General features: G+C 45.6%; 20 protein-coding genes and 1 long non-coding RNA gene across 37 annotated transcripts; 11 read left to right on the top strand and 10 right to left on the bottom strand.

Moving 5' to 3' along the window:
* The first annotated feature begins 9,899 nt into the window (after nt 1-9,899).
* pip5k1ba (phosphatidylinositol-4-phosphate 5-kinase, type I, beta a) lies at nt 9,900-20,872 on the top strand. 3 transcript variants are annotated; one of them, XM_086135272.1, is made up of 17 exons: nt 9,901-11,556; nt 11,646-11,710; nt 13,715-13,887; nt 13,968-14,012; nt 14,089-14,163; nt 14,804-14,934; nt 15,106-15,223; nt 15,340-15,492; nt 15,618-15,914; nt 16,929-17,110; nt 17,487-17,567; nt 17,643-17,691; nt 17,811-17,895; nt 17,984-18,115; nt 18,332-18,422; nt 18,625-18,743; nt 20,214-20,872. In XM_086135272.1, exons 5-16 carry the CDS (start codon nt 14,089-14,091, stop codon nt 18,725-18,727), a joined length of 1,497 nt encoding a protein of 498 aa, XP_085991398.1. In that variant the 5' UTR covers nt 9,901-11,556; nt 11,646-11,710; nt 13,715-13,887; nt 13,968-14,012; the 3' UTR covers nt 18,728-18,743; nt 20,214-20,872. The 3 variants fall into 3 exon arrangements, with proteins under 3 accessions (XP_085991400.1, XP_085991398.1, XP_085991397.1); XM_086135274.1 differs by having other exon boundaries at nt 9,900-11,556; nt 13,968-14,163; nt 18,625-18,721; XM_086135271.1 differs by having other exon boundaries at nt 9,902-11,556; nt 13,968-14,163.
* A 2,472-nt stretch (nt 20,873-23,344) lies between these two features.
* tjp2a (tight junction protein 2a (zona occludens 2)) lies at nt 23,345-48,315 on the top strand. 7 transcript variants are annotated; one of them, XM_086135974.1, is made up of 26 exons: nt 23,345-23,526; nt 28,892-29,024; nt 34,005-34,058; nt 37,313-37,437; nt 38,241-38,343; nt 38,612-39,386; nt 39,515-39,618; nt 39,811-39,964; nt 40,927-41,038; nt 41,417-41,547; nt 41,656-41,734; nt 41,845-41,995; nt 42,223-42,331; nt 42,643-42,862; nt 43,030-43,217; nt 43,314-43,409; nt 43,498-43,577; nt 43,647-43,857; nt 44,361-44,461; nt 45,028-45,252; nt 45,353-45,457; nt 45,647-45,853; nt 46,046-46,060; nt 46,236-46,313; nt 46,753-46,838; nt 46,941-48,315. In XM_086135974.1, the coding sequence occupies exons 2-26, from the start codon at nt 29,019-29,021 to the stop codon at nt 47,095-47,097; spliced, it is 3,672 nt and encodes a 1,223-aa protein (XP_085992100.1). In that variant the 5' UTR covers nt 23,345-23,526; nt 28,892-29,018; the 3' UTR covers nt 47,098-48,315. The 7 variants fall into 7 exon arrangements, with proteins under 7 accessions (XP_085992100.1, XP_085992095.1, XP_085992096.1 ...); XM_086135969.1 differs by lacking the exon at nt 23,345-23,526 and adding an exon at nt 27,284-27,806; XM_086135970.1 differs by lacking the exons at nt 23,345-23,526; nt 46,046-46,060 and adding an exon at nt 27,284-27,806.
* LOC147191432 (uncharacterized) lies at nt 48,013-63,062 on the bottom strand. Of its 2 annotated transcripts, none has more exons than XM_086135978.1 (13): nt 62,701-62,992; nt 57,649-59,490; nt 57,252-57,500; nt 57,120-57,159; nt 56,463-56,608; nt 56,297-56,329; nt 55,738-55,824; nt 55,403-55,603; nt 54,965-55,144; nt 54,475-54,687; nt 54,276-54,395; nt 49,362-49,502; nt 48,013-49,105 (listed from the first exon to the last, which is right to left on the bottom strand). In XM_086135978.1, the coding sequence occupies exons 2-13, from the start codon at nt 59,428-59,430 to the stop codon at nt 49,034-49,036; spliced, it is 3,264 nt and encodes a 1,087-aa protein (XP_085992104.1). In that variant the 5' UTR covers nt 59,431-59,490; nt 62,701-62,992; the 3' UTR covers nt 48,013-49,033. The 2 variants fall into 2 exon arrangements, with proteins under 2 accessions (XP_085992104.1, XP_085992105.1); XM_086135979.1 differs by lacking the exon at nt 48,013-49,105 and adding an exon at nt 54,158-54,233 and having other exon boundaries at nt 49,369-49,502; nt 54,336-54,395; nt 62,701-63,062.
* On the top strand, nt 62,887-73,215 carry LOC147191431 (MAM domain-containing protein 2-like). 2 transcript variants are annotated; one of them, XM_086135980.1, is made up of 16 exons: nt 62,887-63,129; nt 65,442-65,496; nt 65,648-65,758; nt 66,780-67,051; nt 67,182-67,266; nt 67,626-67,769; nt 69,938-70,215; nt 70,368-70,461; nt 70,619-70,765; nt 70,968-71,087; nt 71,169-71,308; nt 71,637-71,733; nt 71,916-72,071; nt 72,167-72,420; nt 72,663-72,747; nt 72,947-73,215. In XM_086135980.1, exons 1-16 carry the CDS (start codon nt 62,971-62,973, stop codon nt 72,985-72,987), a joined length of 2,238 nt encoding a protein of 745 aa, XP_085992106.1. In that variant the 5' UTR covers nt 62,887-62,970; the 3' UTR covers nt 72,988-73,215. The 2 variants fall into 2 exon arrangements, with proteins under 2 accessions (XP_085992106.1, XP_085992107.1); XM_086135981.1 differs by lacking the exons at nt 62,887-63,129; nt 65,442-65,496; nt 65,648-65,758 and adding an exon at nt 65,850-66,031.
* A 132-nt stretch (nt 73,216-73,347) lies between these two features.
* On the bottom strand, nt 73,348-81,294 carry slc30a5 (solute carrier family 30 member 5). Its single transcript, XM_086135565.1, has 16 exons — nt 80,852-81,294; nt 80,593-80,715; nt 80,119-80,185; nt 79,919-80,004; nt 79,741-79,828; nt 79,302-79,389; nt 79,138-79,214; nt 78,323-78,493; nt 77,877-78,165; nt 76,946-77,154; nt 76,297-76,454; nt 76,049-76,178; nt 74,675-74,879; nt 74,374-74,600; nt 73,750-73,878; nt 73,348-73,621 (listed from the first exon to the last, which is right to left on the bottom strand). The coding sequence occupies exons 1-16, from the start codon at nt 80,920-80,922 to the stop codon at nt 73,451-73,453; spliced, it is 2,289 nt and encodes a 762-aa protein (XP_085991691.1). The 5' UTR covers nt 80,923-81,294; the 3' UTR covers nt 73,348-73,450.
* Nucleotides 81,295-82,343: 1,049 nt separating this feature from the next.
* Nucleotides 82,344-86,286, bottom strand: LOC147191429 (annexin A1-like). Its single transcript, XM_086135047.1, has 12 exons — nt 85,913-86,286; nt 85,739-85,836; nt 85,533-85,638; nt 85,141-85,235; nt 84,925-85,038; nt 84,733-84,823; nt 84,146-84,282; nt 83,847-83,940; nt 83,533-83,628; nt 83,026-83,084; nt 82,745-82,867; nt 82,344-82,659 (listed from the first exon to the last, which is right to left on the bottom strand). The coding sequence occupies exons 2-12, from the start codon at nt 85,805-85,807 to the stop codon at nt 82,603-82,605; spliced, it is 1,041 nt and encodes a 346-aa protein (XP_085991173.1). The 5' UTR covers nt 85,808-85,836; nt 85,913-86,286; the 3' UTR covers nt 82,344-82,602.
* A 137-nt stretch (nt 86,287-86,423) lies between these two features.
* On the bottom strand, nt 86,424-95,107 carry tmc2a (transmembrane channel-like 2a). The gene is made up of 21 exons (XM_086135046.1): nt 94,966-95,107; nt 94,124-94,291; nt 93,310-93,348; nt 92,793-93,213; nt 92,497-92,652; nt 91,808-91,898; nt 91,619-91,700; nt 91,422-91,528; nt 90,891-90,989; nt 90,514-90,656; nt 90,208-90,355; nt 89,925-90,113; nt 89,632-89,811; nt 89,394-89,552; nt 88,893-89,021; nt 88,718-88,785; nt 88,230-88,469; nt 88,006-88,131; nt 87,810-87,888; nt 87,349-87,469; nt 86,424-87,269 (listed from the first exon to the last, which is right to left on the bottom strand). Exons 2-21 carry the CDS (start codon nt 94,155-94,157, stop codon nt 87,064-87,066), a joined length of 2,817 nt encoding a protein of 938 aa, XP_085991172.1. The 5' UTR covers nt 94,158-94,291; nt 94,966-95,107; the 3' UTR covers nt 86,424-87,063.
* A 352-nt stretch (nt 95,108-95,459) lies between these two features.
* LOC147191427 (AN1-type zinc finger protein 5-like) lies at nt 95,460-101,044 on the bottom strand. The gene is made up of 6 exons (XM_086135702.1): nt 100,838-101,044; nt 98,683-98,857; nt 98,076-98,223; nt 97,820-97,923; nt 97,019-97,150; nt 95,460-96,793 (listed from the first exon to the last, which is right to left on the bottom strand). Exons 2-6 carry the CDS (start codon nt 98,837-98,839, stop codon nt 96,645-96,647), a joined length of 690 nt encoding a protein of 229 aa, XP_085991828.1. The 5' UTR covers nt 98,840-98,857; nt 100,838-101,044; the 3' UTR covers nt 95,460-96,644.
* A 1,170-nt stretch (nt 101,045-102,214) lies between these two features.
* Nucleotides 102,215-105,044, top strand: ccnb1 (cyclin B1). The gene is made up of 9 exons (XM_086134781.1): nt 102,215-102,331; nt 102,526-102,654; nt 102,879-102,968; nt 103,034-103,234; nt 103,588-103,746; nt 103,831-104,067; nt 104,138-104,278; nt 104,370-104,480; nt 104,560-105,044. Exons 1-9 carry the CDS (start codon nt 102,311-102,313, stop codon nt 104,662-104,664), a joined length of 1,194 nt encoding a protein of 397 aa, XP_085990907.1. The 5' UTR covers nt 102,215-102,310; the 3' UTR covers nt 104,665-105,044.
* Nucleotides 105,045-111,662: 6,618 nt separating this feature from the next.
* On the bottom strand, nt 111,663-112,304 carry pmchl (pro-melanin-concentrating hormone, like). Its single transcript, XM_086135124.1, has one exon. The coding sequence runs from the start codon at nt 112,122-112,124 to the stop codon at nt 111,726-111,728; it is 399 nt and encodes a 132-aa protein (XP_085991250.1). The 5' UTR covers nt 112,125-112,304; the 3' UTR covers nt 111,663-111,725.
* A 4,519-nt stretch (nt 112,305-116,823) lies between these two features.
* On the top strand, nt 116,824-118,473 carry spag8 (sperm associated antigen 8). Of its 2 annotated transcripts, XM_086135964.1 has the most exons (6): nt 116,824-116,973; nt 117,145-117,277; nt 117,409-117,454; nt 117,709-117,823; nt 118,073-118,135; nt 118,310-118,473. In XM_086135964.1, exons 1-6 carry the CDS (start codon nt 116,923-116,925, stop codon nt 118,409-118,411), a joined length of 510 nt encoding a protein of 169 aa, XP_085992090.1. In that variant the 5' UTR covers nt 116,824-116,922; the 3' UTR covers nt 118,412-118,473. The 2 variants fall into 2 exon arrangements, with proteins under 2 accessions (XP_085992090.1, XP_085992089.1); XM_086135963.1 differs by lacking the exon at nt 116,824-116,973 and having other exon boundaries at nt 117,091-117,277.
* A 1,629-nt stretch (nt 118,474-120,102) lies between these two features.
* npr2 (natriuretic peptide receptor 2) lies at nt 120,103-150,981 on the bottom strand. The gene is made up of 22 exons (XM_086134982.1): nt 149,979-150,981; nt 144,705-144,886; nt 143,958-144,071; nt 143,564-143,699; nt 142,944-143,038; nt 141,316-141,451; nt 140,827-140,911; nt 136,377-136,497; nt 135,097-135,171; nt 133,634-133,711; nt 132,291-132,395; nt 130,972-131,043; nt 129,759-129,918; nt 129,510-129,665; nt 128,183-128,351; nt 124,332-124,478; nt 123,622-123,745; nt 122,886-122,954; nt 122,627-122,801; nt 121,883-121,981; nt 120,743-120,834; nt 120,103-120,629 (listed from the first exon to the last, which is right to left on the bottom strand). The coding sequence occupies exons 1-22, from the start codon at nt 150,673-150,675 to the stop codon at nt 120,567-120,569; spliced, it is 3,150 nt and encodes a 1,049-aa protein (XP_085991108.1). The 5' UTR covers nt 150,676-150,981; the 3' UTR covers nt 120,103-120,566.
* A 607-nt stretch (nt 150,982-151,588) lies between these two features.
* Nucleotides 151,589-156,972, bottom strand: alad (aminolevulinate dehydratase). The gene is made up of 12 exons (XM_086135502.1): nt 156,821-156,972; nt 155,985-156,110; nt 155,797-155,847; nt 155,130-155,226; nt 154,694-154,829; nt 154,188-154,271; nt 153,735-153,823; nt 153,366-153,421; nt 153,207-153,294; nt 153,015-153,101; nt 152,728-152,857; nt 151,589-152,313 (listed from the first exon to the last, which is right to left on the bottom strand). The coding sequence occupies exons 2-12, from the start codon at nt 156,101-156,103 to the stop codon at nt 152,255-152,257; spliced, it is 996 nt and encodes a 331-aa protein (XP_085991628.1). The 5' UTR covers nt 156,104-156,110; nt 156,821-156,972; the 3' UTR covers nt 151,589-152,254.
* On the top strand, nt 156,971-159,229 carry tmem203 (transmembrane protein 203). Of its 2 annotated transcripts, none has more exons than XM_086135503.1 (2): nt 156,971-157,247; nt 157,618-159,229. In XM_086135503.1, the coding sequence occupies exon 2, from the start codon at nt 157,832-157,834 to the stop codon at nt 158,246-158,248; it is 417 nt and encodes a 138-aa protein (XP_085991629.1). In that variant the 5' UTR covers nt 156,971-157,247; nt 157,618-157,831; the 3' UTR covers nt 158,249-159,229. The 2 variants fall into 2 exon arrangements, with proteins under 2 accessions (XP_085991629.1, XP_085991630.1); XM_086135504.1 differs by having other exon boundaries at nt 156,971-157,347.
* Nucleotides 159,230-160,199: 970 nt separating this feature from the next.
* tprn (taperin) lies at nt 160,200-176,573 on the top strand. The gene is made up of 4 exons (XM_086135093.1): nt 160,200-162,509; nt 172,107-172,308; nt 173,095-173,219; nt 173,557-176,573. The coding sequence occupies exons 1-4, from the start codon at nt 160,443-160,445 to the stop codon at nt 173,617-173,619; spliced, it is 2,457 nt and encodes an 818-aa protein (XP_085991219.1). The 5' UTR covers nt 160,200-160,442; the 3' UTR covers nt 173,620-176,573.
* Nucleotides 176,574-176,932: 359 nt separating this feature from the next.
* On the bottom strand, nt 176,933-178,650 carry LOC147191419 (microtubule nucleation factor SSNA1-like). The gene is made up of 3 exons (XM_086135095.1): nt 178,599-178,650; nt 178,086-178,285; nt 176,933-177,033 (listed from the first exon to the last, which is right to left on the bottom strand). Exons 1-3 carry the CDS (start codon nt 178,648-178,650, stop codon nt 176,941-176,943), a joined length of 345 nt encoding a protein of 114 aa, XP_085991221.1. The 3' UTR covers nt 176,933-176,940.
* Nucleotides 178,651-178,725: 75 nt separating this feature from the next.
* Nucleotides 178,726-180,773, top strand: LOC147191418 (uncharacterized). The gene is made up of 2 exons (XR_015103511.1): nt 178,726-178,874; nt 180,435-180,773. It is a non-coding gene; the product is annotated as an uncharacterized LOC147191418 (long non-coding RNA).
* Nucleotides 179,706-181,342, bottom strand: LOC147191417 (microtubule nucleation factor SSNA1-like). The gene is made up of 3 exons (XM_086135094.1): nt 181,061-181,342; nt 180,285-180,484; nt 179,706-179,898 (listed from the first exon to the last, which is right to left on the bottom strand). Exons 1-3 carry the CDS (start codon nt 181,110-181,112, stop codon nt 179,836-179,838), a joined length of 315 nt encoding a protein of 104 aa, XP_085991220.1. The 5' UTR covers nt 181,113-181,342; the 3' UTR covers nt 179,706-179,835.
* A 564-nt stretch (nt 181,343-181,906) lies between these two features.
* Nucleotides 181,907-198,153, top strand: ehmt1b (euchromatic histone-lysine N-methyltransferase 1b). Of its 4 annotated transcripts, none has more exons than XM_086135243.1 (26): nt 181,907-182,002; nt 186,837-186,924; nt 187,123-187,643; nt 187,906-188,134; nt 188,252-188,400; nt 188,718-188,894; nt 189,023-189,085; nt 189,198-189,297; nt 189,892-190,020; nt 190,262-190,539; nt 190,941-191,173; nt 191,704-191,910; nt 192,000-192,082; nt 192,164-192,270; nt 192,731-192,853; nt 193,006-193,107; nt 193,669-193,773; nt 193,875-194,029; nt 194,375-194,545; nt 194,773-194,917; nt 195,010-195,087; nt 195,193-195,308; nt 195,654-195,740; nt 196,023-196,101; nt 196,343-196,518; nt 197,054-198,153. In XM_086135243.1, exons 1-26 carry the CDS (start codon nt 181,982-181,984, stop codon nt 197,241-197,243), a joined length of 3,912 nt encoding a protein of 1,303 aa, XP_085991369.1. In that variant the 5' UTR covers nt 181,907-181,981; the 3' UTR covers nt 197,244-198,153. The 4 variants fall into 4 exon arrangements, with proteins under 4 accessions (XP_085991369.1, XP_085991367.1, XP_085991366.1 ...); XM_086135242.1 differs by lacking the exon at nt 181,907-182,002 and adding an exon at nt 184,300-184,895; XM_086135241.1 differs by having other exon boundaries at nt 187,906-188,400.
* A 708-nt stretch (nt 198,154-198,861) lies between these two features.
* cacna1bb (calcium channel, voltage-dependent, N type, alpha 1B subunit, b) lies at nt 198,862-265,817 on the top strand. Of its 2 annotated transcripts, XM_086135753.1 has the most exons (51): nt 198,862-198,976; nt 199,069-199,366; nt 200,687-200,986; nt 203,370-203,475; nt 205,761-205,900; nt 222,480-222,571; nt 222,720-222,872; nt 225,200-225,387; nt 228,608-228,711; nt 229,254-229,369; nt 229,462-229,551; nt 230,342-230,431; nt 231,254-231,475; nt 231,573-231,685; nt 231,835-231,947; nt 232,094-232,225; nt 235,327-235,399; nt 235,685-235,802; nt 236,144-236,211; nt 236,284-236,390; nt 237,679-237,741; nt 238,393-238,434; nt 239,428-240,144; nt 240,439-240,623; nt 240,786-240,915; nt 241,322-241,451; nt 241,584-241,643; nt 241,775-241,881; nt 245,425-245,521; nt 245,825-245,985; nt 246,116-246,265; nt 246,850-247,051; nt 247,312-247,476; nt 248,181-248,291; nt 248,892-248,975; nt 250,419-250,535; nt 251,196-251,261; nt 252,160-252,251; nt 252,351-252,501; nt 252,645-252,772; nt 253,934-254,030; nt 256,891-256,996; nt 257,120-257,227; nt 257,352-257,461; nt 257,661-257,836; nt 257,994-258,126; nt 258,249-258,359; nt 259,571-259,609; nt 260,769-261,021; nt 262,317-262,540; nt 262,624-265,817. In XM_086135753.1, the coding sequence occupies exons 1-51, from the start codon at nt 198,916-198,918 to the stop codon at nt 263,152-263,154; spliced, it is 7,530 nt and encodes a 2,509-aa protein (XP_085991879.1). In that variant the 5' UTR covers nt 198,862-198,915; the 3' UTR covers nt 263,155-265,817. The 2 variants fall into 2 exon arrangements, with proteins under 2 accessions (XP_085991879.1, XP_085991880.1); XM_086135754.1 differs by lacking the exons at nt 198,862-198,976; nt 238,393-238,434; nt 253,934-254,030 and adding an exon at nt 255,146-255,242 and having other exon boundaries at nt 257,997-258,126.
* Nucleotides 265,818-273,209: 7,392 nt separating this feature from the next.
* On the top strand, nt 273,210-276,444 carry LOC147191414 (collagen alpha-1(XI) chain-like). The gene is made up of 5 exons (XM_086135610.1): nt 273,210-273,382; nt 274,210-274,402; nt 275,566-275,703; nt 275,988-276,083; nt 276,385-276,444. The coding sequence occupies exons 1-5, from the start codon at nt 273,210-273,212 to the stop codon at nt 276,442-276,444; spliced, it is 660 nt and encodes a 219-aa protein (XP_085991736.1).
* The last annotated feature ends 2,902 nt before the right edge of the window (nt 276,445-279,346 follow it).

Here is a 279,346-nt window from a genome sequence, read left to right as displayed (position 1 = left end):
CGACACTTGGATAGCTGGAGCAAATAACAAGGTAATATGTCATTTATGGTAACGTGACATCATTTTAGCAGATTGTAAGTATATTTTAAAGAGTTTGATACCATCACGATGCCTTTGGTTTTTTTCATTCAAAAAATTAAATAAATACATGCGATTCTATACATTTTATACACATTCTTCACATTTCTTTCGCCAGCCGTGGTTTTGCCGCACCCATGTGTGGAGTGTCCCCTATTTCCAGATTCGAAAGGCGGCAACCCTAATGTGTCCCCCCGCCTAATGTCTTGGCCTAAAGAGACCAATTGCAACTGTCACTCCCGCTTTCAAGTGATCATAGGAAATCATTTTGGATTTCCTATTTTCATCCTGATACAGGGACACTTGAATGAGCGATTCTGCAGAACTTCAGAGTTCGTCCAGAAACAGAAATGGAGCAGAGTGAGGGTTCAAAGAAGACCAGGTGGAGAACAAGGCTGGCCAAGACCAAAAGAATGTGGGAACCTACTTTATGAGGTGTTGCTGGACCAGGACTGCAGGTTTCTGCTCATAAGGTCATTCATTAGCCCACCCAAATCCTCCTGCCTTTTTCACCAATGAGCCCTCCAGGTTCTCTGCGGTCGAAAGTGGATCTGCTTTTAGGTGCTTACATGACTTTTCCACTTTCCTTTTATGTTCTGTTGAGGCTTTCCTTCAACAAAAGAACAAGAAACGGATTTCAGAATGGATCCCCCTCTGAGACAAGTGAAGTCACAGCAGTCTGCTTTTCTGATTTCTTTTTCAGCAATATTTCCTGAATATTATCAACGTATGACCGTTTCTAATCACTAAACAAAAACTAGCACTCGTTCTGCGCAACAGCAATATTGAGGATATATATACCGTATATATAAATACACACACACACACACCTGAAATTGAAATGCTTTCTCTCCAACGATGCTTGGCGGTATCTCTGTCAGTAGGTTTGAACCTCCTTGACCCCTGCTTCTGATTTATGGGCACTCATCCAAACAACGTTACAGGTGGAATGGGACACATTAGTGGAGTGTTAGATTTGCAGCTAGCATCTGATGGGATGTAATGACCCTTGGACAATGCTTGTCCTCACCCATGAGATGCGAATGTTACGCAGTTCCAAAGACCCGGGCAACGTGATGAGGAAAACATGGAGCCTCGGACCTCACACTGCATTTATGACGAAATCTGTCACATTAATGAGCAGCGCGGCCATTAGCGCTGATAGCTGAAGACAACGTTGCATCTCTAGCCTCATGGCAAAAGCCACTTTCATGTTACATCAGTGTTCAATTTAACAGAGCAAAGTGTTTGAAAGCATTGCCGCGTAGCAATTATCTCAAGTCCTGCTGGTCAGCTCCCTGTAATTGAAATTTATTTTGCCACCAATCATGAATACCCCACCACATTAAAACCACTGAAGCATCGTGCGTACACCGTTTGTATCCAGTACCATAGCAGATTTAAGTAGCTCTGCACAAACTAATTCGAATGGCATCCAGGGAAAGTGCGTAAATCTTACAATTGCGGTTGAATAATTTGATAGCAAATACACATCTCCCCTGCGAAAATATAATTTATGTATTTCCACTGCAAGCTGCTGTGACATTTCTGGGAGACTCCGCAACGGGAAGCTGCGTCAAATGACAAGTTTATTATTTCAGAGGGCAACATTGCCGCGCTGGCCCCAAGGACTGAACGCTTTCTATTCTTTGTAGGCCTGTAAGGAGGGTTGTTATGTATGGAGGACATATTTTGGCTGTCATTGCTGCGTTTGAGGAGATTCCCACAGACTTTTGGAGCCTTGAAAGAAAGAAGAATGCGTTCAGCGCTCTGTAGGTTTGTTGGCGCTTCTGAGAAAAATGGCTTCATCGATTAAAAGGAGACCTGACTGTGCTGTAGGGACGGCCGCAGTGGCCCATTCTTCTCCCCCTCCTGCTTTCATTTGCATTCGCCCCTTCTGCCGCGTGCTTTCTGAGTGAAATGAGCCCAGTGCGATGACTGATGTGCCAACGGGATCCCACCGATAGCTGCCAACTGCCGAGACGGAGAGCAGCAGGCTTCCTTCCCAGCAGATAACATGACTGGTTGCTATTATTATTATTATTATTATTATTATTATTATCGTAGCTCCCTTCTCTTGACGAATATCGGGCCATCCTCCCCCAAAAGGGTTGCCAAGAGAGGAGCCAAGAGTCCGCAAATCTGTCTGTTTATATACATCACATCAAGAGCAAATATTAATGCTCAATTTCCGAGCAGCGGGCCATCCTATAATGCATTTATCCTCTGCAAATACCAATGTCACGCTAACTCTGGGGAAAGGCATGGGCTGAAATGTTATGAATAACTCGATCAAATTACACAGTCAAAGCAGGAGGGGAATAATAAGGCTGGCGCTGTGGTGCTTGGCAGCCACAAAGGGCCCCGCCAGGTTAAGGCACCCAGCCAGACACCATGCCTGGAACTAAATGAAGCCGTTAGGAAATGGTGCAGGTCATCAGTGGCGTACGTGGTGCGCTTTCAGGGGCGGCAATCTCCTGAGAGCTGATATCTCTTGAAATGAAAAAGGAAACAGTGGTACGGTCAGGGTGATTCCCCCCCCCCCCCCCCCCATGAATTGCTATGTAAAGCTTTTTATTCAAATAATTCAATGTTGTTTATCTTCAAAGTTAAACGTGGAAACCAAATGGCACATTTGCTAAATGCAAACTGCTATTACGTTCAAATCTAGTTAAAATGAAAATGAATATCAATTTGTCTTGGCTACGGTGTTCTTAATGTCATGAAAATATAACCCCATTGAAAAAGATTCTTTTTTTTTGACGAGGCGGGTGATAATCTGGCCCTTACTTAAGAGACAGTTTCATCGTGATCAACCGCAGATGGCATACACACACACACATTTCTCTGAAATGAAAAAGCAGCATCACTCAATGTGTTTGCAAAATGATTTCCCCGAAACTTTCTCCGTCACACCAATTCAATTATCAATCCAATATCTTCTCTCCCGTCGCCAAGTGTCAAGCTGAGCTAGAGTTATTGCTGACTACGTGCAGAATCAGTTGCTTTTGGATGGAACGATAGAAACCGAGGCATGCTGCTGGGATGCACCGGCCCAGCTGCGTTTCTGCGTGCAGGTTGATCAAGATATTAGCTATCGCCTTCGCTTGTCCTAAATCAAGGTCGTCAGCTTGGAAAAATAACACAGCAAGAGATGATTTATCGTTATCATCTGTGCGTGTCTTTCTACAGCCCTCACTGACACCATCACATATTCCACAGGAAGTGTGTTTGCAATCACTCCTCTGTAATGGGTGCTGACAAAGCCAATATTAAATCGAAAATAAAAAGCTTCCAGCTGGGATTTGGTGGAGCAAGCAGAGGTGTCAAACATATGGATCCGGCCCGCCTGAGGGTTCGGTACGGCCTATGGGATAAATCTGCATTTTATATATATATATATATGTAGTTTTTTAATGATCTAATGGTTTTAACTGATAAAATGGACTATGTAGAAGGTCATTCCAAGAGAAATAACTTGGTTATAGATGGGCTGGAGGAAACACCAGGAGAAACATAAAAATACGAAGACAAAAAAAATACGGTAAACATTGATCACTGTTTTCCAAATTAAAAGTAAATGATGTGTTTTGATTCAGCACAAAGATAATCAGTCCACTTTCATGTAGGACTATAAAAATCCAGAAATGTACTACTGAGAAACTGAAAGCGTTTGGACAGTTTTAGATTAGCAGAGAGAGAGAGAGAGAGCTGTATAATGTATTTGAACATCTCTATTCAATTATTGTAGGGAAAATAAGGACACTGATGTTATTTCAGCAACTCGAATTGGAGCGCTCATCATCACGGGCATCATTCTTGACTGTGACCTCCCGACCTTTCCGTTCAGGCGGCCATGTGCTGCTACTCTTCATTATACTGTATGTGTACATGTGTGAGGAGCCAAGAAGATAAATGACAGAGTCATATGAAGACTTCCTTCCGTTCCTCATTGTTTAAGACATCGTCACCCTGATTGTGTCTGCGAGCTCATTGATATTCATGAGCTGTCGGCTCGGGTGAGACGTTGCTTTATTGCTACTCTGCCATTCTGCCCGCAATGACTCGGTGATGAGTCTGTGTAGCCTGTAGTCAAGTTCAAAGAGTAATTTGCCCGAGTGTTATTTCAATGGCGGGTAATGGCTTCCCGTTGCGGGTCCTCTCCCTCCCAATAAACCAGGCTGGCAAGTCAATCACTGGGCACATGCACACGTATCTCAAAGACCCATAATGAACGGGCTGTTAAACGTACACGGAGACGCACACCCGCACGGAAAATGAAGATCCGTGCCGTCTGACATGAGCACAAATGTGCCTTGATGGTTTTGTTGTTTCATCGCAGCGAGGCCCGCTGGTGGATTTACACATCACTGATGTAGTGCACATCAGAATTCATGAATAGCAAATTTCTGATCATTAATAAATCACCTGCTGATACTTATCGACCTTTTCATAATGTTTGTAAATAACAGGTGGCAGAAAAGTGACTGACTACTGCTGACCTGAACTGGAATTTTTTGGGTTGCACTGCCAGTTTTACCCCATTAGATTTATTTTTTTAATCAATGTCCGATGTAAGCACCATACAAAAGATTTGCACTTTGCAAAAAAGACCAATAAGGATCGTATATCATGCACCGGTACACCATGAACCGGTTACCAGACAATCGCAGGGTACACACAGACGAACAAACATTCAGGCTCACAATCACACTGAGGGAAAATTCAGAGTGTTCTATGAACCTGCCACGCATTTTTTTGGAATGTGGGAGGAAACCGGAGTACCCGGAGAAAACCCACCCAGGTTCACAACTGTATGTGACCTTGAACGAACCCTTAGGAAAAGTCACCATACACTATGTCTGCAAACGGTCGCAAACCTTCGCCGCTCGGTGCGATACGGAAAAGTCTACGGGAGAATGTGCGCACTTGACAGCTTTGTCAGCGTCACACTATCAAGGTCACTCGATCAAGAGTGCTTCCATTTCATGAAGGTGCTTAAGTGACAGACCTCAGCCGATGGGGGAACCCGCGCAGCCGAAAAAATGCGCGGTAATGCACCCTTTCTGACTTAGTACACGGGAGAACACACCTCAGAGGGAGATGGGCCCACTTGGACTCAAATGTCGCTGTCACAATGAACTTCATGCTCCTCTGCCATCTCTTAAAGTGCGTCGCATCTTTGTGTCTCCCTATGCATTGCATTTCATATCCACACACACTCTTGCCAACAAGCCCCCTGTTGCGTTCACGACCTGGGTCACAGTTTATCTGGCAGGGTAGAACTAGAACCGTTAACCCTCTCGGGCAGCCACTCTGCCGAATGTCTAATAGTGTCTGACAGTGTCCAAATGGGCTCCCACTCACTCCAACGAAGGTCATTTCCATCATTTAGCGCTTCTAATTAGATGAATAATGAATGAATTACCGCCCTGGTGGGATTGGAGACGACGTGTTGATTGAGACAGAACGCGCCTCAGTTGTTGCTTGAGAAATAAGACCAAGCAAGCAGGTGCTGTGTTTACCACACATGCTCACTGAGGAGCCTTTCTCCAGCTGGAACATTTTCCTGACATCCTCCAGTGTGTAGGTAATTTCATTACCCAGCATCCCAACTCTACATGCTTGACTGGTGAAGGGGGGGGGGTAAAGAAATCGATCGGTGCCATTACCACCGCTGAAGTGCATCACGTGTGTCTGTGTGTGTGTACGTGCAACTGTGTGTGAAACACATCCCATATAGCTCGGGGGCCCAACCAGTCGACCGCGATCCACCGGTAGCCCGTGTGTGTGTGTGTGTGTGTGTGTGTGTGTGTGTGTGTGTGTGTGTGTGTGTGTGTGTGTGTGTGTGTGTGTGTGTGTGTAAAATAAACCCCATTGACTGTTGACTAATGAAGATTTAAGAACCTACTGTTTGTCTTTTTCGGGGCAGCTGTCAAGGCTTGATTCCATCTTCTCATCTCGGAAGAGTCATCGCTTAAGTGTAACGATGGCGTCTTAAAACGTTTCGCGCAAGTCTAATGAACGATGAGGCCCGAGCGGGGCCCTGTGACCCTGCTGATTGATAGGGGGTATACCCCTATAGGCAGAGGAGGGGGGTGATGAAGATGGAAGCGGCCGAGTCCGGCAGGATGGGGGAAGTGCGGCGCCCATCTGCTGAAGCAACTGCGCCTATCTGCTTGACGATTAAAATTAATTACCGCAAATTAACTGGTGAGACTTTAGCTCTGTCACAGTCCACATACGCTGTGTAAAGACAATAGATTAAATCAGCCAATTAAAGCTCCGACTGATGCGTTTTTAAGACGGAGGATCTCTCGCAAAGCCCCGCAGATGAGAGACGTCATATCTGCTCCCTCAGTTGTGAGCCGTACAGCTCATCATGTCAAGCGCCTTGTTGTTTTGTTTAACAGGCTTATGGCGCTGCCAACCAAGCCACTGACAAATTGTCTTTGAAATTTGTGACAAGCAGCACTTTGCATCTCTTTTCAGACGCTGTTGGAGTGCCTTGGCCTGTCTCGGCGCTTGCAGTCATCGTCATTTCCCACTGTGATGTATGGATTTGCGGAAGCCATCCTGACAGTCGGCGGCACAACCGTACACATCTCCGCTCAACAAAACAACGCGTCAACATTTTTTACAACCTGTGGATGTGAAAGCTATCAGGCAAATTTCAAATTTGAGGACAGTGTGGCCACCACCTCCTTTGGTTGTACTTCACTGAAGCATTTAACGATGCGCTCAAATCATTTTTTTGATCAATCCTCGCTCGGGACTTTGCTCTGGCCGTTTTGTGTCCATTACCAAGGCAACCAAGCACACCGGTAAAAGCCGAGTTCACGCGGTCCGCTGTGCATATCGCTACCGTGCTGGTCGCTTTCTTCTCTCCGGTGTGACTCACCGGGAAGTCGAAAGTGAGAGAACTGGTTAAGAGAACAGTCGGTCATGGAAGCCAAGTGAGGCCGAGTAGAGGCAGAGTAAAGGATTCAAATCCCCAAGAAAGCATCTTTTTTACTGCAGTAGGAGGGGAAGTTGGCCAGCTCTTCCTTGTAATCCGTCGGATGTTGCTGCGCCACGATCGCCCTTTCCCGGATGGATCGACGGCGCCATTTCATAAAACCAAAGCACCTAGCAACATGGATTACGTGCGGGTCATTCAGCTCCTTGCAGAATGAGTTCTCTCGTACTCCGGAGTTTCAATTCTCGAGTCGGAGCCCCTTTCAGCCTCAGACATCGACTTGCTTGTCGAAGTTACGCTTCAGCGGGTTTTCCAGACCCGTGTTGTTTGGCTTCCTTTTGAATGACTTTGCAGAGTCTATATTTACATCCATCTCAATGACCATTCCCAGACAAAGTCACACGCTGACGGCGAAGGCTGCCACGCAAGGAGCCAACCGCACCATCGGGAGCATGTAACAGCTCATCGAGCTCAAGGACACTCGGCGCGATCGCTGAGGAAGATCTCACCGGTCAGCGGCCAATGGCCGATTCAAAAAGGCCACTCTACCGCTTGAGACATGCCATCGGTGTGCAAGAACAAATGATACCATTATTAGTCCAAAGTATTTGTGATGGGATGTGGATCCGATAGAGAATTTTTGTCTCCCCCGCCCCTCACGCACCCCCTCTCTCGGGCTCCCTCGGGGAGCCATTGACTGCCCGTGTGTATGACAGACCGTAACGCGTTATTTCCACATGGTTAAAACTGTGTCCGGAACAATAAGATAAATTACAAAGAAGCGTGGTGAAAATGCCATTCTCTACCTCACCCGGTAATGTTAATCCTTTTTGAATGAGGCTTAAGAGAATGAATGAAATTGGATGGATTCGTGATAATGGAGTGCACTCAAGCAAGTTTAGAGGGCCTGCAATTTGATTTTCATACCGAATTAGAGGAAAAGCAAAGAATGGTTTGGAGGAAAGAAATTCATCTCTGCAATATGTACATATGAGATGCTTTTGAAAATATGATATTAAGCAACTTTTTTTTTTAGCATGTGTATTTTTAAAAAATGCACATGATAGACAAGCAAAATATGCATGTTGTGAAAATTGCACTGGAGGTTGATTTTCATTTTGTCTTCATAGCAGTTAAAATCGGAGTCACGATGATTACAACTCACATTGGAATTGGGAAAATGTGCTGAATGTAAAAGGTTAGCATGACAGATGATTTTCTGCACCTCGAAAGTCAAAGTGTGCTGCTTCTACATGAGGTCTTAATAGTGTCCTTGGAGACAGCAAGTAGCCGCATGAGTTCAGGCTCTGACGTCCGCGCTCTCTTCATTACCAGAGATCTTGACATTCTCTGCAGAAGAGAACAGAGACCGCAACGCTCTCCGCTGACTTTTTTTCGCCTCCAAAAGCTTTCCGGGTGATATGGAGATCTAGGAACAGCTTATTTATAATCCTTTGGTTTTTAACATCAGCGTCAACATCATTACGTGTGCAGATGTTGTATTTGTATGCTTTATTGTTGCCACAGTAAAACATGTCCTTCTGCACTTGGATTGTGCATCCACCTCGGAGACTGACTGGCTCCATTAGTGGCAAAGTACAGAATTTTCGGGGCCCAAAATAAGCACTGCAATCGTCTTTATTAGAGCTGATGTATTTGTTGGCCGGGCGCGTGAAGCTGAAGTCATGCAGCCACAATCGGAAAGACAATTTAAATGGAGTTTAGCTATATGCATCTTTTAATATTTAATTAGGATTGTCAAAAAATACTTCATGCTACATTTACTATCCACTTTCATCCAGCTGTGTTACTCCAATTTGGTTGTTTAAGCCCGATGTCATTCTTTGGCTGAATGGTCATGGATTGTGGATGGGAACATTTGGATGACAGAATCCCTCCATTTTTCCAAGCGGGTGGATATTGCAGCTCTATCTTACTCCCCATTGGCTCAATTTCAAGCTCTTGTTTTGATCTTCTCATGAAATGTGACTCAATTTTCAGGAAACCAGGCGAAGCATTCCAACTCTGACCTTTGGCTGTCAGTCAATAAAATTAATCTCCTTCCATGTGTGTGGGTGTGGGGGGAGGCTGGGGGCTGGTGGAGGATAAATTAAAGCATCATTTGCTGCAGCACATTCACTCGAAACGACTCAGTGTTGAGAGCTCAGTCTCTGCTGTCCATCTATCCGTCCATTTTCTATGCTGCTTCTATCCCGACTGACTTTGGGTGAGAGAGCGATTTCACATCATCACTCGCGGTGCAATCCCAAATGCGGGATTGACTGGGAGTTGTCAGGTATTCGACAGCAGGCGTCATCAACTTCGGTCCTTGAGGGCCTGTTTTGGATGTCTCCCTCCTCCAACACGCCTGATTCAAATGATCAGCTGATCGGTAAAGGCTACAAAAGCCTGAAAATGAGATGAGAATGTAGCTACAACTTGGCACAGTGGCACAAATGTGAACAAGTGGACGTTGGGACTTTGAAATTGCTGTGTTGTGAGCGGTATGCTTGGGGGGGGGAGGACTTAAAGTTTGTATCTGGCGCCATCTAGTGGCATTAATTGGAACACGCCCACGACGCAATTAAAAACTGTCATAAAAGAGATCCTTTAAAATGTAAAGGATCTCTTTTAAAAACAAGAGCGTTTAAAGTTTAAATACTTAATTGGTTTGGTGTCAAAGGACCACAAAATGACATGACATGACTATAGGAACATTTACAGCTGCGCATTGGCTATTTTTATTGATTTATTATAATAGGGCACTCGGCACTCTGTTCGGGGTTACAGTTCCACTTCATGACTTTAGAGGTCAGTAGATCCTTAGGAATCTTCTTTGCTGGCAGCATGAAGGCAAATCGGCACCAGAGGCGTCTGGGGGGGAAAAAACAGGTATGGAAAACTCCGTCATTACAAATGCAAAGCTGACTTGGTTAATCACGTAATAGTTTGTGCTCCGTCTAGCAAATCAGGCGTTCGCCGCATTTCTCGACATAAAATCTCCACGCAGGTCATTTACGGTGTTGAAAGCACAGTGCGAATGTTGTGTGTTGACTTGACCCCGGTGCCTCCTGAACCGAGAAAGCGTATTCAATAGAACTTGGCACATGAGAGAGGCCGTATGTTTTCGTCAAATAAATGTCAACGATACATATTTGACATTCGCATTGCTGATGCTCTGCAAAACTTGCAGGGATTCATCAGATGATGTACTGGCCTCAGCTTTTATGTTTCTTCCTAAGAACAACAGATTGTAACTCAACAGTATCTCCTCTGAAAAATAGATCATGTATACGACTGGATTCATATTTCTGGAGGGTTTTTTTTTTTTTTGTCCAAGTGTCTTAGCCACGTGTCTGTTTGGGTATGGCCGAGTGACCCAAATAATTAAAATGGAAACCAAAACTATGCAGACCTACAGGAACTTACGCCAGTGAGTCACTGGCATTCACTTCGGTACGGCTGCATGATCAGACTCAACTCTGTATGATGTATCAAAGCTTTGCCTTTACAAAATAATAAATGCCATTTTTGCTGTTCTTGTGGTGCGGTATAATACAGCATTGTACCAGCTGCAACCCCAATGCTATGCACACTGTAAATTCAGTCCTCTTCTGTCACTGGGTACATCTTTTCGTTGGAGCTCATTAGATTGTGCATGTACATCTCGGGGTAACTGTGCGCTATTTGATAAATTACAGATCACAATCCATCTCAACCGTTTTCAATTTACAAAATCTCTCAGCGTGTCACTCAGCTCCATCCTCATTCCTGCATGGGCAAATAAAGAAACTCAGCCAGGATGAAGAAACTGCTGAGACTCCCCTACGGATTATTGTTTGTATGCCAGTACAGCGCACTTATGCAAACGAGACTGAAACTGTAGCAAGTTGCGCATTTTTCGAGAAATCTGAAATTTTTCCTGAATGTTTCATACTTTTGTTGTTCATGAGATCAACATCCTGAACACCAAGGAGCTCCACACTCAAGCCAAACTGTCCATGCAGCGACTCTGCACATGAGTGTGACTGGAGTGTTTTCCTAAACGTGCCCTGTGATTAGCTCTCGCCCAGTCCACAGTGAATTGGCCTCTCGCCCAAAGTCAGCCGGAATAGGCTGCAGCTCACCGGCGGTCCTAATGAGAACGACCCCTGCAGAAAGTGCAAGGATGGATAAAACGCTGCGCTTCGCGAGCGCCTCGGCCGTGTCGGCTTACATCAGCAAGCCTCCATTTCCGAATCTATGTCAACTTGCACTTAATTGTGTGCGTTTTTGTGTGTCAGATTCCTCCCACATTCCAAGAAACATGTTTGTTTGGATCATTAAAGACTAATTGCTTGTACGTGGGAAGGTGAGTTGGATTGTTGTTCTGTCTCGACGCGTTCGCCCGGTGCGCCGAATAGGATCGGGGCTCCGCGGAAGATGGATGGAAAATAAAACAGGAGCCTGAGAGAAGGCTGTGAGATCTTCGGCCTTTTTCCGGACACCTCGTCTGGCCCAGGAAGTGCAAAGTACAACAGGTAGGTGGAGAAAGACAGAAGAGAGAGAGAGAGAGAGAGGAGGAGGAAGTCATGAGAAAGTTATTGCTGTCATTGTCTTGTCGCCAAAGACGGCCCGCCGCGGAGTTTCATCGTCTGACCTCCCGACTTTCTTCATGAAACCGTGCCTCTCGAGGTAAGACAGCATTAAGGAGACCTTTTAAGTTCGTGTCAACAGTGAGGAGGCGCTTTTACTTCAGCTTGTTACTGGAAATGGAGTTAGAAATGATCATTGTTGGCCGTCAGCCATACGGAAGATCATTTGACGGTTGTGTGGAAAGAGGAAATAAACGCCGTTGCCCTTCACCAACATCACAAGGCGCAGGTTATCAGCGTTCCGTAAGTTGCCAAACAAAACATTGGCTAACGTACATGAAATACCGTGTATGCATATACACGGATGCATGCCCCACCCGAACCCACAAACCCCTTGCATTGGGGTTAGTGGGTTCGGGTGGGGCATCGAAAATGACAACATCATTGATGCAAACTCCAGGGCATTCCTTTTTCGAGAACATTTTGGTCAGAATCGGTTGAATATGAAATCCGTGTTTTGCAACGGTGACCAACTTAAAACAAAACTTATTAGCGCACAATGTGTGCAATCAGCTTCAATACGAACTCCACTTTTGTAACCTACCGGCGCATTCCTTTCACTAATCCGATTACACTCAGGCCCTTATTGTAAACCCCATGTTTTTGGGTCTTTTTTTTGGGGGGGGGGGGGGGGCGTTGTTTTCAAACATAGCCGTTATGTCACTCAGTGTATGTTTTCCAAGAGGAAACCTAAAGCGAATTGTCGCAGGGCGTTGGGACTGTTCGCTGCTAATCTGTACAAACACCGTTAACCCTGCAACTGGCCCACCCAGGTGCAAACACCGCTCGAATGAACCTTATGAAACCTTTTTTTTCCAGACCGAAATGCCACATCGATAAAAGAGAAGTCCCCACCTCACTTAGATCAACCCCAAAGAGAAAATGATGGTGGAAATGGAAAATGAATGACGTGAAATCAGGACTTTGAAATGTGAACGTTATAAGGGTGAACACGGTGTAAACGGGATGCGTTGAAACGAGGTTCGACGGTAGCAATCGATTTGAAAAGTCATGCCCCCTGGTTGTCGCAATTCCACTGAAATATTTTGGGGACTTTTTTTTGTCAAGAGCATTCAACTTTGCTCATCGTGCCACTTTGCCTCAGTGGTGTGCTCGTTGTCTCGTGGACTTCATTTGGTCTCATCAGCCAATGTCCACCTGAATTAGCCAAGCGCGTTCTTTCTTTGTCGTCCCAAGTTCCGTGTGTGTGTGTGCGTGTGTGTGTGTGTGTCTGTGTGTTTGTTTCTTTCTTTCATAGCATCCTGTTTTTGTTCACTTCTCATTCACAACTTCTGTGTTAGAGAGCTCAGTATAATGTGTGATTTCTTCTTTTTTGACTGCGTCTCTCTCTCTCTCTCTCTCTTCATGCGAAATCTCGCTTTTGAGGTTTCCTGTCTTGCTGCTCATTTATCAGCAGTTGAGTTCATCCGCCGCCACCATTTCCTCTTTACTCTTTGAGCTTCAAATGCAATAGTGACAACAATATTTGGTCCAAATATTACTGGTTGCTGACTTGTATTAAAAGTTGTTCAGATGATGGATGGTTTATTTACACATTTGACGAATTCTTTGAAAGGGTTAAAAAAAATTAATGGAAATTATTACAATTCACTACAGAATATGTGTAATTTCGATGTAATCGCTTTCTTAAGGGTTCGCAATTGTTTGACAGTGCTGGAGTAATATAAAACTTGCACCGGCCATCATTTTTGCCACTCGTCTTAGATTTAAAAACCTATTGCAGAACTTTTCTTGTGATTTTGGACTAAAATCTCATAAGACAATCACGATATATTGTTACCTGTATGTTTTGTCCAATGACAGATATTGCATCTTAACTCGAGGATAAATTTGCACCATTTATTGATATTGGTATAAAATGAAATTGTTGAAGCTGGAGATTGCTACGCAGTCAAATCTTATGAAGCCGCAACCTCTCCTTTATTAAGGCATTTCATCCAAATATGTGTTGCCACTTTATAGTCTTTCCTCTGGGATGATGCATGAATATGTTACCGATAATGTTTCCTCTATTCTCAAACAGGGTGATTGGGTAAGCAACATTTTTTTTTTTTTGCCAATCCTTCTTAACTGGGATCAAGGGTTTTCGTGATGGATTTGTGAGCTGAAAACACGCACAAACGCCGAAGGACCGTCAGAGCGCAGAAAGCTGTAGCCTGGACTGAGAGCTCTGCACACGTTTATAAGCCATATACGGTAAAGAACTTTTCGACTGAGTATAAGGAGGGCTGCGCGGAGACTATTCGACAGTGTGTAACTTTTGGGTCTCTCGACAGGAGCGCTTTCCGTGGGAAATGCAGCTCCGGTAATATCCATTTAAGGTGTGATTGATGGTGAAGGGGAAACTGCTGTGCCTCATCCTGACTTCCGCCTTGTCAAGTTGCATCTCTTTGAAAGATGTCAGCCAACAGCAGCATCATCAGTTCAGGGAGAGGAAGCCGTGCCTCCAAAGTGGCAAAAGATCACAAAAAGGTGAGGGCATCACGCTGACATTTATTCTTCAAGGTTTTTTTTTTTTTTTTTTGCAGGGTGTGTACATGAAGCTAACTTTGCGTCTCGTCCAGCCCAATTTAGGAACAAACAAATATTGGATGTCGTTATGTGCGGCTAAGGTTGTGATGTAAACAAATGCTTTTTGTTTAATTTCCTGAACAAAACACATTGTCGTCTTGAATGTAATGAGATCAATTGCAATGATTTTGTGTTGTTTTGTGTCACAGATTCTGAGATATTTTTAGAGAACCGAACAACATAAAATCCGATCAATGAAAAAAGATCTCATCTATATGTAAAGCCATCCATATTTAAAATTGTTACAATTGACTAATCGAGTAGTTAGTTCAAAACAAGCGCAATGAAATTGACTGCCTTCCGTTTCAGACAAAAAAAGAGACAGATTCTATGCCATATTTTGTTGAATGGGAAAAATTGGAGATGCTGCTTTTTACCAATAACAAAAAAAAAACAGAGAGGTACAATACCTGAATAACATGTCAATAATTGCAAGTTGTTGTTTTTTTTTTCTTTCAAATGAAAAAGCACAGTCATTTAAATGTAAACTAACATATTGATCCTAGCATTGTTGTTTTGTTTGTTTGTTTGTTTTTTCCAGCCAACACCAGATGCCCTGAAAGGAGCCATCCAGTTGGCCATCGGTTACGCTGTGGGAAACCTGAGCTCCAAACCTGACAGAGATGTTCTCATGCAAGATTTCTCTGTAGTAGAGAGTGTCTTCTTGCCAAGGTACTTTAATTTCAACTCAACTGCACTAAACCAAGGAATCATTCATTTGTCTCTATTCTCATTCTTGGAACTCGCTGGACTTGGCATTCGGTCCGTAACGTCTACAGGTCGAACAGAGTAATCTCATCACACAACGACTTCACAATTCCATTTTGTTTTTTGGTTCTGCAGCGAGGGCAGCAACTTGACTCCGGCGCATCATTTCCCCGACTTCCGTCTGAAAACATATGCACCCTTGGCATTCCGCTACTTTCGGGAACTCTTTGGCATCAAAGCAGATGACTACCTCGTAAGTTACTGGATTCATTTCGCTACCCTGAGCCGGGGGCGAAGAGCCCGCTCATCGTTATTCGATGACCGCGCAGTGTTGAGCTCAGGCTACGTTGTAATTATTGTGCTTTTCAGTACTCCATCTGCAATGAGCCTCTCATCGAGCTGTCCAACCCCGGCGCCAGCAGTTCTTGGTTCTACCTTACCAGCGATGATGAGTTCATCATAAAGACTGTGCAACTGAAAGAGGCGGAGTTTCTGCAAAAACTGCTTCCTGGCTACTACATGGTGAATCCGATGATATTACTTGTCTTTTGATGTTCTATCCTTCCGTATATCGGGGACAGACAGATAGATGGATGGAGACTCCTTTCTTCATCCCCGATTGAAGGTTTTTGCTCCGACATCCGTAGAACCTGAACCAAAACCCGAGGACTTTGCTGCCCAAGTTCTACGGCCTTTACTGCATCCGGTGCGGTGGCGTCACGCTCCGTGTGGTGGTGATGAACAATGTGCTGCCCCGCGCCATGAAGATGAACTACAAATACGACTTGAAGGGCTCCTCGTACAAACGTCGGGCTTCACGCAAGGAGCGCACAAAGTCTTCGCCGACATTCAAAGACTTGGATTTCCAAGAGATGCATGGAGGCTTGTGCTTTGATGCGGAGACCCACAGCGCCCTGATGAGGACTCTGCAGAGAGACTGCCGGGTGTGTAACGCGAAGATTTCTATATATTTTTTTTTTAACCTATAATCATCGCGGTTCAATATGGCATTTTGTCCACGCGTAGAACGAAGCAGTTCCTCAAAGCCATCTGGAATGAGACTTAAAATAGGATTGCAATCAATGAAGAATATAAATAAGTTCTAATTCTAATGTTGCGTCTGGGCTGCTGACATATGCGCTGCTCATTATAATAATCATATAATAACTATTAATATGATTATTATAAATAAAGTTTGTGCAAGGTGCAGCAGATTAAGAAAGCCTCTCTTGCCAACATTTAACGATCTCATGCACAAAAGTTGCACCACACCAGGGAAACCAAAAGGCCGCATACAGCTCAAGAACTGAATGTTATCAGATGAGCAGCCTGGACTGCGCGGCACAAACTGGCTTATCTGACCTCAATGTATTAGGTAACGGCTCTCAGCTCAAGGAAGTCTTTGTTTTCTAGCACGGGATTTCTTTGTGACATTATGAGGTGCCCCGACGGATGGAGGCTTGTTGTACAAAACTGTACTTTGCTATGTCGTTGCATCATAAGTTCCCTTAATTTGGACCTGATCCTGATCTTGTACTGGAGAGGAACAGTTTAAGGATTACTTAAAGGTCTGCCAGTCGTGCATTTTATTCTGACTCGCATAACTGAAAAAAAAAAAAAAAATTACAATAATGTCACCTCATCAGCAGAGTCATCATTTTCTTATTGGAATCTATTCTGGGTGACTTTGGACGAGAGGCAGGGTACGCACTGAGCTGGTGGCCAGCCAAATGTGGCGCACTTATAGCCATTCACATTGACAACGGCGGGCAATTTCATCGTCACTGGATCTAACGTGTATGTTTTTGGAACGCGGGAGAAAGGAGTACCTGAGGAAAATCAGGATTTCAAACCCAAACCTCCGAACTGTGAGGCAGATGGACTAAGCGCGAACTCGCCGTGCTGCCCTTCACTGTCAAGAAATGCCACAGTCTTTAACTGCTGAATATCCCTTTTAGGTTCTGGAGAGTTTCAAGATCATGGACTACAGCCTCCTGCTGGGAATCCACGTTTTAGACCACAAGGTGTCAGGCAGAGAGAGCAGACGTGACAGCAGGAAGCAGAAAGTTCTCTACTCCACCGCCCTTGAATCCATCCGGGGAACTATGAAGGACCCAGAACCTGTGGCAGATGATGACACGTGAGGCAAACTGGTGTCATTCAGTTCTTGGAAACACATCAATAGAGAGGTACTTCGATTGAATGGCGCCGGAGCCAAAGAATCCTAGCTGGGCCGACTGTCACGTCAAAGGTCACGGAAAACAAGGTCAATTGGCTTTGCATCGCCATAGGCACGTTTTTTTTTAGGCTAGGAAATTAAGTACAAAACAATAAATGTTGTACTGTATTAATTGTTAGGCCATGAAAACAGGTCTACCGGCTCTACCGGACAAGCTCTTCCCCCAATGAATCCATTACATCGAGGTTCCACTATCCCTTAACCTAAGGAGCATCTTCCATTCGCAGCATCCTTGCGGAAATTACGTGGATTCATTTTGCAAACGTCTTCATTTCAGATTGGGTGGAATTCCGGCCAAGCATAAAGATGAAAACCTGCTCATCTTTTTAGGAATTATTGACATCCTTCAGTCCTACAGGTTCTCTTGAACACACTCTCATTACCGCGTTGGATGTATTCGATGTGGATGATGTCATTTTCATTTCATTTTCAGGTTCATTAAGAAGGTGGAACATTCGTGGAAATCACTTTTACACGACGGAGTATGTGCCCTCCCGTATTTCGTATCTTGTGTTTGTGGCGGTCCTGGCGGTCGGGGAACAGGGGGGGGGGGGGGATATTAAGCAAGAGAGAGAGACTGATTGGTTTATTTGCTTTTCAGGACACAGTGTCAGTTCACAGGCCCAATTTCTATGCCGACAGATTTCTGAAATTCATGGGCTCGCTTGTATTCAGACGCATCCATCGTAAGTTGTTTCCCTCTCATGTTATATCAAGTCTCGAGAAAGAAATCAGCTTTTCTGAAACACACGTACGGTGTTTTTTGTTTCACAGCTTTGAGAAAAGCATCTTCCAAGAGGAAGAAGAATTCTTTCAATGCAGTCAAGTCAGCCTCCCAGGAGTTACTTTATCCTCAAAAGCAGAATGGGGAGAAGAAGAAGGCGCAGAGCATGGACAACCTCGATGGTAAGGATAAGTCTTACGAAAAACATGAATGTAATGTCCGTATTTCCGACTGGAAAAACAGTGGAGGGGCAACCAACACTCTTTGATGCTCTCTTGTTCGTCATTGACAATTTTTCTGCCGGTGACATCACACACCATAGCAACAACAAAAACGCAAATCATCGATGATTCTCTGTCACCACGATGATTGAGTGATATGTCGGCTTCTTCCTTCAGTGTGCAGTTCATCCGAGCAACCGGATCTTCTACCGAAATCCGCCGTTACTTTCAAGTCTACTGAAGAAGAAGAAGAGCGCCTTGATAGCAGGTATCTACCCGCCGCTCTTTGTGGTCTCTAAACTACAAAATGGATATGGTTCCTCTTTGCTCCGGAGAAAAAAGATGCGCGTGCAAACCTAGTGCACATGGTTCGGACCTCCTCGATCCTTTCCAATGCAGTAAAATTCCGCTTTCGTTTTTGGGATGACACATTTCGCTCTCGCTTTGACCTGCATTTCTTGACGCTGCAGCGAGCACAGACGCGGCTCCAGTTCGACACTTGCGCTGGACGATCCTCTGCCGTCCCACAGCAGAAGCCTGTCCGTCCCGGAACTGGATGTCTACTTGGTATGAACAACCTGCAAACACGGTAACCGGATGCGTGACACTCACACAGTTTTTTCCGGTCCTTATTTGAGTGGACAACACGCCAGACAAGGATCTCCAAGAAAATTGTAATGCCGAACTTTGATTTAGCTTCCTCCAAGCCTAACGTGGTTCTCGGGAACTTCCCCTGTTTCACTGCGTGTTTTCCACCCTCTTAAATCTTGGCGGATTGACTCCGCTGAGCCTGGAACCTCTGCTCCCACTCACTATTTGAGCATGTGTCAGCTCAACTCCAAGTTGCCCGAATTGAGATTTTCCTACACTCCTTCCCTTACATAACCGCTAAATCCTCATTCAGGCTTACATGAAGCCGTTTGTCAGGGCGCTTTAACTACCGGTATATAACGTGGAAAGCCCGGAGACGTTGGGAGTAATCCTTTCTCAAATACTGACCGAAAATGGTGACATTCAAAGGAAATTCATTAACTCAATTGAGAAACCGCATAGCGCAGTGGTGTGGAATGCCTTTTCATTCGAGGACGGCATCATGAATGAGGAGAGACTCGTCAAATGAAAAATACCTGTCGTGAACAATTTTGCCAACCGACTATTTTGAATGTGTGCGCTACGTTATGTGCACGTGAATTATTTTGGGGTAAAGGTGTATTGGGGGACGGGTTATGTACACTGTTAGAGCGACAGTCCCTTCACAAGCATTTTACACTTGACATGGATGCATGCATTGGAAAAGGTTCAGGTCTGAGTTTCCTTCTCTTTCAACTCACATCTGAGCTAAAAACCAGCACGAATCTCAACAAAGATTGTCAGACTCACTGAATAAGATCAGAAGGGCCCAGACAAAACTGCGACGCCAGGCATCAAATTGGTTGCACGCTTTCATTTTTGCTCCCCAGCCACCGCCCCTCCCTCACTTCCCCCCCCCCCCCATGCCCTCTTCCACCTCCGAACCCACACGTCCATAAAACACGTGGCAAACAAACAGGAAGGCAGATGACTGCAACCGTTAGATGGTGTAAAAGGGGACATTTTTTTTGGGTTCAGGTGAGCTACCAAAGCTCTTGGGTGAACTTTAACTTGTGTGCCCTTTTTTTGGGGGGGGGGGGTTGTTTTTCCTTTTTAATCTTCACCTGTGTCTAGTTTGGCTTGCATACATGTTTGAATTCTTTGCAAACCTTTGTTCCAAAGAGTAGTCATCTTGGAGGGGTTGAATTATTTTGCCAGTGAGGAAATCGCAAAACGGACATTTTTTTTTTGGTGTATTACACAAAATACACAAATGCAATTAGAATGACAAGAGTATTTGCAAGTTCTTATTTGATGAGAATCAAGACAAAAAAAAAAAATACATGCAAAACGTCCTAAAACACTAAACTGCGGTGGGGGGGAGGGGGTTGAATAATTTTGAGCACAACGAAGGGCACAATCAAGGATGGATTTTGAGAACTGAAAATGATTTTTTGTCAAGAAGAGTATCGGTGGTCATGTTTTGTAGTGAGGAGACAAAGCTGGCGGATGCTCTCCGGGAAGCCATCTTGAGAAGACTCCACTGACCTCGCCCGTTGTCAATACCTTAAGACCTCGTAACGGCATGTGTGATGTGAACGACAGGTATCGATCGCCATGCTCCAGACTGTTCATTTCCTTGAGAAGTGGCATCCTGTAGGACTTTCGCCACAGCTTGGTTTTGCTGCAATACGTCAAGTTATGCTGCTAATTTTACAAATGCTTTTATTTAATGCGTAAAGTTTCAAATTCTCTCAGCGGCTGGATCCCTGGGCAAATATTTTTCTCAATATGTAATCATCTATCGTATCTAATTTATTTCCCAAACGTCTCAATGGTATTTGCTTGCCATTATATTGTATCCAAACTGAACAGTTTGCAGCAATATTAAAAGCTTTCGCTTGCATTTCACCCGTTTTTGCACGTGCCTTAAAATGTTTTAAAATCAGAAGTGATTTGTTGGTGTATGACTGTGTTATAGAAATACTGGGTTTCTTTCTGTGAAATGAAGTAAAATGTAAAATATGTAAAAATTTAGACCATTTTAGGGGCCTCTGTAGAGATAGACATGAAAGAAAAATGCATCAAAGGCCTTCAAACCTTTCTAAAGAAAGTAGACATCAAATAATAAAATTTGTGAAACATGAATGTTTTTAATGTGGTGTTTTTGTTATTTTATCAAATCACAACAATCTTATTTTTCCTTACTTCTCTTGAAGCACGCAATTTCACAATTTCAAATACCGGTACTGTACCAACCTTCTGCAGAGGGGAGTAGCGTAAATGCGATTTTTGATTCATTGAATAATATTCTTATTACAGTAGTTGTTCGTTACGGTACTGCGAGGTTGAAGAACATAAGAATCAACTATGAGAGGGACGAAAGTAGTTCATACTTTTCTTGACACAACGTTATTTTTCACTGCAAACGCTTGCACAATCACGAAGAGCAAACTATGGATGGACTTGTCCATTCACACACAAGGGGGCGCACCATTAATGTGGTCATCATCACACAGAGTATAACGCAGGTACAATGGATTTTTTTTCATTACAAGTCGTCATGGACCAGTATAGACGAATTAAAGTGTCATCTCAAAAAACCGTCATTGCATGAACCATATCTATTTTTAGACACGTGCAGCAGTGGTATTATGAGCGTTTGTCATCTTGATTGTTTCATGGAATGTAATGCCAGCACCAAGTATATAAAGCAGTGGTCCTCAACTAGAAATGCTGTAGGTCCACTTTTTTTTTTTAATAAGACCAAGGTCCGATCCCATGCACGGCGGTCATGGGGAGCAGGGCTATATGCCCATTTAGTATATTAAAGCCAAGCTTATACAAATCAACACTCCTCACAACCAACCAATAATGGGTTGCATGAAAATAACAATTATTCACTTTGCCAGTACACAGCAAATAATGAGAGGTATTGTGTTGAGGCACAGGAACTCTTTTATTTTGTTAAGTTGTGCCTGCTCTATAATAGAAATAGCCCCTTTAGGGAAATAAGACATTTTTACTTTAACTTTGTTAAACTGTATATGTCTTTTTTCCCCTTAATTTAACAAAAACAAAACAAAATACTCATTTTACCAAAATAAATACGAAACATGAAAAGAAAAATATCATTTTGATTTGTACAATTCCCCTTTTCACATCCCCTCTGAAATCACTTAAAAATATATCAGAAGAGGAGTTAAGAACCATTTTAAATACTGACACAGGGGAGCACAGGAATGTGCAGTGCTGTTCTTCCACTATAGGTGAATGCAATGTCTGAGGCATTCAAATATTATTTGAGGACGCCATTGTGGCGTTCATTTACCATGTTGCGGTGTTCTGCTGTTAAACAGCTGCAAAGATCCCCGGGTAGACGGGAGCAGAACTGCACACAATCGAAACCTCCCGCGATTCGTTTTGTCTAATTGTCTGTGTGCGGCTCTCCTGGGCTGAAGCTGTGAGCACACCGCGGCGTCGCGCATGCGTCTGTTTCCTGACACAATCATCCATTTTGAATGCGTGTGTGTATTGGGATAGACGCGTGCGGACGCTTATGTATGGACACACCTTAAATTCAAAGGAGCCAATCAGCGCATCGTATATGCTGACGGCTATGTATGGGCACACCTTAAGTTCAAAGGAGCCAATCAGCGCATCGTATATGCTGACGCTTACGTATGGACACACCTTCAGTTCAGAGGAGCCAATCAGCGCATCGTTATCGCCAACATCCCCTGCTCAGCCAGGGTCTCCAGTTATAATAATAATAATAATACATTTTATTTATAAGCGCCTTTCAAGACACCCAAGGACACTTTACATTAACAAAAAACACAAAACAATACGGGTTAGTCAAACATTATACACACAAAGCGCTGCTGCGGTCCTCTGCATTACATCTGTTAGTGCATGCAAAGAATACAACGGATAATTTTAACAAGCGATCGCGGTAATGCGCAGATTATAGTCCAAAAATATAAAATGTATAACGTAAAAATCACAATTTTTTTTATTTGATACAATTTGCCGAGGGTCCGGACAGAGGAGGTCGGCGGTCCGGTCGTGGATCGCGGTCCACCAGTTGAGGAAGCCTGCATCCATGAACCTAAATCTTTATATTATAAAGATTTAGGTTCATGGATGCAATCAGATCACAAAATAAATGTTCAAATATGTTGCACTCAAAAAGCACAAGCGCGCTATGTTTATTTCCTTTTCAAACAATTGCCATATATGTGTACAGCTATAAATAGAACACAGTCTCCAGATTCGTGACAGTTAGGCTGAGAAGGAAGTTGCACAGCGACAACAAAGGCAAAGCTCTGTATTTAAAAAAAATGCATCTGTGGACCAAGCGTTCACAAGTGTTCAGACTTTTCCACGATATCATCAGATGGATGAGGTAAATCAATACTCAAACGCTTTGACCTTTTGGATCAGTAAAACAAACAAAAAGTTACTAGTGTCGAGTATTTGCCCTAAATCATAAAGTAATTCAATTTATGACTTTTTTTCCGCGTGGAATTTTGTCCCTATGAACGACCCGTTTGATGACGTCAACCGAGCCCAACTGAAACCTCTGCAAACACACCTGCCTGTCGCCGCTAGGCCACGCCCACATACCTGTGAGGAACAGGAAATGGCGGATGTTTGGATCTGGTGACTTGAAACAACAGAGCAAACCTCTCGTTTTACGCTCACTTTTTCAACCCTCTGCTATAAATCTCCGGTGTTTGTTGGCGTGGGATTAATCTCTGGTGACACCGAAAAAAAGGAAAGTGACGACATTTTACCGGGTATGTACTTTTTGGCGCCTCGCGCTACATGTCGACATTGCATATGTGTGTTTTTGCTAACATGTTTGGACCTTGAACCGCTTCTTCCGGCGTTGCATCGATTAGTTCTAGTTTCAAATGTTTGTTTGGGTAACTCCCTCAGTGTTTTTCTTGGAATCTAAGTTTGCATTCCCTCCAATTTTTTGAATGTTTATGTTAGATTGTTTGCTGTTACGCAATGTCACACGAGTCTACGGGCGTGACTAGTGTGTTTCTTTTTGTCCTCGTTTAGTGGCTTATGTTCATCAATTGAATGTGAAACCACGTTTCTTGTTTAAATTTTCACGCTTATGATGAGATAGTGAATATATCTCATGATACCATTTTAGTTATTTTTCCCTTCCCTTTAGTTCCTAGTTGTTACACTATTACTACCGGTAATATTAGGCCAGTTACTATAAGCGTAAGTAAGCCATACCGCTAATTACCTGCTACCAGCTTCTCTATTACCATTACACCCCAATATTAGTAGTGGTTACTAAGACCACTCATTTCCAGAACGATTTTCTCATGATTTCCATATTTTTAAACTTATAATAAGAACATTACCACGGGACACTTATTGCCGTATGTTATGCAATAGGATAAAAATAATTCTGCATCCTGTTCAATTGCACAACATTTGCAGACTTTGCTTTTGTAGACTAGATCCTTTCTAAAAATAGCACATTTTTAGTGTAAGCAGGGCACATCAGTGGGGATACGCTGATAAGTACGGAAGCCACTAATAAATAAATGCATCAATATTTACTTTGTAAAAAAAAATGTTGGTGTGGTACATTTGAATAAATCAAGTCATCGCCGCACCCTATACAATGTACAGCATTAGGCTGGACCTGCATGACAATGGCACTTTGATTGGTATGACTGAGAGGCAGCGCTTTCTACGTTTCTCTTTGTTGTCTGAATGTTGTTTGGGTCTGCATTGAGTCGTGATGGACACACCAGCTGGCGTCCATTGTTCATGCCTCAGTCATCATCTGCAACATTTTGCTTTTGATTTTTATTTCTTTATTTTCTTTTTCACAGAGACAGGACTTTTGGCCATGCCAGCATCTCTTCCCCTGCAAATAGTTCCTAAAATTTTACCACCGTTTTTAATCAATCTGGTCAGTATTTCCCGATGATGCATGTTCCACCTGTGGTTGAATCCTGCGAGTAATGACGATGGCTGCCTCGATTTCTGAACACAACATACACATCAGCCATTTGTGAGTGCCATTCGTGACCCCAGCTGGCCTGCACGTGCACTGCATATGGACATTGCATAATGGCCTTGGGCCTTAGTAATAGCCTACTGGAACAGAGAAACAAAATGGTTATGTAAAGGCATTAAGATGACCAAAAAGCCAAGCTACATTGTTGCTCTGAACGAATGGCAATGCGCTCCGACAGATGAGCGGGAAAAAGGAGTTCAGTTTAAAAAGTGACAAAACTCAACTGGAGTGACCGCAGTCAAGAACAGGGATGTGCGGTCACAGCTGGTCACAAACCTCACCGCACGTCACTGGTCAAAGAGGCCTGGTTTTGTGAGATGGAGCTCGTGTACGCTTGCCTCATTGGTAACCCTCAAGCTTGAGTGTTTATCAAAAACCGTGGCCGCTGTCCACATGCAAATGAAAGACAGAGCGAAATGCACTGGCTCGGCACTCACTTTGCAAATCTATGTCACGTCTTTAGAACAAGATAGATTTGATGAAAGATATGCACATTTGTAGTTTCATGCAGCTCATAAACTGTTGTGTGATTTTGCGTTGACAGCTGCCCCACAACCCCAAGCCACAGTGTTCAGTCGACAAATAACAACAAACCACTATTTAGTCCACAGGCAACACATCATCCTTCTGTTAGATTACGTCAGTGGCTTCAGACCTTGGGCTAACTTGCAGCTGGTTTACGACAGAAACAATTCTAAATATTGACAATACACATTGCTTCTCTTATTAAATTCAGTGTTGGCATTTGGAATCCTTCACCTGGACTTTCCCATACCTCTGTGAATTTATTCATATTTTATAAAGGTATGATTCGACACTGTCTATGTCAACAAAGCGCAGCATCAAGTCCATATGTGTTGAACAAATATAAGATATGAAGAATACGGTGATTTGACGAAAACTAGTGTGACTAGGTTAGAGATGATTGACATCTGGTGGTCATGTGTTCCTCCACGTGGCATTTGTAAATCACCCCAACCACGTACCCACCCTGGCAAATATTCCACTGGATCTCTTTTTTTTTTCTGTCTCCTGTTGTGTTCTTGTTACCCAATCGTTTTTAAAAATAGCTCCTTGTTATTTTCCCTGCCCTCACCCCCGCTGGGCTCGTAGTACGGGAATGCACACGGATTTCTGAAAGCTGCAGTAGCTTCCATAGCATTGCCATCGTGACATCCAAGCAAATGGCAACTTCCTGGCCAGAGTTTGCAATGGCTAACGACAGCTCATCAAGAGGATATCATTTGTTAACGTCAACTCTCCCCAGGCAGAATGGCCTTCAGTCAGCTGCTGACCCAGGGACAAGTGACAGATTTTTGTCTGATTGGCATTGATGACAGTGAATATGGAGCACAAAGAGGACTAGAATGCAAGTCAGCAGTCGGGCAGTGCCATGTCATCCATTCCAAGATCATACCTTTGGCTTTGGATGTGTTTCAAAACTAAAATGTAATAATGAGGGCCTTGTGACTGACAAGTTCATGGATGTGTTTCTGTGCGTGTGCAAAACAATAATTCAAGCCACGTCTCAGAACAGAGCAGCGGCGTGTCTGTTTGTGAATGGCGGCCCCCATAAGCAAGTACATGAAGATGACTGGACTTTTCAATAAAAAAAAAGAAGCTTTGTTGATGTAAGTAAAGAGAAGATGATCAAAATGGACATTGAAAATATACAAAGTAAAAAAAGTCTGGACATTTGAGTTTAGTTCCTCTTCAAATTGATTTCGGGATGGTGTCTTTGAAGATGCATTCACATTTTCAACATGACTTGGTAGTTTTTTTTTTCCCCTAAGCACATACGCTAAATACTCATGAGGCAACAATGCGATTTCGATCTCTGTTTTTAAGCGGCTAGCGGAAATGCTTTTGTGTCGCTGACCTAAATCTGTTTGTGCACCAAACAGCAGAAAGGAGTACCCACCCTTCCTGGAGTCCTTGGAAGGGGGGCTGCAGAGTGCTCCTTCTAGGGGACTCCCTCATTCTCTTGAATGGTTGTTTGTCCATATCTCCACATTGACTGGCTGGCGAGCATTTCAGGTTCAACACATACGTCTGCCTGTTGCGCCAAAGTCAGCTGGCATAGGCTCAAGCTTACCTGCGACCCCAGTGAGGATACGCCGTATAGAAAATTCATTTTGCCGGATAGATCACGTAACACCATATTGCGTGTGCATAGTCAAACGCAGCTCCATGCTCAAAAATCGCCATTTAGCTCTTAAAATCCTAACGTTGATCTGAAAATCATGTCATGTCATTCTCTGCGCATTCAATTGTGCAATTACAATTTCAATCACTCAAAGATTAGGTTTCTGTCCCGAGTTAACCCACTATGCAGGGCCGGCCCCGGCCGAAGCGTGTGCGTGGTTGCGACTGTGAGGTAGTAAGGTTCTGTCTGGGTATAAATGGTGAGAAGACTTAGCCCGGTTGAGGGATTAGAGGAGAAGGGGGCGGGGAGCATGCATGATCTGTCAAGGGCTTAATTCCACAGTTATCCCCAAGGCAGCAGGCGCTGTGACGGCAGAAGCCGTGTTTTCATTAGTCTAATATTCAGAGAAGCTCCACAATTATGTAAGAGTGACGTGCTGTCATCCTCTCTCGGCCGGCCCACCGCCTGGCAGGAACGTGGCCGTTTGTTTTCCTGTGATCCCGCATCGCAAGCCAAAAGGACATCTGTCAGACTGTGCGGCCGGGGACGCTAGTCGTAGTGGTCACGCCACGGCAGCGGCATTGTTTTGTGGCTTCTTGGCATGGAGAGAACTGGCGCGTTCAAGCTGCAAGAATGAGTTTAGAGTCTTTGCGATGCAGAAGAAGATGCCAAAGCATGTGGAGATGATTCTGTTCTTTGTTCGAAAATGAGACGCTGCTCACCAATGATGCGGTCTGTGTGATGCTCTCTGCACTGGAGGACTTTTAGAAGATGAAGTTTAAGAAGTTCATTACGATAATGCAGGCGGCTATGGGGATCGTTCCCTTGAACAAACGTGAGCTTCTTCCGCCGGGCAGGAAACTGTGGAGACCCCCTGGGTGAGTTCCAGTACTTTGTGCGTCCTTTGACAGGCAAGTAAATTGTGTGGACCGTAGCATAGCTAGGTTGCGCAAATGTTCAAACATCTGCCCAGAGGCTGATTTATTATTGACTTATGACTCATAATTATACTGATAACTAACATTAAGCACTGAAGAAGACTTTTTTTCCCCTGTTGATTCAGTCAATAGCAATGTACAAAGAAATGTGATCTCAACTCATCCCAGAGCGCGATGCAAAAGAGACGCTCACCATCAGCCGTCATCTCAGCGGCCCGACGTTGCAGTTGACTAGAACCCGAAAAAAACCAAATCCGGTCCTAAAGTGCTTATTTTTCAACGTTAGCGTTAGCCGCCAGATTAACGCTGGGACGCTCGTGTCAGATGACGGCTAACAACGGTAATAAAACTCCACAGCCATATGCGTCGAGCATCAACTCTCACTTTTTTGCGCTGGAGTGAAATCGTGGATTCTTCCAGAAGTGCTGTCGCTACACATGTCTAACCTTTCCTCATAATTTGACTAGCTTGTGTGTGTAAGGACAGCAGGTTGGAGCTTGCATTCTGGTCTCCTCACCCACAAAACCACACTCCTGTATCAGCCAAAAATCACGTTGCTTATTGGATAGCATGACAGATCAGATCAGCCCAGATTCAGCTCAACTGGGAGTGCACAGGTTTGGACCTGGGGGATGGCTGCTCCTGCGATTGAAAATAGTCATCAGGGATTTGTCATTATTAAGTCTGTTTCAATTTAATCTATCTTTGCAGTGTTCGTTATGGTGACAATTAGGACTATCATTCCTACGTTCCATTTGTTACCTCTGATGAAGTCCCTTACCGTGTTGGCAGCTTGTTTTGGGTCATGATCGCCTTGCAACATGAAGCTTCTCCCAATTAGTTTGATGCATTTTTCTGTCAATTGCCAGACAATTAGAATACATAACCAGCAAACTACTCATGCCTTGTCCGGTGATATATATACTGTGTGTATATATATATATATTTATTTTTTATTTTAAATTCAGATTCTATGTGTAAGATTCTAATTCTGAGTTATAAAACATGTGATTTTTCTCTCGCAGGGACCAGCCTGGATCTGACCAAACCACTGCTGCTGCTCTTTTGAAGTCCAACCGCAAATTCTGCTGGTCCCGAGAAGCCCATTACTTGTATCTTCGACGCCTCTCATCGCGCAGCTTCTCGGCTATTATGATGGTATGTTTAATGAAATGGGGCAAAATGCCGGTGCTGTGATTCAAACGAATGCTTGCCTCGGCCTTAAGTGTGTGCCAAGACCGCGCCCTTGAATCATGTTCACATTTTGGCTCCCATTCCCTATCAACCAACGATATGAGCAATGTGTCACGTGAAAGCAAACAGGAGGCTTCACTCAGAAATCCCAAAATTCCAAAAATCAGCAAAGCCTCCGCTTTCTTTCAGATTTCCCCGACTTCTCTCCCTTTCTTTGAACATTTTGAAGTCCTCTGTAGCCCCTCCTCCATGCAGGATGATAATTAACCAGAGAGATATGCCTCCTCCTGGACAGTTCGTTGTTTTAGCTAACTATGGTAATTATTGAGGCCAATGAAGCTGATCTGCATTCGATTGAATGCCTCTTTGTGGTGAATTATTAAACTATGTTAATATCAAGCATAGTGTTTGTTGTGGTATTGAGAGGAAAGGATTTGGTCTGTTTTGGGGCCAGGTGGCGTTCTGTGTGCTTAGCCTTGTGCTGAAGATAATACTGAAGTAATGAAACAAATGCATACAATGTAACAAAAAGGTTGACGTGGGGCAGCTGCACACAATAATCTCTATTTTTCTCCAGACAAATACAACACAAAGTATCTTTGCATTTTTCACATAGCTCGGAAACCGGTCCACACATACCATTGTGTGCTGTTATTCAATGGCTCTTTGTTATTGTTTGGCTCTGTCTGACCTGGACAGAGTTTTGATGACCTTGACCTTATCCAAACATTGTTGTCTTGATGTGGAACTAGGTTGTTCTTCAGCTCCTCATTCAGAAATGGTGTGCAGGGACGGCTCCAGGATTTTTTCCCCCCTTCCAGGGCTAGATGGGGCTTGAAAGGTACTTTGGGGGGGCTGAGATTTATAAACGTAATTTAGACTATCAGATAAAATGCTACGACTTAACTGGGACTACACAGATTCTCTTTGGCCCGGTGTAGTGACATCCCTGGTCTTGTGACATACAATAAGTGAACTAAATCCCGATGAACCATTGGCCCAAAATGACATTGTGGAGGCGGTCACAGTAATGTCGATGAGCAATTAAATAATCTCTAGCTTACTAAAGATGAGGTGAACGTACAAGATAATTTCCTGTATGTCGGCGCGTGATTTGCTGTATTTACTGCTTGGTTGTGTTGCCTGTCTGGAAGGCTCACAGCAGGTTACCTCTCATATCAATGCGAATCTTGGACCGGTCCATCACGGTGGTATTTTACTCGTCACCACCTTGCACGCTTTTTCATAGTTAAAACGTTTTTTTCCGATTTTATGATAATCACCGCAATATATGTGAGTTTACAGGAGGCCAGCGATGTCAAACATTGCATTTAGTTCGCTGGCACACTGGACCATTAAGTTTTGATGTTGGTACGGCTCCCCCCTCGCTCGCTGCCATTTGGTATCATCTGTCCCGAGCCAAGCGTTCTCGGTGCTACTTTTTGCACGACTGAGAACTTTTTCCTCTCTTTAGTTGTTTTAATCGCAGCATGTAAGTTGGGAGGTGCGTTTTGTGCTTCCAGGACTGCAATCCGTTCGCCTTAGACCGCGTCGAATAGTGTAGGAGTCTGCTGATTCGGAAATCTTGAGCCATTGCTAAGTGCGTGATGCCTGTGAACGGAGGGGGTCTGCTCTCCCTGGGCAGATATGCCTCTCAATATTTCAGCGTAAGTACCGCATCTCTGTCGTGTTCGTTTTAGAGCACCGATCCCCATGTATGTTTCCAAATAGCCATACTCGTAATGCATTACGGCAACGTTATAACACGATGGGTCGTCGGAAGGAAACGCTAAGTCATCCTGGGCGTTGTTGCACCTGCTGTGTACCACATTCATGCATTGCTGGGTACGTTAGTGTAAACTCTACAGTCTGAGTATTTTTAAACGGTAACAACTTATTGCAGATGTTTCAGCAATTAGGTTATGTTTCATCGCAGGTCATCTCAAAGAGCACGTCAGGTGATCGTCTGTTAAATGCTCCAGTGCAGTTTGTGTAAGCCGTCCTTGTATTTGTAGCTCCATGCAAACTAAACCTTACCGTCGACATTTCCAAGCGCACAATGTTTGAGTTGTTTTTACTGACACGACTAGCATCCTTCTTTGCCCTACGCGATCTCGCCAGCAAGGGGCAGCCTCGGACAATATTTTCGACACGTTTTTTTCCTGCACTCATTATGCAGTTGTTCAGAATTATTTTATATGAAATTGTGTTGCCCCCGTGTTACTTGAAGTCGTATTGACAGTGCTTGCTTGTGCTTTGAGCTGATGACTTTGTTAATGTGAGAAAGCAAGAAGCCTAATTTATGAGACATAGCCTCTCAAGAATTCACGCTGCTTGTTTTGAATGACTACATTTAGATTGAATAGGCTATGTAATAACAGGTATCCCATTTTCAAATAGATATCCATCATTCAGGTGTTTGTTGCCATGCCGCACTTGATATCAGTGTCTACAAATGTAGCCTGCTTGACTATTTCTGTCATCCATTTATACAACCAGAGATTAGGACAGTCGATTTAATAGCGTTTGAAAGAAATGTGTTCCACTCTGTTGTATGTGGTTTTGCAGATGGGCGGAATAAGCTCCTCTCTAATACTGTTTTGTATTTCAAAGGGTGACCCTGTACTTGGACACTACCCTCTACTCCCCCCCCCCCCCCCCCATTGGGGGAAATTGTTGTTATATAATGGCCTAAACTCTGGAAACTACTGCTTATCCTGCAAGCCAGCCTGCTAGCAGCCAACACAAACATTTCACATCATTGTAGAAGTGTGTCTGATTGAACCATTTGCCAAAAGCTTTTGGGTCGCCTGCTGCTTTTTCACCCGAACGTCCATCTAGTACTTTCTTGTTGCTGCTTCGGATTGAAATTCCATTTGTTTTGTGGACCCTGTGTTTTCTTCCACGGCCTCTTGTTTTTGCAACACAAATGTTGGTGTGTTGTTTCTTTGTTTATTGAACATATAAACAAGTAACAGGAAATATTGCAATCGAAAGCAAAAAAAAACCCCCAAAACAACTGAAGTGAAAGCAAATAAATAGTCTTTAAGCGCAGTTCAAAGGGGAGTAGGAGGATGACGGTCAAAATAAAACACTCATTAGTTTATGTTTTGAAGTCTTTTGGAAAATGTTTTTTTTTTCAAATAATAATAGTTTTAAATGCGTTAAAATACCTGAAACTTTTGACCGTCATTTAAATTTTCTGAATGTCAGGGTGGCGCAACCAAAAATGTTAGAATTTTATTTTGAAGTGAAGTAACAATGGAATGTAAACAAGATGTTGCATCTGCAAGAGGATTCCAAGTAACCCCTGGAGTGAAGCTAACAGTTTTGTATATTGTCAAATACTGATGAAAACAACTACTTTGAACTCATGTAGTCTGGTACATGTTTCATGTACAACCAATGTATAACGACACAACAAAACAACCGTTTTTTTGAAGCAGTCTTTTTGAACTTCTCGAGAAGGTTAGAAGCTAAAGTCAGCATCCAAAAAGAATCCTGTTCAATTTGAGATCAGTTGCAGTAGTTATTGTTTTGTCTTTTAATTGATGACTGCGACTATATAACGGCATGAAATAAAGTTTCATCTCTGTCATTCGCATGGTCTGCACAGTTTCCCCGCTGCTGTTTGTTCCCTTGTTGGCCAAATGATCAGAAAAGTGGGTCATGATGAGGGTTAATGCCAAGTCCGATAATGTCAGTGAACACGTTTCTTTGAAGGCTACTTTTTTTTTTTTTTTTGGTAACCCCACTCTCTTGCTTCCAACTCCATGTTGTCATTCTGTCAAGTGCATTGGTTTGTTTGCACCGGTGGTCTCCAGAAAAAAAATGTAGCAACAAATCACAGCGAGGAAATGCTGGTTTGTTGTTGGGATGCTCGATGCACAGTCAGAAGGTTAATCACCGCCCACCATCCAGGCCAACGTCGGTTGGTCTGTGTGTTTACCCTGCCGACCAACACTGGGATTTGTGCTGAATGTAGGCCAGCAGAATCACGCTTACGTCAAAGGCAGGCAGGCAGATGCAGGGAGAGAGCAGCTGGTGGTTGTGCAGCTGTGGCCAAGGAGGAGTCTGTGGCGCACATCGGTTTGCCAGAGCACCGCTGGCGGTGATCAGGGCAAGACACCGATAGGAAGAGGAGGAGAGTGCCAGAAATGAAGACCGTCCTCAGCCTGCACAGGAAATGGGCCCACGCGGTCAAAACCATACGTATCCTGCAGGGACTCGTGAGTGTTTTGACTCAATTGGCTAACTTTTTCGCTCAGTGCCAGTCTTTTGATTATGGCTACAAATGAATCCATGCGACGTTGAAAAGTAGTTCAGTTAATAATAGAATAGTGTCACCTTTTTACATCAAATGATTGATTTTTATATTTCAAACATATCTTAGAAGTGGTTTGCAAAAGGTCAAATCCCATGGCGGTTGCTGTGATTTTTTTTTTCTTTTTCACCAAAGGTGCACACATGCAATTATATGGCGTTGTGAATGTTTGAAATGGTCATTTTTAATGACGGCAAAGAGATTATATGATGCGTAAGAGACAACGTAGTGACGTGTGCTCCAATTACAGATGCCCAGCTGCTCAAAAATAATGCTGTTTTTGTGTGTACTCACAACATTTAATAGATAATTATTTGTCCTCACATTCATTATCGTTGTTCTTAAGAAACACCTTTGAGCATTTGCATCAACAAACATTGTCACGGACTCAAAAAAAAAAAAAAGAACCAAACCAGAACGCAGCTAAACAATCTTGAGTCATATCACAATTTCAAAGTCAGCACTGCTCCAGTCTGCAATTGTCATTGTTTTAAGAGCTTGCGATTGTGTAACGATGGCACAGACTAATGAAGTGCCTTTGTCATGACATCCCGGTTTTCATTATTAAACAGAACAGTGACATGAAATCACCGATGGTAATCTTGCCTTCCTCTTTCCAGAACCCGGTTATGGAGGAGACGGTCTGGGAGCAGTACACAGTGACCCTGCAGAGGGTGAGTCCGTCACAAGTTCTTCTCGTTCTTTTAATGAACATTTCGACACAGACTGCTGCTGCCTGTTGGGATTTACAGAGAGCATAACAATTCAAACTGACACGCTCTGGTTAGCCAACAAACAGATGTGTGTGCATACCCTACCTACAGATGTAAGAGACATCTCTTTTAATCGGGCTACAATTACTCATTCTGCATGCATCCATTTTCTAAACTGCTTGTTCTCATGAGGGTCGTGGGTGTGCCGGAGCCTATCCAAGCTGAGTTCAAGCAAGAGGCTTGCTGCATCCTGGACTGGTCGCCAGCCAGTCGCAGCACACACCAAGAGAAACGAGCATTCATGCTCCCTGACATTTTTAAGCAAGGGTGGGCAGTTCTTCTTACCAAGGCGCCACGTGACAAACCACAGCAGTTGTTGCGAGCCGAACTAACATCTTAACATCAGTCGTGTGCCAAATTCAACGTAAGACTGTATATTTGTATACAGCAGTAAACGATATTGTTTGGCTGCTACTTGTTTTGCAATGATAGGTCAGGGTGTTTCCTGGTTCAAATTGAGGCAGAGGTGGTCCCATCCTGACCATGCGCCATGATGTGCATGCATTCTATAAATTCGATGCACTCACTTTCCTTTACAGGACACAGACTTTAAATTAAGAGTTCCAATAAGAATATGACTCTTATGTTAAAAGCATTTGTTTATTAAAACTGCAGAGGAGAATGATGAACTCATTTTTGTGTGGTGGACCGCTTTTGTTAGAGATACAGACTGTTTGCAGCTTTTTATTGACAAATAGTTGACGACACTTCAGGTTTTCGTTTTTCTACAATATGCAGTCATGAATGTACCTGTGTTGTTGCTCAAAGTTGAAATAGTTTGTGAAATCGTGATGTTATGTGCTGTTTAAATGACAAATTATAGACACTGCAAACAGACTATTTTTAGACCAGCAATGAACATCTGACTCATAACCATGTGTCCCTTGGGAGCTTTTTTAATTCATTTATTTTTTTCGGTAAGTGTTCAACAGACCCGTTTTTTTCCTCTTGTGTACTCTTGAGATATACTGTATTTGTTTTGTTTTTGTAAACGACGCTACTAGTGCTGTGTTATACTGTACGGACAAAATTGTACATCCTAATTTAGCCTAATTGATATCCTGATCATGATGTACAATTATGGGGGGAAAAAAATGGTTCAGACCAGCTTGTTTTCTTCCATTTTTTTATTTATATCTGCCTCAAAGGTTCGCAGGCATAATTTTTCCACATCAACTCACATCACTGCAATCACCGGCGCCAATTCATGTAGAAATAAGTGGATGCAATGGCGGCAAGCCAGCAAGAAATGAGTCCGTAAAAGAAAGAGAATGTGCAAAGTTTGGAATAATTTTACCCGTGAGATAATAAATTACAATGTGTACCACAGCACAAGGAAACGGTATCATAGCTCGCTCATTTAATATAGCCTACCATTACTAGGAGGAATGTATTGGCCATTCACGAGAAAACAAACATGCTAATTGAATTTTTTTACACAAGCTGCCGAAGGCCACTGACTAACTAACTGGTTAGCCAGCTAACAGCCAGCTAAGGCTACACTCTCATTCACCGGCATCCATGTCACTCACCAGGCCAGGCCCTGCGTTTAAATCCTTGCTCGCGAAAAGTCACGGATACTACAATAAAACTTGTACCTCACATGCAAATGTTACTGTAATTAATAACTTGATTCATAATTTATACCCGATTACTTGATAACAGGGATAGTCGGTAGAATACTTAATTCTGAAAATAGTTGATAGCCATAGGCCTAATTTTGCTGTGTTAATTTTTTATGTGTAGTGCTTTGTTTGAGCTGTGCTTGTTTTTTCAGGTGTTCTATGAATCAAATTAGGTTGAATTAGCATAGCAACAGATCTACCCCAACACCCCACACCCAATAAAAAAAACAGTATATGCGAGGAAGCGTTTTAGTGTACACTAGATGCTTTTGTATGGCAATCTGATGCGTATTGTAATTGTAGTGTCAGCACTCTATTTGATGTTTGACTCAGATAAACGTTTATCCAACAAGTAATTAACCATCCACAAGGTCATTTTGTCATTTATTGTTGAACGTACTGTGAGAGCAGAGCAAACCAGTCGAGCTTAGTTAATCATCACGATAAGCCCATTGTCTTGTGCTACAGTTTATCGTAGCCAGAAAAGCAAATTGAGTGGGTTGAAAAAAAAGTCCTCTCCCAAAGGCATTTGACCTCCAACGCTTAACCCATCCACAGCCATCTGTCACACTCTGTTCCTGACACCTACTTTTATTCTCTTCCACCACGTGTTAAGTCTCTTTGGGGGAAACATCCAAGTCAACCCATGCAAGAGGTGCAGATTTGTTAATCCTGTCAAACAATCGCAAAAAAAAAAATGGTGAAAAGGGGGATCCTGCACAGGTTAATATTAACAGATTAAGAAATTTGGCGCAGGTGGCAGCTGCCACCCTGTAAAACCGCCTGTGGTGTGTACCCCAAGGACCAATGCGTTTCGTTCTACCGGACACAGATTAGAGCACAGCCACACAGATGACACACACGCACGCCTTTAAAATGTATTTCTTGATTCTCAATTCGATATCCCGCAACATGACAACCAACCTTTCTCGTATTTAAATGTGCTGTACTCTATCAGCAAAAAAAGAAGCCTTCTTCACTTTATGTCTGTCTGTTCACTTCCATCCTCCCGCTGTCGGCGTTGGCCATCTGCTCAAGGCAGAGGGAATTGAATGGATCGAGTGCTTTTGTGTACAGATGGAAGGGATAAAGCGAAAGGGTTTGACAAATCTCTGAACTAGTCTCATCAGCGCAATCAGGAGCAGTGGCAGGTAGACTGTTTGGAAGCCGCACCACGGCGAAAGGCCTTTGCCGTTTGGTTTGCTCACACCTTCCGCTTGTCCTTTTCCGCACTTTGTAACAGCGCAAATCTTCAGATTAGCAGGGTTTTTAATCACAGATGCACAGAACAACAGCAGCTCTGAACTGCATATGTGACGGCAATGCTCACGAATGTAATTACATGGTCAAAAATCCCTTTTAAATTCCCTCACAATGACATGCAGCCCCCGATAATACAGCGGGAGCTGAAACACACCGCAAGGATTCCTGATCTGCTTTTTCGCTCACACTCTGACTCGCACGCACGCACGCAGATAGAATACATTCAACCTCTGCTGGATGACCATGTCGAATTTCCTTGTTTCTCAGGATCCAAAGATGGGTTTTGGCATCGCTGTATCAGGAGGGCGAGACAACCCAAATGAGGATAGTGGCGAGACATCCATTGTGGTGTCCGACGTCCTTCAGGGAGGACCGGCCGAAGGCTTGTTGTTGTGCGTATTGCCATTTCCTTCAGAACATGTCAATTGTATTCTTTTTTTTTTTTTTTTTTTTTTTCGCTATTCATGGTCAAGCCCAGTCTCTGTTTCTCATAAATAATGGGAGCCCTCTGTCAAGTATAAATGGACAAATTGCATACTGTATACCACGTCAATGCGAGTCTGACGTCTTTGAAAGGCTGTCAGCCACGAAACACAGACTGTACACTTTCTGCAAGGGGACATCATATCTGGTTATCGATTCGTCAGTCATCAAACTACTCATTCATTCACTCACTAAAACCTGCTCAAAATTATAATGGTGCTACAAACAAGTTGGCAAAGTTTTGATTATCGCTGCCTCCTCTCTGGCTGCTGACTGTCAAGGGCATTATCGACCGCCGCAGAAACAATTGATAAGGGTGTCCCACATTCTCACTCGGAGACAAAAATCAGATGCTTCACAGCAGGAACAACAAGCGCAGACCTGCCGAATCCTCCGTTGTGATCACATTGATGAGTCATAGGCTGGACTTTGCAATATGGCTCAAATTGAATACCTCAATATTTTTGCCAGATACGATCACGATATTAATATGGGTTCAGTGAAAATGATGCATTTTTTTAAACTTACTGACAGCCATCAACATGAACAAAGTCAAGTTGATGATATAATTCAACTTGTCTTATCTGACTCTCATTTTTGTGTTGTTTCTTAATACTGTCTTGACTCACATTTTGCATTACTCTTGTACATAAAATAGAGTATTTCATGACGGACGTGTCACTCCCCCTTTTCAAATCTCTGTTATGTTTAGTGAGAATGACAGAGTGGTGCAGGTGAACGCCACACCCATGGAGGGGGTCATTCATTCCTTTGCCGTTCAAACCCTCAGAAAGTGTGGAAAAGTTGCCAAAATCGTAAGTTAAGCATTTGTTTCGTTTGAATATATCCCCAATTTCCCCCCCCCCCCTCAAATTTGTATTATTGATCTTGAAGGAAATTGGATTACCATTTATCAATGAACTGAAAACAGTTTCATTTCCCATTCTAGACATAATCCCCCCCCGTTGGTTTATTTACTTTCTGACTGTGACATTTTCAAACAGCATGTTCGGTGGTTAATGCAGGAAGCAAAACATTTCCTATTCATAATTTTGGTTTGAAACCTTTTCTGTGAACTACCAGACCGTCAAGAGACCGAGAAAGGTTCCTGTAAATCTGCTGAATCGTCCTGGATCACCCGATGATAGAGTTTTCAACAGTGACTACACCGAAGACTACAACTACGACCAGGACCGTGGCAGTGTGTACAATAACAGGCAGGACCACAGCCTGGAGAGGGATCAAGGTGCCTACATGGATTCTGGCTACCAAACCCGTGAGCGTGACTATGACAGGAACTATGACCGACGAGAACGGGGCAGGAGTGCGGAGGGAGACCGGAGCCCCGACCAGCAATACAGGAGGGACGGTAGCAGAGGTCGCACCTTAGACAGAGAACGTAGCCCCGATCGTCATCACAGGAGCGATCATGCGCTCAACTGTGACTATAGCCCGGACAGAAGGTACCGCAGCGAGCGCACGTTGGACCGAGACCACAGTCCCGATCGGCGCTACCGCAGCGATCGAGCCCTCGACCGAGACTATAGCCCTGACCGACGCTATCGTAGTGACCGTGCGCTAAACCGCGGAAACAGCCCCGACCAGCGCTACCGGCGGGACAGTCAGAGCCCGGGACGCAACCACGGACGCCACCGCAGCTTTGAGCGAGGGCGAGAACGAATTCCCAGCGACTCGAGGAAATATGATGAGCCTCCGAAGAGAGGCGCTAGCAGGGACCGGCTGGAGCGTTCACCGTCGCCTGCGGCCATGCCCATCCCGATGCCACGTCCCGCTCGAGAATTGGAGCCACTCGAGAAACCTCTAAATGTCCTGCTGCTGAAGAATCGGCCTAACGAAGGCGAGACACACAGATGCATTGTTTAGGCTTTTTTTTTTTTAATGCATGCAGTATGCAGTCATTGACGTTAACCTGTTTTGAACTTTCTTTTTATGTATAAATCAACAGAGATGCTTATTTTGTTTCAGAGTATGGCCTTCGTCTGGGAAGTCAGCTCTTCATTAAAGAGATGACGAGCACGGGGCTTGCCAGCAGAGATGGAAACCTACAAGAAGGAGACATCATTCTCAAGGTGCCAAAGCAAGGATTTCTTGTTCTAACAATGTCATCATGATCGTAACCTACAAGGCTAATATGTTTGTCATATACTGTACCTCCACCAAGGTTAAACTTGTGTTTTTATTTACGTTTTACACACTGTCCCAGCCAGCTACATTGGAATCGGGGATTGTTACAAGTGTGTGAATCTTCTCTCGACCGACAGATCAATGGAACAGCGACCGAAAACCTGTCCCTCAGTGACGCAGGGAAGCTGATCGAGAAGTCTCGCGGGAAGCTGCAGCTGGTGGTCCAGAGAGACAGGCAGCAAGTGCTGATCCGAGTCCCCCCGATGGTCGACAGCGACTCGGAGCTTGATGGTGAGAGACCCTTGAAACTGAAAAGCAGCAGGTCCTATCCGGTGTAGAACAAACGTGTCGTCGCCATGTCTAAACCCCGACATACAGTGTCAACTACACGAGAATCAAATGTGGAAACGTTGCATCTGTTGATGTTTTGTATTTGTCCATTAATCCTGTTTTTCCATCATTGAATAAAAGTTTGACTTTCACATCAGTTCACTGTATAGTATTCTTTACCTTTTAACAAAGCAGAAACAAACCATTCTCATATCTCCACCTTTCAGACAATTCTCTCTTATACCTAGTTGAAATGTCACGTGACCTCAAACTGTGCCGTGATTGGTCCAATCCAACCTAGATAAGTGGTGTGAATGGATGTTTTTGCTCACCAAATGGCTGCAGGGAGGGGGAGGGGGGAATAGCCAGAGGACCTGTGACCCACTTTGTCTGTTTTTGGGACTGTGTGAGGATGTGTTTGTGTGTATGTGAAGGTTCTCACCCGCTGGCAGGGTGAACTAATCCACCGCCATAATCCCGCGATTGGATATGAGAAAATTTCATCATGCGAGGGTTCACACCATAGCGGTCATGTAGCTTCTTGCTTTGAAAATCTCCAGGTGCTTATTGTGCGTTTGTTTGTGTCGGCTGTGTGTATTAACATGTAGGTCTGCGTGCATCATTTTAGATCCTAAAAATCGACTCAAAAGTGCATCCACGAATAGTCTTGCTGTGCCCTTCTATTAACCTTCTCAGAAATGCAATCAGATATTTGTATTTTTACATTTACAATCACAATTTCCTGGCGACAATTAAACACCTATGTAAAGCATGTTGTTTGTGAGTATTTTATATTTTTCCTCAATGACCCTGTTGGCTAAGTCATTGAATGAAGACAACACTAAATAACTTTTGGGTGACATAAGGCTCTCCACATTCAGCTTGCATAGAGTTGTCAAGTTGTGTATGTCTTTATTTTGCAGATATTTCTGAGATTGAGTCATATCGCTCCTACTCACCACAAGATGAAAGACGAGGCCACCATTCGGACCTGTCCTCCCACTCCTCCACTGAGCGGCTGCGAGAGAAGCCAAGGTGCAGTATGCCTATCAGAACATCAGGTCTCCTTGAAAGGTTTAGGACAGCCGAAGCGTAATTATATATAATCATTGTCGGCCGATGTTACATGGAGTAATTTACTCAATTCATTCTGCCTTAATATCTTTTGAAGTACTGTATTGGTATCGATGTCAAAAGAAATGAAGCTAGCATCGCAAAGTTGCCTGAACTTAGTGAGTTTGTAAAAGCAGCACAAAAATAAGATGCCGTACCGATACGTTAATTCATGTTGTCAATGTTTCAAGAGCATATGCCTAAGTGCTATGCCTGCACTGTATTGATGATTATAAATGTGGACCATCTTTCACCCGTAAACCCGGACGGCCAATGATTTGTTATTTCCTTTGTTCCTAGAGAGGAGCCGCCTAATAGGCTGGTTAGAATGGGTGCGATGCCAACCCCATTCAAAGGTCTTGAGCGGGCTGTGGAAGACACACCCCCATTGCCTCCTGAGAGGGAGGAGTCACGGGCACAAACGCCACCAAGTAACCATTTTTTTTTTTTTTTTAACTTTCCAATATTCAAAATATAAAGTTAGGCACATCATTCGCGTGAGAAATTCACATGTTATTGTTGTGCTTCTGCGCCGCAAGCAATCGCAGTTGGCCCAAAGCTTCACGCTCCTCCTAAAGTGCCACTAAAGCCAAGTGTTGAGGACCAGGAAGTATACGGGTCAGTAGTATGTCATGTTTAAGTGACTGCGATGGACCGTCACGGTCACATTCATCCAGCAAGAGTTCTATTTGATAAGAAATGGATCATTTCTTGTTTGCATCTTGCAGGCCAAACACGCTCATGGTCCGCTTTCAGAAAGGTGACAGCGTTGGTATGAGGCTTGCAGGAGGGAATGATGTCGGGATCTTTATTGCGGGGGTTCAGGAAGATAGTGCAGCTGAACAGGAAGGTCTTCGCACTGGGGATCAGCTTGTGAAGGTGAGATTTGCTTTATTCTGCATTCAGAACATGAGAAGATGAAATCCATTGTCAAATACTGCAATATAAGGAGAGAACAAAATCCCTCCAAACATGATTAATGTGTAAGAACCAACATCACAATTCATCGTTGAAATGGTAAAACAACGAAGCTAGGTCGGTCACTTGCATAATGAATCGGTGCCCTCACAACACTTTGTTTTATGATCTTGCAATTTATGTTACAGGTGAACAACGTGGACTTCAGGGATATGGTCCGTGAGGATGCAGTCCTTTACCTCCTGGAGATTCCCAAAGGAGATGATGTGACCATTCTTGCACAGAGCAAACCAGAAGGTATCAGTGTGTCAAGTATCTCTGAATTTACTGACGTAGTCGCGCTTAAGTCAACCCCCAAGAGAGGAGGACATCAAGTCACACTTCTGTTTATTGGTATTAGAGAAAGAGAGAGGAGAGAAGCTCGATCTCTCTCTCTCTCTCTTGCATACTGAGGAAAGAGCTTCGTCAGGAATCGAACGCTGTGATACAGCACACATTCAGAAATTGAATTTATTTCATGGCAATTTATTTTATTGACTTTTATGCCTTTGCCATCGACGGATAAGCCCCAAATTACATCATTTTTTTTCTCTTTGTTTTTTTCCCAGTGTACAAAGACATTTTAGCATCCGGCAGAGGCGACTCATTCTTCATTAGAACCCACTTTGAGTATGAGAAAGAGGCTCCTCAGAGCCTTCCCTTCACCCGAGGAGAAATTTTCAAAGTGACCGACACACTCTACGATGGCAAGCTTGGCAACTGGCTGGCAGTCCGTACAAACAAGGAAAACCAGTTGCTGGAGAAGGGCATCATTCCCAATAAAAGCCGGTCTGTATATTCTTGCTCAAGCCGTCAAAATGGTTCTTTCGTTCTCTTGGGAGCCGCTCGCCTCAAATAAAATTGAAGTTCAATTTGTTCCCGTGTCAGCTCGAGAGATGACCCCGTTCGTTCCAATAAAACGAAGGTGGCTAAAGCGCTTGAGTTTTCCATCACAGAGCCGAGCAAATGTCCAACGTCCAGAATGCTGCGCGAGCCGCGTCAGGTAACGACAGAGGAGACTTCTGGAGGCTTCGAGGACAAAGAGCAGCGAAGAAAAAAGATATTCGCAAGAGTCGAGAGGATCTGAGTGCGGTGCCGGTGGCTACCAGATTCCCGGCCTATGAGAGAGTCGTCCTGCGTGAAGGTAACCTAACCCTGGCCTCGATTGAAACGAGAGGAATGTTGTTGCACCCCGGTGGGATTCTTGACGGCCTCTGACCAAAGACTTCTTGTTTTTCAGCTGGCTTCAAGAGACCCGTGGTTCTATTTGGGCCCATCTCTGATGCTGTGAATGAAAAACTGGCCAATGACATGCCTAACGACTTTGTCATTGCTAGTAAGTGTTGACGTTTTTTACAGAGTTAGTCTTACAACATCGGGACCCCGTTCTGCGCTGTGAGCGATGTTGATCTTTCTTATTCAAGAAACGGAGCCAAAGGATGCGGGAAGCGAGAAATCGTCGGGAGTTGTGAGACTGAACACTATTCGGCAAATTATCGAGCAGGTACGGTATTCCATAAAATGCAGCTTCGTAATGTTGATCCACTTTCTAACGTTGGACATTCCCCCCAAGAACGCCCACGCGCTGCTGGATGTGACTCCCAAAGCTGTGGACACCTTGAATTACACCCAGTGGTATCCCATCGTCATTTTCCTGAATCCAGACAGCAAGCAGGGAGTCAAGACCATGAGGAACCGCCTCTTGCCCGGATCCACCCGCAGTGCACGCAAACTATACGAGCAGGCGATCAAGCTGAGAAAGACATGCTCGCACCTTTTCACCGGTACGCTTTGTCACTCAGAGGCTTCATCTGTTGCGATTGTATTTTAGAGAGCTGTGTCGCTGTGCGTTAAGACCCAAGACGCACCGCAAAGGCGCAAATCGACTCACCAACATTCCTCAGTTAATGATTCTGGGTGTGGATTGCATTGCTTGAATTCATCTCACATTGGTGTTCTCCTAAAAGATTTGCTTCTTATAAAGAGCAAAATTGAGTATTATGCTTGCGTGCCCCACTCTGACATCCCTCTTTGCATGCCTGCATGTGTGTGGTCTGGTATTCCGTGTGGTGGGCAGCACACATTTTCAGCATCGTGTAAATGGAGTTTCTCCTTGAGGGATTACAGCAGGCGTAATATTATTAATAAAATGGAAATGGGCCTCTGTCGAACTCGGGTCTTTGAGGGCCGCTAGCCAGCATGTTTTAGATGTTTCCCTCCTCCAAATGATAAAAGCCATTTGAGCGTTAGATTCGTTTGCTTTTCATTTCTTTTCATTGTCATTCAGACACAATCGACCTCAACTCGGCCAACGACGCGTGGTACGGAAGCGTGAAAGATTCAATTCGGGAGCAGCAAGACCGAGCTGTTTGGGTGTGCGAGGGCAAGGTAAGTCCGACAGCCCAACAGCTGCATCATGTTTCATTTCATGTTTGCGTTGTTTGGCCACTCTAAGTCAGGGTACAAAAAGGCTACAAGAATTCAAAATAAAAGTACAACTAATCCAATCCACTCAATCTTTTGGAGTAACAGTTCAGGACATTAACGTCGTCCTGAGCATGTCTAATGAGGGATGACGTCAGATTCTTTTGATCGCTGTAACTTCCTTTGTGCATTCAAGACCTGCCAAGGTGCTCCCGTGCTCAAAAACAAAAACATTCATTGGCTGTTCTCGTTGCCAACTTTTCTCTTAACGGCAGGTTTTTAAAAAAAGACGTGACTCAGACTGAGTGATGGGATATCTTTTCCTTCCGGTTGGTGTCACTTGAGAATTACGTTTCACCAAAAGCAGACGTGGAAGCCCATGAGTTAATTATATTGATGACATTAGTCAAGTCGGGGGCCACAAATCATCCTGTGAGCCACAAAAGGGCCCTAGGAGCACAAGGCATGTTTGAAGGAAAATCCCTGAAATCTACCACAAATGCCGACCGTTCATCGCTCCCTGTTGACAGCTGGATGGTTCGGAGGCGGATCTCGATCTCCACGATGACCGCATGTCCTACTTGTCGGCGATGAGCGCAGACTACTTGAGCATGGACAGCCGTCTGACCAGCGACTACGACGACACGGCGGATGAGGGCGGGGCTTACACCGACAATGAGCTGGACGAGCCAATGGACGAGCCCCAGCCCGTGTCGGCCATCAGTCGGTCGTCGGAACCTGTCCTCCCAGACGAGGCGAGTGGACTCACGCCAACAGCCATCCGCTTTAGCACGCCGGTGTACAGTGCAACCCCGTCAACCCTCCTGTACCGTGTCTGTGATTGTGTGTGTGTAGAAGCCCCACCCTGAACCCCGGAATCGTATGAGACGGTCAGGCAGCAGAGAGAGACAAAATAGAGAGCCCAGTCCTCCCCCTGCTTTTGTCCCCGAACCTCCAAAGGTGAGAGCACAGTGCCGTTCACGCGTGCTGCATCGTGTCGTTCTCACAGTTCAAATCCAGTGAATGAATTAATGGCCATCATCATCAATGAAGGAAATGAGCCTCCCAAACGCGCATGAGAGTGCACCAGCGACCTGGGCAAAACGTGACGGTTTTTCGGGTAATCTCCCCGGCCGCGTTCTGCCACAGGTGCGCGCTCAGACTCGGGCCGACTCGTCGCACGGCTACGACTCGCACTCCAGCAGCACCGTCAGCAGCAGCGATGCGGTGGCTGGGAACAAGCCGACGCCCCCTCCGGTGGCCCTGAAGCCCACCATCGCCCGCCTCGGCCAGATGTCGGACGAGCAGAGCTCGGAGAAGGAGGAGGACCCTGCCAACAAATCCTTCCTGGGCAAGGTTGGGATTACTCACGTGGATTGGGTCCGATCTATTTTTAGACCCGCGGCTTCCTGATGAATATTCTGCAGATGTCCAATTTGTGAAGCCCTTTGGTTTTGTCTCATTGGGTTTGCTGCTTGGTTGCTCATGTTGATGTCTCTTTATCCCACTGTTTTCTGCTCCACTTTCTTGGCTACTTATGTGACCCAGCAAATGGGGGTTCAGGTAACCGAATGTCTGTGTTCACTCACAAATTCAAAATGGGGCATTCGTGACCGTCGTGTTTTCTTTTCATTCCACTCGTCCTCGTTTCAAATCATGTTCCATCGATATGCCAGATTTACACGGAGAGCGTTACGTGTTGCGATATGAAAAGAGAGCGTTTTGTTTCTCCCTTTAGATTAAAGCCTTTGAGAAGATGGACCACCTGGCCCGAGCTCAGCGGCTCCTCGAACTGCAGGAGGCAGAAAGTGCTCGGGTATGTCTTCTTTCGTCTTCTGCTGCAGCTGGGCGTATACATTACCCGAGATTTCTTCGATACGTCTGGTGATTGTACTCGCTGATTGACTCGCGGTATGAAAGACGTCTTTCTTCATGTATAGTAAGGCGGGGGGGGTTTTTTCGGCCAAAAACACCTTACTATACATGGTCGCTTATTTCACCAAAAAACGCCGTACTCTACTGGTTAGTTTTTTCCCGGCTGAAAATGCCTCAGTATACATGGGCGGGGGTTTTTTTCCCTACGATTCTCTATGGCCCTCGTGGTACGTTGTAACAGAGTTCGACTGTACTTTAAAAACGAAAAAAAAAAGATTAATACAGAAGGAACTCGTAGTTTTTTTTTGTTTTTTTTTTTGTTTTTTCTCTTCCTTAAAGTACTTCTGACATATCTGGGCCTTGTTCCTCTCTCCCCGCAGTTGGAAATTGCCCAGAAGCACCCGGACATCTATGCAATCCCGGTCAAATTGCCCAAACCCAATCTCAACCGTCCTCAGCCAATCGGGTGAGCTCGCCGCTCCGTTGTCAGAAATAAGCAGCCTCCATTTGGCCGATGAAGCCGAAGAGCTTCCGTGACTGACCGCGAGCGTGTTTGTGCCTTGATCAGTTCCAGCTCCATTCCAGAGCCGCAGACTCCACCTCGGCAGCAGTACTCTGAGAGCAGAGCCCACGAAGGCGACGACGCCGAGTACCGCAGGCAGCTGGCAGACCACGCCAAAAGGGGCTACTACAACCCCCAGAAATACAAGGACACTGAGTTGTAGTCCCCAAAAAGGAGCCACTGTAATCAAGATTCCGCACTGCTTTTGTCTTCCGGCCAAGGAAAGGCGCTGGGCCGACACGGCTTCGCCGCGAAAACCTCTCATCATTTTGTGGCTTGCGCTTCCTAGTGCATGTCAAGCTCAGACACATTTACATTAGTGTGTGCTGACAAACCAGGTAACCCATGCCCCCCCCCCCCCACCCACCCCTGTCCTTAGTTATTCATCACTATTTTCTCTGTATGTATTTAGCGTTGCTCTCATGCAATTACTTCAGGTCAGAGTCAAGCGCCTGATTTGGTAAAAATAATTGGACCTGGTGACCTACACGCCACTGCTAGGACAAGAAATTGTTTCTTTGTGTAGCGAGCCGATGACCTTTCTCTATTTGTGTGGGGGTTTTTTTTGTTTTTTTACACATCTATACAGTGTACTATATGGCAATCAAAATTAAGAGAAATGAGGTAATTTGATTGTCGCATGTTGTCAAATCAGAGTTATTGTTCGTCAGTTTCTATGTTCCCTTAAAAAGCAGCGCTCTTCCACATAGTTGGACACTAAGGTCAGTCGTGTGATTTCTTGTGTTCGGCTCCCCACCTTGACATTGGAGGACACTGCGTACTGGGGAAAACAGCACATGCTCAAGTGCCTTGTCTTAGACGGAGGGTTGAAAATCAATACATCGTACAATGGACTGAGCATCAGGAGCTCATAATGGTCGGCACCCAGAAAATCGGAGTAGTTTGACATCATTTCCCTTTTTCACATCTGCTTCGGTTGCTGTGGAAGCATGTGTCCCTTTTGTCAACGAAAGAGTCCCATAAATATTTATTGCTTGTAGGTCACAAAGTGAAAAGCTGCAAAAGATGACAAAAACACTGAAATATTTTTTTAACTTTAATAATGTTTTTCTTGGGGGGGGGGGGGGGTTGCTTTTTTTCTGGTGCCAGTGGATTAAGTACTGTATGCTGGAACGTAGATTTGACCATCTTGAGTCAAAGTAACATTTGGGTCGGATTTCTGGGAACAACATTTATATTCTGTCGTCAAGCTTCAGACAAATGATGTTGATGTGAAGTTTATTCTCTCAAGTCAAATCAATCGATGGGATGGGGTGAAGACAATCATGGTGGCTTGTTAGTTTCTTTTAAATGTTTTTCTTTCTTTTTGTTGTCAACACTGGGGGATTTCAAATAAATATTTTGTTTACAGTACGTTAAATATGTATGACAATGTTTTGGTTTTGTTACGAGAGGAGTGTTTGTGTTCACTGTCAAAGGAGTCATTAATACTCCCAAGTAGCATGAATCTGAGTCCAGATACCAGTTTATGGAGTCAATCTGACTGAATTGAAATCTTAAAATAGTGACTGCATCCACTTGGATATCAAATACAAACCCGGTTGTGTGTGTGTGTGTGTGTGTGTGTGTGTGTGTGTGTGTGTGTGTGTGTGTGTGTGTGTGTGTGTGTGTGTGTGTGTGTGTGTGTGTGTGTGTGTGTGTGTGTGTGTGTGTGTGTGTGTGTGTGTGTGTGTGTGTGTGCGCGCGTGTTTGCCTTCAGTTTATTTCGCAGAAATGAACATGCTTGTTTAACATTTGGGTTGCCCTGACTATATTAAGGTCCAACGTTATGCAGTGTACATTCAGCTATTACAGCTATTCAACCAAAAATAACATTTACTCTGTTTGCCACCCGACATGTGCACAATAAGACCGTTGATTATATCGTTGGTCCAACATACTGCACCACATCACGGGAGCGCGTGGCTCAATTGAATAATAAATAAACAAACGTGTTACGCTGTTGATGTCCATGTTGTTGTGCACTGTACAGATTAAGGCAATTAGCGTGATGTCCAACAGGTTGCGAAGAGGTGCTAGCTATTTAAAGGAGTGAAAGCCGGATGAAGACGGAGGAGAAGCGGCATGTGAAGGTGTGTTCATATGTAGACAGGTTGCTCCTGTGCTGTAAGCAGGCGGTACATGGCGGCAGGCATCGTCTTCATGTGGATCTGGAACCGAGACGGCCAACACGTTCAACTCCAACTCGGAACAAGCACTGACTGAAACCGAAGTCGGGCAACGTTCCATGTGTTTCGTTGAGACCAAAGACGTATTGCTTTATCTTTTAGCTCTTTGTTTCATCTCATGTGTTCTCATTACAACCAAAATTGTTCTGATTGTAGAAATGAATTGAATGATATTGTAGAATACTGTATATACTGTAAATGTCCAATTTTTTGAATAAATGAATGAATATTAACATACCTCTCCCATGGCGTTTGACAGGATCTGTACAATCCTCTCGTGAGGTGTTGCCACGACACTCTGACTGTTGATTTCAATGATGCGATGGCCGACGCGCACGCCGCCCCTCTCTGCGATTCCACCCCTCATTAGGCTACAGATCTGCCCACAAGCACAACACCAATGTATGCTTACATGAAACGACCTAACCCCTGGTAGAAAAAAATGAAAAAAATTGCGCTTTTAGTCGAAAAAAAACGACCATGTATAGTAAGGCGTTTTTAGCCGAAAAAAACGACCATGTATAGTAAGGCGTTTTTAACCGAAAAAAACGACCATGTATAGTAAGGCGTTTTTAGCCAAAATAAAACACCATGTATAGTAAGGCGTTTTTAACCGAAAAAAAAGACCATGTATAGTAAGGCGTTTTTAACCGAAAAAAAAGACCATGTATAGTAAGGCGTTTTAGCCGAAATAAACAACCATGTATAGTAACGCGTTTTTAGGCCGAAAAAAATGACATAGTATATAGTAAGGCGTTTTTAGGCCGAAAAAAACGACATAGTATAGTAAGGCGTTTTTAGGCCGAAAAAAATGACATAGTATATAGTAAGGCGTTTTTAGGCCGAAAAAAACGACATAGTATAGTAAGGCGTTTTTAAGCCGAAAAATACGACATAGTATAGTAAGGCGTTTTTAGGCCGAAAAAAATGACATAGTATATAGTAAGGCGTTTTTAAGCCGTAAAAAACGACACAGTATAGTATGGCGTTTTTAGGCCGAAAAAAAAGACAGTATAGTAAGGCGTTTTTAGCCCGAAAAAAACGACATAGTATAGTAAGGCGTTTTTAACCGAAAAAAAACGACCATGTATAGTAAGGCATTTTTTGCCGAAAAAAACGACATAGTATATATATATAGTAAGGCGTTTTTAGCCGAAAAAAACGACATAGTATATATAGTAAGGCGTTTTTAGCCCGAAAAAAACGACATAGTATAGTAAGGCGTTTTTAGCCCGAAAAAAAACGACAGTATAGTAAGGCGTTTTTAGCACGAAAAAAACGACATAGTATAGTAAGGCGTTTTTAGCACGAAAAAAACGACATAGTATAGTAAGGCGTTTTTAGCCCGAAAAAAAAAGACAGTAGGCGTTTTTAGCCAGAAAAAAACGACATAGTATAGTAAGGTGTTTTTAGCCCGAAAAAAACGTCATAGTATAGTAAGGCGTTTTTACGGTCGAAAAAAATGACATAGTATAGTAAGGCGTTTTTATGCCGAAAAAAACGACAGTAAAGTAAGGCGTTTTTGCCCCGAAAAAAACGACATAGTATAGTAAGGCGTTTTTAGGCCGAAAAAAACGACATAGTATAAGTAAGGCGTTTTTAAGCCGAAAAAAACGACATAGTATAGTAAGGTGTTTTTAGCCCGAAAAAAACGGCATAGTATAGTAAGGCGTTTTTAAGGTCGAAAAAAACGACAGTATATTAAGGCGTTTTTAGGCCGAAAAAAACGACATAGTAAAGTAAGGCGTTTTTGCCCCGAAAAAAACGACATAGTATAGTAAGGCGTTTTTAGGCCGAAAAAAACGACATAGTATAGTAAGGCATTTTTACTTTAAAGAAACGACATAGTATAATAAGGCGTTTTTAGGCCGAAAAAAACAACATAGTATAGTAAGGCGTTTTTAGGCCGAAAAAAACGACATAGTATAGTATGGCATTTTTAGGCTGAAAAAAAACGACATAGTATAGTAAGGCGTTTTTAGCCCGAAAAAAACGACATAATATAGTAACGCGTTTTTAGGCCGAAAAAAAAGACATAGTATAGTAAGGCGTTTTTAGCCCGAAAAAAACGACATAGTATAGTAAGGCGTTTTTAGCCCGAAAAAAACAACATAGTATAGTAAGGCGTTTTTAGGCCGAAAGAAACGACATAGTAAAAACGGCATAGTATAGTAAGGCGTTTTTAAGGTCGAAAAAAACGACATAGTATAGTAAGGCGTTTTTAGGCCGAAAAAAACGACATAGTAAAGTAAGGCGTTTTTGCCCCGAAAAAAACGACATAGTATAGTAAGGCGTTTTTAGGCCGAAAAAAACGACATAGTGTAAGGGGTTTTTGGTGCAAAAAAAACAACATAGTATAGTAAGGCATTTTTACTTTAAAGAAACGACATAGTATAGTAAGGCGTTTTTAGGCCGAAAAAAACGACATAGTATAGTAAGGCGTTTTTAGGCCGAAAAAAACGACATAGTATAGTAAGGCATTTTTAGGCCAAAAAAAAACGACATAGTATAGTAAGTCGTTTTTAGCCCGAAAAAAACGACATAATATAGTAACGCGTTTTTAGGCCGAAAAAAAAGACATAGTATAGTAAGGCGTTTTTAGCCCGAAAAAAACGACATAGTATAGTAAGGCGTTTTTAGCCCGAAAAAAACAACGTAGTATAGTAAGGCGTTTTTAGGCCGAAAAAAACGACATAGTATAGTAAGGCGTTTTTAGGCCCAAAAAAATGACATAGTATAGTAAGGCGTTTTTAGGCCGAAAAAAACGACATAATATAGTAAGGCGTTTTTAAGCCGAAAAAAACGACATAGTATAGTAAGGCGTTTTTAGGCTGAAAAAAACGACATAGTATAGTAAGGCGTTTTTAGCCCGAAAAAAACGACATAGTATAGTAAGGCGTTTTTAGCCCGAAAAAAACGACATAGTATATAGTAAGGCGTTTTTAGGCCGAAAAAAACGACATAGTATATAGTAAGCCGTTTTTAGGCCGAAAAAAACTATAGTAAGGCGTTTTTAGGCCAAACAAAACGACACAGTATAGTAAGGCGTTTTTAGCCCGAAAAAAACGACATAGTATAGTAAGGCATTTTTAAGCCGAAAAAAAACGACATAGTATAGTAAGGCGTTTTTAAGCCCAAAAAAACGACAGTATAGTAAGGCGTTTTTAAGCCAAAAACGACATAGTATAGTAAGGCGTTTTTAGGCCGAAAAAAACGACATAGTACAGTAAGGCGTTTTTAAGCCGAAAAAAACGCCATAGTATAGTTAGCCGTTTTTAGGCCGAAAAAAAAACGACATAGTATAGTAAGGCGTTTTTAGGCCGAAAAAACGACATAGTAAAGTAAGGCGTTTTTAAGCCGAAAAAAACGACAGTATAGTAAGGCGTTTTTAGCTAAAAAAAAAACGACCATGTATAGTAAGGCGTTTTTAGCCTGAAAAAAAACGACATAGTATAGTAAGGCGTTTTTAGCTTAAAAAAGTAACATAGTATAGTAAGGCGTTTTTAAGCGGAAAAAAACGACATAGTATAGTAAGGCGTTTTTAGCCCGAAAAAAACGACATAGAAGGCGTTTTTAAGGTCGAAAAAAATGACATAGTATAGTAAGGCGTTTTTAGGCCGAAAAAAACGACATAGTGTAAGGCGTTTTTAGGCCGAAAAAAACGACATAGTAAAGTAAGGCGTTTTTGCCCCGAAAAAAACAACATAGTATAGTAAGGCATTTTTGGCATCCCGAAAAAAACGACAGTATAGTAAGGCGTTTTTGGTCCGAAAAAAACGACAGAGTATATATAGTAAGGTGTTTTTGGCACGAAAAAAACGACATAGTATAGTAAGGCGTTTTTAGCCCGAAAAAAACGACATAGTATAGTAAGGCGTTTTTAAGCCGAAAAAAACGACATAGTATAGTAAGGCATTTTTACTTTAAAGAAACGACATAGTATAGTAAGGCGTTTTTAGGCCGAAAAAAACGACATAGTATAGTAAGGCATTTTTAGGCCGAAAAAAACCGACATAGTATAGTAAGGCGTTTTTAGCCCGAAAAAAACGACATAATATAGTAAGGCGTTTTTAAGGTCGAAAAAAATGACATAGTATAGTAAGGCGTTTTTAGGCCGAAAAAAACGACATAGTGTAAGGCGTTTTTAGGCCGAAAAAAACGACATAGTAAAGTAAGGCGTTTTTAGCCCGAAAAAAACGACACAGTATAGTAAGGCGTTTTTAGGCCGAAAAAAACGACATAGTATAGTAAGGCGTTTTTAGCCCGAAAAAAAACGACATAGTATAGTAAGGCGTTTTTAACCGAAAAAAAAACGACCATGTATATATAGTAAGGCATTTTTAGCCGAAAAAACGACCATGTATAGTAAGGCGTTTTTTTCCGAAAAAAAACACCATGTATAGTAAGGCGTTTTTAGCCGAAAAAAAACGACCATGTATAGTAAGGCGTTTTGCCGAAAAAAACGACCATGTATAATAAGGCGTTTTTTGCCCAAAAAAATGACCATGTATAGTAAGGCGTTTTTTGCCGAAAAAAACGACCATGTATTGTAAGGCGTTTTTGGCTGAAAAAAACGACCATGTATAGTAAGGCGTTTTTAGCCCAAAAAACAATCATGTATTTTGTAAGGTTTCGGGTAAGGGTGTTCGGGTTTAGGTTTAAGGTTGGGGGGGCTAAGATTAGGGATTTGGGTTTGGGTTTGGGGGGTTAGGGTGTTAGGTTGAGGGTTTGGGTTAGTGTTAAGGTGAAATTTTAGGGGTTAGGGTTTGGGTTAGGGTGTTGGGGTTGTGATTTAGGGTTTGGGGTTCGTGAGGTAGTGTTTGGGGTTGGGTTTATGGGTTGGGGGTTGGGCTTAGGAGTTAAGTTGAGAGTTAGAGGCGCAATGAGTGCTCGCCTTGGCTGAGGCACCGGTCTCCCCAACTGGAGCTTGCACACTCTGAATTTTTTGCTGGCAAATTTAGCGTGATATAGGCCTTTTAATATTACTCCCAATGAAACTTGAAGGTTTGGATTTGAGACTTGCTTTTGACCTACTTGTGTCTCCCGCCTATACTTTGAAGATGAATAATATGATACCGAACATTCTGGTTCCCCAAGAAGACAATTGTTTCTGCAACAGAAACAAAAGTTTACTCTCTGGCGAAATACTCACAATGCCATTCTGGACACTAAAACCCAGTTGATATCTGAGGTCCGGCCTGCGAATGAGCACCATGGTAACGGGCGGACACCGAACAATGTTCATCTTGATCCTGCACTGGGATTTCAGCCCCTGAAGGAAGATTGAATTAGATTAGTCAATAGAAAAGACAACTTTTGAAGAGCCGAGAAATCTCAGTTGGCCAACTTACCTTGATGATGCTCTGGCAGGTGCTGAGAGGTAAGCCCACTAGGCTGGTACCGTTGATAGTCATGATCTGGTCACCAATGTTAAGCCGACCGGACTTCTCTGCAGGGCCTGCGTGCATCATACTGGCGATGATGACGGTCGGGAGGATGGACCCCCAGCCAGATTCCACAATCACCACACCCAGGATCTCCCCCTTCTGCTTCTCAATGTAAACCTGAGGGCAAGAAATCTGACCTTTAATCTAATTAGGATATTAGTGTTTTTCATTTTCTTCAAATCGTTTTATTGTGTCTCTCTCATCTATTTCAACACGGCTCCTTTTCCGCTGAAAGGGAATGGACAGGTACAAAAGCTTTTTGGCTCATGTTTCATTTATTCCTGTGATTGTAAAGCTAAATCTCTCCAGTTACGTGTTGATCTGTAAAAGTTCAAGGAACCCAGCACATCATCAGTGTCAATGGCACTCGGCTGCCACCTGCTGGTTCACTTACGTCTCTACAGTTCTCAGACTTGGAGAAGTGGATGAGGTCATCATTGTACATGTCCTGAGTGTTGAGTAGGTCACTGTACTCCCTCTGACTCAGATCCTCGGGGTCGATGCCATTGGCCCTGAGGAACTCCTGATAGGCCACACTGAATGACTGTCCGATGGACTGAGCAATAAGCTGGGCCTGAGGAAGAGATGAAGACATGTTCATCTTGAGAACAAAAACAAAAAAACCCAGTCATACTGATCAATGATAAGTAGTACGTAAAACGGGTGCATTGCTATTTTTCTCAGACCTACAGTATTCTTATACTTTGTTTTATTCCCAGTGCGTCTCAACGGTCTATTGTTTTTAACACAATCCCAGCTTGAAAGAGCCATCCATCCAAACTTTTCCAACTCTTTTGTGACGATGGCTCGAAATAGCCAAGCGATGACTCACATCTTCAGACTCAAAGACGTGACAGATCATCCTGTAGAGCCGTCTGTCATCATTGGACATGGTGGTTTGCTCAGCTGCGTGCTCCAAATTTTCCTGCATGCTGCGGGACCGGACCATCTTGCCTCGGGCCATCAGGACCACCATGTTGCCAATGTCGGCAATGTAGGAGATGGTCCTCAACGGCAAATCCATTAAAGACTCCTGGTGGCCCAGGAAAAGGGTTGCAGAGTACTATGGTCACACGTTTGCTCCTCCTGGGCAGGCACTTTTAAAGTGCGACACAGATGCATCATCACGTTTGCTTTTCAAGGCTACGGTGCGTACAGTAGCTCTACCTGAGTATCTGCATTGAGGACTTTGATTCTTTGCGTGGACATGAAAAGATCCACTTCAGCAGTACATGGAGTCTCACTGTCAGGACTCTACAGAAATGCCAACATTGACAAGAACATATTAAAAAAGAAAAAATGGGGGGGGGGGGGGGGGTATTCAGTTAAAATGAAGCGGAAACTGTAAAATCAGAATTAGCTCAATGTGACCCTACAGCACCAAACAGAGAGAGAGAGATCGATCACTTGAGTCAAATTTAAGAAGGTGACATATATACATTTTCTGAAAGGCCATTAAAAATGCTTTCCAAGTGATGTATGGACTGAGGAAATTGGGTCATATTTGGTGAAAATTTGCCTATTTAAAGATTGGGAATGATGTAGCCCGAGAATAGAGTCAATCCTTTTCTGGGTTCCAGATCAAAACATGGCCGTGCGACTTCTGATTGGTTGAGTCACATATGAGCTGATGTTTACCTTTCATAAGACTAACGTTCCAACCAAGACTTCCATTCAAATCAATCCCCCGACCCTCAAAAAAATGAAAAGATGAGAGACAACCTACTTTCTTCTTGTTCTTTGCCTGCTTCTGAGCTGCCTGCAGAGAGACAAAGCGTAACTCATGAATCGATAGTAACATTTTTTCGAAGAGGCAGGGGCGCGCTGCTGCAAAAGCTCAATGTCCCACTGTACAAAACAAATGAATCATCACAGCCATTCAGTGTCCTTACCCGCACTCTGTTCATGGCTTCTTGTGCCTGTTGCATGCGGGCGCTTTTTGTGGGTGTCCTCTCTGACAGCAGATGCGTGCATCCCAAGTAAGTTGCGGCAAAGATGATGCCGTCAATAAGGTCATCAGGGTCACATGGTCCCGGGACTACGCATGTGAAATGTACTCATTAGGCACAAAAATGCATTTATACTTGAAACTAAATGGAGAAAAGTAACGGGCCATTTGACCTCACGGGCCGTAATTTTGTGCCCAGCACAAGTCTAGCGCAAGGCCCAGTCTATTTGTGCCCGTGAGGGAAGTTTTCTTTCTTTTGGTATTTTCCTAAACTTTGCATAGGTGGAATTGGCCATAACGGGACGATTGCGGCATTGCACGCCATTGTGGGATGAAACGTAGCCGAGTCACAGTGGCATACCTCATTTGCATTAAAATCAGGGTGGTCGGAGCGCATGTCGTGCTTGACATTGCGGAAACAGACATAGACATGCCTGGGCATGAGATTGGCCAACGCAAAGTGCAGTTATAAACTGCAAGACCTCCCCTTGCGGATGATGTCATCGGCCGCCCATGTGACATAGGCAATTGGAGATCAACTTAAATAATGGACTTTTAACCTTTAAATGTTATTAATTTGATTCATTCATACTCTACTCACCATCCACAAATGTGGGAAATTGAGGAAGAGATCTGCGAATCTATACAAAAAAAGCACAAAAATCTTATATCATGAACTGAAATATTTCACATGTGAGGACTTTTTCGTCTTTGGATGATATACTGACGTCACCTCTTGTCCAGGCGGCTGCTGAACCTGTTGTCGTGGCTGCTGAGCTAGATGCTGTTGATTCTGTTGGTGATGTTGCTGTTGCTGTGGTTGATTAGGCTGCACGTTTTCTCTCTGATGCGACTGGCGGCCTTGGGGCTGATGCTCGCGATATTGTTGGGAGTGGCCTGCTCTGGAGGACTTGACATTCAGCGGACTGCCAGACTCCTGATCTGACACTGAGGCATGTTGGGATGGAGACCTGGACACTGACTGGGAGGGGGACGAAGGAGAACAATGTGGAAGGAAACGAAAGGAAGGAATCAAATGTGTACGTCCGAATAAACGCTGCCTCCAATGAATCAAAGGCCTCGGTAAATGACAAAGCAAATTTGTTGTAGAACTGTGGGGTTAAACTTACATGGCCCGGCATCATCTGCAATGGGTCGACTTCCTCTGTCGGGCTAATCTCTTGTCTCATTACCCAAATGGGTTCCACGGGCTGGTCAGGTGTGTAGGGGGACCGTATCGTCTTGGTCTTAACCTCCTCAATGGCCTCCCGAATGTCTTTTATTACTAGGCTGATGGCGTCTCCCGGGACCTTTGTACCTTCTTCGGCTGAGACGCCAACCTCATCTTTGGTCTCCCTCGTGCTGCCCAGCGAAGACGATGGATGTTTCGTCTGTGTATCTGCTTGCCTCAAGCTTTTCTGAATGGGGCTTTGTGTCGCACTGGCCCCCTCTCCGTCAGATTGACCGTCATAGTGGTGCAGCCGGCAGCCGACAGAGCTGTCCACTTGGGAGGGACGGGAACCTCGGTCTTTGCCCCGCCTTGGTGCATGATGGGAGCCCTTGATAGGGGAGGATTTTTGGACATTCTCCTGTCTATGGCTGGTAAATGGCTCACGGTGGGACCCCTGCTGGGCCTCGTATGGCTCAGACCTCTGACGAGACTGCATGCGAGGTTCTCGGCGTGCTTCAGAATAGGAGGTCTTAAGGGGTTCCGGAAAAGATTTGGGGTGGGATTTTGTCTCTGAATTTTCAACCGGCTCCACGTAAGACTTTTGGTGGGACTCTGTATAAAAGTCTGCATAGGTTTTGGGGTAGTATTCCAGGGGCGATTCAGAGCATTCGTCGTCATCTTCAGGCAGAGCGTCATTGTCGGGCAAAGGGCTCATGCTGGCTTCCTCGGCGAAGTGGTCCAGCTGCGGGAAAAGCGGTGCATCAGGAGATGATGGTGGAGTTGGGGACTGGAGCGGCGGTGGGCTATGGAGAGGTCCGTCATTACTAAGTGAGGCGGCACTTTCTGTGTCTGAGCAGAGATCAGTGATTTCACTCCCCTGAGCTTCAACATCGAGAACTTCCCCATCCATCTCGTCCTCCTGATTTTCCACTGCCTTGTCGACACATTGCTCTCTTCCATCTTGAACTGCCTGTAGGTTGTCATAGGTGCAGCGAGAGAGATCTGCGCTGGAGTGCTGATCTGCACCATTCTCCGCAGGTCCTGCTTCCTCATTCTCCTTAACTTCTTTCCCACAGACCGCAGCACTTTCTTGGAGGTCTGGTTTGAAGTCAAGACGTAGTGGTCCTGGTGAGAGGTGAGTTGGGGTGACCACAGCAACAGGAGTCTGGTGGTGAGATCCTCTGTCCTGTGATTGCTCCTTTGAAAGACCATCTGTCGTGTTTTGCTGCACTGTCATTTCCGTCTGACCTTCTCGGTGGTCTGAAACCGATGAGGATTCCTGCATCTCCTTGATCAGTGGCTTCTGTCTTTGACCTTTGAGCCTCGGATTCGGGTCACCGCAACGGCGGTAACGCGTGACAGCGGGCCGAAGCTGCTGGACAGGACGGGGTTCCGTGTTTTGACTTTCGCGAGAGAGAACATCCTCCGCGTTTGGGCCAGAAAAATTGGTCTGACTTTGGCCTTGAACGGATGGTGGACGCCGCCGTTGCCGTTGTGGACCGCCACGGCCTGCAGGTGGGTGGTGATGATACGGAGGTTGAAGATGGTGGTGGTGGTGATGATGATGATCTGGATTCAACTCTCCATCTTGACTGAGCATCTGACATGGCCTCCAGGGTCGACGTACAGGAGGTTCTCCAGGCACCGACCCATTATTCTGCCTCGCCCTCTGCGAAGCGGCGGCACCATGGCTTTCCTCTTCCGCGTCCCCACCCCCCTCTTGTGGGTATATGTGGCTCATTTTACTGGGGTAATTTGACTCCAATTCTTAAAACATAGTCCTTTCACCTACGTGGAAACCCTTCGGGCACAGAGACCAAAGACAATATCAACAAACGATCACACAAATCCTCGGAAAGGTTGGAAAGTGACTGTTACAAATTAAAAAAAAATAATAATAATAGAGTCCAACAATCGTGCAATGTCATTTAGTAGGTAAGAGACATTTTTCTTTCCTGCCAGCTTAGATCAATCATATCAATCATGCCCGACTAATATCAAGAAAAATAAATCCCCCGGGACTGGTTTGGGTGGCGGGTGCACTTTCATCCACTTTCACGCATCCGCTGAGCAGCTGGCAGAACGAAAGGAGACCAAAGGTCAAAGAGGAGTCAGGGTGGGAAGACAAAAAAGGGATATTTTGCTGATGCTGGATAGGAACTGACACAGGACGATGGGCAGGCCGGTGATCTGACTAATAAGTGTCCTGGGAGTTACAGGGCCAGTTGTGATGCTGATTAAATATGATGAGGCTATCAGGGTATCCATCAATTATTTCCCGTGGTAGCCTGTGCTGCCTATTTTGCTGAGAGAGGACGACGGTACATTCAAAACAGAATTTTACGGATTACGGAAAAGGACAAAATCTGCAGACTGATAACTCGCTAACACCACGAACCCGGGCCGAAGTTTAATCAAGTCCCTAAAGTTGACATCTTCTAATCTGACCGCAAACCCCAACTGGCAGGGTGGACTGAGAAGCTGCCGGATGATCCTCTCTGCACCGAGTTTGCGCGGGAAGACGCCAGGCAACTTGGAGAGACACTCAGCAAGGCGGGCTTGGCCCGGCCGCAGATGGCCCAGCTGAGCGGCGGTACATCTGCGGGGCCTTGAACAGAGTGCTAGACTTCCATCTGTCAGGGTGCAGTGAAAGCCGCAGGGTTGGGGATTTGCTTACCCATTAACTCACTAATCCGCTCCTGACAAACACCCACTGACAACGGCGCACGTGCTATTTGGGCATAGGAAGGACCTGGAGTTAGCTAATACACACTGTGTCGATAACAGGATCATATTAAGTTTGGAGACACAAGTCGGCTTTCATGTCACCACCACCCCCCCCCCCCCCGCCCCCCCAAGTCCCCAACAAGCAAATAAGTGCCAGAAATGTGGACTCAATTAATTCAGGAGCGCTTGTCCGACAAAGGCGATCTGAAGTGAGTGAAATTCGAGAAAAGGCTGGAATTGCAATTCATAACCTCACGTTTAAGTCCTTATAGTATTCAATTCACTTAATTACCAAGATACATACAGTACTGATACAGTTAACAGGAGCGCAAAATATATCTCTGCTTGGTAATTTACAGAGTTAAAAATACAGATTGTGATTGCAGTCAGCGGCTGGTTACAGTCTGATCCTCGGGGTGGGGTCCTGGCGAGCATCAAAGTTGCCTCACCCCTCATTAGTGTCTATCTGTAAGTCCTTAAGCGAGGCGAAGGCACAAATTGACATTCAGAATTTTCAAATGACTGGCACGGCACTAACCGTGTGTTTGTTATGCAACAGCAAGAAAAAAGTGGATGCACAAAAAGACATCAAGTATTACGCAAGTGATATCTGCCTTGTCTGATTGTGCAATGACCCACATCATCGCAAGTTGCACCCAAAGCCAGAATGAAATTTGAAATGAAATACATTTCAGAATTCGAATTTCAGTTTCAAGTTGGGCTTCAATTCCAGACTACGATCAATTCAAATTGCAATTGGAGAATGCCGAGTCAGTTTTTCACTGCAATGATTGCAATGAAGCGATACAAATTCAATTGATGTCATTCAAATTCAGTTTTTCAACGCAATTCCAATCCAAATATAAATGATTCAAATTCTGTTTCTGGTGGCACAAATCTCAGCCCATAGAAAACGCAGCAAGAGACATGAATCCTGAATCTTAGAACGCCGAAGACAGAATTGCCGGCCACAACTGCGCTGTCCAGTCGCTGGCCCAATTGCTATGCATTTCATTTTCCAAACCACCAATCCTCATTATGATTGCAGGTGGTCCAATAGAGGGCATGAATGACTATATATGTGTGTGTATATGTATATATACTGTATATATACTATATATATATATATATATGTCATATATATATATATATATATATATATATATATATATAGGCGGCCCGGTAGTCCAGTGGTTAGCACGACTTCACAGTGCAGAGGTACCGGGTTCAATTCCAGCTCCGGCCTCCCTGTGTGGAGTTTGCATGTTCTCCCCGGGCCTGCCTGGGTTTTCTCCGGGTACTCCGGTTTCCTCCCACATTCCAAAAACATGCATGGCAGGCTGATTGAACACTCTAAAATTGTCCCTAGGTGTGAATGTGAGCGTGGATGGTTGTCCGTCTCTGTGTGCCCTGCGATTGGCTGGCAACTGATTCAGGGTGTCCCCCGCCTACTGCCCGAAGACGGCTGGGATAGGCTCCAGCACCCCCCGCGACCCTAGTGAGGATCAAGCGGTTCGGAAAATGGATGGATGGATATATATATATATATATATATATATATACCGTGTATGTATGTGTATATATATATATATATATATATATATATATATATATATACACACACACACACACATAGGTCTACTTAGTATAGTACTTCTCGTCAGTCATGGATGAGTTTTAATTTGCTGTATGCTCACTCATGTGGATATCTTTATCTTTACCTTTTAATAATTGAGTGCATCATCCCTCGTCCTACCCTCCCTCTCTCTCTCTCTCTCACACACACTCACACACACACGCAGAGTCATGTTTCGTGCACCGCATTTCCACAATCGCAACTCCATAGCTCCAAAATCCACGAAAGACACGGAATGGAAGATGTCAACCTGTCGAATGCTTGAATCCCTTGCCATTGCCTTGCGGATTCTCTGACGTGAGCGGGGCTCACCTAAAGCCATTTATTTGGCAGCACGATGAGAACGAAGGAGCAGCTGGCCATAAAAAAAAAAAAAAAAAAAAGAAGAATCAAGACAGCGTCTCTCAAACATAAAAATGTCGTGTCATGAGATGCGCTGAAAAATAACAGGAGGGGATCGTTCCCCGACGCACGAAGCATCATTCATCTCGGTGAAACGGTGTATTCAAATATTATGTAAGGGAGGAACAATCCGTCACCTGTCTCGATGCGCCTCTAGACGCTTCCATCCGGGCAGGTGTCGTAAAAACAAGGCCTCGCATCAACATTCACACGCGCAACAGAAAACGCGGTCGGTCATCGCGTTACCTGCGTGTCAACGGAAGAGAGGTCCGGCTCCGGCCGTTTGCATCCCCGCCGCCTCCTCCCAGCCGGTGCCCGCTCGCTCCGTCAGCTCGCTGCGGGTTCGGTTCGTCCGTCCAGACGACGACAAGTCGTCGCGCTAACGCGGAGAGCGGAGCCCCTCCCCCTGCGCGGTGACATCACAGCGGATTAGGGATGCACAAAAGCGCCTTTTACAAGCGCTGCGGATGCTGACATGCTTCGTTGCGGTCGGGAGAGGCCGACCCAGAGGAGAGGATGGCTTTGTCGTCATCGTCGTCCACGTCATCATCATCATCATCATCATCGTCATCGTCATCGTGGAGGTTGACATGCAGGCCGTCGTCACGACGCACCCTCAAAGGGCTTCATCTTCATCAACAGCGGCCTGCAGTGGAAGATATGATCTCGTGTCAGGTGAACACCTCCGCAATGTCACCGCAGGTTGACAGCGTGGCGCTAGAACCTGCGCTTCGCCTGCTAAATTAAATTGGCCTTGCTGCATGGCTGCTGACACAACCACTCAAACTTAAGTCCAAGTGTCTTGAACTGAAGTCAAGTGATTAGACGTGCAGATACATGTGTAAAAAAAAGTCTCTTGTGAAAGAAAAAGACAATTCCAACTTAAAGGGGAAGTCTATTTAAAAAAAATGGTCTTTAAAATACGGCGGCCCGGCGGTTTGTTTTTGGTGCTCATCTGTTTCTGAACTCTGTTGATTGGAGGCCTCGGCTTTGTGCACTTCATGGGCGCTTTATGGAGCCCAGTCTATTTTTTTTGTGCGAGTTTATCGAGCACATGTGTCACATCGGATAGGGCGGCCGCGCTGACATATCGCAACCACAAAACAAAGCGTTCAAAGAGGCATCGATGCATGCACAGCACCGTAAAAAAATATTTGCTCCGTTTACATACGCCATGAACGTCCTAGACGAGAGCTGGTCAATTAGCGCCGCAGTATTCCCAATAGATACAAGACAAGTCAATTTGCATCAACATATTCGCTCGCACATGAGGCCAAAGAAGGTTCAGCCAAAGAAGGTATTGATCAAATGATGTAACGTGATAGGTCTCGTGTGTATTTTCATTAGTTTGGAGAAACGGGGCTTCGGCCGACTGGCTGCGTGTTTCCAGAGAAAAGGGCGGAGGCTCCGAGAGGATTGGGCCTCGACGCGCTCTGTCGTAAATCTCCCTCATTGAGCATTTCATGGCGGTGTCATCATGCAAACACGAAGCTCTCGCGTCGTGAAAATTACACAGCCTGCCTGTCTTAAGTTATTTTCTGGCATTGCGCTGTCAAGGCAAGTTAGAGGCGAAACCAGTTCAGTTCAGATCACTCCTCTCGGAATGCACTCTTTTTCATTTTAAGAAGAATTTAAAAAAAGAAAGAAAAAAGATGAATGTTACTCTTTGGGTACACTTAACCCTACTTGCTGCAATTTCCTTTGAAATGATGAGTGTGAGTCATTTTGTCTTTATGAAGCAGCAAGGAATGAATCACGTTCTCCAAAAAAGAACTGTCAGATCTTTTGGAGACGATTGGTGGATGAGTCATCCCCGCATCTTTTGGAAATTGGAATTCAAATTGGTGTAATGATAATTAAATGAGGGTGGGAAATCATGTACGAGGACAGAAACTGATGCCAAACCGCCGCCTGTTTTTCCAAGCCAAGAACATTCATGGGGATGAGCTTTTTTTTTCGTTGTTTTTTTTTTTAATGATTTGCACTTTTACTTATTAAAGCATTTCACCTTTTTAAATTCAAATGTTCAATCCAGATGCAGTGTAAGCACAGCTAGCTCCAAAAATAAAACGGTTGCATCTCAGAATTGGGATGTGCAAAAACAATGTACATCAACTAAAATTGGAATAATAATGGCAAATGGAGCACAACGGTTGCCAGCATCTGTGAAGGCAGGACCTTCGATTTTAGGGGGGGGGGGGGGGGGGGAGAAAGACAAAGTGGCTCTGAATACAAATTGGATCGACGATGATGAGAGAGAAGCTGGCTGCCTCTCGCAGAATCTCTTTTAGTCGAGGCCTATCGCAGCTTAAAATTGGAAGGCTTCCGTTTGCTTCATGTCAATTTATGATCAAAATCCAAAGTCAGCTCCGTGACCGTTTCCAGAATCAGCCCGCCCGCGAGGACAAGCGCCATCGCAAATGGAGAGATGGATGCCCTGCCAGCAGCAAAACTGATTTTTCTTCGAGGGGCAACAAAAGCACCAAACTGGCTGTGCTAATTAAAATCGGAATTTTTTTTTTCTTCCCAAATGGAATGGAAGTTACACAAGTAATTCACTGTTTTGTGAAAGCATGTTTGAACTTTTCTCTGTGCCGGTGGATAACTTAACCAAACTTGTCTCAACTGGTCCGTGACACAAAAAAGGTTGGCGACCACTCTGCCGCCTCGGCTGAAAGTTGCACTCGCATGAATAAATCTCACGGGCTTACTCTGCCCTTTTTCTTGCCATCCTCACAACCTTCCCCTGCGTCCTCCATCATTTGTTTCCATCCATCCATTCTCTCTCTCTCTCTCTCTCTCTCTGTCTCTCCACCCCCAGCACCCTCGCCCCCCCCCCCCTCCTCTCCACACACCCACTTTCACATTCAAGACAGCCAACAGTGCGCTGCCACTCTGTGAGCTGGAGAGACACTCCGACGACAGACTGCAAAAAGGATACGTTTTTCTTCTTCAGTTTTTTGAATTTGTTTTGTTTTTCTTATCAGAGAGTCAACCCGCAGAAGATTGCAATGCTTGCAGTCTACCTTTTGGTTCTTGCTGGTGAGTACTTTTCAATGATGGTGCCATTGCTGGTGCATGAGGTTATGCCTTTTTTTTCCTTTTCTTTTTTCTTTTTTTTTTAATGCCAATTTCTGTGATTCATACTTGCCGTTCCCCGTTTTCTCACTTTGCTCCCGTCTCCCCCCTCCAGCCGCCGTCCAAGCGCGCAAGCAGTTGTTGCCCGGCTCCTGTAACTTTGACGCCAACACCTGCGGTTACATGTCAGATGCAGACTTTAGCAGCTGGACCCTACACAACGACGGTAATTGGGCTGTTTTATACGTATCCTTTGCACTCTGATTTGTCATTCTTGGAAGTTGACTCCAAATGACCCCCCCCCCCAAATAAATAAATAAATTTAAAGTATTGCATGCCTTTTCAATGGAGATGGCTCACGCTTTTCATGCTGGTGAGAGGAAGCACATCTGGTCTCGATTGACTTCAACATCCTCCGACATCTGGACTCTGTGCAAGAGCACATTTCGGCATTTTCAATGGGTCAGCTCTGCAGTCGACGCACAAGAGAAAGAGAGCTGTGAGCAATCAAATGGTGACATCTCTGTTTATTTCAAGTGATCAAAGCTCGCCGATGAATGAGGGCGACGTCATTTACTCTGCAACGGAAGCCATATACTTATTGTTGATCTCGCTCATATTCTCATTCAGTCCAGTAAAAAGTGAAGAGTAAGCATGCAAATTGGTCTTCTTGATGCAATGGCATGACAGTTAAGATTTTACAACTTTGGCCAGAGTTGGGCGCAACATCCGACGGCGCAACTTCAAACTGGACCGTGCAAAACAAAAGCCATTTCTGTCAACAAAGCCATCGCAGACACGCCGCCGACTTCTCTGGGCCCGAGCTCATCTAAAATGGACTGATGCAAAGTGCAAAAGTGTTCTGTGGTCTGACGAGTCCACCTTTCAAATTGTTTTTGGAAATTGTGGATTTTTATGTCCCCCCCGGGCCAGTGCCGAAGCGCATTCTGCACGTGTTACAAGAGCGTGTCTTCGCTAGTAAAAGAATGCGGGTACTAGACTGGCCTGCCTGCAGTCCAGACCTGTCTCCCAATGAAAATGTGTGGCGCATCATCAAGCATAAAGTATGGCAACTGAAACCCTTGAACTATCAAAAAGCTGAAGCTACACATTAAGGACAAATGGGAAATAATTCCACCTACACGGTGGTAAAACATGACCGCGTCGTCCCAGGTTTTGGGGAATATGTTACAGCCCTAAAATATCAACATTTCTCCACATTCACCTTCTTTTCTCCTACTCTGCAGGCCATTTCATCGCCGTGGATGCCGCTTTGAATGACGACCGTGACTCAGAGACGCGCGCGGATACCACGGGCGTCCTGTTGAGTCCGATTCTGGAACAGAATGAGTGGACCTGCTTGAGGTTGGTCTACCAGATCAGCGGCACGGGAAGCCTGCAAGTCTCGCAGCGCACCGAGGGACGGAGCTTTGACAGGCCGCTGTGGAGCGGCCAAATGCCGTCGGACAGCTGGGTCATCGCAAGCGTGGACCTGTCCAACAGCACCGAGACCGCTCGGGTAAAACATAAAGTCCCTCCGCATCATCGCGAGCGCGCCATTCAATGAAGCCGCCATCCGCACTGTGGTGCTTTTTTTGTATGGCGACGACACCCCACGGCACGTCATATTGACATGTGTTGTCTATTAGATCGTTATCGAAGGAATACCCGGGCGGACGTCTGGGAGCAGCGTCGCCATTTTTCAGATCCACATTAGTCCCGGATACTGCCTGGGTTGGTGATGTCACTCCTTCACTCGCACATGTATTCAGTCCATCAATCCAAGTGGATTGGAGGCTTCATATCAACAATTCCCATCCGCCGTGTTGCACATTCCGACCCGCCCAGCACACTTACTTGCCTTCAGACTTTGAGCCTAATCTGTATGACAGGTGTCATGTAGTCTTCTCCATATGGTTCCGCTCAGCGCTCAGCTGGTGCTCATTGACAATTTTTCTGGGTGGGAAAACATACGAGACTTGAACGCGGTCCTCCGGTCCGCAGCGTAGCGCTGGAAAAAGATGCTCAGAAAGAGTTTGCGTACAAAGACGCACTTCCCAATATCCACTCCCCTCTCATTCTCGTGCACGTAGATTGCGACTTTGAGGAGTCTCACCTGTGCGGGTACAATAACCAGTGGAATGCCAATGTCAACTGGTTTGTGGGTGGTGGCGGCGGCGGGGGCCAGCTGCTTCACAACAACCTGCCAGACGATCACACGCACGACAACAGGACAGGTGGGTGAGAAAATGTGCTTTTTAAACATAGAAAAACGTGCCATTATTTTTGTTTCTTTTTCGTCATCCCAACTTTCCGAGAGTTTGTTAGTACTTTGGCAACGAGAGCGTTTGAATGATTTTCTCTTTATATACAGCCGACACGGATTTGGAATCAACACTCTGCGACTGTCATGCTTTTAGATTGAACTGTACTACGGCGAGCGGTCCCAGTTTTTCGTTATTCGGTGAGACCAAAGTTATTTCTATGGAAAACTTGATGGAGCACCAATGAGCAACGTTGGCCACGGCGCCGGAAAACTCAGCTCTCTCTTTTACTGTCTGGAGTGGGCTTTTTTTTTTTTTTTTTAGATTCCAGTTTGTTCTTCCAGTGGCAATGTTGAAAATCCCACACACAACAACAATTTTTAAAAAAAATCGATAGTGATTCATTACACAGCTGCAATATGGAGCTCAACAGCGTTTCAATCTGTTTAGGCGCTGCCCTGGAAGAACACAATTAGCAGCTACGGGTAAAAGACGGACAGCACCTCGGACTGGTCGCCGGCCAATCGCAGGGGCGAATGAGACAGTCAAGTATTCGCACCATCACTGAGTGGAGACGGAACGTACTCGCAAACGGCACCAGTAATGTAGACGGCTAATCTGGAGTCATAGGGCAACGAAAGTCACTTTAGCGCACATCAAAATCATTCTGAAAGTGTCGCTTGACCTCATCCTGTTGCTATAATGAACTACGTTAGCTGCAAGTGTCCAAGAAACATTTCACTTTTCTTTTCGGGGTCATTTCGGAAAAAAAAAAAAAAAAAACATGCGCAGTCAATCTGAGTCAAGGGTGGGCAAACTTTTTTGCTCGGGGGCCGCATGACTTTTAAAATTTGACAGAAGGGCCAGGTCAGCATGAGATATGGTACATTAAAAAAAAAAAAAAGCATTTGTTGACAGTCCATATCAAACATCAACAGAACAAAAGCATGAAAGTACTGTATTAATATACTTTTTTTAAATGAGAACAGTGTTATTGATCACCTATTTTAGCCAGTGCATTGCTGCAGATGGGTTGTGATCAGACCAGTAGAAGTAGAGCGATACAGAGGTCCAAAGGTGGTAAATAAGATCTCTTTCCCTCCGTCTCCCGCCGCCCCCCTGTGCTCAACAACTTCATGTCAATGCGCCACCTGGCGTTGAAATACCTGTCTTTACAAGTCCAAATGAAATGAATTCAGTCATTCACATCGAACCATAATTGTGTACCAACTATTGGCGGGCCGGATTAAAAAGACCAACGGGCCGGATTCGGCCCGCGGGCCGTAGTTTGCCCACCACCGATCTAAGTTGTCCTCGGCCTGGCAGCCTGTTCAAAGTGTTTGAGGACATGAGTCACATGATTTGGTTTGCTTCTTGGCCAACAACTGCCAACTCGGAATATACAAAACTAAATGTTGTCAGCTGAGGATGTCAGGTTCAGGGCAAGTGGAAAATGACAGCAGTTTTTCCAAATGCGCAACGCAAACAATGCCAGCTTTAATATAATCTTCCCGATTGTGTTGGGCTCTGCGTACCCCTTGGAGAGCGTGAGCACGTTGCAGAGGGCATCGGCAAATGTTCCCGCGAAATGATTTCTTTCTGAGATCACTGACCTGTGGCGCGGTGCTGAAATCACAACAGCCAGCTGTCAGTTTGTGTCTCATTCGAGCTCCGATGACTGATGAAAAAGAAAGTCAAGCTGCTCCACCGGCCCGGAATATTCTTCTCATTCAGTCTGCCGAAGAATTAAAAATCAAATTAAGTCAACATCTTTTTCATTCACTGATCACTTCTGTTCTACTTTTTGGAGATTCGTCAGCATTTATGTGTGGCGGTGTGACCAAAGTGTTTCGATGTGCAAAAGACAAAAGGCCTCGGGATCCCCCCCCCCCCCCCCGCCCCCCCCGCTCCATTCTGCAGACACTAAATTCACTTTGGGCCTCCTCTGTTGCTGATGAGAAATGTCAACATAAACATTCCAATCTGGATCAACTTAGAGGACAAAGCAAACATTTTACAGATCCACGATGCAGTAGATAAGCATTTCTTAATTCGAAAGAGTTCAAATCTTGGGTGATTTATGAAGTCCAGTTGAGTCCCGCCACCCGTTTCCTAACACTCGCATGCAACTGGCTTCTTAGGTCACTTTATGTACGTGGACTCCATCTACGCCAAAACCTTCAAAGAAGTGGCCAAACTGCTGTCTCCCATGACCACGGTGCCCACGTCTGGCTGCCTGACGTTTCACTATCAGCGCAGCGACCGAGGTGGGAACCTCTTCTCCGTTTACACCCGCGATCGACTGGGTCAGTACCAGGAGCTATGGAGGGCGGAGCCAGAGACCTCCACTGACTGGAGTGGGAGGTACGGAGAGTGGACACCCGTGCAGGTGGACCTGAAAGCGCCGTACTCTTTGCAGGTCAGAAGGATGTTTTTTTTCTTCTCTTTTTCTTGACCAATCTCATTGGGCTTTGTGATTGATTGGCGACCAGTTCAGGGTTTGCCTTTCATCCATATTATTTTGTACCTTATTTGCCATGTTTGTGCATGCGCGTGAGTGGCACCCTTCAGGTCATTTTCGAGGCGGCCTTCAACAGCCCAAGAAGTGGTCACGTTGCAGTTGATGACATTTCATTTTCGCCCGAGTTCTGCAGCTCCGACACAGGTCAGCCACGAAATAGCAACGCCGCATTTGAATGACTCACGACAGTGCGATTTGGATGAAATGCTCTCCCTGAAAGTTTCTTGCATAACCAGTTACCGATCTTTAAATTCATGTTACTTTGACATCTTAACATTGGATCATTTTTGTTCCTACACAGAGCCAACTTTTGATGCCTCCATTGCCAACTGTGACTTTGAGTCGGATTTGTGCCAATACACGCAGGACCAGGGCACCGGATCAACGTGGAGGAGAGTGTCTGTCAAACCCAATATTTTTCGGAACGGCGACCACACGTCCGGAGCGGGTAGGCTGAGTAAACGCCGACATTTGTGACTCGTCTCACCTTTCCATTGTGTCGCCATTCAGCATATGATTTTCTCCAAGTTACAACACGATAACGTTCCCTTTTTTGAAAATCAGGTGATTGCGTTTTTAAATGAAAATGGAAAAAAAAAAAAAAAAGGTTCCCATCAAACAACAAATATTGGCTGTTTGTTTTCTTTCAGGGACTTTCTTGTTGGCTCACTCACAGCTGAGCACGCAGTCCAGTTACATGAGTCGCTTAGTCAGCCCGACACTGGCTGCAAATATGAAATACTGCCTACGATTTTTCTTCTCTTTGAGGGGTGAGCCACATTTGGTCGACTTTTTGGCATCTCCAATCACGCATACATTCAAATGACTCACCGCTGATGGAAAAACTGCAGGATTCAACCAGACGGAGCAGGCCCTCGCCGTGTATCTGCAGCAGGGCGATGGCCAGGAGAAGATTTGGACTTCGGGAGAGAAGTCCAGAGGAATCTGGATGGCGGCAGATGTCACCTTCCAGACGTCGCGGCCTGCCAAGGTCAGGAGAGAAAGTGCAAATGTTGTTTGCAATGCGGTAGGCCGGTTGGCACGTCCGCCTCACAGCGCAGGGATCGTGACTTGAGACATGGTGACTTCTTCGTAGGCATCTGCCATGACAGAAAGACATTCCATCACTCTTTGTTTGGAATTGGAACCGTTTGTTCATCCAGATGTCAAAATATCAAAGGCTCCCATCGCATTGAACACATGCATATTGATGATTTATTGAAAGGGCTTTGATAAATGTTCTACGTGACTCCTCCCGCAAAGTCTTGTAAAATGGAAAGAACAAGCGAGGAGGCTCAAAATGTGCCTTTGCTGTTCAGGTTGTTTTTGTCAGCACATGCAGAAGTCTGTTGGACTGCGGCTCTGTTGCTCTTGATGACATCACCATGAGTCTGGGAGACTGTGAGTTGGCGACAGGTAAAATTTATTCCGGGGGACTTTTTTTTCTTTTTTTTAAACCAGCCAAAGAGTGGGAGGATGTACTCTTGCGTAACTCAGACTTTTGATGGGATGCGGGCAGCAATGCAAAAAAAAAAAAAAAAACCCCAAACCCAACAGCCAGGCAAGTTGATCTGAATTGTGACGTTTTCTTGCTGCAGGAATTTCCTCCCCCCTTCCGGGATGCTGTGACTTTGCGGCGGGCCTTTGTGGTTACACTCAGGACAAGCAGAATGATGCTGCTGACTGGGAGTGGAGGAGAGGACCCACCCCAACCTCGTACACTGGACCCAGAGGAGATCACACTAGCGGACTCGGTGAGAGTATAAGACCACAACTCTAAATTCCTAAATCCCCGCCACCCCCCAGAAATTGTGATGGTTTCGAGTACATGACTGACGCTCTCTTGCAGGTTACTATCTGTACATGGAAGCATCTCCCATGCTGCCCGGCCAGACCGCTCGCCTGCTGTCACGCCCACTCAGGGGCTCGAGGGGACCTCAGTGTCTGCGATTCTACTACCACATGTACGGCTCGAGCACGGGCCGGCTCAGTGTTCACCTCCAAAAAGACGGAGGGGACATTTTCTTGTGGCAACGAAACGGCGAGCAGAGCATCGCCTGGCTGAGGGCCACGGTGGAATACCAAAGCGACAGCCAACATCAGGCAAGGCGGCAAAACGCAGCTCTCTTTGTTTTCGCAACGTGTTTAAAACATTTGACAGACGGCCCCGTAAAGTCCACAATTCAAACGGAATGAATCTGCATTCCAAATTGTTCCGCCAATTGAGGCGCCGGGAGCTTTCTTGTTCGTTGAGGATATTTCACCCGGCATTGAAAAGTGTCTCGACTGAACCACCGCGGCTACGCGGACACGCTGGTGACTCACCTATTTGTGTGCTGTCGCAGATTGTGTTTGAAGCAACCCGAGGTTCATCCGTCAGGAGTGACATCGCCATTGATGACATCGTATTGGAGGGTGGCCCTTGTCCAGGTAACGTTTGGGAACTGAGGACGCAATGGCCAATGCGTGCTGCAAGGAAAATATATGGCTATTTTTTGACACAAACGTTTTTGGGCTGAACGGTGTCTTTGTTAAATATGATGTCGGAATTCTATCAGTCTCCAAATGAATACAGGAAGTAACATCTGGTGCAGCGTCTTAACGGTTTCTGTCTCCTTTGCTGCAACAGAGACCAAGGCCCCCGTGGCGACATCCAATGAGATCGAGTAGAGGTCAGCAACAGTATAAGGCAGGATGCATGTTTTTGTTTTTGTTTTTTTGGGCACACTTTAGCGGACTCTCAAGGCTTTTCGACCGCCTACTCCCATTTATGTAGGTCTCCTTTTATACAGCATCATTGTACTTTACACTCTGTAAGAACAGAGTGCTGTATTTTCCTTGACATTTATATGCATTAGATTAATGCTCGTTGCTCAAATAAAGATAAGGGGTGTGCCATTTGGAGGTTTCTCTCCCTTCTTTTTTTATGACCAAAGTCTTTTACTTGGCGCCAAAAACAACGGCAAGTTAATAGGACCGCACGACATTTAAGTTGTGAGAAAAAACAAAAAGTCTGAGTACAGATAAAAATGACTACAACCTGATTTATTCAAAGCACACCCACGCACACTGTACACTTCCATTGAAAAATGATCGGCATTTATACAATTTCAACTGGTCCCGGAGACGGTGGCTACATGATACACGTTCCATCGTTCAGATGTTTCATGGACTCCATCTGTTGGGTCATCGCTAAAACATCCTGAAATCCGGTGCTGAGCCCAGACATGTGCTGGAAGTACGCGTCCTTCTCCAGCTGCACTGACAGATTATTCACTCCCGCATCTTTCAAAATGGCCGTCACCTGCAAGACAATCGCAATCGATCATTACTGACCTTAGCATGACTCTCGTATAAACACACAAAAACGTCAGGTATCGAGTCTGCTGGGAAACATGACAAATCAATCAAGAAGTGGCACCAGGCGCTGACCTGTTGTACAATACGCTGTTCCACCACATCGGACATGATTTGGAGATGGATGGTCCCTGCGATCACGCTGGCCGAATGTCTCCAGAAATGAGGGTCCCGGTAGGACAAAACTCCTTCAATCTTCTCAATCTGGGAAAAGAAGCAAAAGAAGTCGTCGGGATCAGCCGGCGGTTGCGCACAACTTCATCCTGTCGGTGACATCACGGCAGACAATAGACGACATTGTCGACAGCGGTCCCCGTTTATAGCCGCAACACGGTCAACACATTCTTCCTTCAAAAGGCTGTGACATGGAAGCGAACCTCGGCTACATCTTGCTTATAGTTTGCACTACCGTTATATCGCAGATTTTTTTTTTCTCAAAAGAGTCGCCGCCCCTTTTATTCGTGGTCGTGACAAAGAGCTTCAAGCAGGCAAGCGTTGCCACTTAACTGAAGACTTGGGCGAGCAATTAAGTGACATCAGAAGCTAAAAAAAAAAAACACTTCAAAAGGTTTTCTTTTAATTCGTCGAAGCGAGATTTCATAAACTCTCAAAAAAAATTCAACGGTTTTATGGGCTCTCTTTTCAACAACGTGGGTGTGAACCCCCGCAAATAAATGAGAGCTGGCAGAGTCTCCTCACCTTCTGCAGAGCGTTGTTCAGTCCCTTCTCATGCTCCGGGGGAATTCTCAGCAGAAGCACTTCGCAAGCATCCTTGAGCAGAGGTATGACGCTGAGGAAGATGAGCGTGGCGATGAAGAGGGAGCAAATGGGGTCGGCGATCAACCAGCCAAACTGCCGAATGAGGAGGGTGGAAATGATCACGCCGACGCTGCCCAACGTATCGGCCAGGACGTGAAGGTAAACACCTGTGGAGAAGACGGGAGGATTCCATCCGGGCCCCCCCACCGGGGAAACGTGACGGCGGCGCAGGCAAGCCCACCTCTCATGTTGGCATTCATGCCCCCGCCGCCCGAGCTGTGGGAATGCCCGTGCCCGCCGTGAGAGTGGCCGTGCCCTCCGTGGCCGTGGTCGCCGTGCGAATGGCCGTGGTCGTGCCCCGAGCAACTTTTGCCGCCGTGGGAGTGAGCGTGGCTGAAAGCGCAGATTCCCACCAGGTTGACCAATAAGCCGCCAACGGACACCGGCTTTTGGAGACACCGAGCGGAGGGCAAAGTGATTAGTCGAGCCACAGACCGTCATACTGCCACCACCGTGCTTCACTGTTAGCGTAATGCTCTTTTTTATCAGATGCTGTAGCATTTTTAGTGCAGACGTAAGGGGCCGCGCATCTTCCAAAAAGTTGGATTTTTGACTCCACCGAATGTTTTTCCAAAGGTCTCGAGGATCATCGAGATGTCTTTTGGCAAACGTGAGATGAGCCTTTGTGTTCTTTTTGGACAGCGCTGGTTTTCGGCTGGGAACTCTCCCGCGGATGCCATTTTCGGCCAGCGTCTTTGTGACGCCGCAGTCGTGAACGCTGACTTGAACTGAGGCCAGTGAGGTCTGGAGTTCTTTGGGTGGTGTTCGAGGTGCTTGAGCAACCTCCCGGATGAGTCGTGGTCGCACTCTTGGAGTCATTTTAGCTGGTCGATCACTCCTGAAAATGTTTGCCACCGTTCCCAGTTTTCTCCATTTGTGGATCGCGGCTCCGACCGCCGGGGGTCTTGGAAATGGCTTTGTCACCTTTTAGAAAGATTTCAATCACTTCTTTTCTTATTTCTTCTAGAATTTCTGCAGATCGTGGCACGGTGCGTTTGTTTCTTGAGCTCTTGTAACCCACTTCACTTTGTCTGACAGATTCTATTCACGTGATTTCTTGATTCAACAGATATGGTGCTAAGATGTCACCTGGGAAATTCCACTCAGCTTTCCGTACAAATCTCAAATGGGTTCGTGCTCAAAAAGAAACGGCATAAAGGCTCATTCGTGCGGCAAATGAAGGCGATGTTACAAAAAGGACGTCCTTAAAAGGCCAAGCGATTAGCCTCGAGGAAGGATCCTTAAATAGTGTCTTTGCAACAGCCTACTAAGTGCCCATTTCGTTCAAACACAAACTTTTTGTTTGACATTTGCAGACTCGGCGTCGATGTTCTTGACGTGGTTTATGTTCTCAGAGTGGACAACTCCCCTGCGCACTCACACGTTTGCACAACATTCCCGGCTGCTGCTAATGGCCGAGAAAAACTGGTCCAGATTTATGAATGGACATTGTTAAACATCAAAGGGGTAAATAAATATTTGATCAATGCTTCAGGATCACAATCGACATTGAGGAACGAGCTTTTACAAGAAAAAAGTCAACAACTTCACTCACGGTCAGCATGTCCGTGTCTATGTTGGGGGGGTCCACTAAGCGGGTTACCGACTCCATGAAGACAAAGAAGGCGATGACCATCAGGAAGAGTCCATTGATGAACCCAGAAAGGATTTCGACACGGCCATACCTGCGAAGAGCACCGAATACTCATTTCAAACATCCGTCAGAATTTGTACGGGATGATGGAGATCTCCCCCCCCCCCCCCCCCCCCCCCGGTGGAGCAGCTTCACGTCCCCATTTTTACCCGTAGGAGAAGATCCTGGTGGCTTTCCAGCGGGTCATCAGGGCGGCAAACAGGCCCAGGACCAAAGCCGAGCAGTCAAACAACATGTGGAAGCCATCCGAAATCAGTCCCAGGCTGTTCGTCCAAACACCATAAAAGAGCTCAACAAAGGTGAACGCCTGGAACACATAAACGTGGTTTGACAGCGGAGGCTGTGAACTGCAATTAACAGAGACAAACAGTGACCACCATATGAAAGTAGAGCGCGGCCAGATGGCCTTTAAATCTCAACCTTTTTCTTTTAATAAAAATACAATTTGTCCACAGTACGTAGTTGGATTCTGGATCGAGGTCAGCCTTTTTAAACTCTTTGGCCTTTCAAGGAGTTAAAACAGCTGCAGAAGCCACCATTTTCAATCAACTGGCAAACAAGCGGATGGGAAATGTTAGCGGACACCATTTACCATTTTAATAACTTTGCATTTTTCAACTCTTGTGACCTTTGACTTTTTGTTGTTGTTGTTGGACGAACTGACTGACGGATTGGAGAAATCTACAGCAGACGCCATGATTGTTTGTCATTTTCTACTTCATGAGAACGCCCGTGTTTTTACACAGCAGCGATATGGAAGGGCCCCAAGAACCAACACGTATGACACATTGCACGTACCAGGTTGAGACACAGGAAGTAGAAGATCTGTCTCGAGTCGTACTCCTCCAAGATCTGTTTCAAGGAATCTTTAATGAAGCGCGGCAGGGACTGCGACGTGTGCTGCAAGGCGTCACCCATGAAGTTGTACAAAGGAGTCCCTTCGGGGGAATAACCGACCAGGGTGCCCTTTTGACCCTTCTTTGAAGGGGAAGAGAGGATGCTGGATGCTGCACAGGAAGTGTGAAGAGAGCAACGGTTAAGAAAACAAAACGCGTCGCGTGTGACAATGACATACAGATGTTCTCCTAAGTTTACATTTCCATACAATCATTTTTAAACACAGTGTGAATGGTTGTTTGGCACTCCCGAAGTCGGCGCGCGAGGACGCTCTGAACTTCGGTTACGTGGTGGCTTCACGCAAGCACCGTTCCTCTGCAATCTGGACAAAACGCGGCGAACGTCCCCTGCACAGTACAAGGCTGAGAGTCTCCAGAAATCTCCAATAAGACCACAAAAAGTCCCGACATTTTTTTTTCTTTTTAAGTAGCTCGCTCAAGAGGTCGGAAAAGTCGCTAAATATAGCGACAAAGCTGCTTTGTCGGAAACACTGAGTAGGCTCGCTTCTTCTCAATATCCGAACTGCGCCATCGGTTGTCATGGTAGCAAAAGCCGAACTTGGCATTTGCAGAAGATACAGTATCCCTTAAAAAGTGTGTGACGTGATGAAGAGCGACAAGCGGATTGTTGAGTGCAGCGAAACACCATTTCCTGTACTTTGACTGAAGAATGTCATTATATTAAGAACCGGGAACTCTTAAATTCAGAAACAAAATGCATATAAATCGTTTCAAAAGAGTGGCTGCTACTTCTACTGTCTGCATTCCAAAGGAGAAACAAATGCCAACTCGGTGAAAATACATTTTCCCTCCCCTCATGCAGCTTGACTTACATAAGATGAAGAAAACGGCACTGACGAGCACCCCTCCGGACAGCACGTGCTCCGTGCTGCTCCGCTGCGGCGGCTTACTCATGGAGCGCAACTGGTCGGTCAGCGGGTGAGTCCAGAAGTTGGCGAGCAGCAGGGCGCTGGAGAAGAGAGCCACGGCGCCGTATCGGGCGCAGCGCTGCACCTCCATCTTGGTATTGCAGATGGCCTCCACGTAAAACTCCAGGATCATCACAGAGAAGATGATCATGGCGAAAGGCGGGATAAGAGCAGACCAAGACTCGACTTTACTCTGCGGAGAAACCGTGGAAAAAAAGCCGTCAAGGCCTGAGCGCGAGTCTGGAGGAAAACGGTTTAGGAAATGAACCCGTCTATGAAGCGTCTCAGTAACTCCTCTCCTTAAAAAAAAAGCCCGCCCGCAATGCGGAGAGGAATCATCTTGCGCTTACTTCCGTGGTGGCTGACAGCACTATGACCCAGGGCAGCAGTACCGCAGCAGACACCAGGTTGTCCAGGGCATAGAGGCGCTTGGCCCCGCCAACTTCCACCGAAAGTTTCCTGGAGGCTGTGTGGAAGCCAACCTTCAGGCACAGGGAGACCACGAGCAGCACAACACCACCCTGAGAAGAAGAACAGGACAATGCAATGATTCGTTTTGTTTCGGGTACCAAAATACTTCTAACGCAGTCATGTGGGAAAAGTACTTTGACATGGTCACGCCAAGGCCTTGATTTTCATTTTTATGGGCCATAGACGGGCTATCTATGATGTTTTTGATCATTGTCACGCTAGGCAACCCAAAGGTTTGATGGCACAATGCACAATTTTCTAGCAGACAGCTGAACTTGTTCCGTTAAACATAGCGGGCGGTCCAAGTCCTGAATAAGAAAGCAGCCTCAGACCATCACACCGTTTCGGTTGGCCGGCCACTCCAAAAAGTTTCATCATCGGTTTCCAGTTTTATCCATTTGCGGCAAAAGAGTGACATGGATTTTCTGGAGTGCCAACGAGATGGAAATAGCTGTGTCACATTTTCCAGACTGATTTCAACCTCTTTGTTTCTCATTTGCTCATGAACTTCATTGGATCACGGTCTGATGAGTTTCTTTTTGAGCTCTTGGAATGTACTTCACTTTGTCTGATAGGCAGCATTAAAGTCAGTTATCCATTCAAGAAATCTTGCTCATCGGAAACACTTAAGTGTGATAAATGTGGAAAAGAAAACAAATATTTTTAAACGACACCATACATGGTACGTGTTTACCTTGTGATCCGCAACCCCCAAAAACGCAATGGCGGTGTACAGGAAGTGAGTTAGCGCACTGTCGTGATGTCCCTCGGCTAATTACAAAGAGAAGTTAAGGTTCAAGCAAGAAACAGAGAAACTTTTTTTTAAGAAAACGAACATATTGCAATTATTAAGGATACGATGCTCCGCCATTTTGGCCATGAGATCATCATTGTCGAAGAGGAGAAGGCAAATCACTGCGATGATGAAGAGAGCGGCGCCTCGAGTCTGGAAGACAGATGGGTCCAACTTCAGTCACATTTTCTTTTAAACTTTGCATTTTTTATGTAAACATACAGTACGTCCACTTTTTTCACTCTACAACTGGTGACCTCGGCGAGACGGGCAGTGGATGGCGTTTATATGTGAGATAGTCGACACAACAGATTCTGGGTGAGTCAGGAGCATTGCAAAAAAAAATTACAAATACAAAAATCAACGCCTTGACGACCATAGATTGCGTTGTCTGGAATCGCTAGTTCGATTTAAAAAAAAAAAATCAACTGTTCAGGCCAACTGGGTATGACACCAACAGTTCAACAAGTACCATTGCACAATTTGTAAATGGTGACTGTTTACCTTTGCTGGCCCACCTCCTGAGCTGGTGAAGAGGACACCAAGGAGAGCAATCACCACCACATCGCTGTGCTCAAAAAGTAGCAATGTCCTGCGAAAGACACAAGAAAAGCACTCATGCATTGTTGCGTTCAAACATCAAACTGCACTGTCGTATGAGCAGAGTAGCATACGTATTTACCTCAGGGGTCCACAGAGAGTGAGACCAAAAAAGCCCAGTAGGGATATGATACAGCTGAAAACACTGTGCTTTAGTAATTTTATCCACTAGAAAGAATGAAAAGAAAAATGGGTTAATTACCATCCCACAACATAAATACGTAGCAAGAAATGCATTCCATAAAATGACGGATTGAAGGATGAAAAAAATCAATACGCTACCTGTCTTTTCGAGATGATTTTTCCAGAGGAAAAAGGCTTTTGAAAAATAAGTAAAATAACAGCCGACCTGAGAATAATGGAATAATGTCAAGTTCATGTTTTTATTGGCATACTTGAAGATACCTCTACTCAAATGACTTGATTTAAAGGGGAGTACATGCCGACAGAATATTATATGTATATCACACACACACATTTACACAGGATATAATCATGTGTCTCCCCCAAACCAGAGAGGTGTCTGTTGTAGTGCTGCTGCTTGTCAATTTTATTGTGGCGAATGACTTGACAGACACATTGAAACAAACACGGTGGCTCCTCTAGTTCTGTACACACGGCGACAGCAAAAGCTGTGCAACTCAAAATGACAAGAGTCCAATTTGTCTTAACTGAGCTTTGCAGTGATTTACAAAGAAGGCAATGTCTTTCAAAACAAATGGAGCAACATCTGCGAATGGAATTAGGAATACTCACCCTAACTTTAATATGAAGATAAACTGCACAATGTGGACGACCTTTAGGATGTCATATGATTCAAAGATCCCCAATGCCTTCAAGATTTTCGAGATGACCAACAACACTATGTACCTGGTTAACCTGCGAATGAAAAGGGCAGCGTGCATACTGTACATAATAAGCATGTTGATGCAGGGATGTACCCGAGAAGGCTTAAACAGCCAAACGCTCACGTGAACAAAATCTTTGGTTAACATTAACAACTACAGTATTTCACCTGGAATTGGGAACCTCAACCATCCCCAGTTGTCCTCCAGAAAGGACGTTGTTGCTGTATTTCTCGTCCATTTTCAGCCGGCCGGCTTGACGATGTCCCGAGTAACCTTATAACATTACTGCTATCTATAACGTGAATTTAACTTGGCGCTCATTTAGCGATGAGAAGCAGACACAGCATTCAAAATTCGAAACGATTCAAAACATCCTCGCTGAGGAGCAAAGCATAGAAAAGGTGATTTCCGAAAAGGTTAACTTCGAGGTAGATAACCAGGTGGAATAGCAGTAACACTGGTAATATTCGCTCTTCGAGTTCTCTAACGCGTCCTTTAAAGGTGTAAACAGGAGCTATAACCGTTTAAGGGAGATTGACGGTGTTTTTTCCAATAACAAGACCAAAAAAAATCCTTCCAGACTGTGTAGAAGTGAGCCGAAGCCACTTCCGGATACGATAAACAACACGTCATGAAAAAACTTAAAGAGAGTCGCGACTGCGCGGTTAGTACCGCGGACGGTTTGAGGTCGTGAGATGCGCGATTGCGGAGAGATGTCACAAAAAACAAAGAGGTTTAAAAATTAATACCGCAATATCAACATTTGGTTGCATTTTTAGTTACATAAAGAAGATAATGAAATTTACAATAGCCTGTTTGTGTGTGTGTGTGTCTGGTGCCATGTTTAAATGCGCCAATTTATTCGTAATGGGATTTATCATTATGGGCCTGTGCGGAGCGAGCACTTATTCAATGACATTACTTAATATTGTTCATATCTATTATATATTATTATTTTATACTATGGTAAATCGTGGTGACCATAGCTGCCTCACAGTCGGCTTTGGGATTAGAAAACACATTCACTACTATTTTTTTTCAAACTGCTGTTGCTAATTTTGACCGCTCGAGGGCGCACGGACGACCACCTCATGACATTCTGTCATTGGATATGAAATTAGGAAAAAAAAACTACTTTGTGCGCACGAACAACTTATTTGTGCACACAACCTACTTATTTGTGCACACCAATTACTACTTCTTGTCCACAAACTATTCGTGCGCATGAAGTAGTTACAGGGTGCACAGGAATAGTGACAGCATGCACATGAAGTAGCCCTGATCCCTTATTGGACAAAAGCGCTTCTCACTGACCTAATCAGTACCTTCAAAAACCCACAAATTATTGCATCTGACGTTTTTATTTTATACCGCCCGCCGGCGTCCTCGTCGTACCTCTGCCGGGAAAGCAAGCTGGCTCTCAACATTTCAACACGTTCAAACGTCTCTTGGTGATAATGATTCCTTGCAGTGACACGCTTTTCATGATGTCCTTGTAACTCATCCCGAGCCTAAAATAAAATTCGATCACGCTGTCCCTGTCCATTATGTAGTTTTACTTCAACCTTTCAACTTTGAAAATAGATGCGTTTGATTTTTCTTATTCAAGCGGGGCCCGTACTCTTCCAAATGATACTAACGCATTTTGGGACATAAACATGACCATCAACTCAGGCATTTTATTTCAGAGAAAGAAGACTTAAGACATTCAAACAAAAGCATAAAAGAATTTTTGGGGCATTTTGTTAGGAAATTGACATTCTCCCCTTTCACCTTTTGCCTTGCCTGAATAAACATACGGCATGATAAAATTATATAGCGTTCACTTTGCTAGAGCATGAACTAAATAAAGTACAGTGATCATGTCATGCCCACTAATTTAACGATATGAGACCGCAAATTTCAGTGTGGTGTTTTCTCAGTGGGGTCCACACAGTCCAAGAAGGATCTTCTCAAAATGATGCTTTGTGTCTTTCTGTGAAAACACAGTCAAGCACATTTTAAGGCTTTCGTTTAATTACAACGTAGTCTTTCAGGATAGGATGAGTCTTTGATTTTACCAGGATGTCCTCCTGCAGCGTTGTGTCATACATGGCCCTGTATTCTTCCAAAATCTTCTTCAGGTCGACCTCAGAGCGACTCACCAGCACCCTGATCAGTGTATCTTCACACGTGCCGTGGCGCTGTGAGGGCACATTAGTCATCCAATCAGATTATTTCAGCAAAAAGGCCAAGTTAATGGACCAGACCACCCAGGTACCATTTATTGACAGAATGTTGCATTTCACATATTTGAAGAAAAAACAAAAACAAAAACGACTGCTGTTGTGTTCATTCATACCTCCATAGCTCCATGGAGCTTCTCAGCAAAGAATGCCGGTGTGCTCCATGCACATTTCACTTGAGAGAAAAGAAATAAAAATATGATAGTTTTGGACTGCATCCATTGATAAATCAAATGAAAATGACATTTCGATTAATATTGCCATCATCGAATAAGAATTAAAACATCTGCTGTCGACTGAAATCGACATCAAAATGCCCTCGGGCTCGCATTGTGAACGTCACAGGTTTGGTCACATGACCTTCACAATGCAAGCCCAAGGGCAGACATCAATTTCTTAAATATTTCGAAATGAATGCTGCCCTGACAGTGTCGGTCAGTCAATATTGCCGGAAATCGGTTTACCGCATTAACATATGAACCTTAATATAAAACTTCTTGTGTACTACAGAAGATGATCCGTCTCTCAGTCAAGACTCAAGGAATGTCTTCTCCAAGCCATGACTTGGATTTTGTGTGCGTCTGTGTCGTTGAATGGAAGTGACAATGAGTGCATGCTCTCACCGATGTCAAGGAAACAGTCTTCGATGTCTCCTTTCAGCTCCACGTTCAGAGCTTTAGGCAGCGTCATGTCACTGAGACAGGCGTACCTCTGGAACGCTATCGGGCAAAAGAGCGCGCACGGTCAACCGTGAAATATTGTTTTGGCCACACAGTGAGCTAACTTCTGAATAACTGCTCGTTTGCATTGCTCTTGACTCAAAGACACGTTCCACCTGTTTCTCAAGATGGGCGTGGCCTCACCTATTTGCTCACTTAAGAACGAACGTGCAATCTAGTGAGGCAAGCTTTCACATGCCGTTTCGTCTCACGCTTACTTTTAGCGAGTTGAGGTCCACTGCGCGTCGTCAGGATGTCTAAGAAGGGCGCGATGTCGACTCCTTTTGTATTCTCTCCGGCTTCGAACAGCGTCTGCGGGTGCACAACACGGGTTGAATAATAACATTGGAATTGGAGCCTATCCCAGCTGTCTTCAGACAGTCGGCGGGGGACACCCTGAACTGGATGCCAGCCAATCACAGGACACACACAGACAATCACACCTCGGGACAATTTCGAGTGTTCCATTCTTAACCTACCGTGCGTGTTTTTGAAATGTGGCATTATCCAATTTTACCTCTGCATCCGTTTGGGCCCGAGTCATGTCAACTTTTGTGCTCTCATCCTTGTTTGCCTTCAACATCGCCAGAAGGGCCGTGGTGAAATCGCCGCGGGTTTCATCCTTAATCACATCCTCCAGGTCGTCCCCATACACTGAGGGAAAGCAGCGTTGAAATGCCGACTCGACTAGATAACGACGGTCTTAAAAATGACACATGAATGATTGCCGCCGCTTGCGAGACCGGCGCCCAGGCTGCAACTCGTCCGCCCCTGTCGTTATGCTAGGATTTAAACACATTTTATTTTTAAAGGCGGGGGGCTACAACAGAGTTGATTTTTAATCTTAAAAGTTAGCAGTTAGGATCTGGTACGCTTGGAAGGGGAAACTGTTTAACTTCCAAGTAGGGCTCAATTGAGCCGATATTAGCGCTTTTAAAATCGATTACACGTTAGAGCTACAACATTCACAACATAGGACAAAGACAATGACATTCCCCCCCAGAAAATTATCTTTTGTACGATATTATTATTATTATTATTTTTTTTTTTTGTGAGTTTCTCATTTTCGTGCTTTGAATGATTTTCGAGAGCAAAAAGTCAAACCTTCTTTATAGACCCTCTTTAACTGTCTGAGCTGTTCATTTGTCCTGGTTGCCAGAACCTCCACGAGGACATCTTCATCTGTGCCCAGTCTCTGTTATGATAAAGTGACATGTGATTGATTTCTTCAGTTCAGGGAACCATTTTTTACTGATAAGAAATATTGGATTTTCACAATAAAACCTTGCTATTTACCTTTGTTGCATCTCTGATCAGGGAGGCATCAAAATGGGCTGGCGGCATCAATAAGGCGAGAGCGATGTCCTCTAAATCTGACCTGAGCACAGATTTCAGAGCACGATCCAATCGCTGTGACACGTGGAGAGAAGAAGAGTTGGCTTTACAGCAAGACAATTCTTAAGGGGGGGGTGGGGGTGTTCTGAAAAATGGCTGGATGAAACGGGGCACTACCTCGCCAGCGGTAGCCTCATAAACGACTTTGATCTTCTGTCTCTGCTCATTGTTTCTTTTGACCAAGATGGATATGATCACGTCCTCATCCACTCCTGCAAGAGAGACATTTGACTTTCCTGCAATCTATGCCGCAGGGGTGACGCTACCTTTGATGGCCAATAATACATCTTGTTGACCGAAAAGTGTGGCTCCCAGAGTCATTTAGGAACATTTTAGGAAAGAGAGAACAAATGAAGTCGCCTTCAAGTTTGGCGTTCCCTCAATGGGGCCAACAACGTATTCTTCAGTTTCTTGAACAGATGGACAATACCTTGAAAGTATATTTTGCATCGTGGCCTGTCATGCTGAATTTTTCATCAAAATGGGCAGATTCGGGAGATTGCCAATACCTTTACTTTGAATGGCACTCTGGAGAATTGCGGCATCTTTGCTTGCATCGAAGCTCGGGTACGGGGCCACTGTTCCGTAAAACACCGGCGTCACCTCTCCTTTCACCTAAAACAATCGGCACGGAAAGCTTTCATATCTCCTTTTGCAATTCAATAATTGAGTTCATCATGTGTTCATCACGGGAGCGAGCACAGCTGATACTTACTTTAATGGTGTCCTTATCGGGGTTTCTGTCATGGACGATATTTTTGTAGAATCTTCTAAAGAAAGACATCTTTTCTGGGCAAGCTGATCACAAATGATCTATGGGGGAGGAAGCATCGAATTGAATGACGGAAGATCATTTCTTCTTGATGTTGAAAGCCCCTGCGAAACTTACCTGTGCTATTACAGACGGTCTTCACCCTGTCCTTTGTGGGTTCGAAGGGGTAACGAAGATTTGAAGTGACTCCACCCATCAAAAAACAAAAAACTGGCAGACTTTCCTGTCACCTGCACAAGATGAACCAATCGTCTGCTGCCTTTTCATTCAGCAGTTTGTGCATCCCTGACCGGTTGGGTGACTTTTGTTCAGGTGTGTACGAAATAAATGCTTCACCCTTAAACCAAACAATATGTCATTCACTGTCATGAGCAAACGTGCAGGGAACAGGAGCAAATCTCCTAAATGCTGCTCTGAGACAACCATCCGGACAATGTACTGTTGGTGTTACATGGCTGAACTTGACTGTCTACATTTTTCTCCTCCATCTCCACACTCACTCAAGTTAAAGGGGCAAACACATTTACAGCCTGTCATTTTTTCCCCCCCAAAAGAACAAACTACAGTCCAGTCATTGCAGTGTGCGCCACCGCCACTGCCACACACACACACACACACACACACGAAAAACACTGGAACGGACTGTATTTAGTTGAAAATATACAGAATTATAAACTATGAAGAATATAGCACAAATACACTTCAGGAAGCAAAACGAATGGGGAAAAAAAACCTAATTGTGTCCCATGTGAAGTAAAACAACTGGAGAGAATCTTAGTGCTTTTTTGGGGGGGGGGGGGGGTAAGAATCCTTGATGCAAAATCGATAATGATGTCCTTTTGAGGCCACACACATTCCACTTGCCAGAAACTGCAACTATGCGCCAGTGGACCGAATGAACCTACTGGGGGCCTGAGCAACTCAGATCCAAGTAAACAGTTACGAGAAGATTATTAAAAGTAGAACAATGAACCACTAGACATGACACTAAGCAGACTTAATTGTTCTGAAGGGATATCCCACGAAATGCAACAAAACCCATGCAGAAAAAGCATCTTTTTTTAAAAAATGGATTTAAACTGGATATGTAATAAAGGAGGAGATGCATTTTACTGGATCATCAGAAATTACAACAGCCATTGACAATTTTTCCAGATTTTAAGTAAAAAGGGCCGAATTATCACCTCCATGGGTCAAATTCCACAGTTCACGTTTGAGCCTCTCATGTGGTGACGACAACTAGCGATATATGGCAAAGAATGGTAATGTCATGATCTCGGAGGGGGTCCTCTCCCGCGACCTCTCCCAGGACCGGACATTGGTCCCGGGCCTCTTGGTCCAGGCTGTCGAACGACTTGCCCTCGAGTGGCGGGATTGGATGTTGCAAGTGCAACGTCTTTCTGCAGGGGCACGCCTTTCCCAGCCGCTCCGGGTTTTGTCTTCATCGGCTTTGGATCTGATGATGTCTTTTTTTCTGTTTGACGAGACGTCATGAAAAGGGACAGACGATGATCCATCCACAAAATATTTCCTGACAATCAAATGTTACGAACCAGACTCCGGTGCGGGAACAGGTGGGGCCAGAGAGCGGTTTGGCAGCAGGTCCTCCAAGTCTTTCATAACCTCATTGGTGCTGTCCGTGTTGTTCCTCCGGTTCTTTTCTTCATCGCGAGCCTGCATTAGTTTAGTACATTTGTTTGACGTTTGCCGGATGAAAACTCTAAATAGGCACGACTGTGAAAACAAGGCAAGGGCAGGACAGGATTGTGGCCGAAGGCTGGAGCGCACGCACAAAGACGAAACACGCCGGCACCCAACAGAGGAGGACAAGGAGTTAAAGGGAATGTTAAAATGGCCGCCACGCCAACCGCCCGCGGTCGGATCGTTGCGCTCGTGTCATGGGTTATTGTTTGTTTGTTTGTTACTCGGAGCTATTTAGTTTTTGTTCAACACTCCCTGGTTCTCCTTTTTTTTTTTGTTTTGTTTTTTTGTGCTCTACCATCACGCCTTTTACCATTTGCATCTTCTTCTTCAGATCCAAGTTGGAGTTTTTGTACGCCTCCGAGACAGAGTTCAAATAGTAGATGGCGAGTCTGGAGAGGAAAGGAAGACATTTTTGATACTTTTCAGTGACAGGAAAGGCAACCCATTCAAAAGGTGTTTGTATTTTCAGCTTTTTTTTTTTTTGCTTTCGGGGCCTCTGCACTCACACCATGAGCAAAACAGCTGGTATGATGAGGCCTGGGTTTGCTACGTAGCCAAACAGTGTCCCTATGAAGGCTGGCAGGTCCAGGTCGATGGTCTCAATGATCACGTCGAACATTTTGGCTTTCCCGCTTCGAAAAATAAAATAAACATAAAAAACTCATTATAGACAACAGAAATACACAAGTTCACAGTCCAAGCTTTTCGGTTCATTTTGCGTATGCGTTACCTGAAGGGTCCGCAATCAAATGAGGGCGGGAGGGTCATGATGGTGTAGACCACCGGCAACAAACTCAGGAAAAGGATGAGGAGCAGCAGACCCATGTAGAAGTTGTTGGATTTGGAGGCCTTGAAGACTCTCTCGTGAGGGACATTGGTCGCCATCACAGCCCAACACTGATAGTACATGGACGTGAGCAGGCGCAGTACGTTGATGCCAACCAGACCGGGAGCATAAAACGCCCCCATCCTAAAACATTCCCACATTCAGTCAGTTCAAGCCATTCAAAAAAAAAAACAAAAAACAGCCAGCTACATTCTGTCCATGCCGCTGTTGCGCACAGTATATCAACTCTGCAAAATAGGAGTTTCCCAAGGTGACTCCCTAGACGGGTTTATATTCTTGTTGGTGTCACTTCTGTAAGCCCAAAATGTTCAGTCCATTGATATCCAATCCTATTCAAATACATTTTGCGAGAGGATCAGAAAAGTTCCTACCAGATCATCCCTTGATTGAAGACAAGTCCCAAAACGTTACCGCTGATGTCAAACTCTCCATATGAAGGCTAAAATGAAAAGGGACTGTAATGTCATATCACAGTTGAAGAAATTGGTGCCAGAAGTGTCAACGCATATTCCCGAGACGCATTAAAAAAAATAAAAATAGACTTACAAATCCGGCCTCCAGGTCCCAGCACCAGCAGTAGTTGAGGAAACGCACGATGACGGCTCTGGCAAAGTCACCAATCAGGATGGTCAGGTAGGTGACCTGAATGTCCGACACGGTCAGCTTCACAAACTCCTACAACGTAAGCATAAGCTCAGGATACTCTTCAAGCAAATGCGTGGTGGCAGTTGGGAAAATCGGGCCGTATCCCGAATGGCCGGTCCACTCTGGGCAGACATGGCCCAAAACTATTTTAATTATTTATCTTTTTTAAAATATACCCCAACATTATTTCCAATACACACAACCATCTTTTATCAGACCATGATTACAGATTCTTCTTCTTGTTATGCCACCAACAAAGCCAAAGAGTTTCAAGGCCAAAGTACAGTCTTGATCGAGGCATGAACAACACATTTAAGTCTCGTTCGCAGTGCATGTCAAATCTTTGCACGTTGTACCGACGTACCGAATGAATTCCCCAATGAAGAAAATATCTGTCCTTACGATGCCAACAGCGGTCTCCCAGCAGGGCCCTCGGATCACATCAGCGGGGTTCATGGGGGGCGGGGTGGCCTCGGTGTCATTAACCAGGCGGGTGTAATTGGCGTAATATTCCTTCAAAGCCAGTATGGTCGCGTTCTTTATGGACTGCTCTTCTTCGAGCTAACGGTCAGGTGGGATAAGTGACGTGAGGCCGCGCCGGAGCGGTTTGAGAAGACGTGCGAGCGCTGAGGACACGCACCTTGGTGTTGACCTCGTCGAAGAGGGCAAAGAGGAACGTGTAGAGGTTTCCCAGCAAAAGAGCGAAGATGCGTCCCAGCTGCCACTTGAGGGCGATCCGAGGATGGTAATCCTCCAGCTCGGCAATGGTCTCGAACAGCGGAGGGCACAGAAGGCCGAGTAGAGACATGATGATCTCCAACTGGACAACAAGAAGGAAAAATGTCGAGAAAACAACACGGTACAACATCTACCAAACGCTCGTTGCAAATGCTTTGCTTTCAGCGCCATACGTTGGACATGTTTGGACATTACCTCATTTTTCTCATACCAGCTGAGATCGTCCCTATTGGCAAACTCCTGAGACCTCTTCACCACAAAGTAAATGAGGTATCCGCTCCCGCCGAGGCTGCAGGTGATGAGGACGTTAGCCAGGACCCTGAGGAACCTCCTCAGATGAATGTTCTCATCCTTCTGGTTCTCTTGCTCGTCCACAATTGACTCCTGATCTTGCGCGGGATGAGCAGAAAAAACGTTACATGTGGCGTTTCTCCGCTGCCTATCACGTTCGTCATCAAACGGGCGTCCCTATGGTTACCTTGAAGCTGGTGGTGATGGACGCATACTTGTTGTCCGCAGTCTCCGCATTTCCGATGAGGTAATCCCAGCTGGTGAACATCTTCCAGGCAAAGGTGAACTCTCCGTCTTCTCCGTCCCCACCGCCGAGGTCTGCATTCTTTGCCATTCTGACCAACATATGACCGAGTCGGACGGGTTTGCGAGGGGGAAATGAGACCTGCATATCAAACGGGTCTCTGTACTGCGGTTGGAATCGGGTGACGGCAATACCGCAACGCAAGTGCTTCCTACATACGAGGATCAAATCCGACTGCTCATGACTCACGTGCGGATTACGACCATCAAACTGTAGCCAAACGTTCCAATCCCAACCATGAGGTAGGCTAGAGGCAGCCTGAACTTCAGCAAGCCGACGGTCCTCTGGTTGTTGTAATAGCCGTAAAACAGGACTGAATACTTGCAATATCCCTGTGGGAGAAAAATACTTTTATTCCTCTTTCCTTACAGATCTGTCTGTTTTATTGAAAACTAACTAAATTAAAAAAATAAAATAAAATAAAAATCTAATTGAAATTAAAAAATCCAAAAGAATAATAACCGTGAACTGACGTTGCCTGCAGCTCGCTGCAAGTCAGGCAAGAGTAACACTCGGCCCCCCAATGACTTCATATTGAAACCGATGACACGTTTTCCCAAACTTACATTGAAGTCCATGAGGACAGAGTAGTCTTGTGCAGTCGCCTGTTCTGCCCTGGGAACGGTCTTCCTGGGAATGGAGCCGTACGGAAGGCCCATCAAAACCTGCAGTATGAAGAAAGAAAAACACATCGGATATGACTTTTGATTGATTTATTTGATTATTTTACCTGGCCAAAGGCCGCCAGCTCAACCCGTCGAGGTCATAACAAATGTGTCAGATCGATAGAGAAAAAAAAGGTACCTTAAAAAGGGAGTGGCCCGATGCTTGGCTTATTTCTATTATGGTGACTCAATAAAAGCAGGTGAAAGAGCTTAAAGACAAGACTGACGCCTCAAAATTAAAGGTAGTGCAAACTTAGACGAGTCATTCTTGGGGGCGAGGGAGAAGGGAAGTTTCGACCCTTTAAACTGAGAGTCGGCTAGGACCTTTCTCAATACACGCAAGAGGGATCTGACAATACTCATGGTCGCCGTTCTGTACTTCCTGTACACGACTGTTATGCTCTTCAAGCTTTACTAAAAATGCTACTTCACCTCAGGAATGACCACCAGTCCGAAAGTGAAACCGAACATGACGAGGTTCATCCCGTACATCCAGCGCAGGAAGATGAAATAAGAGGCCACAGAGGACCCAAAGTGACCTGAGGACATCGAAAGGAGTTCAACACGTGGACACAAGCGGTCACTGCTAAGCTGTTAAGAGAGCAAATAGGGCATGAACCATGACTCACTTTCCACCTCTTTGATCTTCCTCTCCCAGGGAATGCAGGCTGTTTTAAAATTTTCAAAGTCTCTCTGGAACTTAATCCATTTCTTTGAAAAACACATGAAAATAGAGGTTTTATTACAAGGCTTAACACATGTATGCGCAAACGATAAGGGACTACTGAGATATAATTATTTTTATTTTTTTAACTAACCTTTGTCATCATGACTTTGTAGGCGTACCACTTCCTGCCTTTTCCTTTGCCGAGAGCTCCTTCAAATTTATCCACAAAGTCTTGAGCTTCCCTGCGGAGGATGTAAAGGTCGGTTTGTCATCGGGCCTTGATAACTTGTATGCACTTTGACAACACAATGGGACGGAGGCAAAGAAATAAGTTGAAGTTTCATTTCCTTCTTGTGTGCAGTTGACATTTGCTTCCATTTTTTAGTGAAGGACACACCAATGTTCAGTTGATCGAAGGCTCCGAATTCTCAGTAGAGGTGAACGTGAGCAAAAATAGTTGTGCGTCTGTGCGTGTTCTGCAATTCTCTGGTGATGAGTGATGGGGAAAATGAAGCTTCAAACTTGCTTCATAAACCAGTTGCATTTTTTGACTCCTCGAGATGGCACCGTTGGGATTTATAAAATGGCAAGTCAGTGCGCTCTCAGCCCAATGTTGAACCGAGAGAGCCATCCAGAGGAGTTAAAAAGTACACCTGGTTCATAAAGCAAATTTGAAGCTTTATTTTGCCCATCACTACTGGTGATCAGTCCTCGGTTTACTCTGCATCTTGGCTAAACTGAACCTAGGAAAGGCCCCAGATCACTGTGAGGAGGAATGTCATCAGAAAAAGGATGGAAGTCTTTACTCAAAAATTGTCGTGGCCTCCAGTTGGACCTTACTTCAGGTGTGTGAGTCGCCTCTTCATCCGCCAGGGTTTGTTCCTGATGGTGGATATCAGCTTCTTCTTCTCTTCCACCTCCTCCATCAGCAGGGCCATCTCTCCCTCAGACAAGGATTCCTCATCCTCGTCGGAGCTTGAACTGGAGTCGGATGAACTGGGGATGAATGGGCGCACAGTGGAAAGACTGAGAGACAAGCATTTATATGAACTCTGGTTTCCTCCCGCGTGTCAACAAACACGTATGTGAAGTGAATTGAAGAAACAAAAAAATAAATAAATGGCTATTCGGCCTACCTTTCTTCTTTCTTCTTCTTTTTGTCTTTTCCTTTGGCATCTCCTTTCTTGGCTTTACTGTCCTCCTCCTCGTCCTTTGCACCTTTCTTTCCTCCTCCCTTTTTCCCCTTCTTTCCCTTCTGCTCCTCACTGTCCTCCTCCTCACTGTCCAATGTTTTCCCTCCCTTTTTCTTACTGGCAGCCCCCCCTCGCTTCTTCTTCTTGGGGCCCTCATCTTCACTTTCATCGTCCTCATCATCGTCACCTCCGCGTTTCTTGGTCGGCTTCTTTGCGTTTGCCCCTCTTCTCGTCCGAGGAGCCTCAGCCTCCTCTTCATCTTCATCCTCTTCTTCAACGGCTGTTTTTTTGCCACGGGCTCTCGCCTTCGCGGCGGTTCTTCCAGTGGCTTGCCTCCTGTTGGCTTGCCTGCGGGTGGCACCGTCTACACGGAGGAGTCGGCGAGACGTACGGAGGGAGAAATCAATGGATTTCAGCGTCGTGTACCTGATAAGTCCAGAGAATTCTGCGGCTGACTTACCGTCACCGTCACTGGCATCATCCTCCAGATCAATCTCAACTGCATGGCAAACAAATACATCACAACAACATTCAGACCTTTTAATTATTCCATTGGTGAAGACCAGAACACATGGTGAGGTTGCATTCAGCCATTTTGGTCCCCAGAAGACATCAGGTCCGCAGAGCCTGGTGATGATTTTACGAGGAGGCTTACGGCGCATCTTTTTAGCTTGGCTTCTGAATAACTTATTGATATACTTATTTTAATTCAAGCTTTTTTTTTTTAATTGCCAGTGTTTTTCACTACTCCGTGCTGGGAGATGTGGCGCAGGGCATTCTTGTCGGCACGGATTAGCTCCCCTTGGGTGCTCTTTTCCTCATATTTTCAAATTTGAGAGTAAGCCGGAGTACCGAGAGAAAACTCACGCAAGCACCTGTAGAATTCTACGCATGAAGCCCCAAGCCAAGACTGGAACAAAGAAGCTCTCGATGATGAGCCGGATGAGTTAACCGCATGACCCATCGTGCCTTATACAATGATTATTAAATATTCAACGGCAGTGCTGTGTGAGAGCAAGTTTGCGGAGAAATTTGCACAAGTGTGTGACAACTTTCCTATCTTGCAATATCATCATCATCTGGTGGAAATAGTCCGACATAGACCCAGGGAGGAAAAACAGTACCAATTGGCTATTCTGTCTTCAAGTTGAACTAAAGTTGATTAAACTACTAGTTCGTCACACTTCAAAACACACCCAACCCGGCACACCGGGAGAAATTTATATCACAAGGCATTGTAAGTGCCGAAATGTTCATTGATCCATCCACCTCACCTTCATCCGTTGACAAGTCCCTTTTTCTCGGCATGATGAAAAGCGAATGACTTTCTGCTTCCTCTGCGGCGGCTTCCTCCCCTCCTCCGACTCGGCTCTGCGCCAGCAGCCAACTCGGGTATCTCACAACGCTGTCGCCATGACGACAGTGGCTTCACAAGCGGTGTTCTGAATGTGCGCAATGAAAAAAATTTCCCGAGTGATCCAATGTGGCAGAGCAAAATTTCAAATTTCCCCAATGTGGGACAAACAAAGGCTATCTTATCTTAAAAGGCAGATGTCAGTGCTTATTAAAAGTTGCATTACTACACGTAGGAGTCGTCGCTTCGGTTTTAAAAATATCGGGACATGATTCTATCACACGGCTTCATGTTGCAATGTTATCCACAGTTTCTCTATAAAGAGAAAGGCTTTTAAACCAAAACTAAAAAGGAAACACTTAAGTCATTCACTCCCAATGACGTTTTTAAACGTCTTTTCAGGTCTAGAATTGGCTGGTACTGAATGAGTTAATATCCTGGACATATGACAAGGTTCCAAATTTCCATTTTATGCTGATGTCTATCGGTTTTAAGAATATAAACACACCAGGTTGAGTGTGAAATACTCGATCATGTGACCGGATCAAAAAATATGCCAATACCAGGCTTGCACACAGGACACAGTTGCAGGGTTCGAGAGAAGAGTCATTCTTTCAAAAGAAATTTGAAGTGACCAGTCAAACAGAAACGACGTTCAACGGGGTGTGACGATATCAGCTTCAAATGTTATGGTTCTCAGAAGCAAAGATGATAAAAGTGATTGTTTCTTCAAGTATAGGGGAGGGAGTGTGTGCTCTTTACCACTGCTTGCCCCTTGGTTGGATGAAAAAGGCCACTGGGCTGGTTGGCGCATCCAAACATGCGGGTTCATGGTGGAGGTAGCGGAGCCCAGTGTGGAAGGTGACACAAGGCCAGGCCCTGGACGCCCAATGCAAGAGATCCCATTTCCTCTGACGTGCAGACACAAGGCGGTTAATGACAGTTAATGAGCGTGTGCACAAACAGTGTAACTGGATGTTGCAACACCCGCACCTGTAGGAGGATCAGTTCATTTATCAATACTCAATAGCAAACATCACATGCATGTTTGAAGTTTGCACTATGCTGTAGTGTGACCTAAAGCAGGGGTCCACAACCTCCGTTGATTGAGTTATACCATTTCATGGTTGGAAATATTTGAAATTGATTTGTCTTTAAAAAATAAAAATTAAAAAAGCATTTGCACAGACTTGATATTCACTGCGGGTAAAACACACATTCAGTTGCTGAAAACAAAGGGCCCAAAACGCTTACTGTAATTTTTGTGAACACATTTTATTTACATCATACAACTTACTCTGTATTATTGGAAGATAACACACACGGCAGTATATAAATAAAGATGTTTGTACAAACTTGCATAACTAATAAGGTTAAAAAAAGGGGGTGGGGAGGATTAAGCAGCCACACCCTCCCACCCACAGAAATGATCCATGAAACGCAAACACTAATCATCTCATATACTCAGTCAACAATCATTCACATATTCCATCCATCCATTTTCTAATCCGCTCCTCCCTCACGAGGGTCGCGGCCATTCCCATATTTCCCCATATTTGTTTTTAATCATCATATCGTAACACTTGAACACTCCCAACTTTGTGAACATCAACTCACATTAAAACAGCAGAACACATTCAAAAGTGAAGTCAAAACGGAAAATATTAGTGGGACCACACCTGTCAAAGGCAAAACAAATGATTCAAGTTTAGGCTACTCGTCATATGACAAAACACGTGCGCGCGCGCACACACACACACAGGTGAGAAACGGTGGGGGAAATGAGAACACAATTAACAGTCGTGTTAGTAAAGGACCTAAAGAACACGAGGCTGGCATGCCAACATTCAGACCTTTTCTAAAAATTCACACGGGCACGCGCCGGCAGTTTTGTAGTATTTTGTGAGCAACGTGGATGCGTGGGATGCAAGGATACAGTGGCACGGACTTGAACACACAGGATGCATCGATCTGATCTGACCATCTCAGATGGGTTCCATTCTCAACAAGGGGCCAAAAGTGAGGAAGAAAAGAGAAACATGTCCAATATTCACTTTGCTACTCATGCCAGCAGAGAGCAAGCACGATTGGGATGGCAACACTAGCCAACAGCGGTCAGTAACCGTCTCCAGCATCTGATCGTCCCACGCTCTCTCTATGGAGGATCGTAACAGCCATCGGGCAAGCTTTGAGGCATCTGTACGAACATCACTTTTTCCATCAAGGAGAACACAGTACAGGTAAGAACCGAAACACCGACCCCCCATCTACCACCTTCTCAGAATTCAAAAATAAAATCACACAACGAACGAAAGCTGGAGATATGAATCAACGGAAAGAAAACCAGGATTATTAACGGCGAGAGTCGGGGTCCGCCACAGAAGGTTGGGCTCAAGTCCATTTTGTGTAAAGCCAAAAGACCCCAGACATCAAAGTTCTCCTCATATTCTCTGGATCTTGTCGGCGACAACCACCGGGTTCTCTTTGCGAATCTTGGCCGCGGCTTCGGCTTTGTAGTCATACGGACAGTTGTGCTGGTCTGAGTAACGGTGAAAGCCACAGAAGAGATTCGCGCAGCGGCACTCAAAACCTGAAAGGCCACAACAAGACAGTGTCCGTGTGTTAACCAAATACAGCCTGCGGAGGACGGACTAAATCAGAGTGATCAGGTGAGGTCCGAGAAGGTTCTCCGAATGGGGCTATAGTTTCAGGGCGTCCCAGAACCTCTCTCAGAGTTTTGTTGTCGCACGAGGTCAATTCGCAGGTGATCTTTAGACCAGTTTCAAATAAAAATAAAATAAAATAATCGACTCACCTGTAAGGCCAACCTTTTTGCGACACATAAAACAACGGTTCTTCTTGGGTTTGGGAGGCTCCGGGGCTTGGGACGACTCTTCACTGCCAGCAGTGGAGGGAGGAATGGTTGTCACCGTGGTCTGACTCGCCACTGCAAACGAGCAAGAAAAACATTTAGCTGTCATACTCATTGTGAAGAATGAATTACACGCCAATGGAAAACATTCAGAGGCAAAATGTCACATGCTGCAGATGAATCTGCAAGCTTCGAGAATGACGAGTCAGAGAGATGCAGGGCCGTCTCCAATAAAGGGTTTTAATGCAATATATCACAAAGGAGTGTATGGCGAGCCAAGAATGTGTTGCAAGCAGCTCACCTTTTCTTTTAAAGCTAGCTTATTTTGTTTATGTTATATGTCAGCCTGTTGAAGACCAGTTGAAACCCACTCAAATGTTCTTTGAGAACTTATAAACTGACCAAATGATCTACCTTATTTTTTTATGATGTAACTTTTGGTGTCCCTGGCATACCTGCATGAAGCCAGACGGCACTCTTTTTCTTTTTGGTTCGTATTTCACTCTCGATAACTTGCACTGAATAAAATCAGCCGGGGGTGGAGCCGCTCATAGCGAGCCGCGCGCACACTTCTCAAAGAACATCAGTCGTGTACTTGGACTTCATCCTTTTTTCAATTGTCCGGAAATGCCGCTTTTTGACATTATACTCCATCACCAATTCTAAACAATCAGTCATGTTTTGGAAGCTATTTAATCTTCTAAAACTATGGGGGGACGATATACATGAAAATGTGTTACCCACCAGGGTCTGCGATTTCTACTTTGCTCCCCGATGCACCATTATCCTCTGACGAGCAACTCATTTCAGCCATCTTTTGTGTGAGAGAAACGGTTGCTGACATCCCACTGCAAGATGCAAACACGTCAAGATGAGGTGCATGATGTTCATCATCATCCCATATTCTATATGTCACATTTATCGAAGGCACCATTAAGAGTGCTGCAAATTCGACCGGAACCTGTGAAAGTAGCTTTGGTTGCATCGCAGCGGATCTTACCTGAGAGTTTCAGTTGCAGCAGCCTTGGCTGACGCTGCCGCCTCAGCCGCAACCTCGGCTGCAGCCACGGCCGCCGCTGCAGCATTATTCAAGGTGGCCTCTAACCTCTGGATTGCCGAAGCCTCGACTGTGGGGCCACTCGCGCTGCCTGCCGGAGAGGATGCGTGACATAACAATCACGCGGCGGAACCAAATACGCAGCTCTCAACTTGCATTCGTGTACATCAACGTTAACCGCTTGCTTCGTATAACTTGACAGATGGACGGAAATGAGCCAGAAACCTGTTGTAATAATCCATGTCATATGGGCATTTAAATGTTTTTTTGACATTGAGCAAAAACGACAAATAAGAGAATATGGGCCTGATTTCCAGAGCGACCAAATCGCGGGCACAAAATTGCATGTTCTGGTGTCCAGACCACCCTGGACTGGCTGGACACCAGCCAATCACAGGGCACACATATCGACAAACATTCATACACACGTCCACACCTAACCACAATTTAGAGTCTCCAATGTTCCTATCAGGTGAGGACAACATGCACCTAAGTGCAAGCGCTTTTGTCCATGCAGGTGCAAACACAAAAAAGACACAGTAGGTCTTACCCACAGCACTCAGGGAACTGACTCCTCCATTGTTCTGTCGTGACAGGTGCTCCTTGTGGCAAACAGAGCACATGCCATTAGTCCTAGGGTTGCCATAGAAACCGCAGCCTGTAGCACATAGCATAGGAGCTGGGCTCTGATTGGTCTCCTGGGCCATCGCGATTTCTGGTGAACCCTGGAGACAAAAAATAATGTATATTGAAACATTGTGTGTGTCTACACTGTACAGTACTTAAAATGTCAATGAAATTGAACACTTCGGAGGAATTACAAAGACAAAACCTTTTATTTTGACCATTGGTTCTCACGATCATTGTCAATGAAAGCTAGCAAAGATATAGATTGAGTATATATGAAATTGTAAATATGGTTCAGCGTTGTTGTCAAACACTATTATATTGTTTGTATATACTGTATTTTTATGACTTTGGTAACTCGGTGACTCCAGAAAAACTAGCAAGTGGTCACGTGAATTTATGAATGGAGCGTTTGGTTGGAATGAACTTGACTGGCCTGCACAGAGTTCTGACCACAATCCAATAGAGCGCCTCAGAGGAATTAAAGTCGAGCCAGAGGACCAAATCTTCTCAAGTAACATCATCGTGACCTCACTCATGCACTTCTGAAAATATGCCTCAGAATTCCCACCAACACATTCGTAAAATTTGTGGAAAGCTTTCCCAGAAGTGTTGAAGATACCTTTGCTGCAAAATGTAGCCATTTAGTCAGAATAAACACTAGAATTAAGACTGGGATGTCACATCAGTTCATATGCGAGTCAAGTAAGGTGAGCCCGAGAACGGTCCTCCAGAGCCCCTTTCCATCCTGTTTTAGATATTACCCCCTTCCAACACACCTGACTCATATGATCGGGCTTCTGAAGCGTTTGGTGATAAGCTGATCGTTGGAATCAGGTGTGTTGGAAGAGGAAAACATGTAAATAATGCAGGATAAGTGAGTTAGTGACCCGTGATTGAGAGCAAGCCTCGTGTGAGCTGCAATCACGAGCGATCCACACGATTCTGCGGAATCCGTTCGCATCACTAAACGGAACCGTGACACGTGAACAACTTTTTTTTTTTTACAACTAGAACACTAATAGAGGGCAAAAGCAACAACGTGTATACAACGTATGGATACCCCGCGGATAAACCCAGTGGACACGCACAACACAAAATGAGAATGATATCAACAGCAGCAGACTTAATTAACATCGAGACAAAGGCTTACCATTTCACAAATCACGCGTAACCCGAAAACGTTGACAACGTAGCCCGCTAACACCACTGAAAAGCATAGTTCAGACTGTCTACCCGGTTATCTTGGACAGCGTTGGAAAATACACAATTTAAAACGTTTTCAATCACCAGTCGCCACCTTCCGAACAGGCCACAATCGTGTCACTTGAGCAATTCCACTGAGTCATGCTAGCACGCTAAAGCTTGCCACCAACAGTTACTTTTTCTAAACAGGAAATCACTTTTCAACATTTTAAGTGGCGCCAACGATGCATTGTAAGAATTCGTTTTAGCGTGCAAGACACAAAACATGTGGTTTAAATAAATGTCGACACAACTTTGAGTCTAGTAGCTAGTAAGCTAACGAAAGTTAGCCAAATACACTGCGTGGTGGTGAACTTCTCGTGATTTTGCTAATTTAGTATTAGCTGGTGGTTAAAGGAAAGCCCTTAGTTTCTGAGTTCTCTGTTGTTTTCATGCCTACTGATAAGGGCTAAGTCTCATCCAAATATGTAATAAGCAAGTATATACTGTAATCCGAAAGTTCAACGAAATCGGAGAAATTTCCAAGCATGTGCTCGTGAAATGTTCAGACATCTTCCTTTCATTCTAACTTGAACAAACGTCGCTAAAGCAAATAAACAAAGTACTGTATGTCGATGACTATATATATTTATATATAAACAACACCCAAAATAAACGTCGACGCATGGGAAATGTATTTCTACCGACATCATCAATTTATGTTGACCCAAGTTTAAACTGGCAGTTACAATTATTGCGACACTTGCGACGATGCTTTCGTATTCATTTTACATCTAATCATACATCCAAAACCAAGTCGATAAGGTTACGGCAACCTCAGAAACGCACCAAACAACCAGCAATGCTAGCTTGCTCTCATGAAGTTTTCTTACCGGCTATGTCAGATGACCGTTGTTTTCCTTTTCGAATAAACAGTATAACGAATTGGATGTGAGTGCACACTTAGGGCCGTCTATTTTTGCGTTTTTTTTTTCCTCTCCTCCTCGTCGTCGTCCGACCCAGAACCGGCCTGCTCCGCCGCTAGCGTCCTAGCGTGAACTGTGTAGCTGATCCCAGCTGGCATCGGTTTTGTTTCATGTTGCGTTGAGGGACTCCGCTTCCGGTGGACGTCATGGAAATTATGAACCTCTGACTGAGAGGAAGATGTGTTTGGGCGTAAGCAGGATGTTTCAAAAAATATTGGTCTGCACAATTCATTCAAGTAGATGGCCGAGTGTTTTGCACATCAACATATTAGCGGTGTACTGTACTGTAGTCGTAATTTGTAGAAAGATGTTTGCTGCGTTCAAGGCCTGTCATCAACTGAACTTTCTTTTTATAACTTGCGCTGGTGTGCATAACCGATATTTCCCAAACTTTATTGAGTCAGTGCAACCATTGCAGATTTGGGGAGGGAGAACTCCCAACGAATCAGCACCAAACCAAAATGTTGGTAAAATAATATTGCTCTCTCTCAGCCCAAATTTATTCCCAAGCAGTTTTAAGTGAACACAAAGATGAAATGTTCACAGACAGCCACAATTTATTTTGATGTATGAATGGCAACAGTTGGATAAGAGAACCTTTATTTGTCCCACACTGGGGAAATTTGCAAATATACAAAGGTTTATTGTCCTTCGTTATTGTCGTTTTTTGCGCTTCGGAATGAGCTACATATATTCAACCGGAGACAGGTCTGGCCTGCAGGTAGGCCAGTCCAGTACCTGCATTCTTTTACTACGAAGCCACACTGTTGTAACACGTACAGACACAGAATGTGGTTTGGTGTTGTCTTGCTGAAATAAGCAGGGGCATCTATGAAAAAGGCATTGCTTGGATAGCAGCATCATTTCTCCAAAACCTGTAGGACCTTTCAGCATTAAAGGTACCTTCACATTTTTTTTCACAAACGAGGGCTCATTTTTATTCATGTGTCAAATTACCAGCAGACACATGATTAGCTTTTTTTAACATATCCACTCTAGAATAATACGTCATAGAAAAACAGGAAAAGGAAGTGGGGTTTTTAAAGGCCACGTGATTGTCGGAGTCCAAAGACTGTTTATAATACACGCTATCTAAATATATTTATACATGATTAAACCTGACGGGGGGGGGGGTATAGTTATTAAAAAAAATCTTTTTTGTGTTTTCTTTTCTTTCTTTTTTTTTTTTGTCCGGAGTCATGGGAACGCATTGAGCGCAGATGTGTTCGACCAATCAGGTCTCCGGACAGTTTGATCCAGCCAATCGGCTCGCAGTGCGCAAGGATTTAAACCAAGACAAACAGTTTGCTGTAGTGGGATTCGGGTTCAACGCTCTTCTTGGTTTCAGAACGCTGCGTCCAAAGAAACGGGCAATTAAGAATGGCTTTTCGCGCTACAAGAGTAAGTAATTTATAACTTCGAATGAATGTTTGGCCATCTTCGATTGGCGTGGTGGTGGTATTTAGTATTAATGATACAGCTTCTGCTTCTGTGCAGCAATTATCTTCTTTTTTTCCCCCACCTTCCCTTTTTAACAATGCTGTATTTGCGGGCCACCCCCAAATGAACTAATACTTTTTAAAATTTCTCTTCAGAACCGCTTGACCTCCACCCGGACTGACCTCGCTTCAAAGACATGCTCCGTCACTGTGTCCCCACTCAAGACGCGAGCCGCTCTTGGGGACATTGGTAATGTCCCAGGCAGCAAACAGCCCCAGAAGAAGGTAATACTTTTCAAAATATTGTAATCGAGGGTCTGTTTCATGATATACCCCTGCTTTAGCAATGCTCAAATTCCAGCAAGCCATTTTAGTAATGCTCCCACTCTTCAAATTTCTGAAGTATTCCACCGTTAAGATGAGGCAGTCAATAGATTTGTTGCATAATTACATGTGAAATATTTTAATTGCATTGAGTGTCATTTTTGCTTACGATGTCCACTTCTTAGGCAGTCAAGGCCCAAGCTGTTAAAAAGACCAAAGCGCCCGTTGTGACTGAAAAGGCTGAGCCTAAAGCACAAAATGTTCCTGTGGTACAGGTAAATTGTAATTGTGGTCTATTTATATCTGTTTAACTGCTAAACTATCTTTATACCCGTTTTAGGTGGTGCCGGTGCCTGTACCCGAGTCGGTGTCTCCAACTCCAATGGAGACTTCAGGCTGCGAGCCAGCTGACTTGTGTCAAGCATTTTCTGATGTTATTCTCCACAGCACGATTAAGGATGTGGATGCCGATGACTACGACAACCCGATGCTCTGCAGCGAATATGTAAAAGATATATACAAGTACATGCGTCAGCTGGAGGTGAGGAAATGATGCGCTGTCAGATTTGTCAGTTATGGGATAAGTCATGATTAGAGCTGGGACAACGTTGACTTCTGTACACTTCAGTGAATTGTTTCCCTGTTGTGAAATGATCTCTTCTCTTGGCATGTTGAAAGCCAATCAGAGTTGCTTTCCATTTAGGTTGTTTGTTACCTAAAATTAAAACTCTGAACATTCACAGGCCAGAGAAAACCTATATCAAAGTGTACTCTCTGGTAAGGCAGTTGGTTATTAGATGAATAAATATCAGTTGACTTTCCTAGTGCCTATACTTTGAGGTATAAAATGCTTTGCTCAGGATTTTTGTTCTTTTCTCTCTCTACGTCACCCAGGCTGAGCAGAACGTCCGAGCCAATTATCTTCAAGACCAGGAAGTGACCGGCAACATGCGGGCCATACTCGTCGACTGGCTGGTCCAAGTGAGCCTGAAGTTCCGCCTGCTGCAGGAGACTATGTACATGACTGTGGGAATAATTGACCGCTTTCTTCAGGTAAATCATCAGAGTGCTTGCTTCATGAAATGCTCCAAAAAAAAAATAAAAAAGAGACGATCTATCCGTTTGCCTTTTTGATAGGATAACCCAGTTCCCAAGAAGCAGCTGCAGCTTGTCGGAGTGACCGCCATGTTCCTAGCTTCAAAGTACGAGGAGATGTATCCACCAGAGATCATGGACTTTGCCTTGGTTACGGATCAGGCCTACACTACTGCCCAAATCAGAGAGATGGAAATGACAATCCTGCGTGTGCTAAAATTTCAACTTGGTCGCCCTCTCCCTCTGCAGTTCCTCAGAAGGGCCTCAAAGATTCATGAAGTTTGTTGCAGAAACTCACGATTTTTCTCTCTGGTGGTTTTCAAATTTTAACTGAAATCTCTTCACTCAGGTGACTGCAGAGCAGCACACCCTGGCAAAATACTTGCTTGAGCTGACCATGATCGACTACGAAATGGTTCATTACCCGCCTTCAATGGCGGCGAGTGCCGCGTTGGCGCTTACGCTCAAGCTGCTGGATGCGGGAGAATGGGTGAGTTAAGTGAAACTGGACAGTTGCCCATGGTTGGAAATTGGTGATCAACATTGCCGTGAGGTGAGATTGTGTTTTTACTTTGCTTCAGGACGCAACGCTGCAACATTACATGGACTACTCCTCGGACAGTTTGGTTCCAGTCATGGCGCACATTGCCAGAAATGTTGTCAAGGTGAATGAAGGTCAAACTAAGCATATGGTAAGGGGCTGTCTTGGTTGTCTTGACTTTGATTGGCAGAACGGCATCTGAATATATATATTTTTTTCTGACTTCACAGGCTGTCAAAGACAAGTACTCTACTTCAAAACAGATGAGGATTGCAACGATCTCGCAGCTCAAGTCTTCCGTTGTGAAAGGTCTTTTGAAGCAGCTAATGCAGTGACTTTGACCTTGAGGATTTCTTTTTTTTTTTTTGTATGTGTACATATTTCACCTTATGACAACCCTCTCTAACCCAAAAGCTTTTATCCCTTTTTTATGCTGCTTTTAATCAGTTTTAAATCTGTATGAAAGTGTCGGTTTAAAGATTGATTTGGCTATTGATCTTACACCTGCATCAGATGTAATCTGTTAGATAGTGATTGATCCCCACTTTTTTTTTTCTGCGCAAATGCCTATTACCCATTGCTCTGAAAGACTTGTGGATTTTATTTACAAATGTTGTCACATTTATGCTGCTGTTAAAGTTATGTAAATGTGCAGCAAAACTTTTACGTTGTTTACATTCTTGACTGTGTTAAAAATTAAATGTTTTGACCAGAATTTGTTTTTCCTCTTGAGTCTTTTTTTTTATATATTTTTTTTAAACAAAAGGTTGTTGCCATTTAATCACAAAGTTAAATTCACGTGTGGTACTGCAGTTTTTTACCAGCAGAGTGTACTCTTGACTGTCAAAACGTTTTATTTTATTTTTTAGAATGCATAGCGTCGCAAATGGTAAATGCCATCGAGTAATTTAATACAGCCTACTCACCCTTTGGATTTTGACGATTAGGTCCATTTTACGGATGCATGAATTTACTGTGGGGAGTGCAATTCATGTGATTTAAGATGTTCAAGACTGCCTCGCTCAAAAGGTGCTTTTGATAACCAAATGGTGCTTCTAATGAAGATGGAATATTCACTCTTAGTATAGTATGCTTTAAATACAGATTATACTTTGAAGATTTCCACCCCTGGTGCCGTTGGTCCAAAACTGGCTATTTAAAGGGTACATCACTTAGTTGGTTAACAATCATTCGAGCTGAATTTTTAAACTTAATGTTTTGCAACTTTGTGCTTTCAAAGCCTAATCTCGACAATGCCTGCAAGAGCATATCCAATCATTGAGTTTGAGTCAAACTGGCTATTAAGACCGTAGCTTCACGTAAAGGGCAGCTTTACCCCACCAGGCCAATTTTTTTATTTTATTTTTTAAAGCAAACTGTACACTAGTGAGAGTGCATCTTCATGATCGCATGCATCTGAGACCCTGGTGGTACTCTTTGACCCCAATCCATCCTCTGGGGCCCACAGAGACCTTTTCTGAGCAGGAACACCTGCTGGACATGAGCTAAGTCCCCGTTTCCCATCAGGTTCCCAAGGCCATCACTCACAGAAGGTCTCCCGGCTAATAACTTGATGGCAGTTTTGGCTGAGACCTCCCGAGAGATCCTTTCTGTTTCAGGCTTTATGCTGTTGTGATATACTCCCATCCAAACGTTGAATGGTAACAAAATGAGGAGCACATTTAGTGGGGAAAAACTGCATCTACTGTACTGTGTAAATGTGATGGGTTAAAAACACCATTTCTCCCTCCCCCACTTTAAAAACACTCATGCGTTGAACTTTGTTACGTTCCACAAATTCACAACGGGAAGAATTTGTGCTTGGAGGCTGAGGCCATACTGTGCAAGACATCAATTTACAAGGTGTTCATTAGCTGGTGTCTGTACTCCAATTATTGTATTCTTTTTTTTCCATTTTGCTTGACGAACAATTTTATCAGTCCATCCATTCTCAGAACCACTTATCCACAATTTGGGCCATCGGCAAGGCACACGGTAAACTGGTGACCAGCCAACGGCAGGGCGCAAGAAGACAAAGAACCACATTCACACTCACGGACAATTAGTGTTCTATTTTCCTACTATGCATGTTATTGGAACGCGGGCGGAAACCGGAGTACCCGGAGACCGGGAAAAACGTGCATACTCCGCACAGGAAGGCCGCAGCCCGGATTTGAACCCATAAGCTGCACTCCGAGAAAGACGTGCTCACCGGTCAGCCCTTGACGGATCATTTTAAAATAAACTGTGAAAGGCCAGGGGTGGGCGAGTAATTTTACAAGGGCTATGAGAAACTGGAGCGCTAGCAGAGCGTCAAGTCAACATGCTCAACTCAACTTTGTCAACGTTATTTTTCATGTATTGAGATCAAGCATATTGTCCCGTTTCAATAGATTGCGTATTTTTTGGTTGGCACTTTTCATTTTAAACAAAATTATAAGTAAGTCTCATTTGTTGTGGAAAAACCGCCCAACAATAAAAGGTTAAATGTAGGAAGACATTTCCAAAATAAACACGTAGCCGTTGCCGAAAAAATATCTGGAGGGAGGAGAGAGAAAACGAGCTGTATCGGAACTGATGCGGAAAGCTGATCTGAGGAAAAATCAGTTCGAGAAATTGGATCAAGTCTGCAAATTCAACCAGCTACGCAAGTTTTCGGGGAAATTAGTCAGACATGGGACGTCGTTCACAGACGCAGAATATATGAAAGAGCCGTTCATTGAGATGTCGGAACACCTATTTGGGGACTTTAAAAACAAAGACTGAAATTGTGCAGAAAATCAGAGAGATGCATTTCCACCGAGGCCTCGCCGCACACTCCGAAAGCCGAAAGGATGACGGCTCACGGCATTTTTGTTTGAGAGAAGTTCAGCGCTGGAAGTTTGCTCTAAATTCATCTTTTCAATTCATTTGAAAGACACCGTCCACTCTGCAATTTTTATGAATTTATCTATTTTGGGGGGTAAGTGTGTTCATTTAATCAATAAAATGGAATTTTCTGAACCACGGATGGACTGCATGAATTTCATCAGCAACAAACTAGTTTGCAAGTGTGAAGATGTCAATGTCTTGTTCATTGTCCTGACCGGAGCGTTTTTTTGTTTGTTTGTTTTTTTTTTTGGCCCTTTACAGGTTTCTGTTCTCATCGGGAGAATTTGCTCGTCAGGTCTGAGGTCCACCAAGAATGGAATTCATGGCCTCAACCGTCTGGAATTCCAGCAACTTCGAGATCATCCGAGATCAGTCTCGGAATTTGGAATCTTTCTCCCAGTCTACACGTGCTCCGAAATGGCCGAGCGTGTCGAACAAATAAACCGTTCAAGGAGCAAAGAGCCCTGTCTATCATTTCAGATGTTTTCATTGGTGAGTGGTAAAGTCAAACAAATGGGCGGTGCTAGCGGCGTTTCTGTGGGGTGCCGATCGGTTGGCAGGAGGCAATATGCACGGAATGAGGTCTCGCGGAATGGAGTCGAGGGTAGCGCAGATAAACACGGCGCCATTTATTTCTACAGCGTATAGATTATCAAGCGAATTCCACGTGGCTCCGAAACTTTGGGGAGATTTGACTTTTTTGTGTCTTGAGGGAAACAAAGAACCCGTTGTCACTGATTACAGCAGAGTGCTGGAAGTCGACTTTTCTCCAGACCTCTTAAGCCTTTTCATGTTTGGGTTTGTGCGAACAGAAAGTAAGCGTTGTTATCAAGGTTAAGGTAACATTTGTTCAACTGTCTGAAAGGAGGGAGACTTTTAAATGGGCCTCCAAAGGGGATTTCGCGAGACGCACAAATTGCGTTTTGTTTTGCTGCCGAGTTCCCCAACGCTTGACTATAATTCATGTTTTGGAGAAAGCGAAATGCCTGCAAAAACCTGCTGTTCTTACGAATGTAACCGTTTAGCTTTAAAAATGTCTGCAGTGGTTTGTTGTCATGACATGTCCAATTAGGGTTTGCAAAAACTCGTTGCAAATGTTTTAATTACATTTTTTTTTACGGTGTTATTAAAGTCCCATGGCATCAAAATCCCAATTTCCCACCGTTTCATGCGTAAAACACGGATCCGAACGTATGTGATTTTGTCCACGCGGTAACCTACCGATGATTGCCTGCCCGCGTCGTGGTTGCGACATGGCCACTCGAGTGAGCAAAAATTGCGCACCTGCGTCTCATACATAGCGAAAACTTGGCACCACCTCCCAACCTTGGAGGGCTTTGAGGAGTCAACGGCTTCAATGTATTTTGACAGACATTCCTCAGCCTTCCACAGCGAGCGCGCGAGCACATTTTGTGGCTGACGAGCATTAGCTACTCGCTAACACTTCAATGCCGGATTTGAAGCGCGTGAGACGCAGTTGGGTGCTGTTAAGCCATGCAAATGCAGTATCTTGTGTTTGGCGACACTATTTAACCGTGACTGTCATTTATAATGCGCAGAAGGATAAAATAGCAAAAGCTTTCAGTCACGGGTGCCATGACGCACGTGAGCTATCGCGCATGCGCCAGTTCCGTTCAATCAGGGGAGGGGGAGCTGACACCTCTCCATATGTTGAGGTCTTGGAGTTACATCAACCTCACTCATGAGTTCCGTGCGTATGCTCACGGATGTGCTGGAGTGAGCCTTCGCATCTGATGCCGTGCCTGCTCTCCCTTTCTCGATGAGCCGTTTTATTAAATGCAGGCATCTTAATATCTTTTTGTTTGATTACTCTGCAGATCTGATTAAATCCTTCTTATGAAATGTTTATGTTTCTTGAACCGCCGACTGCAGTGGGCTGCTATTCAGCGCAACAGATATTAAACCTTGGTTGATAACTCAAGATTATTAATTGTCTGGGTAAAATTCTCAAGGTGGTCCGGCACTTAAACCTGTGAACACAATGTCTCTTAAGGTCTTAAAACAAACAGTTGTGTGACTTTAATTCTAAGCGGCTTTCAAACACGGGTCCGTCATTCGGTCCCAGGTGCCCTTGTTTGATCCAATGGGGAAAAGTGACATCATCTTCATGCACCTCGCCGCCCACCCCCCATTCTCACTTCGCCCTTCGATCTCTAATGGAGGGCCGGAGCTGGCGGGGAGCTCTTGTGAATAATTAAGGCACTCGGGTGCACTTTATAACCTGGGCTGCAAAGCTTGCTGTGACATTCACCCTAAGTGCGCGAGTACAATAGCCCAAGAGGAAACTGCTCTTTATGGACTAATACAACCAATAACTGTGCTTTTGTTGCCTGCTATGTCCCTGGAAAGTGTCGGTGGCCGATCGTGTGCTAAATTTTCAGAAATTCTGAATGACAATGAATTTTAAAAAAAATAAAAAATCGGAATATGGTATATGGCCGGTCATGCAGAAGTATAGCTAGTGGTGAGTTATTTACATACAAAAAAAAAAAAACAGTGGTCAGTTGCACTAAATGCCTGGAAAAAAAAACGTACAAGTTATCTCACGTTTGGGGTGCATAAAAATCCATCTCTACGTACACCTCCACGCATACAGACAGTACATACTTGTAGTTTGACTTTCCCCAGTGAAGAGTGTGCAAAAGAGAAATCAAATGTTTTAAGGGCATTTCAAAGCGAATGGCACAAAGACATTTAAACATGTCTTGCCCCATCAACCATTCATTCTGTGATTTTTACCCTCTTTTTTTTTAGTCTACAGGGAGTGCCGACTCATCAGATTCAACATGTTGAGCTCGAGCGCTACACTGATCATTTACACGGACTGGGTGGGATTCAATTAGTAATGGACATGGGAGACCCCTTTGGCGCCAGATGCCACGGAACCGTTTGACCAAGCTAGATTACGTTTATCTTGTGAGAGGACACGCACACACAAAAAAAAGAGAGGGAGAGCTCTAATTAGGTTTGGGAATCAGATTTCATCCAGTGAGTGCCAGTCGTTGTCACTGCACAAAATGCAATAACAATTACAGATACGCTTTATTACCTGAGACAGATGGGGAAGGGGGAAGTTCACTTTCAAATCAATTGGTCAGTGTGAAAATTGTCCATTCTCCCATTTGATTCTGCCAATAAAGCGATCAATGTTTAACATTGTAATTAATTTTTTGCGAGCCTGTAAAATTTTTAAAAAAATGTGATTGGTCATCCTCTTAACATTAAAAAAAAAAAAAGGAAATGTGTTTGCAGGATCAACGAACTTAGGCTCATAGTGAGGCCAAGCTGCTTCTATTTCTTGTTGTACGGCTCATTTTTTCTTTTCATTTTTAACAGCAGTCTCGTTGTCCTGTGACATCATGCTGCATCTGTCAGAGGTCACTCTGTTTGGGGGAGGAGACTTGAAGGGTGTCAATTGCAAAACCATCATGTGTGGTGTATGCTAGGTTGGTCATATCGAATATTGGGTGCGGATGTTCTCTCCGTCGTGCTCAAAGTAGGCCATCAAAAAGTGACAGATTTCATTCATCGTAATCATCCATATGTATCTTAAAATCCGAGTGGGGAAAAGTCAGGAAAAAAAAAAATACAAAGCTTGCAAGCTAAGGTGGCTCGATACCCGGCTTCGTGATAGCAAGTTGCATACATGATATTTCCTCATGAATTTATTTGCGAAACACCCGCATCTCTGACCGTGATGCTATCATACGAGGCCGCAGCTGCAAGTCCACCTCACCAACCCCCAACATAGAACCACCCACCCTTTCGCTCATGCTCGTGGGCGTTTGCGCGGGGGTGGGTGGGAAAGTCATCTTCTGCTCAAGCTCTCAGGAATCCATTCTAAATACCGCTACAGCTGCGTCTGTCTGCATTCAAGAATTTTATTGTTGTGGCATCTGTCGAGCACTAATTTACTGATGGCTTTTGTGTCTCGCAAAATAACAGTGGTTACCTTCCCTCGGCATAATCTTGGCCAAATATGGATGGCATAGCGCCGGTCAAGGCTGATGACTATAAATTCCATTCCAAAAATATCCTGTGATCTTTTTGGTTTGGGGGGCGGGGGGGCACACCTCACCTACTACCCTAATGAGGACAAGCGGAACGGTAAACGGATAGATGGCTGGATGAGCTCGTAACCAAGCCCGATAAGACTCAGACACAGCTCATGCATCAAGTTCTACACTGCTCGCCCTCGTCAGGTCGTGGGCTGAAGGCTTAGCCGTCATTGATGGGCAATTTTAAATGGGACATTGATAGGCAATCGACCCAACCCCCAGCAGGAAAAACTTCAGCTGTGTGAACCACTATTCTGATCATAGCCCTTAACAGATGACCAGGGAAACTATCTCAATTACTTCCAGTTTGCCTGTCAGATTTAGCAAAAGTCACAACACGCATTAAGACAAAGCACATGAGTCAGAATACAATGAATTGGCTTTAATCGGGGACACGTCATTTTGGCATATATTACAATTCAGCTGGGGGGCCTGTCCAAACTGTCCTAGACTTCCCAGCACGGCCGGTAGACTCGTCCCACCATGCATCTCACGGTGTCCCGCCTCAGGATGGGGATGCTCAGGTCCTGGCCGCCGTTTGTACGTTCGACGGCCTGGCTGCCGTCATCAGCTCGTCGCTTGTAGAGGGCCGGTGCGTTGTGCGGCACTCGCAGGTCACGCCAAAGACCGGGATCGGCAACAACGATGACCCTCTGCCCTCTGGTGTTGCCGTCGGCGACGGCGGCCGCCTCGCCGCGGCTGTTCTCTGTCACCTCCTCGCTCAGCAGGGAGGTGAAGGCATCCCGCTCCAAGATGCCGTCTTGAGCCGGGTCGGCGGGCGACGCGCAACAAGAGTGCAGCAAGAGCGCCGCGGCCAAGATGACGCACACGAGGGACTTTCTCATCGTGAAGATCTTTTTCGGGAGACTTCTTGGCTTCGTGGACGAATCGCTCCGCAGATGTCTCGGGTTCTAGTCGCGACCTAAAAGTCCTGGGAGCCTTCTTTTATACCACTCGGGAGCCACGCCGTTGTCCACGTTGGCTTTTGTCGCGAACGTCATCGTAGGTTCTCCCGTTGCGCTCCGAAAATTAGCTGAAAGTATTAAAAGAGGGATGCGCGCAACTATTGCCCGGTTCGAGTGCGTTGTCTTCACACAAGTTCATTAAAGTCATGCAGTGGATGACTTTGGACCCTTGATAACGAAACGGCGGGACTTCTTTGAGCAGCAGAAAGCAAGATGACTTCCTCCAAAATGGCTGACCTTTGAAATAATGGCGCTGGATTAACCACCCGTCGGCGCATTGTGGCTTTATAATCTGGGATGAAGGCCGAACTACTTCTACTCATTGTTCGCTATTATTTTTAAGGCAGTGACCAAAGAGGATTAACGGGACATGCTGACAAACGGTGGCTGAAGTGTTTGCTTGTCCAGAAGGCATCTTCTTGTCAACGTGGCAGAGACAAAGTGGAGTTTGAAGATCATCCAAAACGAGAATGTGCCAGCGTGGCTCTCTTCCGTCAGCCCCGATGGTGATGATATTAGCTTGCATATGCAATTTTGTCAAATTATTTTGGAAGAATCCCTCTTCCCGTGTCTTGGTGGGAGTCAGCGAAGGCATCGGACACAATTTGTCCATTCCGAATCATCGCGCGTGTATTGCTAATAAGCAATCAGCCCCAAAATGTATGCGCACATCTCGATTTATTGCAAGCAGTAGGCTCCCAGGAAAGCTTGCCAAACCCCGAAAACAAGGTCAGCAATGGGAACCCAAAACCTTTGACTGTGAGGCAGGCAGGCGTGCCATAGAGCACCGTGCAAGGTGCTGCCTAAATGTCAAACACACCAAATGGCTCGTTAATCCAAAAAAAAAAAAATCATATCTCTGTACAAGGAAATCCTAAACGAAGCTAGTTCTTTCCATTTGAGTTGGTGCTGCTCTGCAGCGTGAACAACTCGAGGCTATTCTAGTGAGAGACAACTCCAACAAACTGAAAGAGAAAAAAAAAGGGGGGGGGGGGACACGACACATTTGTGTTTGCTACACCTGAAGAGCAACCTGCAATGTTGAACCAACTAATGACGGGAAAACAGCAGAACTCCTAAGAGTGCCAAGATGACAGCCAAAAGCACCGCTCTCAGCAATTATCTGAGGCTCACGACGCTAATGGGAGCTGGTGCGAGGTCGGGGGAAAAAGATGAAAGCGAGGAGAGGAAAGATGACCGCGGATCTGTTGCTATGGCGTGACGGATTTCATCAAGGAAACCAGAAATAACCGTGGTGTTTCCTGCGAAGGGAGACGCAACAAAAAGAAAGAAAGAGTCGCAGTGTCGCTCGCGCTCAAAGTGAAGCGAAATCTGCACGGAAGGATCAGGGAAAATTAACAGAGTTTTTTTTTTTTTCCCCAGCATTTCGTTTCCTTCACGCCACAAGAGCATAACGATACGCTTTCTACGGTGCTAACCATGAGACGCTTCAATACAAGCAAATGTCTGCTATTTTGTGGACCCAATAGAACGTAATGGGAGGTCGCAATTAATCCACCACGGGAAGTGTCTGAATCACTCCTCCTCTCCACCGTCTATAACAGTAAGGGACTGGTTCTCATTCTTTTCCGATGTTCATGTTGCCATGGAGACCGGTTATCGAGCCGATCGCATGCAACCTTGCCCACACAGGCCAGATTAAGCATACCGACATCCGGGCGGACCTCGACGTCAAAGGTTAGCAAGTGTCTCTTTTTGTTTCCAACAACTTTGCGAAGATGTCTACTCACAAAAATCCCAACGAGAAATGACGGCAGCAAGAGAACCGTATGGAATACACATTCGGCTGACATTTTATTAGGTACACCCGCACGATCTAAAAATATCCCTTTTTAAAGAGAGGTTCGGAGCTGGGTGAAAACGTTGCTTTTGAAAAAGGAACTATTTCAGAAGGCGAACGCTAGGTTAGCGGAAGTTGTTTGTGCACTTGTAGACAATGCCGGTGGTGGCGTATTGAGCTGATGTTGTTTATTGATGCCGGTGTAGAATTGTGCACACAACGCATGCAAACAAATTTGTACTGCGTATACTCAAAAGCATGACACGTGTACCTTGAGATTCTTTGTTACACGGCTCTAGACTGGAATACATAGTATCCATACTCCCGCACACGCAGCTGACAAAATGCCTGCTCACTCGGAACACCTGGAAAACCTACTGTATTCATAAGAGCCATTCGCCCTGCAGTGAAGCACAGTCAGAGAGTTTGGAGAGGACCGACTTGGGCCTTCATGCTGAGCTGGCAGCCAGTTCCAGACATACTGGCCGCCTGACAGTCAAAACGTTGCTGCAGAGGCTCAGCAACAAGCTCTGTGGTTTTCATTTGGTCTCAAATGCACTGCAACAAGACCAGGGTGTTATATTTAACAGGGTCTGCATCACTTTCAATAAAGACAAAGGGGATGTGATGAGAAATGGCGTGGGACTGAATATTGGGGTCAGAAATACACATTCACAGTCTTTTATCTCACACACACACACACGCACAGATTAATTCACCAGAATCGTACCTTTGGCTACAACGCTATGCAAGCTCTTCCGGTGAAGGTAGGAGAAACTTTCAAGTTGGTGTTAACAGCGGCAGGCAGCCACCAGCGTGTTCCCGCTGTATACTAACGTAAAAAGATCCTTCGGATTTACCGCTGACGAATGATAGACTGGCGAAATTTACTCAGGCGCCCACGTGTGGATGGATGGATGGCAGAAGCTTGAAACCGTCATTCGATGTTGGAAAAAAAAAAGAATTTTTCACAGAAGTCATGCATCATGGCCCCGACAGTAAACACAGGTGTAAATTTTGTTTCTAGTTCATTGAGAGAGGCGGCTGCCTGCTATGGCGGAGTTCAAAGATCTATACTGTTCATTCTTTGGTGTGATTTAGGCATACGCACTGCTCAGCGAGACAATCAAGACATTGTGGAGCTGCCTGTTTCATTCATTTATTTCAGGTATTGGATTTGTATTGTTGCTTGAAGCAACCAGAAAATAAAACAGCCCATTTATGGCGGTATCTTAAGACATGTGCCATTCGGAAAAGGGAAACAGCGGGTTGTACTGGAGAACACGTAGCTGAATGTAACCCTGCTGTTACACAGAAGACTTGATGGATCAGCGATTGGATTTAATTAAACGTCTAACAGGTGGTCAAATGACAGGAGCGCGATTTTTTTTTTTATTTCCCTTAATTGCACCCCGGGGGGACAAAGCTGTTAGCTCAAGTCTTGCAACCTTCCTCTGCAGACACATGAAGGAATGTGAGGAAGATGATTCGACCCCCATCCTCCACAGAGAGGAAACCTTTTTTTTTTTTCTTCAACTCATTTTTAATTGTGGCTGTCATGGCAATGGCAATGTTTCATTTTGTGGTTTTATTTTGCGGTGGCGTATAGCTACACATTGTATGCTTAAAGCTGTCATTGTTTGCAGCAGTTATCTATTTTTAGGAAAATGCTGTCAACACTGGAAAGTGAAGATACAGAGTAAATGATACATACACGTAGCACCCATTGGCTCCCAATTTGTGGGCTTGTCATACACCACAGTAAAAGTAAAAAAGTACTGGCTCTGAAATGCATTTATGTACACAAGGGAAAATGTATTGACAATTACATACCCATTTTCATTTGCCATAAAAGGGGAAAAAAACACAAAATGGTTTCTCTCAGTGATACAATAAAAAAAATAGTATTCTAAAAATAATCAAAAGAAAACCTCCCCAAAGTATTTTTGCAACATTAGAGCTCCAGCCCCACTCCCCACCCTCATTGTTGAAATATCATCAAACATAGATAAAAATAAATGAGTAACTTACTTTGGGCCTTTCCAAGGCTTGCAGAATATGTGAATGATGCATCCTCCAGTGGACTGTGTGACTTGTGGAATATTCCAAATTTTTCATAGAGGGAGAAAAGTGTTCAGGAAACAGGACTGAGTGACACGCCAGCAACACGACCAAGACTGAATTCAATTTTTTTTCTTTTTGTAAACATAAAGTTTGGCTGGAAAATGGAGAAGATCGAATTACAAATATGTTACACAAACAAAAAAAAGTGCAACTTAATTTAAAGTATTGGAATTAATGGTAAAGTCTCATTTTAGTGCTCATTCCAAGATGAAAAATCGTAAACGTTTGACGTTGTTGTTTAACGAGGTCGTTGGCTCGACTTGGGTGCCATGCGTTCTCATCGATTTGCAAACGTTGTGGACAGAGTACGACAAAAATGCAAAATGAGCTAATAACAACTGAAAACATACACTTGAGTTTTCAGCGCCAGGAGCAATTTGGGAGAATGCGCTCTTAGAGAAGAAAACAGTCTTATCGGACGAGTCGCTTGGAATGCAGAAAATGAAACGGAGGGAATTCAAACACATGGGAAATAGCCACTCAACCTGCGGTGTGAATGCAGCCTTCACGGTTTCGAAAAAAAAAAATGGATGGCTGGACAAGTAAAATGATGTCACGTTCGCCCATAAAGTGCCTCATTTCCTCAAAGGTTGACGTCACGTGTGTGTTTGCCGTTACCTTGGAGACACTTCCGTCGTCCGGACGCCGTTTGGACATGCGGTGTCTTTCCTCCACGAAAAGCAGGTCACTCACACCTGACTCATCTAAGTCTTGGCATATACGATTTTTTTTTTTGGTCCAAAATTTGCTGAAATGGCGGACGGCGTAGTTGCTGTAAGTCAACCAAATGACGGCCCCCAAGAGGTGAGTTTTATTCTATTGCTATAGTCGCCTTGCAAAGGCGGTGAATGAGTTCAACTCAACAGACTGTCATCCCTCAGGAGATTTGTCCCTTGAGTGACATTCAGGGGCACTTCAGTAATGTCGACTTTTCATGTCTTAACACTCAAATGTCATATTTCATCCAACTCCAAGCAAACCAGGGAGCACATCCTGAGACATGGACACAAGGGAATCATCACCGTGAACACAGGAGCTAAGATGGAGACCATCACTACCCTCAAATCAGCATTTGCCCCTCCAAGGAGTGCAGGGGTGAGGATGCAGGGTATGTGTAGGGTTTTTTTTTCTTCTTTTTGGCAGGCCATAAGGGGCTGTCCCAATTCAACAGTCACATGGCTCAAGTGTTTTCTGCTATGGTGACACGACCATTCATTTTATTTCTTCACCTATCTTCAGGCATCAGGTCTGAGCTTTTAGAAAGAAGAATTGCACAGATAATACGGTAGGCATTAATATTACACCTTCGATTCCATTGTACCTGTTAGAATGACAATAAAGACAATTTTATTAACGTCATACCTTCGATCCCTTTACCGGAACCTGCCTTAGGCTGATAATGTGCAATTGAGACAAGGGCAAAAAAAAAAAAAATTGCATCTTGTTAAAAACGGAAACGTCATCAATCCTAAAAGAACACATTGTGGATCCAAGTATTGATATAATCGTGGAATAATTGTTTGATGATGTTTTTTGCAGGGACAAGATTCATGCAGAACGGAACCCACCGCTTCCCCAAACTGACTTTGCCACCACAACTCAGAGGGATTTTCGAGTCGAGGGATTTGTACCCCAAACGACTCAAATCAACCGAGTATGCGAGCGCACACTTTTTGGGTCTTGCATACTTTGTGTCACGGCAATCACGCCGGTTCCACACTTTGGCCTCTCAAGACGCGTTCCTACTGAATTTGCATAGCCCAAGCGGCTAAAGCCGCACCCGTCAATACATTTCTCAAGACAGATCACCAAGATTAGATCTCAGTTGTATTTTTGATGGTTGAAAAAAATACAAATGATTGTTTTGTTTAGTTTGTTTTCATTTTGTTGCTTCTATTTCCAGTTTCATGATTATACAACTGAGCAGGCCATCAGCTATTGGAGTGAAAATTACCAGAGGATACAGGTGGGTCACAATTGCTCGGGGAATATACTTTTAATTTCGGATTTTGGATTTTTTTTTTTTTTGGGACATTTGTTTTCTATCAAAGGTTGCTGTGCTTCCCTTTCCCTTACACTGAGCACTGACGGTACCATCCAATTTCAGCATTTCAACATTTACTGTTGCTTTGTGTTGCAGGGGGTGAGTGCGGTTGAGTGCCCGAACACACCTTTTCGGAAGTCGGCCCAGTTTTCCACCCCCATCGGTGAGCTGCGGGAAGACATTGACCCCTTCATTTAATAATTGACAAAATCAATGTTGTTTTTAAATAAAGTGGGCTTGCCCTTGTATGCTTCTGCTGATGACATCTCTGCTGGCTCGCTATCATTACTGATGTCTGTAAACTACATGAAGTCACGTTGACATCAATTCATTTTCCACCCCACGAGTGTCATTTTTGTAAACATTTTCGGTAATTAGCGTCAAGGGGGAGTCGTAGTTTGTACCCCCTTTGTCTGACAGTGGACTTTGTTTCAAATCATTGACTTAACCTTCCGTGTCAACTGCTTGCTGCAACTATCGAAGGGCTGGAAAACAAATGCTGCACACAAAAGCCTCCAAACAAGCAAGAAAATATCATGAAAGAAAGCCAAAAGGAAAGACCTGCACCTCCGGTCTTAGCAGATTGTGAAACGCAGCAATGTCACCGGGAAATCAAAACGGGGCTTTACTAGCGAATCTCATCACGCGTGTTCTGTCAATCACAGGACAATGCCGGGAGATGTTGATCCTTTCTCAGCATTCAGGAAGGATTAGTGGGCGGTAGCTATGGCGACAAGCAATTTTAGTTTATATGTATGCAGATTTTCTGTCAGAACATTACATGACACCAGAAAGTCTTGGAGAGGATTCGTACGTGTCATTTTAGATGTCATGAAAGCCTGGTGTGTGCGTGCGTGTGTATATATTTTTTCTTTAAGTACCATAAAAACACACGCAAAAAACAAACATGAAGAAACACAAAGCAATTCCAAAGTTGGTAAAGATATGTCTCGTTAATTATGGGACAGGTTTGATTGTTCATACATGAACCAAAATGAGGTTAGGGCGAGTTGATCAGGGACGTTCTCCTTCCTGCTCCTTTGCCAGCCTGGTGGACAAGTCAAGACCTGGGCCACCACGATGAAAGAAGACCTCGCGTACCTTTCCGGCCCCCAGGTGGTGGGTCTGAGACGGTGGAACCAGGACTGGCTGAAGCTGTCGGTTGACCTGGCACAGGATCGCCGCGCTTGGGCCGCCATGATCAGAGATGTCGTGCGCGCCAAGGAAGAAGCCGGTTCAACCCGCCCAGGGTGAAGGCCGTTGCAAACAAAGCAAACAACCAAAATGCCCCGCGGACAGGTTGATGATCACCTTTTCTTTCCAGGGAAAAGATTGGTAAGATCAAGATGACAGATAGACGGACGGGCCTCTCGCGTGAAGTTTTAGAAGCAAAACGCGCGGCTCAGCAGACAAAGTCACTGATGCTCTCTCATGCTACGCCTCTAACAGGGACCCGCTTACCAGGAGGAAGTGGGCGGTAATTACAGTCACGCAGTAGGGGAAGATGGTCTCCAGCAAACACACACACACACATGCACACACACACACACACACACACACACACACGGAGTCCAAGTGCCACAGCTGATAACGAGCATCTAATGAGCGGTGATGTCACGACAACACAGATGCTGGCCGCCAACTCGCTTTTTTCGCCTCACTCTCTCTCAGTTGTCCACAGCTAAAAATACACTGAATTGGGCTGAAGCTAACTGATGAACTTTTTTTTTTCTCCAAAAGGAACATGACTTGGATTTCAAATCATCACAAAACAATTTTCCCGTGTTGTAATGTGAAATATAAATTGCCAAGGCGAAGACTTGACCAAACTTAAATGGTCAGGGTACTGTATCGTAAGACCCTCTGCCTACAATCAAGACTGAAAGAAGAACATTTTAATGAGTTTATTGAACAAAATATTTAACAGTATCTTGGCTATACATATATACATATCTTGCGTTGTCCTGTATAGCACAATGAAAGCCTGCCAGCAGTGTAGATAAACACTGTCTTCAAAAGGTGATCCAAGGAAATATTCATACATCATTGACTTCAAAACACATTATACAAATTGGAATATAGAAAGCACAAAAAATAAGATATTTTCTGTGAAAAGTACTCACTCCGAGGACAGAAAATGTCTTCATACAAAAACCCAAAAAAACCCCCAAACCTTCATGTTTTTGTTTTGTAGTTGCAATATTCAGGTCCTAAAAAAATACCTGGAATTTCCTCCGTTTTTTTGGGTTGATGGTTGATGTTCCTCTGCATGGAAATCTCACACAAAAGACTTATTCTAGAACAAATAAAGCAGTGGCTCGGCCACCGGATATTCTGATGTCGTCTCCGCCTCTCAGATAACATACACATCAGACTTCTCCCCGAGAAGCCAGTAGGTTCTCATTTTACCTTTGCCCTGAAACACAAAAATCAATAAGTTCATCAAGAGGAACGAAGGGTGCCTGAGGGTCACGTTATATCCACAATTTGCTTGCTGAAATGTGATCACTTGGCTATAAAACTGCTTACTTTCATTTCAACATCTCCTCGTAACTGTAGATCAAAGTAGCCGAACTCGTCCAATACTTCTTTGGTAGCTGAGGAGAGGTGGATCTTCAGAGCTGTAAAAGACACATTCTTTTTTTTTATTTTTTCCCCAAAGAACTCCATTTACAACATGTCTTCATGATCAAATTGCCACTAGGCCATTTGTCTCCAGGACTCGAGTCCGACCTTTCCAAAAAATGGAGCGGTCACGCTCAGTCTTGTCTGATCTGAAATGCTACCGAGTCTGTATTATTCTGAGCGTTTGCCGCACATGGTGGATATTTGAGACGCGGATCTTGACGGCGGCTTCGGGCTGCAATTTAGCGCTGGCTAAGGGCCCCTCCACTTTAAGTGCTATCAATTATTTACCAGCAGAAGCAGAACACAGGAAGCGACTTAGCAGTTAATCAATACTTGCTCCAGTGATATCCCACCACACGTTCAGAACATGAGTTCCTGTCATTGCACGTTAAAAATAGAACCATCGCAAAAAAAAGGCTTGGATGGCTTACATGGCAAAGGGGATGAGAAGGGAAATTTTAATTGAATCAAACAAGATTTACAAACCACACAGGGTTTGTAAAAACGGTGTCTTACAATGTCCAGTTTAATTCAGCGAACGTGTAGCCATCCATGTCACTGTTGTCAGAAGCTTAATTCAACTGAATGCACCGGTAATGTGTACAGGTATTCATTTTTCATTGAGCAGTCATTTGGTTTTAAAAAGTGTCACGGTTTTGACATTCATTTTGCTCGACTTCTTCGTTTAGTAAAAGAATAAATTGACTCGTTCTGAGTATCAGAAGGAAAAGAAAGTCATTAACATTCATGTGAACCGTTTCATTTTGGTCTTTTAAAAAAAATGACTGATGACAAGAAACATGCAGAATGGAAACACTCGACCAAAGATAACCTCTTCAATTAGTTAAGAAAACAAGTTCATTTAAATCGCTTCAGAAACATTATTGCGCAACAAAGGGATAGCAAGTAGAAAGAAAAAAAGGTCGTAGGCTGAAATGGTCAGCAATAGGAAATTTGTATCACATGTTGGAGAGTCAGACTGTAAAGACACTCGAGTGGTTCTGGGAAAAACAAACAATAACAAGGGATTCTGACACTCACCCTCTCCATTCGACTCCATTCGGGATGCTGTGTTGACAGTATCCCCAAATAAACAGTATCTGGGCATTTTCAAACCAACCACTCCAGCACAGACTGGACCTACAAAAAAAAAAATAAATAAATAAAAAAAAAGTACTATTACATAATCGAGCTCATTGCTAGATTGATTATGGGCATAAATAGCGCTAGCTAGGTAGCTATCTAGCTAGATAGATAAATACAGGTCGATATGGGTCATTTGTAAATAGCATCAGGCTAAAATGATGCAGATACATGTTCTTATAATTTATGAGAATTCTATACGCTTGTGTCAGAAAATTAAATCGCTAGCACATACACCAGAGCACGGCATGCACGAACAGACACACCTACGGCCTGCTTTACTGATTTACACGTGATCTACTAAGATTGTGATCAGGTAGCACATGCTAAATTGCATGTGCACTCTAACTGACTGAATGCGCGGTGGCAATAGCTGTAAACAAGTGGTGGAGACAACCCCATTTACTTTGTAAAAGAGAGCTTCGTGCTTGATCATTTTGAGACATTACATTTAAAGCTTGGGACAACGCACGCAAAAAAAACAACAACAACCCTGCTTTGGTACCATATTGTCAGTTAGCCACCACTCAGACAAAAAGTGGTTTATTCAAGAGCGTTGGAGGACTGCAAGAGGTCAAGGATTGCATTCTCTTAGGCAAAGCCTTCATCCATACGTATGGCCACCCGAACATTTAGTCTCACCTGTGTGGATACCTATCCTAAGTCTCAGCTGGTCGTTGGGTCTGTGTCGGATCTTGAACGTTTTCACTTGCTCTAGCAATGCCAGTGACATCCCGGCGATCTCTCGGGCGTGGAGTTTCCCGTTCCGCACAGGCAGACCTGACACCACCATGTAGGCGTCACCAATGGTTTCCACCTCAGGTATAAATCAGACGCGTCATTCATGTCAGACACTTGTATCGAGTCATGATTAGAGCTCAGCACCGAGACTTGGACTTACTTTGTAAACATCAAAGTTGTCAATGATGGCGTCAAAACAGGTGTACAGGTCATTGAGCAACGTGACCACCTGGAGAGGAACAGAGCAGCTTGTTAACTTTCATGTTTCTCAACTCTGGGGCGAAGTACCCGTATGAAAAAAAAACCCCACATGAGGACAGTGAAAACATTAGCAGCAAACTCCAAAAAGAAACATCTGGACTGGGATTCTGAATCCAGAAGACATTCTAGATGGAGTTGAAACACAACTTCCTTTTTGTTTTGTTTTTCGCCATTAGAGAAGTTTAGCTGCTTAAGCCTTGCCAGGAATACGCACTCCCTGAGAGCTTTGGGACAACAACAATCTCAAGTACCGACTGCAGCTTTCCATATACAGTAGCCTCGTAATGCGCTGCCTTAGTGACACCGCAGTAACTGAGGCAATTCGCTTGAGGATGAGGGCATAAGGTTGTCCAAACATGACTGTGTGACCCGAACATCATAACAGTGTTTCTTTTAAGAATCGGAGGTAGCGCTCGTGGTTTAATATGACTCAACTCTGCGTCACTGTACTCTTGACAGTTATACTGTTCTGAGTTACAGTAAGCATGTCGAAACACTCACCGAGGGAAGAGTAAGACTTACTTGCAGATAGGAAATTGAAATTGGTCCATGGAAAGTGTTTACACATGACTAAAAAGGATTCGGAGCCTTTCGAATTGAATACTTTTGTTCGATGTTTAAGGATGTCACAGTACCTGAAGCGGCGTACTCTCCGCAGACATGGACGTGAAGCCCACGATGTCGCTGAAGTAAATGGTGACGCTGTCGAAGGCTTCCGCCTGGACCGTCTCGCCTCGCTTTAGCTGTTCTGCTACAGAACTGCGGGCGCAGAGAGGCACGAGTTCAATATGTAAATATACTATAAGACAAGAACGAATAAAATGCCGGCGGAGTCCGTGAGGACACTAACGTGAAACAAATGGCGGGGAAAGTAAGAACTGTCCTTTCTCTCAAGCTCACCTAATTGCTGACCGGGTGTCTTTGTACGAGCGAGTATTTTTCAGATGGAAAATGGATAGAACGCTGGGGAAAGGTGGGATTTGCTAGTGATGCGTTTCCCAGGCTCCTCAGTCCACTCACTATCTGCCCTTTACTTCAACTTGATTGTTCGGTCGCCTGTCAGGCCTTTGTGTTCCCTCTCATCTACAGTGAGATTGCATCACGGAGAAAAGCTTCAATGTGGCGTTGAGCCTGATAAATGCATTTTGGCCCTGTGGACGTGCCGCTTGTTGCAGATAAGTAGGTACAACACAGTGATATTGTGTATGGCTCACTTTCATGTAAATATAAACTGACAGTAAAAACAATTCCTCGGCATGAAAGGGGGAATTTGTCGCAGTTTAAATCCAGCCTTGGTGGGAAAAGACGCGTGTGTTTGTGAGTGTTTTTTTATTTTTTTTCTTACTGTGGTAAAATTTGATAGAGAAGATTTTCCGCTTTCCTTTTCTCCTCCAGGTAAGCTTGCGTTCGCTCCTCCACCAGATTCTCCAGATTGTTAGCGTACTGTTCCATTCTGGACAGCAGGTTGTTAAGGATACTGGTGCTGCCTTCCCTGTGGGAAACACCCCCATAGAGCAGAATTAGACGACTGCTGACAGTTTGGCATAGCAAACAACTCAACTGTATTCGAAGTTATGGAAAAGGCTGAAAACGCTTAGTTCTCGGTACGTCTAATCGTGTCTGGTCCACAGACCTGAGGCAGCGGGCAGGTGAGGAGGAGCTCAGAGAGGTAAGGTGGGGCCAGACCATTTCAAGATTTGAAAACAAATAATAGGATCTTAAAAAGAACTCTAAAATGAGCCAGTGAAAGGAGTGATGTGCTCCCTCTGCCGAGTACCAGTCAAGAGCAGCAGCATTCTGGCCCAACTGGAGACGCCTCATGGAGGATTGGCTGACTCCAAAGTAAAGCGCATGACAGTCATCCAGCCGAGATGTGACAAAGCATGAATGACTTTTCCAAAGTGCTCTTGAGAAAGGAGAGGCTTGACTTTAGCCAGTTGAAAAAAGATGAAAGACGCTACGGACCGGAACCTTTCCAATATCAAGCATCTAAGTATCCCAATGTTTTGCACGTTGTAGGCATTGTGCAACTCTAACGAGAAGTGAGATGGAGGTGAGCTGCGTTCATGATCTGTCATCTTTTCCATAATGGCGTACATTTTTATGCACATGAGAACACAGTACTTTGGATGCTCCTATCACAGTTCATTTGGGATAACTATAGAAGTGGCATTCTCATTTTTTAAAATTTGTGTCTCATACACAAACACAAAGCCATTCCTCGTGTCCTTTTCATCACAATTAGAGCAGCTCCCACATGCCTGCAATTATGTACTCTATGCATTGTATAATGCGACTTCTCAAGAGATGTCTGCATTTATACGCTGGCACTCCCCGCATGCACACGCATACTGCGCTCGTACGTAGAACACGTATCCAGGAATTTACTCCAAAGGAGAAAAATTGTGAGTCATCAGCACCACATTGCTGGTGTAAAGTATCAATGTCTGGCTTCCTGCCATGTTTCTCATGTGTCACAGATCCTACAAACACCCACGCGTCGTTTAAGTTGAAAAAACAACAAATCGGAGGCATGCTACGCAGTGAGGGCTAACATCAGGCTGTGCGCAATCACACAATTTAGTCTCGATTTGTTTTTTTCCATCATTCATCGGAACCTGTAGAAAAATGAAGCCGCAACCTAATCATGACAGCGAGTCGTGAATTGGTGTTCTCGTGAATAAAACAGACGCTATGCTTCAAATTTGTTTTTAGGCAAGGACCAAGTAATGGCCGTTTAATGCTTGAATTCGTTTAACTGTGTTTAGAGACCACCTTGATGAAACCCGACTTTTCTACTTCTCCAAAGAAAGTCCTGCTATTGCGTCTGTTTGCGTTAATGTCAATTTTAAGGGGAGGTGTTTAGAAATGTGCCTTGACGGTCATAAAGAAAGAAAGAAAGAAAGAAAGAAAGAAAGACAGAAAAGAAACTGACAAACCGTGCCAACTTTTACTTCAGAAAAATGTTTTGGCACATTAACACCGCCCTCAGTTTGAACAGCGAACGTGATTGTCGACGTTTGTGTCAGTCGACTGAAGTCACCGCATTTAACTTTTGTTCGAACATCGAACCAGACCAAGATTTAACGAGACAAGCTGATAAATGAAGGCCCAGATAAAGGCGGCGTCCGCTGGTCTCAGAATGTTGGTTTTACTTTTGTCCCATCACTTTGAGGTTCACTTTGGAAAAGTATGACATTTTAAAATCTGTATTTTGTTTTTGAATCAGTCCTTGATATGAGAGTGACGCTCTCGTTTTCCCCACACGAGCTTTGGATGATTTCGGGGGAAACGTTGGGCCCAGTCACAGTGATAAATGTGTATTATTAAGGACCTCAAGATCCAGATGCAGATACAACAAAATAAGCATCGGGCGCCGTCAACGGTACAGTTTGGTGGAGACCAGCGGAGTGCTTTCTTGTTTACAAAGTAGTTAAGCATACTTGTTGTAGCATAAGGCAGGTAGTATACACACAGTTGGACTCGCACAGCGAGAGGTCGGCTTTTGGTGGAGTTTTAACTCCGTGCGGGTTAAACAAACCGTTTAGTGCTGAACACCCCTCTTGTTACTGTGTCCTTCGGGCCCAAGCTCGTGAGCGGGCCAAATGGAGCGGCGCACATCCATCACGTCACGTCAACGACATGCATTGAGACTTCATGAAAATAAGCAGCAACGGCGCATTATCCTGCTGCATTGCGCAATGAAAAGGGCCCCGCGCACATGTGGGAGGGCAGCGCATGCCACTGTCAAGATCTTCCTTGAGTGATTCCGAGGTGATCGATCACGGGGGCGCTCTCTCCCTCCAGACCAGGCCAAATGGAAAGCTCGACATGACTAAGATTATCTGCCATTTGACTGATAGAGGAGGGGTCATACTGGCGGCAAAACATAGCAAATACCTTTGTGTAATTGCTTCAAACTGAAGACAAAAAAAAAAAAAAAAGTTGTGAGAGCTGGCCCCCCAAAACATACAGACGTTTCTCAGCCTTCATCCTATTTTCAAAATGTTCGTGTCAACGGAAAGCTCGCTAAGGACGCTAAAAACTTTTAATTAATTCCCAAGTTAAAGCGGAGTAGGCCGTAAGCAAAATACGCACAGAAAAAAAAAATGCGAGCCAATCAATGAGCAGCTCGTACAGCGAGGGGGCAGTTATCGTTGATGAAATTCACACCATTAGCACACATACAGACATTTGGCGTTGTTTTTTTTTACAGTTTGTTAATACGCACACTTAGTGAAGGAGGTCCATAATATCGTCGATTAAGCGAAGCAAAACACTTCTTTTTCATTAGGTTGGCTCCTACATGAATTATGAGTGCGTTCGACAAGGTTCTGTGTATGATTGAATTTGATTTCATGAAACCTGACTGCGGATGGAACGATAAACACGGATTTCTCGGCCCTGGGCGCTGTGCGGCCAGGGCGGATCTCACAATCTCGACGTTGTGAGATTACAGGAAAGGCAAGCAAACACGTTTGCTTTGTCATCGTTGATCACTGAAGACCCCTACTCGGGAATGCCAAAAACAACGGGTTCCAACTCCCGCTACCGATGCATTTTATTCATAGCTCAATTCTATTTATGTTCAGTTACATTATTGGGAGATGTCTCCAAGCTTGTGTCAAGCATAATAAACCGCAAAGACTGTTTGGATCACAGAGTCAGCGCTCTGAGAACAGCGGCTGCTGTTGGAAAGCAGACCGACAAAACCTCTCGCGGCATAAAGTGCAAGCTAGCCAGTGCTGATTGAGGCCTATGAGCAGACCACCGGCAGCCAAGAGAGTGAGTGATTTGATTAGGAAAAAGAAGCTCGCCCATCATCATTAGGGATGGTTTTAACGCCACCGGGCCTCGATCGATACATTCGGCTTTGCTTTTATGCAGATTGCCTGAGTCAGGGGGTGCCCAACCTTTTTGGACCGAAGATCTACTTTTCAAGGGACCGGCCCCTCCCGCGATCGACCTGTTACCGCATGTGCACGCATACGCAGGCGCACATGCCACCATGAGCGTTTGGATCAATTAAACAAAAATGATTCATACCACTGCTTTTTTTTTTTTTTTTTGGTGCAGCTTGAATACACTGATCAAAATTATGCGGGCAGACAGAAGATGAAGTGACATTGAGATGACCGTAGTTGTTTTTAAGAATGGAATTAAAATCCTTCCAAATGCAAGATGGCGGTGTCTTACTTATTGAGCTTGGCCATGTAGATCTTGATGTGGCCAAAGTCGGGCCTTTCCGCAGGGTCCTCGGCCCAGCAACCCTCCATCAGGATGGTCAGCTCCTCCGAGTGACATCTCGTATCCGTCGTGGGCCGAAAGTATGGCTTCTGGCCGTTTCTGACCTTCTGCACAATCTCTGCGGTGGAGAGGAAAGGTCGCGTTGAGCCAAACGCAAAACAGATCTCTGTTGGCCATTTTGGGAAACATGGCACTCCAAAAGGTTATCGCCACTTCCTCTTCTTTGCTTTTAATCGTGTTTGGAAAGCACTACGGTCGTGTTTTAAGATTCTGCTGTTATTTTAAAGCATTTTATCAGACCTCGGAAAAGGTTCAGGCTCCTTTTGCCTGTTCGTGGATTAGTGGCATTTGTACGATCACCACTGAGCGTGACCGTGAATAAACATCTCAAAAACGTCATCCGGTGACGAGAATCCCCCAAGGGGATGTTAAATAGCCATTGTGGTGATGTCAAGGTTGAGCACTTGCCCTTGAATTGCTTTCAAGGTTTTCCTTTGCCACTGAGGCCCTGTCATCGCCTGATAATCAATAGCTGGCGACCATTCCCGAACTTGAAGGCAAACAAAACGAGAGCGCGGCGTTGTACGCGGAGAAAACGACTGTCAAATGTCCTTGAAAAATTATTTCCTCCAACAAGAGTGGCTTCAAGTCTAAGTGTTATACTTTTCAGAACTGTGGTAAGGCAGTGCGCAAACCAGTCCGTTTTTTTTTTTTTTGAATAAAAAGCAGCAGCTCCACTTTTAATATAGACCAGATGACAAAAATCCCATCGGCTCAGTTTTTCGACTACACTTACGACTGGTCCTTTTTGGAAATCATATTACCAATCAGCTTGAAAACATCCAGCCCCCCCCCCCACCCCCCGCAACCCCCCACCTCCGTTTCTAAAAATGAGCTCCAGTGTGAGACAGCAGACAGGCCTCCACTGGCATTCCTGATGCCTCAAAACCAAAAGGTGGTCGAGCTTATGTGGTCTTGGGCCCCTCAGTTCTGGAATGCTCCGCCCGAGGCTCAGAAAGTTGCCTCTCCAAATATATGAACACTTGGTCGCTGCTTTGACAGTCCCCTCCAAAAGTATTAGAACAACAGGGGCAATTCCTTTGTTTTTGCTGGATACTGAAGACATTTGGGTTTCGGATCAAAAGATGAATATGAGACACAAGTGCAGGGTTCGATTCCGGCTCCGGCCTTCCTGTGTGGAGTTTGCATGTTCTCCCCGTGCCTGCGTGCGGTTTTCTCTCTCGTGGTCAAAAGGGTACGCAGCAGTTAAGTTTACCTTTAGGGCTGAGGTCCATGCCTTCCACATAGAAAGGCCCATTCCTTAAGGCTATTTCTTGCAGGATGACGCCAAAACTGTACACGTCACCCTTTTGTGTCCCCCGAGGAGGATGGTGGTCATATATGAGGAGCTCAGGAGCTGTCCACAGCTTCTCTAAAAAAAAAAAAAAAAAAAAAAAAGTGAGGTGCTGTCAAAACGGAGGCAAGGATACGGGAAGTACATCCGATCGGGGCAAAGGCAACGTACTCGCGTAGAGAGCATGAGAGTCATCGTTTTCGCAGGAGGAGCGGAAGCTGGCCAATCCATAATCGGTGATTTTCAACACAAATCGGCTGTCCACCACACAATTAGATGACTTCAGATTTCCATGGCAGCCAAAATAGCTGTTGTGAAGGTAGTTCATGCCCTGGAGAGCAGAGGTACATTTATTCATGCATTCATTCATGCAAGCACCCCCCCCCCCCCACACACACACACACACTCAAAATGAGGACATATCCAGTATCTTTTGGACACATGGAAACAATAAGTTTTGACAAGCGGAGGCATGTTGAGGGTATTGAAAAGAGGCCAGGTTTCAAGGACATCGCAGTCTCGTGGGAATTTCTGTGAAATCACTGTTAATTCCTCCAGGGGGGAAGCATGGAGGGTGGGGGGGGGGGTGTCAGTGGAGATGGACAATATTTTGTGGAAACGGTTATGTCAGTTTGTGGAAACATCCCTCAAAGCTTCAGCAGTGTGTGCTGGCCACTGGACTCTGCTATCTGTAAGGAGCGATTCAGCTGAAGCGCTTCATTATGCATCCAGTTCCAAGAGTCGGATCTTGTGACAAAGAACATCTGTGTTCGAGAGCAGAGGTCCCCAAACCTTTTTTGCGTGAGGCGCAGTTGATACAAGTACGTGCTGTTTGCTACTTCTCTGGTCAAATTTGCTTCATCTTCCGGTGTCACGGCTGCCCGTCAGCTCTCATTTGTCTAATTTGTTACTCGTAGGTTCTGTGCACTGCTTCTCCTTTCATTTATCGACAAAGTCTGTTGATTTAAATTTGCAAACCAATGTCGGAAGGAGGACTCGGATTGGTGAGAATTTCCGCACTTTTCCGCCACGTCTGACTCTGTACGGCCCGGTACCAAATGAGCCGTTGGGGACCACTGTTCTCGAGGTTAGAAAAGATTTTTTTTTCAGGAAATCCATGATTAGATTCGATGAAAGAAAATATGTGGCGTTCAAATGGATGTTTTTGCTCTCCAGGTTGCGTAATAGCAATATTTACAGGATGCTGAATTAGTTGTGCCAGTTCATATTGCCTGTACTCTCTCTTACACATTATTCACGCGAAACCATGGCAACAACCGAGGTGCTTTCTGTGTTTCTCTAAGGCTCACAAAGCATCTTTTTTTCTTTTTTTTTTTGGCAGTTGAAAATGCCTTTGTGGCTTCACCCCTTCCCACTGGTGTACCTTCACGATGTCATTGATCAGTGAGTAGCGGAACATCCAGTCCAGGTTGATGCTCTCATTCTCCAGAATGTCCTGCAAGGCATACGCACGAGCTCATCATGACCAGAAACCAGCAAACGTTGACAAAGACAAAGAATAGATTTCTTTTCAAAACATCACTTCTGCTATACTCGACTACTTTCAAGTATTTTGGGAGAGAAAACACCTTGAGGGCAGACCCCTTCTTTCATATGCTCAGGGCCCCACATGCCAACCCGCAAGATGCTAATGACCCGGCCAGTGTGTGGAATCAGACTACACAGTTGTCAACCGGTCAAATCATAACAGTTGCTGCCATCGAAGAAAAACTTAATAATAAAGCCCACGGTTGAGTTCCACACGGTTCCCCAAGTTCGTCCGTTTTAATAAGCTGCTGCAAGAGAGACGGCAGGCCAAAAATAAGAAGCCTTCAAGAAACCTGCACTTGCATTTCTCCAAGAAAAAGACACACGTGTCAAAGTCAACTCTCTTGGGGGTCAGCATTCAATAAAACTACTGAATAGTTTCATTTATTTACTTCTGGTGCCGGGCAGATCGGAGCATTAGTTACTGCCAGTAAAAGCGGCTCACCCATTCCCACAACTTTTCATGGCTGCATCGAGTCTGCCTCATCCTGTCAGAGTTTTTTTTTTTTTTTTTTTTGGTTGACAATACGCCATATGTCCCAAACCCCTGCGCCAATCATCAAACCGTCAGCTGCTATTGTTGACAAAGCAAGAACACATGAATGAAAGAAAGTACAAAATGACTGTCTTGTTTTTTTTTGGGGGACTGCTAAGAACAAACATTTTCAACTCAAACTTGGCTTTATTGAAAATCAGGCAATGAGAGAAAAAAAGGGACAGCTTTTGAACAGTGGCTTGGGTAAGGCATAGCTAAACATTTATTTGACCTCAATCTATGAACTTTCGGGGAATCTTTTTTTTTTTTGAAACACTTCAAGGCAAGAACCCTTCATCTTGTGGAAGTAGAGTGATCAAATGTATGCAGATTCTTATTCTAGTCGTGTGTTTTCTTGAGGAATTGTTTATTTTTAAGGACTAAGCAAAAATGGAGACCATGCAAACTCCGCACCGGAATCGAACCCTGCACCTCTGCGCCATGAGGCCGGCGTGCTAAACGCTAAGTAAGAATCTCTTGAGGGCAAATTCCACGTGAACCAATTTGACTTTGTGTTCTTTGCTGCGACAGATCTGAATTGTCAGTTACCTAAAACGACATCGATTGGGGTGATTTGAAAATGAGGATATTTAAAGTTTTCTGAAGAAAGGGGACCCTACCTGCAGACTGCCTCTGGGACAGTACTCCGTTATAATGCAAATGTTGGGAGGGTCGATGCAGGCTCCGATGAAGCGGGTGAGATGGTTAAACTGGACATCTCTCATCTGGAAATAAGACAAACGCAGTGAAACTTTCCACACATCACATTTCTCCAACGCTGTGGGAACAGAGGACAGGGGAAAGGACTGGCACTTCATTTATATTCAGACTTGGAATTACGCCTGCCAGCATTTCGTCAAAATCTTCTACTTGCAGTCAGCGAGTTGGCACGTATTCTACACGCAGAGACTGACTCCTGCGCAGGGCACCTCGTTGAAACGTGCAAGTGCATAATTTGGTCATGGTGGTTATGAATGAGGCAGTGTGCGTATGGGGGCACCAGAAAAAAATGCGTTGAGAGGATGTACAAGCAGGGAGCCCCGCAACCAAGCAGAATCTGTACATGTACATTTCCCCGGCGTGGAGGATTTACACAATCGAATTAAAACTGTTTGAAACTCGGGACCTTGCTTTTGATGAAAAGGTCTTCGTGGTGCCTTTAGCATAACCCCAGCCGAGCAGCACTAAACAAATATATTTCTGTAGCCAGTGGGAAAGACCCGCGCCGGTAATTTCGGCAGGTAGGCGACTGTTCATGACTGACAGCCGTTCTCACAGCAAAACCCGGGAGTTGGGAGCTTCTGTTTTGCAGCCTGGGAGATGTTAGCCTACCCTTTGCCCTATATAATTCCCCTGCTGAACAGTGACTGGTAGGTGGGGGGGGGGGGGGCGAGCAGGGAGACAAGTGGTTAAGTTTCCACCAGCGGCCCCCATCTGGTGGGCTTTTTCGGGAGCTGAGGTTTGACGGGCAATCCAGCCTCTGGGAGGTCTGAGAAGGTGCTAGTCCAGACAGCAGCCCCGGTCCCATGTGGCCTGCTGACTGACTGAGAGGCCGCGCAGGCTTCCAGGAAGCCCTGATTGATCTTCATGTGTCAAGTTAAAAATAAAAATAAAATAATCTCTCTTAGGTCTAGTCTTGTCGGGTTTTGCGAGGTGGTAGTTGGTTGGACCCAAAAAAGCAGGGAGGCATTTCGAGCAAACATCGCTTCTTGATACTGTTATTAGGTCGTTCGTACTAATCTCTGGTCTCTTCATTGGTTCTGATTACGTTTTTTTTTTTTTTCTACCAGGAAATATTTAGCTGCTGCTTTTGGAACCAAATCGATTTTAATTCATTGGCTCACATTTTCATCCAGCGACGGGATGAATAATTCACTCCAAAAGTGACCTTCCGGAAACAATCAAGGGCAGCAATCCAATGACGCAAACTCAAGGTCAAAGCTTTTCTATCATCCGCACTCACATGTTTGAGTTCCAGCAAAACTTGTCTGGTGAGCTCGATTCTCTTCTTGTTGACATGTTTGATAGCCACCAGGTTGCCCTGCAATCAAGACACAGCGCAAATTATTAGGATGTCAATCGATGCAATGTCTGCCAAGTGAAGACTAACAATCACGCAAATTGCCCAGAACCCCCCCCCCCCCGCGAAAAAACGAAGAGAGGAAATCCAGCCACCCATCAAAACAGAAAATGTGTGATCATTTGATCCAACGATTTCATCTTCCAAACCAACTTGATGGTACACTTGTTTCTAATTCAAAGGCTTTGGACCTTATTGCCATGGCAACGCATCTCACATGTGTTAACACGAGCATCTGTATAATATTACTGAAATGAGTTGGGTGCAGTGCGAAAAATCTTGTTCCGAGCTTGTCCTGTATCGCGGGCGCAACGCTAAAGCACCCACGTATTTATTGCCGCGATTGGTTAACTTTTGGACTATTTGTTTGTTGGTAACGTTTCTTACAGCTTGGAATATCCTCAATGCGCAATGCTGTTAGCCACTCGCCAAATGATTAATGAACGGAAGACAAGTACACTACGGGAGATACATGCTTGAGTGTCTGGTCCGCAGACCCGAGGCACCGGACGACTACGTAGGAGCTCAGAGAGGCAAGGTGAGGATCATCAAGATTTGATGATCTTAAAGAGAAGTCTAAAATGTATCAGGAGTCAGTGAAGGGACGCCCGAGTAGGAATTATGTGCTCTCGTTTACAAGTACCAGTCACGAGGCGAGCAGCAGCATTCTGGACCAACTGGAGATGCTTCATGGAGGATTGGGCGACTCCAAAGTAAAGTGCATGACAGTAATCCAGCCGAGATGTATTAACAACCATAATTACGAGTACAAATATGTCAAAATGGACAGAGGCGTCCCTGGTTTATGGCAGAATTCGGTCTGCAGGTATGTGTCCCAGAAGAAATCTTAGCGGTCCCTCCACATTCATGATGAGCCGCCGTTTTTCCTTACGTCTTCCTTACGTCCTTATGTGAGATGTAGCGCTGATTAAATGCACCGTATTTACAGCCGGTAATTGTTGTTTGCTTGCCACAGTGAATGAAAATCTTTAATAATCGCTGCCATGCAGCCTAACTCACACTAAGGCAAAAATAATCACTCATATTATTGAGGCACTTATGTTTGTCGTTTTCCCTCGCGCCTCCTCCGCCATAAACAAACAAATTAAAGTCAGCAACAAGTTGATTGTCACGTCCGGACTGCAAGGCGGCAATGTCGAAAGAGGCAGGGAGGAGGAGGGGAAAAAAAAAAAAAAAGGGAATACTGACGCATTCTGCAGCTCACATTAAAAGCAACTACCTAAATTCGCCCACACGCTTTCTCCTCTCCATCTTTCTCGGCGACCATGCGCATGCGTAGGTGGCAAAAGAGTGAGTCGAAGATGTCAGAACTCAGCAAGCCTTACCTTAAAATAACCCGTTTTTGCAAAGAGCTGATATTTTCCATGAGCGGTTATCAGAGAGCCGTAGCTGGAGCCTCTCTGAGGAGAAAGACATGAAAAATAGTCTTAGCCTTGAGTCCATTTTGAGCAAAAGAGGATTACATTCCGTCCACTTTGGACGAGGTCGCTTAGCTGCAAAATAAATTCATGAAAAACCAAAGTCTATTCGGGTCTGCAAAATAGCAGTTCAAGGTCTGTCCTCACAGTGTGAATCAGTGCGTTGCGGAGGCAGCGCGTGCAGACGCCGAGCATCAACATTTGCACGACTGCGGAGAATGCAAAAAAAAAAAAAAAAAAATGGGCGCGCGGCGTACATTGGAAACTATGATCTGGAAAAGACATCTACGTTACGCTGGGCTTCAAACGATTAAGCATATGTGCTATTGTTTTCCAAAACCGTCCTTGTTGTTTACAGTGAAACACGTGTTCCATTTTCCTCAACAATTACATGAGCTTCTGTAGTAATGGCGATACTCGTGATCAAACCCATTCAAAATCCAGTAGCGAAAGTTGTGATGCAAGCAAAGCAACCCCCCCCCCTACCCTCCCCCCAAAAAATGAGTCTTCAAATTCTGAAAACATTTGACTTTGCCGTTTTACATCACACTTTGAGTTTTTATTGCCGGGAAATATACGGCGACTCTCGTCGCCCCCTCCCAACTCATCCCCCGGCGGTTGTGGGCCGAGGCTCAACCCGCAGAAGATGCATGAGCCCTCAGACAACAGAACCCGATACTCGAAGAACGCGACAAGGTATTACAGATGCAGGGACCGGCGCCAGGCGAAAGCTTCTTATTTCAACCGTCACTTCATCTGTTTTTTAGCCACCTTCGATAGACCACTGGCAAAAAAAACAAACCGGGAAGTGCCATCAAAAGATTTGGACTCTTTCGGGACTGTTTGCTTTTCACCAAACAAATGAAGGCTTCTGGATTCCCGGCAGAGAAACACCAGGCCGCCATAAGAGCTGACAGACGAGCAACAACTTCTTAATTTGCGCCGCGGAGGCTGTGCCAGCGACACCGCCGCCGAAGGCAATATAACGTCGAGAGTGGCCGTGACATTTTCAGGTCTGCCGGCTGTAATATGAGCTCATGTGGGCGTGTCGCCGCCCGTCTGCCTCTCAACAATTGCCAAAAGTGCTTTGGAAGTCTGTCTCTTCAACCTCCTGCGGACAATTTGTATTCATTTGTTAGCCCCGGCTGTAATGAAATCACGCGGTGAAATACGAGGTCGGCTTTCACCTGCGAGAGCGTGAGACGACTGCCGGCTCGTTTGTGGTATTTATTGGGGCTCTCAAACTGGAGGTCCTCCCAGCGAATCCTCCACAGCATTCCGGCGAGCTCTTTCTCCAACTTGAGTTTCCTACAAAAGGGGGAAAGTGGAACGGCGGTAAAATCAACCAGGGGGGTAACAGCGATGCCAAGGTCAGAGCAAAACCTCACAAGCGTGGTGGCGTTACTGTATATTGTTGTAAAAGAGAGTACACTCATAAAAAAAAAAAACCCCGAAAACATTCCCGTGTCCTTTAGTTTGCAACTGCAGAAATTGTGGTTTGAAGCAAGGTGACAGACAGTGTCACAAATACTCGTAAAGGTTGGTGATAGAGTTAGAGAGACATCGTCAAGTTGGAATGCTAGCTTTGTAACGTTCATCCATCTGTCCATTTTCTAATCCGCGTCTCCTCTCGAGAGTCGCGGGCATGCTTGGGCCTATCCCAGCCCCCCCCCCCCCCCCCCCCTGCAGGCCGAACTGGTCGCCATCCAATTGCAGGGCACACCGAGACGAACGACCATTCGCGCTCTCAATCACCCCGAGGGACAATTTCGAGTGTTCCATTAAACCTGCCATGCATGTTTTTGGAATGTGGGAGGAAATCGGAGTACCCGGAGAAAACCCGCGCGGGCATTGGGAGAAGGGAGAAGAATTGGCCGTGGGAGACTGGCCAGTAAGTTCAAGAAACAAACGAAAGATGTGCAACAGCAGGGGAAGACAAATATCTTCACTGTCTAACCAGATACATTCATTCTTGAGAAGGTGCGACAGGTCTGGTGTTATTTTTGAGCATCACTCTGGCAAACGCGGAGCGCCGCAGAGGGGAGGCATCTTTCCAACAAATCGTCCAAAGGCTTCCATTTTTTTTTTTTTTGTACGTGTGTCTGTTTGTGTTTCGACAGACGTGAGTAAAATCCTTTTCACTCCCAAAAAAAAAAAAAAAAGACAAACGAGCAGAGCACACACATTCCGACACCGTCTAAAAGGTGTAAAACACTTCCAGATGGCTGCGAGAAATTATTGCAGCGCTTGCAGATTGCGTTTGAGCCTCTTTTCAACTTTTTTTTTTTTCTTCCCCATGTGGAGAAAACGTCACTTGTCTGATGCTTGTTTGTGTCTACAAATAAATATTGCCGACGCTGCCGGTGTGCGTCCAATTTGAGGACAGGAAACAACATCAAACCAGTGGTGCTCCCCTTGCCCCATCCACCACGATTTTTTTTAAATATATATATATATATATAAAGTATTTTTCTATTTAAAGAGCCTGGTTCAGAGACCTCTGGCAGCCCGAATAGCAAAGTGTGGGGCTCCACAGTGGGTCTATTGTTTCCTAAGTCCCATATGTGAATACCTCTGCTGGAGCAGGCCCTCCATTAAAACATCAGAGTCAGAGCAGCTCTGCTTAACGTCCGCCTCACACACACACACACACACACACTCCAAAATCAACCGAGATAGGCTGCGCGGCCATCCCGCTGAAATCGGTAAACAGGTCGATCTTACAAATACGTTTGTTGACTTTTGCCAAACTAAATTCCGATCATCCTAAGCCCTTCAATCTATTTCAATCACCTGCCGCTTGAAATGGACAAAAAAGAACACAGGAAAGGAAGCATTCCATTCCGACAGATTGTTTTTATTAAACTGGCTTCAAAAAATGTCACCGTTGCATATATTTCCCACAGATAATACACGTTTTTGTCAACAATGACCCATTTTCCAAGTAGTAAAAATATCCCTTTATATAGTTCACAGTATAGTATTATTTTTCCACCAATCCCGCAATTGCATGACCCCAGCACTTAGACGTAATCGAGTATAACATCTTTTCTTTACATTCGTTAAAAGTACTAAACAGCAGCACTGAATACATCACGCATAGAAACGGTTCGATATACTGTATTCTTTCTCCATGTTTTCATTCAAATACTCGGCCAAATAAATAGTCGTTCTGATCATCAGAAACTCTGGCTTCGACCGGACCATTCGAGAAGAAGTCATATCGAGCTTTTTAGTGGTGATTTGTAGATCAAGTAGTGAAGACAGCAGCTCGTTGGTCTCGCGTGACGGCGGGCCGGGCCACTGTGCCGTGCGCCTCCGCGTCCGTCGGCAAAGCTCCGCTGGCGTCTGCGAGGACAGAGAGCCACTTGTGAGCGTTCGCCATCGAACATCCGGAAAGCTCTCGAAATGGTGCGATTCCCAAAAGCTTTTCTGCTTGCGGGGACAAGTGACTCAAACGCTTATCCGTCAGAAAGAGTCTTCCGGAAATGATTTGCGGTGTTGCGCACAATTCTTCGAGCGAGTTTGGTCGTTTCACGGAAATGTTCCTCGAGGGACATAACGAATCTGTACGTTACGGCGGGAGTTCGTCGTAAACGTTTCTAATCAAATGGCCGCCAACTATGACAGAATACAAACGTGAATTACAGAAATTGATATGTTATAATCCAGTTTAATGATTCAAATGAAAAGTATTCCAAAAGCGGAGGGCATTTCACAACAATTACCGGCCAAGCGTCGAGGTCAATTAGTTCAAAAGGAAACCACTCTGTGCTTGTTGAACTGTGTGCTGCAAAAAAACAAAAAAAACAAAAACAAAGGGTGAACCGTTATTATGATTCTTTTTTTTCCTCCGGGTAAAATACACAATGTTCATGAAACAATCTAATAGAAGCTTGGCATTGAACTTGATCAACTATGATGCAGACAGAAGGGGATTTTTTTTTTTTTTTTTTTTTTTTTACCTGAGGTGGAAAGCTGCTCCTCCGACTTTCTTCCACCGTTCCTCTGATCAAAATCCATTCTGATTGGCTGCTGATTCACACTCGGCAGTGTTAATAGTCAGTCGTGAGCAAATTCATCGCGTTCATCAATGAAGAAGTGAGAACCTATTTGAAGAACCGACTGATGATTCAAGTTTGCTTTGGCCTGAAGCAACGACGCGCTGACGATGACGTACGGATGCCCTCGACGCCGACGAATGACGGACTGGCAACATTTTGTAAATTGCCCGCCTCTGATATATGCTGCGCATACCAGAGGTGGGAGTAGGTCGCATACGTGCAAGTCACGAGTACGTCTCAAGTTGTAATTTTCAAGCCTCAAGAAAGTCATAAAGTCATAAAATCTTGCTCGGTCACAACATACGCTATGTTGTAGTGATAATGATACCAAAAAAAAAAAAAAAAAGTTTTTAAATCACTGATCAGACTGCAGAAAGTACATCATCTCTGAATATTAAATGGTCATTTACATCTTTATAAAATGAAACGAAAAACAACTCAGCTCATGAAATGAATGTCACAACTATTGAATCATTTAGAAGAATGCAAAGTTATTTTTGTCATACAAACGTCGAAACGAGGGGCGATACATACTGAAATATGCTGAATGTGGGAGTATGTACTGTATAGGCAACAGATTTGAAAATGACAGATGCCGTTTCTGGCGCCACTCTTGTTCCCCAAATCTCTTTTTGTGTGTTAAAATGGGCAAAACTGAGAACTGATCAATTCATTCAAGTTGTACAATGACAACAAGAAACTCACGACATCATCCCCTCTCGATCCGAGTCGGAGACAAGATGCACACCCCGATTTGTCATTCATTGCCCCCCTCCCCCCCCAACAATAATTCTGAGCAATCCGTGGCGAACGCAATCGTGTAAACAAAGCCGCGGTTTCAATAAAAAGAAGACTGTTGAAAACCACCACAAACAAGCCAGCGATGAGCATCGCCAACAAGTTTTCTTCGCAGGTGTAAATGAAAACAATCATCAATCAGCAAGTTTAAATGAGTAAAATCAAACACGACAAAAAGCCCGGCAACGTTTGGGCCGCTCCCTTTCCCTTCCCCCCCCCCCCCATTAAAGGAATAAAACACAGCAGGGAAGCCTTAACCCTGCCGCTTTAAGAACATTTACAAGCGGGAAAAATGAATGGCCGCAGTCGCACATGATGCGACTCGTGACAAAAAACACTTCAAGACAAAACTGCGTATAGTTTCTAATTTAGTGTTGAACATGTGAGCCAACACCCCAACCCCTCACATTTATCAGCCCATGTGCGCGAATCCTTAATTCAGGCGACATTTCGATTTTACCTGAAGCAAAATAACAAACGGCGTGAACAGACTTCATGATCATCGAGCGAGAAGCGTGTTTGGGCCCAGTGTGTGAGCTCACATGGCAGTTGAAACGCAGCGACCCACTGCTTTATGATCACGGCCCGCTGGGCTGTTTCTGCGGCAACAATTGTGAAAAATACCACGCGGGCAACTCATTGCGGCGACCGCCCGTAAATCTCTTTCCAATCACATATCGCTTTGTCACCCCATTTAAATCACCTTTACATTTGCACGGTTGTTTCTCAGAGGCGGCGCCGAGCGAGTGCGTCAGCGACGTGCTTTCCGACTCACCTGTAAATGAGGAAACTGGAGATTCCAAAAATGATGAGCGCCAAGCCGGATCCCACCGCCACAATTCCCAGAACGGGCAGCTGACCTGGAAACAGGAGAAGGATTCCACACTCGGTTGTCTCTCATATGTTCAACAGGTGTCCACATTCATACCTGTGAGAGCAGGGGGGGGGGGGGGGGCACGCTAGAGCAAACACAGCTGTCACTGCCTAACTTAAGATCGTTAGCATAGAATTAAAAGACGCGCTTCACTTCATGCAAGATATAAATAATATTTCCATAGTCTAATTAAGACTCAGAATTCAATCCGAAGAATCCAAATAATATGATCGCACTCTATTGGCGAAAATAGACTGTGGAAATTGCGCGAAATGTTACACAGCTCATGAGGACATTTTCTAAAGGTCATCAAGGGAATTTGTATTCTACTCCATCTGAAGCGTTGATGGGGAGGGGGGGGGGGGGGGGGGGGTGTGGCTTCTATCGTACCGTCATTGCAGGAGGGGTCATCCGTGGAAAACACACAGGGTGGGTTATCCAGCGGTGGGCCCCCACTGGGCCAGTGGATCTTCTCTGTCTGGGACCAAATGATTTCTTTCATGGTTCCATTGTAGTAAGCAACCAGCTGCACAAAGAGAATCACATATTTGTTTTTTTTTAATATTAAGGACCAAGATATGACACTAAGATCATTTTCAACATCACTTTTCCCGTTAAGGGTCACAGGACACCTGGAGTTGAGCCCCGCCTATGTGAGAGGCTGACTCGTAATGAAGCTGCTCTTTTACAAACATGCCTGCCATTTTTCTGGGAAGACCTTCAACAAGATGTTATATCTGTGGAAATGTGGCTTCGTTCATTCAGAAGAGCTCCAAAGCAGTAGTGTCAAACTCATTTTTTGTCGCGAGTAGCGAGTCGGAGATGGATTTTGACTTTGATGCTACAACATCTGTTCTCCTGCTGTGAAACATGACTCCTGACGTTCATACGTGAGGGTCTTTTTGGGGGGGAGGGGGGGTTGTTTTGCTTTCCCTTCATGCTTGTCGCATGTTGTGTCCTCTCCCCTTAAACCTTGAAGGCCACCGGCCCTGCGGAGGGTCATCCAAACAATGCAGATAGCGATGGTGGTGGGGGCAGGGCCCACAAAGCCTGAAATTGGCGAAATAGTCGCTGTGGGCCTCGCGTTGCTTATCACCACATAGGGCTGCCTCTGGAAGACTTTTCTGAGGAGTCGGCGTCGTAAGATGGAGAGAAGGGCTCCAGAAGAACATTGATGGCGTTTTTTTTTTTTTGTTCCATTTAACCGAATTGACATGGGCCTCGATCTCAATTTTTGATTCGATCCAAAACTAAAACCGCCTTCCGATAAAATGAAACCGTTTCGGCGACGAGTTGACTCAACAGTCGCGTTTTGGGAGGGTCAACACACAAACTTCCAAAAAGGTGTCCTCAAGTGGGAGTTTTGAAAAGCGCCGGCATGGGTGCTCCCGCGTCAACAATGCATCATTTTGCAAATGCGCGAGATAGACCCAGAACGGGTGAGCAGCCAAACACGGACCCGAAAAGCTGCATGAGAATGAGAAAACCAGGCCCGCGACTCGGGTCAAGCCGTCACGGAAGAGCACCAATTAAAGCCAAAGATAGATGAGAACGAGAGCTCCCGCTGACTGCCTCGAAGGACCTTGATGAAATTCTGACTGAAGTCAAATGTAGCTAACCCACTTTTATTTTTTTGCACTCAAAGGAGGGAAAAAAAAAACGTTTTGCAGATCACAACACACAAATATTTTCCTCTGACTGTGGTGGAATTTTGAGGTTTTAAGCATGTTATCATTAGGGGAAATTAGGACCCCAGCATTTGTCAAGATACTAATCGCCAAAGGATGTGGCTTCCACCGACACAAAACCGTTTATTCTCTCGATCCGTTCTCATGCTGAATATCGGACAAGGAGATTCCGGCTGTCTTGACCGTACTACGCTGGGTGACCAGCAATAACGCAAAGGCAATTAACTCATTCAGTACCAGCCAATTCTGGACCAAGTCTGAAAAGACGTTTAAAAACGTCTTTGGGAGTGAATGAGTTAAAAAAAAAATACAAAGAATGGGTCCACTTACCCCATATTCTCCCGTGTCCTGGTTGGTCATGGCCCAAAGGTTGATGTCTATATCCCTGGCATTTTTGTGGTCTGTGGTAACAAGACCCGTCACCCCTAGCAACAACATCCACAGCAAAGGTCTGGTCAGGCCGTGCGATTTTTCATCCCTTATTAAAATCGGAGATACTTTTAACTCAAGGGGGGCTTTGAGGTATAAATCTCAAGTAATGTCTCCCTCTCTTTTTACGTTGTCGTGCTCATTCTTAAAAAGGCCGACATCACTTTCTTACAGATCCCGAGCCTGCAGCTCATGAGGCATCGCACAGAAACGCGATGATTCACGATTTGCTGGCGGTGACGCTCTGGCCCGCCTCAACGCGAGGGTGCTTCGAAACCAGCACCTTTCCGACTTCAACACTGAGAACGGCTTTCGGGATAAGTCGTGGGTAAAATCATTCTGAAGGGGAATGTGACCTTCAAAGTGTAAAACGTGGCCGTTTCCGTGAAAGCCGGCGGCACAAAATGTCTAAAACGCTCAACTACCACGAAATAGCACGACGACAAAAAAAAAAAAAAAAGCCTTTACTGGCTAATTAAGTGGCTGTGCTACAAAACAGATGGGAAACCGTATTTGCTCACCCCAGATTTGGCGGTTTTGTGTTCTCATTGTGATGTTGATGCCGTCGTTTTGAGCTCCGCCTTCAGCCAGCGTTTCCTCCAAGGCCTTTGCGTACAGCACAAAGCCATCATAGAAGCTGCCGGCGATGTAGTCCATCTGCAAGACGACGGCGGTCATATTGAAGCGCATCGAAGGAGTGGAGCTCAACTCAACTGTATTTATAGAGCGCTTTCAGACAGCCATCTCTGCATTCAAAGTGCTGTAGATGGAGCAACTAACATATGCAACAGCCAAGCAACAAATCGGTAACAAAGACGGTAGAAAGCACCGAACAGCAAAACTAAGAACAAATCCGAGTCATGCCGATTTCATATCAACACCAAAATGACGTGCCGATCATTTCCTTTCACCTACCAGCGATGGTTCCAAATGTACACCAAAATCCTGCTGCGCTCTTGCGTGGAGTCGCCTCTGAAATTCTTTGTACTCCGGATTATCAGGAGGTCGGTATGTTATAATGAAAACGGACTAAAAGGGACACAGAAAAATAGAGCGTCATCAGAGAGAACGGGATCTTGGCCGTAACGTCTTTCAGCAAAGACATTCAAAAAAAAAAAAAAAGCAGAAAAGCATCTTGTATGGAATCACCATGGCAACCCTCAATCGCTTTTACCTACTTCTGTGGTCTTACATCAGTGATCTGCAAGGTGTACGCTCTACCGCTTGTGTAGTCACTTTGCAGCAATGATTGATTGATTGATTTAATTAATGCGAGCATGTTGGCAGGATGAGTTTTGTTGCCGTTTACATGAAGCGCTTCCAGCCTTTGTCGATTCTCGATAAATGTGAAGGGACTGATCCAAAGTCTTCATTCAAAATGACAAGTAAAGTCGTAATGGAGACATCTTACGTCAGCCTCCATTCTACTGGGCTTGAATGAAAGTCCAATATATTCAAAGAGATGTTCTCCCTGTGCTGGCATGATTTATTTTTTATTTTTGTGGACGCACTAAAACGGGATCAGCTCACTCCAATAGTTGGTAGACGCCGATTGCAGCAAGCCACTGACGTTTTAACACTCAAATAATAATAATATTTGACCACAGAGGATATCAATCGGACATTAACACAAGTACATTTCCCCTTTTCGGTTCAGCGTACCTTAAAGACCTTAATGGGATCGTCCCACTCGAGATCAGAGTTCTGCCAGGGTTTGCGTTCTGTCAAACTTTCGGCAAAAACATCCAAATAAAAAATGGCGTAGTTTTCTGGGTCCGGGATCTCGCCGTGGAAGAGTTTCATGATGTTCAGGAAGGTGTCCAGGGGGCCGCATATGTACACAACTGCAGCGGGAGAGAACCACAACAAGATAAGCTATTGGCATCGGATCGGCCTCTTTTAATTTCATGCCTTTCGTGCCGATGGCCAAACAGCTCAACATCCAAAGGATGCAGAAACTTGGAGAGGAGGAAGGACCGGCAAATTGAAGAATGTTTCACCAAACTCTACGTAGACTGACCGCCATGGATGTGAATTCGCCTTTGTGCAGAGAGTACTGCTTCTCCAAGTGGAAGCCACTTGTTCAACACCTTCATGCAGGGTCGTCATGGTAACGCAAGCCGTACAGAGCGTTGGTTCCGAGCAGGTGAGGTGAACAGTCGCTCATTTTCATGAGACGAGAGATGACCCTCTCAAAACAGACTGGCTTCAAGGATGCTTTGGATAAAAGGAGAGAAAGTGTTGTGCACGTCTTGATCTTTTGGGCATTTTGATGACCTTAGAAAGCGAGCGCATCTTTGAGGATGTGATGAGATGATCAATGTTATCGAAAACTGCACTTCGACCACTCACCATGTAGCCGACTGTAAATATAATGCCACAGACATTTTTTTTCCCCCCACATTCTAATTTTGGCCCATACTCTTGACGTGAGTGTAACCTCTGATACCAATCAAATCAAGTCTCCTGGTTAAATATTATCAGACCTGCTTTTGGTCCTTTTTTTTTTTTTTTTTGGAGCTCTCAGCCTTGTATTTCACGTCAAAGCCAACTGCACTTCTACACTCTGACTGTAAAGTAATTCCTCACTTTTATAATACTTTCCGAATTAGTTTAACTTATGTTTGTTTGTTTTGGGGAGGGGTGGGGGGGAGCAGAGCGGTGTGATTGGTTGTTTTATTTATTGGAACTGTTTTTGCAGTCCTTGACGTTTGACCATTGGCACACTGACGAAAAAAACAAAAAGCCTCTAAAACGTAAACACGGAACATCGACAATGGTCGTTGTTCTCCCTTTTGCGACCGACGTCTCATTGTCTGCTCACGCTGAAATCAACCGACCTGCGTGTTTACAATGAACTTTCACCCCGCCACCTACACTCGGCTGCCTTTGCGCCGCAAAAACTATATAAGCGCCATTATTTTCATTCCAGACAGATGCTGGAGTGCAGGCTCGCAGCTCAGAGGCCACTTAGCAGACATTTCCTCATTGGTTACACTCATGTTGGACCCCGACTCTCATCTGTTCCATCGCGGTTTAACCATGCCAAGTGGCTCTGCTGTCTGCTGGATTGCACCCAAGATAAATGCCCCAACAGTCGGGGGGCAAAAAAAAAAAGAAAAAGGCCTTGTGTGTTGTGTGGCAGCCTCAAGTTGACAGACTTGCGCACAAATGCGCATTCAAGTTACTTGGGTCAAAGTCGTTCCACTTCTCACTCTTCAAGATCAGACTCCTCCATGTTCTACTTTCTGACGAACAAGACAACAACGCAGATTTTTTTTTTTGTTTTGTCTTTCATCTCAAAAACATGAAATGAAACCGCTGGAATTCGCCGTCGCTGAAATATTACTCGGGGGGGGGGGGGGACACACAAAAATCTCTTCAAATGTCATGCACGACGCTGGACAAAAATGTCCTCGTACGGAACGGAGTGCAGCGCAACTTTTTTTTTTTCTATCAGCCTCAACAAGAGGTGTTCAAAGAGAAGACTAACGCACAGACGAACTGAGGAGATTCACACTGGAGGCACTAAGACTGAAGCTTCACCGTGTAGATCGTTACTTGTTATCACATAATTTGACGTGAAAAGCAGTCGATTTCAAAACAAATGGGGAAATTCGGTCAAAAAAGATCCATTTAGCTTTTTATGTCTTTGCCATTTGACCAAGGAGTGTATTTTGTTGGGCCGCCGCCATTTCATCTGTCAATAAGGATTGACTTGACTCTGGATGCCTAAAATGTTAAATCATCATAAATGTTTTTCAATGTTTTAAGCGTGGACATGTCAACGTGGGGGACATTTACACTAACAAACCGAACGGTGCGTAAGGGAACGTCCCTAAAGATATGCTTGGATGGGTTTAGTGTGGGAGAACTTGACTCACCGCCATCGAGCCCTGACCTCAACACCATCAAACACATTTGTAAGAACAACAACAGAGAGTGTGAGCCAGGCTCTTTCTCATCCAAGGTGAGTGACCTCGCGTGATTCTACAGCGGGAATCGGTCCTCGAGGGCTTTACACAAAATATCAAATCATAACCCAGCAGCGAGAAGTACGACTTCAAAATACGTTTTGTTCTAATAATGGAAAATAGTACGGGACCGTTTCTTCTGACCGCAGTCAATATACTTCCCACATCGTCGTTTGCCAGGAATTGCGAGGAAGAATTTTGGGAACTAAAGTGGGCGGACGAAGGGGGGGGAGCTTGACAGTGCAACCGCGCGCAGTCACTTTGTCAGCTGTAAAAGCTCAAATGACGTGAGTCACCACAATAGTTTAAAGCTCTTCTCTCCGGTCTCGGCCTCTCGTCACCTCGGCCCAGTTGGCTATCGGCTGGGCTAAAAGTGAATGCCGAGCAAGCCTGCACAAAAGCGTTTGCTTCCACGAGCTCAGGCGCGCTGCGGCAGCGTCATAATTCATCCGAGATGGGGTCGGCCGCAGGGGCCGGGCTGGGGTCTTCTTGGCTTTTACTGGCATCGGACGCCGGCTTTGCCGCGAGTTGTATTTGAGCAACCCCATCGACATGTTTGAAAGGTTTCCCCACAGTCAGAAAGACGAAGGACGAGGCTGCATTCGTCGCCGCTCAATTCAGTGATACGAGATTCCAAAATGCCGCCGCAACGGATATCACGCAGCGACGATGACAATTAACTCATTCAGTACCAGCCAATTCTGGACCAAGTCTGAAAAGACGTTTAAAAACGTCTTTGGGAGTGAATGAGTTAAGAGCCAATTATAGACAGCTGACCAGCGTCAAGGGGGAACAATTGACGGTGGCGGCGGGATGGATGTTAATTGAGAGGGGATTTTGGAAAAGCTTATTTAGCAGTCATGAAAGACGGCCTTTGCAAATCAAAAGTGGGAAATTAAACATATTGCAATGTCTATTGAAAATTGTTATCGGTTTAAAAAAAAAATTGAGGGTGGGACGGCGCTGGCATTTGATCTTTCATGAGCGTAATCGTGTTGTACAGTGACACGCTGTCATGTTCTTCACACAGAACTCAAACATTAACTGGACCCAACGTTGCTAATCACACCGTGTTTAAAAGTAGCGCTTCCACATTCAAGTGACTTGGAGAACTTTGATCTGATCCTGTGATTTTTTTTTCTTTCCCTGGCAAAGCTCACACAAGTGCTGAATGTCTTCTTCAAAGTAAACATTCAACGGTTCCACTTGCAAACTTTTCAGCATGGAAAGCAGAAAATTCAAAAATAAACAACGCATATTTACCCTTCACTTGAGTGATGATTGACTTTTACCATAAGTTTATGTATTTTCATCAGTTTGGCGTCGGCAAGAGTCGTGCGGAAAGTGAAGAGTGCAGAAGGAAATAGAAATCACAAGTCACATCTGCATGTTGCAGAACTGCAAGTCAAACTGACTTTGGATTTCTCCAAGGGCTGTTTACGTTAATGTTGCGATCACTCCGCAGTGACCTAAAAACAGCTCCTCTATTTGTGGTTTCATCCCTGTTTGGAAAAGATTACTGACTAGACTGTACCGTTCCCTCTTTCCAAGCAGCACGGTAGGCTTATTTAAGGTTGAATAGTATCTATGTGTTTAGTTATAGTTGAGAAAGAACTTTCGGATCGAAGCATAGATGGCAATACTGAAGTCATTACCCTTTCCCTCCTGCGCTTATGGCCTACAGGTCAGATAAACCAGAGGCTTACTGGGACCCCTGCTCGCCCCCTGTTCTTTGTCAATGTCGTGTGAGCTTCTCTCTCCTTGCTGTTTGTGTGTTGTGGTCTCGCAGTAATAAATCCAACGCCGAATGGGGATTCCCCCAAATGCTTGGCTTGCCTTTTTGAACTTTCAAAGGTTTACGCCGTTGTGAATGTGCTTCCATTTGAAACCAAGTAAGAGTTCAAAAGATGCTTCCCCAATCCATGTGAATTTTGGCTGGAGGGTCACGCTCTTCAGCTCAAATCTGGTGTCTGTCTCAGGTGGTGGCCCCCGCAAAAAAAAAACAAAAAAAAAAAAACAGGAGGAGCAGCCTCAACGTGTCTGTGTAAAAATGCCCGAAAAAACAAATTCCACTTCAGCTCTGTTTGCATTTGTTGTGCATTAATAAAAAATTATAAAATCACCCAACGGGTGAATTTATCAGCTTTCGGGTCATCGAAAATTTTTACTCCCGTCAGACAAAGTGAGCAGAAAGGTTGGCGGTGTGAGATAACGCAGGCAAAATGTTTCCTTTGCAGATCAGTCGGTCAATAGCACACAGTCTAATGAGCTCCAGTATGACAGCTGCCTCAGCAATTGGTTCTTTAAAATTATATCACAAAATAACATTTTCTAATATCGTCCCTCATCAGACAGTAACCCTTGCATTGGAAGCAGCATTCAAAAGCCAAACCGTTTGGTTTTCCTGGACAACAGGACCTAGTGTGTGTCCGTTAATAAGAATTATACAACGTCCAAAAATGAACATTTGATTACTATAAATCTACGACAGATCTTTGCCGGCAGTGTATAGTGACAGGCAGAACAATTAAATGCTCTTCCACTAGATGGCAGAAGACGCAATTGCCATTCAGATAGCAGAATTGATCATGGATTCATGCCAGTATATCAGGATTGTGTTGAACGAAAGCCCAGATTTGACAACGTATAGATGTGCGAGTACATTAATACGAGATTGTCATTATTTCAGCATATATACTTCTTGGGGCATTTGTTCGAATGTAAAATATGTGCCTTGGCTCAAAAACAGGTTGGGAAACAAAGCCTTGAAAGTTATCCTTCCAGACTCAAATGCTGAGTCGGGGTGTCTTGGTGAGCCCCCCCCCCCTCCCCCCACACTCAACTAAAGGATAGCATAATTCAATCATTATTTTTGAAAAAGCTATGGAGAAACATTCTGATGACATGTTCATATCTGACGCACTATGAAAGTTTTCAAGAATGAAATGAAAGCGGCGCTTACTTCTGCCCCGCTCCTTCATGAAGGCGATGAGCTCCTTGTAGTACTTGAAGTCGTCTTCATAGGGCTGGGCCTCCACCGTGACGTTCATCTCCTCCTTCAGCTTCAGGTAGATGCCCTCCGAGAGGAAGTAGTGCGGCCGGTCGTCGTGCCTCAAGTCGTGGAAGATGACCACGGCGCGCGACGTCCAGTTGAAATGCGTGTGCAGCATGTTGGTGAAGTCGCCCAGCTTGGTGGTGGACGGCCCGCTGCGCACGATGGTTCGGTACTCGTCGCGCTTGTCGAAGCCGTACGCGGGTCCTCCGGCGGTGATGAGCGGGAGCTTCCAGTGGGACGCGAAGCGCCCCACCGAGGCCAGCGGGTACACGCAGCCGGGCCCGAAGAAGGCGTCCGGGCGGATGTAGAGTTTGGCGTCCACGGCCACCACCTGGGCTCGGCTCTCTGCGCACGAACGCGCCGCCGGGTCCTCGGTGCTGTAGTTGAGGATGTTGATGGAGCGGCCCAGGAGCAGCCCGTGTTTGCCGTGCAGATCTTCGTGCGCCATGAGGATGGCCGGGAAGACTCGCGGCAGAGCCCACGGGTACTTGTGGTGGTTGTCCGGCAGCATCACCGCCACCGTGATGTTGCTTCTACACGCCGGGAGAAGGCAGCAGCACACGGCCAACAGCAGGCAACATCCCGGCGCCCCTCCGCGGCTCATGACGCTCGTTCCAAGCGGTCAAGTACGGCACTGGTTGGAGTGGTGGAGAAACGACCGGCTTGGTGCCAAACATAAGTCTCCCTTTCCTTCCGTTTACCTTTCGTCCTTCGCCTGTTTTCTCTCAGAAGTCACTCGAAGTCAACAGCGGCGTCATGTTGGTATTTTCCGACGGGCTGTGCCGTGCGTCTCTGCCGCGTAAATCCACGTCAAAACTGAAGTTGTTGCGCGCCCGGACTTCTGCGGCACGGCGTCAGCCTCCGACTGACGGTGTGTGGGGGAGTGAGAGCATCCATCCAGATGACTTCAACTTTATCGAGAGCAGCCCTCATATTGCTCGGCCCCCTACACGTCATACCCTGTGAAGAAATTCAGTGACGGGCTGCCATGTCAAATGAGTCACATGTCATTCAATCGATCATTTTCTGCCATCACACTAAAATGTGTGCTCATTTCGTCCGATTTAAACGATTTGCAGGTCAAACGTACACTATTAATAGGAAATAACGTTTAATACGCGTTTACCTAATCGATTCGCTTGTGACCCGAAGAAAAAGCACCTAAAAGAAGAGGACAGTGTTGGACGGTAAACCCCCCCCCCCCACCTCACAATAACCTAAAATATATTATGTGAAGGATAACGCTCAAAACAATGTAAGTTGTTTTGTGGTGGGCGCGTAGGAGTACAACTTTCAAAACGGTCGTGAGTCGCCCCCTGGCGGTCACCCATCGAAGTTGCGCAGACTAAAAACGCAGTTTCCTTCACGCGCCACGTTTCCAATCAATACAGGACTGTAGTTTCATAAACGACTAAATCACTGTATGACAATATCTTGACGTCATAAGCTTTTTCAATCTTTTTTACTACAGTTATTTTGACAGCCGCAAAAGTATGACACCGCTGCACCACGGCAAGACCTCTGAATAAACCTTTTAATATCTGGTCCAAAGGGATAGTGGTCACCAACATGGGTCAACATCGGGTACATGAGAAAACAGAAATAAACGCTATAATTAGCTACTACATTCACAGTGTACAGAAACACACATGCACCAATGACAAAAAGGCATCGCTTCCGGTCAAACTTTCAGGATGAACCAAAAATGTGATATAATCTTAAGAGGTGAACTTAATACGACATTCTCAGAAGTTTTGAACGCACACATTTATCAGACTATTCAATGTTGCAGTACTTTTTGCACAACAGTTGGAGGTATGTAAGGTTGAAGGGTCATAAGTTTGCCAGTTAGAGCTTGTAGTGCATTTTCGATCCATCCTTAAGTTTTAACTGAATGAGAACATTTAAATGTTTTGTGAATAGTTTATATAGCTATGAATCTGGGATTTTAGGATCCCCCCCCCAAAAAAATATACATATGTTTATATACTTTAAAAATATAAATAACAAAAGCTGTCATATTGTTACGCACTGCCCAGTTTCCCCAAAACAGACTTTAAATAAATCCCCCAAAGTAGTGAATTTGCCAAAGCGTGTTGCTGTGACATTTTCAAGTGATGATTTTTGGTTGCTAGCTTAAAAGGAGACACTATCTTTTCTCCAGAGATTTCGCTCTTCCTTCCTCATTCTTTCAACCAGTTGAGCAACTGAGGGGTGTAGTAGGTGATGATAATGTCAGCGCCTTAAAAAAAGAAATAAAACTCATTAGTTACAAGCCCGACAGTAATTATTGGAACAACTTTTAATCACAGAAATATGATATGGCCAGTATATCTTTCCTTATATTGTTTATGTAATAATTGCCTCTCACAGGACTGTTCATTTTTATTGTCGTATGATGATAAGGATTTAGCAGAGTACAGCGTCATCATGAACACCGTTATACAGTATATCATTCCCTCTATTTAAATACGTTTTGGGGAACTTAATTGCTGGAGGAGGAGCACAATTTTTCATCAGTGCTACTCATGGGTCGCACAGATTCACATAATTCCTAACCAGTTTGTAGGACAAAAACGCTCTTAATATTATATACTTTTTTTTTTTTTGGTTGTACTGTAACACATTACAACAACAACCAACAGTCCACCCTCACCTGCCCTGCGGAAGGCAGTCATGGCCTCCATGACAGCGGCTCGCAAGTCAAAGGCTCCAGCTTGCGCTCCGTGCCACATCATGGCGAACTCCCCCGACACGTTATAAACAGCAAGCGGATGAGTGGGGAACTGAATACAGGCAGAAGAAAAAAAAAAAAAAAAGAAGAAAAAACATTCGTCACCGCATCCGCACATGGCCTAATGACGTAGGCGTGATATTTGGAAATGCTCAAAGGAATTCTTCGAATGCGGACATTTTCAAAAGCTCGCCATCATGAAGACAGACCTTGTCCTTGACTTCTCTCACAATGTCCAAATATGGCAGACCAGGTTTCACCATGAGCATATCAGCTCCTTCTCTTACATCTCGTTCCTAAGGCACAGCAGAGTGTTAGGCAAACTTCACGTTATAGTGTTTGTGAAACTTTTTGTGCGTGTGTGAGAACTTTTTGTAAGCAGTGCAATTACTATTATTTACCACAGCTCGAAGGGCAAGCCCCCTTGCTCCAGGAGGGAGTTGGTAGCGGCGCCTGTCCCCAAAAGCTGGCTTGGATTGTGCAGCATCTCTGCATAGACAACATTGGAAGTCTCACCATTCTTAATTGTGCAAACGTTTTCATCCCGTACCCTTATTTACCTGAAAGGGCCATAGTAACATGAGGCAAACTTGGCACTGTAGCTTAGCACTGACACCTGGAGATCCAAATAAACGACACAAATCATTTGAATTCATGTGAAATATTTTTTACAACATATGGAAACCGAGAGGGACACTTGCTGCATCTTGCAAAAGGACCAATCAGGCCTGTACTCAATGCTAGCAAGCAGTACACTTCAATTTTGTTTGCGATACCGTCACCAGTTTGATCAGCTTTGGCGGGAAAACACCGGCTAAATTGAAAGGGGGGCGGGGGGGGGCTTTCGAAATCAACATATGCTGTGCCGCTGCCTTTTTAGATTTACTCAAGTTATTAGCTTATAAGAGTTCTTTACTCGGCCAATTTACCTTGTTTCCCAACCCATTGGAAAGCAGCGCTTGTTTTATGGCCCCAACTCTGCCATCCATCATATCAGAAGGAGCAATTATGTGACAACCTGCGGCAAAATGCAAACAACCGACTTTTAATATCAATTACAAACTGAAAAGAAATGTTCAAAATCCTCTGACATTGTATTTCTCACAATGCTGCCCAATCTGTGTGCATTTTTCTTCATTAATACAGCCAACATGTCTTTTTTTTTTTTTTAAATTCTGAATTATCAATGCTTCCATAACCGTTTGTTTTCAATCAAGTCAGAGGCCTTATGATATACACTTAATATTTATGTTCCAACAAATATCCCAATGTGCCATTAGAGAGACATTTAGAAGTGTTTTTGTGTGTGTGTGTGTGTGTGTGCACCTCAAACATATGATAACAGAAACTTTCAAAGCTTGGGGGTGGGGGGCAGCGTTTACCAGCTTTGGCATAGGCTAGTGCTACTTCTGCTAGTCTCAAACAGCTAGCATCGATGTTCAGCGAACCATCTTCATTCAGGATACCTGGAAGGCAAATTTAAATACGTGGAGATGGTCAGTACATCTTACTGGGTACCGCATTGAGTCGCTAGGAACTAGCCGGCAGCCACCGGATGAAAGCAGCATGGACTCGTCTCAACCGGTCCGTGACACAAAAAAAGGTTAAGTACCACTGAACCAAATCACCAGAATTGCAAAATGTGGTTTTCCTGATATTTCACACAAGTGATGTAACTCGCCAAAAAAATAAAAAAGCTCCAGCTTCCAAAGGGCATTCTCCCAGTAACGCTGCATCTTGTCAGTATGCCCTTTGGCAAATTCTGGACTCATCTAGAGACCATTGTGTGTATTTCTTTCGTCACTAAACGGATAGCAGCAATTCTCTCCATGGATTATATGTACCGCATAAGGCTGAGGAAGGTCTATCATCAAAAAGAGACACTGACCACAATGGCCGTGCGATGTGTAGGGACACAAGCAGACGTCGCATGCCACCAGCAGGTCGGGGAATAAGGATCTGATCTTCTTCACGGCCATCACGGCGGGCGTGTCGTCTATGTCGGCCCCTGAGCCTCGGTCGTCCTAAGGCGCAAAAAAAAATCAGCATGTCTGCATACGGTCCGACTTATCTTCATCTGCAGGAGGTCCGTTTTATACTGCGACTTCCGCCATATATTATCCAATCATTTTGCATGCTCCACTGTAGATGAACCCTCTTCATGAATACTGAACTCTTGCAAATGTTCTCATCATTGCAGTTAATGGCCAGATGAATCAACAGCTTCACAAGAATGATCCAATTCGCATGTTTGTGCCAATTCCTTCCAAGCACAGTGACACTTTCAGTTGTCCTTGCTCTCTTTTTAGATTCACTGCACATACCTTTGCTACATTCGCGGGCACCCCAAAGATCAGCACACATTTCAAACCATTCTCGACAAGTGGCTGCAGCATTCCTTCAAGTTTGTTCACCCCATATCTACGAAAGGGAATACATTTGAAATGATGCGGCATGATTGATTACACCCCTTCCAATACTGATTTCATGAACAAAGAAAAAGGGCATTATCAGACCGATGCGATTGTGATCGCGAATGGTTATTCATGTCGGTGTGCCCTGCGATTGCCTGGCAACCAGTTCTGTGTGTGCATTTGTACATAGAAATAGTAGAAAACCAAACAAACCAAATGGGTCAGTTAAACTATATGTTGCAACTGACATTGACTTAAGGCTGGGCTTCAAGAGCAAGAACCCCCCCCCCCCAAAAAAAACAATTAGAAATGATATGTTGTTATGGAGTTTACCACCAAGTTTCACACTGGCAATGTCACAAATTTGAGTGTAACGCATGCTCAGCTTATCTGTGTCCTGAAACAGTATTTGGTGCTCGATCCACCCTGACTTTTTTTTTTTATCTCAGGACAACACCCTTCACATCAGTTGGCGCTTTTGCACAAATGTTGCCCCTGTGAGCAATGATGGGAAGTGCACTTTAGTCAGGAAACAATAACGACCCGGATTGTTATAATTAACCCCCCCCCCCATTACCTGGCTTGTCCAGGTAGGCTCTTAATAGGCTCCACGGCATCAACATTATCTCTATAGGAGTAGCAAGAAAGATGGAGTAAGACCAGGAGAAATATTTTTCATGCATTCATGTAGTTGTAGCAAATTCAAAATTCAAGTCACACACAAATTTGCCTGAATTTAGTTGAGGAAAAACTTCTGCCACTTACGTGATGAAAATTGGGTAAATGAGGTTCTCTGCTTTTATATCTGTGGCACACGTCTGCCAGTATCTGAGTGTTGGGTGAAAGTAGCCACTGTGAATAATGGACTGTACTGGCGTCTGCATCTTGACCCTGAGAGAGGCAAATTTACTGAAATTGAGAAAGCGTGCACGAGACCGTGAATGTCTCCACGAGTAGTCACTTCATGCAGGCCATTGTCCTTCATTACGGTTCAGTCAGCGTTAAAACTGACCAAGCATGCGTGATGCTCTTGGCCAAACAACTGCTCACACACAGCTCAGTTTGCATAATATATTTATTTCATTTGGACTTTAGAAATAATGGACCTTCGCTTTCACGTTGTTGAGTTACTTTTATATATTTTTGTAATGTGAGCGCACCTGTTTAATAGAGTACTGACATTTATTTATGCAATCAGCGTTCTACATGTTGCCAATATGGATATTAGCTGCACAGTAATTGCACACAAGTGAGCTTGATGTGCACGCACGCATGCATGCATGCAACACGAACAATTTAATTTCGGTCGGGCTTTCTAAATGAACTTTAAAAAAATCTATTTTTATATTTCTATTGACACCGAGTCCATGACTAAGTACAACACTACAAATGATCGATGTTATAACAAGCATTTGGATACATTTTTGACATTGTCTTACGTCGTATCGGCTGCGTTCAAGGAACAGCAGGAAAATTTAAAAAAAGTAGTCACCTTGGCCAGAAAAAAAATATGTTTGAACACCAGCAAAATAAAGAAGAAGACGTCAACAAACTAATAAACTAAAAGCGTTCAGCATATAATCAATTGAAATTGCACTCACCTGAGGGAACACGACAGCTCTGTAGCGCGTAACAACTCCTTCAGCAGACTGACCGGTTAAGTTTCTTCTTTAGATTCGAGTCCCACTGACAACACTTCACTTGTTATCACTGCCGCCATCTAGCGACTCGGTGTTTGCTAAAAAAACAAACAAAAAAAGTATATGCTATGTTTATGTATAGGTACCTGGATAATCACATCGTGACGCGTATCGTATCGTTATTATTTTTTAACTGAGATGACACATTTACATTTGGGCATGATAGACCGCCACGAGTGACGTAATCTGTTCGGCCACCATACTATTAAATGCCATTCTCGCGATGTTACCGCAACGATGAGGACGATGCTAATAGCTTGTTAGCCTAGTGGATTGTCGCTTTTCCTGTTGCGCTAAATGGAAGGCAAAGTACTCGACTGCGATTGAGGTACAGTGATGTGCAGTCACATCACACTAGATTTCCATACATGTCAATTCATGAGCTTCATGTAAGACGTGATTGGCTGTATCATCTCTGGCTACGTGTGGTGAGCTAGCACTAGTGTTACTATTTGGGCTGACTTCAATGTTAAGCTATAGGTGTCGATGCTAATGTTTTTCTGAGTCTCAATCTGTATAGAATTGACCAGTGTTCGCTTGGTTTAACATAAGATGATTTTGCTAACTTGAAAAATAATATCTTCATAAAATAAGAAGGTGTTGGACTTCAGTCGATGTTGCTTTAGTTGGTGAAACTCTTTAAAGGCCATGTCCTCACCTTTCAATGTATGTTGACATTAATTGTCATTGTTTTCTAGGAGTGGTTCCTGATATTCAGAGACTGGGAACACTTGTCGCATCAGGTTGGACTCAAAGATGTAGTCAAAAGTGAAGTGTCTCTTTTATGAGATTCATCCACTCCGTTGACCAGACACATTTGACAAGTCTTAACTCCTCGTGGTTGGCATCCACTCAGTGCTCCAGCTGTTGTCCAACAGTTCATCTCTGACTGAACATCCAGATTCCCCCACCATGTTGTTCTCTTTGCGTGAACTTGTCCAGTGGCTTGGCTTCGCCACCTTTGAACTCTTTCTGCATTTACTAGCGTTGCTAGTCTTCAGTATGCTGGTTGCCCTACGAGCTGACATGTTCACCCCCATGTTAAGCTGGTGGCTGGTGTTCGTCCCCCTGTTCGCCGCCGACGGTCTCAGCACCTACTTCACAGCCATAGTATCTATCCGGCTTTACCAGGAAAACGAGAAGCGCCTGGCGGTGCTGCGGCTGCTCTGGGTGCTGACGGTACTTAGCCTGAAGCTGGTGTGTGAGGTGCTGCTGTGCCAGAAGCTGGCGGAGCAGGAGCAAGCCAGAGACCTTTGGTTCGGCCTCATCGTCTCGCCACTGTTCATCCTTTTGCAGCTGCTGATGATACGAGCATGCCGAGTCAACTGAGGAGGTTGGATGTTTTTTAGCATTGCAAGGAGCGCTTTTCATCTGCTGTTGAGAAATTGAAAACATAACAAGGTTGTGTGTTCCAGTTTGGCACCTCCTGTTTTTTTTTTTTTTTTTGTGAACATATAGTACTTGTATCATGTTCCATGGATTGCACACTTTAATTTTTCTTTTGTGTCCCTGTTTCTAATTGAACCAAGCTGAACAAAGACTTTCACTGTGTGTGGTTATTAGATGTACAGTACTTCAAAATGTCTGCTGTATTATGGAAAAATCCCTGCCTCTGTGTTGAAGGTATGATAAGGAAAGTTTGATGTGTCCATTCCAGCAACTTTTAATATTAAAGGCTCAACAATAGTCACATTATAAGATGCGAAACATTTGATTCACTCCTGAAACTGAAATGCCAAGAGAGCAAGATGTAACTCTGCAAGACATCTTCAGGCTGGGATTTCACCCATACGTGAGTTATTCAGTGTTTATGGCGTGAGATATCTGTGTGACATAATAGTGCCTCTTCTTTGTGTAATTTGTGATAGACAATAAGCTTTGAAGAAAAAAAAAAGTTGTGCTTCAAAACGCACACGTGCACACAACGGTGCGACTCGGTGGGATCAGGAACACGGAAAGAGCTGTTGCACCAGAAATGTTTTTGTTGGAAAAATTGACATGAGACCTTGTGACTCAATTGTTACTTTTTTTGTCTGCTGCCCACAGGTTCACACAAATGAAAAGAATGTAAACGGAGACAACTGTCTGGTTTTCTTTTTGCTCACTGTCCCCAACATTCTGTGTTGATTTCTCTTGTTGTTTTATGTTTTGCATGGATTCAAAGCCTGATTTGAAAGCAACTCCTGTGTGCAAAATGTACGTGCTATGTATATGACAATTTGGGAAAGAACTTGACAAGATATTTATGTTGTTTTGTTATTACTGCACATTATCTGTAAATAAGATGTAAATAAACCAATATTTAATCTATTTTTCTTTTAGAAGTAAATACTTAAGAGTAACCGGGCCAGACGGAGTCAGTTTTTTTTGTTTTGGCCACAGGGAGGCGCTTGAGACTTGCCGGTGGGGGTAAAAAAAAAAAAGGTGCTTGCGGTTTACTCGTGCCAAATCCCCAGTTTCACTTCCCATGAAAAATGCAATTAAGTGGTCATCGTAGGCCTCGTTTATTTGCGCAGTATTGCATAAGAACGCCAGCGTGTATTTGCAATGAAAAGTGAAAATCAGTGTGAAGACGTGTTTGACACGTCATTTTATGTCTTGCCTATATATGTATAAAAAACGAATATACAAGAGGATGACTAATACGAACATTCCCACAAGCATCAGATGTGATGATTTGTGACTCGGATTTCCCTTTGAAGATAAACGAAATAATGATGATCTGCGCACACTTGAGTCTTTTGTCATTGCGCTCATTATGTTCCAATAGGCTTGGTGATGAAAGTTTGATGAGGTACAGTAATCTCTTGTGCGCAGTCCTTAGGGTGCTGATTCATACAAAACAATCCCCTTCTCACGTCACGTGTTTTCCTCAACCGGATTATCGACAGGTGGCATCGGTGACAAATGCCGAATGAAGGAGTACAGTACCTCCACCCGGATCTGGATTCTGCAATTCGCGAATCACTTTGGTTATATCACGCGCCTTCGGTGTTTCAATGTACTTTCTAAAGGAATATTAATATCCGAGGGCAAAAACAAGGAGAGCAACACACCGCACGTGCTCGGTTAAGTAAATGTGATCTAAAATATGCAGTTCGGAACGCGTTTAATGATTTTCACGGGGAGAGGTCAGGTGAACTTGAACGCCACACCGTTTGATTGACGGGTGGCGTTGGCCCAGTTAACAATAGAAACGGGAGTGGTTTGCGCCACAGTGACGAAATGGGTGTGTCTGCAGGACCTAGCAGCCAATCAGGAAAAGACTAAGAACCTGGAAGTCGCGTTCGCCGTGCTGCGGAGAGGCGGGGCGGTGTTTCGGGGCTGTGGAAACCCAACAGAGCTACGGAAGCGGCGAGATTAGAGGAAAGAAAAAGAGGGTGGAGAGATGTGTGGGACTGCACTGTGAGCGATACTGCAGGTACACTCGGACGCAGTTTACGCAGCCGCACCGGGCCGCGGCAAGACCGCATTGAAGCCTTCCTCTCTCCTCGACACCCCCTTCTCTCGCGTAACCCCCGCAATGTCTGGCGGAGGAGAGACAAGGTACGCCCGCAAGGAGACCGGGCAAGAGAACCCGAGGATGCCGGCCTGGAAGCGAGAGATCTTGGAGAGGAGGAAGGCGAAGAGCGGGGCGTCTGGGGGAGCCGCTACCGCGGAGAATGGCGCAGGTGGGAGTCCGAAACGCAGTAACGGGGAGCAAACGATTAACGGCGGCACCGGTGGGGTGCCTAACCGAGACGACGCACACATCGGGCGGAACTATTCCATCACGGCGGCCAGTCAGCACTTCGCCAACAACAAAGACGCGAGACCGGTGGCCGCGGAGGGCACGGCGAGAAGTCACGCTGACGGGCAGGAGAGCTTGGTGCTCCAGGAGAGTCTGGGCCCGCTGGAGGAGAACCCGTTCATCAAGCTGGAGAAGGAGCGGCGGAAGCGCCAGGACCGGGAAAACGCCACTCGTCCGATCCAGCACATTTTGGAGCTTTACGGTAACGTTCCTGGTATGCGGACTATCAGAGCAGAGAACATTCTCATCATCGAGTCGGATCCTGATTACGCTCATGACGGCGAAGAAGATAAAAGTCCCATTTGGCAACAAAACGGTTATAGCTCAGTAAATGATCTCTTGGACAGGAGAGGGAATGCTGTCACTGAGATAAGAGCCAAGGAAGTGGTCATTTATGACACCACGTTGAGTAAGAGCGAGGAGAATTTGAGCACCCTCGGTCACCCAAACCACCGAGACCCATCATATGAGACGGGTGAGGGTCAAGGGATGGTGAGCCGAATCCTGCAGAAGTTTGACTCCAACTACGGGAAGCTGCAGAAAAAGTCTCACAGCACAGAGAACCTGTTGGACCTCGATGGAAGTGCAGGCAGAAGGCAGAGGACCCGGGTCAAGCCACAGCTGGATCTGATGCCGAAGCCCAAAACGGACTCCGTCAAAACCCTGGGCAGCAGGCAGGCATCGTCGCCTGTCCTCCAGAGTTCTCTCAAAGCAAAACCGCATTCTCCCGTACTTGAGACGGGCAGCCCGCAGCACAACGTTGAATCCTCTAATCAGGTGTTCTCCTTCCGCCAGCGGCTCGAAGAGAACGGCGACCGCGCGACAACCGTCACGCCGAGAGATGAACCGGACAAGGCGCGCGAGGTGACCCCGGAGGTGTCCCTCAACTCCAAGGTGCCATCATCGACGCAGAGCCATTACTCCCTTTCATCTAAAGTGCTGCACGCATCGCCTGACTTTGAGATCCGTCCGTCCCCAAAGCCTGACCTCGCCCAAATACCCGACCGAGACACTCAGGCACGGGCCCTGGCAAATCTGCGCATCCAGTCCAAAAACTCCTTCATGGTGATTCCCAAGCGGCATCTTGCAGCCTCGCTTGAAAGTGGCCACACGGCGCCGCCCGTTGCAGCTGAATCGTCCCCTTCTCACAAAGTGGCTGAGCGGCCCGTGCCGGGAGTGCCGTCTTCTCGCGCATCCGCGCCCGCTCTAATGCTCCAAAAACTGAAGGGCGCAAAAAAGGGAAAGGAAGTGGTACGGCCAGACTACCCATTTGCTTCCGTTGCCACATCTCCTCCGTCGCCTGTGCCCTCACAGAATCAGTCTCCGTCCCCAACCACCATTTCTCCACCCGCCTTGGCTTCGCCTCCCTCTTCTCCAGCTGTCCCATCATCGCCCACTTTGTCTCCCCTCGCCCTCTCACCGGAACCTTCGCCCGCGTCCCCAACTGACGTCGCTCCTCCTGCAGAATATCTCCCCGTCACAAACATTGACGATATCGATGCGGGAGCTCCACCCCGAGCCTCCGAGCACAGCCCCAGGACGCCGAGAAGGAAGGGCAACACCTTTACTGTGGTGCCTAAACGTCGGGCGGAGGCCGAGGGCAAGGCCAGTTCCCCCGAACCCCAGCAGGATCCCTCAAGTGACGTGTCACCGGGGTCCACGCCCCCTCAGGCCCCGTTCACTCAGCTGGGCTCCCTGCTCAAGAAACGCTACCCTGCTGCGGAGGAGATTGAGGTCATCGGTGGCTACCTTTCCCTCGGAAAGTCCTGCCTCACCAAGACGGGCACCCTGGGCAAGAAGGTATGACAGCCGAAATGTAAACAATAGGAAAGGGCAACAAGTAAGAAATGATCCCTGTCGTTGAAATACACCGAAGGGCTGAAGGATTTTGAAAAAAAAAATGTTCCCCACCCTCAATATTGCAATTGCAATTTAATATGCAATTGTGTTTTGGAAGGTCGCCTTCCCATGCCCCCCCCCCCAATGCAAACGAGAAATTAACATTTAAAAATATGTTGTTCTTATAGGTAGATATAAAAGCAAATTAACCACAAATTAAAGTCAGTTTGTCTCCTTAAATGTCAGTCCTTAACGTATGAAACATTTTGACTCGCAATCTTTTCAGCATTCACGACAACAATGTCACAAAATTCCACCAAACAAATGTGATGTAAATTTAAGTCATCAATTGGATTATAACAAGAATGCAAACAAATCTAAATCTAGACCCGACATCATTAGATATAGAAAATATACATCATAATATAAACAGTAACGCCCACTGACAACCGTTTTTTTTTTTCTCCCAAGTGCAGCCTTTGCAATTTGAAAACTGCATTCTACACCATATCAATGTTGTTCAACTTGTTTTTCAATTCGATTAATTGTTCAGCCCGATACAAACAGCATTTCCCTGCAGCTGGAACAGCTATTAAAGATAATCGATATAATCCTCTTATAGGTAGTCATTAAAGTTTCATTTGCTCCAAGTTTTAAAGGAGGGTGCCACGCAGGGAGTTACTCTTGTCGCTCTTAGATCATCCCTGCGCAACACGTCCTCCGGTTGCTCAGGGTTGTGCCGACAAATTTCAAATCTTCACTTCCCACACTTGACGTGCCCTTTGCCGCAGAGTGTAGAAAGGTGTGTCCTCAACAGCCACACGTAGCTTTTTTTTGGCTCGGGGCCCTACAAAAGCTGGCTGCGCAATCTCATTAAAGCACGGTTCTTCTTTCAGCGAGCAGAGAGCATTCGGGCAGAAAGACAGCAGAAGAAGCCGTGCTGAAGAGCGAACGCTGAGATATGCATGACAATACAACACAACACAATACATCTTTTATTTATAGAGCGCTTTCACAACAGCCGCAGCTTTAACAAAGCGTTTGGCGGAACGGTGAAGATAACAAAATAATCGAACGCGGCGACGCCTAACATACAACACGGGCAGTCATGTAATGGTAACCGCCGTTCCCGCATACGCCTCGTTGTTTGAAGCTGTTAAGATAAGATAAGATAAGATATCTTTTATTTGTCCCACACTGGGGAAATTTACAGCCTAAAGATGAAAGAGGAGAGAGTCAAAGTGTCCTTTCACCAGTGGATCGGAGACGTCGTGCTCAAAGCGGCCGTGACGCCCCGCACGTCGGCTCCAAGCTAAATTTGAAAGTAAAACAAGAAGCTGTAGCGTCCATTGATGGAAAGAAAAAAAAAAAACAAGAGATTGGTTCACTTGTAAATCCGCTTCGATTCCAAGCGCCAAAATACGCATCCGCGCTCCGCGCCGACGCTCCTCTCTCCTCATCCTCGGCTCCGAGCAGCCATTCATCCAGAGTGTCCAACAGTGCCGACATCTCAGGTGAACAAAAAGATCTGTCAAAAATGCTGCCCAAGTGAAGGACAACAAACACCATTTCACAAAACAAAAGACAAAAAAAAAATGTTTTAAAAAAAAGCAGAGGGGAGCTCTCGCGGGTGGCGGCCGGACGACGGCGCCATCTTGAAACCTCTGACTGATAATGCATCATAATTAGACGATCGCAAAGTCTGCTTCTTGTCTGGCGAGAAGCTCGTGCTCGAGCAATTGGCTCCGTTTTATGTCTAGACGACAGTAAATTGCAATTGATGGGTTGTTACAGGAGTTGATGATTATCAGACAGGTGCGTCTCTCAATCAACCTGCGTGTCAAGGATTTTTTTCGTTCTCCGTCACTCAGATCTGTCGTCGAGCTCTTAGTTTGAAGGGCGACGTTAGCAAGGGAATACGGCTTGAAGTCAGTCTCTACATCACTGCATTGCCATCTCAAATGGCCATTTAAAAAAATAAAAATAAAAAACCCCACAAGCAACATACAATTTGGAGAGCGCTTTAATAAAGTTACATCACTCTACCGGGCGTCTCAGCCTCTCGGACGCTGACCCGCTTTTGCGTTTCCTTGACCTGGCATGCTGTAATCCGCCGCTTTCCAATGCCACTTTCTTACAAGCAGGGGAATGCGGTAAAGGCGGGACATCCGCTTGGTTCTCAATCTAGTTTGGAATGGTCTCGCATGGAAAGCGTTGTGCTTCAATGCGGTTTGATCACCTTGCAACAATTCTCGGCTACAAATCGGAACTTTACAATGGAAGAGATTGGTGCGAGGTTGCCATAATTGACACATTTAGACCTCATGCGTAACGGGCAGTGCGATACGCAAACATAGTTCTCTCCCTGTTGACCCCCCCCATCCTTTTCTTTTGTGGGCTGGACTGCACAAGCAATTACAAAAGCATCAAGGCTCCCTTTGACCAGTATAATTTGTGTGGAATTTTTGTTCATTGCGGCCTCTGCGTTGAAGCAGCCACTGAACGTTGCCTCAGCTGAGGGCTTTGGGTTGGCTTGGGTTTTTTCCAACAAAACCAACCTTTTTTATTTTATTTTTTTATGAGGCTTAAAAAGAATGTTCCACATATTCTGGTTTTACTGAAGAAGAACATAAGCTCTTCCCGTACATTTTCCAGAATTGATGTTGGTCCACGTATTGCATCCAGCCCCGCTGTACGCACGCCTCTCGTCTGAAGCAAATTGAGCCGTCTGTCTGGGTTGCTGGCCCAGCTCGCGATGTCTCGCTTTTTGATCCACGCCCCTCCACAGGCCCTCCCCCCCCACCCACCCCACCCTGCTTTCGTTCTTCTCTTCGCAGTAGGAGCCTGTCCCCTGGCTTCAAGCTTCCTGTGATCTTCTTTTTATTGGAAAGGGAAGCTATGTAGGTCAAGTGCAGCTTCTTGAACATCAGCTTGCTTGCGTTTGCATAAAATCAACTTGGGCTTTCCAGTGAAATTTAGATGGCGGGATTGAGTCACTTTCCATCTGCGTATTATTGATTGGATGGGGCTCAGGGCTTTTTTTTTTTTTCTTTTAATTTACCACAGTTTCTCCCCTCCCCCCCTCGTTAAATGATGCCAAGGTGCATAGCATTTTTGTGTTGTCTTCCCCTTTGAAGCCTTCACAAAATGGTACGAAAACAAAACGAAACTTGAAGCTCAGATAGTGTCCCTTGTACCACCATTGAGGCACTTTAGCCACAGCGCCAGCCAGTTGATCCAAATTGATGATAGTGATACATTAAATCAAGAGATACTGAAGATAAATATGTGCCTGAGCCACAAAACGCGTACATGTGTGTTATGGTGGAGAATGAAAAGAATTCAGTCCAAAAATGGGTGTTGCTCACCAACTACCGAACGAATACGATATTGTACCAGTGACTCAGTCCTTGCATTGATTTATATTGCTGCTGGTGTGGTATGTCTGGTCTTCGCCTGCTTTTGAGTCCATTGTGTCCGTGAGTATGTGTTATTTTAGTTGAACTTAAATGCCATGTCTACACCAGGTTAAAAAATAGAAATAAGCTTCATTTTATTTTCAACTCCGTGGAACTCGGGAAGGCGAACAAAAGGGCACGCTGATGCACTTGCGTTGTGCGCCAGGGCTACAGGTGTGAAAGTCCATTGTGTTTAATTATTTACCACTCAGCAGACATTCCCCATCTCTCCTCCCATACGCTTCCTGAAACTTTGCACCACACCCCTCTTCTTTCCATAAAATTCTCCTCATGGAGTTTGAGTCAAAAGCCAAAGAATAAAAAATGAGTTTGAAGATGAGTTTTAAAGATGGGCAGCGAGGGGACTTGCCGAACGTTCGGCGGGGAGGTCATTCCAAAGAGAGGGACTGGCTCCCTCCCCTCCGAGCCTCCGCTTAGTACTCGGTACCTCTAATGGTGTCTGGTCTGCAGACCTGAGGCACCGAGGAGGGGCTCCGTGAAGTAAGGTGGCGCCAGGCCATTACAAGATTTGAAAACAAATAATGGGATCATCAAAAGAACTCTTTAAAATGTATCGGGAGACAGTGAAGGGATGCCAGAGTAGGAGTGATGCGCTCCCTCTTACGATTACCAGTCAAGAGGTGAGCAGCAGCAGTGTGGACCCACTGGAGAGGCTTCATGGAGGATTCTGCATTCCAGTCATCCAGCCGGGATGTGACGAAGGCATGAATTAGTGTTTCTGTAAGGCCCGAGATACCGTTCACTTATTGGATGGCAAGATGCACATTTAAGGTTGCATCGGACCGGTCAAATTCAGATAAAAGCATACGATTCCGTATGAAACTTGTCTTTGCACCTTCCAACACCCCTGCACATACAATAAGTGATATCCATTATATCTGCAGTTACGGTGAAAACATAAGACACAAGAGATGGTTTTTAAAAGCCCCTCCAAATCACCTCTTCCTTTCACCCCGCACGAAGCTCCTGCAACCCTTTCAGATTGCACGGCCGCATTTGTGTGTTACCGCCAAGTCGGTAAAATGCAGTCGCATGGGTTTGCGGCTGACGAAACTGGAATTCGTTTGAATTGACAACACCCGCGGGCCATGATGAGCCCCCATAGGAAGCACTGATCTCATATTCTGTACAAACAGTTCACATGGTAAATTCTCTTGCGTCTTTTTGGGCTGTGCACGCGCACGCGCGCAGCAATGATGCTTTGCACTACTCGCAAGACGACACCGGTTCCCTGTACAGTCCTCAGGCCAATGCAGAGCCTGGCAATGTTGATGTAATTAGAATTCAACGAGCGAAGTCCCTCTGTTATAGACATGTTTAATTCAGGCTGTGTGTGTGTGTGTGTGTGTGCTCAAGTGAGGAAAATAAACTAAAAGCACAGGACACAAACAAACGAGGCCATTTGGGAATTTTCTAAAAAGAAACTGCGTGAGTGGTAGAAGGTGCAGACTCTGACCCCCCCCCCCCCCCCCGAACGCCCACACTTCTGATTTAACACATTCGACTGTTGTATCAATCCCTTTATTGATCATTTGAATGTCAGATGTTGAGGTTCAACAGCCGTCGTCGTACCGAACGCCTCCCTCGGACATTTATGACACCAAAACGCTCCGTCTGTTCTGGCGTCGTGCGAGTCAGCCGCTGAGGCAAATCTCCCCGAAAGTCTTCCTTCATCGTTCTTGTGTAAATCAGATGTCTATGTTTGTTTTCAGTTTCTTGTCAAACATTCGCGTTGTTAAACGACGTTTTTCCGAAGGATATTCCCTATTCTGCTGTTTATCTTCCTCCTGAGGGTCTGCCTGCGCCTCCACCCGCCCATTTCCCCCTTGTCGTATAACCATGGCGCCCGTCGCCACGACAACACACGCCGGGGCCATTCTATCCTGTCATTAGCGCGCACTCTCTCCCCGTCCGACTCACACCCGCCGGTCCGTCACCGTCGACGTGAAAGAATAAAAACTGTCACGGTTGGCGATTCGACTTGACGAAGATTGACAGCCGCAATCTCGAGAAGGTGCTCGAAATGGTTCTGATGTTCATTCGCAGTACGTTCCGTGTCTGTGGCCCAAAGTCGGCCTTGTGCAAAGGTGAGGTCGGTCAGAGATATTGTTGTCGTTATCGGACAAAGTGGAGGTGGGAATGGAAATCTCTGACCGCAAAATGACACTATTCAGCTGAGGCAAAATTTTGGTTGAAGGTTCCCGTGGTCGCAAACGCATTCAGTTGAGGATGCAAATCAACAAGCGCTCCCATCCTTCCCCCCGCTCCGTAAACCAGTTAATCCAATCCAGATAAAGACTCGCACACGTCTCCGCAGAGAATACTACAAGAGCGTCCACTCGCACTATCTCGGGACTTGACAGTGTAAACACAGATGCTCACGGACTCCGCCGAGTGTCAGATCTGCAAACATCAGACACCTACGTGCCCGAGTGAGCCTCCACACACTAGAATCAGTGATGTAACGCCTTATAGCGGCTTGATTTAATATAATGAAAACACCAAAAAAAAATGTCCCCACAAAATAGTGAAAAGGCCTTCGTGACAACGAAGCGTGGGCTAATTGCCGCCGTGGCCTTGCTTAGGGAAAAAAATGTACAGCGCAGGATTCCCGTCCGTTGTTGTACTTCCGGAGGCACGTGGTCTAAAAACACGTCTGGTAAACGGAAGCAAATCTCGCTGTCGTGAGGGCTGAAACTGAAAAAGAACGGCTTAACACTTTGTAAACAGTAATCAGGAAAGAAATGCTTTTGTAATACACTTTACTGCAAAATACAATTTTGTCCAATGATTGACTGACACATTTCCTCGATTTGGCATGAAATGCGATCCCTCGAGGTCCCAGGTTAGCTCAGTCAATCCCAAGACTTGTAAGGGGGAAAAAAAACCGAGTACTAATAACGTGCTCAGGGAGGTGCGCCTTTACAGTTTGATTCTGTGCAAAGGTGTGCCTGCCGCTGAATTTCACAGGATATTTTGAAGGTCACTTTGTCCTTGCCCAAAAAAGACGAAAGTGTTCAACGTACAGAGATGAGGGTATGCTCATTGAATAAAAACGTAATTTTGAATCATTCTTTTTTTTATTTTGCAGCCGTAATCTCACCGTTAAGGTTGTCGGCTCAATTTTGCAGCAGACGTTTCGTGTGAGCTCACGCACGCTTGACTATTGTTCACCCGGCGCATTCACGCGGCTGCAGTTGAACTCCTCAGCCGGTGTACATGCTTTGCCGGTCTAATATTACCGAGCAGAAAGGAGATTAGCTCTAATCACGTTGACGAGGCCCATCTCCTCTAAGCCGCCATACACCTTAATCGAGCGCGAGACATTTCAGTTTCAATGCGCCGCATATGCTGCAGGCACGGCTAACTTTGACTCGACTCTTTACTTGTCCACGTGTGCTTCCAGTTGTGACGTGACGACCCATTCCATCCGTCTCGTCATCTTCAATCATGTTTTTCGAACGCGGTGCACACCCAGTTAGCCCGGGGGGGGATCATATAAATGCAATACAATAGCCATTCGTCAACGAGAGCCGCTTTTGTGTGACAGATTCTAACTCTGCAGTTCAACCCGATTAGCAAGGAATCTGAGCCAGCGTGTGCGCATACGTGCACAAATTTATTAGGAACCACCTTTCTCTAATTTAGGACATGCAACACGGGTTGGCCTGGAAAAAAAACAAAACGCTGCACAGCTCTCATCGTGCCTATTGATAAGGCAGACCCATGAAAGCATTCATTTGGGTTTTTTTTAAAAAATTCATTTCCTTATTAGGCTCATAAAAGCAATGCCCACAACTCAAAGATGACTATCTATAGCACTTGTTCTCATTTACGCCAGAGGAAAACATGAGCCAGGGGAGAGAGGCTGGGTGCACTTTGGACTGGCCGCCAGTCAGTCAGTCGCAGGGCACCTATAGACAAAAACACACCCGCATTCACACCTCATCTCACTTTGACGGGTTCATTCTGTTTCGTTTGCAGTGAAGCAATGTATAATCAAGCATTTCCTTGTTTTGTTTAGTTTGCAACAGCACCAAGCTAGCTCACAAGCTTTTTTTTTTCAAAATGTACTCTTTCATTATGTTACTCTCCAGAACATCTCGAGTGCAACAACAACAAAGCAGCACCCCCCCCCCCCCTCCTCCCCCTGCCCCCAAACAGCTTGTCCTAAAGTGCTGCTTTGCGCTAATAGATTGTGCGTTCTGTTTATTGGGCCTGTTGTGCGTGATTTACTCAGATTGCCATTTTTCACTAACATTCCAAACCGCGGGCGCGAAATTGCAGAGGTCACTCGCTCAAACGGATTGGCGAATTGTTGACAACAGCCGTAAAAGTGGTGGAGAGCGTAAGTTTAGCCTGGATGGTTCTCCTCGTGTAAAATGTGAACATTTGCACCACAAGAGCAAAGTCAAGTGTGAAGTGATGGAATTGCAAATGCCGGCGCTGCTCTCTTTGATGTTGAGCATACAGTACCTGCCTTCTAGATGCTTGCATGTAATTAGCCACCGCCCAGCCACATTTGTACGTGTTATACTTACAATTTGCATAACCTCACGAAGGCGCCAAATGAACTGCACAGCAATTTTGCGCTTTGGCCATGTTTACTGTATTATTTTACACAATCTTTAAACGCCTACTCTATTGGAAATTTATATGTTGGCAATTTATTTATTTTTGGGGGGGGGGGGGTATGAATGAAGCTGGTTCTTGAACTCACTTCAAAAAGGGAAGATGCTGAACTGCCACGTTAGCTCTCACGCTCATTCTGGGGCAGCCGGTCTTTGATAAATATGAAACAGAAGCAACACAATGAAAGAGTTGTTAGCCTGCCCATGGCCCAGATCGTTGATTTCGCACGCTGCGCTGAATAAGAAGTCCTTCAAAGTCGGGGCCCAGCTTGATGCGTCCCACAGCCCGAGGGCAGCGAAACTCGCTTCTGCCTCCATGAGGCAGATTTTGTCAGGCAGACGCCGAGCAACACTCGGCAATATTATCTCATTATTTACTTCCCTAGCTTTGGTCTTGCAGGCAAAATATAATATTGACGGGCGTCTCTTGTGAGAGAAGCACTAGCAAACCAGATAAAAGGAAATGTGAAAGAGGAAGTGGTCTCAGCAGAGAGCCTGATTCATTCATAGACGGGCTGTTTACTCTGGAGTTCCTCCAAGACGGGATGCCACCGGGTCAGCCCTACGAAGCTCGCAAACGGTCAGAATCAAAGCAACAACTACGCCATGGCGCGGTCTTAAAAACGGGTCCGATTAAAAATGGCGCGTTTCGATTTTAGCTTTGATTTCAATCAGCGTCGTTTCATGAGAACAACAAAACGCTTGACCTTTGCCATTGGGTAGTTTGGTGAAAAAGTTATTTTGCAAGTTCTCTGTATTGCACTGAATGAACCTTTACCCTTTGCCAAACAATTGTTTGCCATAAAAAGAGCTACATGGAAGAAAAATGACACGGTCTCTTATGGATTGTCTCAACAGATATTTTTATCTTTATGGGTGTCCTATTAGACCCAGTCGCATATCAGGTACCGCTTGACACCGCAACATTCGGGGAAGTCATTCAGTACCTTCCTCAAACAGGAAGCACTGCTATTTTTCATTTGTAAGTGACTAATAGTTTTATTGGCACGTTTGCGGTTCACATCATTGCATCATCCGGCAAATTTGTATCATCTTGAGGAAGCGCCTCATCTGATATTATTGACGTTTTGCCAAATTTGGAGGTGGGGGGATGGTTCTGTACTTTCTAACTTACTTGCCGTATCATATGCTATCAGACAGTTTGTCTCAAATCCAAACTCGAAACGGTGTCAAATCTGAAGGACCGTTATTGGCCTGTGGCCTTGTGATGGAGATTAGAGCAGATTTAGGCCCCGGTCACAGCGAAAAACGGTCCCATGAGAGCAGTCTGCTGACTCCCTTGGCTGTCATTTCAGACAAGCATCACTTTTATTTTCCGTAGCGTTGTCACGATCGGGAATGTTTTGGTGCCAAACCTCTCTTCTAGAACTTAAAAGGCCATCGATAATTTAATATTCTTCTTGAACTGTGCCCCCCCTCCCCTCCAGCTCAAAATCTCCTTCAATGAGACAAGTCTTCACAGCACGTACGAGTATCCGTCCGAAAGCAGCGCTTGGGACAGCGGCGAGGAGGCGGAGCAGGACAAACAGGAGGGGAAGCTCGCTGAAGAACTGCCCAGCATGGTGGGACGTATCCACATCCCGCGGCCCAGTTTCACAAGCTCGCCCACGCACACCAGCAGCAGCAACGGTGAGATACTGTTGAGGGACAAAAAGTCAGAAAAAGCCTTGACTCGGAATGCCCCAAATCTTTCCCTTTTCTATACCGTTTATCCTGTTGAGGGGAGTCGGAGCCTCTCCCAGCTTACTTGGGGTGAAAGGTCACGCAGAGGGAACGGGAACCAACACTGCCTGCACGAAAATCTGACGACTGAACTTGTACGCACGTCGTCGCTGGCTAACCTATAAAATAAAGGCATGAATAGATTCATTTTAAAATGCCATTCAAATTTGTAATTCGTCTCCAATCACTATGAGAACAAAAGCAGAATAAGTGGAAGCTGTTGTAGGTCAAGGTTCCACCAACTCGCTTTTTCACCTGCTACCAATGTCCAAATCATTTATTTCACCATTTAATACGTTGTATCGTTGTTATCTAAAAACGAGTTGGCCTTGAGGAACCCGGTTTTGATACCAGTTGGGTTCAAATAGCAAGTTCTAGATTCGTTTCGTCGAAAGGCTGTCAATGGGAGGATAGCGACCTCTAACGGACTCTTCCTGAACTACATTTCTGAAAATGTCAGTCGGTCGAAGACTTGATGTGATCCAGTTCACCCACAAGGCCAAAGATTGTATTCTTATTTGTATCTAACGATCACCATGTGCTTTTTTTTTCGCTGAAAATCTGTTCATAAATCGAATGTGTATTTTCAGGGTTAAAAAAAACAATTAAGGCAGGCAAACATTTTTCGTATAAAGCTGCACCTGCCACTATCGTCAACTTGAATAACATGCCTGCGGTCTACCATGTATGCAGACCTCTCAAACTACATTCCCAAACACTCGATGGACTTCAGCGCCTGGCAGGAATACAAACAAGAGGACAACGTGAACAAAGAGGAAGCCACTTCCCAGCAGACGCAGTTGACAGAGGAGGTCATGGTGAGAGGATCGCAACTTGATCGATTGCTTAATTTGTGTCACCGTTAGCTGCAGCCCTAATCTGGAGGAAAACCTGCTTCTTGGTCTGTCTCGTTCCCTTCATCGTTCTCCTCCGAGAGCGAAAACATACAGTAGCTCAGATCACAAATGATATTCCATTTGTCTGCCTTGTTGAAACGGGCCAGGAGAACATTTGCATCAAATAAAAACTAACCTCTACAAATGAATTGCTCCAGTCCTCCGTACGCATTTTCAACTTTAGCAACATCATTCCTGGATTGCCACAAATGCACTGTAAATGAGTGTTTGTCTTTCTTTCTTTTTTTTTGGTCCGCAGCTGACGCCAGCGGACAGTTCGTCCCTGTCGGACTACAGTAGCGAGCCCGCTCTCTATTTCTGATCTAAACAGCACCGAAGTAGCACCTCATCGGCGGGACCAACGGGACTGACGCCACGGGCCAGCGAGGACTGCCACACCTGGACCTGAACCACTTCGAACTTTGCCGGGCCCCGAGCACACTTTCCCCGATGACTTCGGGGAACACAAGCCACGGTATTTATTGCCACTCGCCACGAGATCGTCCCAAGTCGTACAGTCGGTCGTGTCCACACCTAAAAAGCAGCTGGGCTGTTCACCCCCTCCACCCCCCCAAGAAAAAATCCTGGGCAGTTGATCTGTCAAAGCATCCGATCCAATTAAATAGCTCGTCGGCATTCGGAGAGCCGTCCCTTTCCCCGAGCCGCCCCGTGATTTTCGCCCGCTGTGGTTGACGCTTGCATCGGGGCGACGTGGGCTTCAAAGTGCAAATTGCCACCAAGAGCTGCCAATGCCCACGGGGAGGCGACACCACAGTGACACGAGTCCGTCAAATGAAGGTTGCGTTTCCTCGCTTGCGGTAAAACAACACAAAAGAACAATCTGAAAGGGTGCCACATCGTTTTGTTTTTGTACGCGCACGGTTTTGTTTTGGTCGAAGCAACGGCTTAAGTTGTTTCTCTTACGGTCAAGCTTCCAGATGCCTTTCCGTTTGCTTTCTTTTTGGATGTCGTGGCAAACCGTATTGAAGCTGCTGGACGGTTGGTACAACAGCAGGCAAACTTTGACACGATGTGGAGGTAAACGACATCGACGTGCACACTGGAGGAAGTTTTCTGTAGCAACTTTTTTTTTTTTTTTTTTTTTTTTTGACCAATGCTTGAAAAAGTGACCTTTTGCCAAAAAAAAAAAAAAAATGTCCGGACTGCTGGTGAGCGACGCACAGTGTGTCGCCCGGCCGAATGTCTCTGCATCCTCCTCCTGAGCTTCTTGGGTATTTATTGCTTCTCAGTGTTGAAGTTTGCATGTCCTAAACCTGCTCGTGTACAATTTTTACATCACGTTTTCCGTGTCAATGTACAAAGAAGCAGGAGGGCGAGTTTCGACTGATCAGCCCGTATCGGACCTCATCTACTCTCACATTCCACGGAGGGAACGCTGGTCCGCTCAAAATGAAATGAAGGTTAAAGTTTTCATGAAGGTATTTTTTTTTTTTTTTTTTTTTATGGACAGGAATGCACCACGTTTCCATGATGATGATGATTATTTTCTTTTTTAACTCAATATGCCAAGTGATCAAAGTGTTGCTGTTATGGCCTCAGTCCTTTACACTCAACCGCGGCCAGTATTGTTGTGCAGTTTCATTGTAACGCCAGCTTATCATGATGAACATGTACTTCCTGCTCGTCCCCCCCCCCCCATGGATGACCTTTTACAATGCCGCTGAGAGACTTTGCGGTCGTCCAATGACATGCTCGTGCTGGTATACAGTCTTGGATGTTGAAATGTGCTTGCACTGTCGTGCTTTTCGCTTTTGTTTTGCACCTCGTGTCAAGGAATAGCCGGTGGCAGAATACCTGCCACGGAATACCTTTCTCCTCTCTGTTGGAAGTTGTTTACTTGACAGTATGTCACATATAGTCGCTGACCATCAACAAGAATTCCGTTCGACTGTTTTTACAGGCTGGAGTGCGGCAATTCACGTTTGGATATTTTGGTGGGCGTGGGCGTGGGAGGGCTTGTCAAAATGCAAAATGTCCTGAAAGCGTCAACGCCGAATGCACTGCCGATGGATGCAATGTCCACTTTTGTACACTCGCTGCAGCCTTGCCTCTTCAATCTGAAGATTGTTGGACTCCGTGCTGACGCCATGGCTGTGTTCGTCCTGGAATTTATAGTCTGGAAAAATAGCAGTGGAAGCTCCAAAGTCAAATGGTCTTCACACACACACAAAAAAAAAGTTTATTTTGAAAGGGAATTCACTTTACAGGCGATGTTGTCATTGACATTTGAGCAGCGCTCATATATAGAAGTATAAAAATCAGTATGTACAGTAAGATGAAATCCGGTCCAAACAAAGACCCTTCGGAAAACGCTTGACAGGCGCGTAATCAAGGGAACAAGGCCTTTGCCGAGCATCGCCATTGATGGTAGCTGCATTGCGCCAATCAATGTTGTGCTCTTTAACCTCATTGCGTCACTGCTACAGTATTTTCTTGCTATTGCCGTCGTCTGGCGTGCGGTGATGGTGCAACTCCAAACGGTCAACTTGAGTGGCATTGGATTTTGGAGGTTCCACTGTACTTCACCCGTGACGGTTTACCAACCATGAGTCTTTTCGTACCCGAATGTATTTTTAATCTTCATTCCAAACAAACGGGTTTTCTAAAAGCCGACGAGGCTATTCGACGGGATTGTCTTTCGCAAAAGTAAATATTGTCCAGTGTCAGCTTGAGCATTGCCAAAATGAAATTGTCAAATCCCCATCAGGTGTTTTGTATACATCTCGCCGCACTCAACATTCAAAGTGTAAAAAGAAAAACTAATATGCTCTTATGAGTCAGAATGTGTTGGGAAATAAACGTTTCCCAAATGTGAGGACACGCATTGTGTCGTTAAGGCGGACCGGACCGGCCCGTGCTCGGCGCCGCCTTCAACAAAGATGCATTGAATTTTTGGTGGGCTTATTTCTTGTGGTCTCTGAGCAAAACGACCAAAGCGGTCACGTTGCCAGCAGTTTGACACCTGCGTTTGAAACACCAGCAAGAACGTTCCAAAAACGCCGATTACTGAGATAGCCAAAACATCCGACTTGTGAAGCGTACACAAAACCAGCAATGTTGCTTTTCCAATCCCTTCTTGCAAAATGAGCAGTTGGTGGTAAAACACTCCATTTTGTCCACATTTTTCCTTTTTTTTTATCTGCATTGCCTCCGGTGTGTAAAATTATTGTTGATGATTTGAGGAAAAAAAAACTCAGTGATGTCATACTGTACAGATGTACGTTAAATAAATATAAAACTGGAAACAAATGTAAACACTGTGTGGGAAGATCATTTGCCGAGCGTGCAGTTTTTGATCGGTGTCAGGGTGACCACATCACACCAAAAGAGAACCTCCGATTCTCAAAAGTGCGGTATTGTCACCACAAAGTCTGCAGTCACATTTCAGTTGGAGGGAACTTTTTAAGTACAATCCGTTTAATAGAAATAGCAACAAACAATTGCAACGTGCCTGTTCCGTTCCCTTTAAAAAATACATGTCGTCAAATGTTACCATTTTTTTCCCCAATCCAGTCTTTTTACTCATTCAGTACCAGCCAATTCTAGTCCAAGTCTGAAAAGACATTTAAAAACGTCTTTGGGAGTGAATGAGTTAAGATCCCCCCCACCCCCCTTCCCTGCATTAGTGTTCTTTCTTTCGAGGCTCTGAGGCTTTGCTGAGGTTTCCGGCCTCATGCTTCAGGACGCTCAGCAGAGATTGGGAGCTCTCTAAGATCTGTCGGAGAAGAGCGGCAAATCATAGTAAACATACAGTAGCTCAAACAGATTCATCTCCTTTCATAGACGCGGCAGTGGCTTGTTAGTTAACTTTCTGGAATTAGCGAGCAGTCCATAGAGCCCTTCAAAATGGCCCGATGGTTGACTTTCCCGCTTCTTGAAACTGTCAGTGGCCCTGAACCCCGACGAGTCATCTGTCAGTGATGAGGTCTTATTTTTGACAAAGTGCTCAACAATACGGACTATGGATGGTAGTACGCAAATGCAAAAAAAATAAAAAAAGTGATAAGTGGACTCACTTGTGAGAGGCTCTATGGCAGTGGTGTCAAACATACGGCCCGCGGGCCGGAACCGGCCCGCAAGGAGGTTCAATCAGGCCCGCAGGACACCGAATTAATATTTTTAATAAGGTGCAATTCATTGAGTATACACTAGGGGACACTGTTTTGATCAGAGAAGAAGACAACAGCAGCCTCAGTCCGTCACTGAGACAGACCCATGACAGCAGACGCTATCAATAGCACTCTCACATTTACACATTTAATAGCACTCTGCTTAGTTTGTAAGGTGTAGGCAGGGATTACATTTAGATTTTATATGCACGTGTATATGGTTTAAAACTTCTTTTCTTTATAAATCTCATTTAATCTTAACGTGCATTACTATATTTTTCAAAACCAATTAATTGTTAAAGTTTGTACAATCAGTGGGATCAGTTGCAATGCATATATGTGAATGATAAAAGAAAATTGTCGAAGGAAATGTAAGGTGCTTCATGAAATGTTTTGTAAAAGATATGTTCATTAAATTTCAACATGTTCCTAATGTTCTTGTGCTTCTTTATACCAAAACAAAGGTTAGACATATTGTTTTGGTTATTTATAGCAAAGTATGGTATCATTTTAATGGTCCGGCCCACTTGACATCTACCGAGGCCGTATGTGGCCCACCATGTGAAATGAGTTTGACACCCCTGCTCTATGGTGTTGATCCGAAGAGGGGCTACTGAGTGAGTAAAACCAGTAAAGTATAGTTGGAAAAATAGCCCACCTTAGTGTATGCAGCCTCGGTCTCTGCAATGGTGCGGTCGAAAGTGGCGCGTGCGGCCATTCTTTGTGCCAGGCTTTCATTGACTTTACTCAGTTTTCCGGAGAAGACGCGGATGTCATGCTGCAGTCGTTCCTTCTCCTCTTCCTCCAGCTTGATCTGACGGTTTAACTCTTCCCGCTTGGAGCACAGGTCCTCGATACCTTCAGGGGTTGGGGAGGAGGGGACAAAAAAAAAAAAGGTTGATCAATGTCCTAATTCAGTGATAGCCACTATTTGGCATGTTTTAGATGTTTCCTTCTTCCAGCGCACATGATTAACATGATCAGGATTGTTGTCAGTCTTTTGCAGGCCAAGATTAGAAAATGAATGGATGGATGGATGGATGCTGTCCTTTACCCATCTGGAAAGACGCATGTTGTTTTCAAAAGAGGGGGAAAAAGGGCATTCATTCATTTTTGAATGAATTCCTTCTAACTGCGGCAAGGGGCGCTGATCAAGAGCAGGACGACTTACAATTGACGAGCTCGTTATTGTAATTCTGCAAAGCAGCAGCTTGTTGGCTCATGGCGGAGTTCTCTCAAGTCGCTTCGACCGCGTGTGAACGGGACGCGGGTCCTGCATTCTCTTTCGTTCCGCTGACGTAAATCACACCGCTTTTTTTATGATGTCACTTTTCAAAGAGTACGCAAAGTGAGGCCAGTGCACCGAGCGGGGTTTTCATCTTGGAATCAGCGACGATCCATCCCTGCCCAGAAAAGAGCCGCACAAGAAAAATCCGCCCACACGCAGGTAATCATTGAACAACGTCTACATACGGAACAATTTGTGATGGTCGGGTCATTCAAAACGGGCTATTTGTTGCTGAAAGTTGCTAAATGACGTCGGTGTTGCGTGATGATGTCATTGCGCAATTACGCAAACGCAGTTTCTCTCATCTTTTTACACGTAAAGAACCAACTCAAAAAGGCCAATTTTAAAATATCGAAACGTAGTCAATGGGGGTCATCAAAAAATTGGATGTTTTATTCCTCCGGAAGGACACTGCCAGCTGAAATTTGGAGACATTTTTCTATTCAATCACGTGAAAGTGTTTCAAAATTTCTGACAGGTTGAAATGCTTTTTGTCAAGACCAGCTTGAAGTTTCGGTGTCGTATTTTGTAGTAACATTTAGGGGTTAGCCCTTTTCACATTAATGGTAGTGTGTGTTACTTTGACTCCCTGGCATAACACAACAATGGTACTCGAAACTAAATGTTATTAAATGATGGGATTGAAATTTCAACTTAATTCCCAATGCACTTTGGTTGTTAAAGGCAGACCGGCTACGTGTGTTTTTGCCATATCAAAATCACGTTTTTGACTGGAAAGTATTTCTGAAATCAGAAGTCAGTTAATTTTTTTTTTTTTTTTTTAAAGGGGAACTGTGGCAAAGTGCATGCATTTTAGCGTTTGAGTCAATGTTCTTAAGAACAAGGAAAAAAAGTGATAAATATATTTCCTTTTTTTAATGATCTGGCATGGGAACGGAAAAAAGATTTGGGAAGATGATTTAAAACAAGTAATTTAGAGAAGGAACATCAGTGCGTTTTAGCAATTGAGTCAACTTTGACACTATAGAGGACAGTATTTAACATTTATTAGTGCAAAAACTTAAAACCAAATCCAAATTCTTGAAACAGTTCCTTGTGCGGTCTTTCATGAGGCACTTCCTCTGCAAATTCAGTGCTCTTTCCTCCGGGGCTCTGAGGTTTAACTGAAGTTTCCCGCTTGCTGCTTCAGGACACTCAGTAAGGACTGTGAACTCTCCAAGATCTGTATGAGGAGAGCAAGAAATGACATGAAACAATCAGCAGATCAAAGATGGCGTTTGCACAGCAAAGTGCTTTGTTTTTCTTTAATAAGAGCGCCGTTGGCTTGATGGTGATGCCAGTTGAAAAGGTCAGCATCGACAGGGTGGGCCTTACTCAAATATTTTCCTTATGGACAAATGAAAACTTTTTTGACACCCGGGTCAGTTATTACCATTTTCTTTTAAAACAACAGTGTTGAATTTGGGTCTTAAAATATACCGTACATGCCATAACCAGCGTCTCCGGCGAGTACATTTCCTTCCAACTTGGAAACAGTAAAAAAGGCAAAGTGTGAAAGAACAGTCAAGAGATAAACTTCAAGACAGGCACGTGAATTAGGACAAACACCTTGGTGTATGCAGCCTCAGTCTCTGCGATTGTGCGGTCGATGGTGTTGTGTGCGGCCATTTTTTGTGCCAGGCTTTCATTCACTCTGCTCAGCTTCTCCGAGAGGCTTCGGATGTCATGCTGAAGTCGTTCCTTTTCTTCCTCCTCCAGCTTGATCTGAAGGCTCAATTCTTCTCGCTTGGAGCACAAGTCATCAAAACCTGCGATGGCCAAACGGGGGGGAAATATTGCGTCTGGACGGCCTCAAAACAAGCTAGAATGTAATATTTTCTTTCTTCTCGTCTTATTTCCGGAACTAATTTCCCATACAATGTAACTTTGAAGCTATTAATGAATAATACCTGTACTTACATCTACAGAGGGTAAATACGATCACCAATACTGAATTGAAATGAATGCCAAGGGTAAAATTTGGAAGACCCCAAAATGTAATGTATTGGCTGGTTTCTGTGCAGAAAAATAATTAAAGATGAAGAAAGTCAAAGTGGCCCTTGCACCCTTCGCTGGTTTTCTGTATGCAGCTCTTGGGTGGAAAAAGCCTGCTGCAGACCTTTAGAAAATATTGGGCTGTGTAGTGATCGCGTTTAGTTTACAGAATGTCCACGGGACGGAGTCATGAGTTGTACAGTATTCTGATCACATTAGTCATGTTTGTTAGACACGTTGGGCTTTTTAATAATGTGGACTCATTCCTAAAAAAGAGTGAACCTCATATTAGAGATGCCGTTGCAGTTATTTTTTTTTTCAGAATCTTCATCGAGAATTAAACCACTTACACTTGACGAGTTCATTGTTGTAGGTCTGCAAAGCAGCAGCTTGTTGAGCCATGCTGAAGTCACCTACCGTTGTTAAGGTTCTCTCAAACTTGTCAACTACAAACTCAAAGCACGGGGCTGAGGTGCGCCAAACCTATAATTTTCCGCGCAGAGTTTTTTTCCCCCCACAAAGAGCGTCGGAAAGCAACGAGACATATGTGTGATTTTATAAATATAAATTAAAAGGTTTTACTCAGCCAGCATTTGTACTGCACAGCGTTGTTATTTTTAGTGGCTGCTACTTCCTCTTTTACTTCTTCGTGGTTTAACGGCGGTTGAAAACTAAGTTGGTACATTTTCGCCACCCATTGACTTGGAATGGTAACTCCAAGAGTTTGCTGGCTTGTGGAGTAAATCGATAGCCATGAACGTGAGAGTGTGTGTGAGACAGTGCATCGGAAAGGTAATCATACCGTTTCACTTTTTTTTCTCCAAATTTTGTAGTTACAGCCTCATCTGAAAAGGGAATGAATTAATTTTCCCCTCACAATTCTACACACCACCACCCAAGATGACAATCTGAAGGGGTATTTCTTTTGTTAAATCTTGAGTGCATCTTCAGCAGTAATTACAGCCTCCAATCGATTTTAATATAATGCCACAAGTTTAGCACACCTCTCTTTGGGCAGTTTCGCCCATTCCTCTTTGGAGAGGAATGGTGAGCATCAGTGCACAGCCATTTCTCTGGTTGGGCCACCCACTGTTGTCCTGAAGCCACCCCCTTATATGCCTCTCAAGCAGACTACACTCTGAACTGGTCGCCAACTAAGGTGTGATATCGCGATAGACAGACAGACTCAGGTGTGATATCACATCATTTGGAGGGGGGAAATCTATTTGAGGGACGTCATCGCACGTGGGCGGAGCTTAGGTCCAGGCACCATGGCTTCGGCAGAGACCGAGGTGAGTGAGTGAATCTTATCTAACTGCAAGATTGCTTCACTTTTCGCTTCGTTCCCACTTGCCAAGAATGTATGACTCCACCGTTTGCAGTGGCTACGTGGCAAAGCTGGAGAATTGTCTTAATGTAGGCGTCAGTTTGTGTCCATTTCCCGCTGCCAGCCTGTGCTCTCCTGCTTTTGTGCTTACCGGAGAGCTGCTGAACGTGTAGGAAGATGCTGCGCCCGCGCCCCGGAACCTGAATGGTGTGTCCGGGCGCGTTTTGTGCTAAGCTCACCGTCTTGCTCATACATGGTCCATGTCCAAGGCAATATCTTACTCCTGTCTGCGTTAAGCCTTCAAAATAAACCACAGCGGGATTCATTCTGGCCCTTTGAAACAACGCCGTTCACGATTTGTCGGTGTTGAATTTTACCGGCGAGTGGTGGCTAATTGCATACTGCCGTTTAGCTTTTTGCTAGTTAGCAGATTGCATTTATACGAGCAACGTGATGTTTTCGAAGACGCTTGGTTAGTGCCCCATTCAAATGAAAATGAAGTGAAAGTCCGTTTTAATAGTCGAAGGAATACACTACAATGGTTGGCTCTGTTGGTCTATGGCTCATATGCAGCACTATGCTAGCTACATCAACATTAAAGGATGAGCAGCTTCCACTGTAAACACATGGCACTGTCTCGTAAGCCTCATTCTTCCTCGCATATTAAACAAGCATCACTTTATTTCTTCTTTTTGTAGTACCTTAGTATGCTTCCTCTGTTATACATATTTTGTTTGGCGTGTTATTGTCATGGTTTTCTGGTTTCGCTCACCACTCCGGGCTAACTTAACTCAAAACAGAAAACAAAATACAGTCATACTGTTATGACAAAAGATAGATGTCACGGAATGTAGTCATCCACATAAGCGTTCGTGAAATTTTTATTGCCTTTTGGGGTGCGGGGGGGGGGGCAGGGGTCCCTCATTATGCGTTGTGATTGCATCGACTGACTTGAAAGGTGGAGGGTGAAGGTGTTATCTGTTGATGGTCATGGTTTGGTCTTCTGCAACACATTAATAGTTGTTGGCCTTCTATAAAGCTCATGCATTATTCAAAAGACTACATTTTGTTTGTATTTGTGTTGTTTTATTTTCACTGAATCGTCATCGGGCTGTGCATTTGGTACCCGCGCCTTCAGTGAGAATGTACTCGATTTGATAACACCACTATCGCCTCACAATTACAGAAACCGACAATACTTTACAAAAGCACAGTAAAGTAACACGTAACTGTGCCACGTACGTCACCCGGAGCCGTTCAGAATCAATATTTATCGAACAACCAAAGTATAAATAGACATCACGCTGTAGATGCTGATTATTAAATGTGTGCAGAATGCTCCAGACATTGTTTGCTAGTCGAACTTGACTTGCTCTGACCAGCTCATCAAAGGATGAAAAAAATGCTGACATTATCGTGAGCCAGCTGCCCCTGAAGGGGAAATTTGATTGGTTAAAGAAACTGTCTCATTGCTCACAGTTTTAAATTGCATAGGCCAGCACGACTGATTCTGAAGTCCCTGTGCAGATTGACATAAAATCCACATTCATGTTCTGGAAATTAGTGCAACCAAGAGAAAAGCTATGAACCGAACATTACGTTACATTACATTAATATGATTTGATTTCATGGAGAAAATATTAGGATTGAGGTTGTGAATATGGGTCAGCACTTCTGAACCGATAGAAGGTGCCTCCGGCGGCCCATTTCGAGGCATTAATGAGGAAACAGAGCATTATTGTAACTTTTGATGAATATTTAGTGTTCCCATCTGTCTAGTCTTGTATCCACGAAAACTGCGCATTTACAATCCCCTTGGTTAATTTTACTGCAAGGCATCACGGTAGGAATGAATGTGACGTCATGTCATTGTCTGGGCTGGCCCCAAATTATACAGCCATCTTTTCGTGTTCAATTTGCGTTTTGGATGAACAGGTTTAGGATCACAAAAGAGGTGCTTAACCTATTTATTTTTTTTTCGTTCGTTCTTCAGACGGCCATACTCTTTGCATTCCGCCAGCATAGCTTTTTCAAAAGACCAGAATCCTGTGCAGAACAGGTACCGTAAGCAGTTCCACTTCCTGCAGGTCAGGAAGGAGCAAGTACGTCTGTGTTTGCTGCCATGGTGTCTCAGACGCTTTTATGAGGTTGCTTTACTATAGCCGACCAACCAGTTCCGGGTGTCCCCCGCCTACTGTCCGAAGACGGCTGGGATAGGCTTAAATATTCATGCGCTCAAAAACCCTTCAAGTGTGCTTCAAATGACCAAAAACATAGTGGCACAGCATGTAATTAAGAAAGGGCAAAGTTGCCTTTATTAGTTTTCTATCCCGACTAAAGTAGAGGACGCATCTGCCCCATTCCTCTTTGTAGGTCAAATGATTCCAAGTAGCACCACCCAAAAAGTCAATTGAATCTTTCCTTTTGTGACACAAGCTCTCGCTAACATAACACCCCATAATAATTGGCCGACATTTTGAGCGAAATCCGTAGATTATGTTGGATGTAGCCGTAACAGATTCACGATAGGAAGAAACGCGACGAGTGACTCCGTTGATTCTTTGATACACGTCAGTGAGTTAAGGTGACTCATCCGGAGACAGACGTCAATGGGTTCTTGCGGTCTCAAAGCAATGTTGGGAATTCAAGTGCGTATTCTCTGTGGGGAACGTCTGAAGATGAGGACCAACAGAGGGAGCCACCATGCCACATGGATGCCGAGGTGAATGTGTATGGGGGGGGGGGCAGGAAGAGGAACGATCTGCCCGCTTGCGCATGCTCTCTCGCTCTCAGTCAACCTTGCTCTCCCTTCTCTCCCTGGCTCCCTCTTCTCGGTGGAGGCCAAGAGAAGAAAGCAGGTATGGTGCTTCATGGAGGCGCTCGGTTGCATTCTGTTCTTTGTACTTGGTTGCTTCGGAATCGACTGAGCAGATTCATTGCCTAGCGTCATTCTTTCTGGGAGCCACGCACTGTCCTTACGTTTCATACCAGAATCCACTGCTGCTGTGCTTTTCAAGAAATGCTGCTGCTGCTGCTTTTGATTCCTCTTTCATGAAATATGTGATGCGACTTGATTCTCGAGTCTCGAGGAGCAGTCATCGTGTTGGCAGTAAGGCAATCCCGTTTTGGGAGAAGAGCAGCTTGTGGCTCGCTTCAAAGCCCCCCAGCCTTTGACTCAGTGCACGCGCCGCGTTGAAAATGTGACATCATATCCGTACCCTCTTTGTCTTTTTTGTCTCCCCGAGTCCCAAGGATTGATAGGTATCTTCAGTGAAGGAATCTCATTGACCATCCCGGAGCAGGGAGATTCATCATCAGCCTGTCAACATGCTCGCTTTAGATTTGATGGGACCTGCCATATCAAATAATCTTATTCGATTGTGTTCAAAGAACTGTATGGCTCCGAGTTGAAAATGCCGCTACTGTTTGGGACGGTCAGGAACACAGCCTTTGTTTTCTTTTGCTGAATACAATGCAAGGTTCCTTCCCCCCCCACATCGTTGTTTCATCTTAGGAGTGATGGTGACATGTTGCCACTGGCTTTGTAGCTGTTAAGGTAGTTGTGACTTCTGACCTCATGTGTTAAGAGAGAATGTGAACTCACTGAGCAATCGATTACATTTAAGGACAGGTCATGAGTCATCTCTTGATCAGAGCAAATCTTACCTCCGTGGTGTGTATGTAAAGGCTCCATTGTTGGAAAGTCATCATTTTTGAAACCTGAATTCTGATGCGCAATTCAGAGACCTCTCCCTTTTTGACGTCATCCTAAAAACTGTACTTTTGATCTTTGACTGGCATTTGCAACGTCATTAAGTAGCCTCCCTAAAGGTGAGCATTGGCATCCGGGGGCCCCTACGTTCCCCATGGAGTGGAAAACTGCGGCGATGGCAGCAATGTGGCGGTAAACAATCCAGTCGCGAAATGGCGGAGATCTGCAGACGGGCCTCTCTGCTTCCCTTCCCCCTCCCTCTCGCTCCTGATATGGCAAATGTTCAACTGTCCACCACTAGGGGGAGGGAAGAGCACAAAGTCTTTCATAACTGGTTCTCCCCAGTCCATGGGAAGAATGAACCCAAGGCTTATTTTTCCTTGGCACACACATTCGGACCAAGTTCTTTCTGACCACTGACCTGAGAGAATCCCCCCCCCCCCCCCAGTCGAGACGTTCTCTGGGAGCCACTTTAAGTCTGACTCTGGGCCTGACCTTGCCGCTGTCTGACATGGAGCTTGTTCACCCTTGGCTCAGAGACTCATTGGAGTACGGCTCTGTAAATGGAACGTGGCGTCTTGGAGAGCTGTGTTGTGGTTGTTGACAGAATGCCTACCTTTCTGATGATTGTCCTATCTGAGTCCTTGGTGCGCATACATCGACTGGATGAGCCATGAAATACAGCATTCCGTTCTCTTGGCTGCAGGTCATTTGATTGGGCTTCTGTCGATTTAAGAGCAGAAAACAGTCAAGAGCAATCTTGGTTTTTGCTGCCTGACAGACAGCATGGCTTTATGGGGAACGGCTGGTTTGACTGAAATTGTTTTGTTAAAAGGCAGCTTTTCAGGCGAAAACATTTCATTCCATATGAGAAAGGCTCGTAACGACGAAGCAAAGCATAGAATGTCACATTTGATAACATCAACCTGGACCCTGTGCCATTCTTTTTCGCGTTGCTGCTTTTTTCCAGCAATGACTCCTTTTCGACAGTGGCCAGTGTTCATGATAATTCACGTATGCAGTGAAATGTATTTCTTGAATCGCACACACTCAGAAGGCTACTCTGATAATTCTCTTCTTCCATTAGCCCACTGGTCTTGCCAAAGGAAACGTTTACAAAGGTGAAGAACCTTCTAATAAGGAGGGACTGGACCTGGCAAACAATGGAGGCGCAGGTATCATTGGTATTTATTCATGACATACAAATACAACTAAACTATATTAATAGCCAACCCAGGCTGTTATAAAGTATTTTGCATGGAGGAAGATGAGACAGTTGAAATGACCTTTTTTTTTTTTTTTTAACAAAATGATCAATGCTGAACATGTTTCTTTTTCCAATCTAATGATACACTTTTGGTTGTGACCCGTAGAAAAACGCAAAGCAGAAGTGGACAGGCTGGCCTCCTCTCCTGTTGCAGAACCAATGCTTAATGGCACCGAATGTGCCGACGCAAGGCACAACAGCCCGACGTACGTTTCGACAACAGGCCACGGCACGGAGTTAGCATTGGTCAATGAAAATGGTACGTCGGACATGGAGACGCCACACGGTTCTGTTACCGGGAGCAATGGATTTATTCTCATTAAGCCGCAACAGGAGGACAGCTCGGAAGCCACGCCCGATAGGGCAAATTCCCCCCGCAGGACTAACCGGCCACCTTCAAACACCTCCACAGGGGTACACTTGACCAAATCTCCCCCTTCCTCACCCTCCGAGTCCACTCAGACTTTAGGCGCACTAAGGACCGACCCTATTACGGGAACTACAACAGGGCTGGAGACAATAGACTCTAAAAATGGCACAGCCGCAACTACCACAGCTTCAACAACCATCATGATACACAGAGCTCGCAAAACCATGTCGAGGCCTGCTGTCACTCTGGAACAAAAGGTAAACGATCCCAATGTTGTTGTTTTTTCTCTGAATGTTTCTTTTTCCTTCACATTCTTAGTATTTTAGTAGTCTGAGCCCTTTATCATCATTCCCTCCTATTAAAAAAAAAAAAAATCAAATTTTTAAAAAACAGGCACTAAAATTTGTTACTAATGGGAAAAACAGTGCATTCACTCCAAAAAACGCCTCCATATTTTCAGGCACGTTTCACCCCCCCTCTATTCAGGACACTCACCATTTCTGTTTTGGTCGCTGACAGCTTCTCAAGAAGGAATTAAGAGAAGCAAAGAACACCATGATGGAAACTCCGCTTTCCTCCGACACGCCGAACCCTTCACAGCAGTGCTCAACAGAGAACCATCTACCTCAGAATCCTTCGGATCCGCCAGCTTCAGCACAAACCGCTTCGCCGACTTCACCAGCAACTCCTGTAGTTTCTTCCCCTCCGCTCACGTCATCGCCCTCCAAACTTCAACATGGTCTCGCAGGTTCCAGATGCAATCAACACGCACCGATACACCACCAAATAGATTTTTGGGGGGGGGGGGGGGTTCTTGGAATGAAAATAACCAGTCATCATTGTGTTTGTTTGTCTCTTGATGTAGGCCTCTTCACAGGGGGGCTCTCTTCCCGTAAGAAGAAGAGAAGGATGGGAATTTACAGCCTGGTTCCTAAGAAGAAAACTAAAATTCTTCGGCAGACAACAATGTTGGAAATGTTTCAGGTGGTACACCCGAATGCCAAGAGCCCCGAGGTATGTGCCAAGAGTGTGCAGAAATTTCAACAACTTCACCGCCAGCCCATGACTTGCCGCACACTGAGCGACACCAGCAAACGCCACTTAGCTGTCACGCCGCGTGCGTGGTTCTGCCACTAATGGCCGACCGCCGCTCACTAGTTTTGCGCCGATTCAAAACAACGACCTTATGCGCGTAATGAGAGGAGAGTCATCAGAATAATAATCTCGTGCTATTCGCTACGCTCTTTAAATTTCTAGCGGGCATAGCGAATGTTTGCAGAACCAATAGTGCATCATATTTGATATTTTCCACATTTTCTCTGAACTCCCAGACAAATATAAACATAAATGGGGAGAAGATGGATCATGCATCTGAGGAAGAGGAAGTGTCAGATGAGCTCGACTCGGAGGAGGAGGAGGAGGAGGAGGAGGAGGAACAACAGTCGCAAGGAGAGGAACTTGGCACTGATATCGTGCAAAGAAGTCCAACATTTGAGTCTCCGTCTCAGGTCAGGCTTGCCGAGAAAATGCCGAATCTCAACGCACGGAACTTGCGCAAGAGCTGGAATTTACCTTTGCATAGTAACCAACTCAGTGGTCACGTGTGCTGAATGTTTGCGGTTCAACTTGTCATTAGGCGGAGAATGAGCAGGATTCTGACGAAGATGGAGAAGAGGAAGGCACAGATTCAGACTACTTGGTAAGACCGACTAGGAGGCAACAAAATGCTTTTTTATATCTACTAGCTTCAAACCATTTTCTCTTTCTCCGACGCCGAAATAGTCTCATCACTGAACTTCTCTTTGCCTCAGAGCACCGAGTCCAGTCTAAAGAAGTCAAAGAGGAAAACAAAAGGAGACGATGCCTGGCTCAAGCCATCGAGGAAATGCAAGAGGATGGCAATGGAGAAAGGTAGTAACAAGTCCCACTGCATCCACACCCAGCTCATTTTTCTCTTTCGTAGATCGACTTGTCGGCTGCCGGCATCGGTTGATCTTCCTTGTCGACTAATGTTTTTCCGAAGTACTGTTATGTTTTCTGTGGTTTCTTCGTTGTGTGTGTGTTTTTTGCGAAAGTATGAACAATGACATGGCAAAGGCCAATATCGAGGGTGTGGTGGTGGGGGGGGGGGGGTGATGATAGTGCGTCTCAGCTTTGACAAGCCTGTGTGTTTTTATACCAGAATATCTAACAGTTTAATTGTTATTTGAAAGCAAAGATCCAAACACTGGAAGAAATTCATCCAGTTTATATTTTTTAATTAAAAAAAAAAATGTAGGCACATGAAGAGCATGCAAAACTCCACATAGGAAGTCCGACACTTGGGTTTGAGCCTGTGCCCTCTGAAATCTGTTGTGTTTGTTGGTAATATAATATTTTAAAATGAGCTTTTCTTTTCAGAGAATTCCATCATCTACTAAGATAAACCCAAAGTAGACTCTCTTTTATACATGTGGATAATTTCATAATGGATCATTTTCAACCGACTTTTATTGTTCTGCCCAGACCCAGAGTCCTTGGCTGAGCCTCCAGCTGCATTTCTGATGCACTCAGAAGACAGAAATGAAGACTCTGAGATCACACCAGCCGACAAACTCTCACTCCATGAGCCTGACGCTAGTTCAGATGGCAAAGGTGAGCTCCTAAAACAGGAGGAGCGCATCCAACGATATACTGTATTCATTGTTTTATTGCACAAGTATTTTTCTGTCAAAGCGCTACACAGCACACCCCATCGTGACAACATTTTTACAAATGTATGCAAAATCAAAGCAATATCCATCCTAAAACTTTTTTATTTATGCACCGTTGGCGGCCGATACGACCTCAAGTATTTTTGTATACGATGTCAAGAAATGACACGTTGTCTTTGCAGAGAGATCGAGTTCTACAGTGGAGGAGGCCCAGGAGCTACCACTGTGCAGCTGCCGCATGGAGACCCCCAAGAGTCGGGAGATCCTCATTCTGGCTGACAGGAAGTGCATGGCTACGGAGAGTGTTGATGGACAATTGACCCGCTGCCAGGGCGCTGTCTTGAAACAAGAAATGATGCGTCCCTCCAACTCTGTTCAGCTGCTCGTTCTATGCGAGGACCACCGCAACGGCATGGTCAAGCACCAGTGCTGCCCCGGCTGCGGCTTCTTCTGCAGGGCTGTGAGTACGCGCCGTTACGGGATATCAGCTGGGACATACTGTCGCGGACATCTGCAGCCGGTTCCTCCGTGGGAATTATTTTGCAACGTGCCTTTCGCCCGTCCTTTTGCTTCAGCTGGAGAGCCAAGCAAAAACATGCGGTTCTTCATCGGGATGTACATTTTGGAAATAGATCGTATTGTCATCCCATTATGCCATCGCATAATGGGCAAAAGGCCAAAAGGCCATTAAATCGGACAGTAACCGGTGAGCATCTTACCCAGGAAAAACTCAGTCAGTCAAGAAATATAATGCTGACCTCTGAGAAGGGACCTGAACATAAATTCCTTTGAGGTGACGCACCTATTGTTCAAAATGAAATTAGTTGAGTCTTTTTGTTATGTTTTTTTGTTTTTTTTCAGGGGACTTTCATGGAGTGCCAGCCAGACATGAACATCTCGCATCGCTTTCACCGTGCCTGTGCCTCAGTGCTGAAAGGTCAAAGCTTTTGCCCCCACTGCGGGGAGGAGGCCGGCAAGGCCAAGGAGGTTACCATCGCCAAGGCTGACACCACCTCCACTGTACCCCCCACACCTGCTCACGGGCCAGCTCCGCCCGGGGCCCACGAGGGCCGAGCGGACACCACTACCGGAAGGTAAATTACCTGCGTTGCCTTCTGACTTACCGAATGCAGTGGCACCTTGACTTTGTCATGAGTGTCCCCAATGTACACGTTTTTCACAATTACAACAGTCAAACTCGCAAATATTGAGTGAAATCAAATAGGCCGCACCCACTTGAAAGGAATACAAGTAGTACAATGTTATCTGCATTTGACTTTTGACTTAATTGCGCTAAATAAGCAGCTTGTTTTTTTTTAAAATAAAATATGTTATACACTTATAGTGCTATTTTCCTTGATCAAAACATGTAACAAAATGGTGGCGTTTTTTGGGGGAGGAGGGTGGAAAGGATTAAAATTCCATCTCAATTCATTTTAACGGTGAAAATTGGCTCAATGTAAATGACAGACCTGGTCACGGGCCGCATTCCACACATGTGTGGAAGGCACTGCTGTCTGCCCGAAATCTTCAGCGATCGTTTTTGTTAGGAGTGAGAGTAAATGGCTCAGAGGATGGACAGAGCGCGGTGTTGAATTAAAGGCACTGTTGTTTTTATGTCCAGCTCTTTACAGCCAGCTGTGGCGAGTGACGGCAACGGGAGAGCAGACAGCTCGCTTTGCGTCGGTTTGGCGCCGGGGCTCGACTCCCTGGCTGTTTCGGGATCCTCCGGCGGTACGGAACAGCCGGGCGACGTCGAAGCGACAGCCCCTTCTCCGGTTCTTCCTCGAGAAACTCTTGAAAGCATCCTAGTTGCTCTTGACACGGAGAAGTATGTTTTCATTGCTTTCGTATGAATTCAGTCAACGTCACATGCGAGACCCGGCATTTGGAATATTCATATGAATGTGTTTGGATTAGACCCAAGAAGCTGCGTTTTCACCCAAAGCAACTTTACCTCTCGGCCAAACAGGGAGAGCTGAAGAAGGTCGTGCTCATGCTGGGTGAGTTTTAACCTTTATCCACTCCCTCCGGATAGTCATTGAAATGTGTTGAAGCGATTTCCATCTTCATGTCGTATGCAGTGGACGGTATCGACCCCAACTTTAAGATGGAGTCTCAGAACAAACGCACCCCTCTCCATGCTGCGGCCGAGGGAGGACAAAAGGAAATCTGCCACATGCTTGTGCAAGTAAGAACTTATCCCCTTAGTCCTCTTATGGTGAGTGGATGCAATTACTTTCATGTCGTTTAAATAACTAGCTCGTATTTGCTATTTATAGAGTGCGTCATCCGGCTGACTTCGCTAACTCACCTTTCTTACTTTCACCAAGGATTAGATGAGATTTCCACCAGATTGGGCGTTCCAATTTCTTTGTGTACAACGTCATGCCCGCACGTTCTTAAATCTCAACCAGAACTGTTTGTACTTTCGATTACATTTAGAGCATTGTCAAATCCCTCTCATCAGCCCCATAAAAATATCTCCCACTTGTTGGATCTGAACCGATTCAAAAGAAATTCGATGTGCAATGGGAGTTGTGCAGGGGGAGGTGATTTAGTTTCTTGAGTTCTTTTCACATGACACCTTTCGCAGTCACATACTGTAGTTCGCCATAGTTACAAATGAATGGATGCTTCTCCACTTAAAGGCCGGCGCAAACTTGGAAAGCTGCGACGAAGATCATCGAACACCGCTGATGGACGCCTGCGAAAACAACCACATGGAGACGGTCATGTACCTGCTGAGAGCTGGAGCCAGCGCCATGCACAAGGTGTGTCGCCATCACTTGCAAAAGAAAGATGACAGAAGCCCATCTGAGTTTGATGACGCTGTTGTCAGTCACCTTCAAATTTGTTGATGTATTTTTCTTGAGCAAGTGACACATAACTAACTGGTCAGGACTAAACTCTCCTCTCCACTCAGGATGTTGAAGGGTTCACATGTCTCCACCTAGCGGCCAAGTCTGGTCATTACAACATTGTTGAGTACCTCCTGTGTACAGGATACGTCAACATCAACTGTCAGGTCAGTTTACACTTCTGCATGCAATTCTGAGTTACTTTGGGACTTTGCCCGGCAATATTTCCCGAATAGGATAGCGGCCAGAATTTACATTTACATGTTTAGAACCCCGCTGTTTTTAAATTGCTCTTTTTCTGGAAAGTAAGGGATGAATAAGCTCTGAGAGTTGAATCCACCCTGATACTTGTGCGCTACCTGCTGGAAAACTCAGTTTAGTGGTTGTATCTAATACAGTGGTTCCAACATTCAAGGACGTTCTGTTCAACCTTAACGTGTTCTCTTTGGTAGTTTTAATGAGGGACACACTTTGTAGTTATTTATCGATTACGATGAGCGCCGACAGTACCTTGGGAGTTGGGAAATTCAGAGGTCTACTTCAGCCCCCAATTTTGCGTTGGTGCATTTAACACACGAAAGGGGCTATTTATTCATGTGTGGACCAAAAGGTTAAGACTGCAACATTTAAAAGGGTTGCACTGTGACAAACACAGTGTTACTTGAATGTGACTGTGGCTGATCAGTATGTTTGATTTTTATTTATTTTTTCCTTCGCGCATCCTACAGGATGATGGAGGATGGACAGCCATGATTTGGGCCACAGAGTACAAACATGTGAACCAGGTCAAATTGCTTCTGTCCAAAGGAGCTGACATCAGCATCAGAGACAAGGTTGCTCTAAAACACACTGCACTTTGTATTTTTTTTTTTTTTTTTTTTTTTTTTACAAAGAAATCAAACATGTAATTATAGGCTGGCGGTCAAAATTTCAGGAAGAAAACATCGTTCTTCACTGGGCAGCGTTCTCCGGCAGCGTTGAGATTGCCACGCTGCTCCTGGACGCGCACTGTGATCTCCACGCTGTAAATATCCACGGGGACTCTCCTCTGCATATCGCTGCTCGGGAGAATCGCCTGGACTGTGTCGTGTAAGTTGCAGTTGTGTGAAGCCGTTCTATTTTCGCGGTACGTACGGATTGCTGCGAATCCCGGCATTGCCCCTTTCTCGCTGAATTGTTATTTCACCGCGTGTGGTTGTGTCGTTGTTACTTGGAGGTATTTTCTCAGCTCGTGTTTGACAGGTTGGTAGGGGGAAAAAAAAGACCAAAAGAGTAAACCAACGTCATTGCTATTGCTGTCATGTCGCTACACAAGCGGTACTTGAAGTGGCAGTCTTTGAAAATGCTCTCAGTCATTGGGCGTGAATGCTATACGTGCTTTGAATCGCCTTGTAAAAAAATAAATTTTACAAAGTCAACTATCCTGCCTTCCAGGCTTTTCCTATCTCGAGGGGCAGATGTTTCCCGAAAGAATCGCGAAGGAGAAGCGCCTCCGGACTGCTGCAGCCACAACTCAAAAACGTTTGCGGCCCTGCAGGCCGACCGGAGACAAAAGGATGCCAAAAACGTCGGGTTCATTCAAGCAATGGAAAAAAGCCTTCACAGGTTCAACTTGATTTGTGCTTGTTTTTTTTTTTTTCAGATTCAAAGTCTTCTGCGAGATTTCATATCAACTCAAGTCGTGTGAAAAGAGGGCACGGAGCTGATGAAACACTTAACTAGGGGTTGTTATGACGATGACATGGCAAATGCAGAGTAGAAAGATGAGGGGCTTTGCTTTGTGCGGGAAAACTGCAAAATCAGCCAACGGTGCGTGCGTGCTTTTTGTACAGCGACATTGCCCTCGGGCAGGAGAGAGTTCCCCTTCCCTGTGTCAATGCCGTCGACGGTGAACCTTACCCGGACGACTACAAGTACATCCTTGAAAACTGCGTCACCTCCCCGATGAACATCGATAGAAACATAACACACTTGCAGGTAAAGCTCTCCCGCCAAATTCAAGCGAGTTGTCCCGCTTCAATTGTCAAATCGCCAGTTTCTCATTGTTCTGCGTGTCCTTAACAACACAGTACTGCGTTTGCAAGGAAGACTGCTCTTCAAGCGTCTGCATGTGTGGACAGCTCAGTCTGTGCTGCTGGTATGATGCGGTAAGACCACGTGAAAGAGAACCTTTTGAGGATCGAAGATGGTTCCAGATAATTTAAGTGCAGCTGTAGACTTGGCTTTTATTTCTCATTCTCATCAACTTTCAGAGCGGTTGTCTTCTCCCTGAATTCTGCCGTGAGGAGCCCCCGCTTATCTTTGAGTGTAACCACGCCTGTTCCTGTCGGAGGACCTGCAAGAACAGGGTGGTGCAAAACGGACTCAGGTAAAAAAAAAAAGGATGCGTGTATCTCAACTGCAAAAGCGATCTCGGGCCTCTGGTTCCTGAACGACACACGCTCTACGCTTGGCAATACTATTGGTGCGTCTCTGCCTCCTTCTGGCCACCAGTGGTAATGAAGTATTTGCGACCCGCCGAAAGAACGTGACGAGAAAACGGGTGTCAGTCAGTCCGAGCTCTAATTTTTCTATATACAAGTCACTGACCGGCCACACAATGAAAAAAATGTGCGACTTATCGTCCGAAAAATACAGTAGATTGTTGCTTGAGGAAACTATTCAAATATCTGAATCTAACAAGTGAGAACCAATAACATGTCATGTTACCCAGGACCAGACTTGAGCTCTTTCGGACCAGTAAGAAGGGCTGGGGTGTCCGAGCACTACAAGACATACCGCAAGGGACCTTTGTATGCGAGTAAGTCTTTCAATAAATCCTGTCACTGAAAGGGGAAGTTTTCAGTTCACTCTGCTGGCAAGATTTGAATTTATGCTTACCTCACTCACCCGACTGACGCGCACCAGCGCGATTCTCAAAGCTTGGCCCTTCATAACGACAAGTACTTACGAGCGCGCCTGGTTGTGATCGTCGCACAGAATGCCGTCCGGGTTCAACAAGAGAGCAGCTGTCGCAATATTTGCAGTGCGGCTTGTAAGCGGCGTTGGCCTGCGAGTGAAGTTGACTCCTGCTTGTCAACAGGTACGTCGGCGAGATCATCTCCGAAGCCGAAGCTGAGATGAGGCAAAATGATGCGTACCTCTTCAGTTTGGATGACAAGGTGCAGTACATTCGCAATTCGTCCTTTTTTTTTTTTTTTTTTAAAGATCTTGCTTTTAAAAGTAAAATTGCTGCTCTATTTGTACATCAGTTTGGTTTCCAAAAGTAAAGCCATCATGTCTGATGTATGGCTTTTTTTGACGGTCCATAACTAGTCGTGTTGTTGTTGTAGTTGATTCGCATTTCATTCATGGCCTTATTCATACATCTTTTGTTTGACATTATTGTTGTTTGCCTTTCAGCCACAAGATCTTTACTGCATCGATGCGCGTTTCTATGGAAACATCAGTCGGTTCCTCAACCACATGTGCGAGCCCAACTTGTTTGCCTGCCGAGTGTTCACCACACACCAGGACCTGCGTTTCCCACACATTGCCTTCTTTGCCAGTGAAAACATCAAGGCGGGAGAAGAGCTTGGGTAAGAAGACTTCTTTTTTCATTCTCTACTTTTATTTCATTTCAAGTTAGTGATCTCTTCTAGAGAACATATCTGGACGCTGATGCCGAAGGCCACTTTAATTATTTTTATTTGCATAATTAAGTTCATGATTTCTTTTATTCTGACCTTTCTTTGAACTGTATTTTGTTCTACAAAGGGAGTTTCAAAGTTTAAGAAGACACAGATTATACCCGGAAAATTCATTTGAAAAAAATGCTTATAAACCTCCAATATGCATTTTTGTGGACTCCCTCGCATCAATTCCCCCAAAAACAAAACCAAACTTTTTTTTTTAAATGTCGGGTTGAAACTAGGGGGGGGTCCCTTGAATGAATTGAGGCCCACACAGAGTATGGGCACGGTCCACATTTGGGCCCTCAGGCCAACAGTTGACCACCGCCTTTACAGCGGGTTGTATGAAGCGCTGATACGGAATCTGTTTACATCACGTAGCCAATAAAGGCAACGTTTGAGTGATGTCCGCGTGAAAGACTTGTTTTTGCTCGCTTCTCAGATTTAACTACGGCGACCACTTTTGGGAAGTGAAAAGTAAGGCGTTCAGCTGCGAATGCGGCTCCTCCAAGTGCAAGTACTCGTCCGCGGCCATGACGTCGTTGCAGGCGGACAGCACGCCAGAGAGCCAGCAGCAGCCCAGTGCCTCCCCTGACACCAGCTCGTCCGACGCTCCCTCCAGCCCCTCTTAAAAACGTTGCCCCCCCCCCCCCCCCGCGCTCCGCTTATTTCCACGCGCGTCACGTCTCCCGGACCCGAGGACGCCCGCCCCAACGCCAACCGATGACACTTTTTGCGAGATGCACAGTTGGACGCCCCCGCCCCCTGAAGAATGTTCTGCTCCGGTTTGACACCACGCTAAAAATGACCCGTCTCACCAAACACGCGACGATGGACAATTTAAAAGCAGTTTTTCACATTTCATATTTAACATCATCGGAAAGGGAAAAACTTGTCCTGTTGCTGTCAGTTTTCAAGAACCATTCTACCAGAATGAGCGTATGTGTACATTTAAGTTATCAGTTCATTATGTCCCCCCTTCCCACCCCTTTTGAAGACTGCCGAACATTTTGGACAAAGACATATCATGCCAGGGTAAGTTCATTTGGATGTGTACTCAAGACTTTGATGCAGTGTCCTACCTTGATAAGGCAAATTAAGTGACATTTTATAAAGCTTGTTTGTTGAGGGCAACTTGATTGTGTGGTAAAACATCCCACAATTGATGCAGACCTGATTTTAACAAAGAAGGAGTAACAAAAACGGTGCTTTTTTTTTTTTAAAGATGCTCAATACCTCGGTGAGCATGGTTTGTAAGATAAGAGACATTTGCGCTTTTTTTTTTTATGTTCGGATTTATTTCCAGTTTTGTTATCGTACCTGTAGTGATTCTGTTCATAATTTTGTTCCATGATTTTTCCAACATATCTTTTTAAGCGTCAGTAGTGAAGTGCGGTTGTGCAAAATGTCAAATTGAAAAAAGAAAAAAAAAAGACTTTAAAAAAATGCAGTTCCATTTTTTTTTTCCTGTTACACATTCATGGACCGTGAAGCAGCATTTGAATTGGTTGTATCTTTTTCAATAAATTTACTACTAATGCATTTCTTCTGCGCTGCCTCACTTGTCGCATTTCCTCTCGGGAGGCAACTCCGTGAACGACCAAGTTTTGCTTTTGCATAAGATCTTAAGTTCCTCCTCATAGATGACTTTCTTGCTCTTCTCCTTGAAACAAAAATGACTGAAATATCTTTCGATTGGAGCCTGCAGGAAGTTGGGAGAGAGTGAAGACTAGGATGATATTTGCCTCTCTCCGATTGTGAAAATGACCTGGATGCGATTGACTGTTAAAAAGAGCAAACTGAGAAGACGGCGGCTTGATTAGCATTATGACAGAAGGGTACAGAGATAAGGTAGCACACTACTGCTATGGAGTCCAATTGATTGATAGTCCCTGACATGATAAGGGATACGCTCTAATTATGTCCTCAACCGAAGCGCAAATTAGAATCAGCGAATCGGCTTCAAAATGCAGTGACAAATGCAAAGACATGATCTTTTTACGCTTTTCAGTTTTTACAAATGGGGCCCATGATTGCTCCCTTCCTGGCTACCCGAAGGAACACTTGGAAGCTTTTGATAACAAAACCCAGAGGAAATTCTCCGCGAGGATTCCGACGATAAGGTCCTCAAAACACGGTTGAGCAGGAAGCTGCCTTTCCGCATTCCAGAATGAGAGAAACCGCTGCGTGTCTGTCCGAGTGAGGCCCTCCCCTGGAAGCGGAGCCTGCCGCAGGCGGAACTTTGCTACACATGCCACTAATTCACTTTTCGTCCACTTGTGCCGGGTTTAGTTTGGAACGGCCATGAAGAGAAAAGTTCCTCACTCCTCCAAATGGGCAGAGACCCGATCTACTGTGGTTTACGGTAAGTTCTTACTCGGTTCCTCCGTTACGCTGTCAAGTGCAAAGATGGTATGAGTTATTTGCCACCACTATTGAATGTCTTGTGTTCCTCAGCACTGCGTTCAGCCACGTTTAGCTCATGGCGGATGCTGACCCTGGGGGCCGAGTACGAGGACACCTGGGCCCTGGCACGCGACAAGGGCCGTCCACTCCGACAACAGCCGAAGGAGTCTCCCGGGCGAGCGCCTGGCGCAGATGTCGAGCCTTCATGGAAACACTGCGAGACCACCAACACGACTAAGTATGACACCGTCATACACTTGGATGGAGCCAGCAGTGTGGGGACCGGCGAGGGGTTGTGTCACATTGTGCACAAGCACGAGATGGAGACGAAGCCATGTTGGCCAGACGGGTAAATCACACCTGTGAACCAAAAACTGCACGTTCATGTACAGGGGCAGCACGCAGTTCAAATGTGTTGCAGTGTGTCAAATGAACCACTAGATGGCTGTCACGCAAAAGCTTGTGAAATGGTGAAAAACGCTTTCTCCCGCTGCTAATTTGAAACGTGATATGCAGGAGGCGGGGGCTACATGCAAATGTGGCATGCACAAAAACTATTTGTGCATTTGTGTATATCTATTCTTTTTGGAAACCCAGCGAATCTCCCGCAATCGCTCGATGAGATTTATCATTAAGCCAATCTAATTTTAAAAACATCAGCGTCATCTCCGGTAACCAGAGTGCATAAAGCAAATCCCACTGGTAATTAGTGTTCCAGAAGCGGGACTGGCTTGTGGTGGTGTATTTGAGTGCATTTTAATCATGTGAAGCAACAATACACTCGGCATTGTCTCCTCTGGCCATAAGATTGGACACACCTGCGCGGATTCTACTCTTTTGATTGTCTCGCGCATTGAACAGGTGTTGATTGAACATGTTTCTCATTGTGGTTGGAATTCAAGTGCTGCCCTCTAGTGGGAGAACATTTAATTGTTCTGATCCTCGAATCGCTTCCTGCTTCCCCTCCAATGCTCGAACTTCATCAGTTGTCTGCTCCCGGAGTCAGCCAGCAGACCGATGAAAGGAAGGAAGACTGAGCGCTCCGCTCAGCGATAGGCCCGCGTTGATCACGTGAGCTCTTCCCTATTCCACCGGGCGGGGGGGGGGAGAGACTCGTAGAGCCCTGAGCGGCCCCGTCCTCCCCCCTCCCCCTCCCCACCTCCCCACCTCCCAGGGAGTGATCAAACACAATCCACAGGACAACGCTCGCGTCGCATTTGCTCGTGTCATTGTTGCTCGCAGCCAGGAGGAAGGCGCAAGAGGGATGGTCGTGTTGTTGGACTGACCCAACCCTCTCTGTCGAGAGAAAAAAAAAGGCAACGACATTTCAACTGGTGTTTGGCCGCAGTCAAGATGCTGACATGATGTGGAGACGTGATTTCTCTTCGCCGTGGATGCAACAGCTTCAATGAAGTGATCTCATCTCTACAGCTGGAGTCATTTTCTCTTCTTGTTTGTTTTTAACTTTTATATTTTGACATTTGAAGGAGGATGAATCGGCGGAAAGAATCGAGCATTAAACACGTTCCAATGCTCTCCCAAAGCTAAACAACAACAACAACAACAACTGTGCTTGTGGTGGATGAAGTGCGTTCTGTTGTGATGCGTCTCTCCTCCATTTCCACTGAAACCACTTTGGATTTTCCCTGTTGGATCTGCGCCTTCCCAGAATGGCTCGTTTCACTGACGATCTCCCCACCCGCTATGGAGGAAGCGCTGGCGGCGGCGGAGGAGCAGCAGCAGGAGGAGGGAGAGGAGCGCCGGGTGCGGGAAGAGGGGGAGCCCGCGGTGGAGGCGCGCCGAGCGGCCAGAGGATGTACAAGCAGTCGATGGCCCAAAGGGCCCGGACGATGGCCATTTACAACCCGAACCCCGTCAAGCAAAATTGCTTGACTGTCAACCGCTCCCTCTTCATCTTCCGGGAGGACAACCTGATCAGGAAGTATGCCAAACGTATAACAGAGTGGCCATATCCTTTGCGAACGTACCGGGAGTCTGTGCAACATCACCACTCAATAGAAATCTACACGCATACGGGCCATTAAAAAAAAAAAAATCCGAATAATGCTCTCTACACAAGACAATAAAAGTCGCCTCCCATGTGTCGCCCCACCCCGGAGGGGGGTGTCTACATATACCTCGATTCCTGTCCGCGCAACATTGGTTGCACCTGTCGCTCCAGGGCTTATCTCTGATTAGCATCGCTGGTGCCTAAATAGCACCAGCACGCGCGACGAAACACGCACTGTTCTGCCGTTTGCTCGATCAATAGGTGATAATACGCGTTCCGCTGTTGTCCCAATACTTTCAAATGATGGAGCGCAACGTGCGGAAAAGGGCAACGTTAACGAGTCAGCCCTCCCATGACGTCGTCATGTTGTGGGTGGAAACAAAAAAGGCACACGCGCGATGAGTTGCAAGTTCTCTCCATGGTGCTGAAGTCGCCCACGCCGCCTTCCACGCCACGCTGGGAAGGCTGCAACGAAACATGGCCATTCACTCACCAAGTCTTGTTTGGCCAACTCTAAACAAGCGCTAGATTTGCGTCCTTCTCAAAATCATTTTTGAAAATCATCATCAACACATTTAAGATTGTCATCGATGTAACAGTGGGACGCTGGGTTCTTGTTGCGAACCAAAACACTATCTCCCATTGAAAGTACTGGAAAAAGAATCGATCCGTTCCAGGCCCACAACAAAATTATGCTTACCTTGTTTTTATCGGTGTGTAGTTATGAATAAATACACAATACATTACGGAAATGAAATTCATGCTTTTTTAAATATAGAATTAACACGGCGTGTATGCTCATAAATCACTGAGCAAAATCATGGCCCTTTCAAAAAGGCCATATGGATAGCGAGCATGAGCTTCACGAGGGCCATCAGTATAGAAACATGAAAGAACGCTCAACAGAATGTGATTGTCAAAACGTATCAACCCCCTGCGTGATGTGACGCAATCCATCAATCTTAACCATCATAAGCGTTGCCATAAAAAGCTCAGTCATCGAGACCGTTGAATGGTTGCAAATAACATCGACCCCGTTGTAAATTCTCTCCACGTTCAATTCTTCCCGACAGAATTGAACATCGGTCGGCCTCCCGTGTTTTCCGAGCGGTAACGCGCCATCTCGGCGTAAAGGGCCATTAACGTGTTATTTCTTTGCATTTGCATTGCCTCTCAATAGGAGCTGACCCGTGGGCAATGACCTCGTGAAAAATGGAACGCAGAATGAGCCAGCCATTGAAAATAGTTTGAAATGGTCAACCATCTGGAAAGATCATGAGCACATGTATAGGATGCTTGCTTGCTTTCTTTCTTTCTCTCTCTTTCTTTCTCAAAAGCCTTCAACCGGAGCACGATTGAAGCTTTCTGCTTTACTGCGCTCCAATCAAAATGCAACGGCATTCGTCATTCCGCAACGTTTTCGAGGATTCGTCGGCAAACCCGTGCGTTGGATCGCATTCGTGTGCAATTGGACACAAGGCGGGAATAATAATACGAGCACGTTCTCAAGTGCACCGTGCCAATTTTTCGACACGTTACAGGCCAAAAACAGAAACTGGATGATCATTTGTGCATTTTTGACATCATGTCCTGTTTTTTTTCAAGAGCGGTATAGAAATGAAAGCAAGTTAAAAAAAATAATCGGTTTAATCAAGCGACAGAATCATAGCTCAGAGGTGCATGGTTTGATTCCTTCCTGTGTGAAGTTTACATATTCTCCGCCGTGCCTGCGTGGGTTTTCTCCGGGTTCACCGGTTTCCTCCCACATTCCAAAAACATGCATGGCAGATTCATGGGACACTCTAAATTGTCCTTACATGTGAGTGTGAGCATGGATGGTTGTTGGTCTACGTGTGCCCTGTGATTGGTCGACAACCGGTCGAGGGTGTCCCCCGCCTACTGCCCGAAGACGGCTGGGATGGGCTCCAGCACGCCCCCGCCACCCTTGTGAGGAACAGCGCATTAGAAAATAGGTGGATGGATGTGAGCGTGAACGCTTGATTATCCGCACGTGCCCTGCCACTGACAGGCGACCGGTCCAGGGTGTGCCGCAACCCACTTGCGCAACGTCCGTCAGCCGCGACTTTAATGGCGGCATGCGGTAGACCAGAAAACTGATACGTGGGTGTTGGTTTGCTTGACTTTCCCGCGTGATCATAAATATCCCTCGACCTTAAGATTGAACATCCAGTGTGAAATAATGGGTGTCGTCCAGACCGGCGAATGAATTGACTTTTGTCCATATAGTGTACTTTGGATTCCATTAGATGATGTTTTAATGATTCATGTTGTAATGAAATGAATTGCCGCTTGACTTTCAAGTGCTCCTTAACCCCGGCACTCCATTCGAATACATGATCTTGGCTACCATCATCGCCAACTGCATCGTCTTGGCCCTGGAGCAGCATCTGCCTGCCAGCGACAAGACGCCCATGTCGGAGCGCCTGGTAAGTGTTGGCTTCCTACACGCGCTTCTTTTAGAGTCGCAGCTGCTACGCTTTTACTGCTGAGAAAACCATTTTCCTCATTTTGGCGCAACTGTGGGTTTTTTTATTTTTTATTTTTTTGGGTCATCTTCCTAATTAACCAGAGTTGGGAAGAAGCTAAAGACACTTCGCGTGGGTTTATGAAAACTGAAACTGCCCCGAGCAGTCGGGACCCGGGATAGCAATGCGACTTGTTTAACAAAAGTGGGATCGGCCTTTTTTCACCTTGATGACGGCCCGAACCGAGCGGCCGTTTAATCAGCGCAGGTTGAATTAACGACCGAGGAAGTGAGCAGCGGCCATAAAAACTCTTTGGCTGGACGACCGGTTCACGTGTCCAAAGGACTTTTGCTACGTGACTGGCTTCTAGCCAGAATGTGATGTGGCCGCATTCATGCTTCCAATTAAAATGGCTAAAAATGAGGAAACTGCCTGAAAATTGGGCACCGGGAAGAAATCTTTGATGAGATTTTCCTGGCTCATGCGGCAAGTGAAGTTACTTTTACGGACTCTTGCTAACGATGCGATGAAAACAAATCTTGGTTCTTTGACTTTCATATCCAGAGGTCGTGATTCCCTCGTAGGCTCAAGAGGCTCACGACGAAAAATCTGTCGCCGTACTGAAGCGCCTTGCTTCATGATACAGCAGCTCTTGTCGAACACGCCTCTTATCACTCGTGCTTCGGCGCCGGCGGACGAGGCGATTGAAAAGGTCTCGTTTTTTTTGTTTTTAGAGTGCGCTGGCCTGTCACGCTGCCTTGATGCGATTATTTATGTCGGAGACGGCGGGAGGATTCGGGAGGGGTTTGGGCGACAGTGTCTTGTCAGCTTGAAGTATGCCGGAAGCGGGTGAGGAAAACCAAAGCGGGTGGACGCAGGGCGTGAGATGGCCGCGGGCGCCTCCACATGGAACCATAGGAAAGAAGGATGACGTGTTCACACCTCTTCCGGCTCACTTCCTCGCTCGTAGGGAAGGGCCCTGCTTCAGCCGGTCACCCGAACGCTTCCGCTTCTTCAAGTGGAACTCAAGTCAGACACTTTGTGACATTTAAAGGAGAAATAAACGGCTGGGAAGCTCTGGGTTGGGAGGCAAACACTCGACCGCTGAGCCTTGCCGCTTCCGTTAGTGGCTTGGTTTTCTTGTGGTCCGTATCCTGTCTTACTCATTTTTTGGGGTGGGGGGGGGGGGGGTGGGGGTTCCACCCGTTCCACCAGCCAACCAATCAGCTCCTTCCAACCACTCATGTCTTGTCCAGGTGTGCCTTGTTGTCTCGTCAGGTTGTTTGTATTTAGCTCCCTGCTTGCTTTCAGTCTTTGCTGATGTCGCAGGCCCCCCCCCTTTCGTGTCACGCTGTGTGTGTGTGTGTTTTGTCTTATTTTTTTTTATTTCCGTTTTTTTAAAGATTTTGATTTACTAATTGAATCTTTTTTTTCCCCACCTCCAGTACCCTGCATTCATTTTGTCAAATCGATTGTCTTGTTCAGTGCTTCTCCTGCTTGCCAACATTTGGGTGCGCCTCAGACCTCGGCACCTTTTTTCTCCCTGTGTCAAATTTGATTTCAATCGAAACGATGTGAGTGAATTGAACCAAATGCTTTCAATTAAAAAAAAATATCTATACATGTAGATCGCGGAACAAAAATGTGTGTTGAATTTCCTCAATTTTATTTTGTCAGGTGGTTGCACATGATAAAATTTGGCATCAAGATCCACTTTTTAAGGAGACTCTACGTCAAACTTTTTTTCTCCCCCCCCTTGCTTCAGGTTCAGGCAAAGAGCTCATTTAAATCGGCATCCATATCAACACTGCTAAACTCTCTCTGGGGTCCCTTTTTTCCCCCCATTGATTTAATTTCTGGTCTCCAAAATAATTCTGCCCAAATTATTTTTGTGCAACATGGCTGCAAGATACACTTTTAAGATATCCCCCCCCCATCCCCTTTTTTTCTTTAGTATTAATTAATAATCCCCCTGCTATGGGCATAAATATTTGTGTTCCATTTTTATTTATTTTTTTTAACATCAGAGAACAGAGTTTCACAACTGCTTGGGATGGTGAAAGGGGTCGTCATCTTTTTTTTTTTCTCCATGCCCCTCTTTCACTTTATGCTTCATTAAGTGCCGCCCTCTTACACGCAACACACACATCCAGATGTAATTTTTTTTTAAATGCCCTTCCTCTGTCACTCTCATGGTCTCTCCCCCTCTCTGTCTCTGTCTCACTTTGATTTTTCTCCCTCCGCAGGACGACACGGAGCCCTACTTTATTGGAATATTCTGTTTCGAGGCAGCCATTAAGATCATCGCCCTGGGCTTTGCATTCCATAAAGGCTCCTACCTCCGTAACGGATGGAATGTAATGGACTTTGTGGTCGTCCTCACAGGGTGAGTCCTTTGCCCGCTGGGTGTCGGCTGTGCATGGGCGTCACAAGCGAGAGAGTGACTTTTGTCGCTGTGCGCGCCTTGTGACGGAATGTAGCGGCGTCGCCGTAGACGGGGTAGCCGCCGCCTTGCGAGCATCTTCCATATTCAACAAGTAGCGAGCCTGCAATGCTGACCGCAGCTCTTCCTTGTGACCTTTCAACTTGAGCATCTGCAAAGCGAGCGCAGGTCGAAAAGCTTGATCGCATGACAGATGCTTTCGTGTAAAAATTGGAATGTTGTACTTTTTTTTTTTTTTTTTCATGAACTTTGAGTGGCCATGAAGCTCCTGTTATGGTGCGGCTGCCGAGTAGGTCTTCGCATAGTTGGAGATGTTTCCTATTATCCGAGAAGTGAAGATGTTGCCTCTCAAATCAAGCAATCATCAGGTCAAGAGTTGTTAGCAATTCCCGGCGGGATGTCAATTTAGTTTTTTTTTCTCAAGAGCAAGATGTTGTGACTTTTATCCGCTGGTGGTCATCAGGCTGAAGGAGGAACGAGGCAAACTTTTTGAAAGCTTTGGGATGCTACTTTTTCTCCTCTCCGTGTCAAGCGGTCATTGGGATGAGTGCCTTGATGCGTTTGAAGTTTCCATGTCATCACCTTAGATGGGCAAAAGATGCATTCACTTTACCCCGAGATTTTGAATTCATCGCTATCTTGGGCATCATTTTGATCAAACGATGCCTCGGAACAAAATGGAATCGTTTCTGTCATACCGTGGCGACTTTAGATTCAACCTGGTTTGGATACGAACAAGAACTACATATTGTAGGTCAATATTGGAGAATATTAAAGGACTGTGCCGATCGCTTCTTCAACGGTTTCGGCTTCTCAGAGCCAACGTTACGCCTCAGAAGTGTTTGCGGTGCTTGTGCAAATAACCTCACATCCTGACATCGGCTTGGTTGTAAATGACTGCACGTTTCATCTGGATACCTCCTTGGAATTGGCTTGCGCTCGTGTTAAAGTTTCCTCCCGTTATATTCCAATGTGTATAATCTACCCAGAGACCGACACCAACATTGTGTGGCCCAAAACGTGGCAGTGTGTCGGGATTCATCCTCTCTGGAATGAGGAGAGAAACAGCTTTTCAGTCTTGGCGAAGCATCGCTGACGCAGCTGGATCCAAATGAACGATTATGCAGTATTGTGTCTCCGTTTGGTTGCTCGGCAACCACAGTCGCTCACGTACCTTCGTGTGATCAGAGTTCTGCTCGTCTCTGTATGTGTGCGCGCGTGTGTAAAACCCGTCTCCGTACTCGGCGCGGCCCTTTGGGACCGGCGGCCGTGGCTCAAAGGTGTTCCAGAGTGAGCTCGGATCAAAGTGAGTGCACTCACACGGCAAGGTGTTCCCGTCGTGATCACGGGAGCTTTCGCCGCTTCACGATCAAACGATCGAAGCTCTCAAAGTCATTTATCTGTATTATGAGCCATTCGGTCTCCCTACAGAGCAGAACGGAAGATTAGATGGATTTTAACCTGACATCTGTTGGTGTCATCCCCATTTTTTGACACTCCATTAGAGGAAATGCATCTCTCTCTCTCTCTCTCTCTCTCTCTCTTGCTCTCTTTGTAATATCTCCACCGACGGAGTCTCAAAGGTTTGGAACTATTGACTTTATATGTAAACGTGGTGCAAAAATAGTTCATCTCTCGTTCGGTCCGACCACGGCGTTAAGAACCGAAACTCGCCGCCTGCACTCACTCAAACGGCATTTTTAATAGATGCCGCGGGCCGCTCAAAAACAGGGATGATGGGCCACAACTGGCCCCCGACCTGTAGTTTGGACATGTAAGCCGCATCCAACGGGAGTCCTATTCGAAAGGCGCATGCGACTGCACTGTTAAGTTTTGTTGTAAGGCAACGCAAAAAGGGTCTTGGCTCTTGCATGCCAACAATCCGGTCGATCTGCATGAGCAGATGACATCACTCAGGAATGCTCTCGATGCACAGCCCCGAGGGGACGTATTTCTCCGGGGATCGCCGTCACATGCATATGGTATCCTCCGATGGATACGCAGCCATATCTGTCAGCATCCCCTTGCTATTTATTGCGCTATCGACGCGAGGCAACTCGCTTGCCTCTCGACGAAGAGCCGCTCTGCCCTTGAGTCCAATGCCAGCGCTTCGTCCTGAGGCTAATTTGGTTTGTACGGCCATCCGAGCCTAATGAAAGGCTCTAAATGATAGTGGCGCTCGAGGCGGTGGCGGACCTTTAATCCGTTCTGATCAGACATTAGGAGCCCTTAATAAAAGAATGAATCCGCCCGTGTTGCCAGAGGCCTAATCGATAGCACGCAGTACTCGGAACGGCGTGCTTTGATGGGCAGCGCCGATCGGCTCGAGATCGAAACGGAATAGGTTGTACAATCTATATTTCATGATTTGCAACAAGTCGGAGCGTCTCATCCTCCGGCATTCCAAATCCCTGACATGTTGTCAGTACGTCGAGCTTTCTAGCAGAGTGTCGGCTCTTCCGCGTCTTCTGCATCCAGCACTGCTCTCTGTACTTACTTTGTATTTTCGTAGATGTTGATGTCGTGTCTGCTCCTGGGTCCTCACTCTGCTCCTGACGTGACAACGTAGCTCTGATGACCTTTTCCCGATGTGATTTTCTGTGGACCTAATATTCCTTTGACATTATGCCTTGATGCGACAGCCCCATCGGTCCTATTTTCATCAATTGGGATTCCAATCTCAGCAGGAGTACACTGCGCTCCACTCCCAGTAAAATACACAAATCACATTTCGGAGGTTTGCTGTTGAGCGTAGGTTCGCTATGCGTCTGAGTGGCGCTTTCTGATAAAGTGCATTGAAAACGAGGCAATTGAAAGACTTGTCGATAAGAAACCCGGTTCCCCTTCCGGTACCGGTTGCTCTTTGAGCCTTTGCTGCTGTATTGACGGAGCCTCACATGACCTTTGGGTGACTCTCCAAACACCGTGGCAACTGAAATCTTTGAACCGAGCGAGAACAATAACCGCACTGTCATCACCACGGAAACAAAGCCAGGGCAGCTTTTGGTGTATTATTCCTCGGGCGGCTATTTGTGTTTGTTTATTCCGAGGGATGTTTGATTCGGGAGCCTTAAGTGGTCGAGGCGAGAGTCGGCGCTTGTTGAGTTCAAAGTTGCGGAGCCCTTTCATGTGCATCTCGGGCAACGGCGCCGGCACAATAGGAAGCTTCAAAGTACGGCCGCTGAGAGTGCAGAGGTGGGCCGCATTGCTCTACATCCGGCGACATCAATAAATGCTCCTTTTGAACTATGACCAAATCGCTTTTTCGTCGATCGTGAAGGTCTCACATGGACGTTGCGCTGTGGATGCCTTTGAAGGGATTGCGCATCGGGCCTGAGCTTCGAATGCCAGTTAAATAGCAATCCCGAAACTTGATGATATATAGTGAACCCTCGTTTATCGTGGGGGGGGGGGGGGGGGGGGGGGGAGACCCAGAATTATCTACGTGAACGCGTTTGAATGTCCCCATGATGCATTGGGCTAAACAAGCACACACAGGCATCCTGTGTTTGCGTGACCCCCCCCCCCCCCCCCCCCCCCCACCCCACCCCCCTTACTGTTTCATGAACGTGTCGCAGGTGTTTGAGTCCTCTCTCAGAGCTTCCCCGGGTGGTTGCGTTATTGATGCATCTCTCAATATCGAATCAACTGGCCGATGGTCATTGACCTGACAGGCGTCAGCTGTGTGTTGCTTTTTTTCGATGTCTCGGTGGGAGTCGTGTTCTCGGCACGGACCGTTCTGATCAATGTCTCAGAGCCGCTTTAGGGAGCCGAACATCAAGCGCCGCCGATGGCACGTTATCCACCTGGGAGCTCACTGATTGCGGTTTTGTTCTGCCTGTCGCTCGTCACGTGAGAGCTCCGAGGAGCAGGTGGGAACTCGCGCGACTCCCGACCGCCCAAGGCTTTTGTCCGTGAGCTCGGCGGTTCCCAGGTCATGAGGAAATAAATTCACCAAGCTCATTAACGGCACTTTAGAGTTCAGCTCGGCTTGGAACTGGATGCTGTGGGACGGTCGATCCTTATCTGGCACTGCTGCGCATTTGTGTATCGGCTGCCTAAGTAAGGGTCATGTTCTCGCCGCGCGACACTCGCCAATGAACTCGGCAAACGAGTGAAATGCGATGCGGTCGACAACGCAACAACGGAGGACGTCGAGCGTTAGGTGATGATTGTGTTTTTTGCTTGGACCACCAAGTGCTGCATATATTGACTGACATACTGTATATACCACCTAATGATTGCGTGGAACGTGCCTGGGGAACAAAACAAAACACTGTACTCCGCATTATTAACTATGAAATCAATCGAAATGTATACGGGGAGCATTTTGGAGTGATGCTGAAAGGCAAACGTTGGTGTGCATAACACGCAGTTGCTTTGGAGAGACAATCAGGATATTGTTCCAACATACAGTATGATTTGAGTCGAAGCAAATGATGATCTCAATCATTCATGAAAATACGCCGCGTTTTAATGAATCCTTGAATCATTTAGTGGATAAATGACTGCAAAAAAAGCAGAGAGAGAGAAAGGGAGGGAGGCAGAAAAATGTCAGCGGTCGATCCGGTTTGTAAACGGCTGCACCTTGTGAAGCGTCGAGCAAATAGCGGGCCAACGATTCCCCTTCGCCGCTGCTCAAACAAACTCTCAATTTAAGACTGTATCGCAGTTCATGTTTTACGACGTCAGCTTAAAATGTGATGATGTCGGTGTACGCAACTCATTACTGCTTCTCCCAAAGATTCAGTTCACGCAACGTGAGGATGAGAGGAGAAATCCGGAGGGAAAGAAAAAGTTGCCGGAGGCTTCGAGATTGGCGGAATTGAATTTGTGTCAAAAGTAATACGATGCTCAAACATGAAATGATAATAATTCATAATATAGCGCAAGCTTACAGTAATATAAATGCACTTGTTAGCATCTGCGAGGCAACTTAGCGTAGCATCAGTTATACTTGGATCCAGGATAAAATAGTTCGGGACATGCGATCAGCAAACGCTTTTGTCTTTCTTAATCATTGTAGATGTTCACGAGGCCGGCTGCGAGTCAGGGATCGCGTGCCAGCTGGGCAATTTCGGCTTCCTGGTGCTAGCCTAGGCACTGGCCCCGGAACTAGCAACAGCACAAGCGCCATGGAAAAGGGTCATTGGTCACGGCGCGGCATCATGCAATTTCAATTTGCATGAATATTTATGAGCGGAGGCTTGCGTGCCGGTTGGCGTCGGCTGTGACTTGTCAAATCAACTCGCCAGGTCCAAACATGTCGGCGAGTTTCGGAGACGGACATGATCACATGCCATTTCTGTATTGTCTGATATGCAGAAAATGCTGCATATGTTTTTATTTGAAGCGTTCTCATTCTTTCAGTCTACTCCTTACCTTTGGCAAAAAAAGCCTCGTTATCCCCCCCCACCCTCACTTCCACGGATGACGATGAGACATAAAACAAAATTGTTTAAGTCAGCTGTGGTGGAGCTGATTGAGATCTTGGGGTCTTATAAGGCAGGGAGGAAAAGAAAAAAAAAACGAGGACTGCAGTGACATGGAGGAACGCGAATTAGGGAGCATTCACGACGCCAGCAAGAGATTTGGAGATACAAAATTGTTTGATGTTGGCTACGAAGACAGCAATGATGACGTGCCTCGTGGCAGATTAAAAACACAAGCTTCTGATATTCAAAAACTATCAGGCTCATCGGAAAAGACAAAACTAAAGTGGATTATGTTTTTTTTTATTTCTTTGTATTGCACATGGACGATCTGGCATCATCTGCTTGAAATGTGACACCGAGATTGTGGTTTGACAAGTGTGCCGTTCTGACTGAGAGCTTTAGACGGAAGACTTGTCGTTATCTGAGTGGGAAATTGGCAAACAAACAAAAGACATTTTGTGTCTGCGTTGGCTTTGGCTACTCGGGCTCGAGTCGCTGTCAGGAAAGTAATGCTTGTCATTTCCTGCAAGCAGCGCCAAGTCGTGCAGCACGACGCCAAGGCCGACGTGGCAGACTGGCACGTTTCCATCTTCTCACGCACGGCTCGGCCCTGCGCTAATTTGTCATTTGTCGGAAATGGAAGAAAGATAACGGTCGTGTAACGCGCCGTAATTCCGTTCAAATCTACACGGCCTGCTCAGACCAACAAATACAAATATAAACACAATTCTGCCTTGACCAAGATAATAACGCTCAGTTTGTCTCCATCCTTGTCAAAGAGGTATTGATTTTAATATACCGTGTCTGCCTTTTATGGTTGTATTTTGCAGTGGTGTGCATCTTGAATTTGTTTAAAAAAAAGAGTAAAGTAGTCTGTCTTTTTGGTGGGCACCGGGATTTGGAAAGCTCACACCTGATACTGCAATTATAGAGAAATTCTTCTTCTTATTTTTCCCCACAAAGTCTATTCTGTTATTGTCGAGCATTCAAGAGATCAGGACGTGTATCCTGACTTTCATTCATCCCGTACACCTTCACCGTATAGCTTCTGACGTCGAGCCGTATTGCTCTCGAATGGCTCCATCCTAGCGCACCGCCGTCCACGCCCTCAAATTTGAAACCAAGCGCACCTTATTACGGCGCGTCTTGCCGACGACCCTCCCCGTGTCAACCCCCAAGGCCTGCAGATGTCCGATTAAAACGGGCCCCTCTTGGCCGTACGGCCGGTGGAACGCCTGAATTGGCTCCCCTTGTCTCCTCGAAAGCGACCAAGTCCTGGAAAGTGGCTTTTTTTTTTTTTTTTTTGCGGCACCCCCTCCTGTTTCTGAGCATCTGCGTAATGGAGCGAAATTGAGTGCAAGCGAGGGGGGTGGGGGGGGGCGGGGGGTTAATTATGTGCAGTAAGAGAAAAGCCATTCCTCCTCCGGTTTCTCCCTTTCATTCTCATACCGGATCGAGGTGGAGGATGCTGCTTTCTGCTGCTCAAGCACTCGCCACCTCTCCTCCTCCTCCTCCTCCTCCCTTCCAACGCGGCTTCTCCTCGTCTCGCCTCGGTGGAGAGGCGCTCTGTTTATTCGCCCTCCCCGGCCCCCCTCGTAAGCGCACTCACTGTGGAAAACAGAGTCCCACACAAAGAGGTGTACAGCACAACGGCGAGGAGGGAAATGAGATAAGAGAGGCCCGAGTGTTGGCCGACGACACGATTGCACGGCGGATGGAAGCCCGCGCTGGCAGGTGGACACAAAAGTAGCGAAAGGCAGCAAATTGGCGCTCCAAGAAATATCGAGGAGAAAGTTGGTCCCTAAATGGCATTTGTTTGTTCGACGCCGTCGTGAGGAACCTCGGTGCAGTTTCGTGTCGCAGATGACAAAGAGCACCGACAAAATGAACAAGTCCGATTTAAAATTTATAAGCAGCATGCTTTGGAGTCTGCTGTTCTGGGCTGTTCTTAATGAGACGTGACCCCCCCCCCCCCCACTCCCCTCTCCCTCCACAAAACTACCAGAGACACACATTAAACACGCACGACTGCTGTGTACGGACTTCATATACAATCTATGGCCCGGGGGCCACTTGCAGCCCGCCCTCCATTTTGGAGTGGTCCGTGGCATATATAAAAAAAATGACATTTGAGATGGCCCACAAGGCTAGTTAAAAAAAAAAAAACAAAGAGGGTGGAGGTGCGCAGTGTGAGAAAGAAAGGTGTCGAATAAAAAAAAATAATTAAAAAATGGTGCCACTACTGCAAATAAATGGATACACATTCTGAACAGCTTTTCCAACTAAAAGAACCCCGTTTCTCTTCAAAACACCGTTGAAGAAAGAGAATTCAATTTTACAAGCACAAAGAGCCTCCTCTATCCGTTCCGGTGCATAAATCGGCCCGACCCAATGTTGGGTTTTCGGTCAGAATGTCCCTATTGGGGCCTCCGTCAGCGATGAACGCAACATTGTCCCTTTTTTTTTTTCGAGTATGGCAAGCATTTATTTGCTATCCGATGCTGAAAATATCAAAGCCAACTAAGTGGTGCACACCAGCTATTTCCACTGTCCCTTCAGCTCTCCTGTCATACCTGACCCGCGTGACTTCTTTTCCAAAAATAGAAGTGAGAAGAAGTGATTGGTTCAAAAGTGACAAGATGAGATATTTTTTTGGGGGGGATACTGCTGTGAGACTGAAATTTCTGCGAGAAGCAGGTGTGTTTTTGTGATCTGTAACTCTCCGAGATCTCTCCAGAGGCGTGAAGTGTAAATGGGAAATAATGTCAACGCTCCAAGCGGAAGAGCCCGGGTAGATTTGTCCTTCAGCAGGTCGAGTCATGAACACGCGCCTTAACGTTACTAAGTTAGTTCCCTCCGGGAATGTCGGCTTCTTCCACGGCGGGGGTGTCCAAAATGTTTCGTTTGACGGCCTGTTCTACAAGTCTGTATTTGAGGAAAGGTGAACGTTCGATCACAAACAGTCGCTTGTCTCCGATTTGTCTCCGTCGTTTTGTTTGCCTTGTAAGGCTCCTCGGGTGTCGATGTCACTTAGCGCGCACTTTTTCCGGCGCGGCCAAATATTTATACGGTCCTACGCTTGTGGCCGTAATCTTCTTTCATCGAGCTGTACGTCATATGACTCGTACCGCGTCACACAGAGGTGAGTTGGACCTCGGACCGACTGCCGATCACCGCAAAGGAAACACGAACGCCTCTTAAGACATCGCGAGAGGCTTCCTCGGCAATCGCACGACACATCTTCCATCGGGCGCAACTGAACTTCAGCCTGAACCATTTGGGCGATGGTGCCAAATACGCCGGCTGATTTATTGCCGGCCTATAAAAGAAAGCAGGTTGTAATTTATTGAAGAGAAGGTTGAGCTCTCCGAAAAAGCGTTTGAGTCAAACAGACAATAAAGTACAGAGGAAACCCCCGACACGCAGGTCACTTCTCAGACCGACAACTTTGAATTCTCGACGTCAGAGCTTTTCCTCCATGACAAGCGATTCTATCCGAGAGCGCGCGCACTCCACAGTAAATTAGAGCTTCGTTCTCCGGTGGGCTCGTCTGCACACGCAGCAATCGCCCTTTCAATTGGAAACGTATTCAAATGCCACTTTTGCAAGCTCCATCCGATCGTTCTGCGACGTCGTGTTGGCGGAGAAAAAGAATTCTGTTCTCACGCGAATCGCAACGCAGGCAGGCCGAACGGTTCCTGCGGGGAATTCGTTCTTATTGAAGTAGTTCTTTTCCATTCTTCGGGTCATTTGACAGTTGGGTCCGTCCCGAAGCGTTAGAATCTGATCATTGCTTTGATTTTCCTTTTTGCAGTCGTCCCTTTACTGGCTTTGAACTCGAATTGATCGCTTTTATGTGTGTATGTATATGATCACAGAAAAAAAAACGTTTTATCGCTCCAATATTTGTTGTGACTGAGCAAAATTTTATGACTTGCGAGTTGCTTGTCCCCCCCCCCCCCCCCGCCGCCCCCAACGAGATGGAAAACCTGCAGGAAAATGGCCCTCGACGACCCGAGTTTGACCCCTACGACCTCGCTGACCGCATGCATCTTGGAACGTCATTTCTTGGATTCGTCATACTCTTTGTTTACTATTCCCACATGCGGTCGCCAGACCACTTAACAAAACAAACAACGCGAGTCATTACTAGCCCCTCCCACCGGGGGCCTCTTCCCACTCTCTCGCTGGCACCTCTCCGACTCATCATCCCCCCTTCCGCCGCTGCGGCGCACTTCCGCGGGCTCGGCGGAGCCATTGTCACGTCGCCTTCCTGTTTCTATGGTAACGAGGCGCGATCTCTTTGCGGCGAGTCTCTCGCCTCGGCACTCCTCTTTTGCTCCAGTGACTTTCAAGCATATCCGCTCTCGCATCGGCGTGAGCCGGATCGCACGGCCACGCTTGCTCACGCGTGACTCGACGGCCGCTCCCATTGCAGGTCGATTGGGGATTCTTTGGAAGATGATGTCTGGAAACTTTTGAATGATTCACTGCTTTTTGTAAAGCGGCCATGCCGGTGTAGGCTCTGACGTAGCGTAGGTGCGCTAAGTGGTCGTCATCCAATCTAAGATCCTGTCAGCGGTTTAAAAAGGCCGCACCGCCGTTCCTCTTACTGCCCACCTTGTTGGGGAATATTCAAAACAAAGGCATCTTGACGAGAAATGCCTTCCATTCTTACCCGAGACACATTTACGTGTCGCGTACGTTCACACCCAAAGAGCTGCGCCCTTTGCGCCGCGCTACATCGCGTAGCTCGGAGTGAAACAAATTCTCAGTGCGATGCGGGCAGCGCAAACGACCGCCGCAGTCGTGAACAGGAAGTGTCACCATTGCTCTGACGTTGTCAGTCAAAATCGGACCTTTGTGAAGGCAACCTTAGATTGTGCCATCCAGTGTAGGAAGCCAAACCGTCACTTTGGATTCTCTCTCTCTTCCTTTCTGCTAGCTTTGTTGAAACGAATGCTTTTTGGTCCCTCATTTCCAAACATGCGCCATTTTTTTTCTCTTCCCCCTTTCTGGCACACCTGCTCTCCCTCTCAGACAGGAGGCCCTGGAACCACTTTCGCACATAATACGCAGCCACTTGCCCAGCTGGTGCTGGACCCGAGGCAGCTGGGCGCACCCTGATTGGCACAGACGCACGTTATCGTAGAGCGCCACGCCAACGTGCCAACACACGCGCACAAGCGCTCTCACCGAGCCCGAGGGTCACACTATGATACACGACACATGATGCATCCACACGCGCACGCGAGAGTTCACCGACACAATCTTGTTTTGCTTCTAACTGAAGAACAGACGTGTTCACATTTGAAAAGCCAAAACTTTCCAGTGGTGGGCCCCCCCGCTGAGAAATCAGGTGTTGAGAGCACCGACGGTCACGCAGAGATAAGACGATGGAATAGGGTGACGTTTTTCGACAATAGCGAGACCCAGTGACAACCACGCATTATCGTGCTACATGTCACTGCACGGAGCCCGCTTGCGAGTAATTCAATCAAGTTCATGACAACGATCGATAGTCCTCCCTGGAAACTCAACACTGTTTATGCTCCCTGCAACTATTTTTCCTTGTAATGTTGGCTGCAATGATATCAATCCTTATTTCCACTGCACATTTGGGGAAAGTCGGTTGGTTTCTTTTAGCCTCGGATCGGTTCTGCGCAACGCAAACGCCCCGGTGCACGCGTAGCACAGACGTGGGTGATGCTTCACACGGCCTGGCCAACATACTGAAACAAATTCTCTCCTAGACTGGCTCCCGGGCACTGTGCCAGATGGCAAACGGGGCCTGCTAATTGATTTGATTCACTCTTGCAAGCTTGTGTTGCGTCGCTGGTTCTCTCAAAGATGCCCGTTGTTCTCCCTCTATCAGCCGATGTGAGTCACAATGCATCAGTCGCCCTATTCTTTTGCTCTCACTCGTCTCCGGTGGCTTTAGCGGGAGATAATGACTTTTTTCAATTTCGTTTGGAGGAAACGGCGAGGGAGACGTTTGTTTAATGTTCCGAATAGGGTTTTTTTAAATTTTTATTTGAGAAGCAACTGGTGTACCTCACCCGCACACCCTACGTCAGCGTTCTTATAACGATGAACAGATTAAGTGGTAGAGAAAATGGATGGATAGATTCCAAGACGCAGATGTGATTCTGTGGCTGAGGAAAAGGAAGCCGTCGCTTTGTTTTTACACGCATACGAGACCGGGGGGGGCAATCACAGTTTTTTTTGGACTTCTGATACCTTGCCGCATGCTGTGAGTTGCGACTCGTTTTGAAATGTGTGAGAGTCAAGTCAAGTCACATTTTTTTATACAATTGACAAATATGAACGACATGATATTCCCAGAACTCCACCCTTAGGAGCGCAAGGAAAAACAAACAAAAAAACCAAAAACGGAAACCTTGAGAAGGGGCCGCAGATGGGAGAATCCCCCTTCCGGGATGACCGGGTTGCAATGGATGCCAAGTGGGCAACATCGGACTGACCATATAACGTTAGTTAGCGTGATACAAAAGTCAAACTTTTCGGCCCAGTTGCTCGATGGAAAAAATACAAATAAAAATCTTCATAGCAGCACCTCGTAGCGGTCGACCCAGCTGAGTTCGGTGCAAATCATGTCCATAATCGATGGGAGCTGAAACACACAAAGCCCCTCCACCAGCGTTACGGTGACACTTGAAGGAACGGTCTTGAGAACATCCGTTACATTTGTAGACGAGAGTGAACCGCGAAAATTGTCGGCGTCGCTGTCTCGGGATGCGTTTGCATGTGCCGTGTTACGCCGCGCATTAGTAACTCCGCGGTGAGGCTTCCCGCTCTCTCTTCGGCTCCACTTCACCGACACAATGAAAGCACGCAAGAGTGGGAGGCGGGGAGGAAGATGAGCGACGGAACACGACGCACGCGCGGATGTCGTCCCTAATTCACGACCGTGTGCGCATATTGCGGCCTCCTCTCTTGATTTGACGACACGAGATCGTACCGTCGTGAGAGTTCCGACGCCGTCACATACACTCATCCGTGGTTGCGCGCGAAGAACCGACAGAAAACTAAAACCTTCATCGTTATGACCAACTTTTTTTTTCTTCTTTTCTTTCACCGATGAACACGGCCAACCAAAAATTCGACTCTTGTCACACAAATGAAAAATGTGAGTGATATTTTCCTCCGTTCTCTATAAGTAACGGAACAGAGCAAATGTGAACGGCAGTCCCGGGTTTTCTTCAGTACCGTCTTGTCATTGCTCACGTGTACGAGGCCGATGACCGCATTAAGAGCTCCCAGTAATGGTCTCGGATAGACATTGAAATTTATGAGCGGCTGTTCACAACGGAGTTGACCCCCTGTTAATTTTCAACATTGATTAGCTGTCAAATGTGTGTGTGTGGCTCATGTTTTGGGAGCACTACTGTACAGTGTTGCCGTTTTGAGCAGGCATCTTTTTTTTTTCTTTTTTTTTTTTTGCAAGCTTACAATGAGCGGGTGAAAAAAAAAAGACCATTTTTTTGAATTGGTTTTGTATATCCGGAGGACTCGGATGTAATTTGCCGATTGCCCGCGTGCTGAAAAAGTCCAATTTGTCAACGGTGACTAAATTAATCAGCGTAGATCAGATCCTCCGTCACTCGTAAAACAGCGCATGCCTGAAGCCGAGCTAATTTCATTTCGCCTCACTTCACTTAATTGGCTTTTGTCAGTCACATGCCATGCGGGCTTTCCGGGAAACAGGAATTCCTGAGGCTTCAAAACGCGGCTGACCGCTGACTGAAGCCACCAGGCTGTCCCCCCCCCCCCCCCCCCCCCCCACGGACGGACCTTGCGATGCCACTCGAAGGACACTTCAAGGGATAAAGTCGATGTCTTCCTCACGTGACTTCAACAGCGATTCCGTCTTTTCGCGAAATGGCAATCTCAGCACGCCGAAGACCAAACCTTGCACGTTATCTTCGGAGGGCATTCCACGTGGTCGGTCGCCGTCGGTTGACGTGAAGTCGAAGCTTTTGGAATCTCTCCGGGAAGATAAATACCCAGGACCACCCCCTTGAGGATGTAGTGTGCAATTTAACGCACCTAAGCACGCTATTATCATCTCGGCATGAGTCGCTCGTCGTTTTCGAGAGCCCTTATTGTAAATACGGTACATTACGCCTTCTCTTGCATCGTGATGTCTAGGACCTGCATCGAGTATTTTATTAAAAACTACCGATTCAATTGCATGTGATGACTCCCCAGGCAAGCCAAAACTGATCAAATGTAAAACATTTCGATTGAGCGGCACACACGCTGAGAAGAAGTTGATTTGATGCTTGGGAAGAGGCAAGATGTCACATTTCTTTGTCCATCTTATGTTGCGTATAAAATGTCTCGCCTCTGGCGTGGATAAATAAATAAATCAAAGCGCCAGGAGCAATATCCTTACTGTCTGGCTTTATATTAATCCAACTTTGTATGTTTGCCTTGGTACGTATGAGTTGGCATCCCAGCTTCTTTTATTGCTTGTTTTCATTTTGAGAGAAACGCAGTTGGAAAAGTCCCTCCGAACTTTCTTCTCACTGTTTCCACCCTGGGACCTGCATTACTCGACCGTTGCAAATTCACGACCCATTTTAATAGAAGTTAAGAGCGATGGGGTTTTTTTTTGGGTGTACTTGTACAGTATATTATAGTTTTAAACACCAAGTTTGGTGTGGGGCTGTCACTGACTTTTATGAATTCACTCTCTCTTTTTATTTTTATTTTTTTTAATGGCTGGCATTGAAAGAATGAAATGTGCCACGCGTCCGTCGCCCACTTGCATGGCTCTGTAAAAATACCAAATCGTAGTCGGTTGACCCCTGCATAGATTCACAGCGCGCCTCATGCCAGACACGAAATGGATGGACGATTATCATTATTAAACCAAATCCTTTTAAATGGTGCTGCCTTTGTGTTATCTACAATGTCTAGCAACAATTATTCCGCATTTCCTTTCATTTGCATATTGAGCACGTGACCTCGTATGAACCGTACAGCTGAAATTCATTTGTAAAAATGAATGCGACAAAGCACATTTTCGCCAAGCATCATTATAACCCGTAATGAGAAACAATTCCCGAACGCTGCGCACGCATCATCCGTCGAGTTTCTCCCTCTTCCTTATGAGCTTTGACATCTTCCCCAAACACAACGTACGCACATTTCCAGACTTTCCCCTCCCAGCTCACGCAGAGCTTTTGTAGTGTACCTGGAATAACATGAATTGTATTTTATTAGTATAACAGTAGGGCGGCCCGGTAGTCCAGTGGTTAGCACGTTCACAGTGCAGAGGTACCGGGTTCGATTCCAGCTCCGGCCTCCCTGTGTGGAGTTTGCATGTTCTCCCCGGGCCTGCGTGGGTTTTCTCCGGGTACTCCGGTTTCCTCCCACATTCCAAAAACATGCATGGCAGGCTGATTGGACGCTCTAAATTGTCCCTAGGTGTGAGTGTGGGCGTGGATGGTTGTTCGTCTCTGTGTGCCCTGCGATTGGCTGGCAACTGATTCAGGGTGTCCCCCGCCTACTGCCCGAAGACGGCTGGGATAGGCTCCAGCACCCCCCGCGACCCTAGTGAGGATCAAGCGGTTCGGAAAATGGATGGATGGATGGATATTATAACAGTAAAGTGTTCACTGGACATGAACCATTCGTTAAATGGCACTTGGATTAGGATGGGAAACTAATCGTCTGGAGTTCCTTTCATCGAGTATGAAATTAAACAACCCATTTTTAATTACAGTTTTATTTTTATTTTTTTTTGTGAGCTCTCGCTTTCTCGCTGTTATGAACCTCCCGTATGTAACAGCGGGGCCTGATAATCACGGCCGGGTGCATATCCGCCAGGCAGGGCGTGTCCGTTTTGAATCGTGGCAAGTACAGCAGCAGCCACGTTTGACGGCGAGCGACTCTGGCACCTACAATGACTTCATGTGTACCCACTTCCACCATCCTCATGCGCATTGGGGCCCTCTCCTGCCTCTGTCACTGCTGTCTGCTTGGATCACATTAAGACAGGGCCACAACACACACACACACACACACACACACACGTGCGCACTCAAGCAAACTCGTGCGTGCACACAGGCGCCCCCCCCCCATCACAAACAGGATGTGACATACTGAACTGATGATTAGTTTGCTCGTTTCCTTTTACAAGATTGGAGGTCTAATTGGCATGAAATGGCTCTTGTCTAATGATGAGGCAGATTTTCTGCAGCGTGTTCCGCTTTGTCTTCACAAAGCCGTGTGAAGAGAGAAAAAACAAACCAAAACATCTAATGTGTTTAATGTTTTGCACCACTTTGGGGCAACCCGTCAAAAATTCCTCCCGTAACATGCGCGCGCACACAGCCGCACAAGAATACACGCCTTTCACTTGCATCCACAGCACGGATGTGCACACACGAGTACATACGCGCACACACACGCACTTATAGCTAGATAGACAATACAATCACACGGCGTATTTCCGGTGCTGCCGTCTGGCACCCGCATGGACATATTGCAGTGATGATAAAGGAATATTAAAAGTCATATACTGTAGCTGCTTCTGACAAAGCCTTGCTCAGACTGTCTGTCTCCACAGCCATCAAATCACACACACGCATGCTAACATTGCAGACATACACACATGCACTTAACAGGGCTAAGTGAGTTATTGATTTTGCAAGTCATAAGAGCGCAATTGGGGGGGGGGTGGGGGGGGGGTGTTTCTTGATTTATTGACAATGCCCACTTTTCATTCCTGCATTCCTATTCAGGTCACAGGACCTTCGTGTTTAAAAGCAACATTTATTTCTCTCTTGGATTTTAATATGACCTCATCAATACCGGAGGTCAGTATTTTTTTTTCCCGACAAAAGGCACACATAATTCATGTCTTGGATATTTTGCCCATTATAATTGGTGGCATAAATGATTTTCAGTTCAGTTTTAGGTATTCCACAAATGCAGCGTATGGATATAAATGCATATACCCGTACTGATGGATGAGGACTTGATGTACAATATTCGTGATGGGACTCGATTAGAAAAAAAAAATACAAAGCTCATTTGACTGTCCCCATGCACAGGATCCTGGCCAAAGTGGGCTCCGACTTTGACCTGCGAACGCTGCGGGCCGTGAGAGTGCTGCGACCCCTCAAACTGGTGTCCGGGATTCCCAGTAAGTCATTCTTAAAAATATTTTTATCCATTCTATCTTCCAAATTCAGTACTTGTCTGCATCTTGGGCAGGTGCGCCAATATCGCGGAATTGCAACGTGCCGAACAAAGTCGCAGTTGTGCGCCAGGATGGCTTTTGTTTTCTCCAGGTCTCCAAGTCGTGCTGAAGTCGATCATGAAAGCCATGGTGCCCCTGCTTCAGATCGGCCTGCTGCTTTTCTTCGCCATTGTCATGTTTGCAATCATCGGGGTGGAGTTTTACATGGGCAAATTCCACACCACCTGCTTCAACATCGACACCGGTGAGGAAAAAAACCGCCGTGGTGGTTTTTTTTTTTACGAGACGTTGATTGATTGATTTTTGTTTTTCCTCTCTACAATACATGCTTTCAAATATTTCCAGAAAAAAAAATAGTTCTAGCATCTCGAGGTACAGGTGACTGACTCTGCAGGTGCTCCCACAAAATATGCTGATGGGAAACATAAACAGGCACCGAGCATCATTTCCGACAGCTTTTTGTCACAAGTTGATTTTGATTTATGACGCTATATTATTCAGCCGTTGACTGATAGCTTCTGCTGAGACTCGCGATAGAACTCCACTTCAGGCGGTTGCGCTCGATCCATTTCTCTCCCGCATCAGAAATGCGCACTCCTGATTACAGCCGCACTAAAACCTGACACCGCGTCTCGCGAGTGCGCACCGGGCGCTTTCATTTATTGTTTGTGTGTGCACAGCAGCTCTTTTTATTCAAATCACGTATCGTAGATTGAGTGTGTACAATGGTCGGCTTGAACAAACAGACATTGTAAATGTATATTTTAATTCCAAAAAATTGAGGGGTTTTTTTTTTCCTCATTCGTCTTGTCTACAAGTGAAGGCGAAAGAACTTCACTTTGCCACACGTACAGCGAAATGTGTTCTGTGAAATGAAACCGTCCCTGAGCAGGAGTCGGGAGTGGGCCGCAACTGCATCCAGCCCGGGGACAGATTCCCGGTCTTAGGTCAGCAACCTTGGCGAGTGGAAATTAACTCTGCGTGTCTTGTTTCAATATAGTGTGGGGTAATAAATGCAGACTAATATTTCAAAGTACTGCAACCCTAAATTCAAATATGAATTGAAATCAAGATTGCTGGCTGTGAGTCGCTGCTGCCGTGTGTGATTGATTGATTATTTGAGGGTGAGCAAAAGAGACCGCGTCGATACGACGGCGGTAGCATCCGCAAGCAGATCGCAGGCACAGAATAAGTCAAGCAGTGGCGTAGATACAGAGGCCGAAATGCCTGTACAATTAATACGTTAGCTCCTTTAAAAACGTGGGCAAGGGGGGCCAATTTCGGAGATGAAACTGAAAACAAAAAAGATAGGTGGAGGTAAGGGAGGAAAAAAAGCAACTCAGACTGGGATCGGAAGAAATCTGCAGCACATAGCGACATCATAAAAGATGGAAAAACTGCAAAACCTGTGGGAGGCAGTAGCGAGCATAAGGTGGGGAGAGACAAACTGAGCGGGCACTGGCAGCCTTGAATAGGCGCTCCACGTGTTCCTCGGCACAACTGCATGCAATGAAGGCGGGGAGGGGCTCGGGGGCGGCCCGCAAAAAGCCTCGATGGGCGTCGTGTGTTTGCGCCGCGTTCTCGTACGAGTGCGTGCGCATATGTCTGCGCCTCCCGAAACGCATCGTCTCTGTTGTCTGATGACGTGAACTTGTTGCCATGGAGACAACCTCGCAGATACCCGATCAGTGGACGTAGCGCGGGAGAAAGACCCGCAGGAAATGGGGGTTCCGAACATCTGCTCCGTATAAGATCCGGGAGATCATTTTTCTGGCCGGTATATGTTCCGAGTCTCATCTTTGAGAACATCGAATTGTTTGATTTGCAAATAGGGACCTTTTAGATGTTGCGGCGTCGTCCTCGGGCACCGAGTCTGGCCGACGCAGCATCTGTCAGTGGGTAGCCAAGGGGGCCCTCTTCCAGGAGTGGCAGGTTGGCCGTGCAGAGTGGCTCCGCGCGTCATTGTTAAACTTGATGGAGGAAAGAAACGTTGGCCTCGGAAGCATCTGCCAGACTCGGCACATTCATTCTTCGTCGCCGACTATTTGACGTGCGCCCGCGCCGCCGTGAAAATGGTCTCTCGGCATTTCCCGCGTAGACCTGCGCAATTCGAACTTGAACCTGCGGGTCAGAAACTTGACAACGGATCAGCTGCAAGCTGCAAGCAGAGCAGCCCATTATATGTTTCTTTCAACGAGCTTATTAGTAATCCGATCGACGTGGGTTAAATGTGTGCGGTTGATGCCGCGGTATGCCGGAAAGTGATCCGTTTAAATCCGGCGGCGGATCGTTTGCGCGGGCCTTCCACCGGCGGCCGCTCGCTCTGTCGGGATGGCCGGAATGAGGCCGCAGCGCCACTCCGAATGACGGGGTGAGCGAAGTCAACGGCGTTCACGGAGTTGAAGTGGGCCGAGCACTTAGCGGCGACGGATGCCTTTCGAGGGCTTGACCGATGATGGCGGGAAGCTGCGCCATTCCCAACCCGACTTTCTCCATCTGCGAAGCAGCCCAAGGGCCGCAAAAGAAGCCGTCGCTGACATGTTTTCCTCGGCTTTTTTTTTTTTCCTTCAGGTGAAAAAGCCGCAGAGTGGCCTTGCGGTCTGGAGCCCCCTGCCAGGTTGTGTCCCAATGGGACCCAGTGCAGAGAATACTGGACCGGACCCAATTTTGGCATTACCAACTTCGACAACATCCTTTTTGCCGTGCTTACGGTGTTCCAGTGCATCACCATGGAGGGCTGGGTCGACATCCTCTACAGCGTAAGTCGACCCGCTCCCTGTTCCCGCCCGTATTTAGCCCGAAATTGTACTCGCTCAATATTTAGCGCCTGGACTCATTTCTAGCATCGTGCCCTTATAAGCTCAGTACGCATGCTCAAACATCCTTTTGCTTCATTCAACCTTTCAAATGTTTTTTGAGAGCTTTTTGACAAAGGCATACAATGATTTTTGTTATTGTGGATGAATGCAGACGGCCAGATTTGCTTCAGTGAAATCGGAACTTTGAAATGTGAACGTTACAGGGGTACGCTGGAAAGAGGTTTGACTGTATTATTATTATTATTATTATTATTATTATTATTATGATTCAGATTAGTCGAACACATTCAGAGCCCTTGTTTTCCCCGTGCCCGATTTTTTTTCCTTCCCCCTGCGACACGTTGTGAGCCACATCGTGAGTCATCTTTCCATTTCCTTCCTGCGCCATTCATTTCACTCCAAACATCTCCTGCAGCTTTTCCAGGCTCATTATGTTAAGCGCTTGCAAACTCTCGCCGGTTTCATGGAGGACAGCATTTGCTTTCACTTGATACGTTTGCCTTTTTATTCGTACTGTATTTCATTCTTCCCGCTTCGGAGAAATATTTCATCCTTTTTCCTTTCCGCGGGGGGGATTTAGCACAGATTACCTCGTATCCTTCCTAAACTGTCAGACATTTTTTTTTCCTGCATATTTCTATAATTTGCCTGCGCTTTAATACAGCTCCAGGTTTCCCAATATGTAAATCATAAAATCCGGCAGTTGAAGGAATAATCCATTTATCATTTCCGCTCCGGCGGTCGACGTATTTGCTGTGTAGATTCCAGATGACATCGTGTACTCTCACCAAATTTGCATTTTTTTTTCATTCTTTTAAATGCTTTAATTAGCGAGTTAAGATTTGCAAATTGAAAACCCATTGACTTTTTGGGGAGTGTATTGGGAGAAAAAAAAGTTGCTCGACAGTTTAATTGTGCCTCTTAAATAGACTCAACTTTGATAAAGTTACATGCAAAAGGGCCTTAAATGAAACCGGCTGCATTCTAATCTCACTTTCGTTGCCAAATCGCTTACCGTGCGACGGCAGCAATCTCATGTTATCGGGTGATTATTGGAGCAGTCGCTCGGTCGAAGCATCCGCCCGTCACGCGCTTTGATTTTGTCTCCATGCGCCGCGTCTGGCCTGAGGCTTCTTGCCTCCGCCTTTCACCGAGTTAACCCGCATTAGCGATCCGCAAACAATTGTTATTGACGACGCAGGTTCCCCTCGCGAGACTCAAACCCGCCGACGAACCGAAAGAGGCGCGCGTCAAGTGCCGTCTTGGCATCATCTCTTCGTTTGTGCCCCCGTTCGGCAAAATGACGCTGAGCCGCACAAACGATCTCTGCGGATGCCGTTGCTTTCAACCACGAAGCGTTCAAATTGGCCTTCTTTTTGAGATGGGGGGGGGGGGGGGCGTCCTTGAGGATAATGTGCCAATCTTCATTTCACGCCTTGTAATTTTATGACTTTCTCTTACCATCCAGCGGCTGCCGTAACAATTAGAGGCGCCTCAAATTACCTTTGCCGCGCGTCGTGTTCAAAGATGGCTCTGCCTCAATATTCAACAGCGCCTTTTGACAAGTGAAAAACGCGTTTCTAATTTGACTCTTAGCTGACATAAAGGACACATCGGCGATGTAATTGAGTGAGTTCCTATCGGCGGTAGACCCCCTCAGACTAACCTCATCCCAAACATTGACAAAATCATAACCCACGACACTCGTCACCCTAATGAGAACGAGCCGTATCGCAATTAGATACGGTGGATGGAAGAGTTTTTCAAACGATCTGAAAAGTCATATCCAAAACAGACCTGATTAGTGTCCAGGGTAATGATGTCATCTTTGCATAATTCACTTATTTATGTAATAGAGTTAGCCCAGAGGCCAGTGACCCCCCCCCCCCCAAAAAAAAAGAATGTCCACCATCTTCTTTCAAACCTTGACATGACTCTCAAATGAAGCTCCCAAGGGACCCTGAATGGTCGCGGTCACAATTGGCATGGAAACCCTGTACAGTATTACCGCTGTGCTGGGTTGTTTTCTTGCTTTCACAAAATATCTCCAAGAGATGTCGACTTCTGTCTTGGCCTTGTGCTTGAACAACATACGGGGTCATTTGAAGTAGCATGCCCGAGGCAACATAGCGCATGAGCAGTTTGGTAATATCCTGCGCGAGTGTCGCCGGTGGGCTCTTTTGCCAAATGCTTCGTATCTTCCTCTTGGTTGGAGACTTCACGGCCCCTACACTTAAAAGGAGACTCGGCTCATTAGACCAAATCCGTTGAAATGACACAGATGCTACTTTTGCCCTTTTGTTTTTCCTCGCCTTCTTTTTTTTTTCTCTCTTTTGTACACCGCTCAGTAAAACGGGGCATTGATTCTGTCCTCTAGGTTTTGATTTTCTCTCCAGAATAGGCGACGCTTGTTAGTGAAGGGTCGTACAGCCCGAACGCGGGCGGGGCGATGGTGCACATTGGCACGTCGATTACAAAGCTTTTTTTTCTTTTTTTCCTGACACTTCAGCAGAAGGCATAAAAATAATGACGCAGACGTTGAAAGGCGTTGCGGCAAATGGGGACGTCTGCACGGATGCGTGCGTGCGCGCGCACGCACCAATTAGATGCTGACAACATCACAGATGTTGATGCCAGAGGCTGATTGTAACAGAAGACTGGCTCACTCGACGTTCAGATGGGACGGGCAGAATGAGGAGTTGGAGCGACGTCTGTCCTTCCTCGATGCCTTCTCACTCTGCCCACCTTCCCCTTTTTTAACTCTAACCTTGCGGCCCACGTCAAATATCATTTTTAGTGTGATATACTTTTTGGTGGCCGCTGAAAAATGGATGGCGGGACGCAGATGGCCCCCAGGCCATAGTTTGGACATCTTTGATTTAAAGGGTGAGGAAAGCGAAACGTATCGAACAACAATCTTTGGGGGCAAAATAAATGTAGCACAGGTGAGGGAAAAAAATGAATCATTGATTTGACAGCTTATGTTGACATTGTTCACCAGAATAAAAATCTGCGTTGGGTGGATGGACCGGCACACAAGAAATGATGTTCAAGGGGCTTCTGAGGCCTTTGTTATTTCTAAGGCCCAAGCGATGCGCCTGAACACGACTGAAGAAGACCACTTCACAAATTCCTCCAAATGATTTGCTCGTCTGTGCAGACCAACGATGTGGCAGGAAACACCTGGAATTGGCTCTACTTCATCCCTCTCATCATCATTGGCTCTTTCTTCATGCTCAACTTGGTGCTTGGCGTCCTATCCGGGTAAGTCGTTTCACGGCACTGAACAGGAAAGAAAGAAAAAAGCGGATATGCGTCAACGACTTTGGCAAATAATCAACAACCATCAAATTTTCGTGGTGAGGGCACTCCAGAGTTCTGGTGCCTGAATGGAGAATGCTCCAGGACCAGAATTTGTTTTTAACTTTATATTTATTTTTTTTAATCGCTGCCAAAGTACCACATGATATACTTTTATATTGAAGATTGCTTTTTTTTTTGAATCATGTCGACGTTGCATAATCCACGGGTGACACCGGTGATTTGGGATTTGAACATCTCACTTGGGCTCCACCAATGCTGAAAACTGAAAATTCAAAATTGGACTCGTGGCCAAATTTCTCCCTCTTAGGCTGCATCCAACTCGTCCCTCACAGGAAAGAAAATAGAAATGCCCAAGTCAAGGCTCAGGCACAATTCCAACATGGCTGAATTTCTGACTTTAATCATCATACTTTGTAAAGTGAACGAACGAAGAGATCTCAAATACTAAATGTGTTTCCCCTTTGTGACTGTCAATACCACAGAGAGTTTGCCAAAGAGAGAGAGCGTGTGGAGAAGAGGCAGGAGTTCCTGAAGCTTCGAAGGCAGCAACAAATTGAGAGAGAGCTCACGGGATACCTGGAATGGATCTGCAAAGCCGGTTGGCAGCATCCTTCAACCTGCGCTAATGATTCAATCGCCCCCCCCCCCCCCCCTCGAATAATGAAAAGGTCACTTTTGCTCCTTCGGCAGAGGAGGTGTTGCTGGAGGAGGAGGAGGAGATTGCAGAAGAGAAGTCACCTCTGGATGGCGCGTGGTACAAGAGGAAACAAAATCTGCCAGGTGACGGCAACACTACAAAAAAAAATAAAAAATCACAAAACTTGCTTTCACAGCAAAATTACAAGGAGCATTTCGTTTCTGGGACCCCCCCCCCCCACCAAACATTTTTGGGGGTCGCCTCTGCAGCCATGAGTTGTCATCGTCTTTGATTCCCTGTTTTGCGCAGCATCTTGTGTTGCTTTTGAAGTCCGAAAGCTCCTGTATAAATAAAGAAATGATTTCTTGATTTATAGGGATTGTACTTTTCATTTCCTTGGAGTGTTTTAAGGCCGCCCCCCCCCCCCCTCGCTCTCAGAAATATTAGGTGCAAATCAAAGTGGTGCATAACGTTTGTGTGCTTTGCTTGAAAATGATTCCCCCGACACATCGTTATTGGTGTGTGTGTGTATTATTGCCATTTGGAGCCTCACCACTTCCTGGAATACTTTGCAAGTTAATCACTTGGATCCAGCGGCAAACTCAACGTTTTGATGTGCGGCATCAGGTGTTTATTAGACGGGGAAAAAAAATACAACCCCCACAACCTCCCGTGATAACGTGTGGTGGGGGTGGGGGGGGGCGTGCCAATTAAAATCCATATCAAACCAGCAACAGGAAGGCAGAACATTAAAACAAGATGGATGCCTTCTAATCAAAGTTGCCCATTAACTTCAACTTTGAATGAATTTTCTTCCACGCATGCACACGCACGCACTCACTCGCCTGCGCCGAGGTGTCCGCTATATTGTTTGTGGACAGAAAACTCATATCTTCGGATTCTTTATCTCCTGTTCTGCGTGTCTCTCTCCAGTCCTGAAACGAAGCAAAAACAAGAAGGGTAAAAATGACCTGATTGGCGCGGAAGAAGGGGAAGATCCGTTCGCTGACATCTCCTCCGTCGGTAAGCCCGTTGTTGTTTTTTGTCCGCCGGCTGCTCACCTCTGACCTTCACGTGCCGTCTCCTCCCAGAGCTGACCTTTTCCAATAAAAGCCAGCGCAAAAAAAAAACGCAGCCATGCTGGCTGCTGACTCAGATCTCGGGTTAGGGCGGCATGTCGCGTCAAAAGGATAAAACATGGCTAGATCTCCCCCTTTGCCAAAGCGGTGAGCGTCACAAAAGCGCTTCGACGCCATCTGGATCTGGTAGCACCATTGGGAGGGGGTGTGGGGGGGGGGGAAGTCTAATGACCTTTTTTTTTAAATTAGACTGTTTGATTAAAATACTTTCTGGAGTAGGCGATCACCTGCAGCCTATTAGAATATGAATTTGAAAATGAATCGACTCCACGGGAACAAACGACGAGAATGTGTCATTTGTTGTCCGTGGCTAGCAAGCGGGTAAAAACGCCGCGCTCAAAAGGATTTTCGCGCCGTCACTATTAAAATGCTCGCTGCAGAGTGCATGAAGCGTTGAACATTCTAATGAGCTCTCTCATCAAGCTTTCCAAAGTGCTCGATTTCAATTTTTTTTAGTCGGAAATTTTGAACATTAAACCGAATGTTTGCTATCCTGCCTCGGAGTCACAAATATCCATATTTTTTTTTTGCAAACTAGAGCAAACAAAGTAGATGGACAAAATATCAAGCACTCGCCAACATAGTCGGAGGAAACTGTCGGGAATCAAAACAATGTACCGGTCCTTCTGCTCGCTTTTGAAACTCACAAGTCCAACGCAAAAAGTGGAAGGACCGCATTAACACTTTGGTGTGTCACGTTGCTCAGCTCCTCCGGGCTCCCCTTTTGGTCGGGCGAGTGTCAAAAGCAGCACCAAGATGGACAGCTCGTCATACTTTCGGCGTAAGGAGAAGAGGATTCGTTTCTTTATCCGGCGGATGGTCAAAGCGCAGAGCTTCTACTGGATCGTTCTGTGTCTGGTGGGCCTGAACACTCTGTGCGTGGCCATCGTCCACTACGATCAACCCGCGTGGCTGACGACGGCCCTGTGTAAGTCACCCCCCCCCCCCCCCGCCTACACTCGGGACTCAAAATGAAAGCCCGTGCCCCATTCGTGATTTCGCCGCGTTGTCCATGTCTGCGACAGATACGGCGGAGTTTGTGTTCCTGGGTTTGTTTCTCACGGAGATGACCTTGAAGATGTATGGCCTTGGACCGAGGAATTATTTCCACTCCTCCTTTAACTGCTTTGATTTTGGGGTAAATTGATGCTGTTTTTCTAACGCCGGCGCAGATCGATGAGAAGGTCTGAAGGGAGCCGGCCGGCGCTTATTTATTACAAAGCCACCGGCTGAAATCGAGGAGCGCTGAACCGCCGGGGCGCCCATTCCCTCTTCTCTCATGTCCAGGTGATCGTGGGAAGTATTTTTGAGGTGATCTGGGACATGATCAAACCCGGAGCGTCGTTCGGCATCAGTGTCCTGAGAGCACTGAGACTACTGAGAATCTTCAAAGTCACAAAGTGAGTTTCTCTCGGCGGCGATGCGATGACTCTGAGGTTGGATGTCTTCAGAAAAACGTGCTTTTTATTTAGCAAAACATTCCCGCTCCCACTTGAAGATCTCGGCTTTGTTTGGTCACTTTTGTCCTCGCTCTGTCACTTCTAAGATATTGGAATTCCCTGAGGAACCTCGTGGTCTCCCTTCTTAATTCCATGAAGTCCATCATCAGTTTGCTGTTCCTCCTCTTCCTGTTCATCGTTGTCTTCGCTCTGCTGGGCATGCAGCTCTTCGGAGGACAGTGAGTCATCGCTTGAACCCGTCCCACTCCCGCTCTTTCGTCTCGTTTCCATCCAGGAACGCTTGATTGAAGACTGCGCTTGGCTCCTCTGGAGTTAGCTCGAAAGGAAGCGCACGATTTGCCTCGTGCGCAAGTACCACCCCCCCTCCCCCCCGCCCCCCCCCCACACACGCCTCTGTCACACGGACTGTACACAGCCGCTCAAATTCCCCACAATCCGTTTCCCCCGGCTGACCCGTGTTCTTTGTCTGCAGCCAGCGGGCCTGCGTGGCGCTCGCCGCCAGACATGTCGGCGCAGCGGGGAAGCTAGCAAAGTAGCAGCGGCGACGGCGGCTCTTTGATATCAATCTCAGCAAGGGTGCCGGGCTTTCCTAACGATGGGAGCGCTTGAAAATTCAGCCGGCATTTAGCCCCGACTACCCGACTCGCACGGCATCGCCCTCCTGTTATGTTTTTCAACCGCTACAGAACAAATGGTTAACATTTTCGCAGAAACGACAAGTGGCGTTCAGCTGGAAAGAATCCTTGTGGATTAGAAAATGGATGGATGAATTTGAAGGACTGGCTAAAGTATAAAAGAGAAGAAGGAAGAGTTTTTCAATCAAAATCTTCACTCCCGCGTCGACCTTTTCGGTATGCATAGCGGGCCCCTCCCAGACAAATTTGCCTCCCGTCCATAAAATCCTGATTCGGTTTGTTTTGATTTTCATGGGTGGTTATCATCAGCGGCAGACAAATATTTCATCGTGCCATTCGGCCGACCTTTTAAAGAAGCAACATAATGCATTAATGTCCTTTTTAAGTGATGCACTGTCAGAAAGGAACAGACTACAAGCAGCAAAGAGCAATGCTCCCCCCCCCCCACCCCCCCGCCTTGATGAAAATACTCCATGTTAACATAATTATGGGTTTGGCTTAGCATGTATACGCAATTGTGGCAATTGTCGTAAAAAAACAAAACACACCGACTGGAAGATGACTCTTCAACCTAATTTGGGGGGGGTAAATTGAAATGAAATGTTCTCCAGAAGCAGCCATTGAAATGAGGAGCATCTCCATTTGTGGCAGGACGTTCGACCGCCAGACACGGAACAGAAAAGTGGCATTTGTTTTGCCGACGCCGTCGCCACTTGCTCGCTCGCTAGCTAGCGCGTACGTTGCCACGTCCTGCTTTGACTCCATTCGTATGCCGTTGACACTTCGAGTACGTGAAAAGCAGCCTTTCGCTTGTGTTCGATTCTCCCTGGGCCGACGCTCCTCGCAAACACCGCGTCGGGGCCGCCTTGAACGCAGCCGGCTGTTGCCAAGGCAACGTTGCCTCATATCAGTCAATGCCATCATTAGCGGCGCGGCGCTCTCTTGTGATGGACAAGTGTGAGATGAGCCTGACGTGCACAGATTGCTTTCAGCCGGCGGGGGCGGGGGGGGGGGGGGCCACATCAGGCGGCGCGCACCTTGCTTGCACTGGCTACAAGCGATGTTCGTTTTAACTTTCACCGGCAAAATAATCGGCCTCAGCCGAGTTAAATCTTTACGGAAGAAATGCGTTTTGGTTTATCATCAGCGGAGCAAACGCTGAACATCCTCAGGTTGACAATTCCTCATGTGCTTCCAAGGCATGCTCAAATGAAAACGAAGGCAAATCAATGACTTGATGTCGGCCAATCCCGAATGCCTATCCCCCCCCCCCCCCCCCCCCCTTCATGTGCTTGCTCACGACGCCCCAAACGTGTCAGTGAAATTGTGAATCAAAAGATAAACAGCTTGAGGCAGTGGAGCGTCTCCCTGCTGAGACTCAAAAGGACACGGTGTCGGTTTGTGATAAGCTTTGACGAAATATGCAGCCTTCACTGGAATGACGACCAAAGTATATTCACTTGGTTTGCTGCTTCAAAGTGTTTTTTTCTCCTAATTTCTATAAATCCCAGTGAGCATTTCCTCCCTTATTGATTTGTTTTGCAAGGGAGGACATTCTTTAACCTTTCAAAAATGTTTGGGTTGCCAATTCTGAAATCTTGGAGAAAAAAAACACAACAAAGTCGAATCAGGTCTGTTTGAGCACCGTGGCCTGCATAAACTCGAGGTGAGCGCATTAGCGAGCGGGGGAGTTATGATTCACGCCACGCGTACTTCTCGAGTCGATTTAATGAAGTCTCTGTGGGTGGCGTCTGGATGAGCGCTCCCGATCCCCATTATCGTGGTAAACAGAGGTCACAACTGACGAGCGCAGCAAGCGACCGCCCGCAGTGGACCCGCTAATCCGCAAGAACGTGGGAGAGGCCGTGGCGGGGGGGGGGGGGGGGGGGGGGCGTTAGCGAGGCGAGGAAGCGTCGGGAAGACACGGACGGAGGACGCCAGTGTGATGGAGGGATGCCGTGATCACGCGGGCGGCGACGATGGCGGAAGCCGAAGAGAGCGTGCGCAGAGACAACACGATGCCATCCCGAGGGAGGCAAAAAGCTTATTGAATTCCACTCAATGCCCTTCCCCACTCTCCTCTAATTCACTCCCCCCGCACCCCCCCCCTTTTTCCCCTCATTTCCTTCATGCAATGCGCGTACGATGCGCACGAGAGAAGCCGATCACAATTGAGCTTCGGTGCTTGGATTTGCCACTGTTCTCCAAGTGTGTGTGTGTGTGTGTGTGTACGGTGTTTCCTAGCATGTCAACAAAAACGAGACGGAACGTCGTTGGCCTGTCTATAATATCTGCACTCAACACACACATCCCAACGTGCTTTTATGACATGATCTTCTTGAGAGGAAGAAGCCGGGCCGCAATATGGCGCTAATGGCCCGAGTGGTCTGGCGGTAACAAAGTGCACCACATCCTCTCCTCGTTTTTTATAGACTCCTTTTCATCCGCAACACGCAGATAGGACCATTTGACTGTCTAGTACTACAGAAAAAAAGAAAATTCAATCCCGATACAGGGCATTTTATATCGCCATTGCTCTTTTTCTCATTAGTGAGCCATCTTAAATCTCAGGTGAACCTTTAAAAACACGTTTCCGATTGTTTGTTTGGCCTTCGCTTCGACTTCGTGCGATGCTCGTTGAGTTGCTCCCTCGTGATACGTGTTCTCTTTCTGCTCTGATTTAGATTCAACTTTGAGGACGAAACGCCAACGACAAACTTCGATACCTTCCCGGCGGCCATCCTCACTGTGTTTCAGGTGGGACAGCCCGAATATAAGCCTTGTTTAAAAAAGAAAAAAAAGACTCCACCCCCCACACGGTTCATCTTGAAAATGAGAAAAACTTGACCGTATGGAGGATGTAAGATGATTATCAGTCACGTTAATAAGAAGAAATGATTGCTCGGTGCCTCCTGACAAGCTCACTTTTAATCCCTTAATTAGTCTGTGTTCTCAAAGCCCCCCCGATGCCGCCAGCTAATTTCAGTTCCGCGCAGTACTCGAGCCACCCGAGCGTCATTGGAACTCTCTCGACTCACTCAGATTTTAACCGGGGAGGACTGGAATGCCGTGATGTACCACGGCATCGAGTCGCAAGGAGGCGTCCGCCGCGGAATGTTCTCTTCCGTCTACTTCATCGTCCTGACACTTTTTGGAAACTGTATCCTCTCTTTCGAAAAACGCTACTACTATCATTTTGGGGTCATGGTTTTTTTGTTTGAGGCGGCGCGGTGGCCGAAAAATGAACTTCCGAGTTTGCGAAGACATTTTGCAGGAAAACGTAAGACCATCTTTTGGGTTGCGATTTTTTTTGACACCAAGAGACACCCAAACGTTTGCTGAATCAAAACAGTTTTGCAGAGAGAAATGCTGCCAAATTTGTCCTGGTCCCGGTAAAGCTGTCACCTGCAACTGCCACATACGCCTTCCCATAAATGTGTTTTTCACGCGTGTATTCGTCAGCGAGTACGTTTGTTTCTCCTGAGTTGCGTCGCTCCCCAGACACCCTACTGAATGTCTTCTTGGCTATCGCCGTTGACAATCTTGCAAATGCGCAGGAGCTCACAAAGGTAAGCGCCGCCGTTCTATTCCAACGCAACGCCGTGCGGCCGCCTCGCGTAATTCTCCCCACTTGGCGAAAGGATGAAGAAGAGCAGGAGGAAGCAGCCAATAAGAAGCTTGCTCTGCAGAAGGCTCTGGAGGTGAAGGAAGTCAGTCCCATGTCAGCAGCCAACATCTCAATAGCTGCGTAAGTTTCCTGCGCTTCCCCTTCCTCGTTTACGATCATTCGCTTACACAAACCCGATGGCGCATTCTTTTATCATTGCCTGTTTTGTCGGCCTCTTCCTCCATCCAATATTCTGTGCGAGTTTGTGTTTCCTCTCATGTTCTCCGCCTCGGAGAGTGCTCCAGCTGTTTTGACTGGTTCACCCCCTGCCCCCTTCCCAAGTTCACCTGTAATTACAGAGAATTAACTCATTCGCTGCCGCCGCAGTGAAAAAGCATTTTGGACGTCAATAGCCGTCAATGGCAGTGAATGAGTTAATGTCGCGGCATTCCGTCGTACTTGCCAGTTTGTCTCATTTTGTTGCGCAGGAAAAAAAAACAGCGATTGGAATACAGACTCAAAAAATATTTTTAAAGAGTTTTGTTGAACAATGTTGTCCGTTGTTTTCCTATTAGTATAAGCTGGCCGTGCAAAATGAACTTTGCTCATGACAGCCCTGAACAAAAATTGGCTCCCCAAACAATATTTTGGACGATGTTACTTTTTTCTTTTTTAAATCGATAAAAAGGTGGAGTCTCAGGAAGACGCAGTAGTCCGTGGGCCCTCGAGGCTTATCGCGTCATTTGAAGACCCAGTAAAGGGGGGGGCAGTCAAATTTTTATTAAAATATTGGAAAACATGGAGCTTTACTACCGAAGCTTTTCACACGCTGGAAATGTCTGCATTACTTTACCATATATATATATACACACACACACACGCTCCACAAACTGCTGTTTGGCCCACAGCCTGTCCTGAATTGCTCAACTGGACAAAACGCTGGCAAGCTGCCTCATCTCTCCCGCTTTTCCCCTGTCATTACCGTTATTTTCTTGCGCATTCGCATCCAGCGCTCTCCAACTAGTGACCAGTGTGGTGGCACATTGGCGAGCTGGCTCATAAGCAACTGTTTGTGTTTGAAATGTAGCGTTTGTGTTGGCAAACTCGCGGTTTCACGGCATGGCATTTTCTGGACCAAAATTCCAATCGGAAGTGTTGTCAAACCGTTCAAATTGTTCGTGTTACAAATTAAAATCGAAAATGTCTTTGGAGTGAAACTCTTGACTACGTTTCAGGTTCAGTTTCTCCCCCCCCCCCCCCCCTTCAAAATCGTCTGCTTACAAATGATGTGATGGTGTTTGCAAAGTAGTTGCACAGATGTGTGCCTTGGAGTCAATTAGAAGGGAACAGGTGGACAGATTGAGGTTCCACCTTTTCCCTTCGTATTTGTTTCTCAATTTTCTTTTGTTTTTTTGTTCTGCATGTGCAGTTTTGTAAAGCAAAATCGAGATGCAATCTCTCGCAGGTCGTCCATCAACAGCATTCAGTCACTGTGAGTTATCGCTCTCTGTTACAATATTCCCCCTCCTTGCCCCCCACGCCCTTCTCCTCTCTGTCCTCCCCATTCAGTCTTGATGACTGCCTAAATAATGGAGCTTACTTCTCTTCTTCGCCGGGGCTCCCGAAATCCAAATGGTTTTGTGTCTTGTCCTGATTGTTGGCATGGTAGACCGTTATTCGAACGCAGTATGCAGGGCAGCTATCACAAATGCAAGGTTCCTTCCAAATGCCACATTATTGAAATGGAAATTAAAAATTTTTTTTCTCTATTTTCAACAGCATAAAAGGCCTGAAACATAAAGGCACGGTTCTGAACTTTGTGTTTAATTTTTGACAGTGCTTTTATTACCATCAGCGCTGTCTGCGGTGAAGCCGGTAGCTTGCGTCTTGCTGTTTGTGTAAACACAACGGTTGTTTTGCGGTGCCCGAACATGTTACGCTCCTGAAATGAGTTCTTTCATGTGACTCAAATGCTTCAATGTATCTCACGGGAAGAATAATTTTCTCCCTTCCGGCGTCTTTGTCCGTGTCACGTCCCTCTCTGGGAAACGCAACCTTGTGTGCGTCGCTCACGTCCGTGCGTGTGCAAACTTTTCCTTTGTGTCTTCTGTCTGTCCGTGTGTGTCTTCTGTCTGTCTCTTAGGAGTTATAGTCTCTACTCCACCCCTGCCCGACGATTCTCGAGGTACAGGTGACCGGATGGAGCAAACTTAACTAAGCAATAAATGACCATGTAAATAAATCATATAGACACCGCATACCATCAGCATTAATTATTTATATTTTTATTTTTGTATTTTATTTTTATTTTTTAGATGGAAATAAGAAAACATGAAAAGCACCAAATATAAAAAAAGTCCTTTTTCACCCATTTGTGTCTTCACTCATGATCGTCATAGATTTTGGGATACAGGCATGCCATGTCTGCAAAAGTTGACAAAGGATAAGCAGCGGATATGTATGACAGCCAACATGTTACCAAAAATCAAATCATAATGAATCAAAAGCAAAACAAAACAATGCTAGACGTTGACATCGTTCAATTTGACCCTCGGGTTGTCAATCCCGTTTTTGTACAAGACTGCGGATCTCGCTGGGCAGGCGGAATGGCGATCAGAGAGAGTGTTCTCCTGAGTACACCTTGTTCGTAAAGAAAGAGGGCGTGGCTAGCTACATCGCTGGTGAAAACGAAAACGTCAGCCATCCCCCCTAAAGTAGAGGCGCATTCATGACTATGGCATCCTGGGTACATGCATATACTGTCCTGTAGTTTTAGAAAAAAAAAAAAAAGGTGTCACGATATGATCTCATTTCACCGCATTCTGGTTTGATGTACTTTCTGCAAAGCCGAAACTTTGAACAGTTCTGTGGTCACCTTTCATGCAAATGACATCAGCATGGTGAGTGAAAGCTATCGTGATGGACATTTGTGCTCTGCATCCCTGATCATTTTGGGACACGCTCTTAAGTTTGGGTCCCTGGGTGGGGGGTGGGTCGCTGTTGATACTGACAATCATGACTGGGACATCAGTGATAGAAGCCGATCTGCCTATGTTTGAACCGGAGGTGACGGAAAATTTGTTCAAACACCTTGTACTGAAAAACCCAGACACCTTCAATGACACTGTGTTCATTGGAACGTTTACATGCGGATATATATTTTTGTGTGCGTGTCTAGCAAGGAACAGCAACGGCCGTCAAAGACCATGTCGGTGTGGGAGCAGAGGACCAACCAGCTGAGGCGACACAACATAAGAGCGAGCAGCGAGGCTTTATTTAACGAGCTGGACCCCGAGGAGCGCCTACGACTATCCTCCGTCCTCCATCTCCATCCCGACATGAAGACTCACCTGGACAGACCCCTTGTGGTCGAGTCCAGGAACAGCGACCTGGCTAACAGACCTCCCGAGGAAGGACAACAAGACGGCGCGGGAGACAACGTCCACCCGCACGCCAGGAAGCACCACCGGCATCGGGACAAGAACGGCGAGGGCGGGGACGGCGGCGACGGCCGCGCGGCGAGGCATCACGCCCATCACGGCCGGAGCAAAGATCACAATAGCAACGGCACTCAGGCGAAGGAGAGAAGAGGGGAGAGCGGCCACGGTCGGGATGAGGGGCAGAGGCGCCGGCGGCACCATCACGCCGGCTCGCCGGAAGAGGAGAGCTCCGACGTACGGGCGGGGGGCGAGGAAAGAGGGCATCGCCACCACCACTCGCACCGCACGCCAAAAGAGGGCAATGGCGCATTGGCCAACGGGGCCCACGGAGAGCGCAGGGGGCGCGGAAGAGGAGGCGAGGGCAACGGAGACAGAAAAGCACGTTGCTCTCGATTGGTCCGAGCGCAGTCGACTGTGGATGCCGATGAAAGCCAAAAAGGCGAGAGAAATCCCAGGTAAGACTCCACGTCGTAAAATGGAGGAGTTTTCTCATTTTTGTTATTTGGGAGCTCCTCTGTCCGGAGAACTAAGATCTTGCTTCGTGGACCGGTCCGTTCAGTGTGACTTGCGGGCTCATCCATCTCCCAGTGCAGCTGCGACTTGTGTCCACGACGGCGTTACGAAACCCAAAAAGCTGAGAAACGGCCAAAATGTCCTCTCGCCATTGGGCCGAACGTCAACAAACGGCGTCTGAATCGAATCACGCCGAAAAAAAATCCCCCCCCCCCCCCCTTTGATTCTTTCCGCAGGGAGCTGCGGTCCGACGGTGAGGAGGACGTTCTCGCCACAAGTCCTCCGAGTCTCGGCGACAAGCAAGAAGACGCCGACAACCAAAAGAATTCCAGCAGGGCCAGCCAGGCCGGCCTGAACAGCAACACGATTCACATCCCTGTCACCATAACCGCCCCACGCGGAGAAACCACCGTGATACCCAGTGAGCAGACGCGTCACGGCATCGCGTGATGCCCACTCAAGTGATTCGTGTCACGGGAATGACACGCCTCGGATCTGAAATCGAATGCTCTCTAGCATGTCGTTCAGTCGTGCACCCTTTGACGGCAAATACGTGAATGCGCATCTTTTTTTTCCGCGCCAGTGAACAACATCGAGAGCGGCAACTTTGGCATCAGCGAGGAGAAGAAAGCTCTGGAAGATGACGATGCCGCCGGTCGGCCTCGGCAGATCCTCCCCTACAGTTCCATGTTCATCTTTGGACAAACAAACCCGTAAGTCATTGGCTAATCATTATTTTCTCTTCATTCATTCCTAAAGATTGCCCGGTTTCCTGCGCGACTGATCGAAAGTTCAAGCAGTCTTCAATTAATTTTCAAAGATGAAAGCTTTCATCCATCAATGGCAGCGGGAATATGGGCTACACTTCCGTTGATACGGCGTAATTCAGGTTAACACAACTGAACTGTACCAAACTACAATGGCACGTGCCCCCCCCCCCCCCCAAAAAAAAGAGGTCACATTTTTGAAGAGGTGTTAAATTGAATGTCCGTAGATCGAGGGTGACAGACTCATTTTTGTCACTTTGGAGTTACGTTTTTCCTCGGGAGGCCGTTACGACAGTGAAACCGAATACATGTTTAATCAGCGCATCGTATTTTTACTTGTGTGCTGTGGCAGGGTGCGGCGGCTGTGTCACTACGTGGTCAACCTGCGCTATTTCGAAATGTGCATCCTGATGGTCATCACCATGAGCAGCATCGCCCTGGCAGCCGAGGATCCCGTGCAATCGAATGCGCCGCGAAACAACGTGAGTCACATTGCGGCCATCGCCGCCGTCGGGGCGGTCGCGCGGCGCCGACCTTTTCGGATCAGCCGTCGCAAGCCACGCTCGTCTCGCGCCGGCCCTTTTTACGGCATCTTTTCCGATGCCGTTTTGCAGGTGCTCAAGTACCTGGATTACGTCTTCACCGGAGTGTTTACTTTTGAGATGGTGATTAAGGTAATACAGCGGTCCAAATAAAAGCAGAGTCTTTGGTGACGTCGATTATCTTGTTGGGAATGAAGCAAAAATGATGAAATAACTGTCCCATTTTTTTTTTGTGTGTGTGTGTGTGTGTGTTTATTCTCAAGATGATTGACTTAGGACTGCTCCTCCACCCCGGTTCCTATTTTCGTGATCTATGGAACATTCTTGACTTCATTGTGGTCAGTGGCGCTCTTGTGGCATTTGCCTGCTCGTAAGTCGTCCTCTTTAATGCTTTTGACGTGCGTTTCGATATATGCTTCTACTCGACAATGCAATACGACAAGTTGTGCGCGTGTGTGCGCGTGCGTGTGTGAGTGTTACCCACCCACTCACACACGCACGCACACACACACACACCATATCTTTATATATCTCACGAGTTCAAATCTGATATCCTAGTGTCTTTAATTCTTTTCTTTCAGCTTTTCCACATCCGCATTTGTTTTCACGTGTCGTAATATTCCTTCCAGATTCTCATTTCTGTGATCCTTTTCTGCTTTCTGTCACTCTGCTTTTCCAACTAAAAGTTGATGCTTCTCTGTCTTTTATATGTTGCTGATTCTGCGTATTTGTCCCCTTTTTTTCCCCCCCATATTTTTCCCTCCCATCCTCGGTTTCTGCCTTGGATTGCTTTCAGGAGCCTAATGGGGTAAAAAGCCTGAAGTTTCAGTCTTTCTGTCTGTGCTTGTCTGTCCTCTTTGGGTCTTCTGTTCTCCTTCCTGCCCCTCATTCGCAAAAGCTCACAGCCGTATGAATGTTTCCGTCTAACTCGGATCAGTAACGACCGGAGATACTGGCATAAACGTGTGCGTGTTTCTGCAAGTATTATCTTAGACATCATTTACACACTGTTAAGAAAATACAGTGTTTGGCTCCACTCTTGCCTTATTTGGCCTCCCAACGTCAATTAAAGGGACGGACAAACACCCACTTCCGTCCTTTTTTGGTTCGTCAAAAAGTTGGTCACAAATTTGAGGGCTTGTCAGAATATCCGTGACGACTCATGCACGGCCCCGCCCTCACATAGGACCATTAGCAATTCTCTAATTCACTCAGGCAGGTTATCAGACGCAAACATTTCCTCTTTGTCAGCCCATCACCCCGCCTCCCTTCCGTTGCAGCTTTTCATCCTCGTTTATCTCATCAACTCCGATTTATGATGTAACGGGCTGCATACGCATTGCAAGACTTCAGTGATATTTCTGATCCGGATGACTTCATAACCATCGTCACAACTCCAAAACTGTGATCAGCCATGTTTACGTCAACCCGTTTGGCGAAATACGTTGCAGATGCAAACGCCACGTACTCGTGAGCGGACAACGTGACCAAAAAAGACATTTGTTAGGGGCCACAAGGTTAGTTATAAAAGGTTGAAAGGGGCGGATCGAGTAGGTGCCATTACTACAAATAAATCGGTTCATATATTGGAGAACTTTTCTCTGTATTCCAAGATACAAATATAGCATTCCATTTATGATTAAAACTCATTCACTCCCAAAGACGTTTCTCACCGTCTTTTCAGACGTGGTCTAGAATTGGCCGGTACTGAATGGATTTTAAAGGCTGAAGCGGAAATGTCGGCTCACCGGACAGTGACATCATAAAATCTGATTTCCGTCAGTCTTCATTGCCGTGTGAATGTCATCAGTCATGAGCCACCTGCTATTCCTTCACCACCTCCTTTCTTTGTTAATTCGGGTCAACACCAACACCCCCCCCCACCCGCCACCCCCGCCCCTTTTTGTCACCATTTCAATCCGACACGAGTGTGAAAAGTCCGTCATTTGAGAACTTCTCATCCGTTGTCGTTCTTCAACCTCCTGTACAACGTCATCGTTTGAATAACCACCGACATCTCTTTCTGCTGAAGTCGATGATTTGGCTTGGCTGTATTTCCTTTCATCCATTTGCGATGCTTTTGGGGTTGTGGTGTTAATTCGTCGTATGTGTGTTTGTCTGCTTATCATTGCTTTTTCTCATCAGATCGCAACAAAGCGTGGCCAGGTGGGAACAGTCCTTATCTACCTATTGCCTGTCCACACTCCTTCCCCTTCTTTCCTCCATGTGAAGCCACAGAATGCTTCTCTTGCCCACCTCTTCAGATGTAGTTTTTGGGGGGGTTTTTGGCCTCCATCCCAAGGTCCTTGGGATATGACCGTGTATCCATCTTCCCTTGTCGAGTAGAAATAGCTCCTGTCCCAATATTCGGACATCGAGACAAGAAGACAATATCGGGAGCTCCTTTTCTCGGCTTTCAGAAGGTCAACGTGCAGTTCATTGGACGAATCATTGTGACGATACTGAGCATGACAACGATGAAAACATTGCATACCAACGATCATTGGAACTCATTCATTGGCCCGGTTGTTGATATTCATCGACTGGAATCAAAGCATGGCATGCCGCTGACTTCAATGTCGGTCAAGTACATGAAAGCTTCTGACAGGAGAAATCGACTCAGGAAGTCTCCCACTCTTGAGAGGCTGTCGAGTCGTCCGCACGTCCCGTGGGTGACGATGACCTTAACGCGCCCGGATCCTAAATTCTTCTAGCGAACACTGCCCACCTTCTGAAAGCTATCGGGAGACACTTGTTTCCATCTCCGCGTGTTAAGGTCCTTCAAGAACAAGAGCTGGCATTGTCTTTTTTTTTTTTTTTTTTTTAAATCTTGCATGCCCGGGTTGTCGAGTAACGTGAGCATGAGCGGTGCATGTCGTTTTCTGAGACCACACATCTCCTTTTATTTGAGCCCACAGTACCTTTGGACGAGGCCTTAAACGGGACGTAAAACGAGGTCCCTACGCTCGTCTTCGTTTGAGGATTAGCATAGTGCCGTTGGTAGGATTATTGTCAAAGTCCTGCAGGGAGTCAAGGTATTGTCTTAGGGGTTTCAATTATTTACAGTTGGATGACCACTCTTGAATCACGTTGTGGCCGTCATTGTATCGAGACTGGTTGACATACAGTAGTTCTACCTTTTGTCTCATGTTGGATTTGCCTTCTGGTAATGTCAGATGAAAACACAATTCCATCAGGCGCATTGTTTTAATTCAACCCGGCTCTCCGCCGTCCGACATCAGTGTGTACGCAATCCCCCTCTGGATCGGCGCATACACACCTCCTCCTTCGTACACGAAAGGAGCCTCATCGTAGTGGTTCCCGCAAAGAAGCTTTGACCTCGACAAGAGGTTGATTCTTTGCCGATAGACTCCTTTTTTTGTTGTTGTTTTGTTTTTAGACATTTAAATGTTATTCTACAGAAGCAAAGTTGAAGCCCTTGCGAAGGCTACCGCCGGAGTGTCAATATTCCGTCGCTCATTCTCGGCCACGAAAGCGGTAGGAATGTCTAATCTGACAAAATCATTTATGAGCAAGCGGTGACAAAGTCTTATCTGAATGCAGAGTGTGACAAACCCGACATTTTTGCAATCTGAACAAAATAACCGCTTGCAGGATGACGCGATGGCTCATTTTCAAGACAAATTTTGCCTTGCGTCATCCGGTTTACATGACACTGCGGATGTAAAATGTTCCCCTGTTTGCTGTAGAATAACGTTGTGTAACCCTCACTCAAGTGTATTTTACGACTAACCGATCACGAGCAGGTCTCTCTTCTTATGCGGAGCATTTATTTTGATGCACCGCCATCTGCTACTCTTAAGAGGATGGAGGCGTTTAGAAAGGTTAAAGGCTTGAAGGGGAAAGCGGTACTCGACGTCTCACAAATTTACCGTCGTCTCAATCTCCACAGAGGGACAAAAGGCAAGGACATCAACACCATCAAGTCCCTGAGGGTCCTCAGAGTCTTGCGGCCACTCAAAACCATTAAACGTCTGCCCAAACTCAAGGTACGGTCATTCAGTCCGCAACTCATCAAGCTCATTCGGGACAAAACACATGCCGGCAACACTTTTTGTGCGGATGTGTGTGCGCGTGCGTGCGCTTCGTCGCTAAAAGGTAGCCGGCAGCCACCGGATGAAAGCGGCAAACGCGCTTGTCACATTTGCAATTAGCAACGATGCTAACGCCGTATGTCGGAGCATAACTTCAGTTATGATTATGTTTACATCAGGAGGCGTATTTCTTATTCACACGCGCATCCACGCTGCCTCCTCATTACAGCACTGACATTTGCGTTGTCTGTTTTCCAGGCCGTGTTCGACTGCGTCGTGAATTCCCTGAAGAATGTTCTCAACATCCTCATCGTCTACATCCTCTTCATGTTCATCTTTGCTGTTATCGCCGTGCAGCTTTTTAAGGGCAAATTCTTCTACTGCACGGATGAGTCCAAGGGTCTCGAGAAAGACTGCAGGTACAGTCTTTGGCGTTTCTCGTTTTGCGGGTGATGCTTTTAAACAAAAGCCCGCTCGAACAGTCTTCATCATTGGCATCATTCAGATCCGCTTTAAAAGTCCCCCCCGGCCCCCTCCCGTTTCTCAAAGGGGTCAGTTCCTGGATTATGACAAAGTGGAACGAGGCCGCGATGTGGAAGCGCAGCCGAGAGAGTGGAAGAAATACGAGTTCCACTACGACAACGTTCTCTGGGCCTTCTTAACGCTGTTCACCGTCTCCACCGGGGAGGGTTGGCCTCTGTGAGTTCGGATGATCGTCACACTCGTGCCGCGCATCGCCGTCGTTCACGATCGAGAATCAAAGTAGAAAGCGTCGATCCAAAAATGAAAAGCCGCGCGGTGAAAAGGCAGCGCGCATGAAGACGAAATGAAGTCCACCGTATTTCTTCATTCCTCAATCAATGCTCATCGTGTAAATGTCTTGTGTCAATCGAGCAGTCCGTGCGGAAATTAATCCATTTATCATAATCATCACCGCTGCCAAGAAACACCTCGGGGGGCCCGTGAGCCCATTTGTTGATTTTAGTTACGCGGCGGAGAAGTAATTCATTTAGCTAATTACGCTTGTCACCTAAAGTCGCGCTCTCCTTAACAGGCGCTGGCAGCGCAATCATTTCAAACCGGGAGAAAAGCTCAACTTTGTTTCCGGGAATACATTTTTTTTTTTTTTTTTTAAATGTGAAAATCTGAATTGACCGAAGATCTACTTCACAAAGCAACCGATGTCCCGCGATCGACCCGTTTGCACACGTGCGCGCACACCGCCTTTGCGTATTTCAACACAGCTGCTGTTTGGAAATCATCACTGGAAAATTCACTTGCAGGGTGCTGAAGCACTCGGTGGACGCCACCTACGAGGACCAGGGCCCCAGCCCGGGTTTCCGCATGGAGACGTCCATCTTCTACGTGGTCTACTTTGTGGTGTTCCCTTTCTTCTTCGTCAACATATTTGTGGCTTTGATCATCATCACCTTTCAAGAGCAGGGAGACAAAGCCATGTCGGAGTGTAGCCTGGAAAAGAATGAGGTATGAATGTTTGGATCTGCTCGTCCGCGTCGCAATTAGAGAACATTTATCTGTTTATTTCGAGACGATTATGTTTTGCTCAATGCACCGTGTCCTTCTGTCACAAATTGAATCACGCACAAGTCGAATTCGTCAAATGAGGGTTTGTTTTTGTATTCCGTCGGGACCACTTTGATGGGGGGCTCGTTTGGGTTTTGCATGATTTGCTTGTGAGCATTTGTCGTCTCATCTAGTTTGCATTGTGTCTCCTTGTCAAACAGAGGGCTTGCATTGACTTTGCCATAAATGCCAAGCCGCTGACTCGATACATGCCGGAAAACAAGCAATCCTTCCAGTATAAGATGTGGAAATTTGTGGTGTCGCCTCCATTCGAATACGCCATTATGACTTTGATTGCCCTCAACACTGTGGTGCTGATGATGAAGGTGAGTGACGGCGCATATTCCTCCGAGAGAAGGCGACATCGCACAAATTGAAAAGGAGAGTTGACCCCGACGATATATTTGCAAAAGATTGTGTCACCGTAGTCACACAATTACTTTTTCACACAGGGACAGGTCGTTTGGGATTTAGGAACTGCATTTCCTCGGGCAGTCTTTGTGTGAGATGAAAATTGGTTTGATAAACTCAAAGCTTAGAAATCAGGAAGGGGGGCAAATTTGTCACGGCAATGTCGATGATCAAGTTGAGTGGCTCCCATTTCATTTTCAAGCAACAGGCTCCTGTGCTCCTTATTCGTAAATGGCGTGATCTTTTTCTCATTATTTTCTTGGAAATTAGAGAATAAGAAATAACATGGGAATGTTTTACTGAGATGTCGATTTTGCGACAGAAATAGCCCGCGTTCTTTGTTGAATTTTTCTCGTGTGATGGCGTGCCATTATCACGCTTGTGCTTGAACGCCAACGATCATACATTGGGATGAGGCATCGCAAGTGAAGTGTGAGAAAAGGGACCCGACTGGCCAGTGCACACATCGCAACGTACATTTGTCACGTTGCTGAAGTTCCAGTTGAGATTGAAGGGAGCCACTTTCTCCCCTCGCACCGCTTGGCATTGGAACATTGCAGATTGTACACACGTGAGTTGTTCCTCCAAATGGTTTTTGACTTTTGCCTTTCCTCCCCAGTTTTACGGCGCGCCGGATCTCTACGAGTCCATGCTGAAATACTTGAACATCGTCTTCACTGCCCTCTTCACTCTTGAGTGCATCCTTAAGATTATTGCCTTTGGTCCACTGGTGAGAACGTGCTCCTTTGCGCTCTGCAAAACACGGCTCAATTTATTTTTTTAGTATTTTTGTTTTTAATGAATATTTTTCTCCGGTCCAACTCTGTAAACGCAATCCCAGAGAATGCTAAAATCATCAGCTCAATTAGATCGCCCGCCAGCCTCGACTGGTGAATCTTAAGAAAGCCGAGCAAATTCGGAAACGGTCACAAAGTACAATTTAGGGAAACGTTAGTGCAAAATACTGACTTTTGGTCTCACATTCAAGGCAGAGATGTCAAATTACGCAGACCAACAACCAAGGCACAACGCTTGGCATTTCCACGCGGCGCCATCTGCTCTGCATGGGGTGCGGTTCCATGTCCTCATTTGCTTTTCTTACACATCGGTTGTTTCGTTGTCGCCCTGTAGGAATTGGATCTGCAAAGTACGACGCCAGGCTCTACTTTTATCCAGCATTTGCTCGACACTGCATGTTAAAGTCGACGATTTAGTTTTAATGACTCCCGAACGAAACCTAATGCGTGTCTTATGAAGAGATTTCGGTTGGGAGCTGTCAGATTCGGACTATTTTTCACTGCTGCTCACAATATTTGTATTTTTTTTAAAGAATTACCTGAAGGCAGCCTGGAATGTGTTTGACTTTGTGACGGTGCTGGGAAGCATAACAGACATCCTGGTGACAGAGATTAAGGTAAGGCTAACCCTCAAGATCGCCAATCCCTCAACGGGAGCGTGCGGCGTATGCTAGCAAGTGCAGCACTTTAGTTCGGATAACCAGGTGCGATTAACTCATTCAGTACCAGCCAATTCTAGACCAAGTCTGAAAAGACGTTTAAAAACGTCTTTGGGAGTGAATGAGTTCATGACGAATAATTGAGTTCCAGATTCTTAGGGCAATTATTACTTGGCCAACGAAAAGACATGTCGGTTGAAGTGGTCAACATGACAATGGCCTGATCCAAACGGTTTTCTCGTTTCTGTACACGAGGCTGAACGAAGCTGAAAGGCGTGGCTTTCCATCGCTTGGACCATCCCGCCTTTGAATTCCTCATTTTCGGTGCCTTAATGTTGAAAAGAAAAAATAAATCATAAAAGTCATGCAAATGTAAGCACGTGTCATGCATTTACGACTGCATGACAATTTCTTCGGTCAGAAAAGGCGATCGCATGAGAAGCGAGGCTCGTCACGGAGCGATCGATGGAACGGACGCGGAGGCGGGTCATTGTGGCGCGGTTCCGTGCGGCGGGTGGACTTTCTATCTTTGTGCGCCTTTCTCATCATGTGATTGTGGCTCTGTGCTCTGTCTCTTTTCTCTCACGTGCCGTTCGCTGTTTCTCTTGTCACTCTCTCCATCATCTGCTCTGCCTTTCCTGGCGCCTGTGCCCTCACTCTGCCCCTCCCCCCCGTGTCGCAACTGACACAGACGGTAAGTGGCTTTTCTTGTCGGCTGCTGATTCTTTCGTTTGTTTTTTTTTCCTCACGGTGGTTTGTTGTCTCTTGCTTGGAAAAGTCACATGTTTTTTTTCAACGTGAGGCGTTGCTGAGACTTGAGAGAGGTGACAACGTCGTCGTCATGGTTCCCAATTTGATGAATGTCATCAGTGAGGAGACTGCTAAAATAAGATTTGGTGTTGTCCGATTGTCTCTTTCTGCTTTACTCTTGACTTGGGGATGATGTTGAATTTTGGACTACAATGTTGGGGTGAATAGTTATGTCATAATTATTATTATTATGATTGTTGTAAAATCCCAGCTGAATGAATGTTGAATTATATGTCAGGGTTTTGAGTGTGGCGGTAAACTAAGCAGTGAAGACTTGATACTCATTTAATGCCAGCCATTTTTCTCCAATGTGACAGCCATTTTTTTTTTTGTGACCAGTTGACAAATTTTTATTAGATTACTCATTAGATGAGTTAAAATAATCTCTCCATGGTACTATGATACTAATAATGAGGTCAACGGGGTTTGAGTCATTTCCACGGTTACTCTGGATCGATTGTCCCGTTGATTTGCTGTGTGTTGTTCTCAGTCGCTCGAAGGTTATGCGCACTTGACCAATGAAAGGAAAGCCGTTTGTCCTCAGGTTGTTTGGCTGTAAACCTTTTCCCCGTTTCCATTCATCACCTCCAGGACAAGATGATTAACCTGAGCTTCCTGAGGCTGTTCAGAGCCGCCCGGCTCATCAAACTGCTTCGGCAGGGCTACACCATTCGCATTTTGTTGTGGACGTTCGTGCAGTCCTTCAAGGTGAAGAAAAAAATAAGCGTCCCTTCTCATGCACATTTGAATACGGAGTGGAAAGGCAGATTGTATGGCGTTACTGTCTTGACGTTGAAAATGCAGATCACGCAGGCGAGTATTTATGCGCTAGAGTTAAGAAAGCAACTCCATCAGTTTGCTCTTTACCCACGGTGATTTTTTTTATTTGTATTTTTTTTTTGGAGAGAAAAACATCACAAGCATCCGAGAGACTAAAAAGGTTGTCGAGGCGCATTGCAAACCGGGTTTACTCTAAAAAGTCGCAAGCTTGCTCTGACAAGGCCTCCGTCGATATTTTCTCCTCACGCTGGTTTTCCATTTTAAATCCCGGAGGAATTTAGAGCGGGTTTAACGTCAGTGGGGGAGAGCTTTTACGAAAATCAACAGTAACTGCGGCGTTAGAAGCTGACAGCAAATGTCTCGTTCTTCCTCGACTGATATTTGAACGAATCAAGCCAGCAGGTAAGGGTTGACTGTTGAAATTGTCCAACGAGACTGGCAAATAGGTGGCTGCTGAAGACTCTGTCAGATTTGTTTGTGCGCAAAGAGATAGAGAGGCAAGACTCGCGTGCCGACGCCCTAAAATGGAGACAGAAAATCAGAAGCCGGCACTGTACTGGACTGCCTTGTTTGTGTTTGCCTCTCTAGGCCCTGCCGTATGTTTGCCTGCTCATTGCGATGCTCTTCTTCATCTACGCCATCATCGGAATGCAGGTGAGCGCTTGCGCGCTTTTCGGAATGGACGTTCCAATTCATTTCATTTTTCCTCAAACAAGAGAAATCATTTCAAAGCCTTTCGACCACATAGGGATTACTTACGAGCTGTACTTTGGATTTTTCTCCACTTTTAATCTTTCTGACGTTGAAAAAAAACCCGGAAATAATGTGGACAGACACGCCTCTTAGAACTGAGAGGTGGCTGTCCTCGGAATTAACCAATCGCATTCAAGCTCCTGTTAAACGGGAGCCATCGCACTCCTGCCACATTTACTCCGCCGTCATAAAATCTTCCAAACACACGCACGGGCTAAAATGGGTTGTGGTCCATAGTTGAGCTTTTTGTCCAGAATGAGAAAATTCATGTACTGCACACACCGCTGCTCATCACCAGGAGAACAGCGTACCTACTGCGAAACGTGATGGGGCTCGATTTTTTTTCGATCTGGATCTTGGACAAGGAAGGAGAAATGAGGCCAAAGTTGAGAATAGCCGTCATTGTAAACCTTCGGACTTCCGCTAAAAAGCAAAACACATTGTCAGGAAAAAATATATATATAATGTTTATTTATTGAGTGTAATTTAAAAAAAGGCTGCTTGTACTCTTTCTCTCCAACAGTTTCTCATCATCCAAGATCTGCTACAGCCAAAGAAAGACAGATGATTTTTTTTTCATAAGCAGCCTCTTTATTGTCGTTCAAATAAATAATCAACGCTGAAAATTGCCAAGGTCGTTTTCGCCGCAACAAAGTGCTTGTCTCTTGCCTCGTTTTAATCTTACGTCAAGTTGTAATCGGTGTCATCGGAAGTTGCGATGCCGAAGAGCCTCACTATCATCCAAATGTTTCAACACTTTAAAAAAATATATTTTTAAGATGATTCCCTCCTGTTGCAGGTGTTTGGGAACATCGAGCTGAATGAAGAGACTGCAATAAATCACCACAACAACTTCCAGACCTTTTTCCAGGCTTTAACGCTTCTCTTCAGGTGCACACACACGCGCACACACACACACACACACACAATCTTAAAAGTTGCGCAGGGTTCCAATGGTGCGTCCTTGCTTTTGTCTTTTGCATTTTGCAGGAGCGCCACTGGCGAAGCGTGGCACGAAATTATGCTTTCATGTCTCAGTAACCGGTCATGTGACAAACTCTCAGGAACAACGGGGAAAGAGTGCGGAAGCGACTTTGCCTACTTCTACTTTGTCTCCTTCATTTTCCTCTGCTCCTTCTTGGTCAGTAATCTTGGTGAACACACTTTTAATCCTTGTGGGTCATTCAAAGTGCTACTTTGCGACTCTTTTAGCACCTTGCTCGATGCGCGCAGATGTTTATTGCCGTTTGTCCCCCCCCCCCCCCCCCCCCCCACTCTCACTAGATGCTCAACCTATTTGTTGCTGTCATCATGGACAACTTTGAATATCTGACCAGGGATGCCTCCATCTTGGGTCCTCATCACCTCGATGAGTTTATCCGCGTATGGGCAGAGTATGACCCGGCTGCCTGGTAGGTGCTTTCGGACGATTTCCATTGTGTCGCTACGCTTCGAGAGGGGGGGTTCTGCTTAGAGCAGGGGTGGGCAAACTTTTTGGCTCGGGGGCCGCATTGACTTTTAAAATCTGACAGAAGGGCCAGGTCAGCACGAGCTATGGTACATTTAAAAAAAAACTGCATTTGTTGACAGTCCATATCAAACATCAACAGAACAAAAGCATGAAAGTACGCTATTAATATACTTTTTTTAAATGACAAAAGTGTTGTTGATGACCTATTTTAGCCTGTGCATTGCTGCAGATGGGTTGTGATCAGACCAGTAGAAGTAGAGTGATACAGAGGTACTAGGTGGTCGAAAAGATTGCCCCCCCCCCCGTGTTCTGCAACTTAAAGTCAATGCGCCACCTGGTGGTGAAATGCCTTTCATTACAAGTCCAATTGAAATGAATGCAATCATTCACATCGAACCTTAATTGTGGACCAACCTTCGGCGGGCCGGATTAAAAAGACCAACGGGCCGGATTCGGCCCGCGGGCCGTAGTTTGCCCACCACTGGTTTAGAGTCTCAGTGTTCCAGCCGAATGATTCAGTGCCCTTTAGTGTGTGTGGGTGGGCGGTGGCGTGGGAGGTGGGGGGGGGGGCGGGGGGGGGGGGAATGAATCCGCGGCGGGGTGAATGACAGCCCGAGCCCCGTGCCAACTGAGAAAGGGTGACAAGCCTTCAGCCGGCGCGCCTGATGCATGTAAATCCGGCGAGCGTCGCCTCCTTCCTGGCAAAGCGAGCGCCTCGAAAGATCGCCGTTAGTCACGGACTCACGGAAGTGTGAAGGCAAGGCATTTTCCCGCCGATGGGACGATGCGAGTTTTGCTCCCTGCCGCACTCACCGCGTTGAACTTGACATGTTTTAGTCGTGAGAGGAAATCCTCCGACCTGTGGCTCACTAGCTTTTCTGGAGCCTTGTTTTGGACTCAAGCAAAAGGGAGCCATCAAACTGCCATCCTCTTGACAGACATTCTGCAAGAGACACTCTATTCCCTATTCAAGACGATTCCAAACGTACGCGTCGGATAGAAAGTACGTCTCGATTGTATGTTCTTCTTGAGTATTGCGGCGATGCACAAAGCATATACATGCTCTGACCTAACATGACTGATCATGTCTTATCTTTTTCAGTGGAAGGATATGCTACCAAGATATGTACAAATTGTTACGTTTTATCTCCCCGCCCCTGGGCCTTGGGAAGAAGTGCCCAAACAGGGTGGCCTATAAGGTTTGCACTCCCTCACAGTCCTTTTCTCGACAAAGGGACTGTGATGATTTGGACCGTCAATGTCTGTTTTCATTTCCTGAGGTGCCAAGAGAACCACATTGGGCACACATGCATACAAATATGCATTGATCCCTTACTAACCGGCATGCAGCTAACCGTGGCAAGCCGAAGAAACAACGCCACAAGTGAGGCTCCTACGAAAGGCGGCAAACAAGATGTCGAATGACATCGCCTGTTTTTTTTTTGTTGTTTTTTTTTAAATTACGCGGGAATGAAATGCAGACTTGTGAGCGTTGTGAGCTTTGTTTCCACATTGGTTACTGCTGTGTGAATTTTAGGCATTCGGAGATAGAGGGGCATCTTGGATGAATACTCTGCCACTATTCTGTCACTTGGGACCGTAATAGTAATCATGATAATGACGCATTTGATTTTATTTAAACACCGAAAGGCACTTTACATAGTTAAGGACCGTTAAAAAAAAAAAGTTCCACAGTTGATTTTTAATACCGATAATGGCCCATACCGTATGTGCATCTGCGTCGCAATTTCATCTGATTTCCAGCCATACTACAAACCCGATGTGTACGAAAGCTGTCAGCTTGCGATGAAATCACGCGGAGCGTATGTTCCGAGACTTTCTAATGTTGCTGATCATGATCAACAGCATGTTTCGCCGGAGGATTCGTTGAATCCGGACGCTCTAGAAGCAGGTTGCCCTGTGCGGCCATTGGAAGTCACGCTTTGGAGAAACGCCCTCTCCCATTTGATGATTGAACCGCAGAGTATTCAAGTCACCCAAAATGCACTCGAACTTCCGAATGGCCAACTTTGGCCGCGATGCCTCCATCCGGGTCGTTCTCCACAGAGCCTTTTCCCTGAACGTTCGCCTCTGGGATGCATTCCCGAATGCTTCACTCCCACAAGGATTCCATGTCATGATATCCTGGAAATCTTATTAACAAGGATTTCTGTCTCTTTCCCCTGCCATTTTCCTTGTTGCGTTTGGTTGATGAAACCTTTCCCCACCCCTTCTTCTTGACCGTACCATCTCACCCATGGGAACTCTCCATTGCTTCCTCCATGGCCTCATCTCCTCTCCTCTCTGCGGAAAGTGGCCGTATGACTTATCGTGATATGTACGAGATGCTTCGAGACATGTCCCCTCCTCTAGGTTTGGGAAAGAAATGCCCACCTCGCATCGCCTATAAGGTAGAATCCCCCCCCCCCCCTCGTCTCTGCGTTGCTTCGTTCAGTCACTGCTGGTCTCCTGCTTCCAACTGTCCAACACCATCTAATTTCTCTCACTGTGTCACATTCAGAATCTTCTGGGCTGCTGATGTAGCTTTGTTGTCCCGTGAGGGCCCCATAGCATTGTCACGCTTTGTTGACATTCAACTACATTCGGTTTGAAAAAAAAATAAAAATCCCAACATCTCTGCACAGATGATCACAAAGCGTTTCTCACAGACCCGGAAAGGCAAAAGAAAAGTTCCGATGAATCTTTGACTCTGGCCAAATGAAGTGCAATTGAAGGTGCCGTCAGCGGCTGCAGTTCATTCTTTATGAATTTGGCCTAGAGTAGAAAAATAAATATCTGCGAAATAGCAGCACCAAGATTCTTGAACCTGGAGGTCCACACATAAGAATCTGACTGTGAACGGTCTCCGTACCTCTAATCGTGTCTGGTCCGCAGACCGGGCAGGTGCGTAGGGATAGAGGACCTCAAAGAGGTCGGGTGGGGCCAGGACATTTCAAGATTTAGAAACAAACAATAGGATCTTCAAAAGAAGCCTAAAATGAGCCAGAGTATGAGTCATGTGCTCCCTCTTACGAGTACCAGTCAAGAGGCGAGCAGCAGCAATTTGGTCCAACTGGAGACGCTGAATGGAGGATCGGCTGACTCCAAAGTAAAGCGCAAGACAGTAATCCGAAAGCATGAATGACTGTTTCAAAGTGCTCTTGAGAACGAAGAGGCTTTACTTTCGCCAGCTGCCTCAGATGAAAGGCAACGGCACCGATTTGCCGGTCTGATTTAAAATCGCTGTCCAGACCCAACGAAAGCAGCTGCTGCTGCTAACTTACTGAAGACTTTAAAGCGGAGCTCCTCAATTTAGCTGCCGTGCATTTAAATGACACTTTTAAATCGCCTTGTTGTAACTTCACTCCCGACTGATCATCCTGTCGCAACTCGCTTTTTTACACAGAATTTGGAAATAGAATCAGAATGTTGACGCAAATGTAGTTTTTTCTTAATTAGCATTTGGATTCCGATGCAGGGGTGCTCACACTGGGGACTTTTCAAATCTCCCCGGTGACTTTATCGTGGGTGTTCCTGCCCATTTGCATGATACGTTGTTATCTAGCGCTCATGTCCTCATCTGACACGCTACCGCTGTGCGTTTCTCGGAAGTAGATGCGAGACTTTTCATACATACGCAATACTTTGACGTTCTTGCCCGTTATTTTCCACCTCCTTCTTCTTCACGTCATCGCTCTCATTGTCTTTGTGGGGTTTTTTTTTTTTTGCATTGTTTCTGATGCTTCAGGGATCTGGATGTCGATGTGCATGTACCTCCCGCCCTGCCTTGCCTCGATGTGAATGTCACAATGTGAAATCTGCATGATCAATGAATAGAATGCAGCACAGACTGGAATGGATTAAACGAGAATTAAAACCAAGAATGACTGATTACAATAGTCCGCGCTCTTGTGGCTTTCTGATTACAGTAGGACTACACAATGGATAGGGGAAAAAAAAAACTTACATTCAGGGTCTTGGGAGGGGGGGGGGGGAGCATCGCGTGTGAATGTTCCCGCTTCATAAAGCTGCCTTGTTTTTTTCTGCCGCTCGTGTTAGCGTTTGGTCAGGATGAACATGCCGATTGCGGACGACAACACGGTGCATTTCACCTCCACACTCATGGCCCTGATTCGCACAGCCCTCGAGATCAAGCTGGCATCCGGTGAGCGGGCCGGAAGCTCGTTTGGAATTCTTTGCAGCCGGGATGACGCATCTGATTTTTGTGAATCGTGATCATCATGATATCCTTCATAAGAACTGCACATTTGTCAAATTGCTTTCACAGGAGTCTTGGCACAACATCTGTGCGACATTGACCTGAAAAGGGAATTAAACAGAGTTTGGCCCAGCTTGTCGCCAAAGACCGTTGACCTTCTTGTGACGCCACACAAATGTAAGACCGAGTTCTCTTTGACAGTGCTATGGAAACAAGCGACCAAGGAATCACGGGTCACTCCTGTGTTCCTATTTTTTTTGTTTGTACTTTGGCGCCATCTACTGTGTGCTCTCTTTACCAGACAATGAGCTGACTGTGGGGAAAGTCTATGCGGCCCTCATGATCTTCGACTACTATAAGCAAAATCGAGCCAAAAGACTTCAGCAGCAGCATCCTTCGGGAGGAGTTCAGGTACACGAGCCATTCAAGTGGAATCCGGTAGTCGAGTGAAATGTTGCTGCATCGTGAAGTGCAACCGTGGAGGTACTTTGGCACGTGCGGATCAAAAATAGAAAATGTATGTGGACTGAAATAATGAGTGCAGTCGCGAAGACGTGAGGATCTCCGACATCGTGCCGATTGTTCATCATCACTTTTGTTTTTATTATAGAGCAAACTGGGGGCCTTGTTTCGTCCTATACTTCCCCTCGGTCACATCAAGGAAGTACAGCCCCCCATAGCCAGTCCGGAACAGCTCTTGCCTCTCCAGCCCGAGTCCGAAACAAAGACGTCACCTCTTCCACCTGTCGCGACCACGACCGCCACCTTGGTGAACGACGACGTAATGTGAGCGACGTCAATTTGGACCTAAATGATCAACAGCGTTCGACTGGTTTCTCCCACTACGCGTACCTACGTTGCTTTAAACGCTAACCAATTCTACCTTCCCCGGAGATGAACAGCGAATGATAAAACACACTTTTGTTGTTTTTTTCCTTCACAGCAGACTTGACCAGAGGAGTTCCATAAAACACTCCCAGTCGGGAGATGTTTCTCTGGCCGCGCTGAGACCCAAAGGGCGGAGGAAACTACAGAGGGGCCAGTCGGAAGATGTGCAGTGTTCCACAAGGCCTCAGGTTTACACGCACACACACGCACACACACGCACACAACCTCTCACAAAAAAAGCGCCGCAACCAAGAGCACTAAAAACAACGGACCACCTGCTTTTGCCACGCGTGCTTCATTGTATTTTCAGGAAGTGGTTGAAATGAAGCCGGTGGAGATCATCTCAGACACGGAAGCATACCCTGGCCTGGAAGGCCACGGCCGTGCGGCTTCTCTGCCTCGACTCAATGCGGAGTACTACGTAAGCTCCTCGCTCTCCAGGGCGCTGCGTCTATTTGCTTTTCTCGTGTTTATTTTAGTCGTGTAAGAAGTCAGCCACTCGGTCTGTCTGCAATTACACTCCGCTCCAAAATAAATGGCAACACTGAAGCCATTTCCTTTATATCGGAGCTGACATCAAAAGATGAATATGAGACAAGAGATTTAAAAAAATAATAATAATAGGGCGCCATATATTTTGCTTAGCAAAAGTTTCAAAAGAGATAACCTTTAAATAGACTCTAGTGAGTTCATACTTAGTTTCACATCCTTTCCTTGCAATAACAGCGAGCCTTTTATGATTATTTATTACATATTATATTTGTATTGGCAAGTGCAATGTAATGTTGGAAACAAACGTCGGACATCAGCCTGATGAACGAACTGATTTTTGTGACTATTCTGGACTCTGGAGTTCTAAATGAACCTTGTGAATTGTATCCATAGTTATCCAGAAATTTGCCAGGAAGTCTTCTGAAAAAAAAAAAAGAAGAAGAAGAATTTCCGCCACTGTCGTGTCTATGTTGTACTTTGCACCGTATTCGGAGTCTTGATCATAAAAATGAGCAATGGATCTTATTTGTCATTTTCAGTCAAATCATCAATTTAAATTGTTTAATTTAATGCCATTCTGTGAAGTGTAGTCGCTTTTTCTGGCTATTTTTTTTTTTTGTTTTGGTTAGTTGCCTGCTCTCGCTAGTTTATCTCCTGCTCTCTGCCGTCCTGCTCTCCTGCATCATCTGACATGCACTTTTCCTATGTGGCTTTTTGGAAGAGGAGGTTGGCATTACTCATGTTAAACAAACAAAAAAAAAAAACGGATATATATTTTGAATCCTAGACCAGGGGTAGCCACACATTTGAAATGGATGATTGGGTCACATTGAAATCCTCCTGCAGCATGTGTCTCACGTTCCACCCATTTTATGCATGATTCACCGCAAGTCAGGTCAGAGTTCTGCCACGAGTGGACCAACATGTGTTTTGTCTTTGGAAACTCTGTGGCAGAAACGAGACCAAACTGCCTCCGCGAACGGGGCTTCAACACGAACATCAAGTGACTGCCACCTTTTTCGCTACTGCCAACCTTGAACTTCATCGCTCTCTCTCCTCTTCTGTCTTCGCTTTCTCCCTCGTTTGGATGCCCGTCGCTAATATTTTGCCCACCCCCCTCTTGTGTGTGCCGTCCGATAGCGGAGCCACCCTCGCCACGCCCCTGGGACCCACCTGGCAGTATGTACCACCTGTTGTGCCACCTCTTTGTTCCTCTCCTCTCTCATGTCTGTCTTGGTGTCTGTGAGCTTCCGTCATCTCGGTGCAGTTTGAACTTGAATGACAAAAGGTCATTCAAGTTCATTCTTGAATTTTGTGACCGTGCGTCCATTTTCGTTGCGGTAACCATGCCAGATGTGATAATGTAGTCATGTTTGTTTTCTGTGTTGTTCTATTGTTACCCCTGAATGTCTCTAATCGGTGCGTTATAAATAACTTTGTAGGCAACGCAGAGCGACTGTGATGTCATTTTCAGTTGACGGCAAATAACAAAATGGCCGCCCCCTGAGATGGACAAAAACGTGTGGATTTTACCGCATCGCTAATCAGAATGCCGCGTGTGGACTAGCGGGGCTGCGTAGAACATGTTATTGTCAAGAAAATTTGGGGGTGCACTTCCCCTTTAATGAACAATTTACTCCTGATTTAGAAGTTGAAGCATTCATCAGCTGTTTCTCAGTCCGTTACTGTACATTGAACATAAACGTTACGTTAGGGTGCCACATATGACAGGCGAATATCCATTTCTGTACAATTCTGTGTTGTGCAAGGGGTCAGACGCATTTCCAAGAATCGCAAACATGGCCCCCCCCCCCCACCCCGTACAATCATATGAGCTTTTTGAAGGCTTTTTGAGGGCAGTGGACAATCCAGGCACAGTAACAAAGAACGGTGAAACATACTGCTAAAATGATATTAAACAAGAATGAAACACAATGGTGAGAATAGGTTTTTTTAATCAGCAAATGTTAAACACACACACACACACACACACACACACACACAACTGTGTTAATCCGATAATTGGTCTCGGCGCCCACCAAGAAGAAAGCCAGAAATCGTGATGTCATCACCCAGCCTGTTCTTTGTCCACTAATTCTGTAGTCCGCAGTTATGTAATCCTAAATATTGAAGGTCTTTCTTCTCTAAACTTTTCAACTTCAGTGCATGGGGGTCCGTTTGAGGAATAGGAATGCGTTGAAAGAAAAACAGTTGCCTTCATCTTGTGTGATGCGACTATTGTCATGATCCAGTCAAGAGCTTCGGTTCTCGTTACGATCTGACACTCTCCGTCACGCTACGTCCTCCTCACTGCCGTCTGCTTTCTTTCCGTTTCCAGCCAATCGTTGACCTCAGTCCCATAAGACGCTCAGCCTCCTCGCTGACCCCGCCGCACAACCAGGAGGTCATTCTGAAGGATTACAACCTGATGCGACCGGTTCAGCATCAACCATCGGCGGTCCAAGGCCCGGACCGAGTCCATCAACATCATCACCACCACCACCGCTGCCACAGACGCAGGGACAAAGACAAAGACAAAAAACAAAAATCCCTGGATAGAGCGACATCGCTGCAGCCGCCGAGCACTGTTGGTCAGTCAAAAGTAGAGAAAATACTTCTGGGTTTTTTTTCTTGTCAGCGTGTCAGATAAGATAAGAAAACCGTTATTTGTCTCGCAATGTAGAAATTCCCAATGAATATTCAAACAGTTATGATTCCTGTGAGCCAATCGGGACGCACAACACGATGCACTGCAAAAACAAAACAAAAACTGCACGACATGAAACAGCGAAGCCGTGAAAGATGAATCGGGTGATAGCGAGGGATCAGTGTCCGGCCTGCTTCTTTGTTTTTCCGTAAGCCCCGCTTCAGTGCTCGTTACTCCGCAGATGGCGCGCTCTGCAACTTGTTGAGTAAGTTCACAGCACCGGAGGATGTACAGTATTTTGTCGTTCTCAGCGCAGTCGTCCCGAGGGACGCCAGCGCGCATGTTAACGTCGTCAACGGTCACCGCACAGTAACGGTCAATAAACCTTGGCGGGATATGCCAAGTTTTTCAAACAGGCGGTACTGTATTTGTGATATGAAATGATTCGACCGTACAATATGTGCTTTCGCGCATGCGTTGAAGAAAAGGGGAGGAAAAAAAAAAAAGATGGGGAGCTAATTCAGTGAACAAATCTACGACGACACATCGCTCGTTACTCTTGTAACCAAGGCGTCGAAGCGAAAACAGCCGTGTCATTTGAAGCCGGGGATTCATATTGTGATCGCGTTCCGTCATGTGTTTCCAGTCAATTGACAAGTTGGTCAAAGGTGACACGGCACCACCCCGCCCCCCCATTTCCAATCAGAGTCGACGATGATGATGATGATGATGGCGTTCACTGTTGAATAGTCTCGTTGTTCTCCCTGCGTTCCACACTGCTGGTTTTGTCTTTGTCAATGGGGGGTGTGCGTTGATCAGGTTGGAAAAACACGAGACAGAGACTCTTTTATGCGTCGTATGAAGGTGCAGGGAGGGAAGTGACCTGGATGGCGTGTTTGGAACTGATGAAGAAGGCGTCAGTCTGTCATCACAGGTAGTCATTGGTATGCGGGCAGAGATGATTACACCTGCCTCAAAATGACTGCTTGGTGATGCTCAGTATACTCATCATGGCTACATTTATTTATTTGCACATTTGTTTTTTTGTATTTTTTAATGTCGCAGAAAAACAGTATTTGACCAAAATACATTTGGAGCCAAACTATGAGAATAGTCGTTATTTTCCTGTATTTTTTTTTATTAAATCATATTTTAATTGCAAAATGATGAGAAATGACAAAGAGTGTAGCCTACAGTTTTGTCATTTTGCGCATTCCCCCCCCCCCCCCCTCCCCACAGGCTCATTCACTGACCCCTCAGCCGAAGGTTTGTCTCGAGAACGAGCGAGGGAGCGTGACCGCAGTCGGCCGCACGAGAGGAGGCATCACTCCTCTGCGGGGGAGAAGCAACGTTACTACTCCTGCGAGCGTTATGGCTCCAGGGAGGCGAGCCACGCCAAGTCCGCCGGCCCAAGCCGCTCCACATCTCCAGGAGAGGGACAAGACACCGCCATCCTTAAACAAGTGAGTTACTCGCTGTTTGGGGCGGGCTTGTCATTTGGATAAGATTATGGATGGTCACTTTGCCCCCCCCCCCCCCCCCCCAGCACGGTAGCACTGGGAGTAAACCCGCCCCCTCTGGTTCAAGCACACCAGGCCGCGGTCGCAGGCAGCTGCCCCAAACTCCCCTCACTCCTCGTCCCGCTGTGGCCTACAAGACCGCAAACTCCTCCCCCCTCTCTTCCGCTGCCAGCACCACTATGGCCGGACACCACGCTCGCGCCAGCCGCGGCCTTTCAGAACACGAGTGCTCGCGCGGGGACAGCGACCGCTCCCCGATACCGGTCACCCGCATCGGTTCCGACCCAAATTTAGACCGGCAGCTGCAGGGAGCTTCTCCGCAAGCGCTCGCGGAAGAAACGGAAGACTTCCAGGACGCCGTGAGCACCCAAGCATTGTCGCACTCCGCCAGAGCCGGCGCCTCCGCGACCACCTCGTCTTCTTCCCACGACGCCGCCGCGCAAGGGCGCGCGGACGTGGTCCCCAACGGGTACCACTTCACCTTCGGGGTCAACTCTGCGTCAAACAGCCGAGCGACAGGAAGCCTCAGGGAGAGAGAGGATGAGGACTGGTGCTAACACGCGAGGATACTCGAGCGGCGTTTCTTATCCGCCGATGAAGAAGCGGCTTGTCCGTGTTGCTCATGTCAGGGTCGTGTGAGCTGGTCAAAGGCCGGCAGGCTCGGAATGAGGGAAAGTGGGAACCAGCCTCTCCAAAGTGCTGTCAAAGGCTGCCACTCTCCTTCCAGCACAAAGAACCGCCAAAGGAAAACGGAACGCTGACGTTATCGACCCAAAACGATTTTGAAGACCCTTCAGTATTTTTGCCTTGGACGGTGGGGTTGAAGTTGAAAAGCCAAAATCTTGAAGAGCAACTGTTATGTTTTACAAGCGTTCAAAATGCCTCATTCTTGATCTACCTGGATGTTATATTTTGTCTTGACATATAAGGGCACGGGTTTCCATGTGACGCGCTGGACGGAATTCTTCGAAGGGTCATCGTCGACCAAGGTGATTTGATGTCGGTCTCGGAAATGTTTCCGATTCCCGCAAAGATCAACAAGCGTCGCTTTGAGGCAAAAGAAACAAACATGAGCCATTTTCGTGGTCGAGCTTTGTTCAAATTGGGGCTGAGGGGGAAAGGGGGGGGGGGGCGCACGCAGGGGACTTGGACAACAATTTTACATGTGGCCGAATACTAAGTGCCTCATTTTACAAGATGTGAGCAGGAGTCTGGCGTCTTTGAGTGGGTGGTCTGTGTTGAACACACAGTCAAGCAGGTAAGTCGTGGGATGTCGACGGTCGACTACCGGAAAATATCAAGTTGTTTGGCGCTGTCGTGATGGTCTCGATAAAAAAAACCAAAAAAAAACAGAAAACTCAAGAAAAAAACCCCAAACATTTTTATATACCGAGTCTTGTAGTTGGTGAATCCAAACTAAAGATCCAAAGTAAGCAGTGTAGTGCATGCCGAGGTCTTGAACATGTCCAAATTGTGTCTGTACTTTATTCAAGGGTGTGTACTAAGCATCTGCCTTTTTCTTCAAACACACTGCCAGTCAATCGGTAAGATATCGTCTGTAGAAGGACAAAAGTGCCATTTTTACACGATCAAAATGTAACTCGAGTCCGAAATAAATGTCCTCCAGCAGACCCCATTCTATTCGGGAGATGCGCATAGCTGTTTTTTTTTTTGTTGTTGTTGTTGTTGTTTGTTCTAGCTCTAAAGAGGAGCACCTTTTGCTTGCTTGGTTGTTTTCGTCCTCATCCTTTTTTTTTTTAAATTCCTTTCCATCGGCCCACAGGATGCCCCAAAGAGAGAAATAACTTCCACACAAACACGACCACGACACAATTGCTCTTTCAAGGCACGGTGGGTAACTTTCAACCGCAGGGCTCACCAACATCCGGTCCACGGACGCGAGGGACGCCCTCAGGACCGTTGCATGCATGCTCACCCTTCTGCGGGTCTCTCTATCACTGCCTCGCAACGACGGTTGTTCACCTCTTCAGTTGTCGTGATGAGTATATTAAAAAAAAAATGGATGCTGGATTTTCTCTATTCAACTTGACATACACGTCCACATACAGTCTGACCAAATTGAGACAGCAAGCGCAATTTCATTTGCAGGCCCTAACCCCAAATGCGGCCCCTTGCTCAAATTGTGCCCTCTCCTTCCTCCCCCATATAGAATTAGACCCTACGCACGTTCTGCATGTCGGAAGGGACGGCCCTGCATACTCACCGCCCAGATCTCAGGGTATATCGGTCCGAATAGTTTGTCAGACTTCCCAAATAAACGTTTTCTGGATCTACAAACAATAATTGCCCAGATGTTATGGTTGGCCGGGTGAAGTATGTGGGCTTTCCAAATGAAATCATGCACAAATATGGAATTTGTACTTTTCCGAGCAATCGGGCATGCTTCCAAAAGCCCATCGGATCGATGGTCCCACACGACTTTGAACGATACCTCAACTGTTGACTGAAAGGCTTTTAGATTGGCTTTTTTTTTTTTTTTTTTTGTGGTCAAAATCTTCCATGTGTACTACGTTGCCAGAGGAGGGAATTTGAGCGATGTGATAAATGTGAGCGCCTCAAACATCTTTTTGATTTTATCCACAAGCGCTACTATTGGATAGTGGACAATGGGTACGTTCAAAGGGAGTCACATTATTTAGGTGGGTTTGGTCTCCCATTTTACAGTGTCCTCATCTCACCACCCGAAATCATTCCCAATTGCTTTGTAGGGTTGCCTGTGTCACTAATATTTGTTTCATTCTTATAATGATTGGCCATCGCCCAGTATGGCTCCAGGGATGTGTTGGATTTGTGCTTCGAAAACATCAAATTTGAACAGGGTGTCAAATGTCTTCGGTCTTCATTTATTCTGGCTTCCCCCAATGGACATTTCCTGTTTGCATGTTTTTCAAAGGAACGTGCATGTGCAAAAGTGAAAGGAAAAAAAAAGGTTTGACTTTAATACATCCATGACTTTGACGCTTTACACAGCCAGTGTGTAAACTTGATGAACTTGAATACCATCGTCACAAGGTTTCCACCAGTCACCCCCCCCCCCCTCCCAGAAAAAGTGCAAATGTACTTGCAGAGTGGTTCTTAAGTGTCTCAATCCTTCGCTGCCTACTCTCTTACTCGACTGTCTCCTGCGCAGTCAGTCTAACTGTTCCGATTTTTGTATGAGCATAAATTATTGAATAAAGAAGAACGATTATGACATGGCTGTATTGCATTCCGAAAGATTTGTAATCTGCAGGATATTCATCACAGCGTCACACACACCTGATCAAATGGGAGTGTGATTGGAATACTGGCTAACCATTCAACTCGAATGCCCTTAATGCTGTACAATACAGAATTCAAATCAAGATTTCCAACAACACACGGCTCAGCGGGATCTTTACATTATAACAGTAGCAGTTTATTAGCGTTCTGCCACCCGGACGTTTCCAGACAGGCATTACGAATGACAAATATTCCGAATTGGATGATAGTAAAATTTCGAAGAAATACAGAGTTCTGATTGGCCACATAGGAGAGCGTGGGCGGGTCTTGTCCGGCTTCATCGTTCTATGTGGCCGAGGGAGGGGAAAACAGATGCCGGCTGTGGGGGAGGAGGAAACGACCGGACAGGTGAAAACGACCCGTGGTTTTGTTTTCAATCAACGACGAGCACACTTTTATGTCCATAAGGCACTTTGGCACCGTCATCCACGAAAGAGATGCTGTGCTGGGTGTCTCGGTGGACACTTTGCCTCCTCGGGTTTATGAACATGTGGAGATCCACCCCCGGAGATTTCCCAACCTTGATTGATTCCGAAGGAGAGTCTGGCTCCGGAATGCTGCACACCGGTAAGAAAAGCCTCAATAATATCCGACTCTTAGTAAGGCGCAGACAGAATGATATCATTGAATTCCTCATTCGAATGCTTTCCAATTCACGAGTCCTAAAATGACAGAAATGTCTCAAGCATGCGATTTAATAATTAAGTGTTGACTTGAAATGACTTTATTTGTAATGACATTCAAAGGATGTCAGCTCAAAGATGGCTCAGTTATTAAATATCACCCAGCAGCGTTTTATTTTTACATATATTTATGTAACTTTGTAAGCACATTTGCTCTGCTTTTAGAACAATACCATCTATCAAATTGAGGCTGGGCTGTGTGTGTACTGCGATTTACCAACTCGACTAGTGTCTGTTGTAAAATTGTGGATTTGGGCGGTGCAATTTTCACTTGAAATTTTACCAGAACCCTCTGCTATATAACCTAGAACCAGCCGTGTTGGTAAAATGGCATTCTTGACACACTTGTTGACACACTAGTAGGGTTTGGTTGTCAACTTTACCTCTCATGCCAATCTGATGCGCCACTAACAGTTGTGATGTTTGCTCGGATGTCAGCAGATGGTGATTATATATATATATACAGTATAGTTGGCCGCTATATCCGTTAAGTGCAACTTCAAGCTCTACTATGCAAAGCAAAAGCAATTTGTCAACAACACCTGGGCCCGAGCTCGCCTAAAAGGGACTGATGCAAAGTGGAAAGGTCTTCTGTGGTCTGATGAGTCCACATTTCAAAATTTGTTTTTGGAAATTGTGGACCTCGTCTCCTTTAAGCCAAAGAGAAAAAGCACCATTGTGAAAAAGACGGTTGCGGATTCCTCATTAACGCTGAGAGGTACATACAGGCTTTGGAGAAATAAAACCTCTGAATAAAAACAAAATACCCAATCCTCTGTTCATTTCCTATTAGACGGTTAGTAGGATTTCCCATTGAAGGCTAGCATTAGCAATGGTAGCGTTTCTAAAACCAAGTATAGTATGTCTTGTATTTAAGTATACATTGTCGGTAATTCCTTTTGTTGTGTGTTTAGTTTTACAGTAAACTCAAACTGGCGCGCCAATAATCAGCCGAAAGCATGCGCAAGTAGGGTAGAATAACACGCGGTGCATGCTTGTATGGATGGAGTCTTATCATGCATGCGATAATGTTGTCAATTTTGTCCGCAGAAACGGGCGGCAAATCCAATCCGTACGTATCACATCCGACGGAAGGATTTCCGTGTGCCATCTCGACTAATTGAAACACAACAATCCCGGCGGCTCGGCAACTCTCATCGGCGTTTGTTTTCTCGGGATTGTTGACGGAGTGACAGAAGTGCGCATGCTTTTGGGTTTACATTGTGTTGACCTTCTATAATCATTTCATGACCTGCTGAAATTGATCTCGGATTGGCACCCCGCCAGGCGCCTCGGTGAGTTGCGTCTGAATCCCACAGCGGCGCGCTGTTTGTTTTGCCGCTCGCTTTGCATCTTTCGAGTGTCATCATTTTGTTATATAGCTGACGGATGGAATGAGACTCACAATTACTGAAGCTTGTCCTCTGCTGAACATTAGCATCTTCAGTGTAGCTGTCGTCTGATGGTGATGTCATACCAGGTATTATGGCCCCTGACGATCCGTTTTCACTTGCTGCGGATATACCTTGGTTATTGATCATTTGTCAATAGAAATGAACACTTTCTACAAGTCAGCGCAATGTTGAGAGCTGCTGTTGCTCTGTCAAAAAGCCAAAGAGTGAATGAACAACATTTTATTGCTGGTAATACATCTTTATGGTGTCAAAGCAACTTAGATTTGACTTCATATCACATTATTATTATTATTATTGGCATCGTCGGCAAGGCCATTACTCGACTACAAATCTTTTCTTCTGTCTGGAATGAGTCTGTGTTTCTCAAGCCGAAGGTCTCGGCAACAGTCTGAACAGATGTGGACTGAATCATAGTTTTTAGGGGATGGGGGGGGGGGGGTTCAACATTGTTTTCATTTCAAGGAACATTTTCAAGGAGAGCGCCTCATAGAAATGCATTAATTTTTTTTCCCCAATAGATGTTCTCTACACTTCTCACGACCTAAAAGTTCATATTTTCTTTTTTTTTTTTTTCCTGCTATGCATACTCCATGACCTCAAAAAAAAAATAAAAATAAATAATCCCCCCCAAACATCAAAAACACTCATGGGATACTTTTAAGAGTGGTGGATAAATAAGATACTTTATCAAGTGGATATATTGCAAATCAAGCCAATGAAAACAAGTTTGTCGTTGTTGGCGACGCACTGGAAGACGGAACGCTGTAATGGTCTGTTTCACTGTCAGAAAAACAAAACAAAACAGAACACAAGCTTTGGGGTAAAAGCCATGCAATGCCGGACATTTATTATAAAGTGGCCAGTCTTCAAACCCCTGTCGAAATGCAAATGTATTTGTTTAAAAAGAAAAAGATAAATCCCGTCAAAATGTTTGCACCATTCATGTGAACTATGACCTGCACAACTCATAAACAACAAATAACTTTGTACGATGGAAGACGGTAAAGGTAGTCATCATTGAGTGGAGAAAACATGGCACGAGAGTGACATTACCCCTGTCTGACTCTCTCGCTCATTGCGTCAGACATGACTCGAATGCGTTTTAAACAATACCTCAATGTGAGTTTTACCTACCTTAGGGGAAGTTTGATTATGTCTGGCAACCGAGGAGGAAAATTGATGTAGAAAAAAAAAACAAATGTCTCGACTCTAACCAGTGAACTTCACATGATTACATAAGGGTGTGTTTTCAATTTCCAACAAACGCCAATCCGGGTCAAATCCAGCAGATGGCACCCAATTTTAACAACGTATCAGTATTGCTTCTGAGACTACACGTGCTATTTTCTTACCAAGTGGTGTTAATGGAACACCGGCATTTTCTTTTTAACACCGTCACTGGACCTTTATCACCGGCTGATTTGCAGCATATAGACATTTTTGTTATTTCCACTGTTTTTAATTTGGAACAGCTGTAGCATAAACCCGTACCATTAAATGAGTTAAACACTCATATGCACGCATATGTGCCCACCCCCTCACCACACACACACACACCACTTGCATGCACGGGTGCGTACAAAGATAAATACTTGATTCGTGAAAACCCATTTTGACATTTTGTCAAGTCTAGTCGATCTATAAAGAAAAAAATTGAGACTCAATAAGAGTTGACATGAAAATGAAAGGCAGTGGGCTGAGCCAAGCCAGATCAAAAACTCAGCGACCCACAATTCTCGAGCAGAATGAGCCTATGATGTCATGGCCAGGATAATGCCAGCTGCATGCCCGGGCGTCTGCATCCAATAAAATAACAAAATGGTGGCTCTTGTTGGACCGCAGAGCCACCCCCCCCCCCCCCCAGCCCATTAATTTGGATAATAAACTTGTATGTAGTATGCGGTACAATGTTCCAAGTAAAGTGTGAAGCAGATGGAGAACTGTCCTCACCTTGTTTGCTCTGTGTGGAGTTTGCATGATCTCCCTTTGCCTGCGTGGGTTTTCTCCGGGTGCTCCAGTTACCTTCGAACTCATCTTTATTCTTTGGCTTTTGACTCGGCATGAGACTTGATTTTTAGTTTGACAGTTTTTTTTTCTACCGTCTTCGTTCTTAATTTATTGTTGTATGGATTATTTTTGCTCCGTGTACAGCACTTTGTACACAGCGGTGGTTGTTTTAAAGTGCTCTAGAAAGATGATAGCGGTTTGCCAGGCCTGGCTGGCTGTTCCATTTTTGTTTCGGTCCTGGCGGTAACATCAGTGCTCACCGCGCATGGTGGTCGTGGAAGCTTTTCCGCACACCTCACGGATTAGACAAGTTACTTTGAAGACGTGACATTTTAGATGACATTTTGCCCGGGGCAACAAAGCAAATCAAAAAGGAAAACCTGCCCGAGGAATTGCTGACAGCCAAATTTGATGCTTACAAGACATTCTGTGAAAAGAATGCTGTTCAGTCACAGCTGATTCTTGCAGACAATGTCATATTGCCGCTGATTTATGGAGCCGTTTCAAGCGAAGAAGGGACTTGCTGTTAAAAATGATTTCGCACCCTCCCTTTCAGCTCCACCGTATGATGTTTTCACCATTAAAGTGACTTACGGCCAATGTAAAAGTACAGTGAGTGACATGTCAAAGCATTTTCGAGGCGAACTCGCACGTGCGGCTCTCCATTACCGTGTCTTGAAGACACGATCCCGCAAATGCGATGCTACTTTGCGGCAATAATCCTCGGGGTGGGATTTCCCACTTCCTTAGTATAGTCAGTGCTAACATAATGTTGAATTTATTTTTCCCCGTGACTGGCTCCAGCGTTCTTGAGCGGTGCTTTGCAGAATGCGTTGATGGCCAAAAGAGGGAAGAATATGGCAGGAAGCGGGACTGTCTCTGTTTATCGTCTTAAATGGTGATTAGACGTCCTGGCCAACTCGTGAGACCTCGTCCAAAAACTGAGTTTCAAATTTTGTTTCGGTTATTGAAACGAAGGCAAAGGGTGAAAAAAAAAAATGTTCTCATGGTGTACATAAAATGCCTTGGATGCATACAGTAGATAATCAGCCATGAGAGCCGCATACTGAAAACTGTAAGATGAAAAGGATGAAAGGGCCCACTTTTTGAAACGGGCAAACGTGAGTCAAGAAAGCAATTCTATATTGTTTGTCTTGTCTCGGTAAAGTCATCCGCTTTCTGTTGAAGGTGTGCCCGTTTTTCAAACGGTTACTTGTGGATCGTTCAGGTGATGTCTTCACCAATCAGCCATCGAGCACAAACAAGTTTTGCCTCAAACATCTTTACTCATACCAGCGGTGATTTAGTTAACAAAACAAAACCTCCTGTCAACTTGTTTCAGTTACGGCCTATCAATCAAAACATGACAGGACGCCCCCTTAGCGAACATTCGGATTGAAGTATGTTCCTGGAAAGAAATGAAGCTCCTTTGTCCCTCCAGGACATTTACTTTTTGCGCCGTCGCAGTCGAGCGCATGTCGAAGATTTCCGCGACCCGGGCTCGTCCGCTGATCCGCCGGGCCTCGTTACAAACACATCTGTAATCTCCATCTGGGGCATTTGCTGTACTTCCTCCAGTCCTCCGCTAGACTCCGAAACCTGTTAATAGGCCAGTCGTCACGGGGAGACGCTGGCAACGATAAAGCCTCTGTGGGAGCCTTGCTTTTCGTTAAGTCAGCAACAGAAGGTGGAACAATTACAGGGTGGGGCATCCTGGTTACACGGCCAGTCCACCAAAGGGTTACAACTCGTCAGCCAACTGGAACGAACCGACGCCAAAAAATATATCGACCGACAGATGACATTTATGTTGAAAATGAATGCATTCATTTTCATCCATATAATCATTCGTTCAAGTCTTCTCTCACTTTCTTCACGTGATGAGGAGCACTTTGCATAATGCCCAAAAGATGTTCTTTTTTTTTTTTTTTCTTCCGCAAAGCTCCAGCTCTGAGCCAGGAAATAGCATATTTGCTACCCCATTATTTATGCTCAATGGTAAAACAGTGTGACGTTCCTTGGCATCGGGGGAAAAGAAGAAAAAAAAAAACTTTAAACAGGATAAAGTATGCCGGTGCCCTCTGAGCTTTTAAAGTCAATGAGTCCATAAGTGGTTTTCCGCTTTTTAGTAATGGCATCAGTAAGTGGTCTGTTCACAGCGTGCTAAGCTCTACAGTATGTTGCAATTGCCCACAAGTGATGTCTTTCGCATATGTTTGCCACCTGGCTCTCGTGACCGTGACGAAGAGCAGATCTCTGGAAAAGCAGCACTTCAATCGAATGCATCTGAACATCAACTGCAGTTTCAACTTTTTTTCGGAGGTTGAACTTTCCGGTTCATATTTCATTTTATTCTCGCACAAGCTGGAAGGTTACCGAGCATATTCTGAAAACAGCCAAGTTCATCAAAAGCTGCGTCATTCTTCAAGCTGCAATCCATATTCTTGACCCGAGAGTCTTGGACAATTGAGATACTCCTCTTCCTGATTTAATTAATCAATATGAGGTTGCAGAAAGTCCCTGACTCAATCTGAAAAATATGTTTGAAAATTCTGTTCTCGCCACCTTGCGCAATGTTGAAACGAGCTCAATTTTTCCCACGTTCATTCCCTGTGTAGGTTCAAAGTATAGTGGCCAAACGATGCGATTTTTGTCCACGTGTTATTGTGCAACAAATTCATTTGGCCGCTTATTGAACTGCTCTTTCTCCCTCCAGATGAGGTGAACATTCTGCAGGAGTTTTCCATTCGGTTCGCCAACAGCGAAAACACCTCCGTGATTGTGGAGGATGGCAGGTGCCCGGTCCTCCGGGTGGGACACTACTCCATCTTGGCTCTCCCTCTCTCGCAGCTCTTCACCGAAGGGTATGGCTTCATCTCTTGCCGCAAGTCTTCTTAACTCTTCGTCAGTGTGGGTGGGGGGTTCATTTTGAGTGAAAACTTACAATTTGTTGGCCCGCATGTCTGCTGGCGTTTATGTCAAAACAACATAAACGCGAGCATCGAAGAAAGGTGGAAATATGGGAAGTGAACGATAATGAAAAGCATCACATGATCAATGATTTGATAAATGTTAGAACTGCTTCAGCTGGCTAAATGTTCTTATTTAGATATTTGATGACGCACTTTCAATATTTTTCAGGTGATCTAGCGCATGCCATGTTGCGTTTTTCTTATTTTCACTCCCATCTCCGAAAATAGGCTGCACCGGCGCCTCTGATATCAAATGTTGCCGTTTAGGTTTGCTGATGAGTTCAGTCTCCTGGTGCAGCTGAAGAGTCGGCAGAGAGTTGAAAGCAGCGTGTTCACCATGCTGAGCCCGGACGGCCATATCGTGCTGCAGCTGCGAATCGGCGCTTTCACCCTCATCCTCACCGGAGCGCAGCAACGGCACTATGAGTGAGCCTGATTTCCTCTTTCGCACCGGATTGCTTCATTGATTTATTTTTATTCCAACACGCGTGCTTTTCCATATACTTGGACGAAAAACAAGGACACGGTGAAGCAACTTTGTTCATAGATTATTTACCTTACTCATTAGCAGCTTTGCACATGCGATCATAAAAATTACTTGAACTGTTTGTGGTCGACCTTATTAAGGGAAAAAAAAAAAAAAGATATAAAAAAAAAAAAACAACACCAATAGATGAAGCTCGGGGTGTCCCTGGAGTCTCGAGAACCTGCCCATGCAGGATCCTCTCCGAAGGCATGCAGTCATGCATCAAGCTGTATCTTGGCCACACCTAACCGACGCTCACAAACAGAAACGCTTGCAATATGCTCCAAAGATGAATTTCAAAGAGTTGTATTCACCAATGATTTTGATCATCGATGGAGTTCCCGGTGATGAGCGGATACCCGCATGTCCCAACACGGCCGCAGCATCAGCAGAGTGATTTATAAGGGGTCGTGATGTGGTCATAACCTTAAGGAGGCCTGAAGGTGTAAAAAGGACCTCTGCTAAATACGCGGGGGTTCGAAATGACCCTTTTCTGTGGTGTTCCCATAAAAAGAAAAACCATGCTTGCCATAGAAAAACTCGCCCGAGGGAATGCACCAAGCCACGTTGCAAAAAAAAAAAAAGGTTATAAGGGGCCAAAAACACACAATGGTTCTTTGCAGCACATTTTCTTCTTTTGAAAATGTCGTACAAAATCATTTTGAATCATTTCATATTCTCCCTCTCTTGTGATTCCGCACCAATCTGGACACTCTTCCTTCCTCAGGTTCCCCATCCGTGATCTGACCGATGGAAAGTGGCATCGCATAGCCGTCGGTGTGTCTGGCCAGCGGGTGGCGATATTTGTGGACTGCGCTGTGCTGGAGAGTGTGGACTGGGTCAACCGGGGGCTGGGGATCAAAACCGACGGACTCTTCATCATTGGCGGCGTCATTGAAAGCTTTGAGACTCCGTTTGAAGTAAGTTGTCTGCACACACACACACACACACACACAAAACACAGCCAACTCTGATACCTTGCAGGAAAGAACAACCAGGAAGCTACTTGTGGTCCTGCCCAAACCCACTCCCTATTTATTTGATAGACATGCAGCTGCCACGCGAAGACGCCGTGGCTTTGTGGTTGTAAAGTCAATGTTATATAAAAAGAAATATTAATAAGATGAGCAATATATTAGATCATGACAGATGTATCAAACGTCAGGCAAATGTTGATGGAAAAACGGTACCGTTCTGTTGTGATATGATCGTTAGCGTTGCTGAACCACTGGTTTCGTAGACTATTCCTGAGTACTCTGTGCGTCGAAACACCGAAAATGTCTAGATGAGATCATTGCAAAATAGGTTGACTTCAGACAACCGAACAAAAACAACCAATCTATCCTGCGGTTGTGTTAATTGCTCCGTCATGTTCGTTGTGTTCACGCATCGCTTGTTCGACTGCTCGGTCAGTTGCACTTGTGTTTTGCATTTCCTCTTTCAACGTGTAACGCCAACACAAATGCTCATATTTTCCCTTGATGGTGTACGATCACCTTTTTTTTTTTGGTGCGAAACCTTTCTGGCACGGTTGGCTTTCGGATGACTTCCCGATGATTAAAGGTGAAGCCGCGGGGAGGCATTCATCCATTCTGCTGCTGACAGATGATTTTTTTTGGGGGGGGGATTTTCGATGTACTGTAGCCTTATTAGCTGCGTGGCATGCACTAGCTTGTCTGAGGTTGGCAAAGCCGCGATACTCCTCCGGGGTTGGAACTGTGCACACATCAGCCACAACCCGAGACATATGGAAACCTGCACAATGGAGTGAGATTCAAAATGAGACCTGTATCAAAACATTCGACTGCGGAACTTGCCTGTCCGGATCGTTTTCCAACATATTCAACCACACAACGGTCGATGACGTTGCAGTTGCGCGCCACTGCAAAGGGTGACCCGGTGTGGCTTTGGATTCTTCTATGTTTGCTTCCAACAGCGCTCGAACTCACAGGGTAGATCCAGCTCTGCACCAAATCTCTACATTCCGAACCACGATCGGATGGTGGGCCGCGAGTGGCCCCCGGGCTGTAGTTTGGCCACCCCTGTCTCAAAGTAGATTTCTGTCTTGCGGGTGTTGTTGCAGGGCCATCTGCGACAGTTCACCTTCCTGATGGACAACCCGGATGCTGCTCGGCAACACTGCAGCCACCACCCGCCGCGCTGCGGTGGGGACGACGCCTTCGAAGCTCCCCGCTCCCTGCACGACTTTGACGCTTTGGAGGTGAGAAAAGGAGGCAATTGCACCGGACACTCGAGGGAAATATAAAATATGAAGAAATGACTCGATCACAGGACGAGGCAGAAGTCACAAAAACTGAGCGCCCGAGCCGCGCCCCGAAGCGGGCGTGCGGGGTTTACCCCAGAAAACCTGCGAAGCCTGTTGGTGGAGAACGTCCTGCCATGCACGAATATGGAAGAGAACGTTTTGGCTGACGGCGTGGCTGCTTTTGAGAACACCGAATCTCTGCTGCGCAATCCCCAACTATGTGTGGTTTTTGAACCCAGACGGTTTCTTCTCAGATCCTACCATTGTCCTCAAATGACCTCGACAACCCGACGGGGCACCCCGAGGATGAGTTACTTTTCGCCCTTCGCCACACCGTAAGTCCATTTCTCGCATACTTTTTACTCCTGCGTGCCAAATTCACACTTGACCTCCATGAGAATGAAGACTCGGAAATCATGAATGAAACCAATAAGTGAGTCCAAGTTGCCCGGGTTCACGATGGCTCTGCGGTCTCCACCGATAATGTGGGCAAGCCGACCACCATGCCGTCACGGTGAATGTTTTCCAGCTGTTTGGAGGCAGGCGGCGGTGTAGCGTTTGCCTCGTTTCAGTGGTTTTGCCCTTTCATCAGCTTGTCTGAATAACCCCGACTTGTCTCATTGATGCGATCTGGAGCCTGCGGCCGTCGGGCCCGACCAGCCGCTTCACTTCCTGCGACTGGATCACTTTGTGTGACCGTGAAAGGGCTTAGGAAGAAAGCCCTTTTGGCCACTGTGTTGCGATTCAAAAAAGAAGCATTACGTATTTGTGGGTATTGTTGGAGCTTCAGATGGCGCTTGCTCTTTCACATTGGGATCGGGCAAAAAGATTCTATTCTCAACGTGTTCATTTCTCAGACGCATTCAGTCAAGCTGCTAAATATTCGTAGCATATCTGTGATCATATCACTTGTGTTTTCCCCTTTTTAAAATATCGCCCCCTACCCCCATTCACTTGGCAAACACCCGATCCAAATAAGAGCTTTGAAAAAACCCTTTTATTGACTCTTGATCATCACGAAAGCGATCAAAAATGAAAAATGTCAAATTCGAATCATTATATATTATGATTATCATATTTCTCCTCCATTAAGGTCTGCTGTTTTTGTCTTTGGTGCGTAACATTTCTGACACGGGGCCGCATTCCGGAGGTTTCCTGCCTTTGATGCATATTCTGTGTGAGGCCACCAGCCCCTTGACAGGTGGTCTCTGTCGGGACTAATCCGTACTCCTCCAGTGTGCATCGAAGATGTTAAACACTCCCAGAGGTTAGGGGCTTCCATTCATCAATTCCTCTCGAACGAGGCTCACCAGATTTTCCAAATCCAAGCCAGGACTCGACCGTTTCGCTGAAAACCGAATAAACACTCAATTCTCACCAGCAACTATTTCTCACCAATTGAATTGCTTGTTAATGCGGTGATACGGTAGATAGCAGACGGAAATCAGATCGATTGTGTCGGAATAAAATTGTTAGCCTTGAAAGCTTAATATTGAGCATGGACCTCGGATCGTGTCGGGAAGGAAATGAGATGAGCCCTGAGTGAATGCGGTCTGCTCGAAGCAACCCGCCGTGTATGTCCACTCCCGCAAACAAACACTCCAGACACACGGTGCTTGTTTCTGCCAGTGTGTCAGCCAAACACGGGAGTCGTGACGGATTGACGGACCTGTGCGAGCACGATGTCATGTTTTGGCTAACGGGACGACGCTACGCCGCCGCGCTTTGACGGAGGACAGCGCGGCCACAGGACGAATGATTTATCCATGACTGTTTGAACTGGTTAATCAGCAATGCAAATGTCCGCTTTCATTGTTACGCTCCTCTTTTCATTTGTTCGTTCCTTGTGCTTGGTTTTGCGACCGAGTTGCCTGTGGGGCAAGCTGGTGAAAGGAAGAGGTCGGCGCCGGGTCAAAGTCATCTAGCCGGGTCGTAAGGAGAGTGGGATAGAGCGCTTAGCCTGTGGTCGTCTTTTGACAGCTTCCGAGACTATATTATGGGTGTCATCGGTGAACTTTGGTTCTGGTACACGTCACATCACGTCGGCGCCGACTGCGGACTTTCAGCCCGACCCACTCGGCCTTAAATGTTTCCCCAAAACGGATAGATATCAATCATTATTTTTATTAGCTCATGACATTTCGTGCTAATGTTTGAGAAAACAAATCGTTTCCCGGCAACAGAAGGCTGAGATAGAGTAGATATGCTGGCGCGCCTTTGACGATTGCATGACAGTTGCAGGGGTTCGTGGTTTTTTTTGTTTTTTTTTGCCTGTATGAATTTCTATGGAAATTGCTGCAGCGATTACGACGTAATTTGACTTCAAAATGACCTTGCTCGGGCTGGTCAGAGACTGCGAATGGGCCGTAAGTTGCCTGTGGGTCATATCATATCCAACTCCTGGCGTAAGATGAAGTGCACTGACTGGAAGAAAAAAAAATGAAATAAAAGGCACCATTGAAAAGACAATCTTAGATTCCGGAGCTCTAGTCAGACACCCCCAGAATTACTCAAAGAATTCCTTTGACCCTATTTGAAGGAAACATTTGTTTAAGATTACATTGAGGAAGCGCGGGTTATATCCAGAGCTTCAAGATGCCACGCTTGCGTTCGCTTGAGAACGCTCTGTACACCGTCAGGCTTTTCTTTTGGGAGCCAATTGCCATCCATCATAAGTAACTCCTGACCTCTGCGGAAAAACGACTGCCCCCATTGTGAAATGATTACAGGCGAGGTCCTCAAATGACCAAGTACGAGAGGAAGTGGGTTGTTGACAGAAGCTGACGCTTGGATAATGAAAAAAAAAAAATCTGAAAGAAAAGATTAATTCAAAGGAAAATAATGATTTCGTCTGCTTCACCGCACTTCACTGAATGATTTAGTCCAGGCTATCTTTGCGGGATTGAACATCCGCTGTCTTCAAAGGGAAATCAACCCCTCGAAATTGTTGTCGAGAATTCAATGATCTGATTTTTCTTATTTTTTTCTTGTTGCCTGTTTTGCCAGTGCCCAAAAACGCACGTCTGAGTTTTTTTCCCACTCTGAATCGGCTTTCCTCTACTCTGGCTCATTTCTAGTGCATTCCTCGCAGGGCACCTCTTTTAAGCTCCTATTACACTTGACTTGAAGTGATACTTGCAAAAGGTTACCACTCAATACTTGAGGTAGCGGCGTAAGGGTTCTTTTCTTTTTAAGCCAGTTTAGTAAATCAAGACGTGCGTTGCGAATGCAAGGTGATATTTAGCGCTAATGTGGATTTTTCTCGGAATGTGAGTATCGTGAATTTCCTCTCCCCTAATCTGTCTGCAGATCGTTCACGCCTTTTGCTTTCAACCGAAACCCGGCCAGGAGGGCAAATTTCACATTATCTCATTATTGGGTCTCTTTGTCCCCCCCCCCCCCCCACCCCCCCCAAAAAAGGAAAGGCGCAGTCACGGAGTGTATTTCGTCTAAGTTTAGTTACACCAATAGACCATTCGACTGCAGTGACTTGATTAAAAAGTTGAGTAATTATAAAAAGATGCAAGTTGGGGTTTTTTTTTTTCTTTAATGAAACATAAATTGTTCCAGATGTGACAGCAGTTCGTGTTTCCGGAGG

The sequence above is a fragment of the Hippocampus guttulatus genome, chromosome 17 (genome assembly GCF_054856545.1).
Source record: "Hippocampus guttulatus isolate MCC_2025c chromosome 17, RoL_Hgut_1.0, whole genome shotgun sequence".
NCBI lineage: Eukaryota > Metazoa > Chordata > Actinopteri > Syngnathiformes > Syngnathidae > Hippocampus > Hippocampus guttulatus.
This window is presented reverse-complemented; position numbering and strand designations above follow the sequence as displayed.

Bases quoted from the DNA above. Each gene is read 5' to 3' on its own strand.
- pip5k1ba (XM_086135272.1), top strand. From the start codon at position 14,089: ATGTCAGCCAACAGCAGCATCATCAGTTCAGGGAGAGGAAGCCGTGCC. The intron at 15,915-16,928 runs GTGTGTAACGCG...TATCCCTTTTAG, and splicing joins CTCTGCAGAGAGACTGCCGG to GTTCTGGAGAGTTTCAAGAT. The intron at 18,116-18,331 runs GTAAGGATAAGT...TTCTTCCTTCAG, and splicing joins GAGCATGGACAACCTCGATG to TGTGCAGTTCATCCGAGCAA.
- tjp2a (XM_086135969.1), top strand. From the start codon at position 27,700: ATGAAGTTTAAGAAGTTCATTACGATAATGCAGGCGGCTATGGGGATC. The intron at 41,735-41,844 runs GTCAGTAGTATG...TGCATCTTGCAG, and splicing joins GAGGACCAGGAAGTATACGG to GCCAAACACGCTCATGGTCC. The intron at 46,314-46,752 runs GTATGTCTTCTT...CTCTCCCCGCAG, and splicing joins AGGAGGCAGAAAGTGCTCGG to TTGGAAATTGCCCAGAAGCA.
- LOC147191432 (XM_086135978.1), bottom strand. From the start codon at position 59,430: ATGAGCCACATATACCCACAAGAGGGGGGTGGGGACGCGGAAGAGGAA. The intron at 54,688-54,964 runs GTAAGTGAACCA...TCTTGCCCTCAG, and splicing joins AGTCTGAGAACTGTAGAGAC to GTTTACATTGAGAAGCAGAA. The intron at 54,396-54,474 runs GTAAGTTGGCCA...ATCTTCCTTCAG, and splicing joins CCTGCCAGAGCATCATCAAG to GGGCTGAAATCCCAGTGCAG.
- LOC147191431 (XM_086135980.1), top strand. From the start codon at position 62,971: ATGGCTTTGTCGTCATCGTCGTCCACGTCATCATCATCATCATCATCA. The intron at 63,130-65,441 runs GTGAACACCTCC...TTTTCTTATCAG, and splicing joins AAGATATGATCTCGTGTCAG to AGAGTCAACCCGCAGAAGAT. The intron at 72,072-72,166 runs GTGAGAGTATAA...GCTCTCTTGCAG, and splicing joins AGATCACACTAGCGGACTCG to GTTACTATCTGTACATGGAA.
- slc30a5 (XM_086135565.1), bottom strand. From the start codon at position 80,922: ATGGACGAGAAATACAGCAACAACGTCCTTTCTGGAGGACAACTGGGG. The intron at 76,455-76,945 runs GTACGTGCAATG...TATGTGTTCCAG, and splicing joins ACTTCCTGTGTCTCAACCTG to GCGTTCACCTTTGTTGAGCT. The intron at 73,622-73,749 runs GTCAGCGCCTGG...ATTGTCTTGCAG, and splicing joins AACAGCGTATTGTACAACAG to GTGACGGCCATTTTGAAAGA.
- LOC147191429 (XM_086135047.1), bottom strand. From the start codon at position 85,807: ATGTCTTTCTTTAGAAGATTCTACAAAAATATCGTCCATGACAGAAAC. The intron at 85,039-85,140 runs GTAGTGCCCCGT...CACGTGTCACAG, and splicing joins ATGAGGCTACCGCTGGCGAG to CGATTGGATCGTGCTCTGAA. The intron at 83,085-83,532 runs GTGAGAGCATGC...TTTTCTCTCAAG, and splicing joins AGACTGTTTCCTTGACATCG to TGAAATGTGCATGGAGCACA.
- tmc2a (XM_086135046.1), bottom strand. From the start codon at position 94,157: ATGCCGAGAAAAAGGGACTTGTCAACGGATGAAG. The intron at 89,022-89,393 runs GTAAGGACAGAT...CTTACGTTGTAG, and splicing joins GGGAGACCGCTGTTGGCATC to GAGTTTGTGAAGCTGACCGT. The intron at 88,132-88,229 runs GTAACGCATACG...TATTTTTCGAAG, and splicing joins TTTGATTGCGGACCCTTCAG to CGGGAAAGCCAAAATGTTCG.
- LOC147191427 (XM_086135702.1), bottom strand. From the start codon at position 98,839: ATGGCCCAGGAGACCAATCAGAGCCCAGCTCCTATGCTATGTGCTACA. The intron at 98,224-98,682 runs GTAAGACCTACT...CCTCTCCGGCAG, and splicing joins CAGTTCCCTGAGTGCTGTGG to GCAGCGCGAGTGGCCCCACA. The intron at 97,924-98,075 runs GTAAGATCCGCT...TGCATCTTGCAG, and splicing joins GCTGCAACTGAAACTCTCAG to TGGGATGTCAGCAACCGTTT.
- ccnb1 (XM_086134781.1), top strand. From the start codon at position 102,311: ATGGCTTTTCGCGCTACAAGA. The intron at 102,655-102,878 runs GTAATACTTTTC...TCCACTTCTTAG, and splicing joins GCAAACAGCCCCAGAAGAAG to GCAGTCAAGGCCCAAGCTGT. The intron at 104,068-104,137 runs GTTTGTTGCAGA...CTCTTCACTCAG, and splicing joins GGGCCTCAAAGATTCATGAA to GTGACTGCAGAGCAGCACAC.
- pmchl (XM_086135124.1), bottom strand. From the start codon at position 112,124: ATGAGAAAGTCCCTCGTGTGCGTCATCTTGGCCGCGGCGCTCTTGCTG.
- spag8 (XM_086135963.1), top strand. From the start codon at position 117,091: ATGTCGACTTTTCATGTCTTAACACTCAAATGTCATATTTCATCCAAC. The intron at 117,278-117,408 runs GTATGTGTAGGG...ACCTATCTTCAG, and splicing joins TGCAGGGGTGAGGATGCAGG to GCATCAGGTCTGAGCTTTTA. The intron at 117,455-117,708 runs GTAGGCATTAAT...TGTTTTTTGCAG, and splicing joins AGAATTGCACAGATAATACG to GGACAAGATTCATGCAGAAC.
- npr2 (XM_086134982.1), bottom strand. From the start codon at position 150,675: ATGAGCCGCGGAGGGGCGCCGGGATGTTGCCTGCTGTTGGCCGTGTGC. The intron at 129,919-130,971 runs GTACACCAGTGG...TCTGCTCTCCAG, and splicing joins TGATCAATGACATCGTGAAG to GGCATGAACTACCTTCACAA. The intron at 122,955-123,621 runs GTACTGTGACAT...GTTCCTCTCCAG, and splicing joins CGGAGAGTACGCCGCTTCAG to GTGGTCACGTTGCTCAATGA.
- alad (XM_086135502.1), bottom strand. From the start codon at position 156,103: ATGCAGACGCCAGTACAGTCCATTATTCACAGTGGCTACTTTCACCCA. The intron at 155,848-155,984 runs GTAAGTGGCAGA...CTACTCCTATAG, and splicing joins ATTTACCCAATTTTCATCAC to AGATAATGTTGATGCCGTGG. The intron at 152,858-153,014 runs GTCTGTCTTCAT...GCCTGTATTCAG, and splicing joins TGAGAGAAGTCAAGGACAAG to TTCCCCACTCATCCGCTTGC.
- tmem203 (XM_086135503.1), top strand. From the start codon at position 157,832: ATGTTGTTCTCTTTGCGTGAACTTGTCCAGTGGCTTGGCTTCGCCACC.
- tprn (XM_086135093.1), top strand. From the start codon at position 160,443: ATGTCTGGCGGAGGAGAGACAAGGTACGCCCGCAAGGAGACCGGGCAA. The intron at 162,510-172,106 runs GTATGACAGCCG...CCTCCCCTCCAG, and splicing joins CGGGCACCCTGGGCAAGAAG to CTCAAAATCTCCTTCAATGA. The intron at 173,220-173,556 runs GTGAGAGGATCG...TTTGGTCCGCAG, and splicing joins AGTTGACAGAGGAGGTCATG to CTGACGCCAGCGGACAGTTC.
- LOC147191419 (XM_086135095.1), bottom strand. From the start codon at position 178,650: ATGAGCCAACAAGCTGCTGCTTTGCAGAATTACAATAACGAGCTCGTC. The intron at 178,286-178,598 runs GTAAGTCGTCCT...CAACCCCTGAAG, and splicing joins CAATAACGAGCTCGTCAATT to GTATCGAGGACCTGTGCTCC. The intron at 177,034-178,085 runs GTGGGCTATTTT...CTTCTCCGACAG, and splicing joins CCGAGGCTGCATACACTAAG to ATCTTAGAGAGCTCCCAATC.
- LOC147191417 (XM_086135094.1), bottom strand. From the start codon at position 181,112: ATGGCTCAACAAGCTGCTGCTTTGCAGACCTACAACAATGAACTCGTC. The intron at 180,485-181,060 runs GTAAGTGGTTTA...TGGCCATCGCAG, and splicing joins CAACAATGAACTCGTCAAGT to GTTTTGATGACTTGTGCTCC. The intron at 179,899-180,284 runs GTGTTTGTCCTA...CTCCTCATACAG, and splicing joins CTGAGGCTGCATACACCAAG to ATCTTGGAGAGTTCACAGTC.
- ehmt1b (XM_086135240.1), top strand. From the start codon at position 184,764: ATGTGTATGGGGGGGGGGGCAGGAAGAGGAACGATCTGCCCGCTTGCG. The intron at 190,021-190,261 runs GTGAGCTCCTAA...TTGTCTTTGCAG, and splicing joins CGCTAGTTCAGATGGCAAAG to AGAGATCGAGTTCTACAGTG. The intron at 193,108-193,668 runs GTCAGTTTACAC...CGCATCCTACAG, and splicing joins ACGTCAACATCAACTGTCAG to GATGATGGAGGATGGACAGC.
- cacna1bb (XM_086135753.1), top strand. From the start codon at position 198,916: ATGAAGAGAAAAGTTCCTCACTCCTCCAAATGGGCAGAGACCCGATCT. The intron at 203,476-205,760 runs GTAAGTGTTGGC...CTCCCTCCGCAG, and splicing joins CGCCCATGTCGGAGCGCCTG to GACGACACGGAGCCCTACTT. The intron at 240,624-240,785 runs GTGAGCAGACGC...TTTCCGCGCCAG, and splicing joins AGAAACCACCGTGATACCCA to TGAACAACATCGAGAGCGGC.
- LOC147191414 (XM_086135610.1), top strand. From the start codon at position 273,210: ATGTTGCCGTTTAGGTTTGCTGATGAGTTCAGTCTCCTGGTGCAGCTG. The intron at 273,383-274,209 runs GTGAGCCTGATT...TTCCTTCCTCAG, and splicing joins GCGCAGCAACGGCACTATGA to GTTCCCCATCCGTGATCTGA. The intron at 275,704-275,987 runs GTGAGAAAAGGA...TTTTGAACCCAG, and splicing joins ACGACTTTGACGCTTTGGAG to ACGGTTTCTTCTCAGATCCT.